We start from the raw sequence: 288,358 nt of genomic DNA on the forward strand, positions 1-288,358 counted from the left end.
GTGAAAACCTCTTAGGGTTAGACATTCTGAAGAGATTACATGCCCGCGTTTATTGTTCCCCTTATGGTGTTTTTCTGACAATGCAGAAACCACCTGTGAAAAAGGCTCAATACTTTGCTAAAAATGAGACCTTGCCACCTGAATTCTCCACCATTCCTCGGACACTGTGGGCGACAGGGCACCCGTTGTAGGTCTGTTAAGAATAGCTCCGGTGTCAATAACATTGAAACCAAATGCACAGATGCCACGCATTCCCCAGTATAAGATTTCACCAGAAGGTGAACAGGCCTTGTTGTATATCATTTGTGACCTCATTGACAGGGGGGTGGTGAAAGAAACAGCTGGTAATGTTTGTAATAGTCCCATTTTGCCGATTCTGAAAAAAAGACACCAATTGATGGTGCCCCTGATTATAAGACTGCCTATCGTTTTGTGATTGACCTTCGAGCGGTGAATAAGATAGTAGTCCCTCAATACCCAGTGGTGCCGGATATTACAACAATTCTTACTATGATTCCCCCTATGGCCCAATATTTTTCTGTAATAGATTTAAAGAACGCTTTCTTTAGCATTCCAATTCACCCTGATAGCAGACATGTCTTCGGATTCTCATTAGGAGGCCGAAGCTTTAGATTTACGCGTGCACCCCAAGACTATACAGAAAGTCCCAGCATTTATAGCCAAGCTCTAAAGGCAGTCCTGGATTAATTAATTTTGCCTGCGGGTAATTCAATTATCCAGTATGTGGACGATATTTTGGTGGCCTCCGATACAGAGGAAGACTGCAAAGAAGCGACTGTGAAATTGTTACATCATTTGGCTGATAAAGGAAATAAAGTCTCCCTCTCTAAATTTCAATATTGTCGACAGGAAGTGACCTACCTTGGCCACTTACTGTCAAAAGCGGGGATACGACTAACACCAGAACGAATATCTGTAATTACTAATATGTCTGTACCCCATACTCAACGTGATGTCCGTGCTTTTCTTGGCATAACCTCTTACTGTCGCCAATGGATTCCTAACTATTCTCTTCTCTCTAAACCCTTGTTGTATTTGACTACCAAAGATGTGCATGAACCCCTACCCTGGACGGATGAATGTCAAGAAGCCTTTGACTCTTTGAAATCTGCTATGTGTTCTGTCTGAGAAGTTGGCCTGGTATATGATGCTCACTAGTTCTAGTGATCACCTTGTACCATGCCAAGCAAACCTTATGATGATTGGTTGTAAGTCAACCTTAATGGACCAGCTATCCTAGTAGCGTGGACAAAGCAGTCTTAGGCTAAACTCTGTAAAGGCATGTGAAGCAAGCTGTTTTACCATACACAATCCCCTTGAATACCAAATGAAAGGACACCACACAGATATATATTGAAAATATATATAGATTTATTTCTACAAATATCCCCTATACTCTTTATGAGCACAGAAGCAAATGCTTTAAAACAAAACACAGTTTAAATATACAAAAGTTGCACAATATGGATGAGCCCTAGGGGCCAACTAAACCATATACTAAAATAGTGGTATAAGAACCACTATGGGGAAAGGAAAGAGGCCTAGGGCCTGGGGAATCGCTGGAGCTGTTCGAGACTAACAGTGATGAAGTCGGGAAAGGCCCGCGGGACTCGGGTGCAGTGCTCAAAGTGCACGCATGCACCAATGTTAAGTCAATGGTGCGTAAAAGTTACAAAGTTAGTGTTTAAGGAACCTTCTGATGGACCTACAAGGATAAAACTTTAGACACAGGCACTAGAGGTGTATACCAGTGTGGGAACACCGGCGTTGCTGAGTTACCTCACCCACAGGAAGCGGGTGCACAGGTGCGAAGTAGTGTCGGGTTTCGTCACGCAGGTCGATGGTGCTTGGAGCTGAAGATGCTGCAGGCGGGTCGTCGAGGAGAGTTCCGGTGGATCCAAGGGTGGATCTGAAGAGGTGAAGACCTGAAAGCAGAGGGGACAATGTTCAAAGTCACTAGCCAGTGACTACCGTGGATCCAGGATGGAACCAGGCAATGTCGGGTGCAAACAGGTGAAGAAGTGAAGATTGTCTCTACAGCCACGTGGACACGAAGAGATCAAGGATGTCCAGGCATTGGTCACGAGCTGTCCCACAAAGGCTCTAGCTGTTGGCGGTGTCGGTTTCTTGATCGGAGCAAACAGGCCTTGGCTAATGCAAGCCATGCAGGAATTGATGCAAGCTTCTCACTCGGACCAGCAAGGTCAGAGCGGGTGCTCCTTTTCAGGGGAGCAAGGGCCAGTCTGGAGCAACCAGACCAGCAGTGCAAATTGTAGTTTTCATCGCCAAGATGGCCGCTAGCCACGTGGCAAGTGGCCGGGATGGCGCGTCAAGTGGCAAAGTGCAAAAGGGCCCCACGCAGATCATGGAGATGCTGGGGGGCTGATCTTCAGTGCAAATGCTGCTCGGTGCTGGGGCTTCTCAAACCCCAAAGCACAGCATCGAGGGTGCCTCAGGTGCTGCGCAGTCAGCTTTTCGAGGGTCTTCCGAGATGTCCGGTCCCACGTCTCTCGGTGCCTCCACGGGTCCCTTCTTTGCAGGGACTGTGGATCGGGCTCTGAGATGTCTGGGAGTCTGGGTCTTGTTGGGCTCTGGGCTCGGGCTCCGGCAGGAGGCGGCGGCAAAGCAGATGTTGAGTTACTGGTTGGTGCCTGTATTCACAGGGTGGTCACTCCTTGGCCACAAGGGAGATTCTCTTCAGTCTTCTGTGCAGCAGAATGTCGAAGTCCAGTCTTCTTCTTAGTTTCAAGTCGAGTTCAGGATGATCTGAAGTCTTGGGACACAGCTCCTACTCTTATTCCAAATCTAGGGGCCGCATTACCTGCTAGGTCCCTCCTCTGGGTGGGACCAGGAAGGGGGGTGGTTACACCCCCTTTCCTTTGTCCAGTTTCGCGCCAGGACTGGGGCTGGAGAGCCCCAGCACCGGTTTGAACTGGCATATGCACAGGGACACCTTGTGTGCCCCAGGCATGTCTGATTCTATTCAGCCCTGTCCTACCCAATACACAAAACCCTGTCTGGGGTGGTGCTAGCACCTCCCAAGGCAGGAAACCCTTTGTCCAAGCCGCCCTCGCTGGAAGGACTCCCAGCAGCAGGAGGTCAGACTTGTGTCTGTGGTGGCAGCATCCATTTTGTGATGCTGAGGCTCATGTTTAACTTTACCCGGGTTTCAGGTTATGTACATGTCGTGTCCCTCTAGAAGGGTGGAATGCTACCCCGTCACCAGAACTGGCGAGGGGGTAGTATTCCAATTCGTATGACACCTTACTCGACATGTTTTGATAAAGCCAAACCAAAGATAGCATTTAACCGCGAGGTTCATAATGCACTTAAGAGTATATGGTATGGCAGTCTCATGGAACAGCTAAAGGAATTGGTTCCGAAAGCTGCAGACAGGCTCAGCTCATGCCAGAGCACCATCTCACATATTTCCAAGCACTCTGCCTCCAGGATTGATGAGGCCTTCCATAGGAGTGGCTGATAGGAACATATGTGTCCATTTTGGGTTAGGTATAGGCATACTACACCTAAGTAAGGGGTGATTACACCGACTTACCCCAGCTGAGTGATCAGCCAGTTGTGTCAAATATGGAGGCCAGGCATGGGGTGGTACAATACGTGCTGCAGCCCCTGGTAGGCCTTGGAAGCACCTATGCCCTGGGTACCTGGGGTACACTGTTACAGGGGCCAATAAGGTGAACCAGTTCCAATTTCGTAATGCACCTAATGTGCATTGGCATCAATTTAGAGAGAGAACAACAGGCTGTGGGTAGGATTAGCAGGCCCACAGCCACATTAAGTCATAAACCAGTGAAGCAAAAAGCAAAAATTTGGGTGACCATAGGATAGCAGACCCTACTCTCCTACACAACCCCCCCCCAAACGCAGGGACATTAGACTAACCTTGACCAGTTGTGTCTTCATGTTCTAAGTGGAAGTACCTGGAGAGACCATCTGCATTACCATGGTCAGTCCCTGGGCGGTGCTCCACTGTAAAGTCCATCCCCTGTAGGGAAATGGACCACCTGAGCAGTTTGTGGTGTTCACCCTTCATCTGATTAAGCCATAAGAGGGGCTTATGGTCGGTCTGAATCTTGAAGTGAGTGCCAAACAAATATGGTCTCAACTTCTTCAGGGCCCACACCACAGCAAAGGCCTCCCTCTCAATGGCTGACCAACGTTTCTCTCTGGGGGTCAGCCTTCTGCTAATAAAAGCAATGGGCTGGTCTTGACCATCTACATTAAGTTGTGAAAGCACAGCTCCCACTCCCAACTCAGAAGCATCTGTTTGGACAATGAACTCTCTTGAGTAGTCAGGACTCTTCAGGATAGGTGCAGAGCACATGGCCTTCTTCAAGTCATCAAATGCCTTTTGACAGTTTACTGTCCACTGAACCTTTTGGGGCATCTTCTTGGATGTCAGATCGTTAAGAGGAGTCACAATGGACCCATAGTTCTTAACAAACTTCATGTAGTACCCAGTCAGGCCCAAGAAAGCTCTGACCTGAGTCTGGGTAGTTGGAGGGGACCAGTCCTTTATGGTCTGGATCTTACTCTCCAGTGGTTGAACTTGGCCTCACCTACAAGGTGGCCCAAGTATACAACCTTACTCTGCCCTATCTGGCACTTGGTTGCCTTGATAGTGAGGCCTGCCTTTTGCAGAGCCTCTAGCACTTCCTTCAGGTGGACCAGGTGATCCTCCCAGGTGGAGCTAAAGACAGCAATATCATCCAGATATGCTGCGCAAAAGTCATCCAACCCAGTAAGGACTTGATTCACCAACCTTTGGAAGGTGGCAGGTGCATTTTTCAAACCAAAGGGCATTACCACAAATTGATAATGCCCACCTGGGGTAGACAATGCTGTCTTGGCTTTAGACTCCTCAGCTAACCTGATTTGCCAGTAGCCAGCTGTCAAGTCAAATGTGCTCAAATACTTGGTAGAAGCCAATTTGTCTATGAGCTCATCTGCCCTTGGAATAGGGTGTGCATCTGTCCTGGTGACAGCATGGAGTCCTCTGTAATCCACACAGAACCTCATCTCTCTCTTTCCATCTTTGGTGTGAGGTTTGGGGACCAGAACCACTGGGCTAGCCCAGGGGCTCTCTGAAGGCTCAATGACACCTAACTCCAGCATCTTTTGCACCTCAGTCTTGATACAATCTCTGACATGGTCAGGTTGCCTGTAAATGTTGTTCTTCACAGGAAGACTGTCACCAGTGTCCACCACATGGGTACACCAGTTAGTCTGACTGGGTGTCAGGGAGAACATATGTCTGTATGACTGCAAAACTTGTCTACAGTCACTTTGCTGATGTTCAGTGAGGCTGCCATCTAAGGCCACACCATCAACTGAACCATCCTCAGGGTTCTGAGTCAGCAGGTCTGGGAGAGGGTCACTCTCTTCCTCCTGCCCCTCATCTGTAGCCATGAGCAAGCCCATGTCTGCCCTGTCAACATATGCTTTCAGTCTGTTAACATGGAGCTCCCTGTGGGGGCTCCTGGGAGTTCCTAGGTCCACCAAGTAGGTAACCTCTCCCTTCTTTTCAATGATTGTATGGGGTCCAGACCATTTGTCTTGGAGTGCTGCTGGGGCCACTGGCTCCAACACCCATACCTTCTGTCCAGGCTGGTACTCAGTCAAGACAGCCTTTTGGTCATGCCAAGCTTTCTGTAATTCTTGGCTAGCCTCAAGGTTTTTGGATGCCTTCTCCATATACTCAGCCATCCTGGAGCGGAGACCAAGTACATAGTCCACTATGTCTTGTTTGGGCTTTTTGAGAGGTAACTCCCATCCTTCCCTCACCAAACATAGGGGTCCTCTTACAGGGTGCCCAAACAACAATTCAAAGGGGCTGAAGCCAACCCCCTTTTGTGGGACCTCTCTGTAAGCAAACAGAAGGCAGGGCAGAAGGATGTCCCATCTTCGCCTGAGCTTTTCAGGTAATCCTTTGATCATGCCCTTTAGGGTCTTGTTGAACCTTTCAACAAGCCCATTGCACTGTGGATGATAGGGAGTGGTGAACTTGTAGTTGACACCACATTCCTTCCACATAGCTCTTAAGTATCCTGACATGAAGTTGGCACATCTATCAGATACTACCTCCTTAGGAAACCCCACTCTGGAGAAAACTCCAAGTAAGGCCCTGGCCACAACAGGAGCTGTTGTGGTCCTAAGTGGAATTGCCTCTGGGTACCTGGTGGCATGGTCCACCACCACCAGTATGAATCTGTGCCCAGATGCTGTAGGGGGATCCATTGGTCCTACAATGTCAATCCCCACTCTTTCAAAGGGCACCCCACCACAGGTAGTGGTATCAGGGGGGCCTTTGTAGTACCACCTGCTTTGCCACTTGCTTGGCAGGTCACACAGGAGCGACAAAACTCCTTGGTATCTTCAGACATGTGAGGCCAGTGAAAATGACAGACACGTCTGTCCCAAGTTTTATTCTGGCCTAGGTGTCCTGCTAAGGGAATATCATGTGCCAAGGTAAGAAGGAAGCCCCTAAATTGCAGAGGTATGACCAACCTCCTGATTGTACCAGGCTTGGGGTCTCTACCCTCTGAATAAAGGAGCCCTTCATCCCAATATACTTTATGGGTACCTTGAGCATTCCCAGCAGCCTCAGCAGCAGCCTGCTGTCTGAGGGGTTCAAGAGAAGGACAGGTTAACTGAGCCTGCCCCAAGTCTGCCCTAGAAGGTCCCCTGTCCCCAGAAACTCAACCTGATCAGGTTCAAGCTCTTCAGGGACAGTTCCTTCAGGGGTCTCAAGATCATCTTCCTGTGAAGGCTGATCCTCACTTGTAGGCAGTTGGGAAGGCACAGCCTTTACCCTCCTGTTCTTCTTCTTGGAAGGTGCTTGGTCCATTGTTCCAGGATCCAAGACCTGAGGTTCAGAGAGGCACTTTTTGGCCTGTGACCTGGTCACAGCAAGGACATGTGATGATATCCCTAACATCTCTGCATGAGTCCTGTACTCAACTTCTGACCATAGAGAGTCCTCCAGGTCATTGCCCAACAAACATTCTACTGGGAGATCAGCACTAACCACAACTCATTTTAGGCCAGTTACCCCTCCCCAGGAAAAGTTAACAAGTGCCACACTATGTGTAGTAGTGACATTGCTGGCATTGGTCACCAGGTAATTATCACCTGGTAGGTATTGTCCAGGGTCCACAAAGCTAGGTGTCACCATGGTGACACTGGCACATGTGTCCCTGTATGCTTGATCCACTGTTTCATTAATCAAAGGTGTCTGCCTGTACTTGCCCAGATTACTGGGACTGACAGTAGTGGACAAATCAATCTCCACATCACAAATCAGAACAGCCTGTGTAGGGGTTCTGACTAGGCCAGAATCTCCCTCAGTTCCCAAGGCGATACCTACTACCCCCTTAGTTTGTGGACCAACACTGCTAGCTGTACTATTGGGTGCAGGTGCCTTAGGGGCTGCAGTGTTGGGGGCTCCACCCTTTTTACACTCACTTGTCCAGTGAGAGGTGTTTTTACATGTACTACACCAGGGTTTTCTTTGACCTTCTTTCTTCTTCTTCTTGGAAGTTTGGGACCCACCCTCAGTATTAGTTTGGGGCCCTGTTGAAGACTTCTGGTCTTTAGCTTTCTGCTCCCCACCCTTCTGGTCTGTTTTCTTTTGGTCACCACCCTGGTTCTGGTTCTGGTTCTTTTGCTTAACTCTGGTTCCAACCCATTTGTCTGCCCTCTTTCCCAATTCTTGGGGAGAGGTCAGATCTGAGTCAACCAAATGTTGATGCAACTGCTGGTTCTGACAGTTATTTAAAATCTGTTCTCTCATCAGTAAATTGTACAATCCTTCATAGTCTGTAACCTTACTTCCCAGCAACCAGCCCTCTAGAGCCTTAGTGGCACATTCAACAAATTCAGACCAGTCCTGAGTCTGTGTCTTCTGGGTGTCTCTGAACATTAACCTGTACTGTTCAATGGTTAAGCCTAACCCATCAATCAGAGCACTCTTCAGGACCAGGTAGTTTCTAGAATCCCCATCACTAACTGTGAGGAGTCTGTCTCGGCCTCTACCTTCAAAGGAGAGCCACAAGATTGCTGCCCACTGCTCCTGAGGGATCTGTTGTACTCTGCAGACTCTCTCAAGTGCAGTCATCCATTTGTGGATGTCATCCCCAGTCTTGTAGGGGGGCACAATCTTACTCAGGTTTCTATTGTCATAGGACCTGTCTTTATCCTTTTGGATATTGCTGCCACCAGTGGATCCTAATCCACTCTCTCTAGGCTGTCTTGCTCTAGCAAGCTTCTCTTTGGCCAGGGCAACTTCTAATTCTTGCTTCTGGATCCTAAGTTCAGCCTCTCTCATTTTGGCCTCATGTTCCCTTCTCTGAGGGCTAGACAACTCCCTTCTGGAGTGTCCATGAGAGCCTCTATAAGCTTGGGAGGCATTGGACTCACCTGAGTGATCCCTTCTCCTCCTTTGCTCCTGGTTAAGTCCACTTGGGGGTCTGAATGGGTTGGACCCACTTTCAGTCCCAAATAGGCTTAAGTTAGCCTGGTTAAGCCTGCTGACTAGCACCTGACTATTTCTCTCATCATCAGACCCACTTTCTTCCTCCTCTTCCTCTTCTTCCTCATCCTCTGGCTGAGTATCTCCAGTGACCTGGTCTTCCTCATCTATCTGAATGACAGGGGCAGGGGTGTCAGTGTTATCATCTTCAGTGGGAGAGCCTCCATCTCCATTCCCTGAGGAGCCTGGTTTGGAGGTCTTTAGAGCTTCAGACCTGTCTAAAAGCTCTCTGAGGTGGTCGGCTGTAGGGATAGGACCCGTTTTGATTCCTCTTAAGGAACACAGCTGCCTCAGTTCTTTAAAAGTAAAGATAGCAAATTTGGATGGTGCCCTTGGAGGGTCACTCTCAACAGAGATAGGTCCAGTGGATCCCTCTGCTCCAGACATTGCTCTAGTGTGGGTGTATGTGTGTCAATCTACCTACACTTGTGTTTACCTACTAAACCTATCTAGTAGTTGTAGTCAGGGTGTGCTACTCCCTATCCTCTACAACAACTAAGTTCAGTAGAACTTAAGTATACTAGTCTTGTTTTAGTGTACCTATCAGGTACCTGTATGATCTTTCAAATGATACTCTCCAAAGATTGTAATGGTAAAACAACAGCAAGCTCAAATCCCAACCGCTGCTCACCAATGTGAGAAGTTGGCCTGGTATATGATGCTCACTAGTTCTAGTGATCACCTTGTACCATGCCAAGCAACCCTTATGATGATTGATTGTAAGTCAACCTTAATAGTCCAGCTATCCTAGTAGCGTGGACAAAGCAGTCTTAGGCTAAACTCTGCAAAGGCATGTGAAGCAAGCTGTTTTACCATACACAATCCCCTTGAATACCAAATGAAAGGACACCATACAGATATATATTGAAAATATATATAGATTTATTTCTACAAATATCCCCTATACTCTTTATGAGCACAGAAGCAAATGCGTTAAAACAAAACACAGTTTAAATATACAAAAGTTGCACAATATGGATGAGCCCTAGGGGCCACCTAAACCATATACTAAAATAGTGGTATAAGAACCACTATGGGGAAAGGAAAGAGGCCTAGGGCCTGGGGAATCGCTGGAGCTGTTCGGGACTAACAGTGATGAAGTCGGGAAAGGCCCGCGGGACTCGGGTGCAGTGCTCAAAGTGCACGCATGCACCAATGTTAAGTCAATGGTGTGTAAAAGTTACAAAGTTAGTGTTTAAGGAACCTTCCGATGGACCTACAAGGATACAACTTTAGACACAGGCACTAGAGGTGTATACCAGTGTGGGAACACCGGCATTGCTGAGTTACCTCACCCACAGGAAGCGGGTGCACAGGTGCGAAGTAGTGTCGGGTTTCGTCACGCAGGTCGATGGTGCTTGGAGCTGAAGATGCTGCAGGCGGGTCGTCGAGGAGAGTTCCGGTGGATCCAAGGGTGGATCTGAAGAGGTGAAGACCTGAAAGCAGAGGGGACAATGTTCAAAGTCACTAGCCAGTGACTACCGTGGAACCAGGATGGAACCAGGCAATGTCGGGTGCAAACAGGTGAAGAAGTGAAGATTGTCTCTGCAGCCACGTGGACACGAAGAGGTCAAGGACGTCCAGGCATTGGTCATGAGCTGTCCCACGAAGGCTCTAGCTGTTGGCGGTGTCGGCTTCTTGATCGGAGCAAACAGGCCTTGGCTAATGCAAGCCAAGCAGGAATCGATGCAAGCTTCTCACTCGGACCAGCAAGGTCAGAGCGGGTGCTCCTTTTCAGGGGAGCAAGGGCCAGTCTGGAGCAACCAGACCAGTGGTGCAAATTGTAGTTTTCATCACCAAGATGGCCGCTAGCCACGTGGCAAGTGGCCGGGATGGCGCGTCGAGTGGCAAAAGGGCCCCACGCAGATCGTGGAGATGCTGGGGGCTGATCTTCGATGCAAATGCTGCTCGGTGCTGGGGCTTCTCAAACCTCAAAGCACAGCGTCGAGGGTGCCTCAGGTGCTGCGCAGTCAGCTTTTCGAGGGTCTTCCGAGATGTCCGGTCCCACGTCTCTTGGTGCCACCACGGGTCCCTTCTTTGCAGGGACTGTGGATCGGGCTCTGAGATGTCTGGGAGTCTGGGTCTCGTCGGGCTCTGGGCTCGGGCTCCGGCAGGAGGCGGCGGCAAAGCAGACGTCGAGTTACTGGTTGGTGCCTTTATTCACAGGGTGGTCACTCCTTGGCCACAAGGGAGATTCTCTTCAGTCTTCTGTGCAGCAGAATGTCGAAGTCCAGTCTTCTTCTTAGTTTCAAGTCGAGTTCAGGATGATCTGAAGTCTTGGGACACAGCTCCTACTCTTATTCCAAATCTAGGGGCCGGATTACCTGCTAGGTCCCTCCTCTGGGTGGGACCAGGAAGGGGGGTGGTTACACCCCCTTTCCTTTGTCCAGTTTCGTGCCAGGACTGGGGCTGGAGAGCCCCAGCACCGGTTTGAACTGGCATATGCACAGGGACACCTTGTGTGCCCAAGGCATGTCTGATTCTATTCAGCCCTGTCCTACCCAATACACAAAACCCTGTCTGGGGTGGTGCTAGCACCTCCCAAGGCAGGAAACCCTTTGTCCAAGCCGCCCTCGCTGGAAGGACTCCCAGCAGCAGGAGGTCAGACTTGTGTCTGTGGTGGCAGCATCCATTTTGTGATGCTGAGGCTCATGTTTAACTTTACCCGGGTTTCAGGTTATGTACATGTTGTGTCCCTCTAGAAGGGTGGAATGCTACCCCCGTCGCCAGAACTGGCGAGGGGGTAGTATTCCAATTCGTATGACACCTTACTCTACATGTTTTGATAAAGCCAAACCAAAGATAGCATTTAACCGCGAGGTTTTTTTTTTTTTATTTTTTTATTTTTTTTAAAACCTTTATTGGTCATAAACACAAGAAATACAGCTCAGTGCCTACAACCTACATTCGTAGGCCGGCATTTACAGTGTCCCATAAGAAGATGGTCAGGTAGTCTCAATAAGGGTATGGAGTTAACACAGCAAGCCGCCTACAACCCACACGGGCCGGCCGCGATGTAATTAGACGTGGGTCATAGAGGAGATTGCATGAGACCTACTTGATTACAACGAGATTTTTGAGCAACATTGCAATGAGGTTATTTTTAACATTTAAAACAACTTAACAACGTATCATGGTCATTTCCCTCCCCAAGCGAGGCCCCCATGCTGGAGCAGTGGTGTGGCGGAGCTTTGTAGCGCGGGGGCGCGAAGTTGACCTCCCCGTCCAGCCTTGGACGGCAGGCCATACCGGCCGTGTCGTCACCGCTGCATCAGAGGTGACCTAGCCTCGGGGAAGGTATGTTGCACGTTTGCCATGCGGGGAGTACGATATTGTGTCGTGCCATGGGTGTGTTGCAGTGGACATTTGCCTGAGTGAGATCATCCGTTCCAAAACAAGTTCGAATAAATAAAAAAAAGGGGGGGGGGGACGCCCGTCTCCTCGCAATCCAGTCCCTCCTTGTCCTTTACGTTGTGTGCTAGGGGGCGTAACTTTCGGTGCTACGTGTGGTTGCAAACGCAGGTCCTAGAGCAAGCATTATTTAGCAGGGGATAGCATATGTGGGAGGCGCGCGTTAGGGTAATGTAGTAGACAGTGTGAGAGTGGGTATAGCCCATGTGTGGTGGCGGTGCGGCTATCACTTCAATCTATCCCGCAGTTATCCCCTTCAGTGGATGCCTCATCAGTGTGTGACCGAAGTAGGTATGAAGTGAGGGGACCCCAGAGGTCCCTGGGTCGTGACTTAGATGGTAAGAGGTCAGCATAATTGTGTAATTGTTCTTGCCAGGTAGCCATGCAACTCAGCCAGTCCTTAAATTTAGGTGCCCGCCCCCTGCCCCATCTGCATGCCACTAGCCGCTTAGCCAAGAGGAGGCTTAGCGCAAAAAATTTGCGGTTCGTCTTAACAGCAGGGTGGGCAAGTCCGAGCAGTGCTATCCCAGGACAAGGGTCTATGGACACTCCGATCATGGCCGATATAGCGTCAAACACCTCCCGCCAGTACGCGGCGACTGCTCGGCATCTCCACGCCAGATGTATAAAATCTGCTCCCGGGGTGCCACACCGGAGACATCTATCGTCGTCCTTGAGGCCCAGACGGTGCAACTTTGCTGGCGTGAAATAGAGCCGGTGCAGGAATTTATAGTGTATCAATCGGAGGCGTGTGTTTCCGGTTACAGCGTGTGTGTGAGAGCAGCTCGTCTCCCACTGCTCGTCTGTCATGGGTTCGGGTAGGTCAATATCCCAGTCCTGCCTGGCTCTAAAGGAGGGAGGCGATTGAGCCACCTGGACGTGTTTATACAACATGGAGACTACATGCTTCGGGACCGTTGCCTGGAGCAGGGAGTGTAGAGGCGTCATGATTTCTGGTTCGTCCGGAAAATCGGGCGTGACGGATTTAATGTTTTGCCGGAGGCGAACATAGAGGAATGTGTCCATCATCGTGGGGGAGTCGTCCCCAAAAATCTGCACTGCCGTGCGGAAAGTGCCCTGTAGGTAAAGATCGCCCCAGGTGTTTATAGCATATTTGGCAAGGAATTTACGTCCTAATTCTTCCCGGGCGACACTCAATCTGGGGTCATTAGCCACCACCATTAGAGGCGAGTAGGCGAATAGTACTCCCATATGCCCTGCAATGCGCTTCCAGGCTCTAACAGTACAGTCCACCGTAGACGGGTCTCTGTCGGTCATACTGACCGTAGTGTAGAGATATCCAGAGGGTTTCTCTGGTCTCATGTATCCATCCTCAACCGCCAGGTGGGCCATGAATGGAGGGGGATGGAACCAGTACGAAGCAAAATGTCCTTGGGCACAATCGTAGTATTTTCGGAAGTCAGGGACTTCAAACCCTCCCTGGTGGTAAGGCAGCATCAGGGTTTTCAAACTGAGTCTCGCCTGTTTGCCTCCCCAGATCAGTCGCGATAGCTGAGAGTCGAGGGCCCGAAAAAAGCAAGAGCCCGGGCTATATGGTATATTCGCAAATAGATATAATAATTTGGGGAGGACCACCATCTTTATAAGTGATATGCGGCCTGCCATGGATAGAGGAAGGTGTAGCCACCTGGTAACGCTGTCCGTCAATTTGTCCAGGACCGTCCCATAATTTGCCCTGATAAGGTCCTCTCGATTCCTGGTGATTCTGATGCCCAAATATTTTATTTCATCGGGTTCCCATACTAGGGGGTAGTCCAGAGGAAACTCCAAGGTCCTGTCTGTCAGGGGGAACATGGCAGATTTTGCCCAGTTTATCTGTATCCCCGCTATGGCCCCAAATTTAGTAATCTCACGCAGTAGGGGATTTAGATTGTCTCGCGGTTTGTCCACATAGAGGGTCATGTCATCAGCGTATAATGCGATCAGGAGTTGCCGATCCGGGTAAACTAGCGCACGATGTTTGTGGTGTTGTCTAAGCTTCGCGGCTAGGGGTTCGATGGCGATCGCGAAGAGTATCGGGGACAGAGGGCAGCCCTGCCGGGTGCCTCGATGAATCTCAAACGGAGCGGAGCGAGCACCGTTGAGCAGCACCGTAGCTTGGGGTTTATAATATAACAGCCGAATTCAGTCTAGAAAATTAAAGGGGACCCCCATCCTTTCGAGCAGAGTAAGGAGGTAATCCCACTCCAGGGAGTCGAACGCCTTTGTGGCGTCGAGGAACACAGCAGCAGCCTCGCACCTGGGGTTAATATCTTGCAGCACTGCCTGTAAGGTGCGCAAATTATGGGATGTGGCACGGTTCGGAACGAATCCCGCCTGATCAGGAAGGACGAGACGTTCCATAAGGAGGTTGAGACGCGTAGCGAGGACTTTAGCTAAGATCTTACTGTCTGTATTCAATAACGAGAGGGGTCTGAAGGAATCGCATTGGTCGGGTGGCTTACCCGGTTTCAGCAGTGACGTTATCCATGCCTCTCGCATCGTGAGGGGGAGTGTGCCTTCTTCCAATGCCGCATAGAAGACTTGCTTCAGTATGGGTGCTAGCACATGTATAAAGGATTTATAAAAGTCGATCGGTAGGCCGTCCGATCCCGGCGCCTTCCCTGACTTCATGGACATGATGGCATCCTTGATCTCATCAAGTTCGAGCTCGTGATGAAGGAATTTTTGCTGGGACGGGCCCAGCCAGGCAATAGCAGTGTCAGCTAAGTATTCCTGCAAATTGAGCGTGTCGTTTCTATGTGAAGTGTAAAGCGAGGTGTAGTGTTCTGTTAACACTTGGAGTTGTGCCGCGGTATCACGATGTGGTGTGCCATGTTTGTCTAGTAAAGTGGGGACATAGTTTTGATATCGAGGGGTCCTGACTGCGTTCGCCAGCGCCTTACCAGGTCTGTCTCCCTCACCAAATATCCGAGCATTGAAGGGTTTACCCAGAAATTTGCCTTCCCTATCCGCTGCTTCTGAGTATTCGTTCAGTTTTTCCCTAATCTGAGCATGCGCTGCGCCGTCCCTGTCACCATTCGCTATTTCTCGCTCTAGCTGACGGAGTTCTAATTCTAGCTTGCGTATGTCTGTTCGCAGCGCCTTGAGAACTCCTCCCCCTTTAGCGATACAGCTCCCCCTCATCGTAACTTTAAAGGCCTCCCAAACTGTAGTGAGGCTCGAGACTGAATTAATATTCCGTTCAAAGAACTCTGTGATTTCTTGTTCCAATTCAGCAGTGAAGGCAGTGTCAGTTAGATGTGCGGGATTCATGCGCCAGTTCAGGAAAGGGGGTGTGGTAAGGGGAATGGTTAGGGAGAGTAGAACCGGGGAGTGGTCTGAGTATGTGCGCGCCAGATGACTGGCTTTGGTTAACCATGGGGATAGACCCGCCGAGACGAATATATAGTCTAGGCGGGCCCATGTGGAGTGGAACGCAGAGCAATGAGTACCCTGCTGGGCAGCGGGATGCATATGTCGCCACGCATCTACCAGGCGGTGTTCCTTCAGTATCCCTAGTAGTGATCGTTGTGTATTAGTGTAGTGAGAAGCATGTGGATGCGACCTGTCCTGTGCGGGTATTAGGGCCGTGTTGAAGTCTCCTCCCAGTACCACGTGATCTATCCCCAAAGCCTGTATTTTCCCCCACATGGTGAGAAGCGCGTCGGGGTCATCTGTATTAGGACCATAGTAGCATGCGAACAATATCGTATGTGAGTGTAATTTCCCCCATAGCATACAATAGCGCCCTGCAGCATCTATCTCAGTTCCAGCTGGAGTGAAATGCGTTCCCCTTTTCACCAGTATTGCTACCCCTCTAGCGTAATTAGAATAGGAGGAGAACACCCTGCTCATAGCCCACTTAGAAGCGAATGGAGGGGAACCGCTAGGCATCTGATGGGTTTCTTGCAACATAGCTACCGATATCCCGTGCCTGTCTAGATACCCCAGTATGTGTCTTTTTTTCTTCGGGTTATTTAACCCGCGTATATTCCAGGAGGTTACTCGGAACTGCGAGGCGGACTGTGGTTCAGTTACGTCTCCCATACCTCTAACAGAAAAAATGAGTGCCAAATATCCACAACATCCATGCACAAATAACCAATGGCATCAGATATGTTAATCGAATCCCAACTACCCTCTCGGTATGTCCAACTGCTAGTGTGAATGGTAACCAAGTCAGTCCTGCAAGTAACATGTCGGAACATACCCCCTCCCACACCGGCAACCCCAACTCGCCGGGCATCCTGAACCCTCCCAATCCCCACTATCCCTCCCACTCCCCAACTTAAAAACACTAACAATGTCACATATCCCTCCATTCTACCACAAGAAGGGAGATTTTGGGGCTCGCCCAATGGGGTACCGTACTAGGGGCACCAAACTTGCCATCCACCTCCCTACTCGCACCCACTTGGAACCAGGTACAGCCCCGGTCTCTTAGCGTGGGACGGAGGTGGGCGATCGAGCCTGCCAAATATGTATACCAAGTCAAGCAGCATCGTTAATTTGTACCTCACCATGATGTTGGCGCCTAGTTCGACGCCTCTCCTCGTCAATGGAGCGGTCACAGTGAGTATGGACTATTCTTGCTGGTTCATAGGCGAAGCGGATCTGGAGCGGTGACTTTCAGCGCCGCCCCTGGCCTTGTCCGTTCTGTGTCGTTTAAGGAAGTCCTCCACCTGTTGAGGATTTTGGAAGAAGTGTTGCTTGCCCCCATGGGAAACCTTCAATTTCGCCGGGTACAGCATGGCGTACGTCATCTCATGGTCTTGGAGCTTCTTCTTTACTCCTGAGAATTTCCTCCTGGCTTCCTGCACCGCCGGGGTGAAGTCCGGGAAAAATGAGAGTGTAGTGTTACAATAACCCACTGTGCCAATTTCTCTCGCTCGACGGAGCACAGCGTCCCGGTCTCTATAATTGAGGAATCTCGCAATGATGGGGCGAGGTGGGGCACCTGTCGGTGGGCGTGCGGCCAAGGATCTGTGGGCTCGTTCCACTATTAAGTGCGAGGAGAACGATTCTTTACCAAAGAGTTCGACGACCAAATTTTCGATGAACACCTCCATCCTCCCAGTGTTGGTGGACTCCGCAAGGCCCAGGACGCGGATGTTGTTGCGCCTGGACCTGGCTTCTAAATCCTCGTTTTTCTCCGCAATGACTTTTAAGAGCCTGTCCATGCGGGTCACCTGTCTGTTATTCGTAGTGGCACCATCTTCCAGATCTGATATCCTATCTTCCGCTTCTTTAAGTCTGGTGTCATGTTCAGTGTGGCAGGTGGGCAAAGACACATATGCGGGTGAGTGAGCAGTGAGGTGGCCTTCGCGCCTCGCCGATGCGAGCTGGAAGTATCCGGGCCAATGCCCCTCGGCAGTGAGCGTCGTGCAGTGAAAGGCGGGAAGGTCGTCCGGGCCCACAAGCAGTATGGGCGAGCCTACCGCCCCTGTGGTGACTGTGGGTAGGTCACAGCAATGCGCGAGTGGCGGGAGGGCCGTGAAGAGCGAGCGGGATGTATGCAGTTGCAATGCGCTGCAGCGCAGGATGTAATGGGGCTCCCCGCCAGAGATTTTTTCCGACCTGGTTTGTTTTTCTTTGCTTTGAACCCTTAAGGATTAGCGCCAATGCAGTCTGTGGTGCAGGGTGGAGATCGGCGCTTCCCGTTTAATCGACAATGGCCGTGTTCGCGCTCTTTTCCGCCGTTAACGGCTGTCCGCCTGCACTTTTAGTATGTGGCCGAGAGAGGAAGGGCTCACCGTCAAAGTAGGGAGGTCCTCCTCCAGCAAGACACTGGCGCAGAGCCAGCAGCGGCACAGAATCCGCTCCGCAGTTGGTGCTTCCGCAGCTACGATGAGGCTGCAAATCACCGGTGTATCCCAGCCAGCCGGCCCCGGAGCGGCGGGTCACTGTCAGACGGCCCGGGCCGCCTCCGAGTGAATCAGCGGATATCTTCGCTCTCAGATGGGCGATTCCGACGTCACAGGCACCGCTGAGTGTGGAATGGCGCCGCGGACACCTCGGTGGGGAGATAGAACAGCTTTCCTCGGTCAGGATGGTCAGAAGGATTGGTCAAAGGCTCGATCTGGCGAGAGCCTCACTACAGTGCGGCCATCTTGGTTTGGCGCCACCTAGCGCCCCTTTAACCGCGAGGTTCATAATGCACTTAAGAGTATATGGTATGGCAGTATCATGGAACAGCTAAAGGAATTGGTTCTGAAAGCTGCAGACAGGCTCAGCTCATGCCAGAGCACCATCTCACATATTTCCAAGCACTCTGCCTCCAGGATTGATGAGGCCTTCCATAGGAGTGGCTGATAGGAACATATGTGTCCATTTTGGGTTAGGTATAGGCATACTACACCTAAGTAAGGGGTGATTACACCGACTTACCCCAGCTGAGTGATCAGCCAGTTGTGTCAAATATGGAGACCAGGCCAGGGGTGGCACAATACGTGCTGCAGCCCCTGGTAGGCCTTGGAAGCACCTATGCTCTGGGTACCTGGGGTACACTGTTACAGGGGCCAATAAGGTGAACCAGTTCCAATTTCGTAATGCACCTAATGTGCATTGGCATCAATTTAGAGAGAGAACAGCAGGCTGTGGGTCTGATTAGCCACAGCCACATTAAGTCATAAACCAGTGAAGCAAAAAGCAAAAATTTGGGGTGACCATAGGATAGCAGACCCTACTCTCCTACATTCTGCACCTGTCTTGGGTACCCCGGATTACCGGAAGCCTTTTTCACTCTATGTGCACGAGGTGGACGGTTGTTCCCTTTCAGTATGAACACAAGATTTTGGCGGGAAGCAGAGACCCTGTGCTTTCTTTTCATCAGTACTAGACATGGTCGCACAAGCCCTTCCCAGTTGCCTGAGGACTACTGCAGCGGTAGCAGTGGCCATCCGGCAATCAGAAGGTATAGTTTTGAATAGAGAACTCACAGTCTTGGTACCGCATGCTGTGGATATTCTGTTAAATAGAACTAAGACCCAGCACCTTACAAGTGCTCGTTTAACAGGATACGAACTAACATTGTTTGCACCACATATTACAATTAAAAGATGCGCAACATTGAATCCAGCAACATTATTGCCTCTCCCTTCCAATGCTAAAACAGATGATACTCATGATTGTATATTTAGAACTGAAGAAGAAACAAAAGGCCGTGTAGATCTTACCGACACCCCTTTACCAGACCCCCAAGGAGAGCTGTATGTTGATGGTTCTTGTTTTAAATTACCAGATGGTACTGCCACAGCTGCGTATGCCATTACGACCCTAAAAACGGTGGTGGAAACCGCTAGGATTTCACATCACACAGCCCAGGCAGCTGAACTAATAGCTTTGTTACGAGCCTGTGACATCAGGTGGATCCCCACTATGTACTCTTTGTCAAGGGGGAGAACAGAACATCGAGCACCTTTTATTTGTATGCCCAAACTCAAATGTAGTAACAGCACGGTCAAGACATCTTGTTCCTATATACCGTAAATGTAGAATTTCATCAGTAAAAAGAATTGTTATCTGTGTGCAAACAACCACCTAATGAATTTGTATGTTACAATTTTTATAAATTTTTAAAATCTTTTTTAACTTTATATTAATTTGTAATGAATTTCTTCTCCTGTAATCCGTTGTTTTTATATATATAATATTTGTGGTCCTCAGTTGAGTACCGAAACAAATAATACATTTTTGACTTGACTTGACTTGACGAGCCTGTGAGATCAGTAAAGGCTTGAGAGTAAATATTTACACAGACAGCACGTACGTCTTCGGCGTTGCCCATAGTTTTGGGAGGCTGTGGAGGGAAAGGGGTTTCTTTACCACGCATGGTCAGAAAATTCAACACGGTCCTTTAATTGATTGTTTGTTATGTGCCTTGACCTTACCAGAAAAAGTTGCCATCATTAAATGCAGTGCTCATCAGAGAATTATTGATTCTACAGGAAAGGGAAATGCTTACGCTGATTCGATAGCTAAAGAAACAGCGCAAACTAAGATGACTCCCATGTTCCCCAGCGCTTCAGCTCGGTGGGTGGCGGAAACATCTGTGTTTGACAATACCATTGAAAGAGCGAAAGAGTTGCAGAAAGAAGCTACCCCAGATGTGGCACAGAGATGGGAACGGGAAGTGGGACAACTGGATAAGAATGAATGTTGGATAGATTGAACTGAGAAACAGCGTTGGTTACTTCCTAATGCATTGGTATATGCTATAGTGACCATGGCTCATGGTCCAGCACACATAGGAGCAAAATATATTTGCGCAGTATTAGATCCAGTCTGGAATAACCCAAATATTCCTAAAACTGCAGTACATGTGGTTAAGTATTGCCCTGTGTGTTTGCGTTACAATTCAGGAGGTAGAGAATCTGTCCTGAGTGGAAATTTTGCACCGCCATCTCTGCCATTTGAAGTTTTGCAAATTGATTACATACAGATGGAGAGAGTGAACAATTTGAAATATGTATTGGTGGTGGTTTGTGCTCTCAGTAAATGGGTTGAAGCCTACTCCACCAAAGAGGCCACCGCAGTTGCAACTACTAAAGCTTTGGTTAAAGAATATTTCCCCCGATATTGTTTGCCCCGGATTATCTGGTCTGATAATGGAACACACTTTAATTCCTTACTGGTTCAGAGTGTTTGTGATGGTCTGCAAATTAGGCAGAAATTTCATGCAGCGAGGCATCCTCAGTCAGCCGGTTTGGTCGAAAAATATAATGGCATATTGAAATTGAAGATGGCCAAGATTTGTGCTAGTACAGGATTAAAATGGCCCGATGCCCTCCCTTTAGCAATACTGCCTCTGAGAACAACACCACACACAAGAACGGGGTTATCACCCTACGAAGTAATCTTTGGCCGTCCGGCCAATGTGTGGAGAGTCCCTAGGCCCAGGTCCTTTAGAGATATTGATTATCCTTTGATGACAGACTACTTGTATGCCTTGACTAAAGATCTGCGTTCTATTCATCAACAGGTATCCGAGACATTGCGGCCGCTACCAGAGGGTCCAGGACATCGATTGGAACCAGGCCAGTGGGTTCTGGTGAGGAACTATCAACGGAAATCAAGTTTGGAACCGAAGTGGTCCGAGCCCTACCAGGTCATACTCGCTACGAGGTCGGCTGTGAGGGTGCATGGACGCAAACATTGGATCCATGCCAGCCACCTGAAGCGCCTCCCACTTCCTTTGCCCTTTGATTTGCAAAACCACGAAGGAATTCCCAGCCAGGAAGGAGAGTCGCTGCAGAGCCTTGTACCTTTTTCAGAAGCCCGAGAGGAGGGGCAGCCAAGTGAAGCGTTGCCCTCAGGTGACAGGGCGGCGGCTCAAACAGCGGAGGCCATTATTTCTGGTGCATCACAGGGTTCGAATGCATCTGATGCCCCTGCAACCGAGTTGTTTTCTGACCAGGAGCAACCTGGTTGCTGTAACTACGACCTGCGGCCCCGAAAACAGCGCAGTACCCCAGTCTTTCGTGGAAGGAATTAGGGAAATTCTTCATTTGAGAAACATCGGATAGACACACTGGGGTACTGAGCGAGACACTGGACTGAACTCGTTGAGAGCTTGGAACACTGTGCTGAGTAGCTCTGTTCATAAAGAAAGACTAAGTTGGGGGCTGCGGTTGTTCTACAAGACGAAGGAAGTTGTTTGCTTTTTCACTTAATGGATGACAAGAGTCTGCCTGTGAGGCTCTAAAACGGACACAGGGAAGAAGATCCCCTCTGGTGGCGTGCGTGCTTTGAGGATACAAAGATAGTTTTTTGACTTATAGAGAGGGGCCGAGTTAGATCTGGACTTATAGAGAGCATCTTTCCTTTTGCTCGATTCGCAATGGAGGATGAAAGGCCACTAGCCCCTCGGCGATATGTGGATAATATGCATTTGTTTTCCGGATGGTCCACCAGAGTGAAGGTGGCATTCGTTGCTTTTATTGTTATCATTACAGTAATTATGATGTGTGTATTTGTATACTTAGAGTTTCAGCATCCAGTACAGAAGCTGTTAGGAACTACTGTTGCCCCGGAAGAGCATCTCTTCTATTCTTTGCCCCCTCACAAGGCCAGGCACAGAGAGACCTATATGAAAAATGCTTTTATTGAAATGTTGCACCAGACACACAACACCACAAATAAGACAAACTGTTGGGTATGTGGGTTACTTCCTTCAGTAATGCACCAGCACAAATTATTCATCTCCTTACCGATGTCTTATTTGGCTAGTTGCGAAGCCTGGTTCCAATTATTGTCTTTGATGTATTCACATTATGTAGCAGAACCAAAAATATATACTGAGAAAGATTATGAAGCCATTCTGAAGTACATAGAACAACATCAAGGATTTGATGCAGCAGGAAATGGGGGAGAGGGCTCTCTGGACCCCAATGCTTGCATGAACGTATATACAGATTATAAGAATATTACGTGGTTAATGGAGGAAATGCAGGATTTTGAACTTTTTAATGACACTATGTACTTACAGCATTTTAAAGAAATGTTACGAATGACAAAGCTTTGCCGATCCCCATCATTAATACTACCTCTCCCTTCTGTATACAGGGAAGAGGCCATGTTAAGGTAGGAAAAAGCAGACGTAATTACACCTACACTTTACAGGTATATAGTACCCCACCTATGATTACTCCACCAGATTTCTATTTCGTCTGGGGCGAGAATGCATACACATGGCTCCCACGGGGATGGGCAAGAAGTTGCTACCTCTCATTCCTCTACCCTCCTGTGTACATTGCTCCGCCCGACTATCACCAAACTCATCAGTTAGTTCAGAAAGGGATAGTGGTTAGCCGAAATATTAGGAGCTATGACACCGACAGTACTGATCAAACAGATACCTCCCTGCAGCAATTCGAAGATTTTGCGAAGAGTCATACCCACTTTTGGGGACCTATATTCAATAGTCGCAGTATTAGACGCTTGTCCCGAATAGTTGAGAACGTGGTCCAGACTACTACTGGGATCTTAACTAATATTGCTGTGGAGCTTGCAGTGACGAGGCTTGTTTCGCTCCAGAACCGGATGGTTCTTGACGTCATCCTCGCAGATAGGGGAGGAGCCTGTCATGTGATCGGCAGCTCTTGCTGCGTGTTTATTCCTGATTCAGCCCCCACCATACATCTTGCTATACAGAAACTACATCGATTAGCCAGTGAAGCACATGTGGATAACGGCACCTGGTGCCTTAGCAGTTGGCTCTGGGGCCTTTTAGCTACCTGGGGTTGGAAGATATTGATGGTGCTGGCTGGAGCTTTTGGAGTAATATTTACGTGCTGCCTGTGTCTCCAATGTGGCCCGGCCTGCTGCTCGTTTTGTGCAACCAGGTTAACATCTGCTTTGAACTTTTCTCGCCAGGTCAAGGTTGATAAGCAGATGATCCAAAAAGAGGTGTCAGACCTCATGCAGATCGATGAAGGGGTGTTCGTAGAATGAATCTAGGTATATTGGCTATAGTAAGCCAAAAGGGCCGTCTGTTGGGATCGAAATTTGATAACACGCATTATTGGCCTGATATATTCAATAGAACCTCGTAATTATATAATCGTGTAGTCAGAATGTACTGTGATCGCTTATTAACCAATGATTCACTTTTGACTCAGTACTATGCCTTGAAAAAAACAACAAAAAAAACTTGAACCCCCCAACCCCCCAAACCAACATCAAACCCCCCACCCCGCACCCCTGCGTGAGACTCAAGAGCCACCCCAACTTGCAGTGTGCCTGTCGCCCTAACATACAACTAATCTACGAAAAGAACCCCAGAGGAGGAAGATACACCCGACCCCCTCCCACACCCCATTAAGACAACACAGTAGCAAACAATAGTAGCATAGCATCAACCCACTGCCGAAAGTCAATACGTTGGTCCAGGAGCCGAGTCACTCCCTATTCCTGCTCCATCAGGCCGCCCTCTGCTCCACCGGGGTGTTCCGAATGGTCAAATTGTTCCTGTCCAGGGGGCAACGAGTCCAACCAGTCACTAGCAGCTCCAGGATGGTCAAAGAAAAATGTTCTATCATTGTGAACCACACGCAGTCGAGCCGGGAAAAGCATGGCATATTTCATGGCTCTGTCTCTCATTCTCTTCTTCACCCCTTGAAATCCCAGTCGCTGCCTCTGAACCTGTTGGGTGAAGTCCGGGTAGAAGCTGATCGCGGCGTTTTCATATTTCGTGGGGCCCGAGGTGCGGGACGCCTGCAGGATCGCATCTCTGTCACGAAAGTTAAAGATCCGCGCAATGATGGGGCGCGGAGAAGCTCCCAGCTTGGGCGGGCCACTCGGGATTCGGTGGGCCCGTTCCACTGCAAAAAACTTGCTCAGGCCCTTGGGCGCTAAGTGATTCAGGACAAGGTCCTCCACCAATAGGTCCACCGCTGTCGAGTCCGTCGTTTCCGGGACACCAACCAACCGGACGTTGTTCCGCCGTGCGCGGCCTTCAAAATCGTCCAAGCGTCGAGTGAGGTAGTCACGGGCAGATCTCAAATTACCGACCTCAGTCTGTAACTCAGAGACGTCGGCGACAAGACTGGATGTCTTCAAATCAAGGGATTTGACCTTTTCGTTAGTCTTTCCGAGGTCTGCTCTGATCAGATTAACATCTATAGCAACCGTGTCCAGCTTGTGAGTCAGGGCCTCATATTGTTGTCCCAACGCGGCCTTCATCCCAGCAATGGCGCCCATGACGTCTTTCAACGACGGTTCTTCATCCAACAGGGAATCTTCCCCAAAGGTGGCCGGGGGTTTAGTTATGCCACTCGGAGAGCCCTTAGTGAGGGTATAGCGATCCATGACATTGGACTGCACAGGACCTCCCCGAGTTGCCGGTCTGGTCCTGCGCCTCTCTGCCTCGGACTTTGTGGCCATTTCAGGTTGTGCGCCCCGGAGGGTATTCTGAGACCTAGTAAAAATGGCGACACTCAATACGCCCGGATCAATTCGGAGAATAGGTGGAGGGCCAGCCACTGATCAGGGCAGCGAAAGTCCAGATCACCAACGATGACGTGATAGTGAGAGAAACAAGCGACCAGGGCCACCAGGGCAAAGTCAATGAGGCAGACTACAGGAATCGAAACTGAAAGTAGAAGACCAGGCATGGGAGCCCCGCCTGGGCCGTTGTTATTCAATTACCACCCGGCTGGCAGAGAAAGCAAGCCCGGGGCAGTACCATGGAGCAGGCCAGAAATGTTCAAAAGTCCGTATTTTCGGTTCCCGGAGACCAAATCGCAATCTGAAAACGGATAAATGATCAGCCAGGTCATGACCACAAAAGCCCGTCGTCTAAATCAGGATAAGATACAGGATGATCGGTGGAGGTGGCGAAGGTCCGGGAGCTCCGAGCTCACGCGACCATCTTGGGTGCGCGCTAAGCTCCTCCTCTGCCGACTGAATTATTATTACTGATAAATGTATATGGGCTATTGGTAAGTATAGCCCGTTAGAATAATTTTGAATCCTTCACACATTATCCTGATATGAGATTTTGTTTTAGTCGGTCTCACACATTAAACACAAATAAGGTGATGGGGGTAATGCTTACAGTTTGTCCAACCACGGGAAATCACTCAGGGTAGTATTCCAACCCATCGTTCTTTTGCCCACCATGCCACCTCACTTTGGATCCAGCCACATGCAAATCAGTCTTGACTCTGCTCTAATCGAAATAGCCCAGCCTGAACGGGCAGGCCAGGACCTCACTGAACCGGAACTTAAGCAACCCAAGGCCGGATTTGCCGTAAGTGAGGCTCATTAGTTGGGTGTAGCTTGGTCCAGTGGCAAAAAAAAAATTCGTTGGAATGCTATCCCGAGCAATTGCCAGTGATTAGACTTATTTATTAATTATGAGTTTTATATAAGACCACAGGGGGTATCAGAGCGCTTCACAGAAAAGTAGTTGTATAGTTACAATGGTACAAGTAATAGACTTATTGCAAGCATTTCTCCCATCACCTTTTGTATGTTTGATGTAATGCGCTAAGTGGCAAGGGTAGGCACAAATGTGGGTCCAGTGCTCACTGTGCCACTGGAATCAAGGTACACCTGACTGACGAGCCCCAATCAGGGTAAAATCGGTCTTGGGTTACTTGTGTTGTGGTTAAGGAAGAGGAAGGACCTGTCCGGACAGTTTGGGCTGGCCTGTTCCTATTGGTGCAGGGTCAAGACAGATTAGCATATGGCTGAGTCCAAACTGAGGTGGCATGGGTTGGAATGCTACCCCAAGTGATTACCAGAGGTTAGATTTATTGCAAGCTTTTCTCCCATCACCTTTTATGTGTTTGAACCTCACACAATACCCTTGTCCGTTGCCCCACTTTGAACCCTGCTTCTCTAATGCTTACCCTCCAGGAGGAAGAGCCCAGCGACTGTTTGTTACAACTCATGTTACAACACCTTGGATTGATTTAACTGATGTTCCTTTCCTAAATTTGAATGTAATATATTTTGCTTGTGAACCTGGTCTCCACAGGAGGGTGTTTTGGCTACATGTTATTCAGTATGCACTGTACACCAAACAATAGAAAGTTGCAGATTACCACATTTTAAATCAGCCCAATAACGAGAGGGCTGTGCTGTTTGCCTCAGGAAATCGTTGCTGCTGTGGCCCCTGAGACTGATGGCAGCCTGCTGGTGTGGTAAGCCCTTGATGGAGTAGATATGGCCCTGTACCGGCGCTGAATCCAAGAAGTGCCAGAACGAATCCTGAGCCGCTGAGCCTCGCTGCTAAATACAGTTCTGCTCCGGGCATTCCCATTTGTAAAACCCCTAAGGGGACCCCTCTGTCCTGCACCCATGGAGTACCACTTCCCTGTCTGGCTCCGGAGGAAAAGCATCCTCGGGTAGACCTGCTGGGCACCCAGGACGCAGTGGTGGAGAGAGGAGGTGGCGCGCCTCCAGCCCCATTGCGGCAACCTCCAACTACTGCTACACTGCAGGGACACTGCCCTGATATTTGCTCAAAGGGGCTCTGTGGCGGCTGACACGCCTGTCTCTGGTCATTGCGCCATTATTGGCAACATCCCCACCCACAGTCTGAGCAGGCATGAATAAATAAATACGCAAGACAACTTTTGTTATAGGAAAACATTGCTGCAGGTTTATTCCATACAGAAGTATGCAATAAGGTGGGTTATCTTACGGGCGATCCAATGGCAGGCAGCTGTACCAACCCATGCTGCCCCGCCTGCTTGGTGAGCCGAGCACTGTGGGGAACCCAATCAGTGCAACACCTTTTGGTTGATCCTCCTCCGGAACAAATGACCCGTTGGTCCCTAATTACTCACGCCCTTTTCAGGGCAGAGTGTAGCAGAGCAAACCCCCTGTTGGTCAGGCCCACAACTGCCCGAAGGACTAACGGGGCGCCGTCGCGGTTTTCCAGGAGCCTGCCCTGAGGCTCCTGGTCTTTGGCTCTGGCACCCCTATTGTGCCGTGCAGAGGTACCCTTACTGTACATGTCTGCCGCAGAGGTACCCTTACTGAACCAGTCTCCTTCCAGATCGCCCTGTAACTCCGCCTGCAACAAAAAAGAAAAATATTCCAACGTTCTATGTACATTGCCTGCCAACCCCACGTAGGGTAAGCGGTAGGGTGGGAGACGGCGTGTCTGGTGCAAAGAGGACGGTTGGTCAGGCCCCCAACAACCCGAAGGACTAACGGGGTGCTGTTGCAGTTTTCCAGGAACCTGCCCTGAGGCTCCTGGTCTTTGGCTCTGGTACCCCTTTTGTGCTGCGCAGAGGTACCCTTACTGTGCCAGTCTGCTTCCAGATCACCCTGTAACTCCGCCACAGCTCTAAAGGGGGCCCCCGTCGCCACCAGAGCCTCCCACCAAACAGTTCATTTCTCACCTGCTTTCTAGGGCTCCCTGCATGTCCAGTGGAACAACTCCTTTCCCAATGGCGACAATGAACCCCATCTTTATCAAAGTAGCCTTTAACTTTAGCCTGAATCAGCTCGTGTCTGATGGAACCCAGACCCTTCTGGTATGCACACTTACGCCATGAGCTGTTCACTCATTCAGGGATGTTCAACTCCCTCCTCTGACTTAGCCCCGTGCCACACTCTTTTTTTAAATTATTTTATGTTTCAGCCAACCAGTAGTCACATATCACACAAGACATGTCAATCTTCACTGTTCAGTATTACATAACATTTGGAGTCACAATCTACACCATATTCATAACAGTTATCATGTTTGTAATTCTTGCATCAGCAGATGTTATCTCACTTTACATGTGTCTCTATTATTATTATTATTATTATTATTATTATTATTATGCGTTCTTATATAGCGCTCGATTACCCGTAGGCATCTCGGCGCTTGCCTTGGGAACCCGTCCTGGCTTCCCCCAAGGTGAAAGCCAGGCATCCCGCCGCGGGGGGGCCGTAGTGGAGATTAAGCAGGCTAATGCCCAGAGCTGCAGAGTGTGAACCCATGATTCGAGTAGGCACCGAAACGAGAATTATCGAGTCCGTGGATATTTGGGCTCAAGACCCTGCCGCGTCGGGAATTGAACCCTGGTCCCGGGTCTGACCTCTGCTTCAGGGTCTGCCTCCTCTAACCAGTGAGCCACACTTCTCCTCTACACTCCCCAACAATCCGACACTCACTGTGTCCCGCAGCATCTATTCCCTGCGTGGTGTCCCAGGCATAGAATCATAAGGGCTAGTCGCGTCTTGGGTCAGATCATGATTCTAGTTCTGGTGCTGCCTGTAAGTATTGAACAAGCGGCTCCCTGAAGTCTCTGGGCCACGAGGCTTGTGGAATATCTTCTACATAAGTCTCTAGCGTCGACTTACAATAGGTCATGTCTAATCCAGTCCTTAAGTTTGGGGGGTCTTTTGCTTCCCCACTTCATCGCAATGCGCATTTTTGCAAGCAGCAATGCTACCGCCAAAAATGTCATGTGTCTAGCATGTTTAAGTTTCCTAACACCCAAAATGCACACCAAGGGAGTATTAGGGATCTGCTCTGACAGCAGTTCGGATAGTGTGGCAGTAACTTCCTCCTAATATGTCTGCAGTTGTGGGCATGACCATGAAATGTGTAAAAAGTCAGCGCCCGGTGCGCTGCACCTCTGGCAGTTGTCGGTCTCTCTCAGGCTTAACCTGTGTAGTTTGGCCGGCGTATAATATAGTTGATGGAGGAATTTGAAATGAATGATACGCAAGTTGTAATTCGACGTGAGAAGTGTGAGTTGTGTGCAGCTATAGTGCCAGTCTTGTTCATCAATTGTATCTCCTAGTGTCACCTCCCATCTACCCAACGCTGCTGTAGGTTTCTCAGCCTGTTCCTCTTGGGCTGAGTTATATAAGCGTGTCACCAGATTTTTCTGGTTGGGAGCCGTTAAAAGTATTTGTAATGTGTTCAATTGTGTAGGTTCATCCGGAAATGTGTTATATGAAGATCAGACAGCCGTACGTAATCATAGGTATGCACATTTCTGATGAGCACAAAATGAGGGGTCTGTCCATTTAATGAATGTGTTATGGGGGTATAGTTGTCCCATAGAGGTCAGTCCCATCTCCGTCAGCAGGGTGTTCATTTTCTTTTCTTGCGTCACGGTAAGTCTAGGGTGTCTTGCCGTGGGTAAGGCTCTTGCGTACACCCGTAGCTTACTTGCCCTGTGTGCCAACGCATGCCTTGCCCTGTGTGCCAACGCATGCCATGCCCTTGAGGTGCATAGAGCTGTGTGAATCTTATCCCTTGGTGTGTGCCTTACCGGGTCGGCTATGAGCGCAGTCAGTGAGAAAGGATCAACACTGTCCTTTTCCACCGCAATGTGTGGTATATATGCATGGGGTTTTGTCCAGTAGTGTGCGTGCTGTGCTTGTGCGCAGAGGTAATATAGGTGGAAATCCGGTGCCTCAAAGCCTCCTAAATGATATGGTTGGGTTAAGACCTTCCAGCTCGTTTAGGCCTGTTTGCCTGCCCATGTGAGCTTTTGCATAACAGAATGCAATCTTACAAAAAAGGCTGCGTTCAGCCATATTGGTATATTCCAGAACAGATACAGAAACCTGGGTAATACAATCATTTTCTGTAAGGCTATCCCATCCGCCATTGTGAGAGGCATTTTAATCCTTTTATCTACCTGTTCCTCCAATCTCACCAGCGCCTTTCCAAAGTTCTCTCTAATAACTAATTCTTGGGTCTCAGTGGATCCAGACCCCCAAATATTCAACTAGATCTGTCCGCCATTTTAAAGGATATTCCAGTTGAGGTTCCCATGTTTCCGCAGTTAAGGGTATCACAACTGATTTGTCCCAGTTTTTTCGGAGGCCGGCATACCGCTCGTAATTAACATATTCCTAAATAAGCGGGTTTAGATTCCTGTCTGGGTACATACTGTAGAGGACCATGCCGTCGGCATGCAACGTTATTCCAAAGGGGCGGAGACCGAATTGCAGAGTCAGAGTGTTTTTGTCTAATCTTACAGGCCAGTGGTTCTAGGATTAGTGCAAAGAGCATTGGTGAGAGTGGGCAGCCCTCTCTGGTACCACGCTTTATCTCTATGGGATTGGGTGTGTAGCCATTTATTCTGACCCGTGCCTTAGGCACCGCGTACAATAGCGATATCCATTTTAGGAATGGCTCTGGGAACCCCATCTTTCGGAGGGTGGCGAAAATAAATTCCCATTCTATTGAGTCAAATGCCTTAGCAGCATCTAAAAGGGCCGCAGCCGCTGGCATGTCCGGGTCTAAGTGATGGTATAGCGCGAACATTGTACAAATGTTGTGGGTGTTTGACCGTGTTGGCATAAAGCCTGCCTGGTCTGGCAGCACCAGATTGCAGAGAAGTGGTTGTATTCTGTTCGCTATTATTTTCGCTAAGATCTTAGGGCCTTATTTATGAAGGCCTTGCGCCGCCGGTGCGCCACTTTTAAAATGGGAAAAAGTGACGCACCGGCGGCGCAAGGCCCTCATAAATAAGGCCCTTAGCGTCTATGTTTATCAGGGATAGGGGCCTGTATGATTTGCGCTCAGTGGGATCCTTACCCGGTTCGGGAGTGCTATCAGGAGCGCCTCACTTAGTGAAGTTGGGAGTGTGCCTTCCTCATAAGCTTCTTCAAGCATTTTGGCAAAATGTGGGATCAGTAGATCACGGTATTCCTTACAAAATTCGCCCGGGAGGCCATCCAACCCCGGTGCTTTATTGTTAGGTAGGGAGTTATTGGCTTCTATTACTTAGTCACGGGTGATATGGTGACAAAAGTATTCTCGGTGGGTGTCTGATAACCATGCCAGCTCCACGTCATTGAGATAATCGCACATTTCTGACGTGGAAGACTGTCCCTGGGCAGTGTACAGTTTAGTGTAGAATTTGGTGAAGCAGTCTAATATGGTTGGGGTGTCGTAGACGGTTTTACGCTGTTTGTCCTGAATCTGTGTGATGTACGCAGAGACCCCGTGCCACACTCTGTGGGGAATAATCTCAGACCACCAGAGCTCACATTGACCCATGTATTTGCTGATCTCTCCCCTAAGTCAGCTTTCATGGTTTGTAAGAGTTACCTCCTCCGCATGGCAATGAGGTCGTGGCCCCCTAGGTGTATCACTAAGAAATTGGGGGGATCCCCCCATGGGCCAATCTCTGAGCAAGGGTGTCTCCTTGCACTTGCCATGCATCCCTTATTCCTTATGGGAATATCGCCTTCTCAGCTCCCTTTGTGGTGAAACCCACCTAGGCATAACGGCTTAGTTCACCTGTCTGCATTAATACAGTGCGCACTGTTTGCAATATGATGCCTAACGTTACCCTTGAGGCTAAAGTAGGCTCCCACCTCTTGTAACCTGTAGTTTCAATCCTCCAGCCGTCCGGTGGGGGAAGAGGGGTCCTTATAATTGGTTCTGCTACATTGCCTGGCCTCCTAGCCCGCAAGCACCCTCATCTGACAGCAGACTATCTGCTGTGTCGCCCGTGCAATGTCCGCACCCTGGCGCAAGACGTCCCGTTCTATACTTCTGCTAACAGACTACCTTCAGGTAATCTGGAGTGAACAGTTGTATGTTGTGCCTCTGCCAGTAAGAACCCTGGTTCGCTTTGGCTGGGATCAAATTGTTGCATCTGTCACACTGAAAATAGTGTCAATGTGCAGTTCTTTTGCGTTCTACACTGCAGAGTGTGTCTGGTACGATCCTAGACACCCCTAGCGGGCCACCCATTTTGACCCAAGATGTAAAGCACAAGACCCGGTACTCTTGGTTACCCCGGACATAGCTGCCCTCCACCGAATCCACATGTAAGGGTAGCTGGTCCCTGGTTTAATTCCCAGTAGTCCATGTGAAATGCCATACTCCTTTTATGCCTTTTTCAAAGCAGTTAACCCGCTCACACATGAGACCTGCTGGTAGCAAGTCCAGCATCGCCTGCACATGGAATCTAAATTCTTCTAACCTGCACTGAGGGAAAGCCACACTCACTGCAACTGGTATCCGACTAATCGGCCCTTGGAGGCCGTAGCAATAATGCCCGGTCAACAAGTACGCCCACTGTACAGTTGTCATTTAGTAACTCATGGTGCTGACAACTGCAATATATGTATTGTGCCCACTATTGGAGACAACTCACCCCTTCGTGGAGTGACAACTACACGGGTGCCTAAACAAGTCACCCAACAGACAAGTTGGCTCTGGCTACCTTGGGTTCTGGTGCCAGATTTGGAAAGAGCCTTGCCTTCACTTGCTGACCCCTGGGAAACACACAATGCCCATGCTCTGGCCGCAATGCAGCGATGCCCTCGTGTAGCATCGAACCCCTGGTCAAATAAGAGTGACAACTCCGACTACTTAAGACTACACCGTGACCATGGGTGGAGTTTAGCTCTCCCCAAACTTCTGCTAGTGTAACCCACGGTCACGCCTCCTGTTCAGTTCAATTTAATAATTCATGGCACTGACCCACAAGGGCCTAATACTGGGCTGTGTAAACGCAGCCCAGGGTGACTTTAAACAATCACCTTGGTGTGGATGAGTGCTAACATTACCTGGCTGAAGTGCAATCCCTTTGACAATCACTACTGACAAGATGTGCCAATGCAGGTAGAAAAAAAGTTATCCAGCCTGCCTTGCTTCCTGTCCCAGTTATCTGAGTAAATTAGTGAAAGATGCACATCTGAACTGGTAGCCGATACTGTTACTTACGCCTGCAAATGCTCTGCTCAGAGCAGCCCGCTAAACAATGGCTTCCATTGGAAGGCGGTGCCAATAGACCTCCACGCACTTAAGGCGGTCCCTTGGAGTAGGGCTCTAATCTCACAGTTGCCCCTTGCATCGGATACCGCAACTGGCTGTAAGCCGCTCCACGCACTTAAGGCGGTACCTCCGAGTAGGGCTTTAATCTAATTGATGCCCCTTGCATCAGATACCGCATCTAGCTGTAAGCCGCTCAGTGCTCCTGATGCCTTGGCGCTTCCTGACCCACAGCCAGCTCCCCCTGCTACAATCCGCTTGTGACTGGGACTTAACAGTGTGGCGAAAGCACAAGATATCCTAGCCTGACCATAGCTCTTCGCCAGGCTCCCACACAAGAGCCCTCCACAAACCTTGTGGCCTAAAACATTCGCCCTGTGGGGTGGTTGCGAATGGACTGCAAACAACTCCTAGGCATACCAATGTTGTAAATTGAGTTTTTTTTGGCTAGGGTATGCACCTAAGCCTGGCTGAGTACACACTGAAGCCGCCACCTGCCTACCCCCTAGGTAGCTAGGCAGAGACTTTGGCTTATCCCAGAGGCAGTGTAAATTTAATGTGCCAACTGCACTCCCACAGTGGCACATTAGGCACTCTACTGAAGAGACTCCATACCAGGTTATTTTAAATTGCCCTTCGTATCGTCCATACAAGAGAAACTTAGTTCCATCTGCCCCTATTACCCTGTGCTACCAAACCTCATCATGACATCACCGGGATTACATAACTCACTAGATCATCCTACAGCTCAGTTAGCACAACCCCGTAGTTACTGGTAGGAACTGTACTTAGCATAACACCTTATGCATCCACTCAATTAGCTGTGTACTCTATTAACACTTGTAGCAGGGCGCAAATCCTAAGTACCTCATGCCCAACTGAGGCATCACATATCACCCTAGTGTTGTGTACAATTGGCTTCACATCGGGACTAGGGTGCAGCTTCTACCCTGTGAGAAGTTGGCCTGATATATGATGTTTCCAACTCTGGAACCACCTTGTATCAGTCCAAGCAAACCCTTATGGTGTCTGGTTGTAAGTCAACCTTGTAGACAAGCTATCTTAATGGTAGCACAGACTAAGCAGCCTTGAAGGCTTAACTCAAGAGGTCGTGTTAAGCGAGCTGTTTTACCAATCACAGTCCTGTAATATCAAATGAAAGGACACCACACAAGTATATATTATAAAAATATATGTATTTATTACTTAAAATAATCCCCAGTATTCTTTATGAACAAAGGGGCACAAGCGTTAAATCAAAAGCACAGTATAACATACAAAGTTGCACAATTATGGATGAAGGCGAGGGACCACTCAGACCATATACTAAGAAAGTGGTATAAGAGATACCAATCGAACAGTGGTTATGCCTAGGGCCTAGGGAATCGCTGGGAGCAGTCGGGACAAGCAATGCTGAAGTCGGGAAAAACCCGCGGGATTCGGGTGCAGTGCTAAAAGCACACGCATGCACCAATGCAAGTCAATGGTGCGTAAAAGTTAAGTAAACAGAGTTTTAGGACACTTCCGATGAACCTAGAAAGACAAAACTTTAGACACAGACCCTAGAGGTGTGTACCAGTGTGGGAACACCGGCGTTGCAATGTTACCTCACCCACAGGAAGCGGGTGCACAGGGTCGAAGTGGCGTCGGGTTTCGTCACGCAGGTTCTGGGTGCTTGAAGCTGAAGATGCTGCAGGCGCTGTGAAGGAGAAGTGTCCGGTGTGATCCAAGGGTGGATCAGAGTCGAAAAGTACCTGAAAGCAGAGGGGACAGAGTCTGGGTCACTCAGCAGTGACCAGGGTGGAACCAGGATGGGACCAGGCAATGTCGGGCGCAATCAGGTGGTTGTCGAGGAGCTTCTCTCCGCTGTCACGTGGGCTCTGGGGCATCTACGACGTCCAGGAGCGGGTCACGATCTGTCCCACAAAGGCTCTCGCCGTCGGCGCTGTCGGCTTCAAGATTGGAGCAAACAACACTTGGCAAAAGCAATCCACACGGAACTGGAAGATTGCTTCTTACTCGGACCAGGAGGGTCAGAGTGGGTTCCCCTTTTCGGGAGAGCAAGTGCAAATCTGGAGCAACCAGATTCACAAGTCGTATTTTGGTTTTCGTCGGCACAGGGACCACAAGCCAACTGGCAAGTGACCGGCCAACGCGTTGAGCCAAAGAAAGCAGAAGGGCCCCACGCAGCACTCGTCGAGTGTGGAGGGCTGAACTTCGGTGCAAGAGTGGCTCAGGGTTGGGGCTTCTCAAACCCCGGTGTACAGCTTCGAGGGTCACTCGTGGGCTGCACGGTCAGCGTCTCGTGGTCTTTTCAAGATGGCGTGCCCCACGCTTTCGGTCGCCTCCACGGGTCTCAGCTCTGCAGGGACTGTGGATCGGGCTGTTAGAAGGCAGGGAAGCTTGATCTCGTCGATCTCTGTCGCTCGAGTTCCGGCGGGAACTGCAACAAAGCAGACGTTGATATGCTGGATGGTGCCTGTTTGCACAGGGTGGTCACTCCTTGACCACAAGGGAGATTCTTCAGTCTTCTACGTTGAGTAGGATGTCGAAGGGTCCAGAGTTTCGTTTCTTATGTTTCATCAGGATAATCTGAAGTGCATTGGCACTGCTCCCATTCTTATACCAATCTAGGGGGCTGGATTACCTGCTAGGTCCCCTCCTATGGGTGGGACCCAGGAAGGGGGTGGGTACACCCCTTTCCTTTGATCCAGGCCGTGCTGGGACTGGGGCTGGTGTGCCCCAGAACCGGTTTGACCGGATTATGCAAGGGGCAGCCTTGTGCTCCCCATGCAGTGTCTGGTTTCTTTCAAACCTCCCTGCTACAATCCACTAACTCCTGTCTGGGGTGGTGTGACACCTCCCTGCAACAGGAAACCCTTTGTCCAGGCCCCCTTGGCTGAGTTTCGGTCAGCTGCAGGGGGTCAGACTCGTGTCTGTGGCAGAAGCATCCATTTTGTGGATCTGAGGCTCTTTTAGAAATTAACCGCATTTCAGTAAAGTAACATGTCTTCTCCCTCTAGAGGGGTGGAATGCTATCCCCGTCACCAGAACTGGCGAGGGGATAGTATTCCAAATCGTATGACACCTTACACGACATGTTTTGATAAAGCCAAACCAAAGTTGCTATATAACCGCGAGGATTATAATGCACTTAATAGTATATGGTATGGCATTATCCTGAAACAGCTTAGGGAGTTGTTCCCGACAGCTGCAGACAGGCTCAGCTCATGCTAGAGCTCCATCTCACATTAAACCACGCACTCTGCCTCCAGGATTGATAAGGCCTTCCATAGGAGTGACTCACAGGTTTATATGTGTCCAGATATAGGTTTAGATATAGGTATACTATATCTAAGCAAGAGGTGATTACACCATCTTGCCCCAGCTGAGTGATCAGCCAGTTGTGTCAATTTAAGAACCAGCCAGGGGTGGCAAAAGATATGCTGCAGCCCCTGGTAGGCCTTGGTGGCACCTATGCCCTGAGCACCTATAGTGCATGGTACAGGGGCTGACAAGGAGTCCATTTCCAATTGTGGTATGTACCTATAGCACATGTATTAATAATTTAGAGAGAGAACAGCAGGCTGGGCGTCTGATTAGCAGGCCCACAGCCTCAGTAGTCGAAAACCAGTGAAGCAAAAAGCAAAAATTTGGAGTGACCATAGGATAGCAGACCCTACTCTCCTACACAACTCCCCCCCAAACGCAGGGACATTAAACTAACCTTGACCAGATAAGTCTTCATGTTCTAAGTGGAAGTACCTGGAGAGATCATCTGCATTACCATGGTCAGTCCCTGGGCGGTGCTCCACTGTAAAGTCCATCCCCTGTAGGGAAATGGACCACCTGAGCAGTTTGGGATTTTCACCCTTCATCTGATTTAGCCACAAGAGGGGCTTATGGTCTGTCTGAACTAGGAAGTGAGTACCAAACAAGTATGGCCTCAACTTCTTCAGGGCCCAAACCACAGCAAAGGCCTCCCTCTCAATAGCTGACCAACGTTTCTCCCTGGGGGTCAGCCTTCTGCTAATAAAAGCAATGGGCTGGTCTTGACCATCTTGATTAAGTTGAGAAAGCACAGCTCCCACCCCCAACTCAGAAGCATCTGTCTGTACAATGAACTGTTTGGAGTAGTCAGGACTCTTCAGGATAGGTGCAGAGCACATGGCCTTCAGGTCATCAAATGCCTTTTGACAGCTACCTGTCCACTGAACCTTTTTTTGCATCTTCTTGGATGTCAAGTCATTTAATGGTGTCACAATGGACCCATAGTTTTTCACAAACTTTCTGTAATACCCAATCATGCCCAAGAAGGCTCTGACTTGTGTCTGGGTAGTTGGAGGAGCCCAGTCCTGTATGGTCTGGATCTTGCTCTCTAGTGGTTGAACCTGACCTCCACCTACTAGGTGGCCCAGGTATACAACCTTGCTCTGCCCTATCTGGCACTTGGTAGCCTTGATAGTCAGGCCTGCCTTTTGCGGGGCCTCCAGAACTTTCTTCAGGTGGATCAGGTGATCCTCCCAGGTGGAGCTAAAGACAGCAATATCATCTAGATATGCTGCACAAAAGTCATCCAACCCAGCAAGGACTTGGTTCGCCAACCTTTGGAAAGTGGCAGGTGCATTCTTCAAACCAAAGGGCATTACCACAAACTGATAATGTCCGCTAGGGGTAGAGAATGCTGTCTTGGCTTTTGACTCTTCAGCTGGTCTGATCTGCCAGTAGCCAGCTGTCAAATCAAATGTGCTCAGAAACTTGGCAGAAGCCAATTTATCAATGAGCTCATCTGCTCTTGGAATGGGATGTGCATCTGTCCTAGGGACAGCATTGAGACCTCTGTAGTCCACACAAAATCTCATTTCTCTCTTTCCATCTTGGGTATGAGGTTTTGGCACAAGGACCACTGGGCTTGCCAATGGGCTCTCTGATGGCTCAATCACTCCATGTTCCAACATCTTTTGCACCTCAGCCTTTATACAATCCCTGACATGGTCAGGTTGCCTGTAGATCTTATTCTTCACAGGCAGACTGTCACCGGTGTCCACCTCATGGGTGCACCAGTTAGTTTGACTGGGTGTGAGTGAAAACAAATGTCTGTGGGCTTGCAAAACTTGTCTGCAGTCCATCTGCTGCTGGTCAGTGAGGCTGCCTGCCAAGGCTACTCCATCAACTGAACCATCATCAGGGTTCTGGGAAAGCAGGTCTGGGAGAGGGTCACTCTCTTCCTCCTGTTCCCCATCTGTGGTTATGAGCAAGCTCATGTCCTCCCTGTCCACAAATGCTTTCAAACGATTTACATGAAACACCCTGTGGGGGCTCCTAGGGGTTCCAAAGTCAACCAAGTAGGTGACTTCTCCCTTTTTCTCAATGATAGGGTAGGGTCCAGTCCATTTGTCCTGGAGTGCTGCTGGGGCCACTGGCTCCAACACCCACACCTTCTACCCTGGCTGGAACTCAACCAGAACAGCCTTTTGGTCATGCCAAGCTTTCTGCAATTCTTGGCTGGCCTCCAGGTTTTTGGATGCTCTCTCCATATACTCAGCCATCCGGGAGCGGAGACCAAGTACATAGTCCACAACATCTAGCTTAGGCTTTTTGAGAGGTAACTCCCATCCTTCTTTCACCAAACATAGTGGACCCCTCACAGGGTGGCCAAACAAAAGTTCAAAAGGGCTGTAGCCAACCCCCTTCTGTGGGACCTCTCTGTAAGCAAAGAGCAAGCAGGGTAAAAGGATGTCCCATTTCCGCCTGAGCTTCTCTGGTAAACCTTTTATCCTTCCCTTGAGGGTCTTGTTGAATCTCTCCACAAGCCCATTGCACTGTGGGTGATAGGGTGTGGTAAACTTGTAGTTTACTCCACACTCCTTCCACATTGCTTTTAGATAACCAGACATGAAGTTAGTGCCTCTGTCTGATAGTACCTCCTTTGGAAAGCCCACTCTTGAGAAAACTGCAATGAGGGCTTTTGCCACCACAGGTGCTGTGGTGGTCCTTAGGGGAATTGCCTCTGGGTACCTGGTGGCATGATCCACTACCACCAGTATAAATCTGTGCCCAGATGCTGTTTGAGGATCCATGGGACCCACAATGTCTATTCCAACACGTTCAAAGGGAACCCCCACCATAGGTAGTGGTATGAGGGGGCCTTTGTTGTGCCACCTGACTTACCACTGGCTTGGCAAGTGACACAGGAGCGACAAAACTCCTTGACATTTTCTGACATATGAGGCCAGTGAAAGTGTGGAACAAGCCTGTCCCAAGTCTTGTTCTGGCCTAAGTGTCGTGCAAGGGGAATATCATGGGCCAAGGTGAGAAGGAAACCCCTAAACTTCAAAGGTATAACCAACCTCCTGGTAGTACCAGGCTTGGGGTCCCTAGCCTCTGAGTAAAGGAGTCCATCATACTAATAAACTTTATGGGCACCTTGAGCATTCCCTGCAGCCTCAGCAGCAGCTTGCTGTCTGAGGGGTTCAAGTGAAGGGCAATCTAATTGAGCCTGCCCCAGGTCTGCCCTTGAGGGTCCCCCTGTCCCCAGAAACTCAACCTGATCAGGCTCCAGTTCCTCTGAGACAGTCTCCTCTTGGACTGCAGAATCAGTCTCCTGTGAAATCTGATCCTCAACCTGGGGCAAGGGGGAAGACATAGCCTTAACCCTTTTGCTCCTTCTCTTGGGTTGTGGTTGGTCTATTGTTCCAAGATCCACCACTGGTTCAGGAAGGCACTTCTTAGCCTGAGTCCTTGTCACTGCAAGGACATGTGCTGAAATCCCTAGCATTTCTGCATGAGTCCTGTACTCCACTTCTGACCAAACTGAGCTTTCAAGATCATTGCCTAACAGACAGTCTACTGGGAGGTCTGCACTCACAACAACTTTCTTTAGGCCATCTACCCCTCCCCAGGAGAAGTTCACAACAGCCACACTGTGTGAAGTAGTGGAGTTGCTTGCATTGGTCACTAGGTAACTTTCACCTAGTACAATCTGCCCAGGGTCCACAAAGTCAGGTGTCACCATTGTGACACTGGCACATGTGTCCCTGTAGGCCTGAGCCAGTTTCTCATTTATCAAAGGCGTCTGCCTATATTTGCCCAGGTTACTGGGACTCACTGTAGTGGACAAAGCTAGGTCCACATCATATAGGAGAACTGCCTGAGTAGGGATTCTGACTAGGCCAGATTCCATCTCAGTACCCAAGGTTAACCCCACTATACCCTTAGGTTGTGTACCACCACTGTTAACTGTACTAGGGGGTGCAGGTGTTTTAGGAGCTACAGTGGTGGGGACTGGATTTTTCTTGGTGCATTCACTGCCCCAGTGTGAAACTGATTTTCAGGTATTACACCAAGGTTTCTTTGGGCCATCATTCTTCTTTTTCTTGTTGCCATTTTGGGAACCACCCTCCTTATTACTAGTTTGGGGGCCTGAAGACTTATGGTCCTTTTCTTTATCTTTTGGATTCCCACCCTTCTGGTCTGTTTTCTTCTGGTCACCACCTTGGTTCTGGGGTTTCTGCTTAATCCTTGTTCTGACCCACTTGTCTGCCTTCTTTCCCAATTCTTGGGGAGAGGTCAGATCAGAGTCAATAAGGTATTGATGCAACAGCTGGTTCTGACAGTTATTAAGGATCTGCTCTCTCATTATAAGATTGTACAATCCTGTATAGTCTGAGACTTTACTTCCCTGCAGCCAACCCTCCAGAGCCTTAGTGGCACAATCAACAAAATCAGTCCAGTCCTGAGTCTGTGCTTTTTGGGTGTCTCTGAACAACAACCTGTATTGCTCAGTGGTTAGGCCAAACCCTTCAATAAGAGCACTATTCAGGACAGAGTAGTTTTTGGCATCCTCAGGTCTAACTGTGAGGAGCCTATCCCTCCCTTTCTCAGAAAAGGAGTACCATAAAATTGCAGCCCACTGATCCTGAGGAACCTGCTGTACCATGCAGGCTCTCTAAAGAGCAGTCATCCATTTGTGGATGTCATCCCCTTCCTTGTAGGGGGGCACAATTTTTGTCAGGTTTCTATTATCATAGCTCCTGTCTTTCTCTCTAGGAATTATGCTGCCACCAGTGGCATCTAAGCCACACAATTTTTGCTCTCTTGCCAAGGCAAGTCTAGCTTGAGCCAGGGCTACCTCCTCCCTCTCTATCTGGAGTTTGACAGCCCTCATCCTGGCTCTATGCTCTATCTTCTGAGAAGAAGTCATTCCTCTCTGAGATTCTCTTGAGGCACTAGAAATATGAGAGTCCACTGATGGAGATCTCACTCTTCTGTTGCCTGGGAGAATGATATGTTGGGTTCTGGGGAGGTGCTGGCCCTCTCCATTCCCCAGTAGGTCTAAGTTGGCCTGGTTAAGCCTGGCAACTACAACCTGGTTACCCCTCTGATCCTGATTTTCTAGATCCTCTACATCTGAGTCATCCTCCTCCACTTCCTCGTCTTCTTCCTCCTCTGGAGTGGTATCAGTTACAGGGGGGTTCACTCCATCTCCTGAATCTAGGGGAGCTGCACACGCCTTAGCTAAGTCATCCTGTTCTAGAATGGCTATCAGGGTAGGAATGGTGGGACCTCTGCCCCTTTTTAGCCCTCTTGATATGCACAAGGCACACAAGTCTTTGTGGCTAAGTTTGTCATAGCTGGAAGTTGCCTTGGTAAGGTCAACTGTCACAGGCAGAGAGCTTGGAGCTTCAACTGTGCCAGACATAACTGCTAGTGAGGTGTAACTGGTGCACTTACCTACACTAAGTGTTTTCCTACTGTACCTTGCTAGTGAGTTGTAGTCAGGGTGTGCTAATCCCTTTAATCTACAACTACTAAATTCAGTAGAACTTAATATGCTAAGCTTTTGATTTATATGTACCTAAGGTACTTGATGTGATCTTTCAATTTGATAAAAAGATTGCAATGGTAAAACAACAGCAAGCTCAAATCCGCACCGCTGCGCACCAATGTGAGAAGTTGGCCTGATATATGATGTTTCCAACTCTGGAACCACCTTGTATCAGTCCAAGCAAACCCTTATGGTGTCTGGTTGTAAGTCAACCTTGTAGACAAGCTATCTTAATGGTAGCACAGACTAAGCAGCCTTGAAGGCTTAACTCAAGAGGTCGTGTTAAGCGAGCTGTTTTACCAATCACAGTCCTGTAATATCAAATGAAAGGACACCACACAAGTATATATTATAAAAATATATGTATTTATTACTTAAAATAATCCCCAGTATTCTTTATGAACAAAGGGGCACAAGCGTTAAATCAAAAGCACAGTATAACATACAAAGTTGCACAATTATGGATGAGGGCGAGGGACCACTCAGACCATATACTAAGAAAGTGGTATAAGAGATACCAATCGAACAGTGGTTAGGCCTAGGGCCTAGGGAATCGCTGGGAGCAGTCGGGACAAGCAATGCTGAAGTCGGGAAAAGCCCGCGGGATTCGGGTGCAGTGCTAAAAGCACACGCATGCACCAATGCAAGTCAATGGTGCGTAAAAGTTAAGTAAACAGAGTTTTAGGACACTTCCGATGAACCTAGAAAGACAAAACTTTAGACACAGACCCTAGAGGTGTGTACCAGTGTGGGAACACCGGCGTTGCAATGTTACCTCACCCACAGGAAGCGGGTGCACAGGGTCGAAGTGGCGTCGGGTTTCGTCACGCAGGTTCTGGGTGCTTGAAGCTGAAGATGCTGCAGGCGCTGTGAAAGAGAAGTGTCCAGTGTGATCCAAGGGTGGATCAGAGTCGAAAAGTACCTGAAAGCAGAGGGGACAGAGGCTGGGTCACTCAGCAGTGACCAGGATGGAACCAGGATGGAACCAGGCAATGTCGGGCACAATCAGGTGGTTGTCGAGGAGCTTCTCTCCGCTGTCACGTGGGCTCTGGGGCATCTATGACGTCCAGGAGCGGGTCACGATCTGTCCCACGAAGGATCTCGCCGTCGGCGCTGTCGGCTTCAAGATTGGAGCAAACAACACTTGGCAAAAGCAATCCACGCGGAACTGGAAGATTGCTTCTTACTCGGACCAGGAGGGTCAGAGTGGGTTCCCCTTTTCGGGAGAGCAAGTGCAAATCTGGAGCAACCAGATTCACGAGTCGTATTTTGGTTTTCGTCGGCACAGGGACCACAAGCCAGCTGGCAAGTGACCGGCCAACGCGTTGAGCCAAAGAAAGCAGAAGGGCCCCACGCAGCACTCGTCGAGTGTGGAGGGCTGAACTTCGGTGCAAGAGTGGCTCAGGGTTGGGGCTTCTCAAACCCCGGTGTACAGCTTCGAGGGTCACTCGTGGGCTGCACGGTCAGCGTCTCGTGGTCTTTTCAAGATGGCATGCCCCACGCTTCCGGTCACCTCCACGGGTCTCAGCTCTGCAGGGACTGTGGATCGGGCTGTTAGAAGGCGGGCAAGCTTGATCTCGTCAATCTCTGTCGCTCGAGTTCCGGCGGGAACTGCAACAAAGCAGACGTCGATATGCTGGATGGTGCCTGTTTGCACAGGGTGGTCACTCCTTGACCACAAGGGAGATTCTTCAGTCTTCTACGTTGAGTAGGATGTCGAAGGGTCCAGAGTTTCGTTTCTTATGTTTCATCAGGATAATCTGAAGTGCATTGGCACTGCTCCCATTCTTATACCAATCTAGGGGGCTGGATTACCTGCTAGGTCCCCTCCTATGGGTGGGACCCAGGAAGGGGGTGGGTACACCCCTTTCCTTTGATCCAGGCCGCGCTGGGACTGGGGCTGGTGTGCCCCAGAACCGGTTTGACCGGATTATGCAAGGGGCAGCCTTGTGCTCCCCATGCAGTGTCTGGTTTCTTTCAAACCTCCCTGCTACAATCCACTAACTCCTGTCTGGGGTGGTGTGATACCTCCCTGTGACAGGAAACCCTTTGTCCAGGCCCCCTTGGCTGAGTTTCGGTCAGCTGCAGGGGGTCAGACTCGTGTCTGTGGCAGAAGCATCCATTTTGTGGATCTGAGGCTCTTTTAGAAATTAACCGCATTTCAGTAAAGTAACATGTCTTCTCCCTCTAGAGGGGTGGAATGCTATCCCCGTCGCCAGAACTGGCGAGGGGATAGTATTCCAAATCGTATGACACCTTACACGACATGTTTTGATAAAGCCAAACCAAAGTTGCTATATAACCGCGAGGATTATAATGCACTTAATAGTATATGGTATGGCATTATCCTGAAACAGCTTAGGGAGTTGTTCCCGACAGCTGCAGACAGGCTCAGCTCATGCTAGAGCTCCATCTCACATTAAACCACGCACTCTGCCTCCAGGATTGATAAGGCCCTCCATAGGAGTGACTCACAGGTTTATATGTGTCCAGATATAGGTTTAGATATAGGTATACTATATCTAAGCAAGAGGTGATTACACCATCTTGCCCCAGCTGAGTGATCAGCCAGTTGTGTCAATTTAAGAACCAGCCAGGGGTGGCAAAAGATATGCTGCAGCCCCTGGTAGGCCTTGGTGGCACCTATGCCCTGAGCACCTATAGTGCATGGTACAGGGGCTGACAAGGAGTCCATTTCCAATTGTGGTATGTACCTATAGCACATGTATTAATAATTTAGAGAGAGAACAGTAGGCTGGGGGTCTGATTAGCAGGCCCACAGCCTCAGTAGACGAAAACCAGTGAAGCAAAAAGCAAAAATTTGGGGTGACCATAGGATAGCAGACCCTACTCTCCTACATACCCCCTCAAGCTGCCTCTGCCCCCACAACCGCACAAAACAGCAGTCTGCGGCCATGACAACACAAATGGGGGGGGGCAGAGATCGCGCCCCAAAAGACTGGCTAGATCACCCCTTACGCTCACCCCAACTAGGGTGACCGCCACAGCAGTTCATGCTCTCACCTTGGTCCAAGTGTGACTGCCCCGTGTTTTAGGGTATACGGACCCAGTGCCTGCACGAAACCTCTGGCGGCAATAAGCTGGCCCGGCATGTCTGCTGCACCGTACTTGGGGCCCATGGGAGAGCAGGGGCAGCCGGCCGGGTGAGAGGACCTCTTGGCGGTGCCCTAATTAGCTCATTGCGGCCTCACCACCTGTGAAACCACGCCCAGCAGCCTGCCCCCCTCGATGCACAGCAAGAAAGCAGGGATAATAAAGCATGACCCTGAAGTCAGGCCTCAGCAACGACACAGTTGAGGATTGAACTGTGTGCCGAACTGCGTGAGCAGACGGGACGCTGCTCGATTTCATGGACCTTCGGGAGGTGCTCCAACCCAGCGCACCCCCACAGGCCCAGTGCTGTGGCGCCACAGATCACTGCACAACCCGCAGGCCATAGTTGCTACTTATGTATCTTATGCAACCAACAACCATTGACAAAGCCAATAGTCCTGACTTGTTGTAGGTTTGATATTACTTGTTGTATCATGTATCTAGATGCAATGACAAACCGCAAAATACAAGTCGGGCGGCACACTATGCTAAGCACAGATTTTTAGTTTAAGTGTTTTTAAGCCATGCCCTTAATTATATTGACCACACCCCTTTGAGAGACCCTCCAGTTTTTTCATCCCACTAAAAGCCCTGGTTGGAGCCCAAAACCACCAAATAAGGACACGCCAATGCCAAGGCCACTCAGCCTCCATTGCCAATGGAACAAAACATTGCAACTAAGGCCCCAAAACCAGCAACAGTCCACCGGCATGCATGCAGCCTACATGGAGAAAATGGTCTCCCCATAGGTGCTCGGCTGTGCGCAGTCCTCACCAATCACAACGCTGCCATTGCAGCGTTGTGATTGGCTGAGGGGAGGGAGGCTGCCTGCTTCCTGATCAGCAGGAGAGCAGGAAAAAGGGACCCGGCCAGGTGCCGCGGGACCCGGGAAGGTACGTTTTAAATAAAAATATTATTTAAACCCCCCGGGCAAAACCCCCACCTGCGAGTCTTGCAAGCCACGACTGCATAGCCTCGACAATTCAGATTGCCAAGCTGCTGGGCAGCCCCAAACTTGCTCACTGGAGCACCGGTGAATTGTGGGCTGGGAGGAATATTAATGCCAATTCAGAATATGAACCACCAGGCCTCACCCACAAGCCCCATCTCATCCTGACTTGCCCGCACCAGCGGCTTCCTTCCTGGAGTAACTTGAGGTGCGAGCCTGTTTGTGCACGTGCTCAGTGGCTGCCAGCATCAAGTACACTTGCCTTGCGTCTGTCTAAGTCAGATGGTTTATAGACAAGCTCTTTGATAACTGTATTTACCATTCAGCATTGGCATGAATGAAAGTTACCCATAACAACCAAATGGGATTTCAATGAATACATTCTTTATTGAAACTCAATTTTTGATTAGTGAGCAAGATTTATGACATTTACAGAATCCTACTAGTTAGGATCTTTAAGCAGTGCAAGGAGGGGACGAACCCCATTGCGGAACACTTCTGAATCATTTGTTTCTCACACTCTTGGGTTAGAGAGTGAAACCCTACTTCACACTACAAACTGAGTAGGTTATTGGATTCATTTTGAGAGACTAGGAGTGTGTGATCCTCTTTACTTAATATGGTCATTGTTGGAAATTGACCTTTTTGCAGGGTTATCCCCAAACTTTTTGCTTCTTCCTCCTTTATTTTTTCTGACCTGTGGTTGTTGGCAATAGGACTCTGGGCACTTTACCACTGCCGATCAGTGCTAAAGTGCATATGCTCTCTGTAGAAATTGTTATTGTGATTGGGTATTCATGATTGGCGTATTTGTATTACCAGGAAGTCCCCAGTAAAGTGCACTGAGTGTGCAATGGCAGGTGATTCAAATGCTACTAGTGGGCCTGCAGCACTGATTGTGCCACCCACATGAGGAGCCCTAAAATGGTGTCTCAGGCCTGCCACCGCGGTGCCTGGGTGCAGTTGGTAACTGCCATGCTGCCCTGACCAGTGTCCACACTAGCCAGGCCTAACCCTTCCCTTTCTGTGCACATTGGACACCCCTATAGAAGGCCCTAGGTACTCCCCTGTGCAGGGTGCAGTGTATATGAAAGGTAGAGCATGTACTAGTGTGTGTGACATGCTCTGGTAGTGATTTACAGCCATTTTCGTTTTTCATTACTGAGAGGGCTATGTTGCCCATAGGCTATAATGGAGAATGCTGTGTATAATGTTTACCTGCATATCTTCCCATAGGAGCAAGATCGACAATTAAAGTCTGGTATCCCTGAACTCAGAATTTAATAACACATCTTTTAGGAAAGCTGTTTTTTAAATCCTGTGTTTGAAAACAGCACTTTTAGAAAGTGGCTGTTCTCTTGTCTGACCTTTCTGTGTGCCTTGGCCGGTTTGTGAATTGATTGTCTGGTTTGTGAGTGACAGTGGCTGGGGAGCCCCCAAGAGGCTGGATGTGTCAGCCCTAGGCTGAATGACTGCATCTGCATCTTGAGTGGTGGGAGGGGGTAGCACTTGGACCTGAATAGGGCTGTGCCTGCCTTCCACCATGATGGCTCCACCTCCTGCTGGGCGGCTGTGACCCTGCCCCTCTCTCTGAAAGGAAAGGAGAAGACAGAAAAACAAAGTGCTCAGGAACTGACCTGAACTGGTTCTGAACAAGCCAAGACCTCTCTGCCCCCAGAGAACAAAGGAAAGACTGGTATAAGAAGGGCTACCCAGACTACAGAAAATTAGATCACCCTGGAATCAAGAAGGAACCTCTGTCAAGGAGAAAGCTGGAAGACTGATGTGTGTTTGTGGGCTGACCTGCAGTTGCTTTGCTGCCAAGGAGAGGGGAAGGACTTTGTTGTTGCTTTGTCCCCGTGCTTGAAGAGATCTCCAAGGGCCTGAAGAGAGCTGGTTAAGAAGTCCCAGGAACAAAAGGACTTCACCCCCAGCTTCCCCCCGGAACTCTGCTGAGAGAGTTCTGCCCTTCCTAGAGTGCTGAGTCCGACTGAGGGGACTCTGGAAGTTGTGGCCTGCTGTTGGGAAGCTGGACAAGGAGAAACAAAGACAATCCACTATTCTTCACGCAATGCTCGCTTGTGGGGCGCATCCCCGAGAGAGCAAGAGAATTCCCGGCACCACGAAAATAGAGATTGTTGCAGCGCCTGTTGCCGCTGCAAGAGCCGACGCATCCTTCGCTTGCGGAACGCACCAGCCCGGTGCGGGAAGATTCCTGTCGCTGCGGGTATCGTCGCAGAGCCTGTCATCTCTGGGTGAGTTCGCCTCACTGCTTGCTTGCGTACGAGGGGCCGCGAGAGAAGATAGATGATGCGCATCACCGCCGCACCTGAGATTGTCGCCATCCCGAAGATCGTCGCATCAAGCCTGTGCAAGACACTTCCTACCGAACCTGCACACCGGAATCATACAAGGTACATCCCTCCCCATACAGACCGGATTCGTCGCAACACTCCCGCTGCCTCCCCAGGGTCTCAGGAAAGACGCATAGCTTGTTTTTCAATGCTGCAGCTTCCATTTGCAACTTTTGTTGCATATACAGGTCCTTTGGGCCAAACGTGACGCAACTGTGGATTATTTTAACGCAAACCCTAGCACTCTTTTGAAATCCTATTCTTGAACTGTGTACATTGGATTTTTGTCGTTTGGTCTTGTGTAGTTTAAATTATTTTTCTAAACTGGTGTGGAGTCCATTTGTAGTGTTTTCACTGTGTTACTGCAAGTGTTGGTACACATACTTTACACATTGCCTTTGATAAGCCTGTCTGCTCATGCCAAGCTACCAAGGGGGTGAACAGGGGTTATCTAAAGAGTGCATCTCCCTTGCCTTCACTAGAAGCAAGGGTCCCTATTTGGAGAGTGGTACCTACCTCTGCCAACTAGAGACCCCCAGATCTAACAGTCATGCTCTCACGACTGCTGTATTTTTTTCACAATCTTTCGATCAGTGTTCCCCTTTTGTGTTTTCGGCAGCTGAACTAGCTGCTGCAGGACTTAGTTTGGGATGGGGCCACTGTGGTAATTTAGCAATGATTAGGTTAAGCATTAGCAGAAGACAACTTGTATTTAGAGACTATCTTGTCCGTTTTACGGAATCCATTTTGTATTTCTGTCGGCCAATTTGTTTGCTATGTGCTCTGTCCTACCTTCCTGTTAACTGCTCTTGAAATCTGCCTAGAGATGAGATATATTTATCCTCTTCAGCTTTGTACATGCTCAGTTGAGCATGCTGCTGTCTCCAACTTGTAACTGTCAAGATGTGTCCACCAGAATTAGCTGTCAGCCCTTCCCACTTGTTACTAGCACACTCTCTGTATGACCTTATATGTATTTGAACCCAAAACTCTGTGCCTTGTACCGCCTTCATTTCAGCCCCTGTGTGGGTATAAAAGGACCAAGCTCCTTCCAGTCAGTGTGCTACCTCATACTCTACCGAAGGGTGTTGTGTGAATGTAGTTCCACCTCATGAGGTTTAATAAACTCAGTCTTTTCTTTTCCAGTTTCTGTGCCAACTTCTTATTATTGGTCTAAGGACTCTAAGCAGAGAAGGGCGAATCCCTTGCACTAGTAGGCCTGGCTGAGGCTTGCTACCACGAATTGGCGCTTCCAAATTGGGGCTCCAGGTGACTCGGATACCCAAAGGAGTAGTCGAGACGAAGGATTGGAATCTCGCTTTGGACGTGATCACTGCCGGAGGAGACCCGAGTCTTGGCATCCTCAGCGTTTTCCCTTTCTTTCTGATCTGATCATCCAGGTGGCGCCGGTCCTCGACTGAGATCTCTTCTGTTAATTCGCTGTGCTGTGACCCTTTGGTCGATTTGAGAACTTGGCAGTAGGAACCTGGACACCATTTGATTGGTAAGAGCCGTTTTGCGGCACTTGCTGTAGGTTTTGATGCCTTTGACTGGTAAGGTAGTTTAGAAACACTTACTGTGGCATTTGTTTATGAAATTGGCCAAATAGTGAATTTTGTTCTATCTATGTGTATGTATATGTGCTGCAACACATATAGGCAGGTAATGAGGAGATTTATCTCTATTTAAGATTAATTGAACGGCGCAACGTACGTGGAGTACCTTAAGCGCTACTTTTTGATTATAATAATGCATATTTTGCATTATTTTTGACATGCCTGTTTCCAGCACACTTCGTAGGATGTGTTGCTTTTGTAGTGGTACCACATAGAAACTCGACAAAGCACAACCGGCCTCCCTGGAGGGGACGCCTAATAGGGACATGTATATTAAGTATGGTATTTCGTCAATAATGTACAGCACATTGTGGAATAAATACACCCGCAAGGATCCTGAGTTGCGTTGGCCCATGCATGGGTCATTTGATTTGCGAAAGATTCAGTATGTGGAGCAACGGATGTTCAAGCGAAAGGCAAGACTTTTTTGACTGTGTGCGAATGTGGGAGAAAGAAGTGCGTGAGCGAATGAAGCGTGAACAGACCTTGATTGAAAAAGAACAGTGTAAAAGTGTGCATGCAAAAGCATTCGAAATGAAAAATAAAGAGATTAAAGAGAGTAAAGAAATTAAAGAAAGGGAAGATAGGGAGCGTCAGTTACAGGTAAATGGTAAATACGCTATTCGTAGGCCTCTTTATCCTATTCTTAATAAACCCCAAGATGATTCTCTCTTATTAGATCGTTGTCCACCTACTTATACTTTTCCCTCTGCTCCTAATGAGTCAGATGGGGACTCTCCTACGGAGCAGGATAAAGCCCGAGACACTCGCTCAATGTTAAAAACCGAAAGTTCCTCTCAGATTAGATCTGCGGCGCGTAAAGCCGATCGTAGTACTAATACTGCTTCTGAAATTCTAGATACTATTAAGAATTGGTCGGAAAGGGAACAAAAATATTTCACCGAGATTATTGCTACAGAGGTTCTTGAGCGATTTAGGAAATATTCGGTGGAAGTAGAGCCAGATGATATAGCAGCTGATTGTAAGTAATTATGTGAAGGTTCTTTTGTCTTCTCCCAGGTGGCTGACACGATCAGATGCTTGGTTAAACTACGTGATGAAGCAGTCCGTTTGCGGGAGGAGAAAAAGGCAGCAGACGCAGCTGCACAAACATCTCGAATCAACATGGCACGAGCTACGACGCTCGAAACAGATAAGAATGTTGTAATGGGAAACCCATGCGGGAAGCCGTGCCTTTATATGTACCTCCTAAAGGAACAGGTACAAGTGATGATAAGACTTCTGTCGATGCGAAAGGGTACTTTATTTATAATTGGGTTTACACTCCTTCGAATACAGCAGATGTCATGGCTCTTAAAAATGCATTGCCTGATCCGCGAAAGAAACCGACAGCCCGTTTATGAAGAAATTGAGGATGCCATTAGTTCTTGTACTATGACCTTGTCTGACATTGATTTGTTTTTTGGATTAATATTACCGCTTGATATGTGGAGAACTGTGCGTAAAGTTGATGATATGGTATTTGGGGCATTGTGGACAGATATAGAACAATTAGATAAAGATGGAGAACCTGCACAGAAACCGTGTCAGCTCATTTTAGATCTTCCAGCAGCTATCTTGGTTAAATTAAAGACGATTATTCCCCCTAAAAAGATAGATTGGACTATGTTAGCGTCTTGTAAGCAAAAGATAGATGAATCAGTTTCAGACTTCTTCACATGCTTTAAAGAAGCATTCCACGAGTTTAGTGGTCAGTCATTGACAGATGACACGGGTAGGCATCCGTTTGTCGATAAATATGTCACAACCCTTTTGCCAGAAATAGCGAGTCGCCTAAAGGCGAGTGAAAGTTCATGGACTACCTCCTCTCCGGTTTCTCTCTTAACTATGGCTCAGTATTATGAATGACAAGAATTAGAAGCTAAAAGTAAGGAGGATGAAAAATCTAAAGAGTTAAAAACAAAGGTTATGATGAAATTTTTGGACATTGGCTTTCTGACTGTCCAGACTGCGTGCTCAGCAGGGTTCACGTGGTTGGGGACAAATGAGAAATCGTTCAGGATATTCAGGGCCTAGAGGAAACACAAATGATCGTGCTAGGTTTGATGTTAATACACGTGGACAAGAGGGGTCTAATACTTTTGACAGACAGAACCAATATCGAATGTCCGACTATGAGCCGTCTGATTTGCAAGATTTTGCTTATGCATAGGATTGCCTAGGATGGGGTAAGGAATCAGTTGAAGTTCCAGTAGATCAGAGGGGTCCCTATGTTACAGCACATGTTTTGGGTTCTACTGATCAGTTTCTGGTTGATACAGGAGCTACTCGTAGCGCCTTGTCTAAACACTTGATTCCAAGGGCTCCCCTGTCTGGCTTAACTATTACATCGATAGGTTTTGATGGAACATCTTCCCTTAGCCTATTGTCACAGACACTTGCACTTCATGTTGATAAGTTTACTGCTCCATGTCCGTTTTTGCTTTCCCCAAATACACCAGACAATATTGTGGGTCTTGACATGCTCAAATATTTCAGGGCCACGATACGGTTATTTTAAATGACAACCACCCCATGATTGAGAGATCTTGTATTGTTAAAGAGGACATTGCCCTAGCTTCACTCCCTAGTACTTTGTGGGCTACTTCAGATACCGATGTAGGACAAATGGTTATTCAACCAGTACATATTAGTGTCAAGGAGGGTGCTATACTGCCGAGATTGCCTCAGTATAAAATTTCTCGAAAAGGAGAAGAAGCACTTGCACGTATTGTACAAGACCTGATTGAAGTGAGGGTGGTAGAAGAAGTTCCTTATAATGTCTGCAATAGTCCGATTCTTCCCATTTTGAAAAAAGATACTGACACTAAGATTTATAGATTTATCATTGATTTGAGAGAAGTCAACAAGATTGTAGTACCACAGTACCCTGTAGTGTCTGACATAACGACATTGCTTACCCTGGTCTCTCCAACAGCAACTACATTTTCAGTAGTGGATTTGAAGAACGCTTTTTTCGCGATTCCTATTCATCCTGATAGCCGATATTTGTTCGGTTTCACTTTGTATAACAGATCATACAGATTTTGTAGAATTCCTCAAGGGTCCGAGTATTTATAGTCAAGCCTTAAAAAGACAACTCGATTCCTTTATTTTGCCTGAAGGAGTGGCTCTCCTACAATATGTCGATGACATCTTGTTGGCAGCTGATACACCGGAGCAGTGTGAAAAATGTACTTTGTCCTTATTTTCTTTTCTTGCGACACATCACCATAAAGTATCACGGAAGAAATTGCAATATTGTAGACCGAAGGCGCCCTTTTTAGGACACCTTCTGTCTAAGGAGGGCCGTGCACTGACATAAGATCACATTCAAGCAATTCTAGACACTCCAGTACCTTCCACACAGAAAGATGTCCGTGCATTTATTGGTTTAACTTAATTTTGTAGGCAATGGATATTGGGTTTTTCACACATTGTTAAACCTTTGCTATCACTTTTGATTATAAACACTCAGATTCCTCTTCCTTGGACAGATGAATGTCAAAATGCCTTTCGCCGGTTGAAACAAGCTCTTTGCTCTGCACCAGTGTTAGGCACACCAGATTATACGAAGGCCTTTACACTCTATGTACATGAGAAAGATGGATGTGCATTGTCAGTTTTAGTACAGACACACGGCGACAAGTAGCGTCCCTGTGCATATTTTTCTGCAGTTCTTGATCCTGTTGCTCGTGCGTTGCCTGGATGTTTTCGTTCAGTTGCAGCAACAGCTGTGTCCATACGTCAGAGTGAAGGGATAGTTTTGTCACACAAATTGTTGGTACTAGTACCCCATGCAGTAGATGCCCTTTTGAATCAGACAAAGACTCAACACTTAACTAGTGCTCGCTTGACAGGATACAAATTGACACTGTTAGCACCTCATATTACATTGAAGAGGTGTGCAACACTAAACCCAGCCACTTTGTTGCCATATCCTGCGACTCCATCTCAATCAAAGGAGCCTCACAATTGTATATTCCTTACTGAGGAACAGACAAAGGGTCGCATCGATTTGCAAGATACGCCCCTTCCAGATGTCGATGGGGAGCTGTGGGTTGATGGGTCCTGTTTGAAGTTACCAGATGGCACAACCTCAGCCGCATATGCAATCACCTCACTTGAGACAGAAGTGGAAACAGCTCGCATACCACAGAAGTCGGCTCAAGCAGCTGAACTAATAGCTTTGACACAAGCTTTTGGAGTGGTTCATGATTTTGGCCTACTCTGGAAGGAAAGAGGCTTTCTTACATCCCACGGGATGCAGATAATGCACGGAGAATGAGTACATAATCTCTTGACTGCACTTACATATCCAAAGAAAGTTGGCATTCTGAAGTGTAGCGCACACAAAAAGATCACTGACAAAATAGGACAAGGAAATGCCTTTGCAGCTCGTGTAGCTCGTGAAACTGCAATACAGCGAATCACTACATCTATGTACGTAGTAAAATCACAAGCTGAGCGTTGGCATGATGCTAGAGAGGAAGTATTGGATATACAGAGATCTGCCTCTGTGGAAGAACTTGAGCAGTGGTCCAAAGAAGGAATGTTAGATGATGAGGGTTGTTGGCGTAACAAAGAAATGAATAAATGGAAATTGCCTGCAGCCTATTTACAACCTATGGTTCAAATGGCACATGGGCTGGCACATGTTGGAGCTCTAGCAATAACTAAATTGCTTATACAAGTCTGGGAGCATCCTGAAATTGCCAGCACTGCTAAAAGAATAGTACAGTCCTGTTTGATCTGTTGGCAGTACAATCCTGGAAAAGGGACACAAACTCCTACAGGAGGGTTTGCTACACCAACCGCACCTTTTGAAGTTTTGCAGATGGATTACATCCAGCTTGAATGCTGCAATAATCTAAAATATGTCCTAGTGGTGGTATGTGCCTTCAGTAAATGAATAGAGGCGTATCCTACAAAGGATAATACTGCTCTTACCACAGCAAAGGTGCTTCTGAAGGAATTATTTCCAAGATACGGTGTTTGTAAAAATTTGTGGATCGACAACGGACCTCATTTTATTGGGCAAGTTGTTCAATATGTATGTCCTGAAAGGTTTAGGGATCAAACAGAAAATCCATACTGTCTTCCACCCACAATCAGCAGGATTGGTGGAAAGGTATAATGCTACCTTAAAATTGAAGCTGGCAAAAATACTGGCTTCCACGTCCCTAAAGTGGCCAGATGCACTGCCTTTGGCACGGTTATCCATAGGATCGGTACCACACTCAGGATCAGGTCTTACACCGTATGAGGTGGTATTTGGAAGACCAATGAATATTTGGATAGTTCCTAAGCCAAGCCACACCACATACATGATGTACATTGTGTTCTGTGGAATATATTCATCAACAGATTCGAGAAGCTCCTCCCGACAGATCTACAGGTGAAGCTCATGATCTCCGTCCCGGTGACTATGTTATGATAAAAGTGTTCGACAGATCGAACAGCTTGGAACCGAGGTGGCGAGGCCCGGAGCAGGTGCTGTTGGCTACAAGGACAGCAGTTCGAGTGACGAACAAAAAGAATTGGCTCCATACCACGCACTGCAAGCGTGTATCGCCCGCCTTGGTGGAACCTGCTGCACTGACCGACCATCGAGAGATTCTGGAGACGGAGAAAGGTCAAGCTATCTCACCTAACGAATCTACGGAAGTCTTCTCGGACCACACGATTTCTGGAGCATCGTGATACAATTTGAGACCGAGAAAAGAATCTGCAGTTTTGAACAAGACTGGTTGAGCTACCGCCCTGGGTTTGTGAAACAGAGAGCCAATGAGGCAAGGGAGGGGGAAATCAGCCTTGCATTAGTGTAGTGACACCCGTCTTGGTCCGTGGTGAAGAAATCCACGGCTACCCAAGGGAGAGGAGCTCCAACGATTGTTTTCGACAGATTCTTAGAAAGATCGATCATCGCGGTCGTTGAAATGAATAACAAGAGGATTATTTGTGCTGGAGGGTTTGTTGTTGCCCTGGTGGTTTTGGCAATAACCACTTGGTTAATTGAGAAAGCAGTTCCTGCTCGACAGCTTTTGGTTGCAACTACTCCAGCTCCACAGGAGCATCGTTACTATACTCTTCCTTATCATGAGCAGAAGCATCGACAGTCCTTCCTGAATAACACATTCATTCAGATGTTGCATCATACCCACAATGCTATGAATACCACCAATTGTTGGGTATGTGGGATGATACCTGCAAACCAGAAGAAAGGAGGAACACCTTTTATTCGTCTACCGTTTTCCCATAATGGTTCATGTCACGCTTGGTATGCCCTTTTGTTTGCTTATGGAAAGCCTTCAGTAGGTGGAATCATTTTTCAATTAAATAAATAATGTTACCAAGATGAAAATGGTTATCCTCAAGCTAAAGGGACTAAATGGGAATGGGATGAATACCAACCGGACAATATTTCGACAACAAATGTCTTCACAAATGTGAGAAATATAAAGAACGTTGGACTCTTTGTGATTTCTGTAACCAGAGCAAAAGCAGATTTATGTATTGGCAGTGTTGGGAGAATTCCCATAGGACGAAGTGAATGTATTTCTGTACTAAACATTGAGGGCATGAATAATAGTAGTTTTACATCGTCGCACAACACCTACTTTGTGTGTGTTAATAAAGGATACTATCAATTACCTGTTGGGTGGTCCGCTGTATGCTACATATCATTTTTGTTACCTCCTGTGTTTTTAGCACCTGCATCACATCATCTTGACCTGAAGTTGTACAATGATATTTCTAAGAATAGATACAAACGAACAATAAGTACAGATGAGATCGACCAGACAGATACCACTTTGCAACAATATGTCAATTTCAATTTGGGTTTGTTCTTCTTTGTGGGTGCTGCATTGAATAGCAGAAAAATCAGACGATTGACTCGTGTTGTAGAAGCTGTCACCAATCAGACAGCCATGGCACTTGGGAACAGCACAGAAGAACTGCAAATTGCAAGAATTGTAGCACTCCAAAATAGGATGGTGCTCGACGTGATTTTGGCTGATCGAGGTGGTGCATGCCGCATCATCGGTAGCAGTTGCTGCGTCTTTATACCTGACCACTCACCTTCAGTTTATGACGTAATCTCTAAGCTGCATAAGATTGCTTCAGACATTCACCCAGAGACTGGTACATGGACATTTTCAAACTGGATATGGACACTTTTTGTTACTTAGGGCTGGAAGCTACTGACTATTCTATGTATACTACCGGTGATACTATTTACATGCTGTACTTGTATACAATGTGGTCCCATGATTTGTTCCATGTGCCTCACTGCTTGTACACTGGCCAAAAGAAATATTGGAAAAGAACAAATGTTAAATAGTGAAGCTACTGAAATGATGAACATTAATATACAGGATGCAGATTTAGATTACCCCAGATAGAAGAATGTCTTCCGCAAATGCCGAAAGGGGCGTCTGTGGTAATTTAGCAATGATTAGGTTAATCATTAGCAGAAGACATCTTGTATTTAGAGACTATCTTGTCCGTTTTACGGAATCCATTTTGTATTTCTGTTGGCAATTTTGTTTGCCATGTGCTCTGTCCTACCTTCCTGTTAACTGCTCTTGAAATCTGCCTAGAGACAAGATATATTTATCCTCTTCTGCTTTGCACATGCTCAGTTGAGCATGCAGCTGTCTCCAACGTGTAACTGTCAAGATGTGTCCACCAGAATTAGCTAACTGTCAGCCCTTCCCACTTGTTACTAGCACACTCTCTGTATGACCTTATATGTATTCGAAACCAACACACTGTGCCTTGTACCGCCTTCATTTCAGCCCGTGTGGGTATAAAAGGACCAAGCTCCTTCCAGTCAGTGTGCTACCTCATACTCTACCGAAGGGTGTTGTGTGAATGTAGTTCCACCTCATGAGATTTAATAAACTGTCTTTTTTATTCCAGTTTCTGTGCCAACTTCTTATTATTGGTCTAAGGACTAAGCAGAGAAGGGCGAATCCCTTGCACTAGTAGGCCTGGCTGAGGCTTGCTACCACACCACCATAGGGTCTCCTTAGCAATCCTGAGACCCTCACCTGATGAGGGGGGGCTAGGTGCACCCAATTATGAGATGTACTTCCTGGCAGCACAACTCCAATGGGTCACTCAGTAGCTCGACGGGGCCAGGCTCGAGGAGCTGGGCCCGGTGGGACTAGCACATGATCAGAGTGTATTACTGGCCCGATTACTTTGTCCAGCAAAGGCGATTCCCAAACCTGGGGTGTTGCTGACGACGACAGCCCTGCAGTTTTGGAAACGTTGAACACAACGGTAGCAGACTTGTGGACTAAAGTAAAAGTCCTGGGAGTGCCCAGAGGGGGAGGGTGGGAAGGGCTCGGGAGAATCGGATGGACTGCCCAGAGATGACGGGAACAACCACTTTTGTGACTCAGGAGAAGACAGTATTACCCTCCAGAGAGATGGCATGGTAGATCCAGTGTAGTCTCCCCCATCCCCTTTATATATGAAAACCCAGTTGGCCGATTGGCCCTCTCCCTCCTACTTTCTGCTGAGGCTCTAGATGTCTGACCTGTAGCCCTGGGGCCTCCCATGGAGTGCTCCTCCACTTCTCCCCATATTAGATGTCGGCACCTAACCCCTCCCTATCTGTTCGGTCCTCCTCCTTTTTCTTCAACTCACTAGCATGTGCAAACACCCAAGACACCTCTTCTTTTTCTTTTCTTTTGTTTTCTTTATTCTCCGTTATTCTTATTATGTATGAGAGTGTTTAAAATTCCAGATCCAATGTAGGAAATGAGACAATCTGCATATTGTTAAGACCATACTGGAAAGAAAAAACAGATAATTCTCTCTACTACATGTTGATATGCTCTTTTGATATTTGTACAGGTTATCTGTGACAAATCGAATGTGGAATCCCTAATGCTTTGATCTTAACTGCTGTGACAATTCAAACTCTTATATGTAATCAAGAGAGGACTGGCCTATTAATACATGGTACAGGACTCAGGACTGTATGTGGAAAGGAACTTATTGTGTTTCCTTATGAAGCCCTCATCCACCAACCTAGTTGGTAGCATGCTTCAACATCGGGCCCACCCAGTGACACCGAATGTGTCCCGGGTGTGCTTGAACACCTGTGTTACAGCGGAGGAGGTATTTTTACTAAGTGTGCAGTGATAGTGAAGTGAAACGTGAAAAGGTTAAAAGATATCCAGTGGTCCCAGTACCCACGGGTGTTGTCTTTAATATCTGGGCCTCTGGTAGCAGTAAAATAAAGGCAATGGATGTAGGTGGAGCGATGATTAGGAACTCCTGCATCCGGTGAATGATCTACATGTTTCAGCCAGGCCTTTCATTAAACTGGCTTTCCTCAGGACCTTAAATAATGTGAAAGTGGGATCTACACTTACAGTGAGTGTGTGATCTAAAATGTGTTGCACGCGCTAAGGTGCCATATGTGTGGGAGGGGGATTCCCTCTCCAAGCATAAGCTTGCGATTTGCAGCAAATGCCCCTATAGAGATTTCCGGCAGAGGTTCAGACCAGTATTGATGGTCAGGACCCGTGTGAAACCTGTTCGGCTGCAGCGGCTCTCCAGAGCAACACATTTTAGATCACACACTCATTAAGTGTAGATCTCACTTTCACATTATTTAAGGTCCTGAGGAAAGCCAGTTTAATAAAAGGCCTGGCTTTCATGTTTCACTTCACTATCACTGCACACTCAGTAAAAATACCTGCGCCGCTGTAACACAGGCGTTGAAGCACACCCGGGACACATTCGGTGTCACTGGATGAGCCCGATGATGAAGCATGCCACCAACTAGGTTGGTGGGTGAGGACTTCATAAGGAAACGCAATACGTTCCTTTCCACATACAGTCCGGAGTCCTGTACCACATATTAATAGGCCAGTCCTCTCTGGATTACATATAAACAAATTCGGGGATACGGATTGGCTACCCAGTCCTCTCTCTCTCCTTGATAATTGATTAATTCCAACTCCTAATCACATCCCCTATGACTTACATGGGGAAAACATGGAACTTTTGTACTCCTGTTTCATATTTACATGTTAGAAAATATTATTTTTAGCAAAACCGATTTCACTCTTAACCAAGTTCTTATTTGTAATGCAATCCTTCTTTACCACTGCACAGAATGTTTTAAACGTCAATAAGCATATGGTAAATATATATATATATATATATATATCACGTGAAACATATCACAGACCGCAAACTAGCATCATCCCTAGATGTAGAAAACGCCTTCATAGGACTGGAATCCAACACAAAATGTGTACAGAGATTTCAATGGCTATATCAATCACCTACAGCAATAATCGATGGCAATAGCTACAGATTGCTCTCTACCCCAATCTGCAGACGAACAAGACAGGCCTGTCCTCCATGTCCCATCTTGTTCTTGCTAATCCTGGAATCAGAAGCCACCAAAAGCTGTCCACCTGAACAAATATCTGGCATTCACTCCCTGGCAATGGAATATAAAGTATTACTTATGCAAATGACATTTATGCTACTCCTGTCCAACCTGGAGTGCTCTCTATCCCGAAAATTCTTGATTTGGTCTGCAAGCTTGGCTCCTTTTAGGACTATAAAATAAACTTATCTAAGAGCGAAGCCTTCAATGTTTACACTCTTCCTTCTTCCATCACCGGCCACCCAGGTATCAAACTGTATCATAGACCTAGGCTGATCTCAATGACTTAGGAGACTTGAAAAATCAGTTGCTCAAAGACCCAGAGCTCTCGTGGATCACAGCACACAAATACTTACCTATGGATGGCTTTTTCACAGCCTAACCCCAGTTTGGAACACAAATGCGTTGAATTGAGAGAAACACACTCCAGTGTCATTCCTGGTTTAGACCATCCTGTAGGGCAACTATTTGAAGGAGGCAATATTAAGTCCTTTGAAACACTGCAGGTGGTATGTCACCTTGAAAGGTCTCAACTCTGGAAATTACTACAACAAATGCACTGCTTAAGATGAAAACTTAATTGCCTAACCATGTCTCTGGAGGTCTCTCCTATTCTTCACTTCCTTAAGGTCTAGTGTGAATACAGGTGGGACCCTACTTCACTCGGATAGAAGAAATCTACTTAAAAAACAACCTAGATCCATCTGGAAATCAAAAGGCAATCCTCCCTTGATTGCAAATACACAGAAGAGACACAGCCCTCCCTTCTTGAATCACACAGTCGTGGGGTGAAATGCCTGACTAAAATCCAGCTATTATAAAGTACTGCATGACTGGAACTAGTCTCCCCAAAAACTCAACTAAGCACACAGACAGCCTCTGTTCACTGTTGAAGATGTGGGAATCCACAGAGATATACGATTCAAATACTTTGGTTCTGCCCCATTCTCATCCTCCTACAGGATGTTGAAAAATCTTTAAACTCACATTTATCTTTCCCCAAAATTGGTCCTGCTTCATGACACCGAAGACATACCGGACTGAAATAGTGACCCAAAATACTTGATAGAAACCTCTATGGCAGTGACAAAACTACATGCTTCCTCAGGAAATCGAAATTATCAACCCCCACCCTGATCTCCCCATACCAACCCAATAAAACTCTACGCTCCTCAACTGCTACACTTGCCAAAATCCCTCGAATATTTAGAACTAGAGCAGGAGGACGCTCGTTCTCATACAACGTTGCCAAACTGTGGAACACCCTCCCTCTGCAGATGCGAAACAACACAAATCTCACCAGTTTCAGGAAACAGCTTAAAACCCTCCTGTTCAACAACTAGTAACCTTAGTGGTCAGGTTTGTTTGGTTTAGCTCCAGCGCCTGGATGCCTCAGGGCAACTGCAGCGCTCTATAAGCCTAATTTTCATTTCATTTCATTTCATTTCCACCCACCATTCGATAACTTGCTCCAAGATATGTTCACAGTGGCATCATATGAGCGTGTTATATATCGCCTGACAGACCAGCAAACTATCTTCGGATCAACATGGTCAATGTTGTTAAGTTGCCTGATCCAGGACGTCTTGTCTCTCTTTCCTTGATCAAGTTCTGAGCATGCCTCTGTTTAAAAGGTCAAAAATCATAGAGGGCCATCAACATCATCCACTAATAGACCGCAACTCTCAATGTTTAATACTACTAAGATGTCGTCTTCTGCTTGAACCCCAACATTCAGATCAACAGGTTTACTTTCGAACATTGTTCACTGAAATCTCAGAGTTCCTTGAACTGATATTTAAGTAGATACTGACTGGTATACATGTTGCTGTACGGTTTCAACAACTATCTTTAACTGTAACATTTATTATTGATACTTCCCATTGCAAGATAGGTGTAAGAGATTTAGCTGCTTAACTGTACTGTTTAACCTCTTACTGTTACTAGATGTATGATAATGGTATATAATATGACTTTGTTTAAAAAACAAAGAACTACTACACAAGAAAGAATAAGATAGCAAAGATATGTTCTGAAATGGACATGGCCCAATACTCTACTCTTAGAGTTATGGTCCATCAGAGAAATACCCTACAAGATTGTGAAGGGGTGACCTATGAAGTTATCCTCAAACCATTTGGTCTCTGATGCCGAGTAAGATCTAGAACTAAACTATGATGCAGTCTTAAAAAACGGAAGAAAGCTTATACAGGGTCTCTACAGTTTTCGTTCTCAGAGCCAAGATATCTTACCCCAGTGTCCTACCAACACCTGCCGCTTGCCTTCAGCCTAGAGATGACGTTTACATCAAAGTGAACTCGTGGAAGACTCCCCTTCAACCCCACTGGCCCAGCCCAAATAAAGTTCTGCTTCTCACCAATAACACTGTTAACTATTGTGGTTTTGCATTGTGGATTCTTGCCTCAGTGCAATGCAGAACTGTACAGCCCAGAAACGACAACCCTTCATCTGCTTGTAGACCTGCAACCAGGGGGGTTTGGACCCTCTGCTTGTACTGTTCCTGCTGATGCACTGACTCAGTCAGTGGGCCATGACAGTGTCCCACTTCTATGTCTACCCCATCACAACCATCAATGTTGCATCCATTATACATCGTACAACCTCTTTCTGAGGGAAACCACCTGTGCCTGGATACTTGATCCCTCTGAGGGCCTAGCTTGCTATCTTTGATGCTGCCTTGAGTTTTACTTGAGTTCAATACCCCTTAAAAAACAGAAGACTAGAGGTATTTGGCAAACAGGAACAGTTTGTTAAATTAAACATTACGGCTGGGAGAACAGTTACAGGCACATGGTCTGAGGACTGTCTCGGTTTACTACCTGTAGGTAACCTTCTTTTATATAAAACATGATGGGTTGTAAAAGGTTTCCGGCAAATGGGCCTTTGGAGTCATACATTAATTGTCTAATGGTTACCAGAGGTGGGTCTCTACCTTGTGTGGACACAATGTGGCCAGTGGTTAAAATGTCCAGATGTATGGCATGGGGAGCGCATGATTAGTGTGTGTGCTAGGTCCTGATTGGCAGTGTGTTCCTAACTCAAGGGGCATCTGACTTTTTTTGGTGTTTTAGGAGTGTGTGTACCCCGTCCGTCCAGGTGTGCTTGATTGGGGCAATCTTCCTGGACCCTTTGTAATGTCACTTCACCTATCTGTGGGATTCATCAAGCGTTTCCTGCCATAGTATTTGCCTGGCAGCTACGCACCTACCCACCTGTGACCTATCAATCAGCAATCCCGTGCCTAGGTCTCATGGTCTGCTTGACTACATATTTCCGAGTCGGGTTGATGTGGAGTTCACAGCGGGCGAGATTCTGTTATTAAGAAAGATAATTAATTTTCATCAATTTCGATATTAACATGAGCATCTGGCTGCTAACGGAGTACATCACTGCTATGGAATTGGGAATTATTGAAAGACCAAATTATACTGAACCTGTCCTTGAGTGGGGCCACTGCACTTTTAACATGAACATCTCCTATGTGCTGCTGCTTGGGAAATACAAATAAAGAACCTCTCTTCTTGCAGGATATACACTTATGTGCCTGCAGATTGAGGGGGGGGGGGGGGGATGTGCCCCCTGAAAGTAAGAAAACTTGTCTCAATTGGTACCATCATGGGCACAGTCTGCAAAAATGTAATAGAATCCTCACTCAGTCTTTCCTAAGACTTGCAAAATACTGCTATCTCTTTGGCCATTAACGGCCGATGTTACTCATCTTGCTATGTTATAATGGAGAGTAGTTTGTGAGCACTTCAAAGGTTTTGAGGGCTGAAGTGCAGAAATAACAGAGCCGCCCTGAGTTTTCTGAAGCAGACATATTACTCTCCATTCTCTTTCCCTACTTTGGTGCAGGGAAGACTATCTGAGAAATTAGATGCAAAGCTGAAATAGTGGAAGAGGTGGCAAACACAATCGCCATTGCACTAGGACTGATTACGGATGTTCATAAAAGCATGCTCTAACAGAATAGAATGGCAAATCATTCTTGACCTTGGACTGTTCCTATTGGGGTAAGGTCAAGACTAATTTACATATGGTTGGATCCAAACTGAGGTGGCATGGTTAACAAAGAACAATGGATTGGGATGCTACCCCGAGAGACTTTCAGTGGTTAGACAAATTGCAAGCATTCCTCCCATCACCTTTTGTGTGTTTAGTGACTATTATATGCTGGTGTTGTCATATCTGGCAAGTAGAGTTACATCTGAAAATGCAAGGCGCCACATGGCGGTGCTAAAGATCTGCTGCGGACTGTTTTCCAGATCACTTTGATGCCTTGGAGGATATTCCTGAGGTGAGCAATCTGGGCATATGTATCCATCAGAAGTAGTGTTTAAGATTGGAGTTATCTTTTAAGAGTCATAATAACGACCCAAACAGACTTCAATTATACACTTAACACAACAGCCTACCAATCTTGGTGGTTCTCTTGTCCCGAATATATTTTTTCAATGTAAATTTGATTAACACCAGTTTGGATATTTCACTCCGCTGCCCTAATCCTTCGTACATGAGGGAAATAGAACATATGACAGATATTTCCTTACTTTTTGTTTTGAAGTTTCCTGTTTTGTTACTGATGCACCTGTACAATAGCACACAACTTTTGTGCAACATAATTAAATGTATAATATTGTATGTATTAAAACTGATGCATAGTAAGCTGATACATAGCCGTAGAGTGCATCCTTGGTCAGAGTATTCAATACAACAGATGGGGCTACACAACTCTAATGCCATTTGAAGTTTGCAATTTAAAAATAAATGATTGAGAAAGCTCTTTAAAAAATAGAAATAGTCCTTTTATTAAGCGTCGCTGACTCTTAGCAGGTTAGAATCGGTCTTGCTTTTTTAATGTTAATAGAAAAGCTGAGGAGTTCAAACATCACAGCCATACCCATTTTGCAGAGATCTTGAAAAACTCAAATCAGTACAACAGCTTTCAGGTTTTTGACAGAAAACCAGCAGACGTCTGAACCAGCACAACTTTTGGTTTGCCTTGCAAGTCCAGTTTCATTGCAATGTGAAACAAATCCTCTTTTCACTTTGAAGCAAAGTTTCATCTGATTCCATAAAATCAGAAAATAAACCGGTTTTCATTAAAGCCTAGATGAGCATCAGCAGTTTATTACTGTCTGCAACACAGAGAATCCACTTTCTTTGCTCCAAATAACAAGCAACCCAGTAAGGAGGATTAACAGAAGTGATGTTCAAAACATCTTGCTGCATTTCAGCAGGCTGCCAAAGATCTTTGAACAATCTGATCTGGTCTGTCAAGAACAGCAGTTGTACAGGTTTATCTTCCCCCTGCTTTTTGGTTTCCACCATTCTTATTTCTTAGCTGGCTGTCGATTTTGATTTAAGCGCAGGTTGCTTACAAGCGGTGGTGGTTTTTTGGTCGCATACGCTGGACTTTTCCGTAGGCGCTCTCCTTTGACGTTAACTATGTGCGGTAAAAGAGGAGGTTGGCGCACTGTTAGGGCGGTTCCCTTTGGGGTATAGCCCCTCAAATGCAGACGGTCTTCAGAATGAGCAGTGACAGCGACCCAACCTGTATAGAAAAAGAGCAAGAAAAAAACATGATTAAAATAGTCCGAAAGGTTGAATTTATTAAACTGCTTACATTTCCTTTCTGCGTCACTTAACGCTTGTATATGGAAAAAAAACCTCTGCTCTTGAAAGACATGGTATTGACCAATTTTCTTATTTTGTAAGAAGGCTTTTAGTTTGAGTCCGGTTTGAATAGGGGCATATAATTTTATTTGTACCTCTTATTAATTGGGTGCATAGAAACAAATAATTGTATGGAATATGCTACTTACCAGTATGCATCTGTTCTTGGCATGTAGGGCTGCTGACATTCATATCTGTGCATAGATCGCCACCTAGTGTTGGGTCCGGATGATTGCACTTTGTTGTCTTGGAAGAGTCTTCGAAGTATCACGAGATAGGAGACTCCTCCCCTAGACTACTGTGCGCATGGGCATCCTCTCCATCCTCAGATTGTTTTTCGCCATTGTGGCAGAGATGGAGATAGGAAAGTAAGAGATGGCTATGCCAAAGATAATGCTGCAGCTGCGACAGGCACCGGGGAGGAGGGCGGGTGATATGAATGTCAGCAGCCCTACATGCCAAGAAAAGATGCATACTGGTAAGTAGCATATTCCGTTCGAGGCATGTGGGCTGCTGAATTCATATCTGTGCATAGACTGTATAGCAGTATCTCCTCTAGCGGTGGCTACCTGTGCCAGCTGCAGCAGTTTGAAAAAGAGTTTTGAGGACAGCCTGGCCTATAGCAGCTTGCTGTTTTGCTTGCACGTCTACATAGTAGTCTTTTGTGAAAGTGTGTATGGTGTCCATGTGGCTGCCTTACAGATGTCTTCAAGAGGAATATTTCCTAGGAAAGCCATGGATGCCCCCATTTTTGGGTCTCGCTGGTAATGCATCCGCAAGGATGCATGTGTCCAGCTGGAGACGTATAGTGATCAGTCTGGGGGGGGGGAAGGACGGACAAGAAAGTGGAACGCGCTTTCTTCCTGGATTTGTGTGCGCGAACGCGCACGTCCCGTCCCGCGCCGTACACATGCGCGCGCATACAGACAGACACACGCACGCACACACACCCCCTCCCCCAGTCACACACACGCACGCACTCCAAGACACATACACACACACACGCACGCACACACACACATACACAGCCCCCCCCCGCGCGTGCGCGCACACACACACATGCCCCCCCACCCGCCCCCACCCCCACCACTTACCGGGCTCTTTCGGCGTGTTCAGTGTCATCTACGGCAGCGCTGGTACCAGGGGGCAGGACTTCACTTCCGGGGCTCCCTCCAGCACCTGGGAGCCCCGGGCTGCGGAGAGGCGATCAGTCGGCCGGCTCCACTTCTTCCTCGGCGGCGGCGGGCGGGACTTCCTGCCGGATTGCAGGCCCCACCCCCGTCTCAGGCAAAAGTGCCTGACTTCCGTTTTTTTTGCTTAAGGCAAGACAGGCATACAGAAGGGACCAGTAAAAATGCATTTGGTCAGGAAAGTATTTTTGCTCTGCTCGGATTTGAAGCATTTGACATAATTGAGGAATGTTGGAGAAAGGGGCTATATCGCCACACACATTACTGATCTGCAGATTCATTAAAACATTAAAAATAGATCGCTTTCACACTGGAATACATCCTTGCTTGCCTAACCTACATCCTAAAATCAAGACACAAGCAGACGTAGTGCATTTGCGTTTCTTCAAATGTCACCTTTTTTGCTTCAGAGAAATCAAGCTAAATAAGAAAGGTCATCAACACCACGACATTCCGGACAAAGGGCTCCCTTTACTGCTGGCCCATACTTCTGTCATCTCTTTCAGCAAGGGAGGTCACCCACAAACTAATTCAGTTATTCTTGAAATTACCGTAAATATATTGGCTATTGATAACTGCAGTACATTTGTTTCTGCATGCGGTGGCTGTGATGGAAGAGATGATAGGGAAGGTAATGAAGTACTGACAACGGTATTCTTGGCTGCTGGACTCAGTTAAAAAGCAATAATATTTTTATTTTTCAAATGGCTGCCTTACATTAACCATTACTCGGAGACCAGTAAGAATGCCCATGTAATGAAGACTTGGCACGGTGGATATTGTACAGTTCGTTATTGAAAACTTTGCACGCAGTGTAAGGCATATAACAACATCACAGTGTGCAGTGTTTTCACTAGGACATAACTGCACACGTAAGTATGCACTGACATAGGAAAGCTTACTCTCTGTGCTTTACCAAGAAGCTTGTTCCTTTATTTTTCAAATGTTTCCTTTTTTAGATGCTTCTGTTGCGCTTCTGGGATGCCATCTAAGTCATGTAAATACAAAACATATTGCATTACAAATGCTATAGGTATCACATTTGCGAAAGTTATAACTATTGGCATTGTAAATGACAAAGCTATTAATTTAGCTATTTAAAAAAAAAAAAAAACATAAATAAAAACTTTGCCATTTACAATACCAATAGCTCAAACTTTCCTAATGCGAGACCCATTGCATTGCAAATGCTTGTTCTCTTAGAGTGTGCTCTTGGGGGGACGGTTAAAGTGCGTTTTGCCTTTTGATAACATATTTGAATGCATTTAACTATCCATCTGGCTATTCCGGACTTTGAAATAGGATTTCCTTTGTGTTGTGGTGCAAAAGCAACAAATAGTTTTTTTGTCTTTCTAAATGATTTAGTTCTGTCTATGTAATAAAGTAGGGCTCTTTTCACATCTAATGTGTGTAGAGCTCTCTCAGCTACTGACTGTGGATTTTGAAAGAATACTGGCAGTTCTATTGATTGGTTGATATGGAAATTGGATACAACCTTAGGCATGAACTTAGGGTTGGTTCTAAGAACCACCCTGTTGGCATGTACTTGCATGAAAGGTTCTTGGATTGTTAATGCTTGTAATTCACTCACTCTTCTGAGTGAGGTAATGGCAACCAAGAATGCAACCTTCCACGTTAAGAATTGTAGTTCGCATGAGTATAGAGGTTCGAAGGGAGGGCCCATAAGTCTGGTAAGTACTATATTTAGATTCCAGACTGGAGAGGGGGGTGTCTTGGAGGGATCACCCTTTTTAAACCCTCCATGAAGGCTTTGATTGCTGGTACTAACAGTGAAAGGTGTTGCCTGTTTTGAAGGTATGCTGCTATAGCAACGAGGTGTAGTCCTATAGAAGAGTATGCTAAGTTACATCTTTGTAAATGCAGCAGGTAACATATAATGTTTTATATGGAAGCGTCTAATGGGTTGATTTGGTTATTGTTGCAGTAAATAACAAATCTCTTCCATTTAGCTGCATAGCACGCTCGTATGGTTGGTCGTCTTGCCTCCCTAATGATGTTCATGCAGTCTGGGGGCAAGTTAAGGTATCCGAACTCTAAGACCTCAGGAGCCAGATCGCTAGGTTCATCTGATTGGGATCTGGGTGTCTGATTTCTCCATGGTTCTGAGTTAGAAGATGGGGAGCAAGGCACAGTCTTTGATGAGGAACTACTGAAAGTTCTAGGAACGTTGTGTACCACGGTCTCACCCATGTGGGAGCAACCAGGATTAGAGTGAGTGGGTGTTGCCGCAGTTTGCGTGCCACCAGCGGGATCAGCGGTGCTGGGGGAAAAGCGTACGCAAATCTGCCTGACCAGTTCATCCATATCGCATTGCCCTGTGACAACAGATGTGGGAACCTGGCGGCAAAGTACTGGCATTTGGAGTTTTCGTTTGTGGCAAACAAGTCTATATCTGGGTGACCCCATTCTTCGAAGAATGACTGGAGAACTTGGGGGTGAATCTCCCATTCGTGTAGTTGTTGGCTGTGCCTGCTGAGCAGGTCGGCAATCGGATTGTCCTTCCCTGGAAGGTGTTCTGCTAGGAGAATTTTTTTGGGGGGGGAATTGCCCACCCCATATGCTTTGTGCCAGATGGGACAGCTGTGGAGAGTGTGTCCCTCCCTGTTTTTGGATATAGTACATTGCGGTCATGTTGTCCGTCCGGATCAACAATGTCTTGCTGTACAAGTACTTCTGAAATGCTTTCAGGGCGAGAAATATCGCTAGCAATTCTAGTTGGTTGATACGTAGCTTTTTCTGTTTGTTTGTCCAGAGCCCTTGCACTGTGTATTGAAGGAGATGGGCTCCCCAGCCTGTCAGTGATGCGTCTGCTGTTAGTACTATTTGTGGAACCGGCTCTTGGAACAGTCGCCCCTTGGAAAGGTTTTGTGGGTTCCACCACTGCAGAGAGTTGTGAGAGCGACTGTCTACCAACACTAGGTCTTTTAGTTGTCCTCGAGCCTGGTTCCATTGCCGTGCTAGGCATTCTTGTAATGGGCGCATTTGAAGTCTGGCATGGGGGACAATGAATATGCAGGAGGCCATCATGCCTATGAGCTGCATAAAGACTTGAGCTGGCAGAGTGTGTTGTGGCAGGAATTTCCGAATGAGTATCTGCATGCTGGCTATCCTTGCTGAGTTTGGATAAGCTTTTGCCACTGAGGTATTTATAGTGGCTCCCAGGTACTGCTGTGTGTGGGGTGGTTGCAGATGCGATTTTGGGTAGTTGACAGAGAACCCTAGGCTGTGTAGCAACTGAAGTGTTTGAGATGTGCTGCCACTGTCGCTAAGCATTTTGTAAACACTCTTGGAGCCGTGGTAACCCCGAAGGGCAAAACCTTGAATTGGTAGTGTTGACCTTCTATTGTGAACCTGAGGTATTTTCTGTGGGCTGGATGGATGGGTATGTGAAAATACGCATCCTTGAGGTCCAGTGTTGCTAGGAAATCTCCTTGTTGGAGCAACAGGAGCACTTGCTGTAGTGTGATCATATGGAAGTGTTCCGATAGTATAGATTGATTTAGGGGTCTGAGGTTCAATATTGGCATGAGGGAGCCGTCCTTCTTGGGAATAAGGAAGTATAGGGAGTATACTCCTGTCCCTTGCTGGTGGAAAGGGACTTGCTCTATGGCCCCCTTTTCCAGCATGCATTTCACCTCTTGTTGGAGCAGGGTGATGTGTTCCGTGGACATAGGACGATGTCTGGGTGGTATGTTTGGTGGTGTAGAAGTCAGTTCTAGGCAATAACCAAACTGGATAATTTCTCTCACCCACTTGTCTGTGGTAATTGCGTGCCAGACAGGTAGGAACTGTTGGAGTCTGCCTCAGACTGGTGTTATGTGGTCTGGAGGCAGCGTAATGAAGTCACGGTTTTGCGGCAGTGGAGGCTCTAGTGTTATTGCCTCCACGCCCTCTTCCCTTGTTACTGTTGCCCCTATAACCTCCTCTGTTTGTGTTCTTTGTGAAGGAACCTTGTATGTTATTTTTGTATGAGGCAGATGTTTGCGAGGTATTTCCTCGTGTAGTTGCCCTGTATGAGGAGCGCCGAAAGGAGCCTCTGTGTTGAAATTGCAATGCCCCCATTGATTTTGCGGTTTCTGTGTCTTTTTTCATTTTATCCAAATTGGTGTCGACAGCAGGGCCAAATAGGAAATCTTGATTGACAGGTTGGTTAAGAATGGTGGACTGTACCTCATTCTTAAACCCGGAAATACGCAGCCATGCATGTCTGCGTAATAGGACGCTAGTGTTAATTGACCTAGCTGCAGTGTCTGCTGCGTCAAACACGCATTTGATGGAGGCATTTGTTATACATTTTCCCTCTTGTATGAGGTCATTAGCTTGTGCTTTAAAGGGCTCAGGCAGGTGTTGCATTAGGCTTTCGAGTTGATCATAATGCGCCCTGTCGTAACGAGCCAGTAGGGCTTGTGTATTAGCAATCCTCCATGAGTTGGAGGCTTGTGCTGCTACCCTTTTGCCTGATGCTTCCAGTATTTTTGACTCTTTATCAGGGGGAGGTGCTTCCCCTGTTTGGGAGTTGGCCCGTTTACGTGCATTGGCCACTACCAGTGAGTCTAGTGGTAACTGTCCCCTGATGTAAGTAGGGTCTGTCGGAGCTGCCCTATACTTTTTTTCTATTCTGGGGTTGATTACCCGTGCCCTGGCTGTATCTTTAAATATGTCAGGTGCATGTTTTAGAACTCCCTTTAACATGGGAAGTGTTCTAACACTTTTTTCTGAAGTGGGGAAGGTGTCAAATAGGAAGTCTTCCTCAACAGGGTCATTATGCATATCTACATTGTGGAATTGTGCTCCCCCTGTCTATGAGTTGATTGAACACTATGGTGTCATCTGTAGGTGACGGCTTAGTAGGATAAGAGGGTACATCAGGGATGGGGTGGGTGTTGTAAGGGTCTGATGGCTCCTCCCATGGTTCCTCTTGTGGTTGAGGTTCTTGTGGGAAATCATACAGAGTTTGTGGCTCAACCCCCGTGTTACCCTCATTTTCCCCATGGTGAGAAGGAGAGTAAGCAATGTAAGGATGAAAGGGTGTAGTAGGCATGATAGGCTGAAAAGGAATAAAGGGTCTAGAGGGAGAAGTCCCAAAGTCCTTTTTCTTTAATGGAATAGGGGAATGTGAGCCAGAGTCCACAGGCCTCTTCTTTCTGTGCAGAATGGTAACTTTACCAGTGTCTGGATTGATGTATATTTTAGCTTGGTCGTCTGATGGATCTGGGTGGAAGAGTTCTTCCTCTACAGTCCTGGGTTGGGTGTTAGACCTTTTTGGGTCAGTAACACTTTCTTTCTCGACGACTTTTGGGGTTTTCCTGCTTTTCTTCGGCTCGGGCCCTTGTTCGGGGTCAACGAGCGATTCGGGGTCGACTGGAGCTTTCGGCTCGACACGTTTTTTGTGCTCCGTAGGCTTTTTGGGATGAATGTCCTGTCCCGAGTCGACGTTCTTTTTCGGATCGACTGGTGTCTTCGGAGCACTTAGCTTTGGGTCAACAGCTTTGTCCGGTCGTGCTACGGGCTTCGGTACGGCTCCCTTTTTGTCCGCGACCTTGGACGGGTCGATGGATTTTGGAGCGGAAGTCTTGTTCGGGTCGGCGACCTTCTTCGGTTCGGCGCCCTTAGGCTGCGTGCCCCTGTTCGGTTTGACTATCTGTTCGGGGTCGACTTTTTTTGGCGGAGCGGCCTTCTTGTGTTCGACAGTCTTTTTAGGCTCGACGCTTTTTGGCTGTATGGCCTTTTTCTGTTCGACGCCCTTCGTTTTTCGGTTCGACGCCCTTCGGGTCGATGACTTTTTTAGGCTCTGGAACCTTCTTCGGGGTGATGTTACTGGGCCCTGGGGTCTCTGAAGGTTTCGGTTTCGATTTGGGAGTCGAGCCGGATGGCGGGGCTGGCGAAACTTTTTTATGATCTTGGCTAAGGCCTTTTGGCGATGCCTCGACCGGAGCCATCGGTAACGGGCTTATTGGTGTCGGGGGCTGTGTACTCACGATTTGCTCCGGCGGGATCTCGTCATCGGAGTCCGAGTAGTCGGAGTCCGAGTAGTCCTAGACGGTGACGATCTCTAGGTCCGAGTCTTGAGCGTCCGGTAGGTCCTCTTCATCATCGAAGATGTTGTCCGGTTCCGGTGCCTGTCGCTGCATTTCTTGCCTAGCGGCCCGTCGGATCCGTATCGTTTTCTTTGATCGAAACTGGGCGCAGGCCTGGCAGTTTTCTTCCCTATGGTCTGGGGAAAGGCACTTGTTGCATACTGAGTGTTTGTCAGTATGTGGGAACTTGGAGTGGCATTGTGGGCACCTTTTAAAAGGGCTTCTTTCCATCAACGGTCGGCTCACGTGGCGTCGAAAAGGCCCAAAGGCCCGCGTCGACGACCTATGGGAGATGGAAAGTTGGATCGAGTAGAGAGGTACCGAGCGAGAATAATACCGTCGAAGCCGAAGGCCTTTTGGCCTTTAGAAAGTTTTGTTTTCAATTCCGAAGTTGGAGTTAGCATCCGAACCCAATGGCGGAAAAAAACAATCTGAGGATGGAGAGGATGCCCATGCGCACTGTAGTCTAGGGGAGGAGTCACCTATCTCGTAATACTTCGAAGACTCTTCCAAGACAACAAAGTGCAATCATCCGGACCCAACACTAGGCGGCGATCTATGCACAGATATGAATTCAGCAGCCCACATGCCTCGAACATATGCTTTTTGTCCATGATGGTAAATAAAATACAAGCAGCATTTTGGAGGATATCCTGCATATCCAACTTAAAGCTCACACTGGCTCCTGTTACAATATGGGTGAAAGTGTCTTTGCCTCATGCTTATTGGCCTCCGTGCCTCAACATCCCTTACCTTAGAGAATTTAGTAATTCTCAAACCCCTAAATGCACTTTGAATCCTAGCATTCCGACTCTTCTTCAAGGATTAACATCCAAATTTGAGTGACAGAAGGCAGAAGATTGTCCGCGATCACCCTTAAATTCTGGAATGCACATCCCTTGAATACAAGATTTGATATAAATCACCAGTCCTTTACAAATATTTGTAGACACCTTCTTTATTATGGAGTTAACCGCTTTTTAGGACTACTGATAGTATCCTTTTGGATGAGAGGGTTACAAATGCATCGACCCAAAGCCATCGTCTTGGATTTAGGACTTGTTTGGTCATACTGCTACATAGGCACTTTCGCACAATGAAGTGGCTTTCAGAATTCAGAACAAGACCAGCACCTAATTTTCACATTAAAAAGTTATTAGTTGGCAGAATCCATGTCAGATTAGACCAAGTATTTGTACAGTCAATGACCAAAATTAATTTATAGAAATCGACATTTAATGTGGGTGACCACTGCGAAGACAATGTAGTCTCTGTTTCCTTCAATTACGGTACCTGTAAAGCTACTTGGCCTTCAACATTTTACATGCCATACACCTATGGAACTCATTCGCCTATCTGACATGACCGTTATAGAAATATAAATGGATAAATGTAAATAATGGGGATTTATTTTATGGGTGTTTTGAGTGATATTAAATAGACCACTTGACCAAAGCTTGAGTTGTCTATGATGTCACTCACAACACTGAGGGGAATAAGATCCTCTTTATTTACACTTGCCCGTCTTTAACTTTGTTATGTATGACCTCTTCATTGCACCACCCAGGCTGTCATCATCTGGAGGAGTACAGTAGTCATGAGGTAGCCATACATATGAAACCTGGCATCCTTCCACCTACCGCATTACCCTCTAGCCATTCTCCCTCGCCATTGTATCTGGCCTCCTGCCACCCTCCCAAACTACCCTGATCATTGACCTTTCCTATCCTTCCCACATATTGAACAACAAAACAGGTTTCATGCCACCCATCTCTGATATGCTTTGCGCTTACCCTCTCTTTCTAACCTAAATGAAAAACAACCCGCAATCCAGCCATACCAACATATACAGTTAACTTCCCACACCTAAATTGAAAAAACCCCACAGGTTTCCTGCCACCCACCTCACCGCCTTCTCTTTCGGCCCTGAAGTTGTGCTCTTTACTCTCCCTCACAGCAGATAGCTCTGCCAGTGCAGCCTTTAATTCCTTGTGACGTCACAACAGTGGAAAACTATTTTTGTTTGACATAGTAGCAGTTAATAATCCCATTTGGAAGCTGATATTTACACTACTGACTCTCTGTGAGAGACGTTGGGAATAATGATGCTTGCACCAACTGTACTGGTAGGGATTCGGTATGTGCATTTGTCAATATTCCTGTCATGGGCTTTCCAATGTGGGAACTTGAAGGACAAATATGTTGAGTTACCTGCTGAGGAAAACTTAATATCAGCCACTGCCTCTTGCGTACTGATGCCCTGCAGTGTGATCTCTTCAGGAACAAGGGGTGGGAACTCCTTCATCCGTTCTTCTCCTCCCATTGGGACCTACAATGTACAACAGTGTGTAAAAAGAAGGGTGCCTAAGAAGACAATCACGTTGCTTGAATGTAAACAATACAATAGGAATCAAATTTTACCTATACAAGCGTATTTTTGTAATAAGGGCAATGCAAACGTCATCGCCCCTCCCGCAGGCAGCAGTTCCTGGTGTCTGCCATACACCCCAAACCCCCTCCCCCCACCCCACCCCACCTCCCTTGGTGAACGAGTAGCCGATAAGGCCATCCCTCCGGTCTCTTGATAGGTCTATATGAAACACTCTCCATAATTTGTCAAATTTTGCACGTGTGTCATGAATAATGGCCGAAAGTTTCTCCATTGCATGAATCAACCAAATTTCCCCTTCCAATTTGTGTCTTTTGTAAACATTTGCAATAAGAATATAACATCAACAAACACAACTTTCATGAGTCTTCATAAATGAAAATTATGAACTTTCAATTTTTTCTGAAAGTAACCAATACTTTACCATTTTTTTCATTTCTGTATTCTTACAATTACTGGGGAATTTTAAAACAAGTATGGTGGCTTACCCCGAGTAACGTTTTCCCAGCATGGTTTTCATAGATGGCATCTGCTTTCTCCAAAGGTGTGATATGCACTGGCAACAGGTTCGAAGCAACCACAGAGAACCAGGCCGACTTTTCTCCCTGTAAAACCATAGTTTTGAAATTTCTTTAAAAGTAACTCGCTGAAATAAAGCTAGAGCTTTTCTCATTAGAAGTTCTAACTTAAAAGTGTATTTTCTTCAACTTGTACCAAAGTTTCAACTTCACCTGTCAGAATGACTTTTCATGGAGGGAGTATTTGGGCACTTCACCAATGATATATTTTTTTCAACATGACGAAGACAATCAACATTAAGTTATTACAGTATAACCTCCTATTCCAAGAATAAAAGGCTCTGAAATGATGATTTGACCTCTTTACGGGTTACTTGTGGTGAAAGATAATTGTTTATATTTCATAACTAAGATTTTTCCTACCCAAAAATGATTTCCATTTTTCATCCACAACCAGGGTACACAAACATTTTCTTTTTTGTCTTACTTGAGACACGTGAACAGGGTAGTTAGTATTTATGCTCAGTGCTCACAATCAGGTCCATTTTTTCCAAACTTCATGCTGATTGGTAAAACCAAATAGCTCTCTTGTGGCATTAGTTCAGACATGTCCTTCATGGTCAGATGTCTCCGATGCAGAAGGTGAACTATGTCTTCAGATGTCCAATCTATGCAACACCAATGACTTGGCCTCGTCAGTGGTGGCTGCCGCCGATCTAAGGTGTTAGAGCGGCAGGGTGCCAACATGGCGACCACATCGGACGCTCTTTGCCTGGCCCATTCTTTTTTTTTTTTTTTTTATAAACTTTTATTGAACAGTAACAAATAACAAACAATACTTCACAAGGCAGAAAATATATACAGAGCAATATCATGGATCCATGTGGGCGGAGCTCAAGATAAAATCAACACATGACAATCAGTGAAAATAGGGGTAGGGGCAAGCGAGGAGACAAGCAACAAATGCATCAGTGATAACGAATGAACGCCAATTAGGGGGACAGGGACACATCAGCAGACAAATCGTGGGGGGGAGTGCATATATTACCCCGATACGTGTTCCATTGGGACCAGACATGACCCCATTTCTTGGGACGTCCCCGGGAAAGGTACACAGTCTTTTCTCGGAACATGCACCAATCCATGTTGTCTTTCCAGGCGGACAGGGTAGGTGGCCTATGCGAACCCCAAAGCTGGGCAATGTCCCTTTTAGCAACCATATTACCAAGGGTCGCCCAGATAATTTGTGCGGAGTTGTAATCATTAGGCTCCCAAACATTAAGCAGGCAACGCCTGGCTTCGGGCAGCAGAGACACACCCGTAACAATCCTCATAACATCGTGCACTCGGGCCCAGAATCGTACCATCACCGGGCACTCCCACAATATGTGAAGAAAGGTACCAGTCATACCACAGCCACGCTTGCATGACCCATCCATGGAAAACCCAATCCGAACCAAGCAAGGCCCAGTGACATACACCCTGTGTAGTATCTTCAATTGGACAAACCGCAAACGGGCAGGGATAGCGACCTCCTTAGGCGAGGACAAAGCTGATTGCCAATCCTCGTCGTCTAACTCCAGGCCGTCAGAGCACCATGCTTCTCTAAGGCGCATCAGGAAATCTGCTCTGTTGTTAATGAGCTTTTTGTAAATTAAGGAGATCGTACTATCAGGCACATGTCCATCCAGAATGCGGTCCTCCAAAGGGGACGATTCAGGGATATCAGTACCCACAGGGAACACAGATAAAGCGTGACGGACCTGAGCGTATCGAAAGAATTCAGTACCGCCCAGGTCATATTCCAGACGCAGTGCATCAAAGGACTTGACCGTCCCCTTCGACCACAAGTCACCTACTCTACAGATGCCAATTATGTCCCATTTGTCAAAGCCTTTCGTCCGCCACAGTGAACCCAAACATTCCGAGTCATACAGGGGGGTGGCCCGAGTGAATCTACCACTCCAGCCCAGGGCCGCAGACGCATCACGCCACACTCTCACAGCAATCTTAGTGGGACCGGTCAGCGCTCCACGGCGACCACCGGAGTACAGCGTTCTACTAAAAGACCCTCCCGGGAGGAGAAGCCTATCCATTGAAAAAGCCGGAGATGGGCCCGGAGCGTAAGTTGCGTGGTTAATTGCGCTGAGTTGGGACGCCCAGTAATAACGTCTAATGTCCGGGAGGGCTATACCGCCATCGTACCACGGAAGTGTGAGCTTGGATAAGGCAATACGGGCACGTCCGTCCCAGATAAGTTTCCTCTGCAGATTTTCCACTTCACGAAAGTAGCTGGAGGCAATCGGGTCAAAGGAGTTCTGTAGCGCGTACAAGAAACGGGGCAAAGACATCATTTTAAAGAGCGCCGCTCTGCCGAGGGGCGACAATGGCAACTTACGCCAGCGAGCTACATCAAGTGTAAGCCGCTGGAGGGGGGGCAACAGATTGAGGTCATAGCGCAGAACGAGATCTAGGGAAATATAGATCCCCAAGTACTTAAAACCGGTCCTCGCCACCTGGATTGGAAATCTACGGGGCAAAGGAGGGAGATCTCCTGCCAAAACGTAGACGCAGGATTTAGCCCAATTGATAACGAGACCGGAGTTCTTGCCAAAGGAAGCAAGCACATCGAAAAGTACATTAAGGGATTTCCGCGGCGAGGTAAGATATAGGAGGATATCGTCTGCATATAGAGAGACTCGATCCTCGAAATCAGGGGACCATCGAATGCCCCGCATGGACGGTTCCCAACGGAGCCATTCCGCCAGCGGTTCAAGAGCGAGAGCAAAGAGCAGTGGAGACAACGGACAGCCCTGCCGGGTACCCCGTCCAAGCTCAAAGACGCCAGAAACTCGTCCGTTAACCACCACCTGGGCCAGGGGACGTTCGTAAAGAAGTTTCACCCAGGCTATAAAGCCTGGCCCAAACCCGAATTTCAGGAGGGCCGCCCATAGGTAGGGCCATTCGATTGTGTCGAAGGCCATGGTAGCGTCGAGAGAGACCAAAATGGGCGGTTCCGTAAGCGTCCCAGCTCTCGCGAGAACCCCATGGAGTCTACGTAGGTTCAAGGCAGTGTTGCGGTGCGGGATAAAACCGGACTGATCCGGATGGATCAGGTCTCCGATCACAGCGACCAATCGATTAGCCAGAGTTTTCGCCAATATCTTGGGTTCGGCGTTGAGCAAAGAGATAGGCCTGTAGGAGGTACAACGGTCTCGAGGCTTACCCTCTTTAGGAATAACGACAATAGTGGCAAGTCGCTGGTCCACGGGGAGGGAGCCCGACTCCAGGGCCTCGAGAAACATGTCCCGTAAATAAGGCGCCATTCTGTCGGGCCGCAGTTTATAAAGCTCAATAGGTAAACCATTGGGGCCCAACGCCTTACCCGAGCGGAGCGATCGGATCGCCACCGCGATTTCGTCCACCGTTAGCGGAGCATCCAAAAGATCCCTATCTGAGTCAGAAAGGCAAAGCAGAGCTATGTCCCGCAGCAGTAAACGAGAGTCTTCCTCGTCTCGAGCACAAACTGAGGTGTACACAGTCTCAAAGTGATCCGCGAAGCACTGAACGATCCCAACGGGGTCTGTGACACACTCACCGTCAAGCTTCTCAACCACTGGGACCACGCGATTCACTCGCTCCTTCTTATCCAACCACGCCAACAACTTGCCCGTTTTATCACCCACGTCATACAATCGTCCCTGCTGCTCCCTGTACATCACTTTCGCTGCATCCGTAACCAGAGCCTTATAGTCCGCCTGTTTCAAAGCAAGAGCGTGAAGCTTTATGCTAGATACATCAAGACTAAGATCCTCCTCCAAAGCTGCAATCTCAGATTCTATCCGAACAACCTCAACAGTGGCGGCCTTTTTCGCTGCGGTAATCATGGACAGGGACTGACCACGTATCACAGTTTTAAACGCTTCCCACAACGAAACAGATGTAGAGACCGAACCCACATTTTCATCAAAATAGTTCTCGATGGCTTTAACAAGGCTGGAGCGGGTCCGGGGATCATGAAAGTACCACGGGTTAATCGGGGCCACTCTACCCTCGACTCCCACACCAACCTCGCAACGGAGCCATAATGGGGAATGGTCCGAGATACCCCTGGGGAGCTGACGAACTTCCCTGATAGAAGTAGACTGAACTGCGGGCAATAAAAAGTAGTCCAGTCGGGACAAACTGCCATGGGCCCCAGAGTGGAACGTGTACTGCAACTGTGTAGGGTGTAGCAGCCTCCAAGCATCGACAAGCCCAAAAGTCTCCAGGAAGTCGGTAAGCCACCTGTGCGCCCTAGGCAGGTCCCTGGGTGGATGTCGGTCAGAAGCGCCAGATACAACAGAGTTAAAGTCCCCACCCAGGATCAGAAGCCCTTCCGGTAAACCCAAAAGGACAACACACAAGTCAGCGAAGGTTAAGGTCTGCAAGCCCGGGGGAACATAAACCGAGAGAATGGACAAGGTCCTCCCCTCCCATCTACCAGTGAGCACAGCATAGCGCCCCCTGTCATCAAGTGTGACGTCATCAACTGCAAAGGGAAGGGAGGACCGAAGAAGGATGCCAGTCCCCCTAGACCCAGAGGTAAACCCCGCGTGGGCCACTAGGCGGTAACCACGTCGATTAAGAGCCTGACAAGCGTTCCCCATTAAATGAGTCTCTTGCAAGAGGACAATATCGGGGGAGTGCCGCTTAAGGTATCTCAAGACAACACCCCGCTTAATCCTGTCACCCAAACCATTGAGGTTCCAGGATAAGAGTCTCAACTCACCGCCCCCCATCCCCAATGCATGAGAGGAGCAGAACCCACATAGAACACCACAATCAATACGATGCCTCGTGAAGAAACAAAAACACACAAACTTACCCACGGTACTCCCCCCACCCTGCACCCCTGCGTAAGACGAAGAAGCCACCCCAACTTGCAGTGTGCCTGTCGCCCCATATCGAAACTAACTACGCTAAGAACCCAGGAGGAGGAAGAGTCCCCGTTTACCCCCCGCCACCCCCGGGCTGAACAGGGTCTAAAAGGTCCCAAGGACAAACTCAGCTGACAAAAAAGTCCAGACGTCGGGAATCCACCGGCAAAGTCCTCACTCGGCCACACCCCCGCCGGCGCCGCCAGGGTGTCCGGAATGATCCTCAGGGAGCGTATCAAGCCAGTCACTGACATTATCAGGACGGTCAAAAAAGAATGTACGTTCCCGATACTCAATCCTCAGTCTGGTGGGGAACAATAAGGAGTATTTCAAACCCAAGTCTCGCAGGCGCCTCTTGACCCCCTGAAATCCAAGTCTCTGCTTCTGAACAAGCGGCGAATAGTCAGGATAAAAGGAAAAAGAGGCATTTTCAAATTTCACCGGTCCTTTGTCTCGCGAAGCCTGCAGCACAGCGTCCCAATCTCGAAAATGGAACAGCCTGGCGATAATGGGTCTCGGAGGAGCACCCAGCTTGGCCTTCCCGCCGGGAACACGATGAGCCCGTTCCACAGCAAAAAATTTACTAAGTCCCGCAGGAGCCAAATGGTTGGAAATCAGGTCTTCAACCAGGAGATTAGCCCCCTCGGTCTCAGAATCTTCCGGAACGCCAATAAGACGTACGTTGTTGCGGCGGGCCCTATTTTCGTAATCCTCAAGACGGCGGGCCAGTTGGTCATGGGAGGACCGGAGATTACCAAGTTCCGCTTGGGCATCCGAGACATCAGTGACCAGACTGGAGGTCTTCAAGCCCAACGATTCCACTCTCTCGTTGGCTTTCGAAAGATCCGCTCTAATCAGCATGATATCGATGGCCACCGTGTCGATCTTGGTCACCAAGGCCTCATATTGTTGCCCCATAGAGGCCTGCATGGCGGCAATGGCTCCCATAACGTCCTTCAAGGACGGGTCAGAAGTCTCCGGAAAGAGGGTCTTAGAGGCGTCCGAAACACGGCTCACAGCACCGGGCGAACCCTTGGCATGTGCATAGTGGTCCATGGTGTTGGTCTGATGTTGGCCGCCACGCAGAGGAGCCTTGGTCTTCCGCTTCTCGAGAGGCTGACCGGTAGCCATCTTGGAAAAGGGACCCCAGAGGGGTCCCTGCGACCTGGTGAAAATGGCCGGGAGCAAGCGTCCAAACAATCAAAAAGACCAAGTCCAAGACTTTGCAGACCAAAGTAAATGGAGCCGTGGGCAGGTAGCCCCACACAGGAGAGAGGGCAACGGGACGATTGAAGCCAGCGAAAAGCTGCACCCCTACCAGTGGAGTTGGGGAATCGAAACTGAAAGTCAGGAGGGGTCGACCCGGCGGGGACCCTCGCAGCCGTTGATCAACTGCTCCTCGGCTCGCTCCAAAACCGAACCCCCGGTCCGCCTCAGGGTGGGCCTCAGAATGGAGAAACAGCGTAAAAGTGGACCCCGACGTCCAATTTCGATGTTTCAAAGTGTCTGACAATCAGCGAGGATATGCGAACAAAAGCTCGTCGATGAAATCAGGATGTTGCCAGGATAATCGTAGGAGGTGGCACAGGTCCGGGGAGCTCTGTGCTCACGCGTCCATCTTGGATGCCCGCGTAGCTCCTCCTCCTGCCTGGCCCATTCTTAATCCTTGTATATCCTTGCCATCTGATATAATTTAGCCCCAAAGTACTTGCAGCTGACCCCCGAATGCAGAGGCATGCTATGATTGCTATGGGTGGGCTCGGAGTCCTCGATATGACAATGACGCTGAGCTCGCGGGTGAGGCCTGGAGCATGCCCTCTTGAGGGTCACATAGGCCGGAGGAGCAGAGCTTCTGCAGCTGGATGGAAGGCCACTGGATTGCCCTCTTGGGGAGCCCAGGTGGCTGCTGCTAGCCCGGTGGGTTGCCTGGCCTGAGTGGGGACTGTGATCTCATCGTGCTGGAGGAGTACTGTTGTCAGGCTCTGGAGAGCTCTGTTGGGGGATGGACACTGTTGAAGGCACCCCATGGATCACTAAGGCTCTACCCGGGGCAAAGTGTCAGCCACTTCGCCCCATGTGTGGCCCTCCACACCTGCTGAGTCTGCCGAGATTGTGGTGGAAGCCCCCATAACTGAGCTGTGTGTCCAGCAATGCACTCACCCTTTGGTTGCTGGGGTGGTGCCCTGGGCAAGTGCTGGGTCAGTTTTTCGAGGTAAATTTTTCAAGCCTGAGTTACCGGCGAGGTCGCACTGTTAAGAGAGAGGTATTCCGGTGGAGCCCACTCATCTCGTGGGTCCGCAGACCGGGGGCACTGGATCGCATGGTGAATTAAATGCAGTGGCTGTCCTCTGCCCTTACATATCTACGCAGGCGTGAACTGTGAGCGCTGTTGTGAGCATGATCGCCCTTGCGGGCACGGTGGATGCCACATCCACACAAAGACAGCTGAGGTGGATCCCTCTGGGGGCTCGCTGTTGAGTCTGGCTGTGTGCTGAGGACTTTTGGATGTCATGGGAGGGCTACATACCTTTGCTGGGACTCGGAGCAGGCCGGAGGACACTTCTATGTCCCTAGCATATTTACAGCAGGGCAACTGACCTAGGGAATGCATGGGAGAATTGGATGGTCCCTGATCACCTTGGGCATTGCAGTGGTGGGCCTAAGGAAAACCCTGATCGCCCCTACCCTTGGACCGATTACTTTTCTAAAGGCCAGCTAGTCTCTCATTAACAGATAACCCACCAAAAGTGGGCACAGATGCTGCATGTGATTCTCTCCCCCCACCCTTGCCAACACCTTGTTCGCCAGTCCTCTCCGCCCCTCTCTGCTGCTGTGGACTGTGGTTGCTGTTGGTTATGGACTCTCGGTCTCAATCTACCAATCATTAAGGTGTTTCATGAGCCCCCGTTCTCATGCCAGCTGGGAGGGGTGTTTCAACTGTCACCATGGCAGAAAATATGGACCCCAAACCCCCTCGCCAGGGTAAAATGGTTGCCACTCCTGCAGAGGAAGAGACAACAATCATGCAGGACAATGTTGCCCTTCTACTGGTGAGTCGGGCCTCCCAAGAGGCCTTGAAGGGAAGAGTAGGAGATGTACGGTCATTAGTCTCTCCCCTGCATCAGGATCTCTACAACGTGGCAGAAAGGGTGACTATGGCCGAAGCCAGAATCTTCGAGCTAGAGGACACTGTCCAGGGATTCCAGAAGGAGGTGACTGAGGCCAGGGCCACCACCAAGGATATGATGTAGTATGGAGGCCAGAGGATGCAGAAAACCAGGCGTGGAGAAACAATTTGAGGTTTGTGGGGTTCTCTGAAGGCTTTTCCTGGACGCTCGGTTGTAAAAGTCCCTCCCTCTGGACAAGTTTTCCTCCTGCACACACAACATTTATCAACACTCTGAGTCATGGCATGTAATCCTACCTTAGACACCAAAGCCACTGTGGTTCTGTCCAGGAACGTTGATGGGCTGAGGGATAAAATTAAGTGGGGCCTGGCTACCCAGTACTTCAAACGGCTGCAGCCTGATCTCATGCTTATACAGGAAACCCATCTCCAGAGGACCCATTGTCGTTTTCTGGGGAAAAGAGTATAGATCACACTGGCACATGCCCAAAATACCACTGGCTCCAGGGGGGTGGTGATCCTTATTACAAAGAATCCCTCTTCTAGGTAGTGAACCAATGGATTGACTTTACAGCAGGTATGTGGGAGTGAAAGGGTTCTGGGGCCGCACTGAGGTTACTCGGATTAGTGAGTATGTCCCCACTTCACCTGCAAACCTCCACAACGGCGAAACTTAGAGGTATTACTGGCGGCAAACTCCTCGCTGCACATAATAGGTGGCGATTTCAATGATGCCATGGCAGGGGACTTAGACAGGTCCAGGACTTCGGGAATTGTCTCACAGAACACCCCGCTCTAGCACTTTGTTACAACGCTGGGTCTTTCGAATCTGTGGCATCAACAACACCTCAAAGACAGACGTTATTCATACTTCTCGGGGGCCCATTGGGTTTTCTCCAGGCTATATTATCTCTTAGCCCTGGCTGGGGAAGTGGACACCATCCAACAAGCAGACCACTTGGCAAGGGAACTCTCTGATCACTCCCCTCTGCAGGTCTGGTTGGGCAAACGAAGTAGAGGTGGGTGAACAGAATGGAAACTTAGCGCCTGGATTCTGCAGGACTGAGAAGTGGCAGTGGGGCTGCAAGGGGATAGAGTTGTATTTCAAGGAAAATAAGGACTTAATTACTTCCAAAGTTGCATTATGTCAGGCATATAAATTGGTTCTCCGAGACAGAGTCCAAACCTTAAGTGGCCCAAAAGAAGAGGAAATTGACGGAGACTCTGGAATACCTTGAACAACAGCTTTTTGAGCTAGAGGGAGACCCGGGGTTGAAGGCCTTCAGAATTAGACATCTATAACTCATGAGAGCCGAGTAGAGGAACTTAGAACAGGAAGGGTCACCAAAACAAATGCTGGCCACCTTGCATCACTTGTTCAACAATGGGGAATAAGGCTGGTGAACACCTGGTTTGACTCAGTAGGAAGAACTGGTGGCCAGGTGGGTGCGGCTGAAAGTGGGAGATGATCGGGAGATTTAGGATTTGGATGAATGCATCGCCAAAGCATTTGCCTGGTACTACAGGCAATTCTACAGGGCTAAAAGACTGCACAGGGCGCCCCAGATAGCACATTATCTGGCATCCATAGATATCCCTATGATGGACACAGAAGCAAGAGACGCACTAAATGCTGACATTAAACTGGCGGAGTTCCAGTCTGCCATAGCAAAGCTCAAGTCTGGTAAAGCCCCTGCGCCAAATGGAATTCTATAACCGATATGCCGGCTTGCTATGTTTTGGGGGGTCAGAAAGCAAGGATTGCTTCCAACGGGCCACTATTGCGGTAATCCACAAGGAAGGTAAACAGTAAGAATCATGTGACTCATACCGTCCTATCGCTCTGCTTAATATCGAGGTCAAACTGCTGGCCACTATACTGACCTCGAGGCTCATAGAGGTCATTCTGTCCCTGATACATAGAGATCAGCCAGACTTTATCCCCGGCAGGTAAATGAGATATAACCTAAGATGGGCACACAACCGGATGACCGAGGGATGGGATCATCCAGCTCCCCGTGTTTTCCTCACACTGGACGTGGAGAAGGTGTTTGATGCAGTGCACTGGCCTTTTTGGAACAAATCCTGGTGAGGTTCAGTTTCAGTCCCCAGCATCAGAAGTGGGTAGGAATATTATATGAGGCCCCATTTGCAGTTAGTGTGAATGGGGTGGTATCTTTGGATATCCCCATTGGTAGAGGGACCGGGCAGGGATGCCCTTTATCCCCACCTACTGTTTGCACTTATGATAGAGACTTTAGCTGTATAGTGCAGTGCCATCTGGGGTTGCGTGAATTCACGCTCTCTAGCACAGAGGGGGGGGGAGCCGGAAAAAAAAACTTGTTGTATGCAGTTTAGGTCCTGCTCTACATTACCAAGTTGACCACGTCCCTCTTGTTGATCGTTTATCTCTTTGAAGAGTAAGGGACATACTCTGGTTATAGATTCAATTGGGATAAGTCGGTAATATATCTTACCAGGGGTCAAATAGACATGTCCTTGCTCCCACGCTGTCGGACGCTAGCAGCTCACAAACTTATTAGGAATTTTTCTGACATTGGAGAGGGTGATCTGCAGAAGTTGGAGAGAGTGGCGAAAGCCTTTTGAGATGATGTGGGGAGGAGGTTGCTCCTCACTCTACTGGGACGGGCAGCTATGATTAAAATGATCTCCCTCCCTAAACTGCGTATGTTTTACAGAATACCTATACCAGATTACCCAGAAGGTTTTTAATAGCTTGGTCGGGGATGTGTGCTCCGTGCTTCGCAGAATAGCTCTATGGACACAACGGAATTCTTATATTTGGGGTATAGCTCTCCCTGATCTGGAAGCTTACTATTGGGCGGCCCACCTAATTACCATCAATAAGTGGATCTTCGCCTCCCCCCCGACCACATCACTTTCTGACTTGAGCAGGCACAACGGAGGGCACGGTCTATATGGGGGGGAAAGGAGGTGCCGCCTCTACTCCCGGCCAACCAGGCAGCCATAACAGAGTGGGGCAAAGCTACAAAATGCTTAAGATGGTGCCGTAGGAACACTCATAAGACGCCCAAATGGGAAGGGACGTGGCTCCTGGAGATGGTAAGGCTAAAGTGGTTTAGGCCCTGGAACATCATTGGGATCTCTAGGGTTGGGAGATTTGTTGGAAAAGGGGGATATAATGCTGTTCTCTTCACTACAACAAGAATATGGGAAGAGTGACAACCAATTCCTGCAGTATACACAAGTACGACATGCGTGGCAGGCAGAGGGGCTGCCTGGGGAGAGCACCCAGAATACATTCCACTGGAAGGATGGTTGTTTACTGAAGAATTGGGTAAAGGAGCAATTTCCCTCACATATAAAATGTTAAATAACAATATGCCAGAAAACTTGGTTACACGTGTTATCCCCTGCACAGTGAAAACATGGAGTGGCTTCAATGCAGCCGCTCCATTTTTCAGACGAATATGCTGTCCCCAGGGCAGCACAAGTTCGCAGCTGCCCTCAGGGTACCGCATTCATTGTAATACGGTGCATTTTCCGTCATCGCGCTGGGCGCACCTTTTAAAAGATGCACCCAGTGCAATGAAGGGATTTGCACCAGATGTATAATGGGGCCCCTGATCTTGATTTTAAAGTCAACTTTACACTGCTTGAAACTGTAAGACAAGAAAAATTGATTACTAATACATATGGAAAACTGGTGCAAAACCTCACGTTACTTGGTGCAGGGAGTTGTACGTGCAATTTAAATGGGAGCATAATGACTTAAAGTGTCCTATAAAATGATAAATGAATTAACAGAGAGATGGATAGAATGCCAAGATAACCTGCTTCCCTGGAAGCACATGTAATTTGCCTTGCCCGTACATGAATCACTCAAGGCTACCTTCAGCCCCATTATTTCGCTGGGTAGTCATGGTGAATGGGCAGAGCACTTACGGTTTCTGAATTCTTTTCTTATTCTTTACTAGGTCACATGAGGTGAACAGAGTCTCACAACTTCCGGTTACCATCTTGCTAACAGTGAACCTAATGTGCTACAGGACAGCAAGATTTATTTGGAAATGTGGCAGCATCTTTCATCAAACTGAAAAATAAACAAAACAATATACAGGCATCGCCGGGTACATAATCTCACAAATGCATAGTACATGTATTGAGTCCACATGTAGACAGCTGCCTTGTAAATTTTAAATGATGCGAGTCAGTTCTCCTCCCCACCATATCCCGCAAACCACCAATAGAGCCTGAGATCCTTGTTCACGTAGGCGCCTCGTAACTCGTACAGCGAAGTTATTAACCTAATATATACAATTCGTTCTATGAGTGAGTTACATGCATTTGCTTTACTTCGTTTCAAAGATTGCTCATGTACATCCAGCAGAGGCTCGCGCAATTTCAGTTGCCATGTTCCCGTACGTATGTCACCAGGGGTTCCCAAATGTCCGGGGCGAGAGGTAACAGGCAGTAGTTCTGCGTAGGCCGTGAGCTGATCCTTGCCATATATAAAGTCAATGAGCCAGTCTTGGAACTTGGGGGCACGCCCCCTACCCCATCTACAGGCTACCGTACGCTTGGCTAACAGACCCATTGCAGTGAATTTCCTTTGCGCTTTAGAAAGATCAGCTGTATATCCCAGTAGTGTAAGTAAGGGGGACCTCAGGAGGGGGGACCCAATCATAGTGGATAGTGCATCCAGCACCTCCCGCCAGTACCCCTGAACCTCGCTGCATGCCCACGCCAAATGTAGGAAGTCCGCACCCTCCTGTCGACATCTCATACAGCGATCATCATCCTTCAGTTTATATTTACATAAAGTGTGGGTGTATGACAGATTCTATGCAAGAACTTCAAGTGTATAACTCGTAGTCGGCTACTGGCCGTAATGTTTACAGTCTGCGTGCAGCAGCAGGTCCATTTTTCATCTGTAATAGAAGTCCTCAGATCCTGGCCCCATGCCACTCTGGCCCCTGGTGGTACGTACGGTCTTTCTAGCAGTGCAGCGCGATATATTCGGGACACAGCATGCACTGACTGCACCAGACATTTTTAACATAGTATGCAAAACCTCTACGGTGGGGGGGTTCTTGTTGGAATCCCGGAATGTTGGCCCTGATTTCATGTTTGTCTTATACACATAAACGTTTCCAGGGGGTGGTTCCCTCCCCAGTCAACAGTTCCTTTTGGTCTTTGAACCTATCCTCTTGATATAAATCGCCTCACATAGTTCGGCTTCTTTTACGTAACATTTCCCGACACACAGCCTCCTGAGTGAAAGGAGCACACAGGAGGTATGGCAGTGGCACAAGTGGGGAGTAGAGTATAGTAGTGCCCATTTCTCCAACAAGGCGTTCCTAAGCATTGTTAGTACAGGAAACTGTATGGTGCGTCACTCTCTCACCGGTGACACGTGTTCATAGAAAAGCATTCAGGGGGGTGGGTGTCATGTAACCCTGCTCAACGGCTAGATGTGGAATAATGGGTGGTGGATGAAACAAATATACTGTGTAATGGGCCTGGGCACTAAGGCAGTATATTCCATATCCGGTGCTTCAAAACCACCCCTGGAGAATGGTTGCATCATAAATTTCCATTCCATCAGGGACAGTTTCCCGCCCACGCCAATTTGATAAGTAGGGACCAGAGAGTATTAAAAAATGCACCCTGGGTAGTAAGGTATAATAATACATAGGTAAAGTAGCGTAGGCAAAATGTTTATCTTCATCAGGGCCACTCTGCCGGCCAATGAAAGCGGCAGGGGGATCCAACGATCCACCCAATTACTGATTGTTTCAATTGCAGCCCGATAATTTGCTCTTAGCGGCTCTTACATATTTCTGGTAATGGTCATACTGAAATAAAATATTTGAAATAAAATATTTGGGTATCACACCAACATAGTGGGTACTCAAGAGCGAATATAGTAGTGTTGGGGGTGAGTGGGAAGATCTGCGATTTGCTCCAGTTCAGCCTTATCTTAGATAGGTCACCAAATTCGATGAATTCCCTTAAGATTGGATTAGGGCTTATGTTAGGCTCCCTTAGATATAAGGTGATATCATCGGCATATAACAATATTAATATCTGTCAGGAGGGATATATTATAGCCTTATAGCCCGCCGTAGCGGGCTATACCGGCTATTAAAGGCCCGCTGCAGTGTTTAAGGCCCGAGCCAAAGGCGAGGGACTTTAACAAGGCAGCAGGACTTTAATAGCCGGTATAGCCCTGCTACGAAGGGCTATAAGGCTATTAGAACATTCTGCCACTAGAGGGAAGAATGTTCTATCAAATAAAACAAAGCCTTCAGGGAGCGCGAGGGGATTGAAATCCCCTTAGGCTCCCAGAAGCCTTTGTTCACAGCCAGAGCTGTGAACAAAGAAACATTGGAATGTTGGAGCTCCGGGCTTATACCAGCCAATATAAGCCTGGATCACTCCATTGTTTTCAATGGAGCTACCAACATTCCAATGTTCTAATATAGCATAATCTCGATGATGTTGCCTTATTTTGGCTGCTAGGGGTTCAATGGCCAAGGCAAATAGTAATGGGGATAATGGACACCCCTGGGGCATTCCCCGCTTGATAGGGATAGGATTGGCGTATAAGCCATTAATCAGAACTATGGCCTCTGGCAGGGAGTGGAGCAGTCTACTCCATGCTAAAAATGGCTGTTGAAGATTAATTCTGGCAGAAAAATGAGAATCCAAAATATAGGATTCAGAGACCTAGTTTGTATGTTGGTCACTGAATAGACTATTCCAGTACAGACCAGTTGAGAAAGAAACATTTCTTTCTAGTGTCCCCTCACTCACCGGGGTTTCCCCACGGTGACATGCTTCATCATTGGGGCCATCCCAGTTCTCTACGAAAAGGGGCGTGCTGCGACTAGCGAACTACGCAGGAGCACTTAAATCGTGAAAGACTATGTGTGGTGTGAAAAGTGAGATAGTGACAGAGTGGGTGTGTGTGGTGTTAAAAATACCGTGCTAGTGGGCCTCAACAATTTTATTAAGCTCCTAGTTAGGTATATTAAAAGGGGTTAACACTGCATTTTAGCCTACAATTGGGGCTAAATCAGTGTATGGTCAACATGTTTCAAGCTCCCCAAGCTTTTCTTCAGGACCATACAGGGTCCAGCCCTGTATTCTCCACTCCTATATATACCTGTTGTGGTTTATATAACTATATACAATATATAACGCTGTTAACTATTAAAAACATGCGTGTGATACATACGATTTATGCTTTCTCGTTATGCCTGTAAAAGGAATCACAAAATTAGTGACAAAGTTCACCCTCCATGACGGAGGGGATCACACATTCCATTCACGACCTATTATCGAATATTGAGTGTCTCGTGTGCACCATATTGGTGCGTGCACGCTTTCCAGTCCAGTGCATGCAAAAATGGTGGTTGTGAATTCACACATGTAAACAACACAGGACTTGATATGACTATAGACAAGACACACAACACATAAGTATTCATGGCGAAATAGATATTTACATGTAGCGGTGCTTAATAGCACTTCATGGTCTTAGGTGGGGGCAGGATCACCTCACGGAAACAATGCTGTTGGATGCAAGGTAAGAAATGGCGTTTTTAAATTATATTCGTTCATTTCCAAAAAACGATCGAAAACGGATTTCTCAAACGAGGATTTGAGAGATAAACCCTCTCCATTCATGCCAGCATTTGTACTTACTTCTTTAATGGTGAAACCGCTCTGCGTTACCTACTAGTTCCCCTCCGGACCGCATATTAACGCTGGTCGGGCCGGGACTGTTTTTTAAGATGTTCGTATTTCCGGGTTGTTGTCTGTGTACTAGACCGCGTTTGCACAGCGGCCATCTTGGGAGTATGCCGTATTCCATCCCTCGTTTGGGCAATAATTTAGATGTTGCAAAAAATGATTTCAAGTATTTTCAATTTTTAATTTTCATTTGTTAGTTGCAGTCAGGTTCTAATTACTCAAAACCATTATCGCAGACCTTTCTTGCAGGATGAATTTTTGCTGGTTATCATAAGTTGCTTTTGGGTTAGAAACAAAAGACGAAATGTTTAGCATGGCACAGTAAAGAGCCCTTTGTAAAGAGAAGAGAGAACTGTGTTATTTAGTTAGCACTCATTACTGGACTGGATCAGAATTTTGATGTTGATGTTTTCTAAGAGTGTGACAGATTTTAGTTCCAAATATTTACAGTTAGTTACCAAACGCCCCCCAGGGAATATCATCATTCAATCCATGGGTATCTGTACGTAATTTGTAAACCCATCTTTGTTCTCGCTCGTGCAGTATCTTGTCAAGGTTTTCTTTGTTTTTCACAATTTCCAACACTACCCATGTCAGATCATTGGGTGTGTGATTATGTTCGATGAAATGATTGGTCATCCTGGTGGTGGCTCGTTTGCAGCGGATCGTACTTCTGTGTTCCACAATGCGGGTGCTTACCTTCCTCGTAGTCATGCCCACGTAATGTAAATTGCAGGTACAAGTAATTAAGTAGACTACCCCACTTGTGTTACAATTGGAAAAATTTCGTAATTCCCATTTGGTGTTATTATTGAAGACGACCGATTTCGTTATTGACGTCAAATGGCAAACGCTGCAATTATTGCAGGGGTAATGTCCGATGGGTAATGGCTGTGATCTCACAGTGGTGATTGTTTGGGCAGGCCGAGTATGTACCAAATGATCCTTCAGATTCTTTCCCCGGCGGTGGCTAAACATAGGAGTTGGTATATGCAAACCACCACTATTAATCATTGGCCAATGTTTTTTTATTATTTTAGATACTTTATCGGATACTTGATTGAAAGTTGTGATACCGATGGGTCTTTTGTTCTCTGTTTGTGCTTTTTCTTTCGGTTCCAATAATGCATCTCTGTCATTATTACTTGCACGTTTCTTTGCATCCTTCACCAGCTTCGTTGGATACTTCCTGTTTTTCAATTTCTTGCATAGATCTTCAGCTGGATCAAAATAATCTTGTCTATTGCTGCAATTTCTCCGCAGTCTTAAAAATTGTCCGAACGGAAGGTTTTGTCTGAGGTGTCGTGGGTGGAAACTATCATAGGCTAGCAAGCAATTCCTAGCTGTTTCCTTGAAATGAGTAGTTGTGGTGAGGGTTCCTGAGTCAGCCCAAATATTCAAATCTAAGAACACCAGGTGTGATCTGCTCATTAAAATCCTTTCAAAATCCAACAGAACTCAAAAAAAGACTGGATGAGTTAAATAAAAGCATGACAGATTTTGAGATAAGTCTAAAGGATTCAAAATATATAAAATTGGCAAAGGATAAAAAATCTTTCTCACATGAGAAGGTGTATCCATACATCAGGGACAATTACAAATTAAGTAACAGGAATCCAGGATACAACACTGACAGCGATGGCACAGATTCAGGATCCGATAGCTCAGGAAGCTCAGCCAATTACAATACCACCCCCAATAGAAGACCAAGAAGGGGACGAGGAAATGTAGGAAACTATCGAGGGAATCAAGCCTCCATGTGGCCAATGTATCAGGACCCATATACTTATGGCCCACCTCCGCCACCATTCTTCTACGGACCTCCTATGCACCATCAACCGAACTATCAGAACTGGGGTGGCAACCAAGGCAACCAGGGGAGACCTTTTTTAGGCAGAGGCCGATCCACATAACGGGCAAAAAACAAACCGAACCAGAGTGTACAGTGGGCCAACCCAGTGGAGACGACAGGGCGCCACACACGCAGCAAAGGACCACCGGAACAGGCGGCAACCAGCAACCAGATTTAGTTGTGAATCTATCCAGTGTGAATCTCTCAGAAATACAAACACAGGTTCTAAACAAAGGTTTAGGTTTCGTACCAACGCCCCTCACAGACAAATTTAAACTTTGTTGTGAGTTAAAAGAGTTTTAGGAGATTAAAGCTCCAAGTCTTCTTTAAAAACAGTCAACCAAAAGAACCTACAAGGAGTGATACGGGACTTAGAAAAAAATCAACTTTTGTTCCACCATCAAACAACCTACCAGTTGAAGTACTGGCTTTTGAAAAAGCTGTAATGAAGGAGGTACAGGAACTAAACCCACATACTGTGAAAGTGTTTCACAACACAAGCAAGGCAGAATTAACGGCAATTCAGGAACTTTCCAAGAATGGTAACATCACAATCAAACCAGCCGATAAGGGCGGGGCGATCGTCCTGCAAAACACCGCGGACTACAGGAAAGAATGTTTACGCCTATTGGCAGATACACGGAACTACACCATCCTTAAGGAAGACCCAACGGAACGCTTGAGGATTTCCATTGCATACCTCATAGAGGAATCTCTTGCGAATGATTGGCTCAGTGAGAAGGAAGCCGATTTTTTGGTCAATAAGAAACCTTTAACCCCCTACTTTTACACAATCCCAAAAATTCATAAGAGACTTGAAAACCCTTCAGGAAGACCGATAGTCTCGGGGATTGGTTCGATTTTGGAACCATTATCCAAGTTCGCAGATGCTTTCTTAAAACCGTTAGTACAAAGCACGGATACATACCTTAAGGATACTAAGGATGTCCTCTGTTTATTGAAGGATTTACCTTTTGACCCCACTTCCAGCATTCTTATCAGTCTGGATGTGGAGAGTCTGTATACAAGCCTTCCACACAGGGAGACATTACAGATCTTGGAAGAGGTACTGTTTGAAAAGACCTGGCAATATCATACTCCACGGCATGTAGTGATGGAGTGCTGCCATCTGGCACTCTCTGAAAATTTCTTCCGGTTTGAGGATACAATATACAAGCAACAACATGGGACCAGTATGGGCAGCACATTTGCGCCGAGCATAGCTGGGCTATATGTCCATCACTTGGAGAACAGTAGGATCCTGAATGACAGCAACCCCTACAGACAACAAATATCAACATGGAAGCGTCATATAGACGACGTCTTTTTAATTTGGGATGGAACAGAAGAGGAAGCGCAATCCTTCCTGATCTGGCTAAACGAACAAGACAGATTTCTGAAGTTCACTAGCTCAATGAGCAGATCACACCTGGTGTTCTTAGATTTGAATATTTGGGCTGACTCAGGAACCCTCACCACAACTACTCATTTCAAGGAAACAGCTAGGAATTGCTTGCTAGCCTATGATAGTTTCCACCCACGATACCTCAGACAAAACCTTCCGTTCGGACAATTTTTAAGACTGCGGAGAAATTGCAGCAATAGACAAGATTATTTTGATCCAGCTGAAGATCTATGCAAGAAATTGAAAAACAGGAAGTATCCAACGAAGCTGGTGAAGGATGCAAAGAAACGTGCAAGTAATAATGACAGAGATGCATTATTGGAACCGAACGAAAAAGCACAAACAGAGAACAAAAGACCCATCTGTATCACAACTTTCAATCAAGTATCAGATAAAGTATCTAAAATAATAAAAAAACATTGGCCAATGATTAATAGTGGTGGTTTGCATATACCAACTCCTATGTTTAGCCACCGCCGGGGAAAGAATCTGAAGGATCATTTGGTACATACTCGGCCTGCCCAAACAATCACCACTGTGAGATCACAGCCATTACCCATCGGACATTACCCCTGCAATAATTGCAGCGTTTGCCATTTGATGTCAATAACGAAATCGGTCGTCTTCAATAATAACACCAAATGGGAATTACGAAATTTTTCCAATTGTAACACAAGTGGGGTAGTCTACTTAATTACTTGTACCTGCAATTTACATTACGTGGGCATGACTACGAGGAAGGTAAGCACCCGCATTGTGGAACACAGAAGTACGATCCGCTGCAAACGAGCCACCACCAGGATGACCAATCATTTCATCGAACATAATCACACACCCAATGATCTGACATGGGTAGTGTTGGAAATTGTGAAAAACAAAGAAAACCTTGACAAGATACTGCACGAGCGAGAACAAAGATGGGTTTACAAATTACGTACAGATACCCATGGATTGAATGATGATATTCCGTGGGGGGCGTTTGGTAACTAACTGTAAATATTTGGAACTAAAATCTGTCACACTCTTAGAAAACATCAACATCAAAATTCTGATCCAGTCCAGTAATGAGTGCTAACTAAAGAACACAGTTCTCTCTTCTCTTTACAAAGGGCTCTTTACTGTGCCATGCTAAACATTTCGTCTTTTGTTTCTAACCCAAAAGCAACTTATGATAACCAGCAAAAATTCATCCTGCAAGAAAGGTCTGCGATAATGGTTTTGAGTAATTAGAACCTGACTGCAACTAACAAATGAAAATTAAAAATTGAAAATACTTGAAATCGTCTTCATTTTTTGCAACATCTAAATTATTGCCCAAACGAGGGATGGAATACAGTGATGCATATAGTGTTATTTCAAAACATAGGAGTAAAACGTCAAGTACTTTCGTGAGACCCTCGTCTGACAAACACCATCTTCTGAGCACAGACTTTGTCAATATCTTTATTGTTCAACAAAACGGCATACTCCCAAGATGGCCGCTGTGCAAACGCGGTCTAGTACACAGACAACAACCCGGAAATACGAACATCTTAAAAAACAGTCCCGGCCCGACCAGCGTTAATATGCGGTCCGGAGGGGAACTAGTAGGTAACGCAGAGCGGTTTCACCATTAAAGAAGTAAGTACAAATGCTGGCATGAATGGAGAGGGTTTATCTCTCAAATCCTCGTTTGAGAAATCCGTTTTCGATCGTTTTTTGGAAAGGAACGAATATAATTTAAAAACGCCATTTCTTACCTTGCATCCAACAGCATTGTTTCCGTGAGGTGATCCTGCCCCCACCTAAGACCATGAAGTGCTATTAAGCACCGCTACATGTAAATATCTATTTCGCCATGAATACTTATGTGTTATGTGTGTCTTGTCTATAGTCATATCAAGTCCTGTGTTTACATGTGTGAATTCACAACCACCATTTTTGCATGCACTGGACTGGAAAGCGTGCACGCACCAATATGGTGCACACGAGACACTCGATATTCGATAATAGGTCGTGAATGGAATGTGTGATCCCCTCCGTCATGGAGGGTGAACTTTGTCACTAATTTTGTGATTCCTTTTACAGGCATAACGAGAAAGCATAAATCGTATGTATCACACGCATGTTTTTAATAGTTAACAGCGTTATATATTGTATATAGTTATATAAACCACAACAGGTATATATAGGAGTGGAGAATACAGGGCTGGACCCTGTATGGTCCTGAAGAAAAGCTTGGGGAGCTTGAAACATGTTGACCATACACTGATTTAGCCCCAATTATAGGCTAAAATGCAGTGTTAACCCATTTTAATATACCTAACTAGGAGCTTAATAAAATTGTTGAGGCCCACTAGCACAGTATTTTTAACACCACACACACCCACTCTGTCACTATCTCACTTTTCACACCACACATAGTCTTTCACGATTTAAGTGCTCCTGCGTAGTTCGCTAGTCACAGCACGCCCCTTTTCGTAGAGAACTGGGATGGCCCCAATGATGAAGCATGTCACCGTGGGGAAACGCCGGTGAGTGAGGGGACACTAGACAGAAATTTTTCTTTCTCAACTGGTCTGTACTGGAATAGTCTATTCAGTGACCAACATACAAACTAGGTCTCTGAATCCTATATTTTGGATTCTCATTTTTCTGTAACGTTGATGAGGAGGCTGACCTGGTTTAGTTTATCCTCCTTCTCCCCCCTACGTTTTTCTCACCGAAGATTAATTCTGCCCAGTATGGTAAACATATAGTCCCACGCAAGAGAATCAAAGGCCTTTGTGGCATCTAAGAATATCCCAGCAGCGGAAACATCAGGGTCTATATCATGGAGGAATGCGAATGTGGTACGTAAATTGTGTGAAGTGGCTCTGCCAGATATAAAGCCTGCATTGTCTGGTAGGACCAGCCCCTCCATTAGCAAGGTCAGTCGGTTGGCGGACTTTAGGGAGGATCTTCGGGTTGCAGTAAATTAAAGATAAGGGCCTACATGCCTCACATTTAATGGCTACCTTGCCCGGTTTAAGCAGAGATATAATTAAGGCTTGCTGCATGGAGAGAGGAAGATACCCGGAGTCTCTTGCAGCCTCAAAGACCTGCTTGAGGATGGGGGCAATTTGGCAACATCTTGTGTTGTTTAGTTTTAAATAAAGGGATGGGCAAAATGGTGTGTGTAAATGTGTGCCAAATGGCCCATGGATCTGAAGAATCTGGTGGTCCTGAGTGATTAGGATGCATGTGGTGCCACATGCCCAACTGAATGTGGCATGGCATAGGTGCCGTAGCACTGAGGGATTATCCTCCTCAGTGTAACACGGGGCAGGAACAAGAAGAAGAGGGGGTAGGGGGGAAATCAGTGATCAAAGCATAATCCGGTCAGCAAGCTTCTGCGGCGCCGGCGATGCACACAAAGGGCTAACACAAATACAAAAAACACATGCAAGATCCAAAGTAATAAAGCACGCGAAGACTACATTAAAAGGGCAGTAGAAGACGAAACTATGAAATATCAATAAATAGAGGTTACATTGGTTTTTCCAGTTTGAGTCAGAATAACAATATGCAAGACTCAAAAGATGTAAAAAAAAAAAAAACAAAAAAAAAAACACTTGAAGCAGCATCCATGCAAGAATGCAATGGATAGTCCACACAGCCATTTTGTGTGGCTAAAAGGTGGTGGAAGGTTAGAGAAGTATTAGGAAGCGGGACAGGCAGAAGTCCCTTATGGTCTTATTTACAGGGGCATCTGATGCATCCTTTAGGGTCTCGAGCACCCTGTTCAGTAGCCCTTCTCTAGGGCTTAGATATTTGCAACACATTGAAACTCTGCTCAGATTAAACTCTGAGGGCCTTTAGGCGCTGGCGTCAGGCAAGAACTATAATGACATACGTTCTTTGGTGTTGCTGTGCTTATGGAAAACGATGCTGAAGGTGGCGGAATCTTTTGGGGCCCTCAATATAATATAGTAGTGATTAATTAAGGAAAGTGATCCTCTTCAACACTTTCTTGAATTTCTTTTCATATATTGGGAAGAGGAAATAGGAAAAGGTGATATGTGCAGGCAGATTTACTCTGAAGTGTCATTTTATACGCCACTGCTTAAGTTACTTATTTTTCAGGTTTAGTGTTCCTAGTAGATCTTATTTAATGTTGAATGACAACTCATGCGCCATTTGCATTAAAAAAGCTGCTGGGCGTCACGTGCACGCTTTTCTATGCGTTTCACAATATTACATGTGCAATAAATAGGCATTGATGCATGTTAACATGGTCTTAATTATACACTGAAAGGATTAGACTGGAAGTTTTAATACACATCTTTTTGCTAGGCCTCATACGCCTATTACTGATTTGCGGTTCCAAGCTTTATTTCTAGTGCAGATAATCGAGTGGGCACGGGCCAAATTGCCATGTAATATTTCTGCATGTTTTCTGCTGCTCCATGTTTCCATTCTCTGCTGCATGATGTCTAAAAGATTTCCTTGCAAGTTGATCTTGAACAAGTTCCATGCTGGAGGGACTAAAAGTTACATTACAGCAGTTTCCATGTGCTTTATAACAAAATTAACTAATTACTGGCGTTCTGTCCTGTGTAATGAAGTGCAGGATCCAAACGCGAGGAGCCCCTCGCCGGCCTTGATGTACGACAAGGTTACTAAAGACTCTAATGACTGGGGTGGCACAGACAGACGGACCAAGTGCTGGGAAGGGATACGGATGGTAAAGATTCCGGGTTGAGGCCTGCTGGCAATCCGTTAGATGGAGGCCATGATATAAGTTGGCAATTAATATGCTAAGTGAATAATAAAAGCTCTGAGCCATCTTAGTATAATAGAGTCAGGCAAGTTTACTGATAGGTTACACACAAGTGGTGAAAGATGTTTGGGGTGTATCTAGGTTCACCCTTATTTCGTTTTTTAATTGTCGAGATATTTATAATTAGAATGATCGTTTTTGTTCACATTGTGAGAAGTTGGCCTGATATGTGATGCTCACTAGTTCTAGTGATCAACTTGTATCAGTCCAAACAACCCTTATGGTGATTGGTTGTAAGTCAACCTTATAGACCAGCTATCCTAATGGTAGCATGGACAAAGCAGTCTTAGGCTAAACTCTTTTGGCATGTGAAGCCAGCTGTTTTACCACAATATAACCCCTTGAATACCAGATGAAAGGACACCACACAGGTTGTTATGAAAATAAACAGTCTATTTATTAATAACAACACCTCTGAACTCTTTATGAGGTCAGAGGGCTAAGCACATGACAATCTCTTACGAAAAATACTACAAGTTGCACAGAATTACCATGGTGCCCTAGGGGCACGACAAACCATATACTAAGTAAGTGGAATGTGAAAGTCGATAAAAGGAATGGAGCTGTCCAGAGGCTGTAGGATCGTTGGGACCACGCTATACTAACTTCAGGTAGGTAATAGGAGGCCCACGGGACGCGTGAACTCACACGCGAGATGCGTAACAACGTCTATGGACAGTACAGTTCAAGTTAAAGGTGAGTACGGACAATCCTGACTAGTTAGGACTAAAACGACTGTGGAACTGGACACTAGGACAGTTAAACTACCCTTGAGCACCGAAATGCTCTTGTTACCTCACCCACTGACTGCGGGTGCACAGGTGTCAAAGTGCGTCGGGTTCTCGCGTTGAAGTCTATGGAGCCTGAAAGAAAAGATGCTGCAGGCGACCAGGAGGAAGATGTCCGGTGCGATCCAAGGGTGGATCGGTGAAGAAGAGGACCTGAAAGCAGAGGGGACAGTGTTCAAAGTCACTAGCCAGTGACCGGTGTGGAACCAGGAAGGAACCAGGTGCTGTTGTCGCGATCAGGTGAAGAGTGGACGCTTGACTCTGCAGCCACGTGGACCAGGAGGTGTCTTCGACGACCAGGATGGAGGCACGAGCTGTCCCACGCAGGCTCTCGCTGTCGGCGGTGTCGGATCCGGGATTGGAGTCAACAGGCCTTGGCAAAGGCAACCCACGCGGTGAAGGGAAAAGACGTCTGGTGTGGACTAGGAGAGTCCGGGTGCCCCTCTTTTGGAAGGGAGCAAGGGCCAGTCTGGAGCAACCAGACCAGACCAGCAGCAAAGATTCAAAGGTTCGTCGTCTAGGAGGCCACTAGCCAGCCGGCAAGTGACCAGACAACGCGTCGAGCAGCAGACAAGCAGAAGGGCCCCACGCAGATCTCGTGGAGGCTGGAGGGCTGATCTTTGGTGCAGGGGCTGCTCGGGGCTGGGGCTTCTCAGTCCCCAAAGCACTTGGTCGAGTTTACCTCGGGAGTCGTGCTGGAAGCGAAGTGCAGGTTCGTTCAAGATGGCCGGTCCCACGTGTCTCGTCGCACCCACGGGTCTCAGCTTTGCTGCAGATGTGAGTTGAGGTCGGAGAGGTCTGGGAATCCGGGTCTCGTCGGGCTCTGAAGTCTGGATCCTCGAGGGAAGACGACAAAGTGAAGCCGCTGGACGCTTGATGGTGCCTGTAGTTGCAGGGTGGACACTCCTTGTCCACAAGGGAGATTCTTCAGTCTTCTGTGGAGCAGAACGTCGAAGGCCAGAGTTTCTTCTTGTTGAATAGTTCAGGATAATCTAATTTGGAATGGGACCAGCTCCTACCTTTATTCTCCTAAAGGGGGCTGCACTACTGACTAGGTCCCTCCCCTGGGTGGGACCAGGAAGGGGGGTGGTTACACCCCCTATCCTTTGTCCGGTTTCCCGCCAGAGCTGGGGCTAGGATGCCCCAGCAACTGGTTTGAACTGGTGTATGCACAGGGCACCTTGTGTGCCCCAGGCATGTCTCATTCCTTTCAGGCCTATCCTCCCCAATACACAAAGTCCTGTCTGGGGTGGTGCTCGCACCTCCCAAGGCAGGAAACCCTTTGTCCAAGCCATCCTCGCTGGAAGGACTCCCAGCAGCAGGAGGTCAGACTTGTGTCTGTGGTGGCAGCATCCATTTTGTGATGCTGAGGCTCGAGTTAACTTTAACCGGGGTTCACAGTTACATACATGTCGTGTCCCTCTAGAAGGGTGGAATGCTACCTCCGTCGCCAGAATTGGCGAGTGGGTAGTATTCCAAATCGTATGACACCTTACTCGACATGTTTTGATAATGTTATACCAGAGTTAGCATTTAACCGCGAGGTTGATAATGCACTTAAGAGTATATGGTATAACGTTATCATGGAACAGCTATTAGGACTTGGTTCCGCAAGCTGCAAACGGGCTCAGCTCATGCCAGAGCACCATCTCACATAATTCCAAGCACTCTGCCTTCAGGATTGATAAGGCCTTCCATAGGACCGATAGGAATATATGTGTCCATTTTAGGGTTAGAAATACGTATACTATATCTACAGCAAAGGGTGTTTACACCACCTTGCCTCAGCTGTCATGCAGCCAGTTGTGTCTGATTTAGATGGCCAGCCAGGGGTGGCATAATACATGCTTCAGCCCCTGTTAGGTCCTGGGTACCCCTATGCCCCGAGTACAGGGACTGATAAGGTGGCCCAGTACCAATTGGTAAATGCACCTAAAGTACATGGTTGAGAATTTAGAGAGAGAACAGCTAGGCTGTGGGTCTGATTAGCAGGCCCACAGCCAGGGAAAGTCGTAAACCAGTGAAGCAAAAAGCAAAAAGCAAAAATCGGGGGTGACCATAGGATTGCAGACCCCACTCTCCTACACACATGATTTATGCAAAAACAGCATGCAACACATTCCAATATATTCCCAAAAAACGTTATTTGTTTATGCACTAAATCTGTTTTTCGGGTGGGGCTTTGCAATATCACCTGCAGATGTAAAAGTCGGGTATATTCAACTTCTAACACCATAACTCAATATGCATGTGACAGAGTGGGAGGGATGGGAGACACTGCCAGTTTCCCTTTCCTCTGAAAAGGTTAAAAAAAAAAAAACTCCAAAGTAGGGTAAAGCAGCGAAGGCAGGTAGGTTTAATGCCCAAGACAATGTGAAGGACAATAAGGTGGCATTGGACTCAGAAGGGCAAGGTGAGGGTTCTGTATCACAGAAACCCGGAGGAAGGTTGTCCAACAAACATGTTTTACACGTACACATGCCCGGTGGCCGGGTACACAACTGCCCATTACATCGTCCTGCTTGATACTGAATCAGACCATACTTTTACCTTGGTTTGGTCTCATTTCAAGTAGTTACAATCTGATAACACCACCATCACCCTACTGCATGCGATGCAAGCAATACTTTTAAACCCAGCGAGACCACGTGTACCTATTTCAGCTGTAGATTAAATACCATAAAATATTGTTAATGTTTCTGCAAATCATTTCACTCCAATTCTAAACTACACATACAATATAAACATGTTATGTAAACAACTACCAACTGATAATATAACAAGGCAGTTGATCAACACATTGCAGCAATCATCATTAAGAAATTCAATGCATGTTTACGTGAACCATTCACTACCTGGTTTGGAAGGTGCTGTCTTCTGCGCCCACCTGAGGAGCACCAGGCACCACAGAACAGACATTATACCCTGCAGAATGCAAATGTCTGAGGTCACCTTGATTCTCCAGTATTAGGGGTGTTTTTCATAGATTCACATGCCTGAATCATTCTCCGGCGTCGAAGTGGGAGTCCCACGGTACATAAAAAAAGCAATAACATGCCATAATAACATAGGAAAAACCAGTAATTCCCAACCAGGAAGTAAAGTAGCCTAAGCTACAGGAGAAAACACTTCCACACTCATGACTATCCTAGTGATTTTGTATAGTCCAAACTACAGCCAATCAGGTGACAGCACCCACCAGAAGGTTCTCCCCTGAGGCTCAGGCTCTCAGATTTTCTACCGCACGTCGTGTGAAGGGAGTCTCCCTGAGCTCTGCTCAGTACTTCTGTATTTTCCTTCTGGAATCTAGTGTTTTGAAGAGGTCTTCCAAGAAATCTTTATTCAGATCTTGTGACTCTTGTGGTAAGCTCCGGCTTTTTAAAGAAGATCCCCACAAGAAGTGCATTTATTGCCTTTATCCTGAACATCGAGTAAAGGACTGCAAGATCTGTAGAACCTTCCCTCAGAAGACCCTCAGGGACAGAGAGGGCCGCCTGCTTTTGTGGCTACAAAAGCTTAAGGATTCGGATTATTCTGCTTCTGAGGTAGGCAGTATTTACTCTGGGTCTACCTCAGCCTCTAGGAAGAGAGCTGCTGCTGAGGTGTTAACTTCTCCTGGGGCTAAAGTTGCTAAGAAACAACTACCGACTAAGGGGTCTGAGAGGCCTTCCACATCTAAGGCAACTCCCCCTGTTAAGGAGAAAGGTGGTCCATCTACGCCCCCGAGAAGATCCAGCAAAAAGTTACCTCAGACATCTGAGAAGATTTTACCTCAGATTCAGCCTCTGTCGTCGACGACTCTGTCGTCGGTTCCTTCGTCGATGAAGATCTCCGTCGAGGCTACATCACGTCGACGGTAACTTTTTCATCTCCTAAACCACAGATGATTATGTCGACGGCGTCTTCATCGCCGACGATGGTCTATGTCACTGTTAGACCTATCTCGTCGACGGCAGGGCCTTCATCTTCTGCCATCGTCGGCGCACCGTAGACAGCACTCTAAAAAAAGATCCCGTCGTCGACACCGTCGACGACATAATAGTCGACGCTTGCTCTTCCGCCGACGAAGAAACTACAGTCGACGGGCTTGTCGACGGTGTGGTACCACACCGTCGACGAAGACACCATCGCCGACGAAGGCACAGTCGACGACGAAGGCACCATCGTCGATGAAGCCAATACCGTCGACGAAGCCAACATAGTCGACGGAACCATCATTGTCGACGACGATTTCTGCACCGCCAACGACAAACTCGTCGTCGTCTAAACCCAAATCAAAGTCAACGAGTCCTTTGGTGGACCCACCGTCGATGCCGCAGCTATCCTCTTGTACCACTCTGCAAGTGTGGTCGCCGTCTACGGCTTTTCTGTCGACGCCAAAACCGTCTTTGCTCCAGAGATGTGGTTCCACCTTGGAACAGTTATCACCTCTGCATTTTTCACCGCAAAGGATACCTCTGCAGGTTCTAAACAAGCTTCTTGACTCTGAAGACAGTGAGGAGGATTCTGTCATTGAAGAAACCTTTGGAACGGCGACAAGTCCTTTTGAGCTGAACATAAAGTATCAGGAGGACGACCAAGACGATCAACATTCACCTGAACTAATGACCTCACAGGTAACAAATGTCCATGCAGCTCAGGTGCCAATTGCATTGCTTACAAATCTTCAAAGCATGCTGGACGACTATTACAGGCGTTTTCCGCCATCAGAATCTACAGGCTCTTTGCCTCCTACACCTGCAGTGGAAACGCCTTTACCAGATTTCAGACCTCCAAGGTCTCCTCCTCCTACACCGTCCAACCAGCCGGACGAACAACATTCTTCTGACGAAGAAGAAAGAGAGGAAGGAGAGGTTGATGACAGGTCCATGATGTTGGAGTGGGATGATTACCAAGTACAAACTCCTTCTCCATCTCCTCCGGCTACCCCGGATTCACCACCAGTGGACGTGGGTGGGTTCCACCTTCTTATGGAGCGGGCTACGAAGCGCTTCCATATAGACATGGAACATACGGAGCAGGAATGCTTTCTGTATGATTTTAAAGACCAGCCAAGAAAGCAAGCGAAATCTATACCTATTATAGACTTCATCTGGCAGGAGGGTGTTAAGGTCATGTCTACCCCAGCTTCCATACCTCCGGTCCTGCCACGGATCGATAAGAAATATAAGGCACCTGCAAAATCTCCTGCTTGCCTTATAGGACAACCAAAACTGGATTCAGTCATTGTTCAAGCGGCCCAAAAGAGATCTAGGAATCCTTCTTCTCCAATTACAGCCCCACCGGATAGAGATGGCAGGCGCTTAGATGCCATTGCTAAACTTGTGTAAACGATGGCAGCTACCACGGTCCGGGCTGCTAATTCATTGGCCATCCTGGGCAGATATGACCGGCAGATGTGGTCAGATATTTCCCCATACATAAATCTACTTCCTGAGCCTTCGAAATCTGATGCGCTGAAAATCCTGCAGGAAGGGGAAAGAATCTCGGCTGAGATGATCGACTCGGCGGTTGATGTTGCCTCAACTGGATTCAGGCAATTGGCGGGTGCTGCTGTCTTGTGTAGACTGGGGTGGCTATGATCTACTTCATTCCGTCAAGAAGTACAAAGGAAGGTATTAGATATGCCGTATGACGGAGATTTTCTGTTTGGCCCGCAAGTGGAGGAAGCCTTGCAAACTATAAAAAAGGATACAGAAACAGCGAAATCCTTGGGCACCCTGCAATTTCGTAAACCGCCCTTTCGAGGAGCGAGAGGAAGTGGATCGTCCTCTAACAGAGGTGGATATACACAACAATATTCCTACAGGCAGGGAAATCAGCGCTACCAAACCCAGCGCTATCAGTCCTACGGCCAACAAAGAAATAATTATTCCCAGAACAGGGGAAAACTGGCCTACCGCGGAAAGGACAAACGTCAATGAGACTTATCACCTGTCACCGGTACTGCCCCACTCTCAAGTAAAAATTGGAGGACAAATATCTAAATTTTACTCAAAATGGTCATCGATAACATCGGACAGGTGGGTTCTGGACATTGTGGCCAAGGGCCATGCCCTAGAATTCGAACAGTTTCCTCCAAACGTTCCCCCGAACGGTCCACCTCCAGCTCATCTAAGAGAGCTCTTTCTCCAGATCAATTTGATGTTGAAAAAAGGAGCAATCGATAGAGTTCTTCAAATTCTGAGGGGAACAGGATTCTACTACAGATTTTTTCTGGTAAACAAGAAATCCAGAGAATGGCGTCCGATTCTGGATCTCCGTGCCCTAAACAAATATCTAAAGAAGCTGACGCTCAGAATGTTGTCGCTACAAGAAATACGAAATTCAAAAGTAAGGGGGGAGGTAGAGGAAAAAACAGCTAGGTTCACCCTCCACAGCAAAGTATAAGTCAAAATACAATCCGAAATATCAGATCAAAAAACCTAGCTCTCAAGAAGAGTCACTTTCAGCATTGGATGTGGCTCACATAAAGAAAGACGAAAAAGGGGAGGAATATACTTTTTCTTTAGTCCCCTCACTCACCGTAGTTGACTCACGGTGACATGCTTCATCATAGGGGCTTCCCAACCCGCTACGGGTTGAGGCGTGCTACGACTTGCGCCACTACCTAGGAGCACTTTTTTTTTTATTGAGGACTGTGTGTGGTGTCATGTGAAAAGGGAAGTGGGTGGAGTGGTGTGAATTAAAAATATCCTACTAGTGGGCGGGAAAGACTTTATTCATGCTCCTAGTAGATATATTAAAAGTGGGGTGGTTCTCTAGGTGAGCTGGTCCGATTATGAGATCAGGACCCTAGTAGAAAGCCAACTAGTTTTGAGCTGTACCCCTCAGCTCTTCTTCAGGACGTCACAGGGTCCAGCCCTGTGAGTACCACTCCAAAAAAGTGAATCATATGCCTACCAATGAGCATGTGCTAATATTTATACATACGACTTTTCTGCAATTCAGTGGCGTATCTGTAGGAAAAAGAACAGTGTTAACGTGTAGACTCCAGAAAGACTTCCAGGTCTCGTATTGCTTTACTGTAAACTACAAAATAAAAAATGAGCTGGTTAGAAGTGCCTATTTGCTCAAATATGTGGCGCTTGTGAATATGAGCGTGATGTCCCTAGAAGGACACAATTTTAACATGCACCGTTTAACCCTCGTGTTTTCCTGTAATTTAGGAGCTCGAGTGCGGGAAAAGAAATATATACAGATCTACACAATGACCACGAAATAGTGCAGTGCCTATGTACAACACAAAAGACAGACTCATAACAGGGGTTAACATACGTTTTTTAAGGCTCTAATGGGCCTCTGGGACATTCAAGGGAAAAAGAGGATGTCCGTGGAACCATCTGTAAGTTAAATGGTTGAAAGTTAGTTTAGCGCGGATCTTACCGGTCCAGCCCGGGCGTGCCGTGTGTCTCAAACGCGGACGCCCCATTGAATCCGTGCGGTTTACAAAACAGGAAGGGTCTTACTTGTTACGGAGCTCTTCCTAGCTGTTACACCTAATCGGCATCCCTCGAGACCGGCGGGTGCCGTCTCAGTCTCGGGCGCTCGATATGAAGCTTTTCGAGTTGCCGCCCAGCTTCCAGTGGGAGACTAGACCGCGGGTAAATCTCCAAAATGGTCGCCCTGTTTGGGACAAACCAGCGTCCATCTTTGAATACTCGCGAGGGAATACTTGTGTATTTTAGACTATAAGAGTCTCTAGACCCCAGAAAACAAACAACATGGACACAGTGGGACACAGATATATTTATTTACAGTGTGTTAGGTGGGTTCTTCATCATTACACAATTACAAAAATGGTTATTGTTACAGTTAAATTGCCCGTGATGGTTTAATTTGAGGTGTTGCCACTAATAAATTCCCAGTATGGTTAGGATGGGAATGGTTATTATAAGAGAATGAAGGTTAGTGATTAAAGTTCATGTTAACTTATGATTGTCTAGCCAAAAGACCCCATGGAATGGCATCATTCAATCCGTGTGTATCAGTCTTGAGTTTGTACACCCAGCGCTGTTCCTTCTCCAGAAGGCGTTGTTCCAGGTTGTCCTGTCCATTTAGATGTTCCAGAATTACCCATTTCATGTCGTTAGGTGTGTGGTTCTTTTCAATGAAATGAGATGTCATTTTTGTGGTGTTCATTTTGCATCTTATATTGCTTCTGTGCTCCTCTATCCTTGTACTGGCCTTCATTGTCGTCCTGCCAATATAGTGTAGATTACAGGTACAGGTGATCATGCATACTACGCCCGTAGTATTACAGTTAGTGAAATTTTTGATTTCCCACGTAATTTTGTTATTAAATTCAATTTTCTTTGTCACAGTAGTCAAAAGTTTTGAGTTCCTGTTCTCCACTTTAGCACGGGTATGGACAAGGTAGTCTCTCAGATTTTTACCTTTCTTGTGACTGAACATTGGTTTTGGGATATTTAGATTCCCACAATTCAGAGTGCGCCAATATTTTTTAATGATTTTGGTCACTCTGTCAGAAGCAATGTTATATGTCGTGATACAGATAGGTCTTTTTTCGCCTGGTGTGTCCTTGATCACCTTTGGTTCCAGTAGTGCCTCCCTGTTATTGGCAGCTCTGTTTTTGGCTTTTTTGACCAAATTCTCTGGGTATTGTCTGTCAATAAGTTTTTTTGTGAGGTCATTCGCTTGTTGATGGAATGCGTCTTTTGAGCTGCAGTTGCGCCTCAATCTTAAAAACTGTCCGAATGGTAGGTTCTCTCTTAGTTGTCTCGGGCGAAAACTGTCGAAGATTAAGAGGCAATTCCTTGCAGTGGGTTTAAAATGGGTTGTGGTACTTAGGGAATCGCCAGTTGCCATGATGTTCAAATCTAAGAACACTAAGTGTGACCTGCCCATAGTATGTGTGAATTTAAGGAAAGGATCCTGCTGGTTAAGCCATACTAGAAATTCTAGTGCCTCCGTCTCTGTGCCTTCCCAGATAAGTAGGACATCGATGATGTACCTTTTCCACAAACTCACATGTTGTCTATGTGGGTTGTTGTCATTCAGGATCTTTTGTTTTTCCAGTTGGTGAACATACAAACCTGCCACGCTCGGCGCGAAAGTGCTTCCCATGCTGGTACCATGGGACTGACGGAATAGGGTTTCCTCAAAACGGAAAAAGTTTTCCGTGAGGGCGAGGCGGCAGCACTCCAGGATGACGTGCCGTGGTGTCTGGTATCTCCATGTTTGTTCAAACAGAACGTCCTCCAGAATCTGTAATGTCTCGGTATGAGGTAGACTTGTGTACAGACTCTCCACATCCAATCCTATAAGGATATTTTTAGTGGGGTCAAATGGTAAGTCTTGGAGTTATGTGAGAACTGATTTGGTATCCTGTAGATAGGTATCGGTGGTTTGGATCAGTGGTCTTAGAAAGGCATCGGCAAACTTTGATAGGGGCTCGAGTATTGAGCCTATGCCTGATACTATAGGTCTGCCCGGAGGATGGGTTAAGGGTTTATGAATTTTTGGTACTGTGTAGAAGTAGGGAGTGATTGGGTTTTTGTTTTCCAGAAAATCGGCTTCTTTCTTTGTTAGCCAATTGTTAGCAGTCAACTCCTCTACTAGGTATGCAATCTCTTTTCTAAGACGGTTGGTAGGGTCTTCTGAGATTTTAACGTAGTTTCTTTGGTCAGCCAGGAGATTTAAGCATACTTCCCTGTAGGTAGTTGTGTTTTGTAACACTATGGCACCACCTTTGTCCGCTGGTTTTACTGTTATCTCCTTGATAGTTGCAAGGTTCCTTAGTGCTTCACTTTCAATTCTATTGAGGTTGTGGAAGACTTTGATAGTTCTAGGATCTATTTCCCCAATGTCTTTCATTACCGCTTTTTCAAACGCTAGGACCTCCACCGGAAGGTTTGCACTTGGTGGGGTAAAGGTTGACTTTTTGTGTAAACCTGTGTCATTTGCAGGCAGGTTGGTTATAGGTTTATCTTTGAAGAAGACTTGTAACTTAATTTTTCTTATAAACTCGTTTAACTCACGAGCTAGGAGGAATTTGTCCATGTTAGGGGTGGGAACAAAGCCCAACCACTTCTCCAGGACTTTTCTTTGTATGTCAGTAATCTGGAAATCAGAAAGATTAACCACTAGGCTGGGGGTTTGCTTGTTGTCGGCTGATCGACTGGGCCCATGCTCCTGGTGTGGCTCCTGGATGTTTCCAGCGGTTGAGCCCACTGGACTTGTTGTTCTCTTCTTGTTTTGCCCCTCTGTGGTCCTCGGCCTCTTGCTAAAAAAGACTGTGTCTGTTGTTATTGTGCTTGCGCTATGTCCTAGAAATTATTGGGTTGGTGCGGGTATTGTTGAAAAACAGGGGGTTCGTAGAAAAAATGAGGCGGTGGGGCGGCCCCCATAAGGTGTCGGTCCATAATATCCTGGCCAGTTGGGGTTATATCCACCTCTGTTCCTGAAACGTCCTCCTCTAGGGCGTCTGGTTTTGTTGCGGGTGTAATTATCACCGCTATTTGAGTTGTACGAACCTGTGTCAGAGTTTCTGAGTCTGTGTTATATCCCGGGTTTCAATTGAAGGGGATATAATCTGCCTTTGTGTATGGGTAAACTTTTTCATGAGAGAAGTTCTTCAGGTCTCTTTTAAATTTTGGGATGAAACTAACTTTCCACCATTTAACTTACAGATGGTTCCACGGACTTCCTCTTTTTCCCTTGAATGTCCCAGAGGCCCATTAGAGCCTTAAAAACGTATGTTAAACCCTGTTGTGTGTCTGTCTTTTGTGTTGTCCATAGGTACTGCACTATTGCGTGGTCATTGTGTAGATCTGTATATATTTCTTTTCCCGCACTCGAGCTCCTAAATTACAGGAAAACACGAGGGTTAAACGGTGCATGTAAAAACAGTGTTTTTAACATTTATTTCCTTCTAGGGACATCACGCTCATTCACGAGCGCCACATAATTGAGCAAATAGGCACTTCTAACCAGCTCATTTTTTATTTTGTAGTTTACAGTAAAGCAATACGAGACCTGGAAGTCTTTCTGGAGTCTACACGTTAACACTGTTCTTTTTCCTACAGATAAGCCACTGAATTGCAGAAGAGTCGTATGTATAAATATTAGCACATGCTCATTGGTAGGCATATGATTCACTTTTTGGAGTGGTACTCACAGGGCTGGACCCTGTGACGTCTTGAAGAAGAGCTGAGGGGTACAGCTCGAAACTAGTTGGCTTTCTACTAGGGTCCTGATCTCATAATCGGACCAGCTCACCTGGAAAACCACCCCACTTTTAATATATCTACTAGGAGCACGAATAAAGTCTTTCCCGCCCACTAGTAGGATATTTTTAATTCACAGCACTCCACCCACTTCCCTTTTCACATGACACCACACATAGTCCTCAATTAAAAAAAGTGCTCCAACGTAGTGGTGCAAGTCGTAGCACGCCTCAACCCGCAGCGGGTTGGGAAGCCCCTATGATGAAGCAAGTCACCGTGAGGAAACTCCGGTGAGTGAGGGGACTAAAGAAAAAGGATATTCCTCCCCCTTTTCTTCTTCCTTTGTGTGAGCCACATCCAATGCTGAAAGTGACTTCTTGAGAGCTAGGTTTTTTTGATCTGATATTTCGGATTGTTTTTTGACTGCTACAAGAAATACTGCATCTTCTAGCAGCTGGAGACTACATGGCCACCTTGGATCTCCAAGACGCGTATTTCCACATCCCCATCCTACCTCGCCACAGAAAGTTCCTGCGATTCAGAGTGGCTGGCAGGGATTACCAATTCAGAGTTCTTCCCTTTGGGCTGCGCTCAGCACCCAGAGTGTTTACAAAGGTTTTGGCCCTGGTGGCGGCGCACCTCCGGTTGGAGGGGATACAGATATTCCCATACTTAGATGACTGCCAGTTCTTACCAGGACGCAGACAGTCATGCACAGCAATGTCTAACCCTCTTTCATTCTCTGGGTCTCTCCATCAACATCAGCAAATCCCAGTTGGAACCATCACAAAGATGGGCTTTCCTGGGAGCAACCTTAGACACCCAGCTGCTCCAAGCCTTCGTCTTAGACGAGAGACAAAACAAGATACAGAACATGGCTCAGGATCTACTTTAAAAAAAGTCAGTTTCAGTCCGAAGGTTCAAATCCTTTCTGGGGATGGTATCGTCTTGCATTCCATTGATACCGAATTGGCGACTCAGAATGAGGCCTCTTGAGGAGGAACTCAGCTTACAATGGCTGCAGGTCTCCGGCTCCTTCGAGGATCTCATCAAGATTACCCTTCGCATTCGGGGTTCCCTTCTCTGGTGGATACAAAGACGGAATCTTCGACAGGGCTGCGCTTTCCTTCAGGATGTGCCAAGCTATACAATCACCACGGACGCATCCCTCGAAGGCTGGGGAGCTCATCTTCAAGGGCTGACAATCAGCGGCAAATGAAGCCCTCTGCAAAGATGTTGGCACATCAATCTATTAGAGCTGAGAGCCATCTTCCTTGCACTCAAAGCATTTCGCGCAATCATCCAAGGAGCCACTGTGTTGGTGCGCACAGACAACACCACAAGCATGCACTATGTCAACAAACAGGGAGGAACAAGATCAGCTCTGTTGTCCCAAGAAGCCCAGGAGCTGTGGGCATGGGCAATACGACACAGAATAAATCTTCAGGTGGTTCATGTTCCTGGAACAGAGAACGTCCTTGCAGACACTCAGCAGGACAACAATGTCTACTCACGAGTGGAAGCTTCATCAGCAGACAGTAGATCGGATCTTCCGACAGTGGGGTCATCCAGATCTAGACCTCTTTGCTACCAAGAACAGCAGCAAATGCTGGTTCTTTCCAAGTTGGCATCCCCACAAAGACTCTCAGGGGAATGCGTTTTCGATAGACTGGTCTCTGATATATGCTTATGCTCTTCCACCAATACCACTGGTTCCCAGAGTCCTGAGGAAGATGAGAACCAGCCGACACAGCTCTTTCTTCATTGCTCCCAGATGGCCCCGCCAATACTGGTTCATCGAGCTCCTTCTCCTATCGGAGTGCGAACCGATTCAGCTGAGTCCAATTCCGGACCTACTTTCCATTCAGGACGGTCAGATTTACCATCCGGACCCGACATCGCTGAGATTAGCGGCCTGGCGCCCGAGTACCTTGAGTACGCCCATCTAAACATTCCTGCGATTGCAAGGAAGTTCTGGCCAAAGCAAGAGCGCCTGCTACCATAAAGACGTACAGTCTCAAATGGAAACGTTTTTGTATCTGGTGTCGTTCGGCTGGAATTCATCCTTTTTCAGCTAGTCCAGAGGAAATCTTGCCTTTTTTCTTACATCTAGCAAGATCGAGATGGTCTCATGCAACCCTGAAGGTTTTCCTGGCAGCGATTTCAAGATACCGACAAGATGGGACCACTTCTCTTTACTCGTCAAGAATTATACAACAATTCTTTAAGGGCCTTTTCAGAATGTTCCCTCCAGTACGTCGTCCACCTCCATCGTGGCATCTCAATGTAGTGTTAGCGCAACTTATGCGCCATACCTTTGAACCTATCCACAGAGCCGATTTGAAATTCCTTACGTGGAAAGTATCACTTCTTTTGGCTTTGACTTCCTCTAGAAGAGTCAGTGACATCCAGGCTTTCACGGTTCATCATCCTTTCTTACAATTCACAAATGACTGTGGTGCTCCGCACTAATCCGAAATTCATACCCAAAGTGCCTTCGGATTTCCATCTAAACGAACCTGTAATTTTAAAGACATTCTTTCCTAAACCACAATCACCTGCGGAAAGGGCATTGCATACTCTGGACATTAAGAGATGTCTAAAGTTCTATTTGCAAAGAACATCTACTTTACGCAAATCTGATCAACTGTTTATCACTTATGGTGCAATTCGTAAGGGTCAAGCAGTTTCTAAGCAAACAATTGCAAGATGGATTTCTGCAACCATTGCTTTTTGCCATGCACAAGCAGGAAGAACTCTGCAAGCAGCTCCTAGAGCGCATTCTACGAGGGCAGTGTCTTCTTCAACGGCCCTGTTCGCTGGAGTCCCTTTTCAGCACATCTGCAGAGCGGCAACCTGGGCCAGTCGGCATACTTTCACCAAACACTACTGTTTGGATGCGGCCAGTGAAACCGATGGTTCAGTGGGTCGAGCAGTTCTACGTAATGTTTTCAACTAAGGTGAGCCTCTTTTCCCACCTCCTATTACTGCTGTCAGACGCTTGTTATGTTTTTTATTGTGCACATGCTCAAGTAACTGCATTTTATCATGCTTTTAATACTGTATTATTCACATATTGCATGATTATGTGTTACTCATATCGACAAGCTTAAGCTACTATTAGCGTCTGCCAGGCACGGATATGTACTGCTATCTACTCTGATTCAGGCATGTGAATCTATGAAAGACACCCCTAATATTGGGGAAGAACAATAGTTACTTACCTGTAATCTGTGGTTCTCCAGTATTGGTGTCTTTCGTAGATTCACATGCAACCCGCCCACCTCCCCTCAGAGGTTCTTAGGCTACATTGGTTTACCATCACTCCTTGCGAGAAAATCTGAGAGCCTGAGCCTCTGGGGAGAACCTTCTGGTGGGTGCTGTCGCCTGATTGGCTGTAGTTTGGACTATACAAAATGACTAGGATAGTCATGAGTGTGGAAGTTTTTTCTCGTGTAGTTTAGGCTACTTTAATTCCTGGTTGGGAATTACTGGTTTTTCCTATGTTGTTATGGCATATTATTGCTTTTTTATGTACCGTGGGACTCCCACTCAGACAACGGGGAATGATTCAGGCATGTGAATCTATGAAAGACACCAATACTGGAGAACCACAGATTACAGGTAAGTAACTATTGTTCCTCTCCAGCAACCACCATGCTTCGTAGGAAGAGTCTAAGTGTAATCGGCGGCACATGGCTGTGGGGTGCAGGGGTTCGTAGGAAACAAAGTCCATTTGTCACTTTGGAATATAAACCTCTCAGACTCCGCCCTTACCTGCAGGAAATCGATGCGACCCAAGGCACCCAGAAACAGAGTCATGCCAGGCTGGAGCACAAAGGTTCTTGGGATAATGGCATGCGATGGTAAAACTACCTTCACTTCTTTGTCTTTCAGAAGATTAAGGACCTGGAATGTAAAGAGCACAGCAACTTCGGATGTTAGCATTTTATGGATGTTAGAGTAACAGGTTTCTGTTTGAAAAGGCGAATGCAAAAGAGGCACACTACTGCAAATGCAAATTTGACCCTTTCAGATAATTCACCAGTTTTATTCTGTGAGGTGCAAACTGGTCAACATCATTGGTTTTTTTAAATACTTGGAACGATTGTGTCCAGTTGGGCGCCCTTGACAGACCATCTGATGTGCTACTGGAGGGTACAGAACCTGCCATTCATGAAGATGGAGGAACAGGAATAAGCATTAGAATAAACAGCTCATCGATGAGAAAACAACTACACATCTCACACATTTTGCAAGCATTGCTGATGAGAAACCTACAACCATTATCAGTGGCTGTTCGCATTAATGGAAATACAAAATTCTGAGGTTTCAACTATATAAATAAATCACAGTAGATTACAATCCCAAAAACTACAGACATGATACACTGGTTTACTTCACCATAAAAAGACAGGATGCTTTATATGCGAGGAAACATCAGTCAAAAAGTCAGTACGGTGCTTGTTTGTAAAATTATGTATGTTCTCTACACTATCCAGATAAAGCGGACACAGCATTTGGAAATAAAACATTACAGAGTTGTGGATTCAGAGTCATTGACTTTGTGGCCTCAAGTGAGTAAGGCCAATTATGCCCTGTAGGCCAAGGACAACAGGTTCACTCATCTCTCTCTATACATGTATAGCTGAACAAAACTCTGCACTCATCTCAGATGGTGGCTAACATTGCTGTTAGCCAATGAAATTAGATAGTACATTAGTTCATGATTCTTACTGAAAGCATGATGCCACCTTAACTGCAACTGGTGCTGGGACAAATAAATTACGTTGGACAACGCTCTGGGCAACCTATGTCGATGTCAACAACGTAAGCGTTGAAAGCTCCAATTAGACAAAAGAATCCATGCCAGTTGAAAAGAGAAGTCGACTAATGTAAATGTAGTTGAGCTTATATAGCGCACAGCTACCCGCAGTGGGTGTCCCGGCGCTTGCTTAGGGAACCCTTCCTGGTATTCCCCTGTGAGATAGCAGGGTATCCACAAGGTGAAAGTCAGGCATCCCGCCACGAGGGGCCGTTGTGGAGATTAAGCAAGCTATTGCCCAGAGTCGCAGAGTGTGAACCCGTGAGTCGAGGAGGCACCTGAGCGAGAATTATCGAGTCCGTGGAATTTTTAGCCCAAAACCCGCCGAGGCGGGGAATTGAACCCTGGTCCAGGACCGATCTCAGCTTCCGGGTCTGCTGCCTCTAACCCCTGAGCCACACTTCTCCACTAAAGAAAGTACATATGTTTTATGAACCTTGCAAGAAAATAAACACTGATTAACTATCACTGAGTCTATTGCACATTACAGGTGATTCGGGCAGGGATGATCAACCAGGCATGTGCAGGTAGTTAAATATTGATGCTAGAGTTAATACACTTCTTGCAGCGGAAGGAAGGTTCAATCCCACCGGCAAAAGCCAGAGAGAGTAGAGGTAAACACAAATCAGGGTGAAGGTGGAAATAATAGAAGAACAACCTAGATAAACAATGATCACGGAGGAGATCAATGCTGCCCGAGTTATAACCAGATAGTTAGTCTCATCATCGAGACCACAGAAGACCTATGCTTACCAACTTCCCACCCTCAAATAATATGCATGTCCTTGTGAATAACTTACTTTAGATCAATGCCCCCTTCAACTGCCATCAATCTGCCCCTCCGTAAGTCTTTCACAACTGTGATGTTGAAAACAATAGGGACAAATTTGCTCAGTATACCGACAAGAAGTGTGCATCACGTAAGTGTGTATTTTACATGTCATGCAGCTACTAATTATCATGAGTTGAGGCACTTCACAATATCATGGGAAAGCAGCGATGTGCGTCAACACGTCCACCATTGAACGATGGCGTAGGATTTATTTATTCATAATGTTTTCTATAGCGCGAATATGACCAGTGAGGGTATCAGAGCTAGGGTGACCAGAATTTTAAAGTAAAAAACTGGGACATTTCACAACAATAGAAGAAGGACTACAATTTTACTTCAAGCGATGAGAGCGCTCCTCAGCAGAGAATTACAGAACAGACAGTAAGAACATACATAAAATGCAATTTTTAAGCCCAGTAGTTTGCCTGTTAATTAAATTGCTTTCTTGAAACAACTGCTAACTATCCCTGCTTTGTAAAACATAAAAAACACCTCCCACCGTTTTCAGTCGCCCCTCTCCAAAAACGGGGACATGAGCTAAATTTCTTGAAATTTGCTGGGACAGCTGGTTAAAAACAGGGACCGTCCTGGCAAAACGGGGACGCCTGGTCACCCTAATCAGAGCGCTTTACATTAAGGGTCAAACGAGATAACTAGAAGACAAGAGAAAACAGTAAAAAAATACAAGAAAAAGGTGCAAAACAGAGAGCTTAACAGGTTGCAGAAGAATGACCTCCATAGGAAGTCAGTAATAAAATTGTCCTGGTCTGAAAATTACTCCACTGCACATGCAGGCCCGTTATGTGGGCTTTGGGACACCACACAACTACAAAGGATCAAATTAAGCCGCAGAATACACGACTAGGAAACTACACAGTAGTAGTCAGTTTGCATATATCTGGAAAACTAGTATAAATATATTTGGCGTTCTGGCTAACGTTTCCTCGCATGAATGGTATTCTGCTTCATCGCCACTAGCTAGTCTAAAAAGATAGCTCCTGTGTGATCTGTGAATTTTGGAATTGTTTATGTAGCATTTTTTTCCTATGAGAAGTTAATATCTTTGATTTATTTTACGTATGTCAGCAGCAACTTCCTACATAAATTAAATGGTGCAACGAGGAATTCAAATACATTATCGAGGTAAAAAAAGATGTTCTTTTATTCTAATGGTTATTCCTACTTTTCCTTTACCACAGAGAAATGTCATCCACGGCAAAAGTTCAAAAATCTGGGGGCTCCGAATGCAATTTTAGAATGAATTGCCCGTCCCTTTGCCATTGCCTTATCCAGGTCCTATTCATTTTTGCAACAGAAAATATAACTATTAACTTTAAGCACCACATTTATGACAATATTCTAAAGTGCATGCAATGAACACTTTAAGGGGGACAGGGAAATAAAAAAACGCAACTCTGACCAGCATTCAAAAGTTAAACACTATTCTCTCGAACCAAAACCCCCCAAAAATAAACATTTTGGGTGAGGGGTGGGAGGTTCAGGCACAAGTCTTGCCTTTCCATAGATATTTACACATCTCTAAACTAACTACTGGGTACTGTTCGCAGTGCAGACTATCTGTTGGAGTACATATGACCATTTAACATTTATCCTTTTGTTTTCATACGGATTTTTTTCCATGCAGAGTAAAGATTTTTTTAACGCCGCCTGAAAATATGGGTGCATTTTGAGCAGTTTCGTGCACCAGTCGCGGCTCGCATGACTCGTTGGGGGTGGTGTTGCAGGGGTTCTTGTGGGTAGGGGGGGGGGTCGCAGTGGTTCGGGGAGAGAGCCGACTAAACTATTAGGGCCCACAACAGTGGGCAAGCCACACCTCTGCCATCCCGTCAAACAACCGGGCATACCCTACCGCTCACCCGCAACTAGGCCTACCCTGCCTCCTGCTTTCTCGCAGCGCAAGAAGCTGAAACATAAAATGGCGTTTAAAATACCATTTTATGTTTCTGCTTCTCACACTGCGAGAAAGTAGTGAGGCAACGCTCCTCCGCCCTAATGGAGGAGCCGCCCCTGTCGTGCACTACCTGTTGTCTTATCAGTTTTCTTTTTTAGGAAAAAGGTAACATGAGCAAATCAATTTGGTAAATGATTTGGGAACCTTGTGAGAATACCTGCAACTTACCGCAACGGACACCTGTGATCCTCTCCTGCACCCAGAAGATTTTAACCCCAAATTCTAAGCGCACCCAGAGACTTCTTGGAATAGCACATAATAGAGAAAAAAAGCTCATCAGGTCTCCAAAATGAATACACTTGCACAATACCCTTCCTTAAAGTAAGCACTGTTTATAGAGTACTGCCTAGGAAATAGAATATTCATCAATTTTTAGGCGCATTTTAGCTCCATATCCCTACTTATAGTAGTTCTAAAATTGCCCAAACAATCTAAAAAAATCCTTACACAATTCTCTTTTACGATTCCTGGGGTGTCATAGAACCAGTTAGCATGTTTTAACTCATCAGGTGTAAACTCCAACTTCTCTTCAGTTTTCTTAGATAAGGAAACTGGCTTAGAATCTTCTTCCTGGCCGAAAGAAAGTGCATCAGCATCAAACTCCACAATGTCCTCGTCTGTATTTTTCTTTTGAAATCTGAAAGTTCTTCCAACTCTTCCTAAAATAACAACACAAGACACCGTCAACATTTCAAGTTAGCGCTGTGCTACAGATCTCGTCATGATACAAGTCTAACTATTAGGAGGAATGAAAGCAGCATCACAAGAATGGACCCTCAGCAATTCATATTTCCTTGCAACACAAAGTATATCTTTAATTCCATGCTTTTCAAGCACTGTCCGTGTAAATTACCCTAGTAACTGTTTGTCTGATTTCTGTTTCGCTCAAGCATAAACGATGGGTTTTCAGTATATAATATTTTATGAATTACATAAAGCATGAATTGTTAGTGAGATAAGATATTACTATAAATGTAGGCATTAGTGCACTTGATGGAATTCCATTCAGGGTAGATTCAAGGGTGCTAGATATAATTATAATCAGCACGGGGTCATCATAATTGATCTATGTATCCAGAATATGATAAGTTTACATTCACACTTGGACACTTAACCCAACCCCATTCAGGGTCCAATGGAAGGAATCAGGGAGTTTTAAGGCCAAGGAGCGACTATTTTAAGACTAATATATTGAAGGAAACAATTCCTTTTGGGATCGCCTGTACATGAAGTCAATTTATGTAATATTAGTCAACAAGTTTACAGTGGCACTTAGCCACTTTACCCATGCCCATTCGGGGCATAATGAAATTAATTAAGGGAGATTAAAGGTCAGGGAACGACTGCATTGAGATTGGTATATTCAAGGAAATAATTCCTTTGGGACTGTTTGTGCATAAAGTAACTCTATGAAATACCAATTAACACGTTTACAATGGCACTTAAGACACTTTACTCGAGGCCATATAGGTAGAAGTAAAATAAATGATTGTGGTTATAGTGCACAAAGTTGCTTTATCAAAAATCATTTGAAAAGTTTACATCAGCACTTGGACACTTTATCCAAGCTCATTTGGGGCGTAATGGAATGAAATATTTAAGAATAAAAGGTATAGTGTTTTGCAATGTATGTCCATGGTATAACAATAATGGAATTACATATTTATCATTACTGAAGGATGTAACAGGGAACACAGAGTATGTGAAGATGAACATTTCTTTAAAATGGCTGCCTAGTTTACATTCTGCAAAGTTGCAATTGATACAGAGGTCCGTTGTTATTTGTGAGGATACACTCTCTAGCAGAAGTTAAATGTTCTGAAGGGTTAAAAATTATGGTGGATAATGAAGACACTGACATTGACAAAGGCCGAAAAGCCTTTGTCAGTTTATGGTGTTTTTTGAATAAAGCTTGAAAGAAGTGCGCAATTTTTTTCTTTTGGAAGTTCTCAATGGTCCGTGGAATCGCCTCCGCGAGTAGCTGCACCCGTTGAATGTGAGAGCAGCAGTTTCGATGGCTTGTTATTAAGCCTCCTAGGTATTGTATTAACCCCTTGGGCGTGGCCGTGATTCTGCGCTTGTACGGCACATTCCGATCGCGGGTGCGGTCATGACGGCCGGGAGCACACGAGCACTGTGTGCCATGACAGCTCCCGGCCGTCATCAGCATAGAAGGAGTTAATCTCAAACATACATTTTTAATATAAGTGAAATATTTCAGTAGTGTAATTGTATACAGTCACATTTTCTCTAGATGTTTTGGCTTGGATTTTGTCATTTTGTGTTGGCTGAGGGCCCTATTGTCATAGTTCTAATAATTTCAATGTACACACTACGATACTTAAATATCACCAATAGCCATATACAATGGAAAGTGATGCATATATTATAGGCCAGATGTCCAACTTCAATTTTATCATAATGTAGTCACACTGCTGGTAGTACAGTATTTAATTTTATTAGTACATGGGTCAATTCATTATTTAAGGTAATGCCAATTTCCTTTTTACTGTATTTCTCACAAATGTACATACATTTCTTTGTCAGCATTTAGCCCAAAGAGAAACTTGCTATGTACTCTTATTATGACGTAGATTCCAAAAAAGTGTTTTTTAGGTCCTATCCCTTCCTCTCCCATTTTAGGGGACACCGTCAATCCCAAAGCATAGGGTCCTGGGACCGTTAGTCTCAGGGAGATGAGGCATATTAAGGGTTCGGGCCCAAGGGCCTTTCCAAGCTGGGACGGGGGGGGGGCACCCCCTCCCCTATATGTCAGCGCCAGGCAATGGGGTCCACAGTGCCTTCCAAGGCTCGGGGGGCATGTCCCAAATGTGGCACTTGTTTAGCGTAGTTAGCTCAAGTCTGGGATTTCAAATTAGGTGCAATTCCATACAAGGGATCAAAAGATAAGGGATTGGGGTGCTTCCATAGTACATTTTGGTTTGGTGCAAATCTGTTCTATAGTCTTTGAGATGTACGCATTCAAAAAAGTTATTGGGTGGGTTGGAAGGATTAACACTTTTGAATATTTTGACCACTTAAAATGCCCGATTTCAGTAACACATTTGAATTTTTGGACTAACTTGATTATCTGTTGCAGGGGCTCAAATGTTTTTATCCACTGTTTTGAAAATTACAAGCTTGCACCAAATTTTAATGTTTGCAGTATAAGAGAAATTACAATGCAAAGAGGTTTGAGGCATGGAAATAAAGGGGCTGGGGGGAACTTGTTTGTGCAGCTGCTATTTTGTATTAGGAGAAAAAGACAACTTTGTCGTAAAAATCGTGAAACAGGATATGGTTGAGTAAAGACCCTAGTAGGATGCACGGGTAGGTGCAGTAGGCCGAGCCAAATTTCAGACTGCTATTAACACCTGCTGTGCACAGTGGAGATTGGCCACTCCCAGGGGGTTGACTGTCCACGAAGGGTTGGGTGTAGAGCCAAGTCTTCTGAAGTGCTCAGCATCAAGTGGATATGAAGTGAATCATGAGCATTGAAATTCAATGGGGAAAAAACGGTTCAAGGTTAGTTTTGAGTCAGTGAATACAAGCAAACCAATACAAAATTAGTCGACTATAGTATGCAATGCACATAACTTGTGCTGTCATCTAAGATTTGCTCCATGTAAAACAGGCTTTTTCTCATGTACCACTAAGCAAGGGGTACACCTAACATGGCAGGAGTTATAGTGTGCAAGACATAAGAGGAGCCATGTTATATGGTTCAATATTGCAACTGGGTGGTTCCGCGCACATCATAATCCATGAGATAGAAGGTTGAGTGGTTTGTAAATGTCACCAGAACCCGCAGATGGCAACATAAGCCCGTAATAATCCACATTATTCATTACGTATTTTTCATATTACATGTTTATTTTGCTGTAGTTCGTTTTAAAGGGTTTTTTTCTCCAAAAATAAAAATGTTTACTTAAAAAAGTAAGTGACATTTTGGACTACACTGTTAGGTTGACTGTAGTTAAAGAAGGAGCAATAATTATGTTTTAAGAACATATCATTTTAGGGGAAAAGTGTGGTACAAAAAACACATTCTGTATGAAACATGGAAGCTTGTTGAAGTTCAAGGTGCAGATACCAATAAGCACAAAATATTTAGGTTTTGTTTATCTTTCAAGAATAGTTTATAGAGGGGCGTGGCTAAGATGGTGGCCTGAAAGGACGTGCTTCGTGTGGCTCCCCGGCCCTGTGCCCCATTGCACGGTATTATTAGCTGAAATCCCCCTTAAGCCTGCTCAAATTTACCCCCCTGAGAGACTTACCACCATGGAGCGCTCCCAGCCGTGTCTCTACAAGACGGCGATCGCCTGTAACCCGCTAAACCTGCCGCCGGCGGGAGAGGTGTAATGGCGGCGAGGGGTTGATGCTGCCCGTTGGAGCTCCGTGATGGAGGGGCGGCTTGCAGGCCTGCGGCGCTGATCGCGGAAAGAGGTGAGACGCGCACAGCTCCAGGCGGCGACCGGACGGCTGACACCAGGCGGTTGTACCCCCGGAAACCGCGCGAACCACCAGAGGGCCTCCTGCCACTTTAATCCCCGGCGTGGGCCTGCGCGAGGGGCGGGCGGGGCCCCGTCCACCGAAAGCGGACCCGACCGGAGCTGCTGAGCATAGCACACCGGGCACCCGTAGCCTGCAACCCGCCCCGGCCCCTCCACTGGCGGTAGCATTGACGGAGGCATTCGCCCCAGGACCGGAGCGCAACCCACAGCGGCCTGCTCCCCCACCGAAGGGACACTGAGCCTGAGTCCCCCGGCGCGAGGCTTGCCGCTGCCACACAGAGCCGCACCGGACCGGAGAATCCCGGGCGCTCCCGGTACAGGCAGAGGGACAGACCCGGGCTGTGCCCACACCAGTGACTTCCCGAGCCTCCCTCCGCGCCAGCAACCCGCGACTTGCCTCAGTCTCGACTCCACGAGGGCCTGCTGCCAGCACCCGGCCCTCGCGAGACCCCCGATCCGACGTGCAGGCCTCACAGCCCGAATCAAAGGAGACGCACCTGCCTGCGCCCAGGAGCGGATCTGCCCGGCCGGGGTGGGCAGTGTAGGCGCGACCGCCTCTGGGGACTTTCAGGAGCTTGATTGCGCCCAGGACCACGGCGCTTGGCAGGTAGCCGGCCTGCTACACCACCCCCTGGCTTGAGGCCTGTACATGGGCATTTGAAGTGGACTGACGTTTTTGGCGCCCACGACTGCTGCTGCGCGTTGTGGGCTCCATCTGGCAGTATCCCTTGGCCCCGGACAAGCATATGCACCCCCACACCGGCGGCTTAGCGCTCCTCTCCTCGCCTTGCTACACTGCATGTGCCCGGCCCTGACGCCCGGGGAAACCTGCACTTACTCACGGAAACACCTGCCCGGGGCGCCCTGCACGGTCCCCCCCACGGACATTCCATCTGTGCTCGGCCCTCTGCCTGAGGAACTCTGGCTGCCCTACTGCCCGAGCGCCACATCTTACCCCCAGCACCATCCCCACGTCGATTCTGGAACGCCCGCAAGTCATCGAAGAATCTACACCTCCTTACCACCGAGAGGACGCCTGCCGAACCCCTGCAGCTCCCCAAGTCCGGATCCACAGGCTTCTGCCCTGACGCCATGGCTCACTCTAATCGCAAAGGGAATCGGAATATCGTGGACCTCCTGCACAAGAATGCACCGAAGGGGGAGAAGACCCAGACTAAGGCGTCCCCGAAGCCTCCGACGAGCCCCCAGGTACAGGAAGATGAAACCGCCCCCCTCACCAAGGCCTTCCTAGCTTCCCTCTTCAATAATCTGAGGGAGGACTTTCAAACCCTGAAGCAAGAGCTGGCCGAGGAACAGCGGGAACTGCGCCGTGACATAGACGGCCTGGGCGAGCGTGTGGCTTCGTTGGTGGAGGCGGACCAATCCCGCAGTATGGAGGTGGAGAGGCTGCAACAGGAGATTCTTAGGCTTCAAGATCAGCAAGTGGACTTACAATCGCACTCGGAAGACTTGGAGAACCGTTCCAGGCGGAACAACATACGGGTCCGCGGAGTCCCGTTGAAAGCCGAGAAGGACAATCTGGTTGAATACCTGCAGGACTTGTTCCGGGAGATCCTGGGTGAACCTCGAGATTTTGCGATTCGGATTGACAGAGCTCACAGGGTTGGCATGGCGCGCCGACCGCCAGCACCTCCGCCGGACATCTTGGCCTTCCTCCCAGATTTTCCTCTGAAAGAACGCATTCTCCGAGAGGCCCGGAGGGCACAGCCTATCCGCTTCCGGGACGAGCCCGTGGCTCTTTTCCAAGACCTTTCCGCCATCACCCTGCAGAAACGCAAATCCTTCCGGATTGCAACGAACTTCCTGAGAGACAATGGAATACCCTATTCCTGGGGTCACCCGTTCCGCCTGATCTTTAAATGGAAAGGCTCCCTTCATCAGCTCAGATCGCTCCGTGATACTTGCACTCTGCTGGACATTGACATGCCGGAGGGAGACGCTTCCCCAAACAGATCACAGGATGACCCGTCCCGACGCACGGGGGACGGCTGGCAGACAGTACGTCGGAGACGACCCCCGAGATCCATCCCGAAACCGGACCCGGCGACAGTTGCTCAAGAGCGTGAGGCGGCTGTGCAAGAAGTGGCGGACAACACGGCAACTGATCTGTAAGACAATGTCATCTTGGGGGGTTTTCTCTCTTTCAAACTGTGTCCTCCTGGGGTGACAGGCCGGGGAGCCGCCGAATCGGCCGCTACCATGGTACCCTTTCTATTGACTTACTACGGACCTGTGTCTTACACAAGTAGGACCGAGACTTTGAATTGTTCTAGTTGGGGGGGGTTGTTCTGGGAGGGGGTGGGGGGTCCACGAGAGGGAGGACAGGGATTCTGTTGGAACTGGGGAGGACCAATCTGTTGGGGTTAGGGTGGTCCCTTGGGGATGGTTGGAGATGGGAGATGGGGGGGGGGAACTGTGTTGTGGGCTGGGGGGGGCGGGGAACGAGGGTGGGGACCAGTATGCCAAGGGATTTCTACAGGGTTCAAGTGTTACCTATAATCTTTCATACGCAACAGCGTCCAACGCTGCCATGCTCGGTTGTCTCCACACTCCCACATGCTGGCTGATGTACTCAAAGTACTGTCTCTCAATGTAAAAGGCCTCAACAATCCGATTAAACGGAGGGCAGTCATCTCCTACTTGGAAAATTCAGAAGCTGACATCTGCTTGTTGCAAGAAACCCACCTCCTGGCTAAAGACTGGCACAGGATGCGCTCCCAGGCTTTTCCCCAGCAATACTTCTCTTCTCTCCCGTCCAAGAAAGCAGGGGTGGCCATTCTTGTGTCCCGACGTTTCAGGGGCCGGGTGGGAGCCAAGACAGGGGAGATCAAGGGACGCCTCTTAGCTCGCACCTTCTTAATGGGAACTAGCGCACTTACGATAGGTTCCATCTACGCTCCCAACAAGAGTCAAGAACCATTCCTGAAAACTGCACTCTCCGAAGCACTACAGTCACCTCACTCTCAGCTGCTCATTGGGGGGGGACCTCAATCTCGTCATGGATACGAATAAGGACAGATCCGGGCACCGCTATGGTGACACTGGCGCGCTTTCAGAGGCAGGCAGATCCTGGTTGCAGGACAGGGACCTCTTAGATCTCTGGAGGACGGCACACCCCAACGCAGCGCGCTACACCTTCTATTCCCATGTACACCACACTTATGCGCGTCTAGATCACTTCTTGGGTTCCTCGGAACTAGTTCCTCACATCACCGAAGTTTCCATTGTCCCAGCAGCCCTCTCTGACCATGACGTGCTGGAATTGACACTCAGGGTGCCCAGGTCACCGCGCAACCCAGGCTCGTGGAGGCTCAACGAACCCCTTTTACAGAGACCAGCCGTTGTCAAACAACTTCATACATGCATTTCGGATTACCTAGCCACTAACGACACCCCTGCAGTCTCGATGTCATCCCTTTGGGGGGCCTTAAAAGCCGTGGTGAGAGGGGAACTGATAGCCATTGCTGCCGCTGATGCCAAGGTTCGCAACGAAAAGAGGGCTGACCTCACAGCCAAAGTGGCTGAACTAGAAAGGGTTCATAGCCGCACATGCGCCCCGAGAATCTGGCGCCAGCTGAAGGCTGCCAGAGCTCAATTGGCCAGCCGAGACACTGACAGAGCGGAGTTTGCCGCTCTTCGTCTCCGCCATACGTACTACGTGGGAGGCAACCGCACCGGACGACTCCTGGCCAGCGCCTTAAAGGCCAAGATTCAACGCTCAAAAATCACTACGCTCCTGGACGACTCCGGTAACACTATTGCCGAAGATGCACAGGTAGCTTCCGCCTTCCGTTCCTTTTATGCTTCCCTGTACAGCGCGGACAGAGTGTCGCCGACAGCTGTTGACGCGTACTTGCAATCGGCCGAAATCACGCCACTATGCCCAGCGAAAACGGAGGCCCTAGACACTCCTATTCGTCCTGACGAAGTCCTTACCGCCATCGCACGCCTCCGCCCGCTTAAATCACCAGGCCCTGATGGCTTTTCGTCAGGTTTTTATAAAACCTTCGGCCACATACTAGCTCCAGTACTCGCAAGGCTGTTTAACTCCTTTGAGGGCCCAAGCTCCATACCACCTGACATGCTGGCGGCTGACATAGTGGTGCAGCCCAAACCGGGCAAACCCCCGACGCATTGCTCTGCGTTCCGCCCCATCTCCTTACTTAACTTAGACCTGAAACTATTTACGGGGGTATTAGCGGCCCGTCTGGGCCCTTGCCTCCCGGGCATCCTCGAGCCGGACCAATCGGGTTTTGTCCCGAACCGCCAATGCAGCGATAATACTAAGCGGTTACTGCACCTCGTGGACAAAACTCACTTTCAGGACTCGGACTCGGCACTACTGGCCATCGACGCAGAGAAAGCATTCGACCGCGTCGACTGGACCTACTTGCAAGCAGTCCTGCAACGATACCACCTGGGCGACCGATTCCAGGCTTGGATCGCGAGCTGCTACCACCGCCCCATGGCTCGGGTCAGGCTAGGCGGCCTTAAATCGGACCCTTTCGAGATACAGCGGGGCACACGTCAGGGATGCCCTCTCTCGCCCCTTCTATTCGCCCTATACGTGGAACCCCTGGCGCAGAAAATTCGAGACAATCCTCGCATCAACGGCGTCTCCTTCGGCCATGAACCCCACGTGGTGGGGCTTTATGCCGATGATATTATCGCTGCTTTAGACCAACCGTCCAGCTCAATACCTGCTTTCCTGGAGGAACTGGAGAGCTTTGGAGCGGTGTCCGGCTTCAAAATCAACCGGGGGAAATCCTTGATATTGCCCCTGGGCAGCTATGCCCATCCCAATGCCCCTTCGCCTGACTTTGGCTGCGATCTACAGACCTCCACGCAGCTCCCGTATCTGGGGATCACTCTTACCTCCTCCACGGACTCAACAGTGACGCTTAACTATAAAACATTGTCCTCCCAAATCCGAGCCGACCTCACGCGTTGGTCGAAACAACCCCTCTCCTTGCTAGGCCGCATAGCGGCAGTAAAAATGTCCGTCTTACCTAAGATCTTGTATGTCTTCCAGACCCTCCCGGTACTGCCACCGCCAGGCACGCTTGCAGACCTACAAAATGCTATCCACCAGTTCATCTGGGAAAAGAAACGCGCACGGCTACACAAACGGGTGGCACATAGGAGTGTCGATGAGGGAGGCCTCGGAATCCCCAACCTCCTGCAATACTTTCAGGCCTCACAACTCCGCTATTTGGTGGAATGGTACAGACCGGGTCCGAGAAGAGGTGGCTATTTCAAGACAGGGCAATGGCTCAGACATCTCTGTGGAAGATCCCATTTCTTGCCCGCCAGCATAGACCACGATACCTCCTCCGCTCACCTATTACACGCACCATCATGAAGACCTGGGACATGGTGGCGGTCAAGAGGGGCCTGACGACCTTCCCTTTCCCACTCACCCCTCTCTTTGATAACCCTGCATTCCCACCGGGCACCGATCCTCGCGCCTTTCCACAATGGCGTGATACGGACTGCCGCTCGGCCGGCCATCTCTTTGATGTGGAGGGGTTTCTCCCACTCGCCGATATCACGCGAGGCTACGGAATGACTAAACCCCACATGTTCCAATACTTCCAACTCCGCCACTGGCTCTTGCGCCCGGAATGTGCCCCCCTGGTCGGTCGGCAGATGACACCATTCGAACGCTGGCTGGTGTCGAAGGACTCGGATAAGTACCTTATCTCAGACCTCTACAAGATGCTATCCCCCGAGGCCAACCCGGTTAAGACGGCGGGACAGAAACGCTGGGAATCGGAACTCGGAAGGACACTTCTCGCCCAAAGAATGGGGTTTCATACACTACAGAGCTGCACACACCACTCGCAATGCTAGTGCCAGGGAATCGGCGGTGAAATTGGCCATCTACTGGCATCTCACCCCAGCAAGACTCAACCAGGGCAACCCTCTTCGAAGCGCGCTGTGTTGGAGGGGCTGTGGCGAAGGGGCACCCTGACCCATCTCCTGTGGGACTGCCGCGCTCTGCAGGGATACTGGAAAGCAGTTTTAGATGATATAGACTCAACATTTGTCACTGAAATCCCGCGCTTCCCAGCATACACAATCCTAGGGCTGCCCAATGCGCTCACATTTCCCTTGAGATCACCTCGTGGCAAACAGATGGGCATTGCCATGCAAGCAGCGTCACAACACGTCCTGTCACTATGGGGATCGACCACCTTACCCACCCACCCACACTGGCTGGCTACACAAATTGTGGTTCACATTAGGCATGGAACGTATCCAGGCCACGCTCACACACACTGCTGACTCATTCCAGAAAACCTGGCAACCGCTCCTGTCACTCCTGTCCAGAGAATTTCACGAAATCACGTGCCCGAAATATCTCCGCATTCTGCGACTTACGGAACACCCACGAGACCCGACACGAACCTGTACACCTTGATGCAAATCAACCTGTAAGTGCTATGATGGAGACTCTGGACAACTGGCTTACTGGTCGGGGAGGGGGGAGGGGGTTGGCGTTGGGTGTTGGGGGGGGGGAGGTTGGGTTTTTCGTATTGTTTTGTTCGATCACCGCTCTTACATGGTACCTTTACCGAACTGTAGGCAACGCTTCTCGATATGGGCATGATTTATCTGCATTTTTATCGATTCGTAGAGAAGACATGTATGTCTGTCTCGCTCACCATATATGCCTATTGTATATCTATTGCATTGCATTGCCTGTCTTCTTTGCTCTTAAACTTAATAAAAACACATTTGAAATTAAAAAGAATATAAGTTAGAACAAGTGAACATCAAAATCAAATGCATATAAGCTTGTTCCATAGAGGAATAAGTTCCCTATTCTATAGAATCAGGATCAGAGTTTTAGTTTATTAAGAACCCATAAAGGGTCTGAGTTCAAATGAAAAAGAGTGAAATCAAAACAGTAGCAGCAGTAGCAGTAGCTAAAAACCATCAAAGGTCTGGGTCCATCTTGCAAGCAAAGCATAGAAGAGAAAAGCTCAAGCTACCCAGGAACATGCACTAATATAAAAGTCAAGAAAACTTATAGAAAACATTGTTGCTGACTTCTTTCTCTATGAACCAATGAGAGGACAGGGGTCTTCAGTAAGCAAGTTCAGCTCTTCCATTCCCACGGAAATACATGTGGATCATACTTTCTATCATGTTGTTAGCTACAGAAAGTCTTGTGAGGTTAGATTCTGGAAATATCAGCCATAGTTTTCTTGGGCTTCACATATCCATTGACCTTCACTGATTGTTTCACTGCGAAAACAATGAACCACTAACTAGAGAACAAAATCACTATTAGATAATACATTCTTTTATATTAAATGACAGTTCATTATGTTTTAAATGTGGAAGCTTTTCTATTCAAATATTATATGAAACATAAGTAAGTAGGAAGTTCATGACATTCAAGAATAAAATGTTGCATGGTAAAGTAATACATTCTACTAAATAACAAATTCTACAATTAAGAATAGTTTATAGATAAAACAATGGTCAGAGCCAGTGAATTATATAATTCTGTGGTATGTACTGAATACGTTTAGCTGTATTCGAGTTGCCACAACATTTGCAGACAGGTTTGTGGGTTATCATTATGATTTATTTATTTATACATTTTTATATAGCGTGAACTTATGGTTCATATGAGTTTTAATGCTACCCCATTTTGTCCAATAAAGCCCCAAAATACCTAAAATGTAGTACATATCTATTATATATTGTTTCAGATGTTTTATGTGTTTATTCCTTTTGTATATTCTTACTTGTGGTCAATACTGGATTTATGACCTTCCTCCCTTCCCTTGTAAAGCACTTTGATATCCCTCGGGATCTTGTTTGCGCTATATAAAACTTTATGAATAAATAAATTAAATAAATCACCAACTCTGCTTTTACCTATGGTTGTGATGTTCTTCCTGTAAGAGTTTCCTAGCCAGTCTACGATGCCAAAACTCATGCTAGGCAGGGTGGTTGTGCACCAGTGGTAGATAGTGTAGTCTTTTACAGTGGATTGCAAAAATCAGTGTACTTTGTTAACTGGTGATGTTATCATTGCTGGAAATTGGGTACTGAGCATCTTGCGCTTTGTTGTGACCTGTAAATCACTGCCTCGGTGTAGTCAGGTTATTTTATCGTTCCATGAAAATGTAATTGATAAGTGCTTTGTTAATGTACCGAATTAAATAAAAAAGCAATTAAACAGACTTCAGAAGATGTAGAAAACATTAAAACATGCAGGCTTCCATGTCATCATTAGCAAAATACTGTGAGAGATCCATTAAGGCAGCAGTCTTTGCAGGCTTTGTGAAAGCTGTGCAGGGGGCGGGCAAGTGTGGTAAACCGGCCTTCTCGTTTGCTACCATCATTACTTGTAAGGGAGGTTTCTTACTTTCCGTTCTTCTCCAGGTTTCTCAACAGCTGCCTCTAGAAGCTGGATCTCTCTTCCCCAAACATTAGGCATGCTTATGTCTCTCTGCCCTTTAGGCGTTTGCTAAACCCCCACCTTTTCAGGCAAGTCTGCCCTGCTCTTGCCTCTCTGCCTAACGACCCTTTCAAACACTCACAACACTTGTTCCAACAGCTCTGTTCATCTTAAAGAGTTCTCCATACATCCTCCATCGACTTTGTTTTAAGTCTTGCTACAGACAGCTATAGCTATTGTTGCCAATATATAACTTAAAGTGGGCTTGCTCACCACTGTATAGCTTTGTTGTCTACCTCACATATCTGCTCTTGATTCAGTGGCTTCACTTGCTATTCTTGTGTTAGCCCCGCCCAGAGTAGTTCGGTCTCACAGTTTTCTAGTTGGAATAGATATATCCTTCCACTTGTTAAATTTAGGAAACGGTTTGTTTAATATTAATCGCCCCATGAGAGTACGTGTTCCCTAGCGCTCTCCCTTTCTTGTTTCTCTGACTCCTCCCTGTGCAAACCTTGTATTCCGCTCACTCTTTCCTACTCCATGATGCTCCCTGTCCCACTTTTATTGGTTTTTTTTTTAAAGAAGGACTAACAGCTTAAAGTGCTACATGGCTGCTGGTTACTTGCATTGACGCACATTTTCTTTTTGACTTTTTTTTTATTGTTCTAAATAAAATGTTAGAATGGTAAATTACAAATAGTAAAATGGCTCCCATGTGACACAATGCATGCATGCTGGGGTGCATGCATGTGCATCGATGTCTATCTTGGAATGGATTCGCTTTTATAGAAAAACAAGTGCAAGATTGCCTGCCATGCGCATGTGGCATGTCATAAACAGTTTGCACGTGACGGCAATGAAAAAAAGCAAAGCCAATAGTTTAGCCTTTTAGAGTCGAGGCCTGCTGACTTTGCCTAAGCTTGTTTCACCATTCCTCCGGTATCCTAGCAGTAATTTCCATTCTAGTCTTATGCATACTGTATGGCCACTAGATACCTTGGCCTGAGGCACAACTATTGCAAAGACATTTCAACGGTGCACTTTTCAGCCCAATGCTCTTTGGATTAAAGGAAACATTTACACAGATAGTGCCTTTCCTTTGTGAGTTCAATGGCTACGTGCCCTTCAAAACAGGCTTTCAGCAGCCCATGAAATTAAAACCAACTCCCACGATAAAGGGCAGTTTTAAATCTGAAGGTTTTCAATTTTTCTAACAAGAAATTCTAAACGAGGCAAAAATAGATTTTCCTAATCAGATAATTTGACATTTGTCATGTCAAACAAGAATCTGTAGGAAATACTAAACAGTATGTATTTCTCCTATTTCAACAGTGAGCGAACGGCATATCACTCGTCATACTGCAAGGGGCAGGAAACTACTGCAGAACAAAAGATTTTATTTCATAAAACAGAAGGGGGGATGGTGTGTAAACGTGTGTGTGTACGCTTCCTTCTGTTCCAAGCAGTGCAATCCTTCCTTTCTATGAAGCCGGTTCTTGGGAATTCGTTTTTTCATACAATCTGACCTAGACATTCCTTAGAGCTATAGATTACTGAGCTGCTTACAGTGGTAAGTGATGCGCAATACAGAATACAGAGCACCTTTACCTATCAAATAGCCTCGCTTTTTAAGGTGATTGAGGTGTTTCCGTTCCTCTGCGCTCAAGTCTTGTTCACGCTGCAGTGCATCAGCCTTTAGTCTCTCCATCCTCCTGAACATCCTGAATGGCGTAGGATTAACAATGGGAAACTTTAAGAGGTTCAATGTTGTACCTGGAAGGCAGAGGAAAGTAAAAGCAGAGAGATGAAATGGTAAAACGCAAAACTAATCCCCAGTCATAGTCGAAAATTAGTACTAAAGGGAAAATTAAATTCACTCTAATGACAAACACCTGGGCAACTGTTTTTAGGTCGAGCCTGAGTCAGCCAGCATGCGCTGCTCTGCGAGACTTGTTGTAGTGGAGTATGTAAGAGAAGCTCCGCCCACTCCCTGCCCATATTTTTCATTGGCTTGTGTCATTGTCCTTCCTAAACGCTGGCTTGCAAGTTGTTGTTAGTCCCTCCTTGGTACCACCTTGTCTGCATTTGTGACCTCCCATGGCGACTGGCCCCTTTACTTCGGATGCGACAGGCATGTCTTATTTAGTCCGTTAGTACTCTTTACTTTAATGGGTTTCTCCTACTGCGGGCACCACATGCTTTACCCGCCATGCGCACCTTCACTTCAAGCAGCCCCGGACAATGGCAGCCGCTTCTTTGAAGTGAAATAGGTCTCGCATTTACAAGAGTTCGATCTATTGCCATTGTAAATGCTTAAACTCTCGTAAATGCGAGATCTATTGTATTGCAAACTCTGGTTTAAAAATGTATTAATTTAGCATCTGCTCTAACAACGGCGCTTTTATTTTGTTATTTGCTGCACTGATTGACGCATGCCTTTTTTTCTGTTTACGTCTTTGCTTAAGGCACCAGGACTTTAGCTTTAAACATCTTAAGGGAATGCGGGGGTGCCGCAATTGCATCAAAAGGAAAGAAATAGAAAACAAGCACTGGCGTTGCCAATAGGTCTCGCAGTAGGAAAGTTTGAGCTATTGGTTTTCTAAATGACATTTTATTTTTTTGTTTTGTGATTTACAATGCCCATACTTTTAACTTTTCGCATTAGGAAAGTTTGAGCGATTGGTATTGTAAATGACACTTTTTTTATTTATGTGTTGGTTTTGAAAATAGCAAAATTAATAGCTTTGTCAGTTACAATGTCAAAATTTTTAACTTTCGCAAATGTGACACCTGTAGCATTTGTAATGCAATGTGTGTTGTATTTACGTGACTTAGATGTATTGATATTACAAATAACAATGGCTTTTAATTTTGTAAATAATTAATACTTAAATAAAAGTTATTGTAATTTATAATGGCAATAGCTTAAACGTTTGTAAATAGATTTTGTGAAGATTATGTTCAGTGTATTTTATTGTGACGAAAATCCAAGAACATTGCATTTGCACCTACACACACATATGTGTTGTAGCACTGAGTGGTGTGAGGGTGAGTGAGGGGGTGTGAGGGGGTGTGAGGGTGAGTGTGTGAGGCTGAGTGAGGGTGAGAGGGTTGTGAGGGGGGGTGAGGATGAGGGGGGGTGAGGGTGAGTGAGGGTGTGAGGGTGAGGGTTTGTGAGGGTGAGAGGATGAGAGGGTGTGTGATGAATAAAAAAAAATACATTTGTGTGCGCTTGCACAATGGCAATACAAAAATGCTCAATGCAGAATGGCACGTTTGCATAAAGCAGAAAGTAAAGTCAGACATCAGCGAAGTAGCCATCTTTAAAGACAAAAGTATAGCCTTCTGATAAACGTAGTAACAACCAAAACACTTCTGTTCGCAAATATTAAAAACGCTGTGCAGTTAAAAAAGGAATAGAATCAAACATTATGAAATGTAAAATAAATATATATACTTAAAAATATGAAGACACTCGCTATTGAAGTTTTTCAATATAAGTTTAAGCCTGGGTCGTACTTACTCGAGCTTACATGTCGGCACAACCACAGTGCACACGGCCCTTCAACCTGATTGTTGCCCTGGTAACGGACGCCGCTGAAACGCTGCTGAAGGAGCGGTGGTGGTGGAATAGGCAGAATCCTGGTGAGGAATCCCAGGGGCAGACGGAGGATGGAGAAGGACAGCGGGTGGGGATAGATCCGGGGCAAGGGGTTAAGGGGTGGCATATGTGTGAAGGGAGGCGGGAAGAGAGTGAGATACGCCTGATCTCGGTAAGCTCTGTTTAAGCCGCAATATATCGAGCTCCCGCTCAATGCGCATGCGCATTGAGATAGGTCGCTCGACCTAAAAAGAACAAAAAGTAGTGCTTAAAAAAGGAGCAGTATAATGAGACAAGTGAGGCATCCATGCTGCAAGAAGTACAAACACAAGAAGAGAGTCCTAACAATTGACCTCGTTTGATCAGGTTGACCAGATAGGATTATAACCAATTGAGAACACTACCACAATATATACATTGGAATACCCAACGAACCATTCAATACCCCAATATGGACAGTACCAAAGGCATCAGACAAACCAAAGATGGTCAACAGAAATGAAGTGCCCGAGTCAAACACTCTCAGGGCCTTGTCTATGATCTGGAGTATATAGGATGACAAGGGCGGTGACTGATCAAAGTAGGAAATGTGAGGATGCATGTGTGTGGGACAGAAATGGGAGATTAGGTGAAGATCAATGCACGGAGGGGAGGGAAGGGGAATGCACGGAGAGAAGGGGAGGGAAGGGGAATGCACGGAGAGGAGGGGGGAGGGGAATGCACGGAGAGAGGGGGGAGGGTAATGCACGGAGAGGAGGGGGGGGAATGCACGGAGAGAGGAGGGGAGGGGAATGCACGGAGAGAAGGGGGTGAGGGGAATGCACGGAGAGAAGGGGAATGCACGGAGAGAAGGGGAGGGCGGGAGGGGGAATGCACGGAGAGAAGGGGAGGGCGGGCGGGGGAATGCACGGAGAGAAGGGGAGGGCGGGCGGGGGAATGCACGGAGAGAAGGGGAGGGCGGGCGGGGGAATGCATGGAGAGAATGGGAGGGCGGGCGGGGGAATGCACGGAGAGTAGGGGAGGGTGGGCTTTGTATGCACAGCAAGAAGGGGAGGACGGGTGTTGTATGCACAGCAAGAAGGGGAGGACAAATGTTGTATGCACAGCGAGAAGGGGAGGACGGGCAGTGTATGCCCGGCGAGAAGGGGAGGACGGGCGGTGTATGCATGGCGAAAAGTATGCAATACAAGAAGGGGAAGGCAGGCAGGTATGCACGGCGGGAAGGGGAGGGCAGGGGGGTGTGTACGGGTATGCAACGTGAGAAAGGTAGGGCTGTTACCGGAATTTGGCAAAAGAGTAGGGACTTGGGTTGACACGCGGGAAAAAAAGATTAAACATTTTTAACAACCATATAGTTAGTAAAATAAAAAATTTATAGGCGCATGCGTGAAAAGTAACCCACTGATTATCCCGCAAGTTGCCGCCTTTAAGCATGAACGTCGTTCACCTGTTGGGCTACGAGCTTGAAGTAACATCGCCTCTTCACCTGGCAAAACACTGAAACCCACGAAAATAAACATGACTGCTTAGCACTGCATTTGCGTACCTTCCTCTCCCTTCAATCTACTGCACAGGGGCCACGCGCTGTCGATGAGGATCGCGCGTGGCTCCTCTGCTATCGCCTGCCATGCTCACTCGTTGCCAAGCAACAGTGAGCATGGCCTCTCGAGCAGTGGTGTCGTAATCCATGGAATGACGTAATGTACGATCAGAGTACACACACAAACGTATATCTGAAGTTTTATAGAAAGAGTGATAAGTGACCGCAAGAGAGTAATTTGTGACAGGGAGCGAGTAGTCGCCCATACGGAAAGGCTGGCGAGAGACAGGGAAAACACGGTCACTGACGGAGAGTAGCTAGTTCCTGCGAGAGAAAGGGTGCTTCCAGAGAAACGACGGGCTGTCAATAGGAGGGAGGGGTCAGATGCCGAAAGGCAGCGGGGACTTGATGAAAGAAACCTGTGTGCCTGCGGCCGTCAAAGACTGAAAAGCTGGTAATGCAAAAAAAAAAAAAAAACAAGACGGAGGGCATTGCTGTGGGGAGGGGGTGGAGGAGAAATGCACACGGCGGGCAGGGGAGGGGGCGGAGCGGGGAGAGCGGCATGTGGGTGTGAAGAAGCCGGGGCCTTTGAAGTGAAGCTAAGCTTCACTTCAAAAGGTGTCGGAGGAATGCGGCGGAGGGAACAGACGGCGATTGCGGCTGAGGGAACTGATGTGCACGCGCTTTTAAGCTCAATGCACATGCGCATTGAGCTTAAAAGTCACGGGCACTGCAAGGAATCGCCACGATTCCTTGCTTGTTAGTTAAAGAGTGGTTAAGCCGCAATAGTCTCGCAAGCTCGATGCGCATGCGCATCGACAGGCGAGACCTAAAAATGCCTTTCTATTTCTTTACCTTTGAAGCAATCACGGCACCCGCACTTTAGCTTACGATGTTTAAAGCTAATGCGTAGTACTGTGATAATTGCTTTGTAATTGCAAATGCTTGTGTAATGAGTTACACCACTTAGCCAGCTGAGCCTTGCACCGTGTGTCACAATCGGGAGTTGAATTTTAATAAAATGAAGTTATAGGTGAAATGTTTTTGACATATTTAACAGTAGACTTTTATGCCAGTTGATGATATTTGTGTTGTGTGAAAAGAAATAGACAAGTGACACGCTCAGAATCGTATCTGGTCTTTCGAACTCTTCATCTTCCTAGATTGCCTGCCTGCCTACCCAGGTCAGTGTCCAATGCTGCCGCTGAACAGGTCTGTAAATATGAGATTTCACTCGCCTCTCCTATATACCCTCGAATGACGGGATCCCTACTCGTTCTTTGAATTCAGCCGTTTTGAAGCGCAGAAACTATCCCAAATAAAAAAAAGAGAACAACAATTCTTCCGGCGCAGTATTCAGATTATTAACTCCTTTATTGCGGTTGTTTAATTTGGGTACATTTTGGCAAGATGCCAGTTTTGTGACCTCTGGAGTCAAAAGGATTCATGGTGCTCGCTTCATAAAAGAAAATAGAACTTGTGAAACGGAATATCTGTTGCTTTTAGGATTGACACATACTGCAGGTTTTCTGTGATGTGTTGTGGGCGCAGTTTAATTATACTCCGGTTGAATAACGTTTTTGATTCCTTTGTGCCCTCCCCCCTGAGTGCATCGGGTTTCGTCACATGCGGCCACCCCCTAGCCCAAGATTAAAAACATTCCGAGGTGGACTGTGGGTTTGGCAATCAAAACCCACAGAATGTCTGTCGCCTCCTAAAAGATTTTGGGCTAAAATGGACTGGTGATTCGAGGGGAATCTCCGGTGCGGGACTACTAATTGTGCAGCAGGTGCAGTGAGGCCCAGGCGTGAGAAGGGACTACTGAACATCAGTGACAATGCAGTGTCTTTAACTACCCTAGCAGAAGAGGCTGGAATGTTTAACCTGTCTGCACTAGGGCCTATAGTTCCCTTGATACCCTGCTTCGACTGAGTTTAAATTAGGTTTTGCTACATAAATTAACATCTCTTTACTGGACATAATTAATGTAATGTTTGTCCTTGGGTATCCGGTGCGCTTAAGCGACAGTATTTCTCAATTTTGGTCCATGTAGGTACACTACAGGTTAAAGCCAATAACAAATAGTAGCTTGTTCCTATATAGCTCTTAACACTACATATTTCCGAGTTCCAAGTTCCCTAAATAACTAGCAACACCCATTTAATGATACCCTGTTTATTGACCTCTGGAGGATGAGAGGCTTTGTTGACTCTGCTCCGACTGCAATTCATCAGCTGCACTAATATCAGATGTCAGCAGAGAGTGCTCAACTCCATTGCCTTTAAAATAGATATTGAAGGAAATCTGATGCAAGTACTTTCAGGTACTACTCTGGTTTCCGGCTTCAGGCCTGGATTGGCTAAGGCTCGAATCAGTCCTAGGAACATGAACAACAGACCTGTCATCTTTCCTCTTGCTATCCATCACTTTGGGAAACTTGCTTTGCTAGAAACTCCTGCAGGTAGATTTGTGGTGAGTTAGATGGGGCCTATACAACTAAGCAGTCACCCTGGTTTAACATTTTGGGTAAACGGTGCTGCGGGCATCTGGTAGTCAGTGTATTTCTGTGCACATCAAACTTGGCGTTTGTTATGCATAGCAAAGGTGGTTTGCCACTACGCTTTGGTGATCTGTAAAGCGAAGCATGCTGTCTGTATGGATTTTCATCTTGACATACATTCTAACATTATTTAATGTACTCCCTGGAAACGTCTGGAGCTGCTACCACAGCCACTGTTACATCCCCCACTGCAGAAGGCATACATTAAGGGAACCTTTGTGAATGGACGGCAGCGAGGGAGCATGTCCCAAAAACATTCTTTCGCAGGGAAGCGGTCTCCGCGTTAACTGTGGTGTCGGAAATGTTGATTCTGTACTGCATGTGTATCTTAATAATTTATTTTTACAAAGCTGTAATGTATGGAGATGAGGTTGTTACTAACGCACAGTAAAGCGGCCTGTTGTGCATGCAGAATCTATACTGGGATTTGAGGTAACCGGTTTGGTTGAAGGCATCTTCTTTAAAGGATAGACTACTTTCATATATGACATATGTTGCTAAACATATTTCACTGGTTATTATTTCATATCTATTCACATATGAAAATATAGTAAATGTGAAGGTCACAGCTAATGGCAATGTATGTTCGCATCATAGATATTTACTGTCCGTTTTAGCCCCACCCATCAAATTTATCCTTTGAATTCCTGCCAAAGTCAGTGGCTGAAGGTGCTTATTATCTGGCGGTAGGTGATGAATTTAAAGAAAACAAAGGTAAATACGATGATTTGGTTTTTTTTAACCAAAAAAAAAATGACTTCAATAACATAGCGTGACATCACCTAACCTAACATGAGGTTATAGCATGAAATAAATAACACAACACCATACCACTACACGCAACAAGAATCAACTCCACATATTTACACTCTACTCAATACCACATAAATACAGCACACATAAAACCACTGTCACATAGCAACAAGCCACATTATTCCAATAAGCATCATTTCACTCAACGCCACACACTTTCATGCCACGCAATTCAACTCCACACAATTCCACAACACATAATTCAACACCAAACATCCTTCAACTCAACACACCACATACATCCAATCTATACTACAGAATTCCACATCATGCCACAAAATTCAGTCACACCACACAATTAAACTCCACTACATACCACTCCACAACGCAAAATAACATTCCACAGAATTACACTCAATGCCACACAGTCCCACTGCACTTAATTCCACCGCACCCCATGCCACATAATTCTACTACACAAATCCACTCCACACAATTCCACCAGGCACAATTCCACAACTCACAATACCAATTCAACCCACATAATTCCACTCCACACCACATACATCCACTCCAAAACAAAACACATGGGTAAAAGACATTGTCATTTACAACTCCAATAGCTGTAACTCTCACAAATGCGAGACCTATCGAAGCAAATACTGGTTTAGTTAGTTTTACTATTCAATCTACTTTACTGAAATTATACAAAATAACAAAGGCACTGGTATCAGCAAACCTCCTAAGAGGCCATCACTGTATTACTACTTATTAATTACTTCAGTATGACGTTAGAGATACATATCTATCTGTAAGCAAAGCAATCCAATTCTAACATGGTGAGGATGATAATGATAATAAACTGTAAGAAGCACACACACAGGTTGAAGTACAAATGATAGAATAAGTATAGTAACAGTGCATGAGTAGTTTATACACAGCAAACAGAAAATGGCTGTCTACTTTAGCAAAGAAAAAAGCGAGGGTGCTTAACTTCTCAACTTATGGGGCAGTGAAACTGTACATCAAATTTGTTTCTACTCGAGGCTAAATCAGTCCCCACCCGTATTTGGGAGAAAAACATCTTTTGGACTAAGTCACGATCTTCCCTGTAAATGATCAGCATTTGTGGCAAGAATGGGAAAAGGTGATTGTGGGTAGAGTGGTTGTACTAATTAATACCACCAAAGAGATCATCTGGGAGAGTGCAACCCTTGTAGACTGTCACTAAATAGAGGAGATTACAGGCTACTGGATAGGTTTAGTCTTATGGAGGATCCTGGACTTAGGTCAAATATTCTGAAATGGGCCAAGAACCAGTTAAGTTTTACACTTTGAACCAGGTCTTAGTATATTCCATTCAGGTTATCAAAGGAGGTGTCACCAGTTATTTTAGATCACCAATTGCACCAGCACGCTCTGAATGTTTGGCAGTACCGTGGACCATTCCTTTCTTTGTATGAGGTGGAGGCCCATACAATTAAGTAAGAATCATGATCGAAATAAAACAGTCGCTATAAACCAATTTCCCCATTTCTACAAAGAGACAAATTTGTAAACAAAGTTTATGAACTGTAATTTCAAGAAAGTTAATCTGTTTTCCAGCAAGTTGGGGGGGGGGGGGGGTCCTTGGAGGGTGGGGGTAATGTAAGGGAAGGGCATAGGGAATATGGGTTAAACCGGGGACACCTTTTGCAGTGGACGAGACGGTCATAGACATAGAGGGGCGATACGTCCTACTGAAAGGCTGTCTGGATGGACGACATACTCTTGGGCTCAATATATGCACCAAATTCTGACCAAGCCACATTTGTTGACACCTTATCTAATAAACTATCCTGTTGGCATGGGTTACACTTGTAGTTAATAGGAGGAGATTTTAACCGTGTTGTTGATCCAGCCCTGGATTGCGTGTTTCCTCCGCTCCCAGGGGGACCCACGGTTATGGTGGCAAGGGCGCTGAGCGAATGGCTAGAGCACTGGCAGTTACACGACGTCTGCAGCATTGCCATCCCACAGATAAAATATACTCCAACTTCTCAGGTTCGCACCAAATGCATGTTAGGCTCAACAGATTAATTGCACATCTTCGATTGTGACTAGGACTGAATATATGGGCAAGAACCATTCCGATCACAATCCACAATTTTTGCAACTAACGTGGAATGCTGCTGCGCCTGCAATTCCCACGTGGCGCCTGCAACCAGAGAAAATGGAAGACCATCTGTTCTGAGAAGCTCTGAGCAATGCCATATACACCTATTTTAGTGGCAACGATCCCACAGCATCCTCGCGCCTTGTAGAGTGGGACTCTTTTACAGTAGTAATCCGGGGACACTGCTTAAATACACAATATGGTCTACGCAGATCTATTGAAGACCTTAAGAGGGTAGAAAAAGGGCTTCTTTGCGAAGAAACCTGAGCTATAGCTACTCCAGCAGCAATATTCCAGCTGGCGAAACAACGGGCACAACTTAAAGACTACAGTGCTTAAATTACACAGCACATTCTGCCCGCACGCACGCTACAGCAGACTGAGCTGGGCGGCTACTGGCCTGGATCACATGCCAGGAAAATTCCGGGATACCCACTGTGGCACTCCGCTCCACCAACGGCCCATTGCTCTACATGCAAAAGGAGATACATGCAGAACTCAGGCGACACAATTCAGGGTTAAATCGGTTGTCAACTGAGGCCACCCCAGAGGAGATTAGTTTGTTCCTATCTTCACTAGAGCTACCAGGCTCATCCCGGAGCAGATGCTGGAACTGGATGAACTGATCACTCAAGAAGAAATTATGTCCAGTATCTGAGCCCTGGCTACTGGGAACACTTTGGGCCCTGACGGACTGCCAACTGAATTTTATAAATTGTATGAAACATCGCTTGCACCACAGTTATAAATTTTGTATGAAGAAGTATTATTGACTTCCACCCTTTAGGGATTTCAACGTGAGGCCCTACTTGTCTCCCTCCCTAAACCGGACAGAGACCTGAAAGAGCTAGGGTCTAACAGACCGCTTGCGCTTTTCAACACAGATTACAATATCCTGGCGAGGATGTTGGTGGAACATCTGGCTCAATTAGTTCTGACTCTGTTGCATCTGGATCAAAATAGACTTGTGCCTGCACGAAGCACCTCCTTAAACCTACAGCGCTTTTCCAGAAATTTTGCATATGGACCACACTCCTGGGTTGCGAACCTGATGCTGGATTTTGAGAAGGTCTTTGAATAGTTGGAATTCCATTCTTATTCACGACTACACCAATATGGCCTTGGAGAACGTTTTATACAACTGGTAAGACTGTTATACGCACAGCCCCTCATTAGGGTAAGAACTAGCCCGCTCATATACGAATCAATATTGATTGGCAGGGGCACCCAGCAGGGATGTCCTCTCACGTCTCTGCTATTCTCCCTGGCGATTGAACCATTAGCTACGGAACTTTGCAGGAAGAGCACAAACTGGAGCATACGGCTGGGTGATGACCTGCACGTAGTCTCTCTATATGTACCAGATTTACTGTTATACCTACGGGACGTCCGCAATATGCTGTGTGTAATAGCTGACATACTGCATCACTTTGTGAGGCTGTCAGGACTTCGGGTGAACTGGGGGAAGTCATCCACGTTTCCTTTTACCCCAGACCTCTTGGACCCAGGTCTAGTCTTTAATGTCAACCTAACTCGTTCCACCTCCTGGGCATTTGCATATACCACTCATCAAACGATATACTTGAAGGTAACCTCACGCAGGTACTGTCCTCCAGTCAATCTCAAATGAGGTTCTGGAAGACGTTACCAACATCTGTAATGGGTCGGATCGCCTTACTTAAGATGGTGGTCCTTCCTAGATTGCTGTATAACTTTTCGAATCTGCCCACTTACGTCCAAGCTAAAACTTTCCATGACTTTGAACAAAAAATGTGCAAATTTATTTTGAATTCTAGGCGTTGCAGGGTAGCATTGAATAAATGATATGCACCTATGGAGAAAGGAGGGTTGGCAGCACCAAATATGGAATTATATTATCTGGCGGTTCAACTGCAATGGGTGGCCAAATGGCTATCAGCCTACAGTTGTCCAACACTGCCACTACGCTACCAGCCTGGACAATTCCTAATATTCACCACCTATTCCATCCAATCACTAAAGCTACTGCACCAGGATCTATGCTGTTAGTCGTCACCCACCGCTGCTACCGATGGAGCCTATCTCTCAAGCAGACTATCCCGTATGTGTCTGTGCTGCCCCTTCTAGGCACACCAAGACACAGTGCTATCACGTCTGGAGCGGAACTCACATTCAGGCATGTGGCTGGGCTGCACACACTGAGCGACTTGTATGGCGATGACGTCTTGTTACCCATTGGCGGGGCGCAGACCTGACCCCGGGACAATTTCTGCTACACAACTCGTTGCTGGCTACGCTGACGTGAACATGGGGCGACTTCACAACAAACGCAATCACACTTAGTAGTACAATATTTACTGGTCATGGGGACGAATAGCCACATTGTACATGGGTTAACTGCATCATTACTGACACACACAACATCTCCACTCACACACTTACAAGCCAAATGGGAGGAAAACCATGGACGCCCTTGGATAGATAGGGAATGGACATCAATCTTGGCAGGACCCACACACATACCAAGGAACGCGAAATTTGAGCTCATACAGTTTTATATCGTACAGAGCATACCCAACACCTGCCAAAATAAATCTATATTTTCACCAGACAGGCTCAGCTTGCCCCCGGTGTGGCTGAGGCTGGAGCTGATCTGCTCCACATGCTATGGCACTGCCCTACTTTACACACCTACTAGCAGGATATCACATCTCGCTTATGCACCTGTACGGAACACCCAGAGTTACACACTTGGGAGGCGAGCGTATTTGGGCCGTTTCCCAGGCACAAGAAGCACAGGGTTACCTCCCGATTCCTCGACCTAGGTTTCATAACAGCTGAACGGCTTATTACCAGTAGGTGGAAGAGCCCAGACCCTCCTCCAGTTAAGTCCTGGATAAAATAATTCCTTGTGTGGGCACAGGCGAAAAGTGCCTCATTACACAGGGAGGATACATTAGAGTTGCGCGAATACCCAGGGGCGCAAAGCTAGGATGCAATAATTGCAGATTTTCAACAGTTGACACAGGCCCCTGAGGAGGGGAACATCCTTTACGACGCAACTATTACCCTGCACTACCATTACAACGCGGGTATTACAACGAAAGTCGTTACAACGACTTTCACTGGAGGGCGCTGTTGGATAGGGAATAGTTTAATTTTCTATCCAACACCTTCCCTACTATCCACGGGGACTGGAGTTGGAATAGAAAATTAAACTATTCCACTATCCAGCACCCCCCAACGCAAGTCGTTGTAACGACTTGCGTTGTAATCCCCGCGTTGTAATGGCATGCGGGGTAAAAGCATGCGTTGTACTGACATACAACCTCTGAGGAGGAACACATGATTGAGGCAAGGGCAGCGGTTAAGGGGACACGAACACTGCCCATCAATTGCAAAGGTGTTGAGATATAGTGTTATCACTCGAACATCTATGATTAAAAGCAAGCATCGGCGTTACTGGATGTGGGTGGATGGAATGACCAGGCTGAGAATCATTACGTTTGTAGACTTATGATGGCACAATAGTTTACGTTGAAGTTTTTCTTTCCTTTATAAATAATTAAACACTTTGCAATGTATATTCGACCAAGCTGTTATTTACGCCTGTGGAATACAAATGTAAAATGCAGTAGTAATTTGGGTGCCACGGGGGCAATCACCTTCAGTGATCCCGGCTCCATACTGTAATTAGCATTTGTCAAAAACCACATAGGAAATGTATACTTTTTGTAGAACGAAGCAGATAATTGCTTGCTAACTGTACTGTCATGTGAGCTGTCAATGTAAGAGATAAGATAACCACAAAAAAGTAATAAAGAGATTCAATAATAAAGAAATAGGAGGGTACCAACCCAGATAGGTAATTTGGGGTCACAGGCTAGGATCCTACTTTATCTTAGAAAGGGTTTAGGCCCTTCACTTAAAATAAGAGGTTACTTAAGTAGGTCTGCCTCTTGATTCATCCAACAAAGACTGTAGGACCAGAGTTCGGCGATTGTGTTCTTTGACTGTGTTTCCCAGGTTCAGGCCGTAGAGAAGAGTTAAAACGGTGGCAGAGAATTCATGGAGACAGTCTAGAGGAGCCACAAGTATTCAGCATACTATGAGCTACAGTAAACTCTCAAATCACATGTGGGACCTGAACCCTGTTTGTTTATAAGTGAGCAACTTCTTACAGGAAAGAAAGCAGATCCTTATTGAGGTGTTCCTAAGGTCTCCTAAAAAAAGTGCACAGTCTGGCAAGCAAGCAGATGAGAACTCTTTTGGATGATGTAGAACTCCTGGCTGTGGTGTGTCGCATACCAATAGAACACTCTGAATAGCTTCATCTGGAAGTCATGCTTTGATAAGACAGTTGTCCAGGTAGAAGTATGGATATATCCGGAGGGTCAAAACGGGAGGTGTAAACAGAGTATTTTTGCTGAATACTCTTGGGACTGAGCAGAATCTACAGAAAAGGCACATATCATCATAATGCAGACCTATAGCACATATTTGATATCAGCAATGACCTTTCTTAATAGAAGTGTAAAAGGATAAAAAAGGGAGATCTACAAACATCATCTATCGCCAAGATACACTGGGTCAGGAAATCAACACCCCACCCAAATGTAACTGAAAGAAAATAAGATCATGCAATTATAACTCCTTGGGGGTATTAAACTATCCAGATTAGCACTAAAGATGTGTCATTTTCTAGAACCAATTTTATTACGCCATGCAGAAGATGACTTTTTTAATCTCTTGTAAATAACTAGGAGATACTTTCTGAAAACACTGGCAGAGATGCAAATGAGACTGGATGGAAGTTGAATACATGGCCTTTTCGATTGTCTTCAAGACCGATTGGGCTGGAGTGATCGGAGACAGCTTGTGGTTTAAGAAAGATTATTTTGCTGCCTGGGTAGGTTCACTCCTTTATGGGTAATAGGGAAACCTGCCTATCTGAGGAGAGTTTGGATTAAGTAGTTGATTGAATCTTGGATATAAGAATGTTTCGAGCAGTAGCTTAAAAAAACAAATATCAATATTTAGAATAGGACTGCTTTTCCTTTGCAGTCGGTGTAACTTTTATGAAATTAGAATTGGAGGAGGCGGTACTGGAAAGCAACGTGCTTTAAAAGCATGAAGGAAACAGGAGATAACACTCAAAGATTCAACTGAGACAGTTCATGTTTTATATTTATTCCAGAGTTTGTTGATAGATGGCAAGAATAAGGATTATCGATCAACTGCCAATCCTCTTTTGTGCCTTGGATATCTTAACAAAGCAAGAGAGCGAGAAAGAAAAGACAGAGCCATTCATGTCTTGAGCAGTTGTATCTATCAAATCCTTATATGTGTACGGCTGCTCTGGAGCAGCTTTGTTTCATTCAAAGAGTCAAACTAGAAACTATTTTGCAGCATCCAACGGGAAAAAGTCTATTACTTAAGTTCCAATAGTGCAGGTGATGATTGGTCAGTATCTTGGAAGCATTTATTTTATTTGCCTTGTGGAAGGGGAAGAATTTAAGTAGCACTGGTTTCATTGATTTCCCTATTATGCCTTAGGTTCTTTGAGGAAGACAGAGGAATGCGGAAGAGCAGCCACATTCCCTACATCTGTGGAAGTTGCCCAGTATTTAGAGCCAAAACTTATCAAATAGTGATTTTTCAATGAGGGCACTTCAAAGTTGTATGGTAATGTTTCGAGACTGGAAGTCAATGTGAGACTGTATTGGAAGAGAGATGGAGTGTGCTTCAACAACAAGCCAGACGGAGCTGAGGCAGTTAGTAGCATTACCAAAATTCAGCGCCTGCAAACATTTTTCTTTCAGTGTGAACTTCATTTGTGTATGTTGTGCGGATTCATCACCTGTGCATGGAACAGGGTGTTCTTTTTCAGATGAAACCCAGCGTACTTAAATTATACTTCCACAGACTGAAATGGCGGCACATGAGGTGACATCCACCGAGTTGATGAAGTTATAAATGCGATATTGCGTCATGAGCATTTTTAGGAAGGGCTTGAGTTATATTGACTTCATCACACAGGAATGTCTTTGACTGTATCCAAGCACGTAGCTAGAGACTCAAGTATTATCATCCACAGATTGGAAGTGAAATTCCTGAATCCTTAGTAATGAGTCCATGTGGATACAGTAAGAGAACCAGAGGGAGCAAAGGATTCACTGCATTTTGGTATACACTCAGTACCCCTGGTCTGGGAAGCTGAATGTTTGTAAGTCTAAGTGTTTTTGACCAAACCCAGTACACTGAGGGAAGTTGCAGACGTTGCTCAGGAGACAGAAAGAGACAATCTGAATAATAAATGTTAATGATGCAACCATCAACTGGAGAAGGAAGGCACCAACGTTTTGGGATGGACAACCTTTAATACCAGTACTGCTAAGGACAGTACCAGAGCTGGTCCTGACTGGCATTTGTCTAATCTTTTCTCTAGATTTTCCATGCACTTTAAGGGTAATGGGCCAAAAGTGCTGAGATTCAAAGAAGGTCAAGTATCAGCTACAGAACTGGGTTTTTTCTTTTTTTTATAAACATGAAACACTATTTATGTTCTGGTAGAGGTAGCTGCAATAGACTTGGGCTTGGTAGAGGACCTATAGGAGGAAGCAACTCCACCTCTGAATGAAAGGATTTAGCCATTACATTATAAACCTTAACAGGGGATGGGGCTACTGGGACCTGATCAGGATCAGTGTGTCCTGAGCAGGTTTAGGCAGGAACTCAGGAAGCACATCCCCTGTGGCATCATCACTATCTTACAAAGTTAAAGGTATCCTTCAAGATCACAGATTTCTTTAACATGGAGGGATATCTTTCCTCTCGAACTTTATTCAAATTCCAGCATAGAAGGTGCAAGAATACAACAGTGGACTGCTTCTCAGACACAGCATATAGGCAGGGGGCAAGGCACGTTCTGGTGAGGCTTCCTGACTTGACCAGGTATCCGTGAACATGAAGTATGGCAGACAACGTTGCAGTGTGCACATCTCATTGCAGTACACTTTGACAGCCTTCGGAGGCAATGGGTTTTGTTTTAAGTATGTTATGCTGTCTTGCGATCACTGACTAGATTTAAAAAAAAATAATAATCTGAGCAGATTGTGAATCATCTCTAGAAACGCAGATGAATATCCATTGGTGAGCGATTCTTGTGGCAGAAAATTACAAGTGATATACCACTTTGAGAGTGTAGTTTTGGCACCCATCCAGGTCTGTGATGCAGTGACTGCTGTTTTTGGGGGTGACACAGATCTAGAACCTGTTTCACTGTTGAGATTGCGGAGGTTCAAAGAGTTCCAGGTTCTGATGGAGAGCAGCCTGCAGCACTCTGCGAACAATGGAACTGTTGAGGTTAGAAATAGAGATTGTTTTCACCTTCTACATTTCATCTCATGGGGTTTCTGTTCTATATAAAAAATTATCTGATAGTTTAGGTAGCAATTTACAAATGATTTCAAGTTTTTGGAATAATGAACTTTCACTTTCTTGATCTATTGATACATGGAGGGATATTTGGCTGAATACCATATCTGGTTGGTTGCCTGTTTTAATATAACAAACAAATTCTTATATCCTATACAATCATTTATGGACTCCTTCACGTTTATATAAGGCAAAACTTCTTCCCTCTGCAGACTGTTGGCATTGTAAGTTACCTACCGGTACATTACAACATATGCTTTTTGATTGTCCATTAATTGGTAAATTTTGGTCTGAAGTTTGGGACGTTATAAAAAAGATTTTCAATATTCACATTGAAGTCTCTTATCAATTAATAATATGTAAATCCTCTATTATTTCACTGAATTTACAAGATTTGGAATGTAAACTTTTTAATTATTTGATATCAGCAGCATTAAAGTCAATAGCTTTTTGTTGTAAAGATTTATCGACATTATCTGTTCATGCTTGGTGGTCGTGGGTTATTTTTACCAGAAGAGGTGCTCAATTATCCGTGAATGGGATTTATCATAACTCAATTTCTTTTCAGTCTTTTTGGTCACCAGTGGATTTATATTTATCATCTTAAAGTTGTATTTCTTATGTTAATTTTGTTTTTATCTCAAAAAGTTTCTGCTTATGGTATAATTATAGTAGCTCTGTATATGTATGATGATTAATTCATATTGTATTCTCCCTCCCTCCTCCCTTCCCATCCTTTCCTTTTTGTATAGATACATGTATATTATCTATATACCTATTGTGTTTTTATTATAGAAGAGTGTTCTATATTTGCTATATAGGTATAATTGCCAAATGATGCTATTTTTTGTAATGTCTTTATTAGTTGTTCATATCTATAAAACTTCAATAAAATATTTTGAAAACAAAAAAACAAAAGAAATGTAGAAGGTGTTGTGAAGTGTGCTCTCTGCAGGGATGTACGGCTTTTGCAGTACATCTAATACAAAATCTTCACTGCGGATAGTTCTGAACGGATGTTGATCATGCAGAGTTGGGGTTATAAAGCGCCACATCAGTGTTTTAGGATAAAGAGGGTTGTAGGTGCAATCCCATCTATACCCCTCACTTTACCCCACACCATGAGGCAGCTGGACAGGCACCTGGATGCACAGAGGTAAGACCAAGATGCACATACACAAACAGATGCTGATAGAGGCGAAAGCTGAGGCCAAACGTGCCTCAATGCAACAACATCTACACATAGTTAGAAAATTATAGGAATCAAGCATTAGAAAAGCCACCAGGTCTCCCCGATACCGCAGATATTAGCTTTGCCAATGTGTTTTAGCCATGTGGTACACCAACATTGCTGCTGTTCAACATGGCTAAAAGTTAGTGGCACAGAAGAGATTGGTGAGAGGAGTGTGTGGTCGAGTTCACTGTTGTAGAGTGGTGTGTCAGAATGCTAGAGTATAGTGGAGTGGCAAAGATTGGAGCACAATGAAGCAGTGTCGCAGAGTGGATTTGAGTACAGTGGCGTGGAGTGGAATCTTGCAGTGTAGATTGGAGTGGCATAGAGTAGAGAACAGTGGAGTGGTGTGTCGTATCTCTTCTCACTGAAATGAACTGCAGATGTCTTCTTTGAAAGACAGAATGGAACAGGAGCCAAAACAGCTTTCATCAACACTAGTCACTTCGCAAATAACTTGATATTACCGCTCATATGTCAACACAACACTTGAAAAATAAGTATTTGATTTACTAATGAAATGTGATACTTATTTTGCACTCTCTCAAAATTCCTTACCCGGCCATGGTGAGATGGTTGCTCTATCAATTATTTCAGAGGCTTTGGACCGGCAATAATCAGATTGAAGTAGAGTGTTGAAGAGTGTGGATTTCCCAGCATTTGTTGTTCCGACTATATACACATCACCCATGTACTTCCATGATCTCTGCAGCTTGGATATCAATTCCTCCACTCCATACCCAGTTTTGGCACTGAGGAGTTGTACATCTGTGATGTTATCTTTGCTGTTGATGCCCGCTTCATTGCAGTACTCTAGAACCCTCTCCTTTAGGCGCTTTAGGTAGCCTGGGGAATCTCCAGGCAGCAGATCAATTTTATTACCAAGGACCAAAATGTGTTTGTTTTCTCCAATAATCTGAGTCAGATCAGGAATGACCGAATTTGGCAGATCAAGCAAGTCAACCATGAGTAAGACTAAAGCCTTTTGGTCACGGATACAGCTTACAATCCGCCTGTACTCTTCATGAGGTACAGAAAGATCCAGCGCCTTCTGATGATAGACAAGTAGGTAGCATCGCTGGCACACAGCTTTCTCAGGCCTCTCCCCATCCTCCTTTTGCTTCAGGATGCGACTGTATTTCTCACTTGGTAGGTAGCCTGGCAAAGCAGGGTCCTTGCAGTGCATTGTGGCTCCACAGCCAGGACATTGGTCTTCACTTACAGGGGCCAGTGGGTCTGGGGTTCCAAAGATCTTATGCTCCCCTTTCTTCTTCTTCTTCGGTTTGCTGGGCACAGACAGAGAATGTTCATCGATTAACTCAATGTCATGCTCGGGTAAAGACTTTCCATTAGCTGGAGTGGTAAAGTCCTCATCAACTTCTCTCAGGAACGGCTGTAGTGCTTTTGCCTTCAAAGCAAGAAGAAAAGAGAAAATATGAATTTCTCATGTAATTGGTGTAGATGCCAGTTATTTGACAGCTAATCTAATTTTAAAGATAAGCACAAACCTGAGTAAATTTACGAACTGTATGGCCAAGGTCCTTCAATAGTCCTTACACAGGCTAAGGTCACTTCTCTTTTTGCAGACATGTTTACTTGTCCATAATTTCAACTTCACTTTTAATTCTGGTAGGTATGCCTTACATCATTCTGGTTACCTACAGGTGGTCAACTGTTTCACCACTCTATCACCTTTTTGCTTCTGATGTTACTATCCCTCTGTTCAATGGGTTTGGGAGGGTCATCCCCCAACAGGGAGCACTGCACTTCACTCCTATTTAGCTAAGGCATTGAAGCTGTCCGGCATTCCAGGGGTGCAGTACTGGGTGAAGAGGAAAGAATCCCTCACAGGCTCAATAGCTACTGTATCATGTTCTTACCTACAAGATAGCCCGCTGGATTTATGTGGCAGGGGAGCACCACATTATGAATCAGGTTTGACTTCATTATGCATCAAGAAAGAGCAAATAATGTAGCACAATGCAGTATGTTCTTGTACACATGGTCATACTGTCTGGGCAAACAGGTCACCACATTAGTACCAGTTTAACAACTAAATACAGAAATAAACAACTAACTAGGACCATTTAACCCTTGTGAGGTGCCTGCCAATGAGTGCAAACATGTCATGTTTTTAGTAACTTTTGATCAGTTTGAGCTAGAAACATTGTTTTTGTTAAAATCTGCAGATTATGCAACAGATGATACATTATGTGGCAAATTCTTAATTATGACAAAAAAAGACAGTTGTAGAATTGCATAATCCCAGTGGCCTGGCCAACAGGCACCAACAGTTCTAATAAGAGAAGCAGCATTGGTGGTTGCCCAATAAAGCAGCTCTTTACCCTGTGCTAATGTTGCTCTTCTAGAGTTCACAATCTCTTAAACAAGCGCATGGATGCTGCTAACACAGGGTATCAAAGGCCCCTATCCAGAAAGAACGTGCAAATTTGCCAGCTCCTCCTTTTGAGGAGTAGACAAAGGAGCAGGCTCAAAGACAAAAATACATTCAACAAGTGACAGTATGGGGTAGCTTTGTTCTAACAGACGTAGACTGCTACTTCACGCCACAGCAACAGTTCACTTCTAAGAACACAGTTGCTCCTAAAAACAATATCACTGTGCCTTTTCCTTTGAACATGTATAGCGCTCCACTACTTTTCAGCTTTCACCTTTCAAAATGTTCTGCTATAGGAACAGCGCATAGATGCAAACAAGGTAAGCCCCAGTCCAAAGGCAGAGTTCGAAGTCATTCTCCAACCAGTGACATGCCACTGCAATAAATATTAAACTGAAGGATAGTCACCCCAAAATCTAGGTTTCAGAGTCAAAGAATTCAAGGAAGAGGACCACGATCTTGTATGATGGCTATAAATTACCACCTTGTCATGGGATAGGTGGAAAGTCACTGTTGCAAACGTACAAAGAGGATCCATGCTGCAATCCCTTGATCTTAGAAGATCAGGTGATGCTCTAAGATATGGTCTCATTATAGCTTGTTGTAACTAAATCAAAATCCCACCCTTGCTATGACAGAGTGACTGGAGAATAATAATGGTACTAACAAAGTTGCCAAAGCGGATATCTGTGCACTCAGGGGCAACGTCCATTGAAGGTGTGTGTCGCCAGGAGGTAATGGGAAGATATGGTGCCAACCTGGCAAGTGATTGAACTAGGGCCATGCCCTTTTATGATGATTCGGGGAAAGCTACATTATGGGGATGGAGGGAAAATACATGGACTACTTGTGGAACTCAAGGAGGAAGAGACACGTATGGATGAGAAAGGGGTACAATGCTTTCTCCAATGAATAAGAGGTGACCAGAATTGAACAACACTTTTACCTTCAATGTATCAAATGACACCATTAAAAGACTTGATAAGCTGCTTTAAACCTGTGCATTATGTGACATTGTCGTCTCGATCTCGAGAACGCTAAAGTGATGACGCGTTCCGACGTACCATGAGAGTACCAGGAGAGTGTAACTACTGAAGGCACTCCCAAGTTGGGGAGGGGATATTTGATAATCCTGCTGCCAACGATAGAAAAACAGAAAAGAAAAAGAGAACGAGTGGAGCGTTTGTCCTCAAGCACTCCCATTATTACAACCAACAGTCCGAGAGAGACGGGTGCCTCGTTGATTTGTTTATTTTCCACCTTCGGGTCGCATTGAATAGAACAGCTTAGAGCTGCGTGGTCCTGATGAGAACTCTACATCAAGCCCGAGTTCGAAACGAGTAGACCAGTTTGTTTTCCATCTATAGGAATTTAAAACAGAGTCCAATTGTTTTTGAATTGGTTAACCCATGTGTTGTTATATCATGTGCCATGGCTGGTGTTTCAAATATTAACGAAAAAGTTTGTTTTAGAAAGTGAAATTTATAGGGTGTGTGTGTGTGCGTTGAATGTTGAATGAAAGAAAAAGACAGTATGAAGGAAGTATGAGAAAGGAAGAATGTAAAATGTGATGATTTTTTAAGAAATAAGATTTTTGTTACGAGGTACAATGTTAAGATTGTGATGGTATTTGTAAGAAAATGTTTTATTTTGTTATGTGAAAAATAAAAGAAAAAGATTAATTCTAGACAGAAAAAGAAGTCTAAGGAATATGTTGTTGGATCTTCAATATGTTCCCCTATAAATGAGAATACAAGTTATGTAGCAGTACTGGCAGTCGTTTAGTTTTGTTGTTTCAAGAGACTTGGCCTTACTACTGAGAGTCCAAACCCAGTGGTGTTATTTACTGTTAGAATAAAGTCCTAACGTTGCAAACAAAGCAACGTGAGAAAGATCTCAAGAGCAAAGGAAAATGGGAACTCAGTTATGGGAGATGTTGAAAATGGGTATTAATGGATCTCAATCTTAGAAGGTTGACCATACAAAACAGAAGTAATGTGGCCAGCTTGTCTGGGCTCCGTTCCTGCTCCTAAGACCCAGATGAAAAGTCTAGGTATCCGGCTTGATCGAGAACTGAGATTTAAGGTACAGGCGCAGAATGTGGCAGCTTCCTGCTATGTAAATGTAAATGTAAATGTAAATGTAGTATACTTGTAAAGCGCACAGCTGCCCCAGCAACGGGGCGTCCCGGCGCTGTATAACTCTGGGGGACCCGTCCTGGCTTTCCCTGTGGGATGGTCCCTTGCTGGGAGTCCCCAAGGTGGAGCCAGGCATCCCCGGAATTGGTGGGGCCATTGTGGAGATTAGGCAAGCTAATGCCCAGAGTTGCCGAGTGGAACCCCTGATTAGAGTAAGCACTGAAGCGAGAATTATCGAGTCCGCTGACCAAGGTCCACGACCCTGCCGCGTCAGGAATTGAACCCTGGTCCCAGGCTGACTTCTGCTCTCAGGCCTGCCGCCTCTAACCAGTGAGCCACACTACTCCTAAGGATGCTTCGGAAAGTCCTCCCACTTATTCCCTTCCTTGCAAGAAGGCTTATGGTCCAGGCACTCATTCTTTCTTGCCTGGACTACGGCAATGTTCTTTATTAAGGAGACCCGTGTGCTACCATCTCAAAACTCCGGATGGTGCAAAATTGCGCATCGTGGATGCTTCTTGGGATTCCAAACCGTCAATCTGCGAAACCAACCCTGAAATCTCTTCATGGACTCCCAATTCAGGAGCGAGGTAATTTTAAGGCCATGTGTATTGTCCACAAGCCGCTAGAAGGGAAGAGACCGTCCATCAACCGCTCCATTGTCCTGCTTTACCGAGCGAATAGGCACCTGCGTTCGGACAACCTGAAATGAAAGGAAAAGAGAATTTGTAAAGCGCGGTAGCTACCCTAAGGCGTGCTAGCGCTACGGACGTATGTGTGGATGAACAACTGGTTATTAATCAGATTTTTTTAACAGCAGGGTCTTCAGCTGTTTGCGAAAAGTGAGTAGGTTGGGCTCTACTCGCAGATGAAGGGGAAGAGAGTTCCACAATTTGGCAGAGTTATAGGAGAACGAGCGGCCCCCACCTCTGACTCTCTTTATCTTGGGTACTGCAACCAGATAGGGGGTGGAGGATCTGAGCTGTCTATTCGGAAGGTAGGGGGTGATCAGTGAGTGATTGATGCTGGGGCTTGTTTTCCAGAAGGCTCGATGGGCGATGCATACGGCTTTAAACTGGATTCTTTCCCTAACAGGAAGCCAATGGAGGTTCTTTAGACCGGTTTTGACAGGGAGCTGGCGGGGGATTTGGAGCAAGGTACGTGCTGCACAATTTTGGATCACCTGAAGCTTACATAGGGTGGTCTGTGGGGACCCTAGGTAGAGGGCGTTTCCAAAGTCCAGACGCGATAGAATTAGGCCCTGGATCATGATCTGCCTGGCGTGGAACGGTAGTAGGGGGAGAATTTTCCGGGTGAGCCTGAGTAGACCGAAACAGGTGGCTGAGAGTTTGGTTGCTTGGCAGTTAAAGTTGAGGCCCTTGTCCAGCCAGATGCCTAGGCTCTTGATTGAGTCTTTAGGTGTGGGGGCAGGTCCTAGGCAAGAAGGCCAGAGGAAATTGATGTTGGGAGGGGGGGTATTGCCTAGGAGCATCACATCTGTCTTTTCTCCGTTCATTTTGAGACAGGAGGAAGTCATCCATGCGTCAACTGCTTCTAAGAAGTCTCTCAGATGATTTGGTGTGGTGTGGGTTTGGTTGAGAGCAACCACTAGTTGAGTATCGTCCGCATAAGTGATGATTTTTAGCCCAAAGGGGCAGACTATCTCAGCTAGGGGGAGCATTTATATATTAAAGAGCGTCGGGCTCAGAGAGGAGCCTTGTGGCACTCCGCACCCGAGAGGCTTACTAGGGGAGATGGTTTCGCCCTCGAAGACCTGGAAGGAACGGTCGGATAGAAAGGATTCGAACCATGTCAGTGCTTTTCCTGAGATTCCTAGGCCATCCAGTCGATGCAGTAAGATGTTATGGCTAACTGTATCAAAGGCGGCGCTTAGGTCAAGAAGGATGATCGCTGCCGATCCTCCTTGATCCGCGATTTTCCTTGCCTCCTCCCTTACTGCGACCAGGGCGGTTTCCGTCCCGTGCCTAGGGCAGAATCCTGTCTGAGAGGGGTCCAGCAGGTTATTAGTCTCTATGAACTCCGTCAGTACGTTATTAACGTGCTTTTCCAGAGTCTTGCTTAACCAGGGCAGCAAGGAGATTGGTCGGTACTTTCCTGGATTTGCTGGGTCTAAGTTGGGTTTTTTAAGGAGGCTTTAACCATGGCCTGCTTCCAGGGGTGGGGGACAAACCCTGTGGTCAGAGAGGCATTGAGCAGGTCAAGGATGGTGGGTAGAATATGCCTGGTGACTGTCAATAGAGAGCGTGGAGGTGCCGGGTCATCTAAAAACCTGCATCTTGCAATAGTTCCCAGGATCAACAAGAAGTGGTGGCCGCCTGTTTTCTTACAATGCTGCCAGGATGTGGAATTCTCTTCCACTTCGATTACAAAGGGAATCCAATCATTTGTCCTTTTGTAAACTTCTAAAAACTTGGCTCTGCGGCCATGGGATTTAAGTTTTTAACGTGGAATGTGCGTGGCCTGGGCACGTGCACTAAGCGACACAGGGTCCTCACTTTCCTTAAACGCCACGGGGTCTCAATTGCTTGTTTACAGGAAACCCACTTGGATGACGACGGCGCGCAATGGCTAGCTAGGAAATGGAGAGGTCAGATTTTCCACTCCTCCTATTCCACATATGCTAGGGGGGTCCTCATTTGGGTGGCCCCTGGGATTCCTTGTGCTGTTCAATATATTGATGCAGATGTGGCAGGCAGGTACATATTAGTGAGGCTCAGATTAGACGACAAAGAACTCCTGCTCCTTAACATGTATGCCCCGAACACGGATGACCCGGCTTTCTTTTCTCAGATACAGGATCTTGTGGCTCCGGGTCTGGACGCGCCCCTCCTCTGGTTCGGGGATTTCAATTGCGTACTGCATCATGAGCTGGACCGTCACCCGCCCAGAGCGCGCTTACAGGAAGTGATGCACAATCTCGGAGCGGTAGACGTGTGGCGTACCTGCCACCCCGCTCAGAAGCTTTACACATGCTACACCCCGACGCATGGCACACATAGTAGGCTAGATCGGGTCCTTGCGGCTAACCTTACCTCTTCTCTTACACTGACGGTTACACACCAGGCCCGATACCTGTCGGACCATGCCCCAGTTACATGCGTGGCGAAGTGGCCAGATCACGCGGCGCGCCCGCGCACGTGCCGACTGACCTGCTCCAGGATCAGGTGGCCAGAGATCATGTGGCGACGTCGCTGTCCAACTACTTGGAACTCAACTGGGTGGGGGGTGACCTGTCCTACTCCACCAAATGTGAGGCACTGAAGGCAGTGGTGTGTGGAGCGTGTATGGGCCTGTCGTACGGGGTCAGGAAACAACTGTTGTCTGACTTACAGGCTGCGGAAACTGCGCTTCAGCACGCCCAATCTCAGTCGGATCCGGACGCGTTGGATCGACAGGCGGAGAGTGTTGCCCTGGTGTCAATACACGACGTACTCGCACGACTTGATAAATTTACACTGGGCCAATACAGGCAACGTCTCCATCGTGAAGGAGACAAGTCGGGCCGCTTGCTAGCCTGGATACTTCGTCGGGAGTTCGCACCTGAACGAATAGTGGCCCTACGAAACCCTAGTGGCGTCATGGTCCACTCTGAGACCGATGTCCTTGCGGTCCTTCGAGGCCATCTACAAACCGTGTATGAGGCTGACCTGTCAATATCGGAGGATGTCTATCACTCCTATCTTGAAGACCTCCGCCTGCAGACCCTGCCGGAAGCTGCGGCGAAGGAACTTGATGTGAAGCTGACACTGGATGAGATTACCGCGACGATAGCCGCCCTCCCCCGGGCCAAGACCCCTGGTGGTGATGGATTCCCGGCTGAGTTTTATCATGCCTTCGGACATATCCTGGCCTCCCCCCTCTTACAAGTCTACAATGAGGCTTTGCGTACTAACACCCTTCCACCTACCATGAATCAGGGTGAGGTGTGTATGATTTTGAAGCCAGGCGGTGACAAAACAGACCCCGCAGCTTATCGCCCTATCACATTGATAAACACGGATGCAAAAATCCATACTAAACTATTGGCCACTCGCCTTGCCCCACACATGACTCACCTAGTCCACCCCGACCAGTGCGGATTTATCCCGGGTCGTAACACGGCGATGAATTTGCGTCGCCTGAATCACATACTACATGAGGTGCGGGGACGGGAGGGCCCTCACGTGTTGGTCTCAGGTGATTTGGCCAAAGCCTTTGATACGGTGCACTGGGGTTATCTAATGCACGCGCTCCTGAGAATGGGGTTCGGGCCTGGATTCCGTGACTGGATCCGGGTGCTCTATGGGGCGCCCCGAGCCAGGGTGCGCCTGGGTTCGGCCCGCTCTGACGAGTGGTCGTTGGGGAGAGGCACCCGGCAGGGAAGCCTCTCTCTCCCCTCCTATTTGCTCTTGCGATTGAGCCCCTCGCCGTTTCTGCCCGTACGGAATTGAAAGACTGGGGTATAGTGGTGGGGGACACCACCAATGTGATCTCCCTATACGCCGATGATGCGCTTTTCTATCTGACTTCCCCAGTGGAAGCCCTCCCCGCCTTGCTGCAGCTCTTGGACCGCTTTGGCGCAGCCTCTGGACTGCGCATGAATGTCAACAAGTCTCTGGTGTTTCCGCTGACTGATGCAGCCCCTGACCCGGATACGGATCTCCATCATTTGGGGCTCCGGTACGAACGGCTGGCATTCCGGTACTTGGGTATTCAGGTGGCCACCTCTGAAGAGACACTCCTGACTTACAATATCGACAAAATTCTCACGGCCCTCAGTAAATCTATTGCCTTTTGGAACACACTCCCTCTCTCTCTCATGGGGCGCTTGGCAGTTGCCAAAATGGTGATGCTCCCTAGGGTCCTCTATGTGCTGCAAAACACTCTATGCCCATTACCACCCGAGTGTTTCGCACGCTGAACAACCTCCTCACCTCCCTCCTTTGGGCAGGTGGGCGCAGTAGAGTCGCGTTGCACACCGTAACGAGATGTTGGGACGAAGGCGGCCTCGAGGCCCCGAGGTTTGACCTGTATTACTATGCGGCGCAGCTTCTCCCGGCCGCCAGGTGGTTCGCTGGAGCCGAGAATTGGGAACTGGCACTGTTGGCTGGTACGGCCAATGATCAGGACCTACAGAAGGCCTTAATGCAGGGTCGGGGCGCTGATGGCACCCTGCCATATGTGGTGAGACACACAGCTAGCATTTGGCAGCGGTTCGCCGAGAAGGTGCTGCGGCGCGCGCCGTTCCATAGGGAACTCCCACTTTGGATATTAGCCCCGATACTTAAACTTGAGGAAAATATGTCCTTTCGAGAGTGGCGCTCGGGCGGTTGTGAGATCCTCGCAGATCTCTACCCGAATTACTCCTTCGTGTCCTTTGAGAGTGCCGTGGACTCTTTCGACCTCGACGAGGGCCAATACCTGCATTACGGAAGTCTTCGGGATGTGGCCAGGACAACATGGCCCCAGTTCCCTGAGGCGCCCCTGCTCACTAATACCCTGGACATCATTTTATCCTGTGGGAGAGGTAAGCGTCTGGTCTCCCTCCTTTACTCTGCCATGCGCAGGGACTCGATCCCCCCATTGGCGCCGGCCTGGGTGGCTTGGGAGGCGGACCTGGGGATAGAGCTGGGTCCTGATCAGAGAAAGCGGATTGGACTGTTGACTCGCAAAGTCTCCTGCAATGCGCGTTTCAAACTTATACACTTTAATTTTGTCCATCGCACTTACATGACACCTGTCTCCCTCCATCGTAAATCGACAAATAGATGTCATAATTGCCCTAGGTGTGGGATGGAGAGGGCGGGTTTCCTACATCTAGCGTGGGAATGTCCTTTAGTTCAGGATTTCTGGCGGAGGGTGGTGGTGTATATTGCCCGTGCCACACACCTTAGGTTGCATCTGGACCCACTCCACTGTCTACTGGCGTTAGTGCCTAAGCCAACAAAGAAAGGTCTGTCGTATACATTTTTGCAACTCTTACTGGTTCTGGCGAGGAGACGGGTGGCCATTACTTGGATGGGTCAAAGGACACCTGAGATTTCTCATTGGTTGAGGGATGCAAAAGAATGGGCCCTAGCGGAGGAAACTCGCATGCAAAGCACTCGCAAAGATGAGAAGCTCCAGGATGACTTACTCGCCTGGAGGACATTGTGTATGGAGGGGCTGGAGGAGGAGGACTCGGACGCCACCAGCGCGGAGTTGTTTTCCTCTGCGTCCTCGGAGCATGGCTGTGGGGATGGGAAGTCTGATGCGGGGAGCTTGGTAGCAGACTAGGGGTCCCTTGTGGTCACTCCGATATTCCTTGATAGATAGGTCTGTATTTAGCTGGGATTCCCATAAGGCCACACTGAATTGTGATGACCGCGGCCTAGTTGGCCCTTGCATGTGTCTCCTACTTTACTCGGATCAGCACTAGAAATGCCATTCATGGGGTAATTAGTTACTGTTAAACTGTTATGTAGTATAAGAGTGCGACACACAAAAACTGGCGTAGACACTGATAAAGTTTCTAATGATTCTTGGAGCACATATGCAAGTTTCCCTACTAAGGTACATGCTTTACTCCTGCGCCGCCCTGCCTCCGGGATGTGGGCCATATATGGCTGTGTATCGACATCTGAACTGCTTGTTCCTACTGTTTACATGTCAACTGGGTTGATGACTGTATGCCTTGTGCCTTTTTCCTTTCTTCGACACAATAAAAATATTTCAAAAAAACTAAAAAAAACTTGGCTCTGCTCTTGCTCTTGTCCTTTTTCCAGCACTCTCAGGTCCAAATTACTTAACAATTGATCATTTTTGTTGTCTGAGCTGTGCCCCGATGGGGAGTAAGGTCTAGCATACCATGCCACTCCTAGCTTCTAGGCTAAGCAGCCATGAGAGAATACAAAAAGCCATTTGCGAGTGGCCTCATGGAGTGCCCTTATACAATCTCTGTACGTAGGACATGCAGGTCTATGTATGTAATCACAACAATGAAATGTATATAGCATACAACAGAACCAAAATAATTTTGCAGTTCAGCACTTAAAGTGAATTACTTCCCAACTCAAATGTGTTCATTTTATTAAACATAGAAAAACAAAAGTATTAAAACCTGAAAAGAATCAAACGTGTGACTTGAAGGTTAGATGCAGATTTTGTAGTAGACACAATAAACCACTTACCTATATTATTAGGATTGGAATTTGGAGCATGTAGGTTACAACATAGATCGCTACAAAAAAAAGCACTTAGCCACTGGGTTAAGATTATTAGTACAGAAACCTGTGGCTAGGGTGATTTTGTGGTGATTCAGTCCAGCGACTAAATAATACACATTGATATGACCAAATATACGCGGACTAGTCAGATAAAAATAGGTGGATAGCACTGGTGATTAAATTTCGAAGTTGCCTTAAATATGGTCTCTTTGTTTATATGCCAACACACGATTTAGGCATGAGAGCCAAAAATGTTTTTTCTAACTTTCTACTGCTTAAAATTATCTCTACTTAAATTCGACGAGGAACCAACCGCTAACCTGACTATTTTTTCTAAAATCTTCATCTTTGCTGTTCCCAAATGTGGGCATGAAAGAATGTGTGACAGAAAAAAGCCAGACGGCTTCACTACTGCACTTCCCTTAGTCAATGAATTGGGAAGGTGGCATCTTAGTTGCCATCTAGTTGTAAGTTCACCTCATCAACACTAGCCTACAATCTACCTTCAAACCTGCAACTCTCCAAACCTGCTCTACACTGGAGCTGCGCTGGCTCTTATCCTACTGCACAATCTTGTGTAATATATTCACTCTTGCACAACACTTAATGATAAATAACTTGATCAGCAATATGCTATCTTGCACATAAGCACACACATACAGTGGTGTACAAACGTACACAAGTGACGCAGGACTCTTTTCTAGACCGTTGGTGACTTTCGCTAAAGTTCTCCAAAGGAAACTTTTAGACATCTGCATGACACACATGGGATCCAAAGGGTGAATATCCCAATGGGGAACTCCTTCTCCAACCATGGCTTCGTCACTTGTTGCATTCCCCATGTCTTCATCCTCTCTCCTATGTTGATTTGCTTGTAAACAGTACCTCTGAGAATCTTGATTGAGGAATCTGACATCTTAAGTCACAGATATGTGGCTAATACTCAATTCTCTATTGAAATATCCTCCATTGAAGATGAATGTATACTAAAAACATAGCTATCAGGAGGCGTGGCTAGCAGCCGGAGGGAATGGTCGCCTGATTGAGCGGCTCCCAGTCCTCGCCTGAAAATCCGTCCCCAATATCCGTGGTTGCTGGGGGACACCTCTGAAATCGGGTGCTCCCCACCGTATTACCTGTTGTGCACCTCCGGTTCAGGGCATCGACCTGGTGAGAACCGCTGGAGGGGTGAACGAGCCCAACAAAGTGTGCTGCCCTGCACCACCAAGATGGCGCCTCATACGGAGCTCCTGGTTTGACTGCTGGCGGACCCTCGGAGCCTGGGCTGTGTCCCGGCCCGCTGAAGTGACAGCTGCCCGTCCGGTGCCTACCGGAGCTGAACATAAGCCCTGCACGAGCCGGATCTTGCCTCCGTTCTGTCCAGGGACCCCGCAGTGTGCCAAAGAAGGAGACACCACGAGGCGCCCCAACCCCGGAGCTGCATTCACGAGACTCCCTGGCTTCGAGGCCTATCCACTCCGGAGGCCCCTCGGCGCAACCACTGGCCCTGAGGGAGACTGCTGCCTCCTCCTCCTCCCCCCCCGGTCTTCCCGGAGTCAAGGTACTTTCTGCTTCTGTTGCGGGTGGGACGGGGTGACGGACATTGGGCTCCTAAATCTCCTTCCCTATACCCCGGGACTTGAGGGAGGGGCCGGCGAAAACACCGCCCTCAGGCGCAACGGACATCGACTAGGCCCAGCATCCCGTACACGGGACTCCTAAGCCTCCACGCAGAGGGACAGTTGGGGCGCTGCTGCTGGTACCCGACGCCCCCCTGACTCCAGCAGCTGTGGCCCGATACTGTCAGCGCTAAATGGACGGCACCTTTGCTACCCCGGGGGCCCGTTTCGCTTGCGGTCCCCCCCCCCCCCACTTCTCCGCGCGGGACAGAGCCTGCATATTGGGATACCGAGCCCAGGAGGAACCCCGTGTCCCCGAGCTCCTCGAAGGAGTGAGTTGCTGCATAGACGCGGGCCGGGGCCCACTTTCAAGAACTTGGTTGCCGCCTGTGAGGTGGGGGTCAGTTTGGTTGATGGCGCAGACGCCTACCTCATGATGGGACCGGGCGGGGAGCTTAAGGTTTCAACACCTCCTTATTAGGGCCTCTACACCACAGTCCAGACCCTGGGTCGAGAGAAAGGCGATCCCTCCTGGTCCCAAGGGGAGCTCTCATCATTGTTGCTTGCTCCGGTTCACGCCTGCTGATCCGGACTACTGGTGTGTTCGTGCCTGATGGCGTCCAATAAAGGGACCAAGACCTCTACCCAACGGCAGCTTAACAAGCTTTCATGGGGCTCCAAAGGAGAGGTCAAGGACAATGCCACGTCCGGTGACCCGAGAACTACGTCCCCCTCTTCAGGAGCGTAGGCTCTCACCCTAGAGGATGTAATGAAGGAGATTGCTGGAGTCCGGTCCTCCCTCGAAACCCGTATTGACTCAGTGAATGTAGAGGTCACTCTAGTAAGGGTGGACCTGCGCAAAATGGACTCGAAAGTCAAGGATGTTGAGGTCAAAACTGCAGCTCTTATGGATGACACTTCCACTCTCCAGCAACAGGTGGCCCAACTCCAGCAACAACAGAAACAGATGGGTGACCTCCTGAACGACTACGAAGGGCGGGCGAGGCGTAATAACATACGCATCCTGGGGGTTCCTGAACGACTGGAGGGGCCGGCGACGGACCTCTTTGTCAAAGATTTAATCACAAAACACCTCCAGCCGAAGAATCTCTCCAGCTACTTTTCTATCGAGCGGGTGCACAGAGTCCCAGGAGGGAAACCAAGACCAGGAGCTCCTCCCCGCCCCATCATCGCGAGGGTCTTCAATTTTCGTGATCGTGACACCATTCTCCAGACGGCCCGGTCCGGGCCTCCTCTACTCCTGGAGAACACTCGTATCACTATGTTTCCAGACTTCACAATGAGGGTGCAGGTGCGGCGACCCAGCTTTCTGGAAGTTAAAAAAGCTTTGCGAGATTAAGACTTGAAATATTCTATGCTCTTTCCTGCAAAGTTGCGGGTAGAATCAGATGGTAAAGCTTGGTTCTTCCTGTCTCCCGAGGAGGCGTGGGACTGGCTGGAGGGCTTGCGATGGGTGGGGAGGTCTCCGAAACTCCGTGGTGGACCGGACAGCCGCCCAGGCCATGATCAATCGACAGGCAGTCAAGACTTGTTCACCGCCACTAATGAAGACGAACAAGGAGTCCTTCTCGAGGTGCTGGAGTCAACGTGCGACGTCGCTGGGGAGCAGATGGCTACCACTTGGCACCCATCTCTCATTTCGGCGAGTTCTTCCCCCGGCCTGGTCCAGGTTCGGTGACTGTCTGAACAGTATTTTTTCGTTAATTGTGGAGGTGCACTGCGTATTGTTTTGTTATGCATACTACCTGTCAAACAAGACATTTTAGGTCTCAGGCGAGAGGCCTCAACGGCTCACCAGGTACCCCTGCTATGATTGGGAGGGCGACAGGCACTCTGCCTAGTTGGGGTGTGGATAGCTTTAAATCCGCGGGCAGGGACGCAGGGAGGGGGGATGGGAGGAGGGTTGGGGGGGGACGGATACAGTTTGGTATGGGTTTGTTTTGTTGATGTTCTAATATTTCTTTGTGTCTGCAGCAGAGTCCTTTCTTGTCACATTTTCCTGCTCATTCGGGGTCCAATGAGGGTGGGTTGGCCACCTTGGATGTTAACAGGTCCCCGAGAGGTCCACACACCTCCTGATCAAATGCCTCGTTATGTCCCGACACTCCAGCGGCCCGGGCGGCCTCTCTCCCACTTCTCCTTCTCTATATTCCACTTATTCCGCCAATATGACGCAGTCCCTCTCTAGAACTCTCACGATCCTGTCGTGGAATGTTAACGGGCTGGGGCACAAAATAAAAAGGAAGCGTAGTCCTTCAATATCTCCGGCGCCATTCCCCCGACATAGTTCTGTTGCAGGAGACACACTTGGTGGGCAACACTTGTCAAGCTCTCCAGAGAGGGGGTTATAAATTACTGGTCCACGCGGGGTTCACCTCTGGGTCCCGCGGCACTGGAATTCTGGTTAAGAAGAGTCTTGCGCTCACTCACTCAAGGACCTGGGCTGACCCTTTGGGCCGCTTTGCACTGGTTGAAGCTGCCTGGGAAGGACGTCCCCTGAACATAATCTCCGCATACCTTCCACCGACATTGGTCCGGGACTCCCTTAAAGAGCTGGGTGCTCGACTGTTGGGCCTCCCCACAGGCACACTCATAATCGGAGGGGATTTTAATATTACAATGAGCGACGACCTAGACCGCAGACCCAAGCGCAACTCTCATCGGCTGAGTTCGGACTTGTCCGACTTAACGCACGTCATGGGGCTGGAGGACATCTGGCGCCACCACCACCCAGATACACCATACTTCACACACTATTCCAACGCGCATAATAGTATGTCTCGGATTGACTATTTATTCTTTCCCACCTTAGACATTGGTTGCTTTATCCGCCCGAAGGGTCTTCCACGGGGCATTTCCGATCACTCACCACTTAGTGTGGACTTAACCTACAATTGCCAATACACGCGGGCCCCATTGTCATTAACCCCTGGCTAATGCAGATCCCGGATATCAAAGATGCCCTGATTGAACGTACTGAATTTTATTTTGCTGAAAACGTCGGCTCTGTGAACTCGGCGGTCACGCTCTGGGAAGCGTATCTAGCGGTAGTAAAGGGCGAGGCACTAGCACTTAAGATGGGGTATTTGCGGAAGCACAACGAGCAGCTTCTTCAGGCCGAATCTGACCTCATCCGCCTGGAGGCGTCCCATAACGCAGCCCCCTCGGACGACACCGCTCGTCGTCTTCGGACCCAGCAACTGGCCTACAAAGCCCTAGCACAGGAAAAGACACAGGCGCGACTGCTTCACACGCGTCATCGCGTGTACAAGTACGGTGACAGCGCAGGCAAAATGCTTGCATGGTTGGAACGGCGTGATCAGGGGTCCAGATGGGTGTCGTCCATAATCAGACCAGACGGGTCCACAGTTGTGGATCCACAAGACATCGCGGAGGCCTTTGTCGACCATCTGGAACGCATCTACACCGCTGGTGCATGCTATGCGTCAGAAGAGTCCAGACAACTTCTGGATGAGATGCACCTCCCTGTCATGTCAGACGCTGATAGAGAGGCCCTAGACGCCGACATCACGGCGGAGGAGCTTACCACAGCGCTTTTCGCTGTTAACTCCGGCAAGGCTAAGGGCCCTAACGGGGTCCCCATCGAATTCCTCAAGGGCATGGTCCCAGAAATCGTCCCCCATCTCCAAAATATGTTTACAGAAAGCCGTGAAAACGGTATCCTCCCGCTTGATCAAAGGCTAGCCTCCATTGCGGTCATCCTCAAGCCGAATAAATCACCCACTGATTGCGGCTCTTATAGACCAATCTCCCTGATCAGCGCGGCGGCAAAGGTCCTGGCTAAACTACTTGCGAATCGCCTTCTTCTAGTATTTCCCTCCCTCATACATGACGACCAGTCCGGTTTCCTCCCAGGTCGTAACACGGCACTGAACCTACAGAGAGTTAATAATGTCATGAGTCGCCAATCCATTATACAACAGGACGCGTTGTCATCTTATCCCTTGATGGCATTCGACTCGATCGAATGGCCTTATCTCTTCGAGGTCCTACTCCGCTTTGGCTTCGAGCCCCATTTCGTTAGCTGGGTGCGGCTCCTGTACACACACCTCTTGGGCCAAGTCCGGGTCAATAACCATACGTCTCGACGGTTTCGCCTCCACAGAGGAACCAGACAAGGCTGCCCCTTGTCTCCGCTGTTGTTCGCCCTCACCCTCGAACCCCAACCCCACTGGGTCCGTACAGACGTCTCTATCAGAGGCCTCCAGTGGCATGACGATATAACGGACAACATTTCCCTATATGCTGACTACATCCTGATATATGTATCTTCCCCCCGGTCCCCTATTAACAGTTTATTTCATGTTCTCACCAACTTTGGGAAGTACTCGGGATATTCGATCAATTGGACGAAATCCACACTATACATGTTACATGGCCCCCCACCCCGCTTACCCCGAGCGTTTTCCATCGCGATGGCTACTGAGGGCTTTACATATCTTGGTATCTATGTCCCGCCGGATTCCAAGATATTCCATGATCGCAACTTGTTGGGCCCCCTGCGCAGCGACGTTGCCCACTGGCGGTCTCTCCCGCTATCTCTTCCAGGCAGGGCGGCTCTGTTCAAAATGCTAGCGCTCCCGCGCTTCCTGTAGGTTTTGCAAAATTGCCCCTTCTTGATTCCAGACTCCTACTTCCGTGCGGTGGAGAGCGAACTCCTTCTTCTGTTGTGGGACGGAGGGGCTGCTCGTATCGCCCTCTGTAAACTTTCTCAGGGTTGGTACGATGGAGGCATTGCCTTACCCAACCTCCGCCTCGATTACTGGCCGTCGCAGTTGGTGGCTCTCAATCATTGGATACATGGTTCGCTCTTAAATCCGGCCTTCCTCCTAGATAGATGTCAGACTGGACGGGAAGGGTACCTGGTAAACCAACTAGGAATAGGTATGTCGGACCCATGGCGCATACGGTTGCAATATGGCATAGGGCCAACAAGAGTATGGGTTGGACGGACACGCTCACTAAGGCAGCGCCTCTGTGGTCATCGCAGCGCCTGGGCTCCCTCTGCTTCCTCCAGGGATTCGATAAATGGGACATGATAGGTATTTCGGAGGTGGGGGACCTTATCCATAAGGGTAGATTACTGACTTTTAGTGATCTCCAGGCCAAATACTCCCTTGCATCCACAGAATCTTTCCGATATCTGCAAATCAAACACGCTATTCTGGCCGCTATCCCGGACCTTACTTCCATACCTGCGACCTCCCCCTTGGAGGATAGGCTATTGTCAGAGCCCCTCCCTGAGAAAGCCATCTCCTACACCTACCGCAAGCTCTGTAATAATCTCCCCGATCCTTTCCAGTCACTGCGGACCAGGTGGGAAGCGGACCTGGGCCCCTTGGATGAGGAAGACTGGCGATCAGCCCTAATGTCCCCTAGAGAATCGGCTATCTGCCACAGGTTCAGACTGATCCAATTGAAGGTTTTACACAGGGCTTACATGTCCGCTCTTACCCTGGCCAAGATTGGAAGACGCCCTGACACACTGTGCCTGTGCCTGTGGGGATGTGGCTTAACTGGCACCTTCTTTCACATCTTATGGGACTGCCCGATGGTGCAACACTTTTGGGGTGGAGCGATCCGAAAAATGAGCAGTTCCTTGGGTAAGCCACTCTCATCATCGCCTAGGGAATGTGTTCTTAACATATGGGGGGCCAATGACTTGAATGACCAGGAATTACAGTGGGCGGCACTGAGCTTTCTGTTGGCTAAACGCTCCATTGCAATGAAGTGGGGCTCCCCAGACAGGCCGCTAGTAGTGGGCTGGGTGGCTGAGATGGACCGTTGCATGATTGCAGAAACACCTGTGTACAAAATTCGAGGATGCCCTACGAAGTGGGACAAGAAGTGGGGACACTGGAATAAATACCGAGGTGTACTATGTGACTCTCCTATGTCCGAGCTGACTATGTCCCGTGATGGGCCCCTAGGACGGATTTTACGCTAATCTACAGATTGCTTGATTTGTGTATTGATTTACATGTATTGTGTTCGATAGTGACTGAAGTCTTGACTCTGCCTTTTTCACTAATAAAATCTTATGTTAAAAAAAAAAAAAAACATAGCTATCAAAGCAACATAACTGTATGGCGACAATTTCCTTAAACTCAATCCATAAACAACTGAATTTGTGGTAATATCCATGGTTTAATAAAAAAATGAATAAAGAATTGCTCTTAGAGTTCTTAGTGTCTCACCCAAGGTAAAATATCTGGGCTTTTGGATTAACTAAACCAACATTTATGCACGTGCTCAGGTATCGAACACTCACTAAAGAATACCAGAGCCTCACTGAACTGTTACCAAAAAAAAGCACACATGCCTCTCTACCCATCTCTTTTTCTTCAACTGAAGTCTTCTGTTGAGTGGTAGGGTCTTCACAAATATCTTGCAGGACTACAGAAATACTACCGTAGCTGGTCTTTCAAAAGCTTCAATCATACCTCAAAGCTATTATACGTTCTGTTTCAATACTTTATATCATAAAAGGAAAAACATAAAGTTCCGACTATCATCTATATTCTTCAGAACATTTCATTGTCACACCTCTCCTGGCTCACTTCATCTTTGAAATTCTCAGGAGGCAAAAAAAAAAAAACCTACGGATTAAAGACAATCTAAGACTTTTAACTAGGATGTTTAATCCTCACCTAGCCACATCAGCCTCTCTCTGGAGCTGTTCTTTGTTCCTAAAGATGTCTGGTGTAAAGATCTTAATTTAGGAGGAAACTAAAAACATAACTATTTAACTACTTTATCTGCACCTACTATTTCACCCCTTGCAGTACCAGCCCTACATGTCCTACAATTCTTTCTTATGAACATTTTACACTCTACATGTTAGTTATAATTTCAAATAACAGTTTTTAGGTCTCGCCTGTCAATGCGCATGCGCATTGAGCAGAGCGAGACTATGGGGGCTTAAACAAAGCTTACCTACACTGGCGATTCACTGGCGATTTGATGAAGTGCATGTGCACTTTTAACTCAATGCGCAAGCGCAATTAGTTAAAATGCGCGTGCACAGCATCAAATCGTCAGCTTAGTGCCGCCAGCAGCTCTTCCCGCTCCGCCCCCTGCTGCATCAAAGGCTTGGCGCTCTGCCTCAGCCCAGCCATTCTCCTCCCCTAATTACCCCCTGCGGCATCAAAGGCTTTTTCACGGCCGGCCGGCCGTGTCTCCTTTTTTCATTAATTGAATGTCTTCCAGCAAGCTCTCCTCATCTGTAGCTTTAGGTGTGATGACAGCATTTCCTTATAAGATTACTGCTCTCTTGGGAATATATGAGGGCAGGAAGCCTTCTGAATTCGGCTGATCATTATCAGAGAGTGTTTTGGTGAAAATACGGGACTTTTCTTATGCGTGCTGCTACAAAAAGAGCTCAGCTCTCCTTAGCTACGGGAAAGCTGTTTGGCTTACTTCTCACTCACCCTCACTCACCCTCACTCACCCTCAACCCCTCACCCTCACTCACCCTCAACCCCTCACCCTCACTCACCCTCAACCCATCACCCTCACTCACCCTCAACCCCTCACCCTCACTCACCCTCAACCCCTCACCATCACTCACCCTCAACAACTCACCCTCACTCACTCACCCTCACCCACCCTCAACCCCTCACCCTCACTCACCCTCACTCACCCTCACTCACCCTCACCCTCACTCACCCTCACCCACCCTCACCCTCACTCACCCTCACCCTCACTCACCCTCACTCACCCTCACCCACCCTCACTCTCACTCACCCTCAACCCCTCCCTCACTCTCACTCACCCTCACTCACCCTCACTCACCCTCACTCACCCTCACCCACCCTCACCCTCACTCACCCTCAACCCCTCGCCCTCACTCACCCTCAACCCCTCACCCTCACTCAACCCCTCACTCACCCTCACTCTCACTCACCCTCAACCCCTCACCCTCACTCACCCTCAACCCCTCAACCTCAACCCCTCACTCACCCTCAACCCCTCAACCTCAACCCCTCACTCACCCTCACTCGCACTCACCCTCACTCACCCTCAACCCCTCACCCTCACTCACCCTCAACCCCTCACCCCCTCACCCTCACTCACCCTCAACCCCTCACCCTCACTCACCCTCAACCCCTCACCCTCACTCACCCTCACTCACCCTCTCACCCTCACTCACCCTCAACCCCTCACCATCACTCACCCTCACTCACCCTCAACCCCTCACCCACCCTCACCCTCACTCACCCTCAACCCCTCACCTTCACTCACCCTCAACCCCTCACCCTCACTCACCCTCAACCCCTCACTCACCCTCACTCTCACTCACCCTCAACCGCTCACCCTCACTCACCCTCAACCCCTCACCCTCACTCACCCTCACTCACCCTCACTCACCCTCAACCCCTCACCCTCACTCACCCTCAACCCCTCACCCTCACTCACCCTCAACCCCTCACCCTCACTCACCCTCAACCCCTCACCCTCACTCACCCTCAACCCCTCACCCTCACTCACTCACCCTTACCCACCCTCAACCCCTCACCCTCACTCACCCTCACTCCCCCTCACTCACCCTCACCCTCACTCACCCTCACTCACCCTCACTCACCCTCACCCTCACTCACCCTCACTCACCCTCACCCTCACTCACCCTCACTCACCCTCAACCCCTCACCCTCACTCACCCTCAACCCCTCACCCTCACTCACCCTCAACCCCTCACCATCACTCACCCTCAACCCCTCACCCTCACTCACTCACCCTCACCCACCCTCAACCCCTCACCCTCACTCACCCTCACTCCCCCTCACTCACCCTCACCCTCACTCACCCTCACTCACCCTCACCCTCACTCACCCTCACCCTCACTCACCCTCACCCTCACTCACCCTCACCCACCCTCAACCCTCACCCTCACTCACCCTCAACCCCTCACTCACCCTCACTCTCACTCACCCTCAACCCCTCCCTCACTCTCACTCACCCTCACTCTCACTCACCCTCACTCACCCTCAACCCCTCACCCACCCTCACCCTCACTCACCCTCAACCCCTCGCCCTCACTCACCCTCAACCCCTCACCCTCACTCACCCTCACTCACCCTCACTCACCCTCACTCACCCTCAACCTCAACCGCTCACCCTCAACCCCTCATTCACCCTCACTCACCCTCAACCTCCCTCACCCACCCTCACCCACCCTCACTCACCCTCACTCACCCTCACTCACCCTCCCTCACCCTCACTCACCCTCAACCCCTCACCCTCAACCCCTCACTCACCCTCACTCACCCTCAAACCCTCACTCACCCTCAACCCCTCACCCACCCTCAAACCCTCACCCTCACTCACCCTCAACCCCTCACTCACCCTCAACCCCTCTCACCCTCAACCCCTCACTCACCCTCAACCCCTCACTCACCCTCACCCTCACTCACCCTCACCCTCACTCACCCTCAACCCCTCACCCTCACTCACCCTCACCCTCACTCACCCTCAACCCCTCACTCACCCTCAACCCCTCACCCACCCTCAACCCCTCACCCACCCTCAACCCCTCACCCTCACTCACCCTCAACCTCAACCCCTCACTCACCCTCACCCTCACTCACCCTCAACCCCTCACCCTCAACCCCTCACCCTCAACCCCTCACCCTCACTCACCCTCAACCCCTCACCCACCCTCACTCACCCTCACTCACCCTCACCCTCAACCCCTCACCCTCACTCACCCTCAACCCCTCACCCACCCTCAACCCCTCACCCTCAACCCCTCACCCTCACTCACCCCCTCACCATCACTCACCCTCAACCCCTCACCCTCACTCACTCACCCTCACCCACCCTCAACCCCTCCCCCTCACTCCCCCTCACTCACCCTCACCCTCACTCACCCTCACTCACCCTCACTCACCCTCACTCACCCTCAACCCTCACCCTCCCTCACTCACCCTCAACCCCTCACTCACCCTCAACCCCTCACTCACCCTCACTCTCACTCACCCTCAACCCCTCCCTCACTCTCACTCACCCTCACTCTCACTCACCCTCACTCACCCTCAACCCCTCACCCACCCTCAACCCCTCACCCACCCTCAACCCCTCGCCCTCACTCACCCTCACTCACCCTCAACCCCACTCACCCTCAACCCCTCACCCTCTCACCCTCACTCACCCTCAACCTCCCTCACCCACCCTCACCCTCACTCACCCTCAACGCCTCACCCTCACTCACCCTCACTCACCGTCAAACCCTCACTCACCCTCAACCCCTCACCCACCCTCAAACCCTCACTCACCCTCAACCCCTCACCCACCCTCAACCCCTCAACCTCACTCACCCTCAACCCCTCACTCACCCTCACCCTCACTCACCCTCACCCTCACCCTCACTCTCACTCACCCTCACTCACCCTCAACCCCTCACCCTCACTCACCCTCACCCTCACTCACCCTCAACCCCTCACTCACCCTCAACCCCTCACCCACCCTCAACCCCTCACCCTCACTCACCCTCAACCCCTCACTCACCCTCACCCTCACTCACCCTCAACCCCTCACCCTCACTCACCCTCACTCACCCTCCCTCACCCTCACTCACCCTCACTCACCCTCCCTCACCCTCACTCACCCTCAACCCCTCACCCACCCTCACTCACCCTCACCCTCACTCTCACCCTCACTCACCCTCACTCACCCTCAACCCCTCACTCAACCTCACTTACCCTCACCCTCACTCACCCTCAACCCCTCACCCTCACTCACCCTCAACCCCTCACCCTCAACCCCTCACCCTCAACCCCTCACTCTCACTCACCCTCACTCACCCTCAACCCCTCACCCTCAACCCCTCACCCACCCTCAACCCCTCACCCACCCTCAACCCCTCACCCTCACTCACCCTCAACCCCTCACCCTCAACCCCTCACTCACCCTCAACCCCTCACCCTCAACCCCTCACCCTCACTCACCCTCACTCACCCTCAACCCCTCACCCACCCTCACTCACCCTCACTCACCCTCACCCTCAACCCCTCACCCTCACTCACCCTCAACCCCTCACCCTCACTCACCCTCAACCCCTCACCCTCAACCCCTCACCCTCAACCCCTCACCATCACTCACCCTCAACCCCTCACCCTCACTCACCCTCAACCCCTCACCCTCACTCACCCTCAACCCCTCACCCTCAACCCCTCACCCTCAACCCCTCACCCTCAACCCCTCACCATCACTCACCCTCAACCCCTCACCCTCACTCACTCACCCTCACCCACCCTCAACCCCTCACCCTCACTCCCCCTCACTCACCCTCACCCTCACTCACCCTCACTCACCCTCACTCACCCTCACCCTCACTCACCCTCACTCACCCTCACTCACCCTCAACCCTCACCCTCCCTCACTCACCCTCAACCCCTCACCCTCACTCACCCTCAACCCCTCACCCTCAACCCCTCACTCACCCTCACTCTCACTCACCCTCAACCCCTCCCTCACTCTCACTCACCCTCACTCTCACTCACCCTCACTCACCCTCAACCCCTCACCCACCCTCACCCTCAACCCCTCGCCCTCACTCACCCTCAACCCCTCACTCACCCTCAACCCCTCACCCTCTCACCCTCACTCACCCTCACTCACCCTCAACCTCCCTCACCCACCCTCACCCTCCCTCACCCTCCCTCACCCTCAACCCCTCACCCTCACTCACCCTCACTCACCGTCAAACCCTCACTCACCCTCAACCCCTCACCCACCCTCAAACCCTCACTCACCCTCAACCCCTCACCCACCCTCAACCCCTCAACCTCACTCACCCTCAACCCCTCAACCTCACTCACCCTCACCCTCACCCTCACTCACCCTCACTCTCACTCACCCTCACTCACCCTCAACCCCTCACCCTCACTCACCCTCACCCTCACTCACCCTCAACCCCTCACTCACCCTCAACCCCTCACCCACCCTCAACCCCTCACCCTCACTCACCCTCAACCCCTCACCCGCAACCCCTCACTCACCCTCACCCTCACTCACCCTCAACCCCTCACCCTCACTCACCCTCCCTCACCCTCACTCACCCTCAACCCCTCACCCACCCTCACTCACCCTCACCCTCACTCTCACTCACCCTCACCCTCACTCACCCTCAACCCCTCACTCAACCTCACTTACCCTCACCCTCACTCACCCTCAACCCCTCACCCTCACTCACCCTCAACCCCTCACCCTCAACCCCTCACCCTCAACCCCTCACTCTCACTCACCCTCACTCACCCTCACTCACCCTCACTCACCCTCACTCACCCTCAAACCCTCACCCTCACTCACCCTCAAACCCTCACCCTCCCTCAACCCCTCACACTCACCCTCACACTCACCCTCACCCTCACTCACCCTCACTCACCCTCACCCTCTCACCCTCACTCACCCTCACCCTCACTCACCCTCACCCACCCTCAACCCCTCACCCTCACTCACCCTCAACCCCTCACCCACCCTCAACCCCTCACCCACCCTCAACCCCTCACCCTCAACCCCTCAATCACCCTCACTCTCACTCACCCTCAACCCCTCACCCTCACTCAACCTCACTCACCCTCAACCCCTCACCCTCACTCACCTTCAACCCCTCACCCTCACTCACCCTCACTCACTCACCCTCAACCCCTCACCCTCAACCCCTCACCCTCACTCACCCTCAACCCCTCACCCTCAACCCCTCACTCACCCTCACTCACCCTCAACCCCTCACCCTCAAGCCCTCACTCACCCTCAACCCCTCACCCTCAACCCCTCACCCTCACTCACCCTCACTCACCCTCACTCACCCTCACCCACCCTCAACCCCTCACCCACCCTCAACCCCTCACCCTCACTCACCCTCACCACCCTCACCCTCACTCACCCTCAACCCCTCACCCTCACTCACCCTCACCCTCACTCACCCTCAACACCTCACCCTCGACCCCTCACTCACCCTCACTCTCACTCACCCTCACTCACCCTCAACCCCTCACCCTCACTCACCCTCAACCCCTCACCCTCACTCACCCTCACCCTCACTCACCCTCACTCACCCTCAACCCCTCACGCACCCTCAACCCCTCACCCTCACTCACCCTCACCCTAACTCACCCTCAACCCCTCACCCTCACTCACCCTCAACCCCTCACCCTCAACCCCTCACCCTCACTCACCCTCACTCACCCTCAACCCCTCACCCTCACTCACCCTCAACCCCTCACCCTCACTCACCCTCACCCTCACTCACCCCTCAACCCCTCACCCTCACTCACCCTCAACCCCTCACCCACCCTCACCCTCAACCCCTCACCCTCACTCACCCTCAACCCTTCACCCTCAACCCCTCACCCTCACTCACCCTCAACCCCTCACCCTCACTCACCCTCACCCTCTCACCCTCACTCACCCTCAACCCCTCACCCTCACTCACCCTCACTCACCCTCAACCCCTCACCCTCACTCACCCTCACCCACCCTCACCCTCACTCACCCTCACCCTCAACCCCTCACCCACCCTCAACCCCTCACTCACCCTCACTCACCCTCAACCCCTCACCCTCACTCACCCTCACCCTCGCTCACCCTCACCCTCACCCTCAATCCCTCACCCACCCTCACTCACCCTCACTCACCCTCAACCCCTCACCCACCCTCAACCTCACTCACCCTCAACCCCTCACCCTCAACCCCTCACCCTCACTCACCCTCAACCCCTAACCCTCACTCACCCTCAACCCCTCACCCTCAACCCCTCAACCCCTCACCATCACTCACCCTCACTCACCCTCACTCACCCTCACTCACCCTCACTCACCCTCACTCACCCTCACCCTCACCCTCACCCTCACTCACCCTCACCCTCACCCTCACTCACCCTCAACCCCTCACCCTCACTCACCCTCAACCCCTCACTCACCCTCACTCTCACTCACCCTCAACCCCTTACTCACCCTCACTCTCACTCACCCTCAACCCCTCACCCTCACTCACCCTCAACCCCTCACCCTCACTCAACCCCTCACCCTCACTCACCCTCAACCCCTCACCCTCACTCACCCGCAACCCCTCACCCTCACCCACCCTCACCCTCACTCACCCTCAACCCCTCACCCTCACTCACCCTCACTCACCCTCACTCACCCTCACCCACCCTCACCCACCCTCACCCACCCTCACCCTCACCCACCCTCACCCTCAACCCCTCACCCACCCTCAACCCCTCACCCTCAACCCCTCACCCTCACTCACCCTCAACCCCTCACCCTCACCCACCCTCACCCTCACTCACCCTCAACCCCTCACCCTCACTCACCCTCACTCACCCTCACCCTCACTCACCCTCAACCCCTCACTCACCCTCAACCCCTCACTCACCCTCAACCCCTCACCCTCACTCACCCTCAACCCCTCACCCTCACTCACCCTCACTCACCCTCACTCACCCTCAACCCCTCACCCACCCTCACTCACACTCACCCTCACCCTCACTCACCCTCACCCACCCTCACCCTCACTCACCCTCAACCCCTCACCCTCCCTCACCCTCACTCACCCTCAACCCTCGCCCTCACTCACCCTCACCCACCCTCACCCTCACTCACCCTCACTCACCCTCACTCACCCTCACTCACCCTCAACCCCTCACCCTCAACCCCTCACTCACCCTCACTCTCACTCACTCTCACTCACTCACCCTCAACCCCTCACCCTCACCCACCCTCACCCTCAACCCCTCACCCTCACTCACCCTCAACCCCTCACTCACCCTCAAACCCCTCACCCTCACTCACCCTCAACCCCTCACCCTCACTCACCCTCAACCCCTCACCCTCACTCACCCTCACTCACCCTCACCCACCCTCACCCTCAACCCCTCACCCACCCTCACTCACCCTCAACCCCTCACCCTCACTCACCCTCAACCCCTCACCCTCACTCACCCTCAACCCCTCACCCTCACTCACCCTCACTCACCCTCACCCCCTCACCCTCACTCACCCTCACCCACCCTCACCCACCCTCACCCACCCTCACCCTCACCCACCCTCACCCTCCCTCACCCTCAACCCCTCACCCTCACTCACCCTCAACCCCTCACCCTCACTCACCCTCACTCACCCTCACTCACCCTCAACCCCTCACCCTCACTCACCCTCAACCCCTCACTCACCCTCACTCTCACTCACCCTCAACCCCTCACCCTCACTCACCCTCACCCTCACTCACCCTCACCCTCACTCACCCTCACCCTCACTCACCCTCAACCCCTCACCCTCACTCACCCTCACCCTCACTCACCCTCACTCACCCTCACTCACCCTCACTCACCCTCAACCCCTCACCCTCACTCACCCTCAACCCCTCACCCTCAACCCCTCACCCTCACTCACCCTCACTCACCCTCAACCCCTCACCCTCAACCCCTCACCCACACTCACTCACCCTCAACCCCTCACCCTCACTCACCCTCACCCTCACTCACCCTCACTCACCCTCCCTCACCCTCCCTCACCCTCACCCTCACTCACCCTCACTCACCCTCAACCCCTCACCCTCAACCCCTCACCCTCACCCACCCTCAACCCCCCACCCTCAACCCCTCACTCACCCTCTCTCTCACTCACTCTCTCACCCTCACTCACCCTCAACCCCTCACCCTCACTCACCCTCACTCACCCTCAACCCCTCACCCACCCTCACCCTCACCCTCACTCACCCTCAACCCCTCACCCTCACTCACCCTCAACCCCTCACCCTCATCTCACCCTCAACCCCTCACCCTCACTCACCCTCACCCTCACCCTCACTCACCCTCTCATCCTCACTCACCCTCTCATCCTCACCCTCACTCACCCTCAAGCCCTCACCCTCACTCACCCTCAACCCCTCACTCTCACCCACCCTCACAACACATATTGTGTTACAATAGGTGTCACATTTGCGAAAGATAAAACTATTGGCATTGTAAATAACAAAGCTATTAATTTCGCTATTTTCAAAACAAGCACATAAATAAAAAATGTGTCCTTTACAATACCAATAGCTCAAACTTTCCTAATGCGAGACCTATTGCATTGCTGTGCTTCTCTCCCCTGCTGCACACTCCTGCTCTCTAGAGATGTGGCCTAACGACCAGAGCTGCCATCTAAGTCACGTAAATACAAAACATGTTGCATTCCAAATGCTATAGGTGTCACATTCGCGAAAGTTATAACTATTGGCATTGTAAATGACAAAGCCATCAATTTAGCAATTTTAAAAACCAACAAATAAATAAAATGTCATTTACAAGACCAATAACTCCAACTTTTCTAATGCGAGACCTATTATATTTGCAATGCTTGTTCTTTCTCCTGTCGCTCTCACTCACTCTTGTGTTTGGATGATTGTATTGTAAAGAAAACTGCATAGTGTTTTGTATGTATGCATAGACACAAACATATTGTATTGTGCAGCAATCTGTGCATTTCTTTGCATCTAGCCTTACTGATCAGGCAATACACAACAGTGAAAGGTCTCTAGTAATTGCGTGGTAAGACTACATGCATCAGTTGAATATTTCAATTGACTTTGTCTGCTACTGCCCTATGTCGATTAATTGCAGGGAATGGTTACCCAGTGTGATATGGCTGGAATATATTATCATCGAGATATGTTGAAGCAGTAGGTTTACAAACGTGCATTTTAACCACATATTACACAAGAGACAGGGTGTAATGATCATCATGTACCCTCGTAAAGAAGAAACAAGCATTTGCAATGCAATAGGGCTCGCATAGATTTTGAGCTATTAGCATTGTAAATGACAATGCCTTTTATTTATGTTTTTTTTTAAAACATATAAATAAAGGGCATTGTCATTTACAATGCCAACAGCTCTAACTTTAACAAATGCCACCGGGACCTGCAATAATGCACGGCAGTGGTACTGGCTTTTTTTCCACTGCAAAGTGATAACTGACATTTATTGACAGTTGGCTTCTCAAAACACTCAGGTCATTGTTTAAATATCTTTATTGGTATTTTCTGACTATCATAACTGGCATCATAGTTTTATACAGTACTTTCAGTTGCCCACCGCAAAATTATATAACCCCTGTGACATTCAATAGTGCAAGTGTCAACAATAAGAACATAAAACCAACACTGCAGTCCTACTGCCAGATACATATATTATGTTGGACACATATGGAGAAATCTCAGTGTGCTATTGCTCGCAGGTGCTGCTACTCCATGGTCTACGAGTCAGACACAAGGCCATACATAGCATAATCAGTACATATCTTATCTGGGCCATTATTACAATATCTGATGTACATGCTATCCTAACACACAAAAATAACCAGTCATTCGGACTTGAACAACAATATAAGGGAAATAATATAGATTGTCAGTTCGTAGTAGGTAGTCACTCGTGGATACCAATAAGACCTATACCTCCAATAACCACATAATCAAACCTGAAACTTACAATACTACTAACTGCCATCTAAACTATATAAGTTTTTGTCGCTGTTACATATCTGAGCATGATGATTCGCTATCTGCACCTTATTATCTTATGGCTCGCCTATGCAGGGGCTAAATAAAGGCATGTGCCTACGTACAGCCATAAAGACAACGGCTAGCACCTCCCCTCCCAAAAGTGTGCGGGCCTTGATGGTTCTCATCGAAAGGTCATTCAGGACTTACAAATGCAATAACAGATTTTACGTGATCTAGGACTGCAAGTCAAAGAAAATAACTGTCAATACAATCGAAACTTAAATCTGGTTAGGGACACTATGTAGTGTCTCCTTCGCAGGATAGGACAAGAATAACCTCCTACAGGCAATATCATCCAATCGTCAGACAAGACTCATCTCTTCTAGCTTCCGACAGTGCGTATTTCTTGGTATCAGACACTAAAATTACTCATGAGACGGGGGTGGGCCCAAGGTTATCAGTGGGATTGGATTTTCATGAGCCAAGTACCCGTGCAGTCCCTCGAATGGCAGTGTTAAATGACAACATGATTAAATATGTAATTCCAGCAACCATCAAAGGAAGAAGCCACTGTAACTATGGTTTTGGGGTCCAAAATTAAAGCTCTTCCATAAGAGCCACACTATCATATCAACAAGCTAGAATTGACAGCAGTCTCTCACACTAAAAAGGTTCCTCGATTCTCTGTGTACTAAAGAGCATTAAAGTAAGGCCATTCTATGGGCTCTACCTTCAGAGGTAATCTGAAATATCTGATGTAGTGAGAAGGCTGGGACTTGTTAAGAACCTGGAGATACTCAAATAGGAGGTTATGTTCCTTATTCCATTTCAGGCCCTCAGATCACATCAAAGGTAGGTCCAGTCGGATTGATCTTCCCTAAAACTAACACTCGGCTAGCCTCCAGGCCAGACCACACAACATTCTGTTACACCCCTTCACTCAGCATTCCAGACTCCAGATAAAAAAAAAGGAAATGGGGACACACTGAATATTATGCCAGTCTCATGTAATAAAACAAGCACTACCAAAACCAATAGGCCTGTTAGCCACAATCTGTTCTACTTTTTCGCACACTTCTTTGTTGAATAAGCTAGTGTCCGCACCAATTTAAACAAGTTTAAGCTCTTAACATTGCAAATAACAATGCCTTTTATTTTTGTTTTAAAAACATAAATAAAAGGTATTGTAATTTACAATGCCAATAGCTTAAACTCGCGTCACTGCGAGACCTATTGCATTGCAAATGCTTGTTGGAATATATGGGTGTTTTTAACTCCTTGCAATCATAGTTTGTGAGCTGTTCAAAATCGGCGTGGTTCGAAGTGTATGGAGGGGTTACCTGATTAGTTGCTCGGATAGACGGTTGTTGTGCAGTTTGGAATAGGTGGCTGTTGAGCTGCCTATGGTTAAGGAGGTGGGAGCGGTTGTTCAGCAGGAAGGGGTGGAATGAGTCCAGAAGGATGCTCCTTCTGGTTTACTCCTACCTGGAGATTTACTCCTACATCTGGCAGAAGAGTTTAGCTCAGGGAGGGTGCGCAGTGTTTGGAGATGTCTGCCTTTGTGAGGCTCTGCTCTGTGAAGAGGTTCTTAGGGTGCGAGGGTCCTTTGAGTCTCCTGATGGATAATTCTGGGTGCTACCTGCGCCCTTCAACCGAGCAGTCTTTTCTCACGGTTCAAACCTAGCACTTGAAGTGACGCCGCTCGGGGCACAGAAGGAGAAGGGGGATGGGGGGGGGACGATTCTCATTGAAAGAAACTTGCAGGAGCAGTTGGTTTTAAAGTTCTTTGGGAGTGGGTGGGGGCGTATTCGTCGGTTGGGGCTCATAAGTCAATATGTTGGACACACTCTATAGTAAGGTATGCTGGGTCTGGGTCTTTTATGATTCTCACTAAATACTGGTATCCATCCATCTGTATGGAAAACAGCCCTTATACAACCCATCCTAAAAAAGAAAATGCTGATCCGGCCATTTAAATTTTTTTAAGACCTATTTCCCTTTTACCAGCCCTGGCTAAAGTTCTCGAGAAGGAGGTTCAAAAACTGCTGTCTAGCTTTTTAGAATCTAACAAATTATTGCATGACACACAATCCGGATTTCGTGCTGGCTACAGTACCGAAACAGCTTTACTGTAAGTCACCAAATCCATCAGAGAATCCCTTGACAAAGGATGCTGTGCAATGTTGGTGCTGCTTGACCGGTCAGCGGTACAAAAGGGGGTGGTGAAGGACGGAGCATCTGAATCAATCAAACACTCACACCCAGTCAAAAGATATGGGTTTAATCCATCACCGTTCTTTAGCCCACTCTGCCACCCCAGTTCAGACATGGCTATATGCAAATCAGTCTGACCCTGTGCCTCATGGGAACAGTCCAGCCCGAACTGCCAAGCCATGTCTTCCCTGGACCGGAAACAAGCTTCCGAGGACCGGTTTCTGGCATTCCAGGCGTCTTCAGCCCGGCTTGCTTGAATCCAGTGGCAAAGTGAGCAAGGGACTCACGTCTGAGCATACCCTGCCACACTTATGGTGGCCAAAAGCGGTATTAAAGGGGTGGTGATGGACGGAGCATCTGAATCAATCAAACACTCACACCCAGTCAAAAGATCTGGGTTTAATCCATCACCGTTCTTTAGCCCACTCTGCCACCCCAGTTCAGACATGGCTATATGCAAATCAGTCTGACCCTGTGCCTCATGGGAACAGTCCAGCCCGAACTGCCAAGCCATGTCTTCCCTGGACCGGAAACAAGCTTCCGAGGACCGGTTTCTGGCATTCCAGCCGATTTCAGCCCGGCTTGCTTGAATCCAGTGGCAAAGTGAGCAAGGGACTCACGTCTGAGCATACCCTGCCACACTTATGGCGGCCAAAAGCAGTACAAAAGGGGGTGGTGATGGACGGAGCATCTGAATCAATCAAACACTCACACCCAGTCAACACCTGTCAGCAGCATTTGACACGGTCTCACACAAGATCCTGTTTGACAGGCTTAGGCATTTAGGGATTTCTGGGACCGTGCTGGCCTGGTTCCAATCCTTCCTTGAAAGCCGAGTCTAGAAAATACGCCTACAGCCATTTGTTTCATCACCTCGCCCCCTAATATGTGGAGTCCCTCAGGGCTCAGCCCTTAGCCCTACTCTTTTTATGTTTATCTTGCACCACTGGCCCCACTCATTGAGCATTACGATGTTAGTGTCATCTCATATGCTGATGACACTCAGCTGATGTTTTCCTTCAAGGATCATTCGGAAGCAGCCTTCACCAAATTTCGGGACTGTCTAGAGGATATATCCACCTGGATGACCAGAAACTGTCTACGGCTTAACGCCGAAAAAAACGAAGTTCTTATTTTTAATCAACCATTACCCCCTAGATCAGACCTCTGGTGGCCGTCGGTACTCAATCCAGCTCCCTGTCCTGTTTCATCAGCAAGAAATCTGGGTGTTAAAATCGACGAGACTGTCATATAAAACCCAGATAGCTCAGGTTTCATCTACGTGCTTTTGAAAACTAAAAGCCTTACGTAAATTTCTTCACCTGCTTCCGGTCGAATGTAGAAAAACGATTGTCCACGCATTAGTGACATCCCAATTGGACTACCCTAATAGTCTATATCCAGGCATACCAGCCTACATGTATAGAAAGCTGCAGACAATACAGAATGCAGCCGCAAGGCTTATTAAAAACATTATCATAAACAACTAAGGAGTGACTCAGTGAAACGTAAAAAATACGTGAACCAAAAAGGACTAAGAGGGTGTCAGGTTTTGCAAAGGCCCCCACCCGGTTAAGGTAACTGCAAGATTAAAGGAATTGTAATCTTAATAACCAGGAGGTTGTAACCCAGTGAAATAGGGTGTTAACACCTAACTGGGAAAGGCTAGAAAAACCTCTATGTTAAAAGGACCCTCACTCACCACTAGTTGGTGACATGCTTCATCATTGGGTCCCCACAGGGGTGGCCGAATCCACCCCCCCAGCGTGCTACAACGCCTGTTTTACAGCGGAGCGGGTTGGTGGTGAGTGTAACAGTGATATAACTCAAAAATGTGCAAAATAAGTGAGTGCAGAATTAAAAAATACACAGTTGAAACCCAAACAACATATTTAATGTGGGCCAACCTGTATTAAGGTTAATAACGTGGAAGGCGGACACAACTAGGTTCAGGATTAAGAGACCTGTGTCCTTAGTTAAGATATAAGGTCAACATGTTTCTGCTGTAAAAATGCAGGGTCGCACAGCATTCGTCAGGACCACAGACAAATTGCTCTCCGGTGGTATGTACGCGCTAAGGCACACCCTCCCGTGAGGCACTTAGAGTGAAAAAACTGAAAAAATACATTTGGTGCAATTACTCACGGATATTGCCCGTGCCGGCTCGCTGTGGGTCACAGCAGCCAAAGTTACAAATAAAAGGAAGGAGATTCACTTCCTGGGCCAGGACGGCGTGGGCACTGTTCACGCGGTGTCAAATTTTATACACTCGCGACTCCCCGCCCAAGACCTACACTTCAGGACAGCAGTCCGCCCGGAGGTCCCTTAAGACAACACATCTGCGTACCCTTCACTGGCTCCCAATAAGAAAACGCACAGAATTTAAGGCACTCATTCTCACTTACAGAGCAATAAAAGGCACTGGCCCCCACTATTTAAGAAAACGTATTCAAACACTAAGACACACGAGAAACATAAGGTTCTAACTACCAAGAACTTGTTATCCCCCGCTTTTCCAAAGCCAGACTGGTTGGATGGTCTTTTTCAGTAAAAGCAGCCTCCCTGTGGAATTATTTACTGTGACAAATCAAATTGGCCCCATCCAAACCCAATTTCCGCAAGTTAGTGAAGATGTGGCTCTTCAGTCAACCGTAGTTCTGACGGGTCCCACCATGCTGACCTACATTTCTCCTTTCTATGCTTAGCGCCGGGACACTCCCGTCGGGGATAGCCGTGCGCTTTATAAGATGCATAATAATAAGAATAAGAATAAGAATAAATCTTTAGAAGCCATCCATCCTTCAGTCGTTCCTCACTCTCTATCCGCCCTTTCACCTATGTCTACCAAAGACCTGGCGGCCTTGGCAGCTAAGGTTAAATCTGGCTCTCCAGATGATCCTTTAAAGCCTGATGTTTTTAGGAAACTCCATAACTTCCTCAAGATTGAGGGCAGAGACCTAATTAATAAATCTCTCTCTTTGGCAGAAATCCCTAAATCTTGGAAGCATGCCAAGGTTGTACCCTTACTAAAATAGCCCACATTGGATTCTTCTCTAGCAGAGAACTTCCGGCCCATATCTTTGCTTCCATATCTTGCTAAGATTATGGAAGCTCATGTTAATATCATTCTAACTCGCTACCTGGAGGCCAATGACATTCTGGATAGTTCCCCTTAATGGCTTTCGGCCCAAACATAGTACTGAGTCGGCTCTCCTGGCGGTCACCGAGCAACTGTGGGCCACGTTGGATGAGGAGAATACGTCAGAACTGATTCTGTTGGATCTTAGTGCAGCCTTCGACACTGTCTCTCATGAACTTCTGCTTCTAACGCTAAAAGAGATTGATGTCGAGCACAAGGCACTGACCTGGTTCTCATCCTTTCTATCAGAGCGCTCATTCCAGGTACATGCCCCACCTTATGCTTCCAATATCCATTCTCTGAGTTGCGGAGTCCCACAGGGCCTGGCCCTTAGCACGACTTTATTCAACGTATATGTCCGCCCTCTGGCCCTGCTGGCCAAAGCATGTAACTGGTATCATATGCTGACGATACGCAATTGATGTTCACCTTCTCTAACCATAGTGATTTCGACCAACTAAAATTTCACGATGATCTGCTGGCCATCTCGGATTGGATGGCGGACAACTATTTGAAACTTAATGCCTCCAAGACAGAGGGGATCCTAGTCGGGCATAATACACATCAATGGGATAGTCAATGGTGGCCCACAGCACTGGGACCCCCCCCTACCTCAAACGGTGGTTAAGAACCTAGGGATACTCATAGACGGGGACCTTTCTTTTGAGCCTCATGCCAAAAAAGTAGCCGGGCAATGCTTTGGTCTTATTTGTGGCCTGAAGCCCATTTTGTTTTTAATGCCCCTATTCGGAATTCTGCCCCTCTGGCGGCCCGGACTACACACGACCACTGGTCTTTTGAAAAACTGATCAAAACCTGGGTTTTTCCACTATCTAGTTCTCTTTTCCTGCACCGCTCGTCTGGCTGCGCTGGGACGCCCCGTTGCTGAGGCAGCCATGCGCATTACAAGAACAGTTAACATAACATAACATATTGGACACCGTATGCTGAAACACTTACATGCCCGATAGGTACATGAAATGTTGTGTGCGATAGGGCAGCAGGCCCGGACTGGCCGTTGTGGGCACCGGGCAATCCCCCGGTCGGCCGCAAGGGTGGGGGCCGGTTTTGGGCCCTGGGGGCCGTTTTTGTTGCAGAGCCGGTTTTGAAGCATAGCTGCAAAATCGGCCCTGTAACAAAATCGGCTGAAAAGCGGCCCTGGCAAAGCGCTCGCCCCCCTCCCGCCCGGGGGGCGGCAAAGCACTTTGCCAGGGCTGGTTTTGGTTCCCAGTCCGGCCCTGTAGGGCAGTATTCTAGGGGCAGACAATTGGTTAGATCTAATATTCTACCTCACTCTCTGACTATATCTCAAACCTCATTCTACTGCTCTTTCCAATGCACTACCCTATTTCTCACCCTATAACTCTCTCAATATATCCTCTACTCTCTCACTCATCCCAAACCCGATACCGCTACTCAGATCACCAAAATAACCCTTTCTAGACTGTTCCATCCACATCCTCTCATACCTCTTCTCCCCTTTACTCATCCCAAAACCCTTTACTCATCCCAAAACCCTTTCCTACTGCTATGAACTGCCGAAAAAAAAGTCTAGCCCCTTCCCCTGTTCTATCCCTCCACAATTCCTTTTCAATCAAAATAAAAGACTAACATGTCCACCGCTCAAATTATTTTCCCTATATTAATTCACAACTTATCCTTTTTGGGTTCCGGACTAGCATGCTACACACCGAAGAGCGCTTCAACACCTCATCAGGGGTAGCAAGAACTATATAAATGCAAACCCTTCCCTCTTCTATCCCTCCATTATCTGTTTCAATCCAAATATCAGACTAACATGTCCACCGCTCAAATTAATTTAATATTTCCCTATACTAACTCACCACTAATCCTTTTTGGGTTCCGGAGTATCATGCTACTCGCCAAAAATGCGCTTTGACGCCTCATCATGGGTAGTAAGCGCTACATAAATGCAATTACAATCTTTGAAAAAACAGCACCTGCGTACTGACAAACAACTGGTTGGGTGGCACCGACTCTACTTCTTATGGACCATCGCCTAGAATTGCACAGTTATACTTTTTGGAGTATTTATTTTCTAATTTCAACACTGTTGGTCAGACCATAAGGGCAGTTTCAACAACGTCCTAGAGCTCTATTTAGTGAGATGCTGATACTCTGAGGGAAGAACAATTGCCAGCAATTACGCCCACAATTAATTCCCTCGATATTCTCCCCTCTTTTTCCCTCTCCTGATCCCATAGTTACATTACTTCTCTACTCCCCGCGCCCGGTTCAGCGCTTCGATGTTGCATTTTTGTAGAATAAATGGCAAGCACAAGAGAACGAGTTTGTTTTTAGGGTCGTTTTTAGCCCATCGACGTCATTACATGAACTCGTGCATCTTTTCGGCGTTTTTGACGTACACGTTCCCTTGCCCACCAGAAAATGCAGCGCCACGAAACTAGTCGTGCTGCAGTTGCCTGGCCCTCACCTGCAGCCGTAGTCCGCGCAGGTACACCTGTGCACTGCTGCTTTCCCGCGCTGCCTCCGCCTCCCGCCGACGCTCGTCCTCCTCTTCTTTCCGCCGCAGGTATTCCTGCTGCAGGCGCCGCTCGTAAGCGGCAACGTCATTCTCTTCCTCTGCGGGATTCTCGGTTAGTTCCAGAAATGTCAGCTCCTCGCCTTCTCCCTCCGCCCTGGACAGACGCTTTTCCTGCGCTCCTCTTCGCCTTCCTCTAAGTGATCCGGTTGCGGCGCTACACAGACCACGGGTGGAGAGTACCGGGAGCTGCGCCACCCGCAGAAGCACAGCAAGCCGGTGCATGCTGTTTCCAAGACAGCTGGAGGGGCAACATAGACGAAGGACAACACGACAGGCAGGCATGGTGACCTCTAGGCTATTTGCCAAAGCCAAACGAGGCGACCATCTTGGAACGGGAGATGTTTTAACCTCATGTCAAATACGAGCGCTACCCCTCTATACCAAACGAAAGAGGGTATGTTAAAGCACTGGAGAAGCAATCTGCCCTTTAGACTGATAATGGATCCCAAACTAATACAGAGATCAAACAATTTGTATTGTAAAGAAACATATAGTCTTCTAGAGGCTATGTACTGCTAATGACCGTATACAACATACTTATCAGAAATAGACGATAACCGCTTCATAAAATATGTTAATGTTAATGTTAAGTGGTACTTGTTGAGCGCACTGTCACCGTGAGTTTCCTGGCGCTATAGGATCCTGAAGTTGAAACAGAATGGCAGTGGGAGAAAAGCAAAGTTTTTAAGGATTTCCTGAAGACAAGAAGGGAACAGGAGGTCTTGAGGGGAAGAGGGAGAGAGTTCCACAGCTTAGGGGCCAGGTGAGAAAAACTACGACCACCAGATCTGGTGAGTTTAACGCGGGGAACGACCAAGAGATGAAGGTGGGTGGATCTCCGGGCTCGAGAGGGGCAATAGGGAATGATCAGGGACTTGAGGAAGACAGGGGAAGGACCAGTAAGGGCTTTGAAGACCAGGCAGTGGACCTTAAAAGCTATTCTCTCACTGACTGGAAGCCAGTGAAGTTGGTGCAGTAGGGGTCGAGTTGACTGCTATCTGGAGAGATTAAGTGCGAGTCTGGCAGCCTGGTTCTGGATGATTTGTAACCTAGATAGCAGGGATTTGGGGAGACCGTGATAGATGGAGTTTGAGAAGTCCAGGCGGGACATCACCAAGGCTATGATGACTTGTAGCAGCGCTTCAGGAGTCAGGAAGTGAGCAACCTTCCGTATCCTGTATAGCTGGAACATACAGGAAGATGTTACCGCGCTCACCTGAGCCTTGAGAGTGAGGCCGGAGTCAATAATGACCCGAGGCTCTTCACACTATCAGCAGGAGAAGGGGGTGTACCAAGCTCAGTAGGCCAGAACTGAGGACCCCAATAAGAGGCACTACTCCTGGGGAGGAGGAGCTCCGTCTTGCCCGGATTGAGCATTAGTTGGTTTTGGTACATCCAGTGCTGAATGTGTGTCATAGCCGACTGGAAGTTAGAAACAGCGTCAGGGGAGGTAAGGGGGAAAATGATTTGCAGGTCGTCTGCGTAATTAAACACGGTGGCGTCCCACCTGCTTAAAGAATGAAGGAGGGGTAAGAGATATAAATTAAAGAGAAGGGGGGACAAAGAAGAGCCCTGGGGGACCCCGCAGGATAACAAGGTGCTGGTGGCACTGAAAGGGCCCAGCCTGACTGCCTGAAATCTCCCTTCTAAGAAGGATTTAACCCAAGACAAAGCAGGCCCGCAGACTCCGGCGGACTCGACACGGTGGAGTAAGATGTTGTGGTCCACCGTGTCGAATGCCGCCGATAAGTCAAGAAGGACTAATGCCTGGGGTAATCCTCTGTCGGCCTTACTCCTGAGGTTGTCCAACACGGCAAGAATCACAGCCTCTGTGGAATGGGCTGGTCTAAAGCCGGCCTGGTTGTAAGCCAGGAAGTTGGACTCCTCGATGAATTGCGAGAGGCAAGTGGTGACATGTACCTCCAAGATCTTAGACAGAAAAGGCAGGAGGGAGATGGGCCGGTAGTTAGCAAGAACCGCTGGGTCCGCGCCAGTTTTTTTTAGCAGGGGCACCAGTACGGCCTCCTTGAATGACCTGGGGACTATGCCAGTGCTGAGGGAGGAGTTAAGCAAGGGAAGGATACAATGTGGAAGGGTATGACAAATGTCCCGAAGCACAGACGGAGGACAGCAGTCCTTCTGGGAACCGGATTTCACTCGTGAGGACAACTTGGCAAGAGAAACAGTCGAGTGTAGGGAATCGAGCCAGGGTGGTTGGATTGGTGGGGGGAAGTGATGTTGTACTTGACGGGGGGATGAGGGGAATGGAGTTTTTGATAGTAATGATCTTGTTGATAAAAAAAGAATTTAGCGCATTACATGACTCAGCGGAGGGAGGCAGGTTAGGGAGTGTCCTGGCGTCAGATGTTAGTTCGCCAAGGACTTTGAAAATCTCTTTAGATTTGTTAGGGGCTGTTAGGATTCTCTCAGAGATAAAAGCAGACTTGGTGGATATGATGTTTTTTTTATAGTTTTTCCGTGCAGCTACGTACGCTTCCCTATCGGCACTGAGATAGTTGCGCCTCCATCTACGCTCCAATTGGCGCAGCTCGAGGTGTAGTTGTTTTAAAGCCGAGTTGTACCACTTGTGAGTATTATTAAGGCGTGTTCGAGGGAAGCAGGACAGGGGTGCAAATAAGTCGCTGGCCGTCGTGAGCCAATGGGAGATGTTAGCCTCAAGGGTGTTAACATCTGAGATGTCAATGGTTGAAGGCTGCGTTTCGGCGAGAGAGGAAAGGAAGGCCGATGAATCGAGGAGCTTCCATTTCCGAGCAGTCCCTCCTGCTAAGGAATGAGACCTAACCGGTCCTTTTACAACGATGGAAGTCTCGATCAGTAGGTGGTCAGACCAGACGCAGGGGGAGATGGTCGGGCTGGAGAGCGATACCCCCTGTGTCCAGATATGATCGAGAATATGACCCCCAGTGTGAGTGGGGGAGGTAACATGCTGAGTCAGATTTAGGCTGAGGAGTGTCTCGAATAGTTCAGTGGCGTGGGGGCCCGCATTGACATCATTGTACCAATAATTAAAATCTCCGAACATGGCAAGACGACCTGAAGAAGTCGTCAAGGCAGAAAGTTGTTCGCAGAGGGCAGCGGGGAACAGGGGCATAAAGGTAGGGGGGCGGTACAAAACAATAAGAGACAAGGCGCCGACCTCAGTTGCCAGGCTGATGACGAGATTCTCGGCATCAGGAAGGCAGAGTGAGGAAGACGTGGTAGAAGGCAGGTCTTTACGTATGACTGCCGCCACCCCACCGCCACGCCGGCCATTGGGCCGGTTGGCGTTCAGCATGTAGTAATTGGGGGGTAGGGCAGCCAGGATGTCAGGGAGGGAGGAATCGGATAACCAGGTCTCCATGAGCAGCAAGATGTCTGGGTTCTCAGCCGTCAGCAGGAGAAAGATGTCGGCATGATGTTGTGGGAGGGACCGAGTATTAAGATAGAGGATACGAAGACAGGTCTCATGCACAATAGGAGCCGGCATGGGTGCCTGAGCGAGTGTAGGGAAAGGCAGGTCGGCCGAGATGCCAAGGGACACCAAGCGGTCCCAGGTTGTAGATGGGAGGGCACGCGGGGGACACTGGAGGCTTCTAAGTGAAGCAGGGGAATAGATGGTGAGAGGGGCAGCGTCTCTGGGCCCTGGTCCCGGCCCGTCGCGGACGAGCGCAGACGGGCTTGCCTTAGGCGCGCCTTCGGCGCACAAACAGCGCGCCCGCTGCGCCCGTCCGCTGCGCGTACGGGGGAAGCACATGATTTATAGGGCCGTTCAGGGCGTGGCCAGGTGTGAGTGGGCGTGGCTCGGGGGGCGGGTCGCCGATGACGGCGAGCAACAGAGCCTCAAGCAGCTGCAGCGACTACCTCGACTGCGCGGTGGGAACTGGCCAAAGCAGAGTCCTTACAAGATGGAGGAAGGTAGGACTTAATAATTAAAAAGAAAACAAAAATGTGGCACAACAAGTATTAAAAGCTTAGCGCTTCAACAAAGGCTCCCGCGGATGGCAGGGGAGGATCCAGTGGCGAGCTAGTAGTCAGCTCCTACTCTTATACCCAGGAGTGGGCGTGGCCAGGTGTGAGTGGGCGTGGCTCGGGGGGCAGGTCGCCGATGACGGCGAGCAACAGAGCCTCAAGCCGCTGCAGCGACTACCTCGACTGCGCGGTGGGAACTGGCCAAAGCAGAGTCCTTACAAGATGGAGGAAGGTAGGACTTAATAATTAAAAAGAAAACAAAAATGTGGCACAACAAGTATTAAAAGCTTAGCGCTTCAACAAAGGCTCCCGCGGATGGCAGGGGATATACATTTAAAAAAGCTGTGCAACACGCTAGCTTTTTAATAGGGGTGGGAGGAACTTGCTGAGGTTCACTTTGTGTAATTCTGCAGAGTTACATAACTTTGCTGAGTTCCACGAGCGGTCGGAATCTGGCACCTGGTGTTAATTTTTTGCGCCAGAAGCTTGTTCCACGCTGTAAATTCTGCAGGAACGGTACCACTTGGTATGTGCAGTGCTTAATTTGTAAAAAAACATAGTCCCGGGGCTCCCAAAAGGAGGACACTAGAGCTTGCACCATCCGTTGCCCCTGGCTGCACTGCCAATGACAGCACCAACACACTACTAATCATCAGACTCCTAAAATGTGACCGTTCATACTATTACAGGCCCCCAAAGCTATAAGAATGGCTTTGGAGGCAAATACCAAGAATTGGAAATTGAAATGGAAAAAATAAACAGAAGTTGTTGTACTTGTACCTAAATTGGCAGACAACACTACCATGTGGTAGACAGTCATATGCCCCGGTGCTGGCAATTAAGTGCCGGTGCTGAGCACCGGAAAGCACCTGCACAAATTAAGCACTGGGTATGTGGCGCTGCTTCTTTGGTGCTGCTCGAGTAGATTTTCTATTCGAGCGGCAGCTTTCTCACATCGAATGGTCACGATCACTTTAGTTGAGAAAATCTTGCCGGATGGTGTCCTAGCACCCGAAAATTATGCTGGGTACGCAGATTCTCGCTTGAGCCTGCCAACTGTCTGTTTCCAAGCTGCGCATGGGAAACAGCACTGCCATGTGGAGTCAGTAGGAATTTTGGAGGAACTCTTTGAACAAGCGTAACGCATAGTGGCCAAAACACTGCTGGCGGAGCACAAATTTATCGCCCGCATCTACTTTTTTTATCATCCAGTCATATGTACAATCCGAAAACACTAATGTGGCTAAACAAGCTTTTGTATTGTATGGAGTAACCGAATGATATACAATATTTTAAGTATGTATGCTTGTGTCATGATTGAGTCTATGGCACTTTAAAAAAAAAAAATGTTTTGTCTCGATTTGTTTTAAAGCTGGGGTCCGATTCAAAGTGCTACAATTGTAGAATCTGCGTGCAGCAAAGGATCTGCTTCAGTTAATGAACAAAGCACATCATATGCAAATAGACTAATATTATGTTGTTTGCCCCAAATGGGATGTCTGCGGTATCCTAACTTAGTGGCCGCAAAGTGTTCTATGCTACCTGAAATGAAAAATGTGAAATAGAAGATGATCAGGTCACATTGCCATATCCAGATTTATGTGCTGTGGCAAGCTTCTTTAACCAGGATGCCTACTTTTGGTGGCGTGTTGCTAGTAATGACCCAGCTACTAAATCTGGCACCAAAGTCCACCTTGCCCAGCATCTTCCTCAGGAATCCCCAGCCTGCTCAATCAAACATCTTCACAGCATCTGAAGTCACAAGGACAGTTGGTATCTTTTTAAATATGTCTTTTTTTCCTTCAGGTGGCATGCCTCTCTGATATTGTAAATCGGACATTCCCTCACTACTGTTGGTTGTAGTCTACAGAGAGTAATCTACTTTTGCAGCCTGGTAAAAATCTTAGGGCCTGATTCACTAAGATAACTTTCACTTTTGGGTAAGTTTACAAGCTTTCGGTATTTAAAACTGCATTTTTCTAGTAACTTACACTTTTGTAATAACCTAGGATGTGGCGTACAGCCAGAGCTGACAACTTCTGGAACTGGGGAACCAGGTTCCAGTTTCAGCATTAGCCCAACATCCTGTGATTCTGGACAAGTCACGTAATCTCCTTATGCCAAAAAAGCAAAACTGAATGTGTCTTGTGGAATAATAATAATAATACAGAGTTTTGTAAAGCGCGAACAGTTACCTCACCCTTAGGTGTCCCGGCGCTATGTGAGCAATACAGGCAGTACAAAAAAGCATCAGAGGCACCGATCTAGTGGGTAAAGAGCCATGTTTTTAATAGTTTCCTAAATCCAGTTTCTGATGTAGCCAACTGAATGGCGGGTGGGAGGGCATTCCACAACTTCGCCGTACAGGCTGAGAAAGTCATTCCCCCAAGACGCGCTTTCCTGACTCGTGGGGCGCGCAGCTGGCAATAGGAATTTGAGCGCAAGGATCTCGCTTGTACATACCTGGGGAGTCTGGCTTTGAGGTAGTTGGGACAGGTTCCATGGAGCGCTCTAAAAGCCAAGGATAAGGCTTTAAATTTAATTCTGCTTGCCACAGGGAGCCAGTGCAGATCGCGCAAATGCGGAGAGACATGTTGTTTAAAGGGAATGTGTTTCAACAGTCTCGCAGCCGCATTTTGTACTGTTTGCAATCTCTGGACCAAATATTTAGGGAGGCCCAGGTACAGGCCATTTGCGTAATCCAGCTTTGAAGTGACCGTCGCATGGATTACCATTTTGCGACAATCAACTGGTAAGAACATAAGAAACTTACGCAGATTCTTCAATTTACTTAGACAGCCTGCCACAACCTGCTGGATGTGGGAGGAAAAAGAAAGGCTATCATCCCACCTCACCCCCAGGTTTTTTGCCTTTGTGCTGGGGACTGGTGCGGGGCCCATCTCAGATGGCCACCACAAGTCAGGGGCGGGGGGATCGCCCTTCCCAAAGAAGATCACCTCCGTCTTCCCTGCGTTCAATTTTAATTTATTAGTGTTCATCCACCTAGCCACATCCCGGAGACATCCTTTGAAACTGGCAAAGCTAGCCTCAGACACTTCAGAGTAGGGAAACACCAGTTGGGTGTCGTCAGCATAGGAAATTGCCGTGACCCCCCATTTGGCAATCAAGGTAAAGAGCGGAGCTAAATAAATGTTAAAAAGTAACGGACTGAGTGCCGATCCCTGCGGGACCCCGCACCCCAGCCGCTTTGGTTTGGAACAGTAGAGGCCCAATGCCACTTTCTGTGAGCGATTAGTCAAATAAGACTTAAACCACCCAAGTGCTTTATCCTGCAGCCCAATATCCCCTAACCGCTGCAGGAGTCTGACATGGTCCACCGTATCAAAAGCGGCCGATAGATCCAGGAGCACCAGCATAGCTGATGCCCCTGAATCTAAAGACCATCTAACTGGCTCCGCTACCTCAATCAGGGCAGCCTCGGTACTAAAGCCCGCCCTAAACCCTGATTGGGTTTCATGCAAGATCTTGCTCTTCTCTGTAAAACTATTCAGTTGGCGTTGTATCAATTTTTCCAACATTTTTCCTGGGACAGCCAGTAGAGAAATAGGACGGATATTGCTAAGATCCTCCGGGTCCCCATTGGGTTTTTTTTTCAAGGGGAGGAGCGTGGCCTGCTTCCAGCAGTCCGGGAACACCCCAGATGAAATAGAGGTGTTCCAAATATGCAGAAGCGTGGTCACAATAGACTCCGACATCATATTCCAGAATATAACTGGTACTCATGTAAAGCGCTCTAATATCCTCGGGTCGAGTCTGCGCTACATAAAACTACAAAACAAAAAAAAAACACTTTTGTACTAACTTACACTTTTGTAGTAAGACCAGCACTACACATGGGCAACCACTGGTATTGCAATATCCGCCCATAGAAAATAATGGATGTAGGGGCTTAAAATAAAACCCCATTGAAAATAATGTTGCATTAAATGGCATTATTTAAAATAGAGAAATATATCAATAAATATAAATTCATGTTCCGAAATGTAATACATCGCTTACTTATCATTTAATTATAATACTTAACCGATTTGTAATTTTATTACAAGACTGGAGGCTCATATTAAACTTATCTTTTCCTGCTTTATTAACACAGCAAACACAAGGAGATGATGGGAGCGCTGAAACTTTTCAGACACTAACCCCCAGTCACAGATCTGGGTTGAATCTATCATCATTCTTTAGCTCACTTCGCCACCTCAGTTCTGACCCAGCTATATGCATATCAGTCTTGACCCTGTGCTTCATGGGGACAGTCCAGCCCGAACTGCCAAACCAGGTCTTCCCTGAACTGGAAACAAGCATCCTGGAGCCGGTTTCTGGGTAACACCCTTCATCAGCTAGGCTAGCTTGAATTCAGTGGCAAAATGAGCAAGGGACCCACGTCTGGGCATACCCTGCCAACTTAGGGCAAACAAAGCAAACACAAGGAGATGATGGACGGAGCGCTGAAACTTTTCAGGCACTCGCCCCCAGTCACAGATCTGGGTTGAATCCATCATCATTCTTTAGCTCACTTCGCCACCTCAGTTCAGACCCAGCTATATGCAAATCAGTCTTGACCCTGTGCCTTATGGGAACAGTCCAGCCCGAACTGCCAAACTAGGTCTTCCCTGAACCAGAAACAAGCATCCTGGGACCGGTTTCGGGCTAACAGCCCTCATCAGCCAGGCTAGCTTGAATCCAGTGGCAAAGTGTGCAAGGGACCCACTCCTGGGCATACCCTGCCAACTTAGGGCAAACAAAGCAAACACAAGGAGATGATGGAGACTATTTGCATATTTACATACCATTGTAAACTGGTTACTGAGGCTTAGTATTTTTTCTGGTTCCAGTATGCCCTGGGCCCCCACTCTGCCTATTCCTTACATTTGTATTTTACATTTACTAGTGTGAGAGAACTTTTCATGAAATGGAATATAAAGTAGGGTTGCCAAAAGAAAAATGCCAGCCATGTGTTGTTTAAAGAGCCTGCAAAGACCTCGTCTTGACACGAAATAGGTTTATAAATAAAAAAAAGTATGTATTCATTTGTAATGTGACTTTTCTCTCTCTGTTCCCTTTAATTATCAGTCTGAATCATTCAGGCTGCCCTAGAACACAATTAAAAGTGCTTTCTATTCATATTTGCTGTTCGAAGTACGCACAGATAAGTGCTGAAAGTACGGCTTTAGGTGACTATTTGTTTATTTTTGTACGGTCTGCAACGTCAAAATATTGAGCTGGCAACCCTAATCATAAGACTGGAAGTTTGTTGCAGGATCAGCACATTATTTATTAACCCCATCCTGGATCCCTGATTAATGCTATAATAGCAGTAGTTTAACTTATATCTGAAACCCTACAAGGCCATCAATAATATGCTGATTTACTTGAAGTGTCTGGGAATGCACCTTGCCTTCAGACAACTCACTCCTCATTCTCACAATTCACTTTCACGCTCACCCTGTACTCACAGCGCATAGTTATGGATTTCCCACATAATCCATCGTCTGCTGCATAATTAGCAGAGTAAAAAAAACTTGTTTCTAGCTCAAACGGTTCAAAAGTTACTAAAAATGCAGCAGCACATGTTATCTCACAGTGGAAGGCCCTTTCTAAAGGTTGTCTGGTTACCTTTCTGTTGCTAATTGCTATATGTGGATGTTAATGTGGTAGTTATGAGGGGCAATAAAAGCCAGGGCAGTGTTAACAAGTGGAAAAATTGCAAAATAATTCAGTAATGCTATCACAAATATGCAGCATAATTCGCCTTTGCTTGCTGCAGAATTTTGTCAAACCTGCTGCATAATTTGGCCTTCTCCTGCCGCGAATCCAGTGGCCCTGTTTATAGTGCTATGAGGTCCGAGCCTGTACCAGAAAGCAATGTGAATATGTAAGTCATTATTTTAAAACAGTATTTACATACTCTAAGCTAGTTTGCTGCAAAATGATGCAGTGAGTGAGATAGAACAAGTTCTTACAAAATATACTTTTTAGTAATAAGTAATCAAACTGTATCTAATGCAGACATTTTCTTAAATGTCTCCACTATTCCAGATCTCAGCTGTTAACACCCTTACATTACATCTCAAAAAGAATAAATCTTTGCCACCATGAAGCTTTCATCAGATCCAATGTCAAGTCAAGTCAAATCATACTTTATTCGATTAATTAAAATCATAAAAGCAATTACATTACATTTATCAAGTATTAAAAAAACAATTCCGGTAAACAAGCACGTTAAAAAAGCAGATTAAATCAATTCATCGTCATGAATGTACATTAAAAATTAGGTAAAAATAACACCACATACAAAGAGATAAAAATATTCACTAAAATATAATCACCCCTCTGAGATTTTCGCCATCCGGCTTTTAGCCTTAATACACATAGCAGCAACAAGAAAACTAGCAACCCCAAAGATTACCCGGGTACTCCCCAACAGTTGTAAATGCATAAGGGCAGGCCGCACTTGTGTAAAGGCCGCCTCTCTCAGTAATGGCACCAAAAACTGTTTTCTGATGGAGGCAAAATGATCACAAAACATAATAAAGTGCATTAAAGATTGGTCGGAGAAATTATCACAACTGCAGGGAGGGGATAGGTCTGAATTTCCCCAAACGGGGTAATCACCCAGGCAAAACTGAATAATGTTAAATCTAAATCTAACAAGGAGGTGCCGATGGAACGGGATGGTAACAATCTTTAAATAGGGTTCGATTAGAGGTGTGGTCAGAAGCAAGTAGTTTGCTCGAACGCCTGGCGTTAACACCTCTACAGCCTCCCGTTCTTGCACAGCTAATCCCAGAAAACTGGCCTTGATCCAGTTTAAGTCAGCTTTCTGCAGTAGGTTAGGAGATGCATATAAGTCCGGCCGGCCCAATTTACAGAGAGTGTTTTTAATATATGCTAACCAGGGGATTTTGTTAGCTCTTTCCAGTGCCATACAGTCTTTGAGGATAATATGGTTCAGTGCAATTTCGGTGTTAAGCCAGGTTTTGGCCCAGCAGATCAGTGGGGCCAAGTGTAACTGGTCGGTGATATAGCCGAGACCTAGTTCAGAATGCACCGAAAATACTGGGGTAGATTGAGGGACAGCTAATAGGGATCTGAGGAATTTATTCTCTATAATCTGTAATTTGCCTTGAGGTAAGAAGTCCTATAGTGATGCGCCATACATAGCTATTGCTAGGCATTTAGGGCCAGATGTAGGTGTCAAAATACCGGTCGGAATCGGCCAAAAATACCGATTTTCGGGCGTTTCCGACCGGTATTTTGACATTGGTATGTAGGGGCACTGAAAACATACATATTCTGTAATTTTACCGAATCGGTAATTTTACCAAATCGGTAAAATTACCGATTCTGTAAAATTACAGAATCGGTAAATTTTACCGATTCAGTAAATTTACCGATCGGTAAAATTACCGAATCTGTATTTTCCTATGTAGGTAGCACTTTTAACATTGCCAAAGGGCCTTTAGGATTCGTTATTTACCATGCAATACAATTGCATGGTAAATTACGAATTCTTGTGTACATGCACATCTGTGCATGTACACCTGTGCCATGTGGCACACAGACATGCCCTAAGGGCATGTATGTGTGCCACATGGCGCACAAGCCAGTTACAGGGGTGCAACAGGGTGTCAAAGTGACACCCTGTCCCCCTTTGCAATTCGGTATTTTTACCGATTTGGTAAATACCGAATCGGTATTTGCTTCAAGGCCCATAGGATTCAATAGCAAATACCGATTCGGTAAATACCGAATCTTACCGATTCGGTAAAAAAACCAAATTATTACCCACATCAGATTTACCGATTCTAAAATACTGAATCGGTAAAATTCGGTATTTTAGAATCTGTAATTCTAAATTACCTACATCTAGCCCTTAGACTTGTACACTGTTAGCAAAGCCTCAGTGGGACGTGACCCTAAACGTTTTGCAAAGCCCAGTAGGGCTGAGGTTGATCTAGTAACAGCTATGCCTTTAGCTTTGAGTTGGGGCCCCCAGTTGCCCTTTTCATCAAATATGACGCCCAGGTATGTGAATACCGGAACCCTGGATACCTCCTCCCCGTTACAAGCAAAACGTTTTATTTTAAGGGCCTTTGGTCGCTTACCCGCGACCATAACGTGAGATTTCTTGTTGTTTACCTGGAGGTCTAGCGATTGCATAAATTCCCCAAAAGCGTCCAGGAGTCTCTGCAGCCCTAACCCTGTGCGGGCCAGTAACACCGCGTCGTCCGCGTAGAGAAGTACAGGTACCACCAAGTCCCCTACCCGCGGTATGTCTAAGGTGGCCCCCTCCAGGGATTTTTCCAGTGAATTTATGTATAGGGTGAACAGGAGGGGCGCCAAAATGCAGCCCTGCCTGACACCTCGTTTAGAACTGAAAAAACTAGTACATCGCCCCTCCTTGTTGACTCTGATGGAAGCTAGAAGACCCTGGTGGAGTACAGCTAGAAAATTTACCAGCGGCGGGTCTATCCCTATATTGAGTAAAATGGGCCAGAGCTTTGCACGGTTGACCAGGTCGAGGGCCGATGAGAGGTCCATAAAAGCCATGTATAACAGCCCCTCCTTGGCCTGGGTGTATTTACCAATCAGCATGTGAAGATTTAGACACTGGTCAAGGGTGCCTCTTTTAGCTCTAAACCTATATTGAAGTTCAGAGAGGACCCCCCTCTCCTTACACGTTATGCGGCAGGTTTGACTAAATTATGCAGCAAGAAAAGGTAAATTATGCAGCACAATGCGCCACATTTTGTGGTTATTTCAAAAAGGGGGTGGTGATGGACAGAGTATCTGAGTTAATCAGAACACTCCTACCCAGTCAACATATCAGGGCTTGGTCCATCACCGTTTTTTAGCTCACTGCACCATCCCAGTTCAGAACCTGGCTATATGCAAATTAATCCCTCCCTGGCCCAGTGCATCATGGGAACAGGGCAGACCAAACTACCAAGCCAATTCTTCACTGGAAAGGAAACAAGCTTCCGGGGACCGGTTTCTGGCATTACAGCCGTCTTCGGCCCGGCTTGCTTGAATCCTGATGGTGCAGTGAGCAAGGGACTCATGTCTGAGCATACCCTTCCACACTTGTGGTGGCCAAAATATTTCAAAAAGGGGGTGGTGATGGACAGAGTATCTGAGTTAATCAGAACACTCCTACCCAGTCAACAGATCAGGACTTGATCCATCACCGTTTTTTAGCTCACTGCACCATCCCAGTTCAGAACCTGGCTATATGCAAATTAGTCCCTCCCTGGCCCAGTGCATCATGGGAACAGGGCAGACCAAACTACCAAGCCAATTCTTCACTGGAAAGGAAACAAGCTTCCGGGGACCGGTTTCTGGCATTACAGCCGTCTTCGGCCCGGCTTGCTTGAATCCTGATGGTGCAGTGAGTAAGGGACTCATGTCTGAGCATACCCTTCCACACTTGTGGTGGCCAAAATATTTCAAAAAGGGGGTGGTGATGGACAGAGTATCTGAGTTAATCAGAACACTCCTACCCAGTCAACAGATCAGGGCTTGATCCATCACCGTTTTTTAGCTCACTGCACCATCCCAGTTCAGAACCTGGCTATATGCAAATTAGTCCCTCCCTGGCCCAGTGCATCATGGGAACAGGGCAGACCAAACTACCAAGCCAATTCTTCACTGGAAAGGAAACAAGCTTCCGGGGACCGGTTTCTGGCAAGCCGGGCCGAAGACGGCTGCAATGCCAGAAACCGGTCCCCGGAAGCTTGTTTCCTTTCCGGTAAAGAATTGGCTTGGTAGTTTGGTCTGCCCTGTTCCCATGATGCACTGGGCCAGGGACAGACTAATTTGCATATAGCCAGGTTCTGAGCTGGGATGGTGCAGTGAGCTAAAAAACGGTGATGGATCAAGCCCTGATCTTTTGACTGGGTACGAGTGTTCTGTTTAACTCAGATACTCTGTCCATCACCACCCCCACTTTTTGAATCGTTTCAGCCACCACAAGTGTGGCAGGGAATACTCAGATGTGAGTCCCTTGCTCACTGCACCATCAGGATTCAAGCAAGCCGGGCCGAAGATGGCTGCAATGCCAGAAACCGGTCCCCGGAAGCTTGTTTCCTTTCCGGTAAAGAATTGGCTTGGTAGTTTGGTCTGCCCTGTTCCCATGATGCACTGGGCCAGGGACAGACTAATTTGCATATAGCCAGGTTCTGAGCTGGGATGGTGCAGTGAGCTAAAAAACGGTGATGGATCAAGCCCTGATCTTTTGACTGGGTACGAGTGTTCTGTTTAACTCAGATACTCTGTCCATCACCACCCCCACTTTTTGAATCGTTTTAGCCACCACAAGTGTGGCAGGGAATACTCAGATGTGAGTCCCTTGCTCACTGCACCATCAGGATTCAAGCAAGCCGGGCCGAAGACGGCTGCAATGCCAGAAACCGGTCCCCGGAAGCTTGTTTCATTTCCGGTAAAGAATTGGCTTGGTAGTTTGGTCTCCCCTGTTCCCATGATGCACTGGGCCAGGGACAGACTAATTTGCATATAGCCAGGTTCTGAGCTGGGATGGTGCAGTGAGCTAAAAAACGGTGATGGATCAAGCCCTGATCTTTTGACTGGGTACGAGTGTTCTGTTTAACTCAGATACTCTGTCCATCACCACCCCCACTTTTTGAATCGTTTTAGCCACCACAAGTGTGGCAGGGAATACTAAGATGTGAGTCCCTTGCTCACTGCACCATCAGGATTCAAGCAAGCCGGGCCGAAGACGGCTGCAATGCCAGAAACCGGTCCCCGGAAGCTTGTTTCCTTTCCGGTAAAGAATTGGCTTGGTAGTTTGGTCTGCCCTGTTACCATGATGCACTGGGCCAGGGACAGACTAATTTGCATATAGCCAGGTTCTGAGCTGGGATGGTGCAGTGAGCTAAAAAACGGTGATGGATCAAGCCCTGATCTTTTGACTGGGTACGAGTGTTCTGTTTAACTCAGATACTCTGTCCATCACCACCCCCACTTTTTGAATCGTTTTAGCCACCACAAGTGTGGCAGGGAATACTCAGATGTGAGTCCCTTGCTCACTGCACCATCAGGATTCAAGCAAGCCGGGCCGAAGATGGCTGCAATGCCAGAAACCGGTCCCCGGAAGCTTGTTTCCTTTCCGGTAAAGAATTGGCTTGGTAGTTTGGTCTGCCCTATTCCCATGATGCACTGGGCCAGGGACAGACTAATTTGCATATAGCCAGGTTCTGAGCTGGGATGGTGCAGTGAGCTAAAAACGGTGATGGATCAAGCCCTGATCTTTTGACTGGGTACGAGTGTTCTGTTTAACTCAGATACTCTGTCCATCACCACCCCCACTTTTTGAATCGTTTTAGCCACCACAAGTGTGGCAGGGAATACTCAGATGTGAGTCCCTTGCTCACTGCACCATCAGGATTCAAGCAAGCCGGGCCGAAGACGGCTGCAATGCCAGAAACCGGTGCCCGGAAGCTTGTTTCCTTTCCGGTAAAGAATTGGCTTGGTAGTTTGGTCTGCCCTGTTCCCATGATGCACTGGGCCAGGGACAGACTAATTTGCATATAGCCAGGTTCTGAGCTGGGATGATGCAGTGAGCTAAAAAACGGTGATGGATCAAGCCCTGATCTTTTGACTGGGTACGAGTGTTCTGTTTAACTCAGATACTCTGTCCATCACCACCCCCACTTTTTGAATCGTTTTAGCCACCACAAGTGTGGCAGGGAATACTCAGATGTGAGTCCCTTGCTCACTGCACCATCAGGATTCAAGCAAGCCGGGCCGAAGACGGCTGCAATGCCAGAAACCGGTCCCCAGAAGCTTGTTTCCTTTCCGGTAAAGAATTTGCTTGGTAGTTTGGTCTGCCCTGTTCCCATGATGCACTGGGCCAGGGACAGACTAATTTGCATATAGCCAGGTTCTGAGCTGGGATGGTGCAGTGAGCTAAAAAACGGTGATGGATCAAGCCCTGATCTTTTGACTGGGTACGAGTGTTCTGTTTAACTCAGATACTCTGTCCATCACCACCCCCACTTTTTGAATCGTTTTAGCCACCACAAGTGTGGCAGGGAATACTAAGATGTGAGTCCCTTGCTCACTGCACCATCAGGATTCAAGCAAGCCGGGCCGAAGACGGCTGCAATGCCAGAAACTGGTCCCCGGAAGCTTGTTTCCTTTCCGGTAAAGAATTGGCTTGGTAGTTTGGTCTGCCCTGTTCCCATGATGCACTGAGCCAGGGACAGACTAATTTGCATATAGCCAGGTTCTGAGCTGGGATGGTGCAGTGAGCTAAAAAACGGTGATGGATCAAGCCCTGATCTTTTGACTGGGTACGAGTGTTCTGTTTAACTCAGATACTCTGTCCATCACCACCCCCACTTTTTGAATCGTTTTAGCCACCACAAGTGTGGCAGGGAATACTAAGATGTGAGTCCCTTGCTCACTGCACCATCAGGATTCAAGCAAGCCGGGCCGAAGACGGCTGCAATGCCAGAAACCGGTCCCCGGAAGCTTGTTTCCTTTCCGGTAAAGAATTGGCTTGGTAGTTTGGTCTGCCCTGTTACCATGATGCACTGGGCCAGGGACAGACTAATTTGCATATAGCCAGGTTCTGAGCTGGGATGGTGCAGTGAGCTAAAAAACGGTGATGGATCAAGCCCTGATCTTTTGACTGGGTACGAGTGTTCTGTTTAACTCAGATACTCTGTCCATCACCACCCCCACTTTTTGAATCGTTTTAGCCACCACAAGTGTGGCAGGGAATACTCAGATGTGAGTCCCTTGCTCACTGCACCATCAGGATTCAAGCAAGCCGGGCCGAAGATGGCTGCAATGCCAGAAACCGGTCCCCGGAAGCTTGTTTCCTTTCCGGTAAAGAATTGGCTTGGTAGTTTGGTCTGCCCTATTCCCATGATGCACTGGGCCAGGGACAGACTAATTTGCATATAGCCAGGTTCTGAGCTGGGATGGTGCAGTGAGCTAAAAACGGTGATGGATCAAGCCCTGATCTTTTGACTGGGTACGAGTGTTCTGTTTAACTCAGATACTCTGTCCATCACCACCCCCACTTTTTGAATCGTTTTAGCCACCACAAGTGTGGCAGGGAATACTCAGATGTGAGTCCCTTGCTCACTGCACCATCAGGATTCAAGCAAGCCGGGCCGAAGACGGCTGCAATGCCAGAAACCGGTGCCCGGAAGCTTGTTTCCTTTCCGGTAAAGAATTGGCTTGGTAGTTTGGTCTGCCCTGTTCCCATGATGCACTGGGCCAGGGACAGACTAATTTGCATATAGCCAGGTTCTGAGCTGGGATGATGCAGTGAGCTAAAAAACGGTGATGGATCAAGCCCTGATCTTTTGACTGGGTACGAGTGTTCTGTTTAACTCAGATACTCTGTCCATCACCACCCCCACTTTTTGAATCGTTTTAGCCACCACAAGTGTGGCAGGGAATACTCAGATGTGAGTCCCTTGCTCACTGCACCATCAGGATTCAAGCAAGCCGGGCCGAAGACGGCTGCAATGCCAGAAACCGGTCCCCAGAAGCTTGTTTCCTTTCCGGTAAAGAATTTGCTTGGTAGTTTGGTCTGCCCTGTTCCCATGATGCACTGGGCCAGGGACAGACTAATTTGCATATAGCCAGGTTCTGAGCTGGGATGGTGCAGTGAGCTAAAAAACGGTGATGGATCAAGCCCTGATCTTTTGACTGGGTACGAGTGTTCTGTTTAACTCAGATACTCTGTCCATCACCACCCCCACTTTTTGAATCGTTTTAGCCACCACAAGTGTGGCAGGGAATACTAAGATGTGAGTCCCTTGCTCACTGCACCATCAGGATTCAAGCAAGCCGGGCCGAAGACGGCTGCAATGCCAGAAACTGGTCCCCGGAAGCTTGTTTCCTTTCCGGTAAAGAATTGGCTTGGTAGTTTGGTCTGCCCTGTTCCCATGATGCACTGAGCCAGGGACAGACTAATTTGCATATAGCCAGGTTCTGAGCTGGGATGGTGCAGTGAGCTAAAAAACGGTGATGGATCAAGCCCTGATCTTTTGACTGGGTACGAGTGTTCTGTTTAACTCAGATACTCTGTCCATCACCACCCCCACTTTTTGAATCGCTTTAGCCACCACAAGTGTGGCAGGGAATACTCAGATGTGAGTCCCTTGCTCACTGCACCATCAGGATTCAAGCAAGCCGGGCTGAAGACGGCTGCAATGCCAGAAACCCGTCCCCGGAAGCTTGTTTCCTTTCCGGTAAAGAATTGGCTTGGTAGTTTGGTCTGCCCTGTTCCCATGATGCACTGGGCCAGGGACAGACTAATTTGCATATAGCCAGGTTCTGAGCAGGGATGGTGCAGTAAGCTAAAAAACGGTGATGGATCAAGCCCTGATCTTTTGACTGGGTACGAGTGTTCTGTTTAACTCAGATACTCTGTCCATCACCACCCCCACTTTTTGAATCGTTTTAGCCACCACAAGTGTGGCAGGGAATACTCAGATGTGAGTCCCTTGCTCACTGCACCATCAGGATTCAAGCAAGCCGGGCCGAAGATGGCTGCAATGCCAGAAACCGGTCCCTGGAAGCTTGTTTCCTTTCCGGTAAAGAATTGGCTTGGTAGTTTGGTCTGCCCTATTCCCATGATGCACTGGGCCAGGGACAGACTAATTTGCATATAGCCAGGTTCTGAGCTGGGATGGTGCAGTGAGCTAAAAACGGTGATGGATCAAGCCCTGATCTTTTGACTGGGTACGAGTGTTCTGTTTAACTCAGATACTCTGTCCATCACCACCCCCACTTTTTGAATCATTTTAGCCACCACAAGTGTGGCAGGGAATACTCAGATGTGAGTCCCTTGCTCACTGCACCATCAGGATTCAAGCAAGCCGGGCCGAAGACGGCTGCAATGCCAGAAACCGGTCCCCGGAAGCTTGTTTCCTTTCCGGTAAAGAATTGGCTTGGTAGTTTGGTCTGCCCTGTTCCCATGATGCACTGGGCCAGGGACAGACTAATTTGCATATAGCCAGGTTCTGAGCTGGGATGGTGCAGTGAGCTAAAAAACGGTGATGGATCAAGCCCTGATCTTTTGACTGGGTACGAGTGTTCTGTTTAACTCAGATACTCTGTCCATCACCACCCCCACTTTTTGAATCGTTTTAGCCACCACAAGTGTGGCAGGGAATACTCAGATGTGAGTCCCTTGCTCACTGCACCATCAGGATTCAAGCAAGCCGGGCCGAAGACGGCTGCAATGCCAGAAACCGGTCCCCGGAAGCTTGTTTCCTTTTCGGTAAAGAATTGGCTTGGTAGTTTGGTCTGCCCTGTTCCCATGATGCACTGGGCCAGGGACAGACTAATTTGCATATAGCCAGGTTCTGAGCTGGGATGGTGCAGTGAGCTAAAAAACGGTGATGGATCAAGCCCTGATCTTTTGACTGGGTACGAGTGTTCTGTTTAACTCAGATACTCTGTCCATCACCACCCCCACTTTTTGAATCGTTTTAGCCACCACAAGTGTGGCAGGGAATACTCAGATGTGAGTCCCTTGCTCACTGCACCATCAGGATTCAAGCAAGCCGGGCCGAAGACGGCTGCAATGCCAGAAACCGGTCCCCGGAAGCTTGTTTCCTTTCCGGTAAAGAATTGGCTTGGTAGTTTGGTCTGCCCTGTTCCCATGATGCACTGGGCCAGGGACAGACTAATTTGCATATAGCCAGGTTCTGAGCTGGGATGGTGCAGTGAGCTAAAAAACGGTGATGGATCAAGCCCTGATCTTTTGACTGGGTACGAGTGTTCTGTTTAACTCAGATACTCTGTCCATCACCACCCCCACTTTTTGAATCATTTTAGCCACCACAAGTGTGGCAGGGAATACTCAGATGTGAGTCCCTTGCTCACTGCACCATCAGGATTCAAGCAAGCCGGGCCGAAGACGGCTGCAATGCCAGGAACCGGTCCCCGGAAGCTTGTTTCCTTTCCGGTAAAGAATTGGCTTGGTAGTTTGGTCTGCCCTGTTCCCATGATGCACTGGGCCAGGGACAGACTAATTTGCATATAGCCAGGTTCTGAGCTGGGATGGTGCAGTGAGCTAAAAAACGGTGATGGATCAAGCCCTGATCTTTTGACTGGGTACGAGTGTTCTGTTTAACTCAGATACTCTGTCCATCACCACCCCCACTTTTTGAATCGTTTTAGCCACCAAAAGTGTGGCAGGGAATACTCAGATGTGAGTCCCTTGCTCACTGCACCATCAGGATGCAAGCAAGCCGGGCCGAAGACGGCTGCAATGCCAGAAACCGGTCCCCGGAAGCTTGTTTCCTTTCCGGTAAAGAATTGGCTTGCTAGTTTGGTCTGCCCTGTTCCCATGATGCACTGGGCCAGGGACAGACTAATTTGCATATAGCCAGGTTCTGAGCTGGGATGGTGCAGTGAGCTAAAAAACGGTGATGGATCAAGCCCTGATCTTTTGACTGGGTACGAGTGTTCTGTTTAACTCAGATACTCTGTCCATCACCACCCCCACTTTTTGAATCGTTTTAGCCACCACAAGTGTGGCAGGGAATACTCAGATGTGAGTCCCTTGCTCACTGCACCATCAGGATTCAAGCAAGCCGGGCCGAAGACGGCTGCAATGCCAGAAACCGGTCCCCGGAAGCTTGTTTCATTTCCGGTAAAGAATTGGCTTGGTAGTTTGGTCTGCCCTGTTCCCATGATGCACTGGGCCAGGGACAGACTAATTTGCATATAGCCAGGTTCTGAGCTGGGATGGTGCAGTGAGCTAAAAAACGGTGATGGATCAAGCCCTGATCTTTTGACTGGGTACGAGTGTTCTGTTTAACTCAGATACTCTATCCATCACCACCCCCACTTTTTGAATCGTTTTAGCCACCACAAGTGTGGCAGGGAATACTAAGATGTGAGTCCCTTGCTCACTGCACCATCAGGATTCAAGCAAGCCGGGCCGAAGACGGCTGCAATGCCAGAAACCGGTCCCCGGAAGCTTGTTTCCTTTCCGGTAAAGAATTGGCTTGGTAGTTTGGTCTGCCCTGTTACCATGATGCACTGGGCCAGGGACAGACTAATTTGCATATAGCCAGGTTCTGAGCTGGGATGGTGCAGTGAGCTAAAAAACGGTGATGGATCAAGCCCTGATCTTTTGACTGGGTACGAGTGTTCTGTTTAACTCAGATACTCTGTCCATCACCACCCCCACTTTTTGAATCGTTTTAGCCACCACAAGTGTGGCAGGGAATACTCAGATGTGAGTCCCTTGCTCACTGCACCATCAGGATTCAAGCAAGCCGGGCCGAAGATGGCTGCAATGCCAGAAACCGGTCCCCGGAAGCTTGTTTCCTTTCCGGTAAAGAATTGGCTTGGTAGTTTGGTCTGCCCTATTCCCATGATGCACTGGGCCAGGGACAGACTAATTTGCATATAGCCAGGTACTGAGCTGGGATGGTGCAGTGAGCTAAAAACGGTGATGGATCAAGCCCTGATCTTTTGACTGGGTACGAGTGTTCTGTTTAACTCAGATACTCTGTCCATCACCACCCCCACTTTTTGAATCGTTTTAGCCACCACAAGTGTGGCAGGGAATACTCAGATGTGAGTCCCTTGCTCACTGCACCATCAGGATTCAAGCAAGCCGGGCCGAAGACGGCTGCAATGCCAGAAACCGGTGCCCGGAAGCTTGTTTCCTTTCCGGTAAAGAATTGGCTTGGTAGTTTGGTCTGCCCTGTTCCCATGATGCACTGGGCCAGGGACAGACTAATTTGCATATAGCCATGTTCTGAGCTGGGATGGTGCAGTGAGCTAAAAAACGGTGATGGATCAAGCCCTGATCTTTTGACTGGGTACGAGTGTTCTGTTTAACTCAGATACTCTGTCCATCACCACCCCCACTTTTTGAATCGTTTTAGCCACCACAAGTGTGGCAGGGAATACTCAGATGTGAGTCCCTTGCTCACTGCACCATCAGGATTCAAGCAAGCCGGGCCGAAGACGGCTGCAATGCCAGAAACCGGTCCCCAGAAGCTTGTTTCCTTTCCGGTAAAGAATTGGCTTGGTAGTTTGGTCTGCCCTATTCCCATGATGCACTGGGCCAGGGACAGACTAATTTGCATATAGCCAGGTTCTGAGCTGGGATGGTGCAGTGAGCTAAAAACGGTGATGGATCAAGCCCTGATCTTTTGACTGGGTACGAGTGTTCTGTTTAACTCAGATACTCTGTCCATCACCACCCCCACTTTTTGAATCATTTTAGCCACCACAAGTGTGGCAGGGAATACTCAGATGTGAGTCCCTTGCTCACTGCACCATCAGGATTCAAGCAAGCCGGGCCGAAGACGGCTGCAATGCCAGAAACCGGTCCCCGGAAGCTTGTTTCCTTTCCGGTAAAGAATTGGCTTGGTAGTTTGGTCTGCCCTGTTCCCATGATGCACTGGGCCAGGGACAGACTAATTTGCATATAGCCAGGTTCTGAGCTGGGATGGTGCAGTGAGCTAAAAAACGGTGATGGATCAAGCCCTGATCTTTTGACTGGGTACGAGTGTTCTGTTTAACTCAGATACTCTGTCCATCACCACCCCCACTTTTTGAATCGCTTTAGCCACCACAAGTGTGGCAGGGAATACTCAGATGTGAGTACCTTGCTCACTGCACCATCAGGATTCAAGCAAGCCGGGCTGAAGACGGCTGCAATGCCAGAAACCGGTCCCCGGAAGCTTGTTTCCTTTCCGGTAAAGAATTGGCTTGGTAGTTTGGTCTGCCCTGTTCCCATGATGCACTGGGCCAGGGACAGACTAATTTGCATATAGCCAGGTTCTGAGCTGGGATGGTGCAGTGAGCTAAAAAACGGTGATGGATCAAGCCCTGATCTTTTGACTGGGTACGAGTGTTCTGTTTAACTCAGATACTCTGTCCATCACCACCCCCACTTTTTGAATCGCTTTAGCCACCACAAGTGTGGCAGGGAATACTCAGATGTGAGTCCCTTGCTCACTGCACCATCAGGATTCAAGCAAGCCGGGCTGAAGACGGCTGCAATGCCAGAAACCGGTCCCCGGAAGCTTGTTTCCTTTCCGGTAAAGAATTGGCTTGGTAGTTTGGTCTGCCCTGTTCCCATGATGCACTGGGCCAGGGACAGACTAATTTGCATATAGCCAGGTTCTGAGCTGGGATGGTGCAGTGAGCTAAAAAACGGTGATGGATCAAGCCCTGATCTTTTGACTGGGTACGAGTGTTCTGTTTAACTCAGATACTCTGTCCATCACCACCCCCACTTTTTGAATCGTTTTAGCCACCACAAGTGTGGCAGGGAATACTCAGATGTGAGTCCCTTGCTCACTGCACCATCAGGATTCAAGCAAGCCGGGCCGAAGACGGCTGCAATGCCAGAAACCGGTCCCCGGAAGCTTGTTTCATTTCCGGTAAAGAATTGGCTTGGTAGTTTGGTCTCCCCTGTTCCCATGATGCACTGGGCCAGGGACAGACTAATTTGCATATAGCCAGGTTCTGAGCTGGGATGGTGCAGTGAGCTAAAAAACGGTGATGGATCAAGCCCTGATCTTTTGACTGGGTACGAGTGTTCTGTTTAACTCAGATACTCTGTCCATCACCACCCCCACTTTTTGAATCGTTTTAGCCACCACAAGTGTGGCAGGGAATACTAAGATGTGAGTCCCTTGCTCACTGCACCATCAGGATTCAAGCAAGCCGGGCCGAAGACGGCTGCAATGCCAGAAACCGGTCCCCGGAAGCTTGTTTCCTTTCCGGTAAAGAATTGGCTTGGTAGTTTGGTCTGCCCTGTTACCATGATGCACTGGGCCAGGGACAGACTAATTTGCATATAGCCAGGTTCTGAGCTGGGATGGTGCAGTGAGCTAAAAAACGGTGATGGATCAAGCCCTGATCTTTTGACTGGGTACGAGTGTTCTGTTTAACTCAGATACTCTGTCCATCACCACCCCCACTTTTTGAATCGTTTTAGCCACCACAAGTGTGGCAGGGAATACTCAGATGTGAGTCCCTTGCTCACTGCACCATCAGGATTCAAGCAAGCCGGGCCGAAGACGGCTGCAATGCCAGAAACCGGTCCCCAGAAGCTTGTTTCCTTTCCGGTAAAGAATTTGCTTGGTAGTTTGGTCTGCCCTGTTCCCATGATGCACTGGGCCAGGGACAGACTAATTTGCATATAGCCAGGTTCTGAGCTGGGATGGTGCAGTGAGCTAAAAAACGGTGATGGATCAAGCCCTGATCTTTTGACTGGGTACGAGTGTTCTGTTTAACTCAGATACTCTGTCCATCACCACCCCCACTTTTTGAATCGTTTTAGCCACCACAAGTGTGGCAGGGAATACTAAGATGTGAGTCCCTTGCTCACTGCACCATCAGGATTCAAGCAAGCCGGGCCGAAGACGGCTGCAATGCCAGAAACTGGTCCCCGGAAGCTTGTTTCCTTTCCGGTAAAGAATTGGCTTGGTAGTTTGGTCTGCCCTGTTCCCATGATGCACTGAGCCAGGGACAGACTAATTTGCATATAGCCAGGTTCTGAGCTGGGATGGTGCAGTGAGCTAAAAAACGGTGATGGATCAAGCCCTGATCTTTTGACTGGGTACGAGTGTTCTGTTTAACTCAGATACTCTGTCCATCACCACCCCCACTTTTTGAATCGCTTTAGCCACCACAAGTGTGGCAGGGAATACTCAGATGTGAGTCCCTTGCTCACTGCACCATCAGGATTCAAGCAAGCCGGGCTGAAGACGGCTGCAATGCCAGAAACCCGTCCCCGGAAGCTTGTTTCCTTTCCGGTAAAGAATTGGCTTGGTAGTTTGGTCTGCCCTATTCCCATGATGCACTGGGCCAGGGACAGACTAATTTGCATATAGCCAGGTTCTGAGCTGGGATGGTGCAGTGAGCTAAAAACGGTGATGGATCAAGCCCTGATCTTTTGACTGGGTACGAGTGTTCTGTTTAACTCAGATACTCTGTCCATCACCACCCCCACTTTTTGAATCGTTTTAGCCACCACAAGTGTGGCAGGGAATACTCAGATGTGAGTCCCTTGCTCACTGCACCATCAGGATTCAAGCAAGCCGGGCCGAAGACGGCTGCAATGCCAGAAACCGGTGCCCGGAAGCTTGTTTCCTTTCCGGTAAAGAATTGGCTTGGTAGTTTGGTCTGCCCTGTTCCCATGATGCACTGGGCCAGGGACAGACTAATTTGCATATAGCCAGGTTCTGAGCTGGGATGATGCAGTGAGCTAAAAAACGGTGATGGATCAAGCCCTGATCTTTTGACTGGGTACGAGTGTTCTGTTTAACTCAGATACTCTGTCCATCACCACCCCCACTTTTTGAATCGTTTTAGCCACCACAAGTGTGGCAGGGAATACTCAGATGTGAGTCCCTTGCTCACTGCACCATCAGGATTCAAGCAAGCCGGGCCGAAGACGGCTGCAATGCCAGAAACCGGTCCCCAGAAGCTTGTTTCCTTTCCGGTAAAGAATTTGCTTGGTAGTTTGGTCTGCCCTGTTCCCATGATGCACTGGGCCAGGGACAGACTAATTTGCATATAGCCAGGTTCTGAGCTGGGATGGTGCAGTGAGCTAAAAAACGGTGATGGATCAAGCCCTGATCTTTTGACTGGGTACGAGTGTTCTGTTTAACTCAGATACTCTGTCCATCACCACCCCCACTTTTTGAATCGTTTTAGCCACCACAAGTGTGGCAGGGAATACTAAGATGTGAGTCCCTTGCTCACTGCACCATCAGGATTCAAGCAAGCCGGGCCGAAGACGGCTGCAATGCCAGAAACTGGTCCCCGGAAGCTTGTTTCCTTTCCGGTAAAGAATTGGCTTGGTAGTTTGGTCTGCCCTGTTCCCATGATGCACTGAGCCAGGGACAGACTAATTTGCATATAGCCAGGTTCTGAGCTGGGATGGTGCAGTGAGCTAAAAAACGGTGATGGATCAAGCCCTGATCTTTTGACTGGGTACGAGTGTTCTGTTTAACTCAGATACTCTGTCCATCACCACCCCCACTTTTTGAATCGCTTTAGCCACCACAAGTGTGGCAGGGAATACTCAGATGTGAGTCCCTTGCTCACTGCACCATCAGGATTCAAGCAAGCCGGGCTGAAGACGGCTGCAATGCCAGAAACCCGTCCCCGGAAGCTTGTTTCCTTTCCGGTAAAGAATTGGCTTGGTAGTTTGGTCTGCCCTGTTCCCATGATGCACTGGGCCAGGGACAGACTAATTTGCATATAGCCAGGTTCTGAGCAGGGATGGTGCAGTAAGCTAAAAAACGGTGATGGATCAAGCCCTGATCTTTTGACTGGGTACGAGTGTTCTGTTTAACTCAGATACTCTGTCCATCACCACCCCCACTTTTTGAATCGTTTTAGCCACCACAAGTGTGGCAGGGAATACTCAGATGTGAGTCCCTTGCTCACTGCACCATCAGGATTCAAGCAAGCCGGGCCGAAGATGGCTGCAATGCCAGAAACCGGTCCCTGGAAGCTTGTTTCCTTTCCGGTAAAGAATTGGCTTGGTAGTTTGGTCTGCCCTATTCCCATGATGCACTGGGCCAGGGACAGACTAATTTGCATATAGCCAGGTTCTGAGCTGGGATGGTGCAGTGAGCTAAAAACGGTGATGGATCAAGCCCTGATCTTTTGACTGGGTACGAGTGTTCTGTTTAACTCAGATACTCTGTCCATCACCACCCCCACTTTTTGAATCATTTTAGCCACCACAAGTGTGGCAGGGAATACTCAGATGTGAGTCCCTTGCTCACTGCACCATCAGGATTCAAGCAAGCCGGGCCGAAGACGGCTGCAATGCCAGAAACCGGTCCCCGGAAGCTTGTTTCCTTTCCGGTAAAGAATTGGCTTGGTAGTTTGGTCTGCCCTGTTCCCATGATGCACTGGGCCAGGGACAGACTAATTTGCATATAGCCAGGTTCTGAGCTGGGATGGTGCAGTGAGCTAAAAAACGGTGATGGATCAAGCCCTGATCTTTTGACTGGGTACGAGTGTTCTGTTTAACTCAGATACTCTGTCCATCACCACCCCCACTTTTTGAATCGTTTTAGCCACCACAAGTGTGGCAGGGAATACTCAGATGTGAGTCCCTTGCTCACTGCACCATCAGGATTCAAGCAAGCCGGGCCGAAGACGGCTGCAATGCCAGAAACCGGTCCCCGGAAGCTTGTTTCCTTTTCGGTAAAGAATTGGCTTGGTAGTTTGGTCTGCCCTGTTCCCATGATGCACTGGGCCAGGGACAGACTAATTTGCATATAGCCAGGTTCTGAGCTGGGATGGTGCAGTGAGCTAAAAAACGGTGATGGATCAAGCCCTGATCTTTTGACTGGGTACGAGTGTTCTGTTTAACTCAGATACTCTGTCCATCACCACCCCCACTTTTTGAATCGTTTTAGCCACCACAAGTGTGGCAGGGAATACTCAGATGTGAGTCCCTTGCTCACTGCACCATCAGGATTCAAGCAAGCCGGGCCGAAGACGGCTGCAATGCCAGAAACCGGTCCCCGGAAGCTTGTTTCCTTTCCGGTAAAGAATTGGCTTGGTAGTTTGGTCTGCCCTGTTCCCATGATGCACTGGGCCAGGGACAGACTAATTTGCATATAGCCAGGTTCTGAGCTGGGATGGTGCAGTGAGCTAAAAAACGGTGATGGATCAAGCCCTGATCTTTTGACTGGGTACGAGTGTTCTGTTTAACTCAGATACTCTGTCCATCACCACCCCCACTTTTTGAATCATTTTAGCCACCACAAGTGTGGCAGGGAATACTCAGATGTGAGTCCCTTGCTCACTGCACCATCAGGATTCAAGCAAGCCGGGCCGAAGACGGCTGCAATGCCAGGAACCGGTCCCCGGAAGCTTGTTTCCTTTCCGGTAAAGAATTGGCTTGGTAGTTTGGTCTGCCCTGTTCCCATGATGCACTGGGCCAGGGACAGACTAATTTGCATATAGCCAGGTTCTGAGCTGGGATGGTGCAGTGAGCTAAAAAACGGTGATGGATCAAGCCCTGATCTTTTGACTGGGTACGAGTGTTCTGTTTAACTCAGATACTCTGTCCATCACCACCCCCACTTTTTGAATCGTTTTAGCCACCAAAAGTGTGGCAGGGAATACTCAGATGTGAGTCCCTTGCTCACTGCACCATCAGGATGCAAGCAAGCCGGGCCGAAGACGGCTGCAATGCCAGAAACCGGTCCCCGGAAGCTTGTTTCCTTTCCGGTAAAGAATTGGCTTGCTAGTTTGGTCTGCCCTGTTCCCATGATGCACTGGGCCAGGGACAGACTAATTTGCATATAGCCAGGTTCTGAGCTGGGATGGTGCAGTGAGCTAAAAAACGGTGATGGATCAAGCCCTGATCTTTTGACTGGGTACGAGTGTTCTGTTTAACTCAGATACTCTGTCCATCACCACCCCCACTTTTTGAATCGTTTTAGCCACCACAAGTGTGGCAGGGAATACTCAGATGTGAGTCCCTTGCTCACTGCACCATCAGGATTCAAGCAAGCCGGGCCGAAGACGGCTGCAATGCCAGAAACCGGTCCCCGGAAGCTTGTTTCATTTCCGGTAAAGAATTGGCTTGGTAGTTTGGTCTGCCCTGTTCCCATGATGCACTGGGCCAGGGACAGACTAATTTGCATATAGCCAGGTTCTGAGCTGGGATGGTGCAGTGAGCTAAAAAACGGTGATGGATCAAGCCCTGATCTTTTGACTGGGTACGAGTGTTCTGTTTAACTCAGATACTCTATCCATCACCACCCCCACTTTTTGAATCGTTTTAGCCACCACAAGTGTGGCAGGGAATACTAAGATGTGAGTCCCTTGCTCACTGCACCATCAGGATTCAAGCAAGCCGGGCCGAAGACGGCTGCAATGCCAGAAACCGGTCCCCGGAAGCTTGTTTCCTTTCCGGTAAAGAATTGGCTTGGTAGTTTGGTCTGCCCTGTTACCATGATGCACTGGGCCAGGGACAGACTAATTTGCATATAGCCAGGTTCTGAGCTGGGATGGTGCAGTGAGCTAAAAAACGGTGGAGGATCAAGCCCTGATCTTTTGACTGGGTACGAGTGTTCTGTTTAACTCAGATACTCTGTCCATCACCACCCCCACTTTTTGAATCGTTTTAGCCACCACAAGTGTGGCAGGGAATACTCAGATGTGAGTCCCTTGCTCACTGCACCATCAGGATTCAAGCAAGCCGGGCCGAAGATGGCTGCAATGCCAGAAACCGGTCCCCGGAAGCTTGTTTCCTTTCCGGTAAAGAATTGGCTTGGTAGTTTGGTCTGCCCTATTCCCATGATGCACTGGGCCAGGGACAGACTAATTTGCATATAGCCAGGTACTGAGCTGGGATGGTGCAGTGAGCTAAAAACGGTGATGGATCAAGCCCTGATCTTTTGACTGGGTACGAGTGTTCTGTTTAACTCAGATACTCTGTCCATCACCACCCCCACTTTTTGAATCGTTTTAGCCACCACAAGTGTGGCAGGGAATACTCAGATGTGAGTCCCTTGCTCACTGCACCATCAGGATTCAAGCAAGCCGGGCCGAAGACGGCTGCAATGCCAGAAACCGGTGCCCGGAAGCTTGTTTCCTTTCCGGTAAAGAATTGGCTTGGTAGTTTGGTCTGCCCTGTTCCCATGATGCACTGGGCCAGGGACAGACTAATTTGCATATAGCCATGTTCTGAGCTGGGATGGTGCAGTGAGCTAAAAAACGGTGATGGATCAAGCCCTGATCTTTTGACTGGGTACGAGTGTTCTGTTTAACTCAGATACTCTGTCCATCACCACCCCCACTTTTTGAATCGTTTTAGCCACCACAAGTGTGGCAGGGAATACTCAGATGTGAGTCCCTTGCTCACTGCACCATCAGGATTCAAGCAAGCCGGGCCGAAGACGGCTGCAATGCCAGAAACCGGTCCCCAGAAGCTTGTTTCCTTTCCGGTAAAGAATTGGCTTGGTAGTTTGGTCTGCCCTATTCCCATGATGCACTGGGCCAGGGACAGACTAATTTGCATATAGCCAGGTTCTGAGCTGGGATGGTGCAGTGAGCTAAAAACGGTGATGGATCAAGCCCTGATCTTTTGACTGGGTACGAGTGTTCTGTTTAACTCAGATACTCTGTCCATCACCACCCCCACTTTTTGAATCATTTTAGCCACCACAAGTGTGGCAGGGAATACTCAGATGTGAGTCCCTTGCTCACTGCACCATCAGGATTCAAGCAAGCCGGGCCGAAGACGGCTGCAATGCCAGAAACCGGTCCCCGGAAGCTTGTTTCCTTTCCGGTAAAGAATTGGCTTGGTAGTTTGGTCTGCCCTGTTCCCATGATGCACTGGGCCAGGGACAGACTAATTTGCATATAGCCAGGTTCTGAGCTGGGATGGTGCAGTGAGCTAAAAAACGGTGATGGATCAAGCCCTGATCTTTTGACTGGGTACGAATGTTCTGTTTAACTCAGATACTCTGTCCATCACCACCCCCACTTTTTGAATCGTTTTAGCCACCACAAGTGTGGCAGGGAATACTCAGATGTGAGTCCCTTGCTCACTGCACCATCAGGATTCAAGCAAGCCGGGCCGAAGACGGCTGCAATGCCAGAAACCGGTCCCCGGAAGCTTGTTTCCTTTCCGGTAAAGAATTGGCTTGGTAGTTTGGTCTGCCCTGTTCCCATGATGCACTGGGCCAGGGACAGACTAATTTGCATATAGCCAGGTTCTGAGCTGGGATGGTGCAGTGAGCTAAAAAACGGTGATGGATCAAGCCCTGATCTTTTGACTGGGTACGAGTGTTCTGTTTAACTCAGATACTCTGTCCATCACCACCCCCACTTTTTGAATCGCTTTAGCCACCACAAGTGTGGCAGGGAATACTCAGATGTGAGTCCCTTGCTCACTGCACCATCAGGATTCAAGCAAGCCGGGCTGAAGACGGCTGCAATGCCAGAAACCGGTCCCCGGAAGCTTGTTTCCTTTCCGGTAAAGAATTGGCTTGGTAGTTTGGTCTGCCCTGTTCCCATGATGCACTGGGCCAGGGACAGACTAATTTGCATATAGCCAGGTTCTGAGCAGGGATGGTGCAGTGAGCTAAAAAATGGTGATGGATCAAGCCCTGATCTTTTGACTGGGTACGAGTGTTCTGTTTAACTCAGATACTCTGTCCATCACCACCCCCACTTTTTGAATCGTTTTAGCCACCACAAGTGTGGCAGGGAATACTCAGATGTGAGTCCCTTGCTCACTGCACCATCAGGATTCAAGCAAGCCGGGCCGAAGATGGCTGCAATGCCAGAAACCGGTCCCTGGAAGCTTGTTTCCTTTCCGGTAAAGAATTGGCTTGGTAGTTTGGTCTGCCCTATTCCCATGATGCACTGGGCCAGGGACAGACTAATTTGCATATAGCCAGGTTCTGAGCTGGGATGGTGCAGTGAGCTAAAAACGGTGATGGATCAAGCCCTGATCTTTTGACTGGGTACGAGTGTTCTGTTTAACTCAGATACTCTGTCCATCACCACCCCCACTTTTTGAATCATTTTAGCCACCACAAGTGTGGCAGGGAATACTCAGATGTGAGTCCCTTGCTCACTGCACCATCAGGATCCAAGCAAGCCGGGCCGAAGACGGCTGCAATGCCAGAAACCGGTCCCCGGAAGCTTGTTTCCTTTCCGGTAAAGAATTGGCTTGGTAGTTTGGTCTGCCCTGTTCCCATGATGCACTGGGCCAGGGACAGACTAATTTGCATATAGCCAGGTTCTGAGCTGGGATGGTGCAGTGAGCTAAAAAACGGTGATGGATCAAGCCCTGATCTTTTGACTGGGTACGAATGTTCTGTTTAACTCAGATACTCTGTCCATCACCACCCCCACTTTTTGAATCGTTTTAGCCACCACAAGTGTGGCAGGGAATACTCAGATGTGAGTCCCTTGCTCACTGCACCATCAGGATTCAAGCAAGCCGGGCCGAAGACGGCTGCAATGCCAGAAACCGGTCCCCGGAAGCTTGTTTCCTTTCCGGTAAAGAATTGGCTTGGTAGTTTGGTCTGCCCTGTTCCCATGATGCACTGGGCCAGGGACAGACTAATTTGCATATAGCCAGGTTCTGAGCTGGGATGGTGCAGTGAGCTAAAAAACGGTGATGGATCAAGCCCTGATCTTTTGACTGGGTACGAGTGTTCTGTTTAACTCAGATACTCTGTCCATCACCACCCCCACTTTTTGAATCGTTTTAGCCACCACAAGTGTGGCAGGGAATACTCAGATGTGAGTCCCTTGCTCACTGCACCATCAGGATTCAAGCAAGCCGGGCCGAAGACGGCTGCAATGCCAGAAACCGGTCCCCGGAAGCTTGTTTCCTTTCCGGTAAAGAATTGGCTTGGTAGTTTGGTCTGCCCTGTTCCCATGATGCACTGGGCCAGGGACAGACTAATTTGCATATAGCCAGGTTCTGAGCTGGGATGGTGCAGTGAGCTAAAAAACGGTGATGGATCAAGCCCTGATCTTTTGACTGGGTACGAGTGTTCTGTTTAACTCAGATACTCTGTCCATCACCACCCCCACTTTTTGAATCATTTTAGCCACCACAAGTGTGGCAGGGAATACTCAGATGTGAGTCCCTTGCTCACTGCACCATCAGGATTCAAGCAAGCCGGGCCGAAGACGGCTGCAATGCCAGAAACCGGTCCCCGAAAGCTTGTTTCCTTTCCGGTAAAGAATTGGCTTGGTAGTTTGGTCTGCCCTGTTCCCATGATGCACTGGGCCAGGGACAGACTAATTTGCATATAGCCAGGTTCTGAGCTGGGATGGTGCAGTGAGCTAAAAAACGGTGATGGATCAAGCCCTGATCTTTTGACTGGGTACGAGTGTTCTGTTTAACTCAGATACTCTGTCCATCACCACCCCCACTTTTTGAATCGTTTTAGCCACCACAAGTGTGGCAGGGAATACTCAGATGTGAGTCCCTTGCTCACTGCACCATCAGGATTCAAGCAAGCCGGGCCGAAGACGGCTGCAATGCCAGAAACCGGTCCCCGGAAGCTTGTTTCCTTTCCGGTAAAGAATTGGCTTGGTAGTTTGGTCTGCCCTGTTCCCATGATGCACTGGGCCAGGGACAGACTAATTTGCATATAGCCAGGTTCTGAGCTGGGATGGTGCAGTGAGCTAAAAAACCGAGATGGATCAAGCCCTGATCTTTTGACTGGGTACGAGTGTTCTGTTTAACTCAGATACTCTGTCCATCACCACCCCCACTTTTTGAATCGTTTTAGCCACCACAAGTGTGGCAGGGAATACTAAGATGTGAGTCCCTTGCTCACTGCACCATCAGGATTCAAGCAAGCCGGGCCGAAGACGGCTGCAATGCCAGAAACTGGTCCCCGGAAGCTTGTTTCCTTTCCGGTAAAGAATTGGCTTGGTAGTTTGGTCTGCCCTGTTCCCATGATGCACTGAGCCAGGGACAGACTAATTTGCATATAGCCAGGTTCTGAGCTGGGATGGTGCAGTGAGCTAAAAAACGGTGATGGATCAAGCCCTGATCTTTTGACTGGGTACGAGTGTTCTGTTTAACTCAGATACTCTGTCCATCACCACCCCCACTTTTTGAATCGCTTTAGCCACCACAAGTGTGGCAGGGAATACTCAGATGTGAGTCCCTTGCTCACTGCACCATCAGGATTCAAGCAAGCCGGGCTGAAGACGGCTGCAATGCCAGAAACCGGTCCCCGGAAGCTTGTTTCCTTTCCGGTAAAGAATTGGCTTGGTAGTTTGGTCTGCCCTGTTCCCATGATGCACTGGGCCAGGGACAGACTAATTTGCATATAGCCAGGTTCTGAGCAGGGATGGTGCAGTGAGCTAAAAAACGGTGATGGATCAAGCCCTGATCTTTTGACTGGGTACGAGTGTTCTGTTTAACTCAGATACTCTGTCCATCACCACCCCCACTTTTTGAATCGTTTTAGCCACCACAAGTGTGGCAGGGAATACTCAGATGTGAGTCCCTTGCTCACTGCACCATCAGGATTCAAGCAAGCCGGGCCGAAGATGGCTGCAATGCCAGAAACCGGTCCCTGGAAGCTTGTTTCCTTTCCGGTAAAGAATTGGCTTGGTAGTTTGGTCTGCCCTATTCCCATGATGCACTGGGCCAGGGACAGACTAATTTGCATATAGCCAGGTTCTGAGCTGGGATGGTGCAGTGAGCTAAAAACGGTGATGGATCAAGCCCTGATCTTTTGACTGGGTACGAGTGTTCTGTTTAACTCAGATACTCTGTCCATCACCACCCCCACTTTTTGAATCATTTTAGCCACCACAAGTGTGGCAGGGAATACTCAGATGTGAGTCCCTTGCTCACTGCACCATCAGGATTCAAGCAAGCCGGGCCGAAGACGGCTGCAATGCCAGAAACCGGTCCCCGGAAGCTTGTTTCCTTTCCGGTAAAGAATTGGCTTGGTAGTTTGGTCTGCCCTGTTCCCATGATGCACTGGGCCAGGGACAGACTAATTTGCATATAGCCAGGTTCTGAGCTGGGATGGTGCAGTGAGCTAAAAAACGGTGATGGATCAAGCCCTGATCTTTTGACTGGGTACGAGTGTTCTGTTTAACTCAGATACTCTGTCCATCACCACCCCCACTTTTTGAATCGTTTTAGCCACCACAAGTGTGGCAGGGAATACTCAGATGTGAGTCCCTTGCTCACTGCACCATCAGGATTCAAGCAAGCCGGGCCGAAGACGGCTGCAATGCCAGAAACCGGTCCCCGGAAGCTTGTTTCCTTTCCGGTAAAGAATTGGCTTGGTAGTTTGGTCTGCCCTGTTCCCATGATGCACTGGGCCAGGGACAGACTAATTTGCATATAGCCAGGTTCTGAGCTGGGATGGTGCAGTGAGCTAAAAAACGGTGATGGATCAAGCCCTGATCTTTTGACTGGGTACGAGTGTTCTGTTTAACTCAGATACTCTGTCCATCACCACCCCCACTTTTTGAATCGTTTTAGCCACCACAAGTGTGGCAGGGAATACTCAGATGTGAGTCCCTTGCTCACTGCACCATCAGGATTCAAGCAAGCCGGGCCGAAGACGGCTGCAATGCCAGAAACCGGTCCCCGGAAGCTTGTTTCCTTTCCGGTAAAGAATTGGCTTGGTAGTTTGGTCTGCCCTGTTCCCATGATGCACTGGGCCAGGGACAGACTAATTTGCATATAGCCAGGTTCTGAGCTGGGATGGTGCAGTGAGCTAAAAAACGGTGATGGATCAAGCCCTGATCTTTTGACTGGGTACGAGTGTTCTGTTTAACTCAGATACTCTGTCCATCACCACCCCCACTTTTTGAATCATTTTAGCCACCACAAGTGTGGCAGGGAATACTCAGATGTGAGTCCCTTGCTCACTGCACCATCAGGATTCAAGCAAGCCGGGCCGAAGACGGCTGCAATGCCAGGAACCGGTCCCCGGAAGCTTGTTTCCTTTCCGGTAAAGAATTGGCTTGGTAGTTTGGTCTGCCCTGTTCCCATGATGCACTGGGCCAGGGACAGACTAATTTGCATATAGCCAGGTTCTGAGCTGGGATGGTGCAGTGAGCTAAAAAACGGTGATGGATCAAGCCCTGATCTTTTGACTGGGTACGAGTGTTCTGTTTAACTCAGATACTCTGTCCATCACCACCCCCACTTTTTGAATCGTTTTAGCCACCACAAGTGTGGCAGGGAATACTCAGATGTGAGTCCCTTGCTCACTGCACCATCAGGATGCAAGCAAGCCGGGCCGAAGACGGCTGCAATGCCAGAAACCGGTCCCCGGAAGCTTGTTTCCTTTCCGGTAAAGAATTGGCTTGGTAGTTTGGTCTGCCCTGTTCCCATGATGCACTGGGCCAGGGACAGACTAATTTGCATATAGCCAGGTTCTGAGCTGGGATGGTGCAGTGAGCTAAAAAACGGTGATGGATCAAGCCCTGATCTTTTGACTGGGTACGAGTGTTCTGTTTAACTCAGATACTCTGTCCATCACCACCCCCACTTTTTGAATCGTTTTAGCCACCACAAGTGTGGCAGGGAATACTCAGATGTGAGTCCCTTGCTCACTGCACCATCAGGATTCAAGCAAGCCGGGCCGAAGACGGCTGCAATGCCAGAAACCGGTCCCCGGAAGCTTGTTTCATTTCCGGTAAAGAATTGGCTTGGTAGTTTGGTCTGCCCTGTTCCCATGATGCACTGGGCCAGGGACAGACTAATTTGCATATAGCCAGGTTCTGAGCTGGGATGGTGCAGTGAGCTAAAAAACGGTGATGGATCAAGCCCTGATCTTTTGACTGGGTACGAGTGTTCTGTTTAACTCAGATACTCTATCCATCACCACCCCCACTTTTTGAATCGTTTTAGCCACCACAAGTGTGGCAGGGAATACTAAGATGTGAGTCCCTTGCTCACTGCACCATCAGGATTCAAGCAAGCCGGGCCGAAGACGGCTGCAATGCCAGAAACCGGTCCCCGGAAGCTTGTTTCCTTTCCGGTAAAGAATTGGCTTGGTAGTTTGGTCTGCCCTGTTACCATGATGCACTGGGCCAGGGACAGACTAATTTGCATATAGCCAGGTTCTGAGCTGGGATGGTGCAGTGAGCTAAAAAACGGTGATGGATCAAGCCCTGATCTTTTGACTGGGTACGAGTGTTCTGTTTAACTCAGATACTCTGTCCATCACCACCCCCACTTTTTGAATCGTTTTAGCCACCACAAGTGTGGCAGGGAATACTCAGATGTGAGTCCCTTGCTCACTGCACCATCAGGATTCAAGCAAGCCGGGCCGAAGATGGCTGCAATGCCAGAAACCGGTCCCCGGAAGCTTGTTTCCTTTCCGGTAAAGAATTGGCTTGGTAGTTTGGTCTGCCCTATTCCCATGATGCACTGGGCCAGGGACAGACTAATTTGCATATAGCCAGGTACTGAGCTGGGATGGTGCAGTGAGCTAAAAACGGTGATGGATCAAGCCCTGATCTTTTGACTGGGTACGAGTGTTCTGTTTAACTCAGATACTCTGTCCATCACCACCCCCACTTTTTGAATCGTTTTAGCCACCACAAGTGTGGCAGGGAATACTCAGATGTGAGTCCCTTGCTCACTGCACCATCAGGATTCAAGCAAGCCGGGCCGAAGACGGCTGCAATGCCAGAAACCGGTGCCCGGAAGCTTGTTTCCTTTCCGGTAAAGAATTGGCTTGGTAGTTTGGTCTGCCCTGTTCCCATGATGCACTGGGCCAGGGACAGACTAATTTGCATATAGCCATGTTCTGAGCTGGGATGGTGCAGTGAGCTAAAAAACGGTGATGGATCAAGCCCTGATCTTTTGACTGGGTACGAGTGTTCTGTTTAACTCAGATACTCTGTCCATCACCACCCCCACTTTTTGAATCGTTTTAGCCACCACAAGTGTGGCAGGGAATACTCAGATGTCAGTCCCTTGCTCACTGCACCATCAGGATTCAAGCAAGCCGGGCCGAAGACGGCTGCAATGCCAGAAACCGGTCCCCAGAAGCTTGTTTCCTTTCCGGTAAAGAATTGGCTTGGTAGTTTGGTCTGCCCTGTTCCCATGATGCACTGGGCCAGGGACAGACTAATTTGCATATAGCCAGGTTCTGAGCTGGGATGGTGCAGTGAGCTAAAAAACGGTGATGGATCAAGCCCTGATCTTTTGACTGGGTACGAGTGTTCTGTTTAACTCAGATACTCTGTCCATCACCACCCCCACTTTTTGAATCGTTTTAGCCACCACAAGTGTGGCAGGGAATACTAAGATGTGAGTCCCTTGCTCACTGCACCATCAGGATTCAAGCAAGCCGGGCCGAAGACGGCTGCAATGCCAGAAACCGGTCCCCGGAAGCTTGTTTCCTTTCCGGTAAAGAATTGGCTTGGTAGTTTGGTCTGCCCTGTTCCCATGATGCACTGGGCCAGGGACAGACTAATTTGCATATAGCCAGGTTCTGAGCTGGGATGGTGCAGTGAGCTAAAAAAACGGTGATGGATCAAGCCCTGATCTTTTGACTGGGTACGAGTGTTCTGTTTAACTCAGATACTCTGTCCATCACCACCCCCACTTTTTGAATCGCTTTAGCCACCACAAGTGTGGCAGGGAATACTCAGATGTGAGTCCCTTGCTCACTGCACCATCAGGATTCAAGCAAGCCGGGCTGAAGACGGCTGCAATGCCAGAAACCGGTCCCCGGAAGCTTGTTTCCTTTCCGGTAAAGAATTGGCTTGGTAGTTTGGTCTGCCCTGTTCCCATGATGCACTGGGCCAGGGACAGACTAATTTGCATATAGCCAGGTTCTGAGCAGGGATGGTGCAGTGAGCTAAAAAACGGTGATGGATCAAGCCCTGATCTTTTGACTGGGTACGAGTGTTCTGTTTAACTCAGATACTCTGTCCATCACCACCCCCACTTTTTGAATCGTTTTAGCCACCACAAGTGTGGCAGGGAATACTCAGATGTGAGTCCCTTGCTCACTGCACCATCAGGATTCAAGCAAGCCGGGCCGAAGATGGCTGCAATGCCAGAAACCGGTCCCTGGAAGCTTGTTTCCTTTCCGGTAAAGAATTGGCTTGGTAGTTTGGTCTGCCCTATTCCCATGATGCACTGGGCCAGGGACAGACTAATTTGCATATAGCCAGGTTCTGAGCTGGGATGGTGCAGTGAGCTAAAAACGGTGATGGATCAAGCCCTGATCTTTTGACTGGGTACGAGTGTTCTGTTTAACTCAGATACTCTGTCCATCACCACCCCCACTTTTTGAATCATTTTAGCCACCACAAGTGTGGCAGGGAATACTCAGATGTGAGTCCCTTGCTCACTGCACCATCAGGATTCAAGCAAGCCGGGCCGAAGACGGCTGCAATGCCAGAAACCGGTCCCCGGAAGCTTGTTTCCTTTCCGGTAAAGAATTGGCTTGGTAGTTTGGTCTGCCCTGTTCCCATGATGCACTGGGCCAGGGACAGACTAATTTGCATATAGCCAGGTTCTGAGCTGGGATGGTGCAGTGAGCTAAAAAACGGTGATGGATCAAGCCCTGATCTTTTGACTGGGTACGAGTGTTCTGTTTAACTCAGATACTCTGTCCATCACCACCCCCACTTTTTGAATCGTTTTAGCCACCACAAGTGTGGCAGGGAATACTCAGATGTGAGTCCCTTGCTCACTGCACCATCAGGATTCAAGCAAGCCGGGCCGAAGACGGCTGCAATGCCAGAAACCGGTCCCCGGAAGCTTGTTTCCTTTCCGGTAAAGAATTGGCTTGGTAGTTTGGTCTGCCCTGTTCCCATGATGCACTGGGCCAGGGACAGACTAATTTGCATATAGCCAGGTTCTGAGCTGGGATGGTGCAGTGAGCTAAAAAACGGTGATGGATCAAGCCCTGATCTTTTGACTGGGTACGAGTGTTCTGTTTAACTCAGATACTCTGTCCATCACCACCCCCACTTTTTGAATCGTTTTAGCCACCACAAGTGTGGCAGGGAATACTCAGATGTGAGTCCCTTGCTCACTGCACCATCAGGATTCAAGCAAGCCGGGCCGAAGACGGCTGCAATGCCAGAAACCGGTCCCCGGAAGCTTGTTTCCTTTCCGGTAAAGAATTGGCTTGGTAGTTTGGTCTGCCCTGTTCCCATGATGCACTGGGCCAGGGACAGACTAATTTGCATATAGCCAGGTTCTGAGCTGGGATGGTGCAGTGAGCTAAAAAACGGTGATGGATCAAGCCCTGATCTTTTGACTGGGTACGAGTGTTCTGTTTAACTCAGATACTCTGTCCATCACCACCCCCACTTTTTGAATCATTTTAGCCACCACAAGTGTGGCAGGGAATACTCAGATGTGAGTCCCTTGCTCACTGCACCATCAGGATTCAAGCAAGCCGGGCCGAAGACGGCTGCAATGCCAGGAACCGGTCCCCGGAAGCTTGTTTCCTTTCCGGTAAAGAATTGGCTTGGTAGTTTGGTCTGCCCTGTTCCCATGATGCACTGGGCCAGGGACAGACTAATTTGCATATAGCCAGGTTCTGAGCTGGGATGGTGCAGTGAGCTAAAAAACGGTGATGGATCAAGCCCTGATCTTTTGACTGGGTACGAGTGTTCTGTTTAACTCAGATACTCTGTCCATCACCACCCCCACTTTTTGAATCGTTTTAGCCACCACAAGTGTGGCAGGGAATACTCAGATGTGAGTCCCTTGCTCACTGCACCATCAGGATGCAAGCAAGCCGGGCCGAAGACGGCTGCAATGCCAGAAACCGGTCCCCGGAAGCTTGTTTCCTTTCCGGTAAAGAATTGGCTTGGTAGTTTGGTCTGCCCTGTTCCCATGATGCACTGGGCCAGGGACAGACTAATTTGCATATAGCCAGGTTCTGAGCTGGGATGGTGCAGTGAGCTAAAAAACGGTGATGGATCAAGCCCTGATCTTTTGACTGGGTACGAGTGTTCTGTTTAACTCAGATACTCTGTCCATCACCACCCCCACTTTTTGAATCGTTTTAGCCACCACAAGTGTGGCAGGGAATACTCAGATGTGAGTCCCTTGCTCACTGCACCATCAGGATTCAAGCAAGCCGGGCCGAAGACGGCTGCAATGCCAGAAACCGGTCCCCGGAAGCTTGTTTCATTTCCGGTAAAGAATTGGCTTGGTAGTTTGGTCTGCCCTGTTCCCATGATGCACTGGGCCAGGGACAGACTAATTTGCATATAGCCAGGTTCTGAGCTGGGATGGTGCAGTGAGCTAAAAAACGGTGATGGATCAAGCCCTGATCTTTTGACTGGGTACGAGTGTTCTGTTTAACTCAGATACTCTATCCATCACCACCCCCACTTTTTGAATCGTTTTAGCCACCACAAGTGTGGCAGGGAATACTAAGATGTGAGTCCCTTGCTCACTGCACCATCAGGATTCAAGCAAGCCGGGCCGAAGACGGCTGCAATGCCAGAAACCGGTCCCCGGAAGCTTGTTTCCTTTCCGGTAAAGAATTGGCTTGGTAGTTTGGTCTGCCCTGTTACCATGATGCACTGGGCCAGGGACAGACTAATTTGCATATAGCCAGGTTCTGAGCTGGGATGGTGCAGTGAGCTAAAAAACGGTGATGGATCAAGCCCTGATCTTTTGACTGGGTACGAGTGTTCTGTTTAACTCAGATACTCTGTCCATCACCACCCCCACTTTTTGAATCGTTTTAGCCACCACAAGTGTGGCAGGGAATACTCAGATGTGAGTCCCTTGCTCACTGCACCATCAGGATTCAAGCAAGCCGGGCCGAAGATGGCTGCAATGCCAGAAACCGGTCCCCGGAAGCTTGTTTCCTTTCCGGTAAAGAATTGGCTTGGTAGTTTGGTCTGCCCTATTCCCATGATGCACTGGGCCAGGGACAGACTAATTTGCATATAGCCAGGTACTGAGCTGGGATGGTGCAGTGAGCTAAAAACGGTGATGGATCAAGCCCTGATCTTTTGACTGGGTACGAGTGTTCTGTTTAACTCAGATACTCTGTCCATCACCACCCCCACTTTTTGAATCGTTTTAGCCACCACAAGTGTGGCAGGGAATACTCAGATGTGAGTCCCTTGCTCACTGCACCATCAGGATTCAAGCAAGCCGGGCCGAAGACGGCTGCAATGCCAGAAACCGGTGCCCGGAAGCTTGTTTCCTTTCCGGTAAAGAATTGGCTTGGTAGTTTGGTCTGCCCTGTTCCCATGATGCACTGGGCCAGGGACAGACTAATTTGCATATAGCCATGTTCTGAGCTGGGATGGTGCAGTGAGCTAAAAAACGGTGATGGATCAAGCCCTGATCTTTTGACTGGGTACGAGTGTTCTGTTTAACTCAGATACTCTGTCCATCACCACCCCCACTTTTTGAATCGTTTTAGCCACCACAAGTGTGGCAGGGAATACTCAGATGTCAGTCCCTTGCTCACTGCACCATCAGGATTCAAGCAAGCCGGGCCGAAGACGGCTGCAATGCCAGAAACCGGTCCCCAGAAGCTTGTTTCCTTTCCGGTAAAGAATTGGCTTGGTAGTTTGGTCTGCCCTGTTCCCATGATGCACTGGGCCAGGGACAGACTAATTTGCATATAGCCAGGTTCTGAGCTGGGATGGTGCAGTGAGCTAAAAAACGGTGATGGATCAAGCCCTGATCTTTTGACTGGGTACGAGTGTTCTGTTTAACTCAGATACTCTGTCCATCACCACCCCCACTTTTTGAATCGTTTTAGCCACCACAAGTGTGGCAGGGAATACTAAGATGTGAGTCCCTTGCTCACTGCACCATCAGGATTCAAGCAAGCCGGGCCGAAGACGGCTGCAATGCCAGAAACCGGTCCCCGGAAGCTTGTTTCCTTTCCGGTAAAGAATTGGCTTGGTAGTTTGGTCTGCCCTGTTCCCATGATGCACTGGGCCAGGGACAGACTAATTTGCATATAGCCAGGTTCTGAGCTGGGATGGTGCAGTGAGCTAAAAAAACGGTGATGGATCAAGCCCTGATCTTTTGACTGGGTACGAGTGTTCTGTTTAACTCAGATACTCTGTCCATCACCACCCCCACTTTTTGAATCGCTTTAGCCACCACAAGTGTGGCAGGGAATACTCAGATGTGAGTCCCTTGCTCACTGCACCATCAGGATTCAAGCAAGCCGGGCTGAAGACGGCTGCAATGCCAGAAACCGGTCCCCGGAAGCTTGTTTCCTTTCCGGTAAAGAATTGGCTTGGTAGTTTGGTCTGCCCTGTTCCCATGATGCACTGGGCCAGGGACAGACTAATTTGCATATAGCCAGGTTCTGAGCAGGGATGGTGCAGTGAGCTAAAAAACGGTGATGGATCAAGCCCTGATCTTTTGACTGGGTACGAGTGTTCTGTTTAACTCAGATACTCTGTCCATCACCACCCCCACTTTTTGAATCGTTTTAGCCACCACAAGTGTGGCAGGGAATACTCAGATGTGAGTCCCTTGCTCACTGCACCATCAGGATTCAAGCAAGCCGGGCCGAAGATGGCTGCAATGCCAGAAACCGGTCCCTGGAAGCTTGTTTCCTTTCCGGTAAAGAATTGGCTTGGTAGTTTGGTCTGCCCTATTCCCATGATGCACTGGGCCAGGGACAGACTAATTTGCATATAGCCAGGTTCTGAGCTGGGATGGTGCAGTGAGCTAAAAACGGTGATGGATCAAGCCCTGATCTTTTGACTGGGTACGAGTGTTCTGTTTAACTCAGATACTCTGTCCATCACCACCCCCACTTTTTGAATCATTTTAGCCACCACAAGTGTGGCAGGGAATACTCAGATGTGAGTCCCTTGCTCACTGCACCATCAGGATTCAAGCAAGCCGGGCCGAAGACGGCTGCAATGCCAGAAACCGGTGCCCGGAAGCTTGTTTCCTTTCCGGTAAAGAATTGGCTTGGTAGTTTGGTCTGCCCTGTTCCCATGATGCACTGGGCCAGGGACAGACTAATTTGCATATAGCCATGTTCTGAGCTGGGATGGTGCAGTGAGCTAAAAAACGGTGATGGATCAAGCCCTGATCTTTTGACTGGGTACGAGTGTTCTGTTTAACTCAGATACTCTGTCCATCACCACCCCCACTTTTTGAATCGTTTTAGCCACCACAAGTGTGGCAGGGAATACTCAGATGTCAGTCCCTTGCTCACTGCACCATCAGGATTCGAGCAAGCCGGGCCGAAGACGGCTGCAATGCCAGAAACCGGTCCCCAGAAGCTTGTTTCCTTTCCGGTAAAGAATTGGCTTGGTAGTTTGGTCTGCCCTGTTCCCATGATGCACTGGGCCAGGGACAGACTAATTTGCATATAGCCAGGTTCTGAGCTGGGATGGTGCAGTGAGCTAAAAAACGGTGATGGATCAAGCCCTGATCTTTTGACTGGGTACGAGTGTTCTGTTTAACTCAGATACTCTGTCCATCACCACCCCCACTTTTTGAATCGTTTTAGCCACCACAAGTGTGGCAGGGAATACTAAGATGTGAGTCCCTTGCTCACTGCACCATCAGGATTCAAGCAAGCCGGGCCGAAGACGGCTGCAATGCCAGAAACCGGTCCCCGGAAGCTTGTTTCCTTTCCGGTAAAGAATTGGCTTGGTAGTTTGGTCTGCCCTGTTCCCATGATGCACTGGGCCAGGGACAGACTAATTTGCATATAGCCAGGTTCTGAGCTGGGATGGTGCAGTGAGCTAAAAAAACGGTGATGGATCAAGCCCTGATCTTTTGACTGGGTACGAGTGTTCTGTTTAACTCAGATACTCTGTCCATCACCACCCCCACTTTTTGAATCGCTTTAGCCACCACAAGTGTGGCAGGGAATACTCAGATGTGAGTCCCTTGCTCACTGCACCATCAGGATTCAAGCAAGCCGGGCTGAAGACGGCTGCAATGCCAGAAACCGGTCCCCGGAAGCTTGTTTCCTTTCCGGTAAAGAATTGGCTTGGTAGTTTGGTCTGCCCTGTTCCCATGATGCACTGGGCCAGGGACAGACTAATTTGCATATAGCCAGGTTCTGAGCAGGGATGGTGCAGTGAGCTAAAAAACGGTGATGGATCAAGCCCTGATCTTTTGACTGGGTACGAGTGTTCTGTTTAACTCAGATACTCTGTCCATCACCACCCCCACTTTTTGAATCGTTTTAGCCACCACAAGTGTGGCAGGGAATACTCAGATGTGAGTCCCTTGCTCACTGCACCATCAGGATTCAAGCAAGCCGGGCCGAAGATGGCTGCAATGCCAGAAACCGGTCCCTGGAAGCTTGTTTCCTTTCCGGTAAAGAATTGGCTTGGTAGTTTGGTCTGCCCTATTCCCATGATGCACTGGGCCAGGGACAGACTAATTTGCATATAGCCAGGTTCTGAGCTGGGATGGTGCAGTGAGCTAAAAACGGTGATGGATCAAGCCCTGATCTTTTGACTGGGTACGAGTGTTCTGTTTAACTCAGATACTCTGTCCATCACCACCCCCACTTTTTGAATCATTTTAGCCACCACAAGTGTGGCAGGGAATACTCAGATGTGAGTCCCTTGCTCACTGCACCATCAGGATTCAAGCAAGCCGGGCCGAAGACGGCTGCAATGCCAGAAACCGGTCCCCGGAAGCTTGTTTCCTTTCCGGTAAAGAATTGGCTTGGTAGTTTGGTCTGCCCTGTTCCCATGATGCACTGGGCCAGGGACAGACTAATTTGCATATAGCCAGGTTCTGAGCTGGGATGGTGCAGTGAGCTAAAAAACGGTGATGGATCAAGCCCTGATCTTTTGACTGGGTACGAATGTTCTGTTTAACTCAGATACTCTGTCCATCACCACCCCCACTTTTTGAATCGTTTTAGCCACCACAAGTGTGGCAGGGAATACTCAGATGTGAGTCCCTTGCTCACTGCACCATCAGGATTCAAGCAAGCCGGGCCGAAGACGGCTGCAATGCCAGAAACCGGTCCCCGGAAGCTTGTTTCCTTTCCGGTAAAGAATTGGCTTGGTAGTTTGGTCTGCCCTGTTCCCATGATGCACTGGGCCAGGGACAGACTAATTTGCATATAGCCAGGTTCTGAGCTGGGATGGTGCAGTGAGCTAAAAAACGGTGATGGATCAAGCCCTGATCTTTTGACTGGGTACGAGTGTTCTGTTTAACTCAGATACTCTGTCCATCACCACCCCCACTTTTTGAATCGCTTTAGCCACCACAAGTGTGGCAGGGAATACTCAGATGTGAGTCCCTTGCTCACTGCACCATCAGGATTCAAGCAAGCCGGGCTGAAGACGGCTGCAATGCCAGAAACCGGTCCCCGGAAGCTTGTTTCCTTTCCGGTAAAGAATTGGCTTGGTAGTTTGGTCTGCCCTGTTCCCATGATGCACTGGGCCAGGGACAGACTAATTTGCATATAGCCAGGTTCTGAGCAGGGATGGTGCAGTGAGCTAAAAAACGGTGATGGATCAAGCCCTGATCTTTTGACTGGGTACGAGTGTTCTGTTTAACTCAGATACTCTGTCCATCACCACCCCCACTTTTTGAATCGTTTTAGCCACCACAAGTGTGGCAGGGAATACTCAGATGTGAGTCCCTTGCTCACTGCACCATCAGGATTCAAGCAAGCCGGGCCGAAGATGGCTGCAATGCCAGAAACCGGTCCCTGGAAGCTTGTTTCCTTTCCGGTAAAGAATTGGCTTGGTAGTTTGGTCTGCCCTATTCCCATGATGCACTGGGCCAGGGACAGACTAATTTGCATATAGCCAGGTTCTGAGCTGGGATGGTGCAGTGAGCTAAAAACAGTGATGGATCAAGCCCTGATCTTTTGACTGGGTACGAGTGTTCTGTTTAACTCAGATACTCTGTCCATCACCACCCCCACTTTTTGAATCATTTTAGCCACCACAAGTGTGGCAGGGAATACTCAGATGTGAGTCCCTTGCTCACTGCACCATCAGGATTCAAGCAAGCCGGGCCGAAGACGGCTGCAATGCCAGAAACCGGTCCCCGGAAGCTTGTTTCCTTTCCGGTAAAGAATTGGCTTGGTAGTTTGGTCTGCCCTGTTCCCATGATGCACTGGGCCAGGGACAGACTAATTTGCATATAGCCAGGTTCTGAGCTGGGATGGTGCAGTGAGCTAAAAAACGGTGATGGATCAAGCCCTGATCTTTTGACTGGGTACGAATGTTCTGTTTAACTCAGATACTCTGTCCATCACCACCCCCACTTTTTGAATTGTTTTAGCCACCACAAGTGTGGCAGGGAATACTCAGATGTGAGTCCCTTGCTCACTGCACCATCAGGATTCAAGCAAGCCGGGCCGAAGACGGCTGCAATGCCAGAAACCGGTCCCCGGAAGCTTGTTTCCTTTCCGGTAAAGAATTGGCTTGGTAGTTTGGTCTGCCCTGTTCCCATGATGCACTGGGCCAGGGACAGACTAATTTGCATATAGCCAGGTTCTGAGCTGGGATGGTGCAGTGAGCTAAAAAACGGTGATGGATCAAGCCCTGATCTTTTGACTGGGTACGAGTGTTCTGTTTAACTCAGATACTCTGTCCATCACCACCCCCACTTTTTGAATCGTTTTAGCCACCACAAGTGTGGCAGGGAATACTCAGATGTGAGTCCCTTGCTCACTGCACCATCAGGATTCAAGCAAGCCGGGCCGAAGACGGCTGCAATGCCAGAAACCGGTCCCCGGAAGCTTGTTTCCTTTCCGGTAAAGAATTGGCTTGGTAGTTTGGTCTGCCCTGTTCCCATGATGCACTGGGCCAGGGACAGACTAATTTGCATATAGCCAGGTTCTGAGCTGGGATGGTGCAGTGAGCTAAAAAACGGTGATGGATCAAGCCCTGATCTTTTGACTGGGTACGAGTGTTCTGTTTAACTCAGATACTCTGTCCATCACCACCCCCACTTTTTGAATCATTTTAGCCACCACAAGTGTGGCAGGGAATACTCAGATGTGAGTCCCTTGCTCACTGCACCATCAGGATTCAAGCAAGCCGGGCCGAAGACGGCTGCAATGCCAGAAACCGGTCCCCGGAAGCTTGTTTCCTTTCCGGTAAAGAATTGGCTTGGTAGTTTGGTCTGCCCTGTTCCCATGATGCACTGGGCCAGGGACAGACTAATTTGCATATAGCCAGGTTCTGAGCTGGGATGGTGCAGTGAGCTAAAAAACGGTGATGGATCAAGCCCTGATCTTTTGACTGGGTACGAGTGTTCTGTTTAACTCAGATACTCTGTCCATCACCACCCCCACTTTTTGAATCGTTTTAGCCACCACAAGTGTGGCAGGGAATACTCAGATGTGAGTCCCTTGCTCACTGCACCATCAGGATTCAAGCAAGCCGGGCCGAAGACGGCTGCAATGCCAGAAACCGGTCCCCGGAAGCTTGTTTCCTTTCCGGTAAAGAATTGGCTTGGTAGTTTGGTCTGCCCTGTTCCCATGATGCACTGGGCCAGGGACAGACTAATTTGCATATAGCCAGGTTCTGAGCTGGGATGGTGCAGTGAGCTAAAAAACCGAGATGGATCAAGCCCTGATCTTTTGACTGGGTACGAGTGTTCTGTTTAACTCAGATACTCTGTCCATCACCACCCCCACTTTTTGAATCGTTTTAGCTACCACAGGTGTGGCAGGGAATACTCAGATGTGAGTCCCTTGCTCACTGCACCATCAGGATTCAAGCAAGCCGGGCCGAAGACGGCTGCAATGCCAGAAACCGGTCCCCGGAAGCTTGTTTCCTTTCCGGTAAAGAATTGGCTTGGTAGTTTGGTCTGCCCTGTTCCCATGATGCACTGGGCCAGGGACAGACTAATTTGCATATAGCCAGGTTCTGAGCTGGGATGGTGCAGTGAGCTAAAAAACGGTGATGGATCAAGCCCTGATCTTTTGACTGGGTACGAGTGTTCTGTTTAACTCAGATACTCTGTCCATCACCACCCCCACTTTTTGAATCGTTTTAGCCACCACAAGTGTGGCAGGGAATACTCAGATGTGAGTCCCTTGCTCACTGCACCATCAGGATTCAAGCAAGCCGGGCCGAAGACGGCTGCAATGCCAGAAACCGGTCCCCGGAAGCTTGTTTCCTTTCCGGTAAAGAATTGGCTTGGTAGTTTGGTCTGCCCTGTTCCCATGATGCACTGGGCCAGGGACAGACTAATTTGCATATAGCCAGGTTCTGAGCTGGGATGGTGCAGTGAGCTAAAAAACGGTGATGGATCAAGCCCTGATCTTTTGACTGGGTACGAGTGTTCTGTTTAACTCAGATACTCTGTCCATCACCACCCCCAATTTTTGAATCGTTTTAGCCACCACAAGTGTGGCAGGGAATACTCAGATGTGAGTCCCTTGCTCACTGCACCATCAGGATTCAAGCAAGCCGGGCCGAAGACGGCTGCAATGCCAGAAACCGGTCCCCGGAAGCTTGTTTCCTTTCCGGTAAAGAATTGGCTTGGTAGTTTGGTCTGCCCTGTTCCCATGATGCACTGGGCCAGGGACAGACTAATTTGCATATAGCCAGGTTCTGAGCTGGGATGGTGCAGTGAGCTAAAAAACGGTGATGGATCAAGCCCTGATCTTTTGACTGGGTACGAGTGTTCTGTTTAACTCAGATACTCTGTCCATCACCACCCCCACTTTTTGAATCGTTTTAGCCACCACAAGTGTGGCAGGGAATACTCAAATGTGAGTCCCTTGCTCACTGCACCATCAGGATTCAAGCAAGCCGGGCCGAAGACGGCTGCAATGCCAGAAACCGGTCCCCGGAAGCTTGTTTCCTTTCCGGTAAAGAATTGGCTTGGTAGTTTGGTCTGCCCTGTTCCCATGATGCACTGGGCCAGGGACAGACTAATTTGCATATAGCCAGGTTCTGAGCTGGGATATTGCAGTGAGCTAAAAAACGGTGATGGATCAAGCCCTGATCTTTTGACTGGGTACGAGTGTTCTGTTTAACTCAGATACTCTGTCCATCACCACCCCCACTTTTTGAATCGTTTTAGCCACCACAAGTGTGGCAGGGAATACTCAGATGTGAGTCCCTTGCTCACTGCACCATCAGGATTCAAGCAAGCCGGGCCGAAGACGGCTGCAATGCCAGAAACCGGTCCCCGGAAGCTTGTTTCCTTTCCGGTAAAGAATTGGCTTGGTAGTTTGGTCTGCCTTGTTCCCATGATCCACTGGGCCAGGGACAGACTAATTTGCATATAGCCAGGTTCTGAGCTGGGATGGTGCAGTGAGCTTAAAAACGGTGATGGATCAAGCCCTGATCTTTTGACTGGGTACGAGTGTTCTGTTTAACTCAGATACTCTGTCCATCACCACCCCCACTTTTTGAATCGTTTTAGTCACCACAAGTGTGGCAGGGAATACTCAGATGTGAGTCCCTTGCTCACTGCACCATCAGGATTCAAGCAAGCTGGGCCGAAGATGGCTGCAATGCCAGAAACCGGTCCCCGGAAGCTTGTTTCCTTTCCGGTAAAGAATTGGCTTGGTAGTTTGGTCTGCCCTGTTCCCATGATGCACTGGGCCAGGGACAGACTAATTTGCATATAGCCAGGTTCTGAGCTGGGATGGTGCAGTGAGCTAAAAAACGGTGATGGATCAAGCCCTGATCTTTTGACTGGGTACGAGTGTTCTGTTTAACTCAGATACTCTGTCCATCACCACCCCCACTTTTTGAATCGTTTTAGCCACCACAAGTGTGGCAGGGAATACTCAGATGTGAGTCCCTTGCTCACTGCACCATCAGGATTCAAGCAAGCCGGGCCGAAGACGGCTGCAATGCCAGAAACCGGTCCCCGGAAGCTTCTTTCCTTTCCGGTAAAGAATTGGCTTGGTAGTTTGGTCTGCCCTGTTCCCATGATGCACTGGGCCAGGGACATACTAATTTGCATATAGCCAGGTTCTGAGCTGGGACGGTGCAGTGAGCTAAAAAACGGTGATGGATCAAGCCCTGATCTTTTGACTGGGTACGAGCGTTCTGTTTAACTCAGATACTCTGTCCATCACCACCCCCACTTTTTGAATCGTTTTAGCCACCACAAGTGTGGCAGGGAATACTCAGATGTGAGTCCCTTGCTCACTGCACCATCAGGATTCAAGCAAGCCGGGCCGAAGACGGCTGCAATGCCAGAAACCGGTCCCCGGAAGCTTGTTTCCTTTCCGGTAAAGAATTGGCTTGGTAGTTTGGTCTGCCCTGTTCCCATGATGCACTGGGCCAGGGACAGACTAATTTGCATATAGCCAGGTTCTGAGCTGGGATGGTGCAGTGAGCTAAAAAACGGTGATGGATCAAGCCCTGATCTTTTGACTGGGTACGAGTGTTCTGTTTAACTCAGATACTCTGTCCATCACCACCCCCACTTTTTGAATCGTTTTAGCCACCACAAGTGTGGCAGGGAATACTCAGATGTGAGTCCCTTGCTCACTGCACCATCAGGATTCAAGCAATCCGGGCCGAAGACGGCTGCAATGCCAGAAACCGGTCCCCGGAAGCTTGTTTCCTTTCCGGTAAAGAATTGGCTTGGTAGTGTAGTCTGCCCTGTTCCCATGATGCACTGGGCCAGGGACAGACTAATTTGCATATAGCCAGGTTCTGAGCTGGGATGGTGCAGTGAGCTAAAAAACGGTGATGGATCAAGCCCTGATCTTTTGACTGGGTACGAGTGTTCTGTTTAACTCAGATACTCTGTCCATCACCACCCCCACTTTTTGAATCGTTTTAGTCACCACAAGTGTGGCAGGGAATACTCAGATGTGAGTCCCTTGCTCACTGCACCATCAGGATTCAAGCAAGCCAGGCTGAAGATGGCTGCAATGCCAGAAACCGGTCCCCGGAAGCTTGTTTCCTTTCCGGTAAAGAATTGGCTTGGTAGTTTGGTCTGCCCTGTTCCCATGATGCACTGGGCCAGGGACAGACTAATTTGCATATAGCCAGGTTCTGAGCTGGGATGGTGCAGTGAGCTAAAAAACCGAGATGGATCAAACCCTGATCTTTTGACTGGGTACGAGTGTTCTGTTTAACTCAGATACTCTGTCCATCACCACCCCCACTTTTTGAATCGTTTTAGCCACCACAAGTGTGGCAGGGAATACTCAGATGTGAGTCCCTTGCTCACTGCACCATCAGGATTCAAGCAAGCCGGGCCGAAGACGGCTGCAATGCCAGAAACCGGTCCCCGGAAGCTTGTTTCCTTTCCGGTAAAGAACTGGCTTGGTAGTTTGGTCTGCCCTGTTCCCATGATGCACTGGGCCAGGGACTGACTAATTTGCATATAGCCAGGTTCTGAGCTGGGATGGTGCAGTGAGCTAAAAAACGGTGATGGATCAAGCCCTGATCTTTTGACTGGGTACGAGTGTTCTGTTTAACTCAGATACTCTGTCCATCACCACCCCCACTTTTTGAATCGTTTTAGCCACCACAAGTGTGGCAGGGAATACTCAGATGTGAGTCCCTTGCTCACTGCACCATCAGGATTCAAGCAAGCCGGGCCGAAGACGGCTGCAATGCCAGAAACCGGTGCCCGGAAGCTTTTTTCCTTTCCGGTAAAGAATTGGCTTGGTAGTTTGGTCTGCCCTGTTCCCATGATGCACTGGGCCAGGGACAGACTAATTTGCATATAGCCAGGTTCTGAGCTGGGATGGTGCAGTGAGCTAAAAAACGGTGATGGATCAAGCCCTGATCTTTTGACTGGGTACGAGTGTTCTGTTTAACTCAGATACTCTGTCCATCACCACCCCCACTTTTTGAATCGTTTTAGCCACCACAAGTGTGGCAGGGAATACTCAGATGTGAGTCCCTTGCTCACTGCACCATCAGGATTCAAGCAAGCCGGGCCGAAGACGGCTGCAATGCCAGAAACCGGTCCCCAGAAGCTTGTTTCCTTTCCGGTAAAGAATTGGCTTGGTAGTTTGGTCTGCCCTGTTCCCATGATGCACTGGGCCAGGGACAGACTAATTTGCATATAGCCAGGTTCTGAGCTGGGATGGTGCAGTGAGCTAAAAAACGGTGATGGATCAAGCCCTGATCTTTTGACTGGGTACGAGTGTTCTGTTTAACTCAGATACTCTGTCCATCACCACCCCCACTTTTTGAATCGTTTTAGCCACCACAAGTGTGGCAGGGAATACTAAGATGTGAGTCCCTTGCTCACTGCACCATCAGGATTCAAGCAAGCCGGGCCGAAGACGGCTGCAATGCCAGAAACCGGTCCCCGGAAGCTTGTTTCCTTTCCGGTAAAGAATTGGCTTGGTAGTTTGGTCTGCCCTGTTCCCATGATGCACTGGGCCAGGGACAGACTAATTTGCATATAGCCAGGTTCTGAGCTGGGATGGTGCAGTGAGCTAAAAAACGGTGATGGATCAAGCCCTGATCTTTTGACTGGGTACGAGTGTTCTGTTTAACTCAGATACTCTGTCCATCACCACCCCCACTTTTTGAATCGCTTTAGCCACCACAAGTGTGGCAGGGAATACTCAGATGTGAGTCCCTTGCTCACTGCACCATCAGGATTCAAGCAAGCCGGGCTGAAGACGGCTGCAATGCCAGAAACCGGTCCCCGGAAGCTTGTTTCCTTTCCGGTAAAGAATTGGCTTGGGAGTTTGGTCTGCCCTGTTCCCATGATGCACTGGGCCAGGGACAGACTAATTTGCATATAGCCAGGTTCTGAGCAGGGATGGTGCAGTGAGCTAAAAAACGGTGATGGATCAAGCCCTGATCTTTTGACTGGGTACGAGTGTTCTGTTTAACTCAGATACTCTGTCCATCACCACCCCCACTTTTTGAATCGTTTTAGCCACCACAAGTGTGGCAGGGAATACTCAGATGTGAGTCCCTTGCTCACTGCACCATCAGGATTCAAGCAAGCCGGGCCGAAGATGGCTGCAATGCCAGAAACCGGTCCCTGGAAGCTTGTTTCCTTTCCGGTAAAGAATTGGCTTGGTAGTTTGGTCTGCCCTATTCCCATGATGCACTGGGCCAGGGACAGACTAATTTGCATATAGCCAGGTTCTGAGCTGGGATGGTGCAGTGAGCTAAAAACGGTGATGGATCAAGCCCTGATCTTTTGACTGGGTACGAGTGTTCTGTTTAACTCAGATACTCTGTCCATCACCACCCCCACTTTTTGAATCATTTTAGCCACCACAAGTGTGGCAGGGAATACTCAGATGTGAGTCCCTTGCTCACTGCACCATCAGGATTCAAGCAAGCCGGGCCGAAGACGGCTGCAATGCCAGAAACCGGTCCCCGGAAGCTTGTTTCCTTTCCGGTAAAGAATTGGCTTGGTAGTTTGGTCTGCCCTGTTCCCATGATGCACTGGGCCAGGGACAGACTAATTTGCATATAGCCAGGTTCTGAGCTGGGATGGTGCAGTGAGCTAAAAAACGGTGATGGATCAAGCCCTGATCTTTTGACTGGGTACGAGTGTTCTGTTTAACTCAGATACTCTGTCCATCACCACCCCCACTTTTTGAATCGATTTAGCCACCACAAGTGTGGCAGGGAATACTCAGATGTGAGTCCCTTGCTCACTGCACCATCAGGATTCAAGCAAGCCGGGCCGAAGACGGCTGCAATGCCAGAAACCGGTCCCCGGAAGCTTGTTTCCTTTCCGGTAAAGAATTGGCTTGGTAGTTTGGTCTGCCCTGTTCCCATGATTCACTGGGCCAGGGACAGACTAATTTGCATATAGCCAGGTTCTGAGCTGGGATGGTGCAGTGAGCTAAAAAACGGTGATGGATCAAGCCCTGATCTTTTGACTGGGTACGAGTGTTCTGTTTAACTCAGATACTCTGTCCATCACCACCCCCACTTTTTGAATCGTTTTAGCCACCACAAGTGTGGCAGGGAATACTCAGATGTGAGTCCCTTGCTCACTGCACCATCAGGATTCAAGCAAGCCGGGCCGAAGACGGCTGCAATGCCAGAAACCGGTCCCCGGAAGCTTGTTTCCTTTCCGGTAAAGAATTGGCTTGGTAGTTTGGTCTGCCCTGTTCCCATGATGCACTGGGCCAGGGACAGACTAATTTGCATATAGCCAGGTTCTGAGCTGGGATGGGTGCAGTGAGCTAAAAAACGGTGATGGATCAAGCCCTGATCTTTTGACTGGGTACGAGTGTTCTGTTTAACTCAGATACTCTGTCCATCACCACCCCCACTTTTTGAATCATTTTAGCCACCACAAGTGTGGCAGGGAATACTCAGATGTGAGTCCCTTGCTCACTGCACCATCAGGATTCAAGCAAGCCGGGCCGAAGACGGCTGCAATGCCAGAAACCGGTCCCCGGAAGCTTGTTTCCTTTCCGGTAAAGAATTGGCTTGGTAGTTTGGTCTGCCCTGTTCCCATGATGCACTGGGCCAGGGACAGACTAATTTGCATATAGCCAGGTTCTGAGCTGGGATGGTGCAGTGAGCTAAAAAACGGTGATGGATCAAGCCCTGATCTTTTGACTGGGTACGAGTGTTCTGTTTAACTCAGATACTCTGTCCATCACCACCCCCACTTTTTAAATCGTTTTAGCCACCACAAGTGTGGCAGGGAATACTCAGATGTGAGTCCCTTGCTCACTGCACCATCAGGATTCAAGCAAGCCGGGCCGAAGACGGCTGCAATGCCAGAAACCGGTCCCCGGAAGCTTGTTTCCTTTCCGGTAAAGAATTGGCTTGGTAGTTTGGTCTGCCCTGTTCCCATGATTCACTGGGCCAGGGACAGACTAATTTGCATATAGCCAGGTTCTGAGCTGGGATGGTGCAGTGAGCTAAAAAACGGTGATGGATCAAGCCCTGATCTTTTGACTGGGTACGAGTGTTCTGTTTAACTCAGATACTCTGTCCATCACCACCCCCACTTTTTGAATCGTTTTAGCCACCACAAGTGTGGCAGGGAATACTCAGATGTGAGTCCCTTGCTCACTGCACCATCAGGATTCAAGCAAGCCGGGCCGAAGACGGCTGCAATGCCAGAAACCGGTCCCCGGAAGCTTGTTTCCTTTCCGGTAAAGAATTGGCTTGGTAGTTTGGTCTGCCCTGTTCCCATGATGCACTGGGCCAGGGACAGACTAATTTGCATATAGCCAGGTTCTGAGCTGGGATGGGTGCAGTGAGCTAAAAAACGGTGATGGATCAAGCCCTGATCTTTTGACTGGGTACGAGTGTTCTGTTTAACTCAGATACTCTGTCCATCACCACCCCCACTTTTTGAATCATTTTAGCCACCACAAGTGTGGCAGGGAATACTCAGATGTGAGTCCCTTGCTCACTGCACCATCAGGATTCAAGCAAGCCGGGCCGAAGACGGCTGCAATGCCAGAAACCGGTCCCCGGAAGCTTGTTTCCTTTCCGGTAAAGAATTGGCTTGGTAGTTTGGTCTGCCCTGTTCCCATGATGCACTGGGCCAGGGACAGACTAATTTGCATATAGCCAGGTTCTGAGCTGGGATGGTGCAGTGAGCTAAAAAACGGTGATGGATCAAGCCCTGATCTTTTGACTGGGTACGAGTGTTCTGTTTAACTCAGATACTCTGTCCATCACCACCCCCACTTTTTAAATCGTTTTAGCCACCACAAGTGTGGCAGGGAATACTCAGATGTGAGTCCCTTGCTCACTGCACCATCAGGATTCAAGCAAGCCGGGCCGAAGACGGCTGCAATGCCAGAAACCGGTCCCCGGAAGCTTGTTTCCTTTCCGGTAAAGAATTGGCTTGGTAGTTTGGTCTGCCCTGTTCCCATGATGCACTGGGCCAGGGACAGACTAATTTGCATATAGCCAGGTTCTGAGCTGGGATGGTGCAGTGAGCTAAAAAACGGTGATGGATCAAGCCCTGATCTTTTGACTGGGTACGAGTGTTCTGTTTAACTCAGATACTCTGTCCATCACCACCCCCACTTTTTGAATCGTTTTAGCCACCACAAGTGTGGCAGGGAATACTCAGATGTGAGTCCCTTGCTCACTGCACCATCAGGATTCAAGCAAGCCGGGCCGAAGACGGCTGCAATGCCAGAAACCGGTCCCCGGAAGCTTGTTTCATTTCCGGTAAAGAATTGGCTTGGTAGTTTGGTCTGCCCTGTTCCCATGATGCACTGGGCCAGGGACAGACTAATTTGCATATAGCCAGGTTCTGAGCTGGGATGGTGCAGTGAGCTAAAAAACGGTGATGGATCAAGCCCTGATCTTTTGACTGGGTACGAGTGTTCTGTTTAACTCAGATACTCTGTCCATCACCACCCCCACTTTTTGAATCGTTTTAGCCACCACAAGTGTGGCAGGGAATACTAAGATGTGAGTCCCTTGCTCACTGCACCATCAGGATTCAAGCAAGCCGGGCCGAAGACGGCTGCAATGCCAGAAACCGGTCCCCGGAAGCTTGTTTCCTTTCCGGTAAAGAATTGGCTTGGTAGTTTGGTCTGCCCTGTTACCATGATGCACTGGGCCAGGGACAGACTAATTTGCATATAGCCAGGTTCTGAGCTGGGATGGTGCAGTGAGCTAAAAAACGGTGATGGATCAAGCCCTGATCTTTTGACTGGGTACGAGTGTTCTGTTTAACTCAGATACTCTGTCCATCACCACCCCCACTTTTTGAATCGTTTTAGCCACCACAAGTGTGGCAGGGAATACTCAGATGTGAGTCCCTTGCTCACTGCACCATCAGGATTCAAGCAAGCCGGGCCGAAGATGGCTGCAATGCCAGAAACCGGTCCCCGGAAGCTTGTTTCCTTTCCGGTAAAGAATTGGCTTGGTAGTTTGGTCTGCCCTATTCCCATGATGCACTGGGCCAGGGACAGACTAATTTGCATATAGCCAGGTTCTGAGCTGGGATGGTGCAGTGAGCTAAAAACGGTGATGGATCAAGCCCTGATCTTTTGACTGGGTACGAGTGTTCTGTTTAACTCAGATACTCTGTCCATCACCACCCCCACTTTTTGAATCGTTTTAGCCACCACAAGTGTGGCAGGGAATACTCAGATGTGAGTCCCTTGCTCACTGCACCATCAGGATTCAAGCAAGCCGGGCCGAAGACGGCTGCAATGCCAGAAACCGGTCCCCGGAAGCTTCTTTCCTTTCCGGTAAAGAATTGGCTTGGTAGTTTGGTCTGCCCTGTTCCCATGATGCACTGGGCCAGGGACAGACTAATTTGCATATAGCCAGGTTCTGAGCTGGGATGGTGCAGTGAGCTAAAAAACGGTGATGGATCAAGCCCTGATCTTTTGACTGGGTACGAGTGTTCTGTTTAACTCAGATACTCTGTCCATCACCACCCCCACTTTTTGAATCGCTTTAGCCACCACAAGTGTGGCAGGGATTACTCAGATGTGAGTCCCTTGCTCACTGCACCATCAGGATTCAAGCAAGCCGGGCTGAAGACGGCTGCAATGCCAGAAACCGGTCCCCGGAAGCTTGTTTCCTTTCCGGTAAAGAATTGGCTTGGTAGTTTGGTCTGCCCTGTTCCCATGATGCACTGGGCCAGGGACAGACTAATTTGCATATAGCCAGGTTCTGAGCAGGGATGGTGCAGTGAGCTAAAAAACGGTGATGGATCAAGCCCTGATCTTTTGACTGGGTACGAGTGTTCTGTTTAACTCAGATACTCTGTCCATCACCACCCCCACTTTTTGAATCGTTTTAGCCACCACAAGTGTGGCAGGGAATACTCAGATGTGAGTCCCTTGCTTACTGCACCATCAGGATTCAAGCAAGCCGGGCCGAAGATGGCTGCAATGCCAGAAACCGGTCCCTGGAAGCTTGTTTCCTTTCCGGTAAAGAATTGGCTTGGTAGTTTGGTCTGCCCTATTCCCATGATGCACTGGGCCAGGGACAGACTAATTTGCATATAGCCAGGTTCTGAGCTGGGATGGTGCAGTGAGCTAAAAACGGTGATGGATCAAGCCCTGATCTTTTGACTGGGTACGAGTGTTCTGTTTAACTCAGATACTCTGTCCATCACCACCCCCACTTTTTGAATCATTTTAGCCACCACAAGCGTGGCAGGGAATACTCAGATGTGAGTCCCTTGCTCACTGCACCATCAGGATTCAAGCAAGCCGGGCCCAAGACGGCTGCAATGCCAGAAACCGGTCCCCGGAAGCTTGTTTCCTTTCCGGTAAAGAATTGGCTTGGTAGTTTGGTCTGCCCTGTTCCCATGATGCACTGGGCCAGGGACATACTAATTTGCATATAGCCAGGTTCTGAGCTGGGATGGTGCAGTGAGCTAAAAAACGGTGATGGATCAAGCCCTGATCTTTTGACTGGGTACGAGTGTTCTGTTTAACTCAGATACTCTGTCCATCACCACCCCCACTTTTTGAATCGTTTTAGCCACCACAAGTGTGGCAGGGAATACTCAGATGTGAGTCCCTTGCTCACTGCACCATCAGGATTCAAGCAAGCCGGGCCGAAGACGGCTGCAATGCCAGAAACCGGTCCCCGGAAGCTTGTTTCCTTTCCGGTAAAGAATTGGCTTGGTAGTTTGGTCTGCCCTGTTCCCATGATGCACTGGGCCAGGGACAGACTAATTTGCATATAGCCAGGTTCTGAGCTGGGATGGTGCAGTGAGCTAAAAAACGGTGATGGATCAAGCCCTGATCTTTTGACTGGGTACGAGTGTTCTGTTTAACTCAGATACTCTGTCCATCACCACCCCCACTTTTTGAATCGTTTTAGCCACCACAAGTGTGGCAGGGAATACTCAGATGTGAGTCCCTTGCTCACTGCACCATCAGGATTCAAGCAAGCCGGGCCGAAGACGGCTGCAATGCCAGAAACCGGTCCCCGGAAGCTTGTTTCCTTTCCGGTAAAGAATTGGCTTGGTAGTTTGGTCTGCCCTGTTCCCATGATGCACTGGGCCAGGGACAGACTAATTTGCATATAGCCAGGTTCTGAGCTGGGATGGTGCAGTGAGCTAAAAAACGGTGATGGATCAAGCCCTGATCTTTTGACTGGGTACGAGTGTTCTGTTTAACTCAGATACTCTGTCCATCACCACCCCCACTTTTTGAATCATTTTAGCCACCACAAGTGTGGCAGGGAATACTCAGATGTGAGTCCCTTGCTCACTGCACCATCAGGATTCAAGCAAGCCGGGCCGAAGACGGCTGCAATGCCAGAAACCGGTCCCCGGAAGCTTGTTTCCTTTCCGGTAAAGAATTGGCTTGGTAGTTTGGTCTGCCCTGTTCCCATGATGCACTGGGCCAGGGACAGACTAATTTGCATATAGCCAGGTTCTGAGCTGGGATGGTGCAGTGAGCTAAAAAACGGTGATGGATCAAGCCCTGATCTTTTGACTGGGTACGAGTGTTCTGTTTAACTCAGATACTCTGTCCATCACCACCCCCACTTTTTGAATCATTTTAGCCACCACAAGTGTGGCAGGGAATACTCAGATGTGAGTCCCTTGCTCACTGCACCATCAGGATTCAAGCAAGCCGGGTCGAAGACGGCTGCAATGCCAGAAACCGGTCCCCGGAAGCTTGTTTCCTTTCCGGTAAAGAATTGGCTCGGTAGTTTGGTCTGCCCTGTTCCCATGATGCACTGGGCCAGGGACAGACTAATTTGCATATAGCCAGGTTCTGAGCTGGGATGGTGCAGTGAGCTAAAAAACGGTGATGGATCAAGCCCTGATCTTTTGACTGGGTACGAGTGTTCTGTTTAACTCAGATACTCTGTCCATCACCACCCCCACTTTTTGAATCGTTTTAGCTACGACAAGTGTGGCAGGGAATACTCAGATGTGAGTCCCTTGCTCACTGCACCATCAGGATTCAAGCAAGCCGGGCCGAAGACGGCTGCAATGCCAGAAACCGGTCCCCGGAAGCTTGTTTCCTTTCCGGTAAAGAATTGGCTTGGTAGTTTGGTCTGCCCTGTTCCCATGATGCACTGGGCCAGGGACAGACTAATTTGCATATAGCCAGGTTCTGAGCTGGGATGGTGCAGTGAGCTAAAAAACGGTGATGGATCAAGCCCTGATCTTTTGACTGGGTACGAGTGTTCTGTTTAACTCAGATACTCTGTCCATCACCACCCCCACTTTTTGAATCGCTTTAGCCACCACAAGTGTAGCAGGGAATACTCAGATGTGAGTCCCTTGCTCACTGCACCATCAGGATTCAAGCAAGCCGGGCTGAAGACGGCTGCAATGCCAGAAACCGGTCCCCGGAAGCTTGTTTCCTTTCCGGTAAAGAATTGGCTTGGTAGTTTGGTCTGCCCTGTTCCCATGATGCACTGGGCCAGGGACAGACTAATTTGCATATAGCCAGGTTCTGAGCAGGGATGGTGCAGTGAGCTAAAAAACGGTGATGGATCAAGCCCTGATCTTTTGACTGGGTACGAGTGTTCTGTTTAACTCAGATACTCTGTCCATCACCACCCCCACTTTTTGAAACGTTTTAGCCACCACAAGTGTGGCAGGGAATACTCAGATGTGAGTCCCTTGCTCACTGCACCATCAGGATTCAAGCAAGCCGGGCCGAAGATGGCTGCAATGCCAGAAACCGGTCCCTGGAAGCTTGTTTCCTTTCCGGTAAAGAATTGGCTTGGTAGTTTGGTCTGCCCAATTCCCATGATGCACTGGGCCAGGGACAGACTAATTTGCATATAGCCAGGTTCTGAGCTGGGATGGTGCAGTGAGCTAAAAACGGTGATGGATCAAGCCCTGATCTTTTGACTGGGTACGAGTGTTCTGTTTAACTCAGATACTCTGTCCATCACCACCCCCACTTTTTGAATCATTTTAGCCACCACAAGTGTGGCAGGGAATACTCAGATGTGAGTCCCTTGCTCACTGCACCATCAGGATTCAAGCAAGCCGGGCCGAAGACGGCTGCAATGCCAGAAACCGGTCCCCGGAAGCTTGTTTCCTTTCCGGTAAAGAATTGGCTTGGTAGTTTGGTCTGCCCTGTTCCCATGATGCACTGGGCCAGGGACAGACTAATTTGCATATAGCCAGGTTCTGAGCTGGGATGGTGCAGTGAGCTAAAAAACGGTGATGGATCAAGCCCTGATCTTTTGACTGGGTACGAATGTTCTGTTTAACTCAGATACTCTGTCCATCACCACCCCCACTTTTTGAATCGTTTTAGCCACCACAAGTGTGGCAGGGAATACTCAGATGTGAGTCCCTTGCTCACTGCACCATCAGGATTCAAGCAAGCCGGGCCGAAGACGGCTGCAATGCCAGAAACCGGTCCCCGGAAGCTTGTTTCCTTTCCGGTAAAGAATTGGCTTGGTAGTTTGGTCTGCCCTGTTCCCATGATGCACTGGGCCAGGGACAGACTAATTTGCATATAGCCAGGTTCTGAGCTGGGATGGTGCAGTGAGCTAAAAAACGGTGATGGATCAAGCCCTGATCTTTTGACTGGGTACGAGTGTTCTGTTTAACTCAGATACTCTGTCCATCACCACCCCCACTTTTTGAATCGTTTTAGCCACCACAAGTGTGGCAGGGAATACTCAGATGTGAGTCCCTTGCTCACTGCACCATCAGGATTCAAGCAAGCCGGGCCGAAGACGGCTGCAATGCCAGAAACCGGTCCCCGGAAGCTTGTTTCCTTTCCGGTAAAGAATTGGCTTGGTAGTTTGGTCTGCCCTGTTCCCATGATGCACTGGGCCAGGGACAGACTAATTTGCATATAGCCAGGTTCTGAGCTGGGATGGTGCAGTGAGCTAAAAAACGGTGATGGATCAAGCCCTGATCTTTTGACTGGGTACGAGTGTTCTGTTTAACTCAGATACTCTGTCCATCACCACCCCCACTTTTTGAATCATTTTCGCCACCACAAGTGTGGCAGGGAATACTCAGATGTGAGTCCCTTGCTCACTGCACCATCAGGATTCAAGCAAGCCGGGCCGAAGACGGCTGCAATGCCAGAAACCGGTCCCCGGAAGCTTGTTTCCTTTCCGGTAAAGAATTGGCTTGGTAGTTTGGTCTGCCCTGTTCCCATGATGCACTGGGCCAGGGACAGACTAATTTGCATATAGCCAGGTTCTGAGCTGGGATGGTGCAGTGAGCTAAAAAACGGTGATGGATCAAGCCCTGATCTTTTGACTGGGTACGAGTGTTCTGTTTAACTCAGATACTCTGTCCATCACCACCCCCACTTTTTGAATCGTTTTAGCCACCACAAGTGTGGCAGGGAATACTCAGATGTGAGTCCCTTGCTCACTGCACCATCAGGATTCAAGCAAGCCGGGCCGAAGACGGCTGCAATGCCAGAAACCGGTCCCCGGAAGCTTGTTTCCTTTCCGGTAAAGAATTGGCTTGGTAGTTTGGTCTGCCCTGTTCCCATGATGCATTGGGCCAGGGACAGACTAATTTGCATATAGCCAGGTTCTGAGCTGGGATGGTGCAGTGAGCTAAAAAACGGTGATGGATCAAGCCCTGATCTTTTGACTGGGTACGAGTGTTCTGTTTAACTCAGATACTCTGTCCATCACCACCCCCACTTTTTGAATCATTTTAGCCACCACAAGTGTGGCAGGGAATACTCAGATGTGAGTCCCTTGCTCACTGCACCATCAGGATTCAAGCAAGCCGGGTCGAAGACGGCTGCAATGCCAGAAACCGGTCCCCGGAAGCTTGTTTCCTTTCCGGTAAAGAATTGGCTCGGTAGTTTGGTCTGCCCTGTTCCCATGATGCACTGGGCCAGGGACAGACTAATTTGCATATAGCCAGGTTCTGAGCTGGGATGGTGCAGTGAGCTAAAAAACCGAGATGGATCAAGCCCTGATCTTTTGACTGGGTACGAGTGTTCTGTTTAACTCAGATACTCTGTCCATCACCACCCCCACTTTTTGAATCGTTTTAGCTACCACAAGTGTGGCAGGGAATACTCAGATGTGAGTCCCTTGCTCACTGCACCATCAGGATTCAAGCAAGCCGGGCCGAAGACGGCTGCAATGCCAGAAACCGGTCCCCGGAAGCTTGTTTCCTTTCCGGTAAAGAATTGGCTTGGTAGTTTGGTCTGCCCTGTTCCCATGATGCACTGGGCCAGGGACAGACTAATTTGCATATAGCCAGGTTCTGAGCTGGGATGGTGCAGTGAGCTAAAAAACGGTGATGGATCAAGCCCTGATCTTTTGACTGGGTACGAGTGTTCTGTTTAACTCAGATACTCTGTCCATCACCACCCCCACTTTTTGAATCGCTTTAGCCACCACAAGTGTGGCAGGGAATACTCAGATGTGAGTCCCTTGCTCACTGCACCATCAGGATTCAAGCAAGCCGGGCTGAAGACGGCTGCAATGCCAGAAACCGGTCCCCGGAAGCTTGTTTCCTTTCCGGTAAAGAATTGGCTTGGTAGTTTGGTCTGCCCTGTTCCCATGATGCACTGGGCCAGGGACAGACTAATTTGCATATAGCCAGGTTCTGAGCAGGGATGGTGCAGTGAGCTAAAAAACGGTGATGGATCAAGCCCTGATCTTTTGACTGGGTACGAGTGTTCTGTTTAACTCAGATACTCTGTCCATCACCACCCCCACTTTTTGAATCGTTTTAGCCACCACAAGTGTGGCAGGGAATACTCAGATGTGAGTCCCTTGCTCACTGCACCATCAGGATTCAAGCAAGCCGGGCCGAAGATGGCTGCAATGCCAGAAACCGGTCCCTGGAAGCTTGTTTCCTTTCCGGTAAAGAATTGGCTTGGTAGTTTGGTCTGCCCAATTCCCATGATGCACTGGGCCAGGGACAGACTAATTTGCATATAGCCAGGTTCTGAGCTGGGATGGTGCAGTGAGCTAAAAACGGTGATGGATCAAGCCCTGATCTTTTGACTGGGTACGAGTGTTCTGTTTAACTCAGATACTCTGTCCATCACCACCCCCACTTTTTGAATCATTTTAGCCACCACAAGTGTGGCAGGGAATACTCAGATGTGAGTCCCTTGCTCACTGCACCATCAGGATTCAAGCAAGCCGGGCCGAAGACGGCTGCAATGCCAGAAACCGGTCCCCGGAAGCTTGTTTCCTTTCCGGTAAAGAATTGGCTTGGTAGTTTGGTCTGCCCTGTTCCCATGATGCACTGGGCCAGGGACAGACTAATTTGCATATAGCCAGGTTCTGAGCTGGGATGGTGCAGTGAGCTAAAAAACGGTGATGGATCAAGCCCTGATCTTTTGACTGGGTACGAATGTTCTGTTTAACTCAGATACTCTGTCCATCACCACCCCCACTTTTTGAATCGTTTTAGCCACCACAAGTGTGGCAGGGAATACTCAGATGTGAGTCCCTTGCTCACTGCACCATCAGGATTCAAGCAAGCCGGGCCGAAGACGGCTGCAATGCCAGAAACCGGTCCCCGGAAGCTTGTTTCCTTTCCGGTAAAGAATTGGCTTGGTAGTTTGGTCTGCCCTGTTCCCATGATGCACTGGGCCAGGGACAGACTAATTTGCATATAGCCAGGTTCTGAGCTGGGATGGTGCAGTGAGCTAAAAAACGGTGATGGATCAAGCCCTGATCTTTTGACTGGGTACGAGTGTTCTGTTTAACTCAGATACTCTGTCCATCACCACCCCCACTTTTTGAATCGTTTTAGCCACCACAAGTGTGGCAGGGAATACTCAGATGTGAGTCCCTTGCTCACTGCACCATCAGGATTCAAGCAAGCCGGGCCGAAGACGGCTGCAATGCCAGAAACCGGTCCCCGGAAGCTTGTTTCCTTTCCGGTAAAGAATTGGCTTGGTAGTTTGGTCTGCCCTGTTCCCATGATGCACTGGGCCAGGGACAGACTAATTTGCATATAGCCAGGTTCTGAGCTGGGATGGTGCAGTGAGCTAAAAAACGGTGATGGATCAAGCCCTGATCTTTTGACTGGGTACGAGTGTTCTGTTTAACTCAGATACTCTGTCCATCACCACCCCCACTTTTTGAATCATTTTCGCCACCACAAGTGTGGCAGGGAATACTCAGATGTGAGTCCCTTGCTCACTGCACCATCAGGATTCAAGCAAGCCGGGCCGAAGACGGCTGCAATGCCAGAAACCGGTCCCCGGAAGCTTGTTTCCTTTCCGGTAAAGAATTGGCTTGGTAGTTTGGTCTGCCCTGTTCCCATGATGCACTGGGCCAGGGACAGACTAATTTGCATATAGCCAGGTTCTGAGCTGGGATGGTGCAGTGAGCTAAAAAACGGTGATGGATCAAGCCCTGATCTTTTGACTGGGTACGAGTGTTCTGTTTAACTCAGATACTCTGTCCATCACCACCCCCACTTTTTGAATCGTTTTAGCCACCACAAGTGTGGCAGGGAATACTCAGATGTGAGTCCCTTGCTCACTGCACCATCAGGATTCAAGCAAGCCGGGCCGAAGACGGCTGCAATGCCAGAAACCGGTCCCCGGAAGCTTGTTTCCTTTCCGGTAAAGAATTGGCTTGGTAGTTTGGTCTGCCCTGTTCCCATGATGCACTGGGCCAGGGACAGACTAATTTGCATATAGCCAGGTTCTGAGCTGGGATGGTGCAGTGAGCTAAAAAACCGAGATGGATCAAGCCCTGATCTTTTGACTGGGTACGAGTGTTCTGTTTAACTCAGATACTCTGTCCATCACCACCCCCACTTTTTGAATCGTTTTAGCTACCACAGGTGTGGCAGGGAATACTCAGATGTGAGTCCCTTGCTCACTGCACCATCAGGATTCAAGCAAGCCGGGCCGAAGACGGCTGCAATGCCAGAAACCGGTCCCCGGAAGCTTGTTTCCTTTCCGGTAAAGAATTGGCTTGGTAGTTTGGTCTGCCCTGTTCCCATGATGCACTGGGCCAGGGACAGACTAATTTGCATATAGCCAGGTTCTGAGCTGGGATGGTGCAGTGAGCAAAAAAACGGTGATGGATCAAGCCCTGATCTTTTGACTGGGTACGAGTGTTCTGTTTAACTCAGATACTCTGTCCATCACCACCCCCACTTTTTGAATCGTTTTAGCCACCACAAGTGTGGCAGGGAATACTCAGATGTGAGTCCCTTGCTCACTGCACCATCAGGATTCAAGCAAGCCGGGCCGAAGACGGCTGCAATGCCAGAAACCGGTCCCCGGAAGCTTGTTTCCTTTCCGGTAAAGAATTGGCTTGGTAGTTTGGTCTGCCCTGTTCCCATGATGCACTGGGCCAGGGACAGACTAATTTGCATATAGCCAGGTTCTGAGCTGGGATGGTGCAGTGAGCTAAAAAACGGTGATGGATCAAGCCCTGATCTTTTGACTGGGTACGAGTGTTCTGTTTAACTCAGATACTCTGTCCATCACCACCCCCAATTTTTGAATCGTTTTAGCCACCACAAGTGTGGCAGGGAATACTCAGATGTGAGTCCCTTGCTCACTGCACCATCAGGATTCAAGCAAGCCGGGCCGAAGACGGCTGCAATGCCAGAAACCGGTCCCCGGAAGCTTGTTTCCTTTCCGGTAAAGAATTGACTTGGTAGTTTGGTCTGCCCTGTTCCCATGATGCACTGGGCCAGGGACAGACTAATTTGCATATAGCCAGGTTCTGAGCTGGGATGGTGCAGTGAGCTAAAAAACGGTGATGGATCAAGCCCTGATCTTTTGACTGGGTACGAGTGTTCTGTTTAACTCAGATACTCTGTCCATCACCACCCCCACTTTTTGAATCGTTTTAGCCACCACAAGTGTGGCAGGGAATACTCAAATGTGAGTCCCTTGCTCACTGCACCATCAGGATTCAAGCAAGCCGGGCCGAAGACGGCTGCAATGCCAGAAACCGGTCCCCGGAAGCTTGTTTCCTTTCCGGTAAAGAATTGGCTTGGTAGTTTGGTCTGCCCTGTTCCCATGATGCACTGGGCCAGGGACAGACTAATTTGCATATAGCCAGGTTCTGAGCTGGGATATTGCAGTGAGCTAAAAAACGGTGATGGATCAAGCCCTGATCTTTTGACTGGGTACGAGTGTTCTGTTTAACTCAGATACTCTGTCCATCACCACCCCCACTTTTTGAATCGTTTTAGCCACCACAAGTGTGGCAGGGAATACTCAGATGTGAGTCCCTTGCTCACTGCACCATCAGGATTCAAGCAAGCCGGGCCGAAGACGGCTGCAATGCCAGAAACCGGTCCCCGGAAGCTTGTTTCCTTTCCGGTAAAGAATTGGCTTGGTAGTTTGGTCTGCCTTGTTCCCATGATGCACTGGGCCAGGGACAGACTAATTTGCATATAGCCAGGTTCTGAGCTGGGATGGTGCAGTGAGCTTAAAAACGGTGATGGATCAAGCCCTGATCTTTTGACTGGGTACGAGTGTTCTGTTTAACTCAGATACTCTGTCCATCACCACCCCCACTTTTTGAATCGTTTTAGTCACCACAAGTGTGGCAGGGAATACTCAGATGTGAGTCCCTTGCTCACTGCACCATCAGGATTCAAGCAAGCTGGGCCGAAGATGGCTGCAATGCCAGAAACCGGTCCCCGGAAGCTTGTTTCCTTTCCGGTAAAGAATTGGCTTGGTAGTTTGGTCTGCCCTGTTCCCATGATGCACTGGGCCAGGGACAGACTAATTTGCATATAGCCAGGTTCTGAGCTGGGATGGTGCAGTGAGCTAAAAAACGGTGATGGATCAAGCCCTGATCTTTTGACTGGGTACGAGTGTTCTGTTTAACTCAGATACTCTGTCCATCACCACCCCCACTTTTTGAATCGTTTTAGCCACCACAAGTGTGGCAGGGAATACTCAGATGTGAGTCCCTTGCTCACTGCACCATCAGGATTCAAGCAAGCCGGGCCGAAGACGGCTGCAATGCCAGAAACCGGTCCCCGGAAGCTTCTTTCCTTTCCGGTAAAGAATTGGCTTGGTAGTTTGGTCTGCCCTGTTCCCATGATGCACTGGGCCAGGGACATACTAATTTGCATATAGCCAGGTTCTGAGCTGGGATGGTGCAGTGAGCTAAAAAACGGTGATGGATCAAGCCCTGATCTTTTGACTGGGTACGAGTTTTCTGTTTAACTCAGATACTCTGTCCATCACCACCCCCACTTTTTGAATCGTTTTAGCCACCACAAGTGTGGCAGGGAATACTCAGATGTGAGTCCCTTGCTCACTGCACCATCAGGATTCAAGCAAGCCGGGCCGAAGACGGCTGCAATGCCAGAAACCGGTCCCCGGAAGCTTGTTTCCTTTCCGGTAAAGAATTGGCTTGGTAGTTTGGTCTGCCCTGTTCCCATGATGCACTGGGCCAGGGACAGACTAATTTGCATATAGCCAGGTTCTGAGCTGGGATGGTGCAGTGAGCTAAAAAACGGTGATGGATCAAGCCCTGATCTTTTGACTGGGTACGAGTGTTCTGTTTAACTCAGATACTCTGTCCATCACCACCCCCACTTTTTGAATCGTTTTAGCCACCACAAGTGTGGCAGGGAATACTCAGATGTGAGTCCCTTGCTCACTGCACCATCAGGATTCAAGCAAGCCGGGCCGAAGACGGCTGCAATGCCAGAAACCGGTCCCCGGAAGCTTGTTTCCTTTCCGGTAAAGAATTGGCTTGGTAGTGTGGTCTGCCCTGTTCCCATGATGCACTGGGCCAGGGACAGACTAATTTGCATATAGCCAGGTTCTGAGCTGGGATGGTGCAGTGAGCTAAAAAACGGTGATGGATCAAGCCCTGATCTTTTGACTGGGTACGAGTGTTCTGTTTAACTCAGATACTCTGTCCATCACCACCCCCACTTTTTGAATCGTTTTAGTCACCACAAGTGTGGCAGGGAATACTCAGATGTGAGTCCCTTGCTCACTGCACCATCAGGATTCAAGCAAGCCAGGCCGAAGATGGCTGCAATGCCAGAAACCGGTCCCCGGAAGCTTGTTTCCTTTCCGGTAAAGAATTGGCTTGGTAGTTTGGTCTGCCCTGTTCCCATGATGCACTGGGCCAGGGACAGACTAATTTGCATATAGCCAGGTTCTGAGCTGGGATGGTGCAGTGAGCTAAAAAACCGAGATGGATCAAACCCTGATCTTTTGACTGGGTACGAGTGTTCTGTTTAACTCAGATACTCTGTCCATCACCACCCCCACTTTTTGAATCGTTTTAGCCACCACAAGTGTGGCAGGGAATACTCAGATGTGAGTCCCTTGCTCACTGCACCATCAGGATTCAAGCAAGCCGGGCCGAAGACGGCTGCAATGCCAGAAACCGGTCCCCGGAAGCTTGTTTCCTTTCCGGTAAAGAACTGGCTTGGTAGTTTGGTCTGCCCTGTTCCCATGATGCACTGGGCCAGGGACTGACTAATTTGCATATAGCCAGGTTCTGAGCTGGGATGGTGCAGTGAGCTAAAAAACGGTGATGGATCAAGCCCTGATCTTTTGACTGGGTACGAGTGTTCTGTTTAACTCAGATACTCTGTCCATCACCACCCCCACTTTTTGAATCGTTTTAGCCACCACAAGTGTGGCAGGGAATACTCAGATGTGAGTCCCTTGCTCACTGCACCATCAGGATTCAAGCAAGCCGGGCCGAAGACGGCTGCAATGCCAGAAACCGGTGCCCGGAAGCTTGTTTCCTTTCCGGTAAAGAATTGGCTTGGTAGTTTGGTCTGCCCTGTTCCCATGATGCACTGGGCCAGGGACAGACTAATTTGCATATAGCCAGGTTCTGAGCTGGGATGGTGCAGTGAGCTAAAAAACGGTGATGGATCAAGCCCTGATCTTTTGACTGGGTACGAGTGTTCTGTTTAACTCAGATACTCTGTCCATCACCACCCCCACTTTTTGAATCGTTTTAGCCACCACAAGTGTGGCAGGGAATACTCAGATGTGAGTCCCTTGCTCACTGCACCATCAGGATTCAAGCAAGCCGGGCCGAAGACGGCTGCAATGCCAGAAACCGGTCCCCAGAAGCTTTTTTTTTTTTTGTCCTCATTAGCCATAAAGTCGATCCAACTATGCTCTTAGCCTCTCAGACACGAGGACCGTCCCCCCCATAGCACCAAGGAGCCCAATGCTGAGCCCCAGGTGCCCAGAGAGCCGGCCCCCATGCTTCCAGCGGAGCTTGAATAGACGTACTCCCTTCAGACCAGTTCGGCCAGATGTCCTGTTGCTGTACGATACCACCCTTTTGGACAGAGAGATTTTAGGCCTAATCATCGGACCCGGGGGAAAAAAAAAAAAAAAAAAAAAAAACCCCGGGTAGGCTAACTATCCCTCCTCCAATCGATCAAAAGGTGCCAAAATGTAAGAGATCGAGGGCTGCATGTTCTCATTAAGTCCATCTTTGAGGTTGCGTATAATGAAGACAGCCACTCTGCATGCGTTGGGGGATTTATGTTAATCCAGTTTTTACAGATCTCTCTTCTAGCCAGTAAGATGGCATAAAACAGAAAATCTCTCTCTGATCCCTTGATGTTATGATTTAATCCGAAGATGACCAAAGACCATGACCACGGGATAGTGACACTAAGAATAGATTCGAGTGTTGTTCTAACTTCATGCCAAAAGGTGGCAATACTCGGACAGTCACAGAACATATGCAGGTCTGACGCTGCCGGTAAGGAACATTTACTACAGCACTTCCCTGTTTGGAATTTCGACAACCGTTTAGGAGAGTAATATGCTCTATGAAGTGTGAAGAAATGATTGCGCCTCAGCCATGCTGGCTTGACGATTTTATAGAGGAGGATAAAAGATTCCTCCCAAATATCTCCCCTATCTGGTTCTCCCTCAGCACCCCAAAGTTTTTCCGGGAGGTTAAAGTCTCGCTCTCCATCCTCTATAATATGCCAATAGAAGAGCGCCACTTCTTTTTTCCCCGCCGGTCTATCCACTAGGATATTCTCGAGAGGGCTTTCCTGTCCCATCATTCCTTTCTTCTTAATTTGAGTTCGAATCCAACTTCCTATTTGTAGATATACTATCCAGGAGAGTGGTGATGTTACTTTAAGCTTGAAGATATCCCAGCCCAAGATTGTTCCTTCCATCAGCAGATCCCCCCACTTTGTGATCCCTGCGTCCAGCAGGATTCTTTTGACTGTGTTGGCTTCCTGTGGTGCTAGTCCAGGTAGGTCCCAAATTGGGGCGTGTTCGGATAAGTGTCCTATCCCGATCTTAGATTTTATTTGGAACCATTCTTTTAAGCTACTCAATAGTGTCTTTAGTCTAATTTTTTTAAAAAACTTCTGGTGGCCGAACTTGAAGAGAAAACCATTCACTGGAAGGTCCGAACCCAATAACATTGCCTTGTACATAAGCCCATTTGCATTTTCCCAGGGGAGCTTAAGTAACATCCTAGAGTGGGTCAGATGAAATGCCCAGGCATAATATTCTAGGTCTGGCAAAGCGAGCCCCCCTTTTTCTCTTCTCCTTCTCAGCTTTTTCCAAGCTAATCTGCTGGATTTATATCCCCAAATGAATGAGTTAATGTTTTGCTGGCATTTTGCAAGCTGCTTGGTGTCAAAAATTAAAGGAATGGAATTAAAAATAAAAGTGAATTTCGGGAGAATACTCATTTTTATCAGGCTAGTTCTCCCATAAATGTTGAGCTGGAGAAAAGACCAGGCTTTCATAAGAATTTGGGATTCTCGGGAAATACGGGCTAAGTTGTTTTGAGCCAAGTGATCCAGATCTTTAGTTATTGTGATGCCAAGGTACCTCATTGAGGATTTTGTCGGAAGTTGAGAATTGTGAATGTTCCAGACCATAATTTCGGTTTTTCCTGCGTTGATTTCGTAACCAGAGAATTTCCCAAAATTTTCCGCTTTCTTTATAATGATGGGAAATGCCAATGTAGGATCAGTTGTGTATATGAGAATGTCATCGGCATAGAGGCCAATCTTCTTTTCCCAGCCCGAAAAATTAAAATGTGGGATGTTGGTATCCTCCCTAATGGATTGTGCAAACGGTTCTACATATAAATTAAAGAGAAGGGGGGACAGGGGGCAACCCTGTCTTGTTCCTCGGCTGATTTTAAAAGGAACTGTTCGTGTACCGTTTATTAGTAGAGATGCTCTGGGGTTGCTATATAGTAAGCCTATAGTCCTACAAAATTTGGGTCCCAAGTGAAATTTGGTCATTATTAAATTTAAGTATGCCCAATTTACCCTATTGAACGCTTTAGTGGCGTCGAGGGTCATGATAGCCAGGGGTAGGCCGAAGGTTGAGGCAATATCCGAGGCTCCCACCAAATCATAGGTTAAATCAGCCAATTGCCGACCTCTGATAAACCCCTTTTGATCAGGGTGGATGATCGAACCAATCTCGCTTCCCAATCTCGCAGCCAAAATTGAAGTAAAAATCTTGTAATCATTATTGAGAAGCGAGATTGGGCGATATGATCCACATTCGGCTGGGTCCTTGCCAGTTTTTAATATTAGAGCTATATTGGCTTCCCCCCAGGAGCTTGGTGGTGTCTGCCCTCTGATCATTATGTCATTAAAAAGATTTGTAAGGACAGGGGTAAGGGTGGAATTGAGTGTCCTATATAATTCCCCAGGGAGGCCATCTGGTCCCGCGGCTTTGCCCTGTGATAATTGCTTAATGGTGTTATAGACTTCTAATTCAGTGATCTCCTTATCTATATTCTCTGTTTGGGAACTTTCCAGTTCCGGGAGGATTATATTATTCAGCCATTCGTTCCTTTCATCCTCATTGACATTCAAATCCTCTGTGTATATGTTCTGGAAGAACTCCCTAAAAGCTTCTCCTATGGCTGTGGTTGTTGACCTACTGTTAGCTTCCCCAGTGACCCTCACTTCTTTAATACAATTTCTTGATTGGTCCGCTTTAATTTTCCAGGCCAACAGTTTTCCTGCAGATTCCCCATATTCAAAGTGTGCAAGTTTACTTGCCTGCCATCTTTTATTAATTCTCTCCTGCAATAGTGTGTCTAGCTTGGCTTTTAATTCGACTTTCTCCTCTTGATTATCTGAGGGGAGCTGTTCTAGTGATTCTAAAAGAATTAATTCTTGCTCTATATTTCTTATTCCTTCTTCGTATTTCTTTCTCCTGTATGAGGCCCTCCCTGTAATGCACCCCCTGATGAAGGCCTTCCAAGCCTCCCATACTATAACCACGGAGGTAGAACCTAAGTTTTGGTCTAGGAAGGAAGCTGTTTCCTGCGTCAGATACTCTTTCTCCTCCTCCTCCAGTAGAATTGTACGGTCGAAAGACCAAGAATGGTGGGTAGGTTTCTGATCTAATTTTACAGAGAAAAAGATGGCAGAGTGGTCTGACAAGTGTAGAGGGAGGTATGTTATACTTTTAACCAGGTCTTTGATAGATCGACTAAATAGAGCATAATCAATTCGTGATTTATGTCTGTATTTATAGTTGTGGTAAGAGACTCCCAAAACCTTGCCGGACCTTTGTCTCCATAGATCTATTAGGCCAAGGTTCGACATACATCTGAGCAATGTATCCCTCATATTACTATGAACGACCGCTCTAGAAGTGGGAGATTTGTCTAGCTTTGGATCTAGGACAAGATTAAAGTCTCCCACCCATATTATGGGATCGGAACAAGTAATCAAGTGGTTCTGCAGGATGTTTAAGTAAGAAGGGTCGTCCTGGTTAGGTCCATAATAGCTGACGATGGTAACATCCTTCGAATGTAATTGAGCTTTAACTATCAGCCACCTACTGCTTAAATCTGTTTCCCAGCTCGTGATCTGGGCCCTTGCCGCTTTTTTGAAAATTATGGCTATACCACGAATGCTAGTGTTGTGATCTGTAGTTATAAATATGTCAACCCATTTGAGCTTCTTAAGTATGTCTGTAATCTCTTGTTTGTTCAAGTGCGTTTCCTGGATCGCAATGATCTGCGCGGGTGAGTCCCGTAGGTACTGTAAAATTCTATTTCTTCTAGCCCTGACACGCAGACCATTTACGTTCCAGGATAAAAATTTGATGTCCGACATTAATATATAGGGGAGTTGCCCTCCCCTCTCCTCTGATACTTTTTTTTGCAAAAATGCCTGATGTTAATTGTAACTCTTACTATTTTGACCAAGCAGCCGCTTTGAAATACTGATGGATCTATATCCTTTATGATTTTAAAATTCGGTTTATGAGGACTTTTATATTTTGCCTTCCCACCCCCCCCTCCCCTGGAAAACCCCCCCCAACTTACTCTGGCTTGATGTGTTGCCAGCTTGTCGTCTCTGGCGTTTTCCTGCTCCATGCCCTATTATCTATATTATTGGTCACTATGTTTAAGATGAAGGCAGTAATGACTCATAAAGCCCTATTTTAGATCTTTTGTAAGGTGATTATACTATTAAAGATGCTTAGGTGGCCAAGGGTAATTTAGAGCTGTAGTGTGGGAGCTAGAAGTAAGACCCAGTACGCTTTTACCCCCAGACTATTGAGGATAAGTATGCTAGGAGTATAAGTTCTGTGTGAGATTCCATGTTTAATAAACTTGTACTTAATTGTCTCGTCTTAATGTTTAGTTTTCTTATGTTTTTAATAACAAAACTATATATATATTATATTCCTCATTTTTCCTTATTTCTTTTTTTTTTTTTTTTTTTTTTTTTTTTCCCTTTTTCCTTTCCTTTCTTTTTCCTTCCCCTTTTCCTTTTTCCCTTCCACATCCCCACCTTTTTATCCCTTTTTTTTTTTTTTTTTTTTTTTAATTTTTCCCCTTTTTTTTTTTTTTTTTTTTTCCTTTTTCTTTCCTCCTTCCATCCTATCATTTTTTCTTTTTTTTTTTTTTTTTTTCCATTTATCCTTCACCTTTTTATTTCCCTTCTTCCCACTTTTTTTTTCCTCCTTTTTCCTTCCTTTTCCTTCCCTATTTCCCCTTCATGAGTTTTTATTCATTTTCCTATTATTTCCTATTCTTAACCTATTTTTTTTTTTTTTTTTTTTTTTTTTTCCATTTTTACTCTTCTTATTTTTTTCCTTTACCCCCCTTTCTTAACTCATTGAACAGATTGCTCTATTATTTATTTAATTATTTATTATTCACCCCTGTTCCGGAGGATTCGCGTGTTCGCTAATAGTCACAAGTAACTCATCAGCTTCAAAGGGAGACTTGACATTGTACATTTTATTATTGTACATTACCCTTAGAAAGGCGGGGAATCTCATTTGGACAGTAGCTCCTAAGCTTCTGAATTTATCCATCCGTTGACCTAGTTCCCACTGTCTATCCAGTGTAGTTTTGGACAAATCCGATCTCACTTCAAAAGAGAAATCTAGGGTTTTCAAGGTCTTAGCTTTCAAGGCTAAAGTCAAAATCCTTTCTTTCAGGGAGTATGTTAAGAAATTTACCAGTATCTTCCTTGGTTTATCTCTACCTTGTTTAAGGCGGAACGGATCTCGGTGTACCCTTTGAATGTCTGTTTCTATCTCAGACAAAGGTTCATCCATATTTAGAGAGTCCTTTAATATAGTTGCGACAAAGTTCTTTAGATCTCCTCCTTCTTTTCCCTCCGGTATTTTAAGAAGCCTTAAGTTGTTTCTTCTGGAGAAATTTTCTAGAGACTCAACCCTCTCTTTGACTGTATTGCCTTCTCTTCTTAGTGACTGAATCTTTCCCTCGGCAAGCTCCAGTTTTGCCTTGAGTTCTTCAACACTGTTCTCTAATCCCCCAGTTCTTAGTGAGAGACCATCCACCTTGGACTCCAAATTTTCACACATTGTCCGGATCTCTGCTTGAGTGAGTCTGGACTCCTCAAAACATCTCTTTGATTCCTCAAATCCGTTTCTGATCTCTTTCCTCATACTGAGAAGTATGGCTTGAATGGTATCGCCACTGCCGTTATCTTCGCAGCCCCCGCTGCATTGATCCAAGTCATTTGTGTTACTTCCCGCTGCTACAGTGGGGGCTTGCTGATCTGGAGGAGAGGTTGCGGTTGCGTCTGCTGGATCCCCCATCTCTATGCCCCCGGCTAACTCTCCTTCACCTACCAGTTTCCCTTCCTTATCTCCCAGATTAGCAAGTATAGCTATGGGAGGTGTAGGAGATATAACAGTGGTTATATGTGTAGCCTCTTCCACTAATGAGAGTGCAGTCTGGGTACAAGGAGGTTTTTGAGCCTCCTGATTTATATTTAAGATCTGGGGTAGGACCTTAAAATAAGACTTCAGTGAGGGTGTGATTCGGGAACTTTTACTAGTTTTTGTTTTGGAGCCCCCCTTAATCAGAGTGGCCTTATGTGGCAGCTCTTTTGGGGCGATATACCGCAGCTGATGTTCCTTACCCCTCTTCGCTGACCTTAAGACAGGGGGGTTAAACGTATCAGTTGCGGTCTCGTAGCTAAACTCAAACTCAGAATCTTTGAGGGGCTCCCCCGCTGGGCTTTTTTCAGTTCCCTGTGCTTGGGCTGTCTCACTAGCACTTGAAGCAACCACTAATTCCTTGTTTTTATTGCTACCCTTTCCCTTCCCCCTTGCTTTCCGCTTCCCCAGGGTTCTAACGGAAGTTATATGCGTATTCTCCTTCACAAACTGGCTAGAGGTAGAGGTAGCGGTAGAGGTTTTTTGTGCGTTGAATCTAAAGAATTCAGATGCAGGGCCTGGATTCTGCAAGGAATTATATCACCGGTCCCCAGAAGCTTGTTTCCTTTCCGGTAAAGAATTGGCTTGGTAGTTTGGTCTGCCCTGTTCCCATGATGCACTGGGCCAGGGACAGACTAATTTGCATATAGCCAGGTTCTGAGCTGGGATGGTGCAGTGAGCTAAAAAACGGTGATGGATCAAGCCCTGATCTTTTGACTGGGTACGAGTGTTCTGTTTAACTCAGATACTCTGTCCATCACCACCCCCACTTTTTGAATTGTTTTAGCCACCACAAGTGTGGCAGGGAATACTAAGATGTGAGTCCCTTGCTCACTGCACCATCAGGATTCAAGCAAGCCGGGCCGAAGACGGCTGCAATGCCAGAAACCGGTCCCCGGAAGCTTGTTTCCTTTCCGGTAAAGAATTGGCTTGGTAGTTTGGTCTGCCCTGTTCCCATGATGCACTGGGCCAGGGACAGACTAATTTGCATATAGCCAGGTTCTGAGCTGGGATGGTGCAGTGAGCTAAAAAACGGTGATGGATCAAGCCCTGATCTTTTGACTGGGTACGAGTGTTCTGTTTAACTCAGATACTCTGTCCATCACCACCCCCACTTTTTGAATCGCTTTAGCCACCACAAGTGTGGCAGGGAATACTCAGATGTGAGTCCCTTGCTCACTGCACCATCAGGATTCAAGCAAGCCGGGCTGAAGACGGCTGCAATGCCAGAAACCGGTCCCCGGAAGCTTGTTTCCTTTCCGGTAAAGAATTGGCTTGGGAGTTTGGTCTGCCCTGTTCCCATGATGCACTGGGCCAGGGACAGACTAATTTGCATATAGCCAGGTTCTGAGCAGGGATGGTGCAGTGAGCTAAAAAACGGTGATGGATCAAGCCCTGATCTTTTGACTGGGTACGAGTGTTCTGTTTAACTCAGATACTCTGTCCATCACCACCCCCACTTTTTGAATCGTTTTAGCCACCACAAGTGTGGCAGGGAATACTCAGATGTGAGTCCCTTGCTCACTGCACCATCAGGATTCAAGCAAGCTGGGCCGAAGATGGCTGCAATGCCAGAAACCGGTCCCTGGAAGCTTGTTTCCTTTCCGGTTAAGAATTGGCTTGGTAGTTTGGTCTGCCCTATTCCCATGATGCACTGGGCCAGGGACAGACTACTTTGCATATAGCCAGGTTCTGAGCTGGGATGGTGCAGTGAGCTAAAAACGGTGATGGATCAAGCCCTGATCTTTTGACTGGGTACGAGTGTTCTGTTTAACTCAGATACTCTGTCCATCACCACCCCCACTTTTTGAATCATTTTAGCCACCACAAGTGTGGCAGGGAATACTCAGATGTGAGTCCCTTGCTCACTGCACCATCAGGATTCAAGCAAGCAGGGCCGAAGACGGCTGCAATGCCAGAAACCGGTCCCCGGAAGCTTGTTTCCTTTCCGGTAAAGAATTGGCTTGGTAGTTTGGTCTGCCCTGTTCCCATGATGCACTGGGCCAGGGACAGACTAATTTGCATATAGCCAGGTTCTGAGCTGGGATGGTGCAGTGAGCTAAAAAACGGTGATGGATCAAGCCCTGATCTTTTGACTGGGTACGAGTGTTCTGTTTAACTCAGATACTCTGTCCATCACCACCCCCACTTTTTGAATCGATTTAGCCACCACAAGTGTGGCAGGGAATACTCAGATGTGAGTCCCTTGCTCACTGCACCATCAGGATTCAAGCAAGCCGGGCCGAAGACGGCTGCAATGCCAGAAACCGGTCCCCGGAAGCTTGTTTCCTTTCCGGTAAAGAATTGGCTTGGTAGTTTGGTCTGCCCTGTTCCCATGATGCACTGGGCCAGGGACAGACTAATTTGCATATAGCCAGGTTCTGAGCTGGGATGGTGCAGTGAGCTAAAAAACGGTGATGGATCAAGCCCTGATCTTTTGACTGGGTACGAGTGTTCTGTTTAACTCAGATACTCTGTCCATCACCACCCCCACTTTTTGAATCGTTTTAGCCACCACAAGTGTGGCAGGGAATACTCAGATGTGAGTCCCTTGCTCACTGCACCATCAGGATTCAAGCAAGCCGGGCCGAAGACGGCTGCAATGCCAGAAACCGGTCCCCGGAAGCTTGTTTCCTTTCCGGTAAAGAATTGGCTTGGTAGTTTGGTCTGCCCTGTTCCCATGATGCACTGGGCCAGGGACAGACTAATTTGCATATAGCCAGGTTCTGAGCTGGGATGGGTGCAGTGAGCTAAAAAACGGTGATGGATCAAGCCCTGATCTTTTGACTGGGTACGAGTGTTCTGTTTAACTCAGATACTCTGTCCATCACCACCCCCACTTTTTGAATCATTTTAGCCACCACAAGTGTGGCAGGGAATACTCAGATGTGAGTCCCTTGCTCACTGCACCATCAGGATTCAAGCAAGCCGGGCCGAAGACGGCTGCAATGCCAGAAACCGGTCCCCGGAAGCTTGTTTCCTTTCCGGTAAAGAATTGGCTTGGTAGTTTGGTCTGCCCTGTTCCCATGATGCACTGGGCCAGGGACAGACTAATTTGCATATAGCCAGGTTCTGAGCTGGGATGGTGCAGTGAGCTAAAAAACGGTGATGGATCAAGCCCTGATCTTTTGACTGGGTACGAGTGTTCTGTTTAACTCAGATACTCTGTCCATCACCACCCCCACTTTTTGAATCGTTTTAGCCACCACAAGTGTGGCAGGGAATACTCAGATGTGAGTCCCTTGCTCACTGCACCATCAGGATTCAAGCAAGCCGGGCCGAAGACGGCTGCAATGCCAGAAACCGGTCCCCGGAAGCTTGTTTCCTTTCCGGTAAAGAATTGGCTTGGTAGTTTGGTCTGCCCTGTTCCCATGATGCACTGGGCCAGGGACAGACTAATTTGCATATAGCCAGGTTCTGAGCTGGGATGGTGCAGTGAGCTAAAAAACGGTGATGGATCAAGCCCTGATCTTTTGACTGGGTACGAGTGTTCTGTTTAACTCAGATACTCTGTCCATCACCACCCCCACTTTTTGAATCGTTTTAGCCACCACAAGTGTGGCAGGGAATACTCAGATGTGAGTCCCTTGCTCACTGCACCATCAGGATTCAAGCAAGCCGGGCCGAAGACGGCTGCAATGCCAGAAACCGGTCCCCGGAAGCTTGTTTCCTTTCCGGTAAAGAATTGGCTTGGTAGTTTGGTCTGCCCTGTTACCATGATGCACTGGGCCAGGGACAGACTAATTTGCATATAGCCAGGTTCTGAGCTGGGATGGTGCAGTGAGCTAAAAAACGGTGATGGATCAAGCCCTGATCTTTTGACTGGGTACGAGTGTTCTGTTTAACTCAGATACTCTGTCCATCACCACCCCCACTTTTTGAATCGTTTTAGCCACCACAAGTGTGGCAGGGAATACTCAGATGTGAGTCCCTTGCTCACTGCACCATCAGGATTCAAGCAAGCCGGGCCGAAGATGGCTGCAATGCCAGAAACCGGTCCCCGGAAGCTTGTTTCCTTTCCGGTAAAGAATTGGCTTGGTAGTTTGGTCTGCCCTATTCCCATGATGCACTGGGCCAGGGACAGACTAATTTGCATATAGCCAGGTTCTGAGCTGGGATGGTGCAGTGAGCTAAAAACGGTAATGGATCAAGCCCTGATCTTTTGACTGGGTACGAGTGTTCTGTTTAACTCAGATACTCTGTCCATCACCACCCCCACTTTTTGAATCGTTTTAGCCACCACAAGTGTGGCAGGGAATACTCAGATGTGAGTCCCTTGCTCACTGCACCATCAGGATTCAAGCAAGCCGGGCCGAAGACGGCTGCAATGCCAGAAACCGGTGCCCGGAAGCTTGTTTCCTTTCCGGTAAAGAATTGGCTTGGTAGTTTGGTCTGCCCTGTTCCCATGATGCACTGGGCCAGGGACAGACTAATTTGCATATAGCCAGGTTCTGAGCTGGGATGGTGCAGTGAGCTAAAAAACGGTGATGGATCAAGCCCTGATCTTTTGACTGGGTACGAGTGTTCTGTTAAACTCAGATACTCTGTCCATCACCACCCCCACTTTTTGAATCGTTTTAGCCACCACAAGTGTGGCAGGGAATACTCAGATGTGAGTCCCTTGCTCACTGCACCATCAGGATTCAAGCAAGCCGGGCCGAAGACGGCTGCAATGCCAGAAACCGGTCCCCAGAAGCTTGTTTCCTTTCCGGTAAAGAATTGGCTTGGTAGTTTGGTCTGCCCTGTTCCCATGATGCACTGGGCCAGGGACAGACTAATTTGCATATAGCCAGGTTCTGAGCTGGGATGGTGCAGTGAGCTAAAAAACGGTGATGGATCAAGCCCTGATCTTTTGACTGGGTACGAGTGTTCTGTTTAACTCAGATACTCTGTCCATCACCACCCCCACTTTTTGAATCGTTTTAGCCACCACAAGTGTGGCAGGGAATACTAAGATGTGAGTCCCTTGCTCACTGCACCATCAGGATTCAAGCAAGCCGGGCCGAAGACGGCTGCAATGCCAGAAACCGGTCCCCGGAAGCTTGTTTCCTTTCCGGTAAAGAATTGGCTTGGTAGTTTGGTCTGCCCTGTTCCCATGATGCACTGGGCCAGGGACAGACTAATTTGCATATAGCCAGGTTCTGAGCTGGGATGGTGCAGTGAGCTAAAAAACGGTGATGGATCAAGCCCTGATCTTTTGACTGGGTACGAGTGTTCTGTTTAACTCAGATACTCTGTCCATCACCACCCCCACTTTTTGAATCGCTTTAGCCACCACAAGTGTGGCAGGGAATACTCAGATGTGAGTCCCTTGCTCACTGCACCATCAGGATTCAAGCAAGCCGGGCTGAAGACGGCTGCAATGCCAGAAACCGGTCCCCGGAAGCTTGTTTCCTTTCCGGTAAAGAATTGGCTTGGTAGTTTGGTCTGCCCTGTTCCCATGATGCACTGGGCCAGGGACAGACTAATTTGCATATAGCCAGGTTCTGAGCTGGGATGGTGCAGTGAGCTAAAAAACGGTGATGGATCAAGCCCTGATCTTTTGACTGGGTACGAGTGTTCTGTTTAACTCAGATACTCTGTCCATCACCACCCCCACTTTTTGAATCGCTTTAGCCACCACAAGTGTGGCAGGGAAGACTCAGATGTGAGTCCCTTGCTCACTGCACCATCAGGATTCAAGCAAGCCGGGCTGAAGACGGCTGCAATGCCAGAAACCGGTCCCCGGAAGCTTGTTTCCTTTCCGGTAAAGAATTGGCTTGGGAGTTTGGTCTGCCCTGTTCCCATGATGCACTGGGCCAGGGACAGACTAATTTGCATATAGCCAGGTTCTGAGCAGGGATGGTGCAGTGAGCTAAAAAACGGTGATGGATCAAGCCCTGATCTTTTGACTGGGTACGAGTGTTCTGTTTAACTCAGATACTCTGTCCATCACCACCCCCACTTTTTGAATCGTTTTAGCCACCACAAGTGTGGCAGGGAATACTCAGATGTGAGTCCCTTGCTCACTGCACCATCAGGATTCAAGCAAGCCGGGCCGAAGATGGCTGCAATGCCAGAAACCGGTCCCTGGAAGCTTGTTTCCTTTCCGGTAAAGAATTGGCTTGGTAGTTTGGTCTGCCCTATTCCCATGATGCACTGGGCCAGGGACAGACTAATTTGCATATAGCCAGGTTCTGAGCTGGGATGGTGCAGTGAGCTAAAAACGGTGATGGATCAAGCCCTGATCTTTTGACTGGGTACGAGTGTTCTGTTTAACTCAGATACTCTGTCCATCACCACCCCCACTTTTTGAATCATTTTAGCCACCACAAGTGTGGCAGGGAATACTCAGATGTGAGTCCCTTGCTCACTGCACCATCAGGATTCAAGCAAGCCGGGCCGAAGACGGCTGCAATGCCAGAAACCGGTCCCCGGAAGCTTGTTTCCTTTCCGGTAAAGAATTGGCTTGGTAGTTTGGTCTGCCCTGTTCCCATGATGCACTGGGCCAGGGACAGACTAATTTGCATATAGCCAGGTTCTGAGCTGGGATGGTGCAGTGAGCTAAAAAACGGTGATGGATCAAGCCCTGATCTTTTGACTGGGTACGAGTGTTCTGTTTAACTCAGATACTCTGTCCATCACCACCCCCACTTTTTGAATCGATTTAGCCACCACAAGTGTGGCAGGGAATACTCAGATGTGAGTCCCTTGCTCACTGCACCATCAGAATTCAAGCAAGCCGGGCCGAAGACGGCTGCAATGCCAGAAACCGGTCCCCGGAAGCTTGTTTCCTTTCCGGTAAAGAATTGGCTTGGTAGTTTGGTCTGCCCTGTTCCCATGATGCACTGGGCCAGGGACAGACTAATTTGCATATAGCCAGGTTCTGAGCTGGGATGGTGCAGTGAGCTAAAAAACGGTGATGGATCAAGCCCTGATCTTTTGACTGGGTACGAGTGTTCTGTTTAACTCAGATACTCTGTCCATCACCACCCCCACTTTTTGAATCGTTTTAGCCACCACAAGTGTGGCAGGGAATACTCAGATGTGAGTCCCTTGCTCACTGCACCATCAGGATTCAAGCAAGCCGGGCCGAAGACGGCTGCAATGCCAGAAACCGGTCCCCGGAAGCTTGTTTCCTTTCCGGTAAAGAATTGGCTTGGTAGTTTGGTCTGCCCTGTTCCCATGATGCACTGGGCCAGGGACAGACTAATTTGCATATAGCCAGGTTCTGAGCTGGGATGGGTGCAGTGAGCTAAAAAACGGTGATGGATCAAGCCCTGATCTTTTGACTGGGTACGAGTGTTCTGTTTAACTCAGATACTCTGTCCATCACCACCCCCACTTTTTGAATCATTTTAGCCACCAAAAGTGTGGCAGGGAATACTCAGATGTGAGTCCCTTGCTCACTGCACCATCAGGATTCAAGCAAGCCGGGCCGAAGACGGCTGCAATGCCAGAAACCGGTCCCCGGAAGCTTGTTTCCTTTCCGGTAAAGAATTGGCTTGGTAGTTTGGTCTGCCCTGTTCCCATGATGCACTGGGCCAGGGACAGACTAATTTGCATATAGCCAGGTTCTGAGCTGGGATGGTGCAGTGAGCTAAAAAACGGTGATGGATCAAGCCCTGATCTTTTGACTGGGTACGAGTGTTCTGTTTAACTCAGATACTCTGTCCATCACCACCCCCACTTTTTGAATCGTTTTAGCCACCACAAGTGTGGCAGGGAATACTCAGATGTGAGTCCCTTGCTCACTGCACCATCAGGATTCAAGCAAGCCGGGCCGAAGACGGCTGCAATGCCAGAAACCGGTCCCCGGAAGCTTGTTTCCTTTCCGGTAAAGAATTGGCTTGGTAGTTTGGTCTGCCCTGTTCCCATGATGCACTGGGCCAGGGACAGACTAATTTGCATATAGCCAGGTTCTGAGCTGGGATGGTGCAGTGAGCTAAAAAACGGTGATGGATCAAGCCCTGATCTTTTGACTGGGTACGAGTGTTCTGTTTAACTCAGATACTCTGTCCATCACCACCCCCACTTTTTGAATCGTTTTAGCCACCACAAGTGTGGCAGGGAATACTCAGATGTGAGTCCCTTGCTCACTGCACCATCAGGATTCAAGCAAGCCGGGCCGAAGACGGCTGCAATGCCAGAAACCGGTCCCCGGAAGCTTGTTTCATTTCCGGTAAAGAATTGGCTTGGTAGTTTGGTCTGCCCTGTTCCCATGATGCACTGGGCCAGGGACAGACTAATTTGCATATAGCCAGGTTCTGAGCTGGGATGGTGCAGTGAGCTAAAAAACGGTGATGGATCAAGCCCTGATCTTTTGACTGGGTACGAGTGTTCTGTTTAACTCAGATACTCTGTCCATCACCACCCCCACTTTTTGAATCGTTTTAGCCACCACAAGTGTGGCAGGGAATACTAAGATGTGAGTCCCTTGCTCACTGCACCATCAGGATTCAAGCAAGCCGGGCCGAAGACGGCTGCAATGCCAGAAACCGGTCCCCGGAAGCTTGTTTCCTTTCCGGTAAAGAATTGGCTTGGTAGTTTGGTCTGCCCTGTTACCATGATGCACTGGGCCAGGGACAGACTAATTTGCATATAGCCAGGTTCTGAGCTGGGATGGTGCAGTGAGCTAAAAAACGGTGATGGATCAAGCCCTGATCTTTTGACTGGGTACGAGTGTTCTGTTTAACTCAGATACTCTGTCCATCACCACCCCCACTTTTTGAATCGTTTTAGCCACCACAAGTGTGGCAGGGAATACTCAGATGTGAGTCCCTTGCTCACTGCACCATCAGGATTCAAGCAAGCCGGGCCGAAGATGGCTGCAATGCCAGAAACCGGTCCCCGGAAGCTTGTTTCCTTTCCGGTAAAGAATTGGCTTGGTAGTTTGGTCTGCCCTATTCCCATGATGCACTGGGCCAGGAACAGACTAATTTGCATATAGCCAGGTTCTGAGCTGGGATGGTGCAGTGAGCTAAAAACGGTAATGGATCAAGCCCTGATCTTTTGACTGGGTACGAGTGTTCTGTTTAACTCAGATACTCTGTCCATCACCACCCCCACTTTTTGAATCGTTTTAGCCACCACAAGTGTGGCAGGGAATACTCAGATGTGAGTCCCTTGCTCACTGCACCATCAGGATTCAAGCAAGCCGGGCCGAAGACGGCTGCAATGCCAGAAACCGGTGCCCGGAAGCTTGTTTCCTTTCCGGTAAAGAATTGGCTTGGTAGTTTGGTCTGCCCTGTTCCCATGATGCACTGGGCCAGGGACAGACTAATTTGCATATAGCCAGGTTCTGAGCTGGGATGGTGCAGTGAGCTAAAAAACGGTGATGGATCAAGCCCTGATCTTTTGACTGGGTACGAGTGTTCTGTTTAACTCAGATACTCTGTCCATCACCACCCCCACTTTTTGAATCGTTTTAGCCACCACAAGTGTGGCAGGGAATACTCAGATGTGAGTCCCTTGCTCACTGCACCATCAGGATTCAAGCAAGCCGGGCCGAAGACGGCTGCAATGCCAGAAACCGGTCCCCAGAAGCTTGTTTCCTTTCCGGTAAAGAATTGGCTTGGTAGTTTGGTCTGCCCTGTTCCCATGATGCACTGGGCCAGGGACAGACTAATTTGCATATAGCCAGGTTCTGAGCTGGGATGGTGCAGTGAGCTAAAAATCGGTGATGGATCAAGCCCTGATCTTTTGACTGGGTACGAGTGTTCTGTTTAACTCAGATACTCTGTCCATCACCACCCCCACTTTTTGAATCGTTTTAGCCACCACAAGTGTGGCAGGGAATACTAAGATGTGAGTCCCTTGCTCACTGCACCATCCGGATTCAAGCAAGCCGGGCCGAAGACGGCTGCAATGCCAGAAACCGGTCCCCGGAAGCTTGTTTCCTTTCCGGTAAAGAATTGGCTTGGTAGTTTGGTCTGCCCTGTTCCCATGATGCACTGGGCCAGGGACAGACTAATTTGCATATAGCCAGGTTCTGAGCTGGGATGGTGCAGTGAGCTAAAAAACGGTGATGGATCAAGCCCTGATCTTTTGACTGGGTACGAGTGTTCTGTTTAACTCAGATACTCTGTCCATCACCACCCCCACTTTTTGAATCGCTTTAGCCACCACAAGTGTGGCAGGGAATACTCAGATGTGAGTCCCTTGCTCACTGCACCATCAGGATTCAAGCAAGCCGGGCTGAAGACGGCTGCAATGCCAGAAACCGGTCCCCGGAAGCTTGTTTCCTTTCCGGTAAAGAATTGGCTTGGTAGTTTGGTCTGCCCTGTTCCCATGATGCACTGGGCCAGGGACAGACTAATTTGCATATAGCCAGGTTCTGAGCAGGGATGGTGCAGTGAGCTAAAAAACGGTGATGGATCAAGCCCTGATCTTTTGACTGGGTACGAGTGTTCTGTTTAACTCAGATACTCTGTCCATCACCACCCCCACTTTTTGAATCGTTTTAGCCACCACAAGTGTGGCAGGGAATACTCAGATGTGAGTCCCTTGCTCACTGCACCATCAGGATTCAAGCAAGCCGGGCCGAAGATGGCTGCAATGCCAGAAACCGGTCCCTGGAAGCTTGTTTCCTTTCCGGTAAAGAATTGGCTTGGTAGTTTGGTCTGCCCTATTCCCATGATGCACTGGGCCAGGGACAGACTAATTTGCATATAGCCAGGTTCTGAGCTGGGATGGTGCAGTGAGCTAAAAACGGTGATGGATCAAGCCCTAATCTTTTGACTGGGTACGAGTGTTCTGTTTAACTCAGATACTCTGTCCATCACCACCCCCACTTTTTGAATCATTTTAGCCACCACAAGTGTGGCAGGGAATACTCAGATGTGAGTCCCTTGCTCACTGCACCATCAGGATTCAAGCAAGCCGGGCCCAAGACGGCTGCAATGCCAGAAACCGGTCCCCGGAAGCTTGTTTCCTTTCCGGTAAAGAATTGGCTTGGTAGTTTGGTCTGCCCTGTTCCCATGATGCACTGGGCCAGGGACAGACTAATTTGCATATAGCCAGGTTCTGAGCTGGGATGGTGCAGTGAGCTAAAAAACGGTGATGGATCAAGCCCTGATCTTTTGACTGGGTACGAGTGTTCTGTTTAACTCAGATACTCTGTCCATCACCACCCCCACTTTTTGAATCGTTTTAGCCACCACAAGTGTGGCAGGGAATACTCAGATGTGAGTCCCTTGCTCACTGCACCATCAGGATTCAAGCAAGCCGGGCCGAAGACGGCTGCAATGCCAGAAACCGGTCCCCGGAAGCTTGTTTCCTTTCCGGTAAAGAATTGGCTTGGTAGTTTGGTCTGCCCTGTTCCCATGATGCACTGGGCCAGGGACAGACTAATTTGCATATAGCCAGGTTCTGAGCTGGGATGGTGCAGTGAGCTAAAAAACGGTGATGGATCAAGCCCTGATCTTTTGACTGGGTACGAGTGTTCTGTTTAACTCAGATACTCTGTCCATCACCACCCCCACTTTTTGAATCGTTTTAGCCACCACAAGTGTGGCAGGGAATACTCAGATGTGAGTCCCTTGCTCACTGCACCATCAGGATTCAAGCAAGCCGGGCCGAAGACGGCTGCAATGCCAGAAACCGGTCCCCGGAAGCTTGTTTCCTTTCCGGTAAAGAATTGGCTTGGTAGTTTGGTCTGCCCTGTTCCCATGATGCACTGGGCCAGGGACAGACTAATTTGCATATAGCCAGGTTCTGAGCTGGGATGGTGCAGTGAGCTAAAAAACGGTGATGGATCAAGCCCTGATCTTTTGACTGGGTACGAGTGTTCTGTTTAACTCAGATACTCTGTCCATCACCACCCCCACTTTTTGAATCATTTTAGCCACCACAAGTGTGGCAGGGAATACTCAGATGTGAGTCCCTTGCTCACTGCACCATCAGGATTCAAGCAAGCCGGGCCGAAGACGGCTGCAATGCCAGAAACCGGTCCCCGGAAGCTTGTTTCCTTTCCGGTAAAGAATTGGCTTGGTAGTTTGGTCTGCCCTGTTCCCATGATGCACTGGGCCAGGGACAGACTAATTTGCATATAGCCAGGTTCTGAGCTGGGATGGTGCAGTGAGCTAAAAAACGGTGATGGATCAAGCCCTGATCTTTTGACTGGGTACGAGTGTTCTGTTTAACTCAGATACTCTGTCCATCACCACCCCCACTTTTTGAATCATTTTAGCCACCACAAGTGTGGCAGGGAATACTCAGATGTGAGTCCCTTGCTCACTGCACCATCAGGATTCAAGCAAGCCGGGTCGAAGACGGCTGCAATGCCAGAAACCGGTCCCCGGAAGCTTGTTTCCTTTCCGGTAAAGAATTGGCTCGGTAGTTTGGTCTGCCCTGTTCCCATGATGCACTGGGCCAGGGACAGACTAATTTGCATATAGCCAGGTTCTGAGCTGGGATGGTGCAGTGAGCTAAAAAACCGAGATGGATCAAGCCCTGATCTTTTGACTGGGTACGAGTGTTCTGTTTAACTCAGATACTCTGTCCATCACCACCCCCACTTTTTGAATCGTTTTAGCTACCACAAGTGTGGCAGGGAATACTCAGATGTGAGTCCCTTGCTCACTGCACCATCAGGATTCAAGCAAGCCGGGCCGAAGACGGCTGCAATGCCAGAAACCGGTCCCCGGAAGCTTGTTTCCTTTTCGGTAAAGAATTGGCTTGGTAGTTTGGTCTGCCCTGTTCCCATGATGCACTGGGCCAGGGACAGACTAATTTGCATATAGCCAGGTTCTGAGCTGGGATGGTGCAGTGAGCTAAAAAACGGTGATGGATCAAGCCCTGATCTTTTGACGGGGTACGAGTGTTCTGTTTAACTCAGATACTCTGTCCATCACCACCCCCACTTTTTGAATCGTTTTAGCCACCACAAGTGTGGCAGGGAATACTCAGATGTGAGTCCCTTGCTCACTGCACCATCAGGATTCAAGCAAGCCGGGCCGAAGACGGCTGCAATGCCTGAAACCGGTCCCCGGAAGCTTGTTTCCTTTCCGGTAAAGAATTGGCTTGGTAGTTTGGTCTGCCCTGTTCCCATGATGCACTGGGCCAGGGACAGACTAATTTGCATATAGCCAGGTTCTGAGCTGGGATGGTGCAGTGAGCTAAAAAACGGTGATGGATCAAGCCCTGATCTTTTGACTGGGTACGAGTGTTCTGTTTAACTCAGATACTCTGTCCATCACCACCCCCACTTTTTGAATCGTTTTAGCCACCACAAGTGTGGCAGGGAATACTCAGATGTGAGTCCCTTGCTCACTGCACCATCAGGATTCAAGCAAGCCGGGCCGAAGACGGCTGCAATGCCAGAAACCGGTCCCCGGAAGCTTGTTTCCTTTCCGGTAAAGAATTGGCTTGGTAGTTTGGTCTGCCCTGTTCCCATGATGCACTGGGCCAGGGACAGACTAATTTGCATATAGCCAGGTTCTGAGCTGGGATGGTGCAGTGAGCTAAAAAACGGTGATGGATCAAGCCCTGATCTTTTGACTGGGTACGAGTGTTCTGTTTAACTCAGATACTCTGTCCATCACCACCCCCACTTTTTGAATCGTTTTAGCCACCACAAGTGTGGCAGGGAATACTCAAATGTGAGTCCCTTGCTCACTGCACCATCAGGATTCAAGCAAGCCGGGCCGAAGACGGCTGCAATGCCAGAAACCGGTCCCCTGAAGCTTGTTTCCTTTCCGGTAAAGAATTGGCTTGGTAGTTTGGTCTGCCCTGTTCCCATGATGCACTGGGCCAGGGACAGACTAATTTGCATATAGCCAGGTTCTGAGCTGGGATATTGCAGTGAGCTAAAAAACGGTGATGGATCAAGCCCTGATCTTTTGACTGGGTACGAGTGTTCTGTTTAACTCAGATACTCTGTCCATCACCACCCCCACTTTTTGAATCGTTTTAGCCACCACAAGTGTGGCAGGGAATACTCAGATGTGAGTCCCTTGCTCACTGCACCATCAGGATTCAAGCAAGCCGGGCCGAAGACGGCTGCAATGCCAGAAACCGGTCCCCGGAAGCTTGTTTCCTTTCCGGTAAAGAATTGGCTTGGTAGTTTGGTCTGCCTTGTTCCCATGATGCACTGGGCCAGGGACAGACTAATTTGCATATAGCCAGGTTCTGAGCTGGGATGGTGCAGTGAGCTTAAAAACGGTGATGGATCAAGCCCTGATCTTTTGACTGGGTACGAGTGTTCTGTTTAACTCAGATACTCTGTCCATCACCACCCCCACTTTTTGAATCGTTTTAGTCACCACAAGTGTGGCAGGGAATACTCAGATGTGAGTCCCTTGCTCACTGCACCATCAGGATTCAAGCAAGCTGGGCCGAAGATGGCTGCAATGCCAGAAACCGGTCCCCGGAAGCTTGTTTCCTTTCCGGTAAAGAATTGGCTTGGTAGTTTGGTCTGCCCTGTTCCCATGATGCACTGGGCCAGGGACAGACTAATTTGCATATAGCCAGGTTCTGAGCTGGGATGGTGCAGTGAGCTAAAAAACGGTGATGGATCAAGCCCTGATCTTTTGACTGGGTACGAGTGTTCTGTTTAACTCAGATACTCTGTCCATCACCACCCCCACTTTTTGAATCGTTTTAGCCACCACAAGTGTGGCAGGGAATACTCAGATGTGAGTCCCTTGCTCACTGCACCATCAGGATTCAAGCAAGCCGGGCCGAAGACGGCTGCAATGCCAGAAACCGGTCCCCGGAAGCTTGTTTCCTTTCCGGTAAAGAATTGGCTTGGTAGTTTGGTCTGCCCTGTTCCCATGATGCACTGGGCCAGGGACATACTAATTTGCATATAGCCAGGTTCTGAGCTGGGATGGTGCAGTGAGCTAAAAAACGGTGATGGATCAAGCCCTGATCTTTTGACTGGGTACGAGTGTTCTGTTTAACTCAGATACTCTGTCCATCACCACCCCCACTTTTTGAATCGTTTTAGCCACCACAAGTGTGGCAGGGAATACTCAGATGTGAGTCCCTTGCTCACTGCACCATCAGGATTCAAGCAAGCCGGGCCGAAGACGGCTGCAATGCCAGAAACCGGTCCCCGGAAGCTTGTTTCCTTTCCGGTAAAGAATTGGCTTGGTAGTTTGGTCTGCCCTGTTCCCATGATGCACTGGGCCAGGGACAGACTAATTTGCATATAGCCAGGTTCTGAGCTGGGATGGTGCAGTGAGCTAAAAAACGGTGATGGATCAAGCCCTGATCTTTTGACTGGGTACGAGTGTTCTGTTTAACTCAGATACTCTGTCCATCACCACCCCCACTTTTTGAATCGTTTTAGCCACCACAAGTGTGGCAGGGAATACTCAGATGTGAGTCCCTTGCTCACTGCACCATCAGGATTCAAGCAAGCCGGGCCGAAGACGGCTGCAATGCCAGAAACCGGTCCCCGGAAGCTTGTTTCCTTTCCGGTAAAGAATTGGCTTGGTAGTTTGGTCTGCCCTGTTCCCATGATGCACTGGGCCAGGGACAGACTAATTTGCATATAGCCAGGTTCTGAGCTGGGATGGTGCAGTGAGCTAAAAAACGGTGATGGATCAAGCCCTGATCTTTTGACTGGGTACGAGTGTTCTGTTTAACTCAGATACTCTGTCCATCACCACCCCCACTTTTTGAATCGTTTTAGTCACCACAAGTGTGGCAGGGAATACTCAGATGTGAGTCCCTTGCTCACTGCACCATCAGGATTCAAGCAAGCCAGGCCGAAGATGGCTGCAATGCCAGAAACCGGTCCCCATAAGCTTGTTTCCTTTCCGGTAAAGAATTGGCTTGGTAGTTTGGTCTGCCCTGTTCCCATGATGCACTGGGCCAGGGACAGACTAATTTGCATATAGCCAGGTTCTGAGCTGGGATGGTGCAGTGAGCTAAAAAACCGAGATGGATCAAACCCTGATCTTTTGACTGGGTACGAGTGTTCTGTTTAACTCAGATACTCTGTCCATCACCACCCCCACTTTTTGAATCGTTTTAGCCACCACAAGTGTGGCAGGGAATACTCAGATGTGAGTCCCTTGCTCACTGCACCATCAGGATTCAAGCAAGCCGGGCCGAAGACGGCTGCAATGCCAGAAACCGGTCCCCGGAAGCTTGTTTCCTTTCCGGTAAAGAACTGGCTTGGTAGTTTGGTCTGCCCTGTTCCCATGATGCACTGGGCCAGGGACTGACTAATTTGCATATAGCCAGGTTCTGAGCTGGGATGGTGCAGTGAGCTAAAAAACGGTGATGGATCAAGCCCTGATCTTTTGACTGGGTACGAGTGTTCTGTTTAACTCAGATACTCTGTCCATCACCACCCCCACTTTTTGAATCGTTTTAGCCACCACAAGTGTGGCAGGGAATACTCAGATGTGAGTCCCTTGCTCACTGCACCATCAGGATTCAAGCAAGCCGGGCCGAAGACGGCTGCAATGCCAGAAACCGGTCCCCGGAAGCTTGTTTCCTTTCCGGTAAAGAATTGGCTTGGTAGTTTGGTCTGCCCTGTTCCCATGATGCACTGGGCCAGGGACAGACTAGTTTGCATATAGCCAGGTTCTGAGCTGGGATGGTGCAGTGAGCTAAAAAACGGTGAAGGATCAAGCCCTGATCTTTTGACTGGGTACGAGTGTTCTGTTTAACTCAGATACTCTGTCCATCACCACCCCCACTTTTTGAATCGTTTTAGCCACCACAAGTGTGGCAGGGAATACTCAGATGTGAGTCCCTTGCTCACTGCACCATCAGGATTCAAGCAAGCCGGGCTGAAGACGGCTGCAATGCCAGAAACCAGTCCCCGGAAGCTTGTTTCCTTTCCGGTAAAGAATTGGCTTGGTAGTTTGGTCTGCCCTGTTCCCATGAAGCACTGGGCCAGGGACAGACTAATTTGCATATAGCCAGGTTCTGAGCTGGGATGGTGCAATGAGCTAAAAAACGGTGATGGGTCAAGCCCTGATCTTTTGACTGGGTACGAGTGTTCTGTTTAACTCAGATACTCCGTCCATCACCACCCCCACTTTTTGAATCGTTTTAGCCACCACAAGTGTGGCAGGGAATACTCAGATGTGAGTCCCTTGCTCACTGCACCATCGGGATTCAAGCAAGCCGGGCCGAAGACGTCTGCAATGCCAGAAACCGGTCCCCGGAAGCTTGTTTCCTTTCCGGTAAAGAATTGGCTTGGTAGTTTGGTCTGCCCTGTTCCCATGATGCACTGGGCCAGGGACAGACTAATTTGCATATAGCCAGGTTCTGAGCTGGGATGGTGCAGTGAGCTAAAAAACGGTGATGGATCAAGCCCTGATCTTTTGACTGGGTACGAGTGTTCTGTTTAACTCAGATACTCTGTCCATCACCACCCCCACTTTTTGAATCGTTTTAGCCACCACAAGTGTGGCAGGGAATACTCAGATGTGAGTCCCTTGCTCACTGCACCATCAGGATTCAAGCAAGCCGGGCCGAAGACGGCTGCAATGCCAGAAACCGGTCCCCGGAAGCTTGTTTCCTTTCCGGTAAAGAATTGGCTTGGTAGTTTGGTCTGCCCTGTTCCCATGATGCACTGGGCCAGGGACAGACTAATTTGCATATAGCCAGGTTCTGAGCTGGGATGGTGCAGTGAGCTAAAAAATGGTGATGGATCAAGCCCTGATCTTTTGACTGGGTACGAGTGTTCTGTTTAACTCAGATACTCTGTCCATCACCACCCCCACTTTTTGAATCGTTTTAGCCACCACAAGTGTGGCAGGGAATACTCAGATGTGAGTCCCTTGCTCACTGCACCATCAGGATTCAAGCAAGCCGGGCCGAAGACGGCTGCAATGCCAGAAACCGGTCCCCGGAAGCTTGTTTCCTTTCCGGTAAAGAATTGGCTTGGTAGTTTGGTCTGCCCTGTTCCCATGATGCACTGGGCCAGGGACAGACTAATTTGCATATAGCCAGGTTCTGAGCTGGGATGGTGCAGTGAGCTAAAAAACGGTGATAGATCAAGCCCTGATCTTTTGACTGGGTACGAGTGTTCTGTTTAACTCAGATACTCTGTCCATCACCACCCCCACTTTTTGAATCGTTTTAGCCACCACAAGTGTGGCAGGGAATACTCAGATGTGAGTCCCTTGCTCACTGCACCATCAGGATTCAAGCAAGCCGGGCCGAAGACGGCTGCAATGCCAGAAACCGGTCCCCGGAAGCTTGTTTCCTTTCCGGTAAAGAATTGGCTTGGTAGTTTGGTCTGCCCTGTTCCCATGATGCACTGGGCCTGGGACAGACTAATTTGCATATAGCCAGGTTCTGAGCTGGGATGGTGCAGTGAGCTAAAAAACGGTGATGGATCAAGCCCTGATCTTTTGACTGGGTACGAGTGTTCTGTTTAACTCAGATACTCTGTCCATCACCACCCCCACTTTTTGAATCATTTTAGCCACCACAAGTGTGGCAGGGAATACTCAGATGTGAGTCCCTTGCTCACTGCACCATCAGGATTCAAGCAAGCCGGGCCGAAGACGGCTGCAATGCCAGAAACCGGTCCCCGGAAGCTTGTTTCCTTTCCGGTAAAGAATTGGCTTGGTAGTTTGGTCTGCCCTGTTCCCATGATGCACTGGGCCAGGGACAGACTAATTTGCATATAGCCAGGTTCTGAGCTGGGATGGTGCAGTGAGCTAAAAAACGGTGATGGGTCAAGCCCTGATCTTTTGACTGGGTACGAGTGTTCTGTTTAACTCAGATACTCCGTCCATCACCACCCCCACTTTTTGAATCGTTTTAGCCACCACAAGTGTGGCAGGGAATACTCAGATGTGAGTCCCTTGCTCACTGCACCATCGGGATTCAAGCAAGCCGGGCCGAAGACGTCTGCAATGCCAGAAACCGGTCCCCGGAAGCTTGTTTCCTTTCCGGTAAAGAATTGGCTTGGTAGTTTGGTCTGCCCTGTTCCCATGATGCACTGGGCCAGGGACAGACTAATTTGCATATAGCCAGGTTCTGAGCTGGGATGGTGCAGTGAGCTAAAAAACGGTGATGGATCAAGCCCTGATCTTTTGACTGGGTACGAGTGTTCTGTTTAACTCAGATACTCTGTCCATCACCACCCCCACTTTTTGAATCGTTATAGCCACCACAAGTGTGGCAGGGAATACTCAGATGTGAGTCCCTTGCTCACTGCACCATCAGGATTCAAGCAAGCCGGGCCGAAGACGGCTGCAATGCCAGAAACCGGTCCCCGGAAGCTTGTTTCCTTTCCGGTAAAGAATTGGCTTGGTAGTTTGGTCTGCCCTGTTCCCATGATGCACTGGGCCAGGGACAGACTAATTTGCATATAGCCAGGTTCTGAGCTGGGATGGTGCAGTGAGCTAAAAAATGGTGATGGATCAAGCCCTGATCTTTTGACTGGGTACGAGTGTTCTGTTTAACTCAGATACTCTGTCCATCACCACCCCCACTTTTTGAATCGTTTTAGCCACCACAAGTGTGGCAGGGAATACTCAGATGTGAGTCCCTTGCTCACTGCACCATCAGGATTCAAGCAAGCCGGGCCGAAGACGGCTGCAATGCCAGAAACCGGTCCCCGGAAGCTTGTTTCCTTTCCGGTAAAGAATTGGCTTGGTAGTTTGGTCTGCCCTGTTCCCATGATGCACTGGGCCAGGGACAGACTAATTTGCATATAGCCAGGTTCTGAGCTGGGATGGTGCAGTGAGCTAAAAAACGGTGATAGATCAAGCCCTGATCTTTTGACTGGGTACGAGTGTTCTGTTTAACTCAGATACTCTGTCCATCACCACCCCCACTTTTTGAATCGTTTTAGCCACCACAAGTGTGGCAGGGAATACTCAGATGTGAGTCCCTTGCTCACTGCACCATCAGGATTCAAGCAAGCCGGGCCGAAGACGGCTGCAATGCCAGAAACCGGTCCCCGGAAGCTTGTTTCCTTTCCGGTAAAGAATTGGCTTGGTAGTTTGGTCTGCCCTGTTCCCATGATGCACTGGGCCTGGGACAGACTAATTTGCATATAGCCAGGTTCTGAGCTGGGATGGTGCAGTGAGCTAAAAAACGGTGATGGATCAAGCCCTGATCTTTTGACTGGGTACGAGTGTTCTGTTTAACTCAGATACTCTGTCCATCACCACCCCCACTTTTTGAATCATTTTAGCCACCACAAGTGTGGCAGGGAATACTCAGATGTGAGTCCCTTGCTCACTGCACCATCAGGATTCAAGCAAGCCGGGCCGAAGACGGCTGCAATGCCAGAAACCGGTCCCCGGAAGCTTGTTTCCTTTCCGGTAAAGAATTGGCTTGGTAGTTTGGTCTGCCCTGTTCCCATGATGCACTGGGCCAGGGACAGACTAATTTGCATATAGCCAGGTTCTGAGCTGGGATGGTGCAGTGAGCTAAAAAACGGTGATGGATCAAGCCCTGATCTTTTGACTGGGTACGAGTGTTCTGTTTAACTCAGATACTCTGTCCATCACCACCCCCACTTTTTGAATCATTTTAGCCACCACAAGTGTGGCAGGGAATACTCAGATGTGAGTCCCTTGCTCACTGCACCATCAGGATTCAAGCAAGCCGGGCCGAAGACGGCTGCAATGCCAGAAACCGGTCCCCGGAAGCTTGTTTCCTTTCCGGTAAAGAATTGGCTCGGTAGTTTGGTCTGCCCTGTTCCCATGATGCACTGGGCCAGGGACAGACTAATTTGCATATAGCCAGGTTCTGAGCTGGGATGGTGCAGTGAGCTAAAAAACCGAGATGGATCAAGCCCTGATCTTTTGACTGGGTACGAGTGTTCTGTTTAACTCAGATACTCTGTCCATCACCACCCCCACTTTTTGAATCGTTTTAGCTACCACAAGTGTGGCAGGGAATACTCAGATGTGAGTCCCTTGCTCACTGCACCATCAGGATTCAAGCAAGCCGGGCCAAAGACGGCTGCAATGCCAGAAACCGGTCCCCGGAAGCTTGTTTCCTTTCCGGTAAAGAATTGGCTTGGTAGTTTGGTCTGCCCTGTTCCCATGATGCACTGGGCCAGGGACAGACTAATTTGCATATAGCCAGGTTCTGAGCTGGGATGGTGCAGTGAGCTAAAAAACGGTGATGGATCAAGCCCTGATCTTTTGACGGGGTACGAGTGTTCTGTTTAACTCAGATACTCTGTCCATCACCACCCCCACTTTTTGAA

General features: G+C 48.2%; 1 protein-coding gene across 1 annotated transcript; it reads right to left on the reverse strand.

Annotated features, from left to right (window-relative positions):
- Positions 1-65,278: 65,278 nt before the first annotated feature.
- NOA1 (nitric oxide associated 1) lies at positions 65,279-191,139 on the reverse strand. Its single transcript, XM_078676196.1, has 8 exons — positions 190,733-191,139; positions 152,591-153,440; positions 134,385-134,549; positions 120,267-120,478; positions 115,968-116,099; positions 76,337-76,453; positions 75,671-75,788; positions 65,279-66,049 (listed from the first exon to the last, which is right to left on the reverse strand). The coding sequence occupies exons 1-8, from the start codon at positions 191,123-191,125 to the stop codon at positions 65,829-65,831; spliced, it is 2,208 nt and encodes a 735-aa protein (XP_078532322.1). The 5' UTR covers positions 191,126-191,139; the 3' UTR covers positions 65,279-65,828.
- Positions 191,140-288,358: the final 97,219 nt, after the last annotated feature.

The sequence above is a fragment of the Lissotriton helveticus genome, chromosome 2_1 (assembly GCF_964261635.1).
Source record: "Lissotriton helveticus chromosome 2_1, aLisHel1.1, whole genome shotgun sequence".
NCBI classification, from domain to species: Eukaryota; Metazoa; Chordata; class Amphibia; order Caudata; family Salamandridae; genus Lissotriton; species Lissotriton helveticus.

Bases quoted from the DNA above. Each gene is read 5' to 3' on its own strand.
- NOA1 (XM_078676196.1), bottom strand. From the start codon at position 191,125: ATGCCTGCCTGTCGTGTTGTCCTTCGTCTATGTTGCCCCTCCAGCTGT. The intron at 134,550-152,590 runs GTAAGGAATTTT...TCTGCCTTCCAG, and splicing joins AACCATCTCACCATGGCCGG to GTACAACATTGAACCTCTTA. The intron at 75,789-76,336 runs GTAAGCCACCAT...TGTACATTGTAG, and splicing joins CTGGGAAAACGTTACTCGGG to GTCCCAATGGGAGGAGAAGA.